Below are 288,358 nucleotides of genomic sequence, written 5' to 3'. Positions count from 1 at the left end.
AACTAATAACAATGATTTAGACAATAGCATAGTTTTAAATATGAGAAGAAAAATCTATTAATAAAACTATCAAATATGAATATTCACTAGGTTTCTAATTTTAAAATAATTAGTCCAGATTTATACCAATTTGAATTTATCTCAAGGTCAGATCTACAAAGTATCACATTGAGTTTGGACGGATTTTGATAGATTTAATCTCGATGGAATAACCACCAAATATAGTAGTAGTGAAGGTAGAGGGTTTAAATATATCTCAAAAATATGATTTTTTTTTTTAGATTTAATTAAACATGTTATGAAATTGAGTTGTAACAAAATATTTGATTGTGAAATGAGTTATGGTGTTTAGGCACGTGGTATTGATAAGCCATGGTATTTTCTCATGCCATTGTAACAAAGTCTATTTAGAAGTGAACAATATCCATGGTAAAGTGGAGATGAATATAGATGGTTACCAATCTTATTATATCGTAAGTTTATTGTAAGTAATAAGTTTTCATGTGTTATTAATTAAATTTAAATATAGTTACAAAATTAGTATTAGTCTTTGCTAAGGAGAAAATCCATTTTCATGTTGACCATTATTATTTTAGCATTGACAAATTGGACTTATCATGTTTAACTTTGGAAAATAAATATTTTTTTCCCAATATTATTAAAAAATCTATTTTTCAAACATTTAATTGGATCATAACTTGAAATATTTATGGTAGTATTTGCATAATATAATGTCATGTGGATAACCACATCACATATTTTATGTCATAATTTATGGATATGGTTACAATATGCATGCAAAATGTTTAGATATTTGTGTAGTAATTTTATAATCCAAAAAAAAAATCCTTGTAAATAGATTATACTCAAGTAAATAATATATTTACCATAAGTTACCTCTACCATAATTTAAGCAAGTCATTTCATAAAAATAAATAGAAATAAGATGTAAATGAATATAACTATCATGAGTCACTTCCCACCATTATAAAATTGTAAATGTGTAGAATTAGGTTCCTCAAGAATCATTTAATTTATTCACCTCACATCTCAATTATTTATTAGATCCTTTCAAAGTAAAAATATAGGATTCCAACATTTTTTTAATTTATATGGTAAAAAAGATCTTAATTTATAACTACTATTTATATGTTCTATATTTTAATGTGATATGTATAGTATATCTGATAGAGGAAATAGACTTTTTGTTTTGAATTTGGTGATATAATTTCAAGCAAAATTGTGATTTTTTGTTGTTTAAAATACTTTAGTGAATGCATAAATAGATTCAATGCCATGAAAAATGCATGACATTCAAATTCTATAGATTAAAACAATTTAATCTCAAGCTTTTAAAAATATTTGGTCGAATTTCCTTAGAATTACTAGAAAACATACCTTGAAAATAGGTAAGTTATACTACGCTTATGTATAAATTAAAACAATTTAATCTTAAGTTTTTAAAATATTTGATAAAATTTCTTTAGAATTACCAGAAAAAATACAGTGAAAAAGGATAAGTTATACGATACCTATGTATATTATGATTTATTTTTACCTGCAAAATGGTTTATAATTTTTTTAATAAAAATAAAATTACAACATAACATGAAATTTGTTTTTGTCCCTCTCATCATGCAGACTTAAGATGGATTTAGGGGGTATTACATAAGTTTCACATCTCTTTATATAAAAGTATTCTCATTGTGTCTTCATCTAAGTATGAAAGAGATGAACATTTTGACTCGATCAAATTACATACCAAAAACAAAAACGTGTGATGTAATGTAATGTAAATATGGGTCAAATTACACAAGGAAAAAAAAGTATAATAATGTTAAAATAAAAATAACTTCATGGTAATCACCCATGGTATGGTAACAAAGCCTATTTACAAGTTAATAATATCAATAGTAAAGTGGAGGTGAATATCCATGGTTAAGAATCTCATAATATTGAAAATTTATTGTAAGTATTAAGTTTTAATGTGTTTATTAATTAAATTGAAATATAGTTACAAAATAATTATGAGATAACTTTAGCAATTTATAGTGACCATTATTAGTTTAACATTGACCAATGCAATTTTTAATGTTTAACTTTGAAAAATAAATATTTATTTTTCAATTTATTAAAATCATTACTTTTGAAACATCTAATTACACAATTACTTGAAGGTCTTATTGTAGCCTTTAAATACTAGAATCCCATGTGGATAACAATATTACCAACATCACATATTTTATGCCACAATTTATGGATATTGTTCCAATGTTCATCATTTTAAAATATTTTTGTTGTGATTTTTTAATGCAACTTTTTATTTTTATTTTTTTTAAATAGATCATAGTTGTGAATAATATAATTACCATAAATTATTTCCCACCATAGTTTAAGTAATAAGATGTAAATAAATATATTTATCAAGAGTCACTTTCCACCATTATAAAACTATAAATTTATACACTTTTTAATGGATACTACCTACATAAATTTATGCAACTCTTTGTACCTCAATAATCAATTAATTAATCTATTTCACATCTTATTTTATCAACTCTTTTAAAAACAAAATTATAAAATTATAACACTTGCTTTACTTTATATATTAAAATAAATCACAATTTATAACTACTATTTATATATTATATTATTTATATATTACATATTTTACTGTTACATATATACATTTTATTAATAAAAATAAAATTACAATTTATGCCACCGCTCACGCACAGAAAGAACATAGAAATAGTGGGACTGAAATACTAGGGAGACCTCCGAAACGCAGCAATCGTCCTTGCACCGTCAGCTGGGACTTTACGCTGGGATGGCGAAGTTTGACACCATTCACCTATATCTGGAGAATTCCTAAGTATCAAAGTTCACCACGGCCGATACACGTGAAAGCGGTTTTATGCAGCTCATGAACAGGCGAGTACATGTGTTGAGACTTGAAGGAGAGTGACAATGTAGCATAGCTGGATGAAAGTTTATATCATAAAGTTTTTGGAGTCAACTACACTCATTCCAACCATGAAAATGTTCCTTGCCAGCTAATTCCTTAGAAAAATAGCATGGTAGGAGATATATGATTTTTGAGACCGACAGTATTATATTATTGGAAAACGGAATAATCATGTGAATTGATGATAAGTATATACGTGGGAGAGAGATTCCTCGGATGTTGAAAACGGAATAATCATGTTAATGGATGAGAAGTATATACCTGGGAGAGAGATTCCTAAGGTGCTGAAGGTATCGCATCTTATCTGCTTTTAATTCAATGATTTGGTTGTTGCACAATTTGTCTAGGTTTATGTGGAGGGATCATGACACTACAACGAGAGGGGAGTAGGTATGTGATGGGTTGTTAACGAGAAAGAAAAACTGCACTGGGGTCTGCACCAACCATACAGTGTGATCTGCATGGATTTAGGTTTATCCATTAAGTGTGGTTACATTTATAGGTAGCAGGAGTTCAAAAGGTATCCATTTTAGGTATGGATTTAGGTTTATCCATTAAGTGTGGTTACTTCTATAGGTAGCAGGAGTTCAATAGGTATGCATTTTAGGTCTAGGTATTAGTGGGTGGGAGTAATATAATATAGGTAGTTATCATTAATTTAATGGAAAATATTAAATATTTTGTATTATTTTTTTTTATTATAAGTTTTAATAAATAAGAGGTAAAAATAATAAAATAATAATTAGTTTAATACATATATTTAATAATTTAATGAAATATTAATAATTAGTTCACTACATATAATTAATAATTAGATAAACTAGTTTATGTATTGGTTATAGTTGGTAGTAATTATAATTATAGTTAGCAAGAATTTAACACATAGATATTAAGTATTATGTATTTAGTTTTTACTTAGGTCTAATGTTAGGTTTAAGTATTATTAAGTATTATTAGAGTAATATAAGTATAGATAGTCATCATTAAATTCATGGATAAATATAAAATTTTTGGTTCCAATATTTTAATGTTATTTTATTTTATTTTTCCAATAAACTAGATGTAAGAACAGTAAATCAATAATTAACTGAGTGCATATATTTAATAATTAAATAAATAAATAATCCACCTATTAGTTCAAAAAGTCATTGAATCTCCCCATCACTGAAGCTAACAGTGGCAAAGATATAAAAGATGAAAGAGGGAATCAACATCGATTTTAGTACATGTTATTAAAAAAATTACAAAAGGTGTTATTTACTTAGGCTACAAATTTGTTTGGAAATATATATATTTTTTTAAATGATCATAATAGTGTTTGAATCTTTTTTTATGGTGGAAATGGATTAAATCTCATAAAAACCTTTTAGGTTTCCAAAATCCTGAAGTTTGACAAATATCACTCAGTTTTTTCAAAATTTTAGCAAAAATCAAACTGGAATTTCCACTGGCCTCCTTAAATTACTGCATTAAAGTACTCTTCTTACTAAACTGTGACATCGGTGGCTGGCTTTTAGATTACAAGTCTCATCAATCCATTCTGTTTCAATGTGCTTTTCAGAATAATAGATAAGAAGTAGTTGTTGGAGGGGTTTCCAGAATGAGAATCAAAATTACTACATTAAAGTACTCTTCTTACGAAACTGTGACATCGGTGGCTGGGTTTTAGATTTCAAGTCTCATCAAATCCATTCTGTTTTGATGTGCTTTTCAGAATAATAGATAAGAAGTAGTTGTTGGAGGGGTTTCCAGAATGAGAATCAAAATTACTACATTAAAGTACTCTTCTTATGAAAGTGTGACATCGGTGGCTGGGTTTTAGATTTCAAGTCTCATCAATCCATTCTGTTTTGACGTGCTTTTCAGAATAATAGATAAGAAGTAGTTGTTGGAGGGGTTTCGAGAATGAGAATCAAAGAGTTTGACATGGTGACATTCCGAGGACCTTTTAGATTTCATATATGTTGTCTTGACGTTCAAGCTTACGAGTCAATAAAACAGTTATGTAACAACATGACAGAGTTTACAAACTTTTCATGTTTCACATGGAAATCCCACCTTCGAAGGCACATACCATCTAGTATCCATTTTCAGAATTTTTGAGAAGTCTATTCAATATTTGTACTGATAAACAATGGATCATTATCAACAAAAGCACTAGTTTAGTAACAAAGTACATTTTCCATGAAAAAGTATATAAAAATTAATGGGCATATAGTGAGTTTATTTATAAGAACATTGTTAATCATTGTTGTGCAGTAAAATGAGAGAATATTGAATAATGAGGAAGAAAACATATTTTAAGCAATCAAACATAAAAAAAAAAATTGTTACCAAAAATAAAAAATAAGGAGAAAATAGCTATATTATTTTGATGCCATGTGGCGGACCTAAGATGAGATGCTTTCATCTTTAGGACAGGTAGCGGACCTAAGATGATATAAAGAGATGATTGCAATTCAATTAAAAGTCGATGTCATTTTCATTACTGTCGTCATAATTTGAATGGGATGTTACGGGATAAAGCCAGATCGTTTTGTTTTGCTTTTAGAAATCTCGTTTTGTTGGGGGGAATCTAGAAGTGCAGGATAGAAATGAATGTACGAACACCTCAAATCTTTTATATTTTTTTCACATCATATTGCACTTTATAAATAGAGTGAGTTTTGGTTGTCAGCAAATGGCAAAAAAAAGAGTGCGAGATGCAAGTCAATTCACGTGCGCATGAGAGATGGGGAATGCGAACGTAGCAATTGCTCGATCACATTTTTGTGATAAAATATTCGGGGAGACCCGATGAAAGAGGCTGCCTAATTAATTATTTAGGAAAAAGTAGACCTAAGGCTGCCCATTTAACTCCTTTGGAAAAATGATTCTTTAGGATAGAATAGACCTGAGGCTGCCCACTTACCTGTTGAGGAGAAAGAAAAATTATATTTTATAATAAAAATTGGTTAACGAGATGATGGTGTGGTAGCAGTATGGATAATCGAAAAGCATGTAAATTAGAATCTCATGAACTTCCTAACAATCTAACAATGTAATTGTTACTCGGGTGTGCGAATGAGTCGTCCATGTCATCAAGTCACTTGAGCGGTGGGTAATGTGGGGTTGATCCATTAAAGTAATTAAGAAAATATTTTAATTATTTATTAATTTTAATGATATTTATATATATATATATATATATATATTTTGTTCGTGTGTATATCATTGTATATTATTTTTTTTAATAGATAGAGATACGTTAATAATAGTTATTTTTAATCATTTATTAAATTATAATATTAGTTTTGGCATTTATAGAATTTAATATTTTATACATGTATGGATGTTAAATACAGATATTTGAGAGTGGTAACATGTAGAATTAGATATATAACCAAAGAAACAAATATTTTTTTTTGTAAGTTCACATGGTACCATTCGTATTAATTCAAGTTAAAAACTGTACATACATACAGTGGCCTCAACCCTCCCCGAAGGGAAACCGGGTATGCTGACCGCCTTAAGCTTTTAACTGCCATCCAGAAACAAAATATACTAAGTCTACTTGTCCATGCTAAATATACTACACATTCAAAGAGGCTATCACTGTTTCCTATCTGCATTATAAAATATAACAAAATGAGAGCAAGCTCTCAACATCCTAAGCAGACGTTTCACATAACTTGAAAAATCAGTCTACCATGGCGCCCGACTGGTAATCTTCCTCCTTTACTCCAGGAATGAGCTTCTTTAGCTGTTGGTGTATCTCGTCAAACTTGCTATCCTGCATAAGAAGGGTTATCTGGAGGTTTTTCATCTCTTTCTTTAGATTTGGGATGCCTTGGGCCAATTCTGCCATCTCCATAGCTACCTGTTCCATAGCTTTTGCTAGCAGCCTCTTCATTACCCAATACAGATGGAGAGCCTGCTTGTACAGGGACTTGCGTCCTCTAGTGTTTCCTGGGTCTGGCAGCAGATACTCCCAGTGTTCCATTTCGGGCTCCGGCTACTCCTGTGTAGCCTTTTCCTCCAACTGCTGGATTATCTTCCTAATATCCGCATTAGTTTCTTCACTATACACCCTCTCCGCATACTGGACCTGTCACTTCAACGTCTTCCTGCCTCGTCCTTTTCCTGCTAGTGGAGGGAAACTCTGCTCCTGGTTCCCAGCCTGACATCCTCTCCCTCTGCCTCTACGGCCTCTTCCATGTCCTGCGCCAGCTTTGTTTCCCTCCTTTACCTTACTTCCTTGACCAGTTATGCCTGAGGGGGCTCCAAGGTAGCCTTCCTCTCCTCGCCCTCTGGCTTTCTTTTCTCGAATTCATGCCTCTTCTGGTTGCCTGTCCTTCGATGGTCTCCCTTTCCCCCTTCCGCTTCTCCTTGTCTGGATTTGATTACACTGTTCTGGGTTATGCACCTCCTCCATGCCCACCTGGTTCTGTTCTAATTCTTCCCAAGAGTCTACTGAATTTCCTTCGGTCCCCGTAGCGCTTCCTTCCCTGCTCATAACCATCACTGCCTTCCTCATTCTTCTCTCTGCTACCTTACACTTAGTTTTTCTAGGGACGGGAGGTCGACCCCGCTGTTGTCTCCTCTCTGCTTTATATCTTGGTCTGGTTTCCAACTCCTTACCTTTGTCCTCACTCTCACCAAGGGCATTAACTGCATACCGATCCTTATGCCTCCTCCCGTATCCAATTCCTCTCTTTTGCCACCCTTTCTTGTGCTGCTGCACCGCCTCCCTCTGTCGCTTGCATTTGCCATAATCACCCACTTCTCCTCAAGTTGTCTCTGTGCAAGTTGACCCTTGTCCCATCACTGGAACACTCTGTCTTGTACCACCTCTGGCCTTCATAGTACCCTCTTCGATGCTCTTTAAAATTATGCCCCATCTGTCATTCGTCCTGTCCACCTGCAATAATCTCCATGTGCAAGGAGGGGCTGGCTTATCATAGCCCCTCCTTGCCATCACACTAATCACCCTCTTCGCCACCTTTTTCACCCCAATCAGGGCTCTTGGTGATCCTTTTTATTGATCTATGGATTCATTACTATCCTGAGTGATTATTAAGTTGAGAGTCTCCCATCCTGGTTTGTTCATGACTATTGGCCAGATGCTATCCACCTTTCCTTCCTGTTCTTTGCATCCCCAATTTGCTAGCAAGTCTGCTGCTTTATTTCCTTCTCGCCTAACATGATTAATAATTTTGTACACAATACTTTTCAATATGTCTGCCAAGTCTTGAATTATCCCTGCCATCCTCCAGCACTTAGCAACATGTTCCCAATTCTTCCCATTATTGAGATTCCTAAGCATTTCAATTACTATCTGCGAGTCACCTTCAATTTCCAGATTTGTGTATCCATTTCTTATTGTTATTCTAATACCTTCGTATACTGCCATCATCTTTGCCTCTTTGTTGGTCATTATGCCTCCTCTGTCTGCGTGCACCCATCTAGTGCGTCCCTCATTGTCTCTGAAGATACAACCGAAACCTGCTGGCACTAGGTTTCCTTTAGATGCCCTATCAAAATTCAGTTTAATGAAGTTTTCCCCAGGATATCTAAAATGTGCATGGCTCTGGGTCTGAGGTATTTCATGTCTTTCCTTCTAGGGATACACCATGTTGTAATCTATATTAAGGTTAACTAAGATTAGACCCTCATCAGGGGTCACCTTCCAATCCTCCTCCTCCCAAGTCTCAGTCAGAACAGTTTCTCTTATTAATCTTTGCATTTTTTCCCAAATCTTTTCTGGTGGATTGTTTTTGTCCTGGAATATCCTTTGATTTCGCTCTTTCCACAGAAGCCAGATGACGAAACCTACAGCTAAAATCCAGGCTCTCCTTACTACAGAGCATGTAAATTGGCCCTTTCCCCATTGAAACATGGTTTGCTAAATATCCAAAGGGTCCCTATTAGATTTTCCAAAGAGGTTCCTAACCTCATCCCACTGATGCTGGGCAAAGGGGCAAGAGTTCAGGAGGTGTTCCTAAGTTTCATTCTCCTTTTCACATAGGCTACATCTAGGGGGTCCCTGGAAGCCTCGTTTCTATAACTTGTCCCACGTCAGGATTCTTCCCTTTCCTACTAGCCAAGCAAACATTGTTACCTTCGGCCACCACTTATTCCTCCATATTTGTTTCCAATCTAAAACTTCCTCTTCTCTCTCCTGTCGAGTGGCTAAATAATAAGCTTCTTTGACTGTGAAGGTCCCTTTTGTAGATTTTCCCCATTTGAGAATATCTGGTCCTGCTCTAATTTTAATCCTTCTTGATTCCATCTCTTTTACCAGTATCTCTTTCTGATCTTGGTCAATATTTTTGTCCCATTCTTCAGGTTTCATCTAGATTCGCCAGGTCTCATCTAACTCCTCTTCTTTCCAGTAATCTTTTACATACTTTAATCCCTCCATTACTGCCTTCTGATAAGTGCTTTGCAGAGCTTGAATACCAACCATTCTATCCCTTTGTTGCCATGCCTCCTCCCAGAATTTGGCTATACTTCCATTCCTGATTTCCCAGAAGGCATATTTGCTTATAATATCTCTATTCTGGCTTGCTAGGTCCCATATTGAAGATCCTTTTGGGACTTCTTTCAATCTGACGATACCTTCTGTTGCTAAGGGAATGTTATATTTTTGAGTCCATATTTGTTTCCATATGTCATTTCCTCCCCTCATCCACCTCCACCACAATTTTTTCCCTAGAACTTGGTTTAGGATGCCTGGATCCCTGAGACCGAGTCCTCCTTCATCTTTTTGTTTGGATAGACCTTTCCATGACACAAGGGCCCATTTCCTTTGCTGTTTGGGTCCTCCCCATATGAATTTTCCAAAAATTTCCTTCATTCTTGCGCAAACTCCTTTGGGGGTTGCCATCACCGATAAAGGATATATTAGAATGACCTGGAGAATTGATTTCAGGAGCACTAGTCTTCCTGCTATATTCAGCGATCAAACGGACCAATTCGTAAGTCTATTCTTGAGTTTTTCTATTGTTTGCTACGAGTTTGCTATTCTTATAGGGTTTAGAGCTAGCTGATTTCCTAGATACTTTTTTGGTAGCTCTCCAGATCGAAAGCCGAACGTTCTGGTCAAGTGGGCTTTGATCGGCTTTGGGGTGTTAAAGATGAATATACAGGATTTTTCTTTATTAATTTCCATACTTGAGGCTTCCATAAACAGATCCAAAATCCTTTTTAGTCTCTTCACTTCATTTAGGGAGATCTCACAGAAGAACATGATGTCATCTACGAACTGTTGGTGGGTGATAGGCAAGTTGTTTCCTCATAACCTTAGCACCTTGATCTTTCTTTCCCTCATCTGTTTCTTGAAGTATCTTCCCAGACCATCTGTCGCCATAATGAACAAGAAGGGAGATAAGGGATTGCCCTGTCTTAATCCTCTTGTGGCATTAAAGGTCATAGTTGGCATCCCATTCAGCAGAATAGAGAAGTTAGGCATTGATATCATGTTGTAAATCCAGTCTATCCATCTGTTGCTAAAACCAAATGCCCTGAGAATTGCCTTGAGGTAGTTCTAGTTTAGGTAGTCATAGGCTTTTGACAGGTCCAGCTTTATCATCATTCCCCTCTCCTTTTTTTGTTTTAGAGAATGGATCACTTCCTGGGCAACTACCAAACCATCGAGGATTTATCTGCTCTCCACAAAACTAGTTTGCTCCGGGGAGATTATGCTAGAGAGAATTGGTTTGAGTCTTTTAGCCATAAAAGTAGCGATAATTTTATAAATTACATTACAAAGGGCTATTGGGTGAAAACCTTGGGCGTTCTCTGATTTAGCTGATTTAGGAATAAGAGTAAAAAGGGTATAGTTAAGACTCGGCCATACCTTTTGTTGTCTGCAGGACTCCTCTACCACCTCCAGGATATCTTGTCCCAGGAAATGCCAGCCTGCTTGATAAAATTTCGCCGTAAATCCATCCGGTACTAGGGCTTTGTTTTTCTTCATTCCCTTTACTATTTCCTCCACTTCTTCTAGTGTAGCTGCCCTCATCAAAGCTTTATTTTGGTCTTCAGTTATTATCTTAGGGATTTCATTGCAAATCCTTCCCATTGCCTCTTCTCTGTCAGCTCGGGGTCAGTCAACAAATCTTTGTGATACTCAACTAGTACCTGTTCAATTCCTTCATGTTCTATTATTCTTTGCCCTTATTCATTTGTAATAGAGAAGATTCTGTTCCTTTGCCTGTGTTGGATCATGGCTTGGTGGAAGAACTTTGTGTTCCTTTCTCCATCGTGAAGCCAATTTATACAAGACTTTTGTCTCCATAAAATTTCTTCCTCTTTTCTCCTTTCCTCTGATTGGCTAATCAATATTCCTTCTTCTCTACTTTTCTCCTCATTTCTTCCTTCTGATATAATTTTCTGTTGTATCCCTTCCATTTTTTGCTCTAATCTCTGCTTCTCCATTAATATGTTCCCAAAATATTCCTTGTTCCATTTTTCATTTTCCCTTTGAGTTATTTGATATTTAACTGAAAGGTATGCATCTTACATCTTCCACTTTGTTGACTCTGAGTCCACCATTTCTCTACCTTCGGCATAAACTGCTTATTCCTGAGCCAAAAGGCCTCAAACCTGAAGGGGCGTTTGTGGGGGTTCTTCTTAATATCTATCTCCAATCTAATAGGCTAATGGTCAGAACCCATGGTGGGGAGAATCATTGACTCTACGAATACATACATGTTTAAGATCTGTTCTGATACTAAGAATCTATCCACTCTGGATGCTATTTGATTTCTAACTCGTCTTTTGTTGTTCCAAGTATGGACCCCATTTATCGTCGGAATATCTACCAATCTTTGCTCTGTTATCATTTTGCAGAAGGCCTTCATGTCTTGGTCCGGTCTACTTACTCCTCCTCTCTTTTCTCCTAAAGTTTTAATCATATTAAAATCCTCTCCTACAATCCATGGAATCCCTGGAAAGATCCTGTAGATAGTTTGCATGTTTTTAAGGAATTTTTTGCATTCCCTTGGGATGTGTGGACCATAGACTCTGGTGATGAGTATCCACTTAGAAGACCCTATCATTATGAATGAGCCTGAAAGGGTTTGGGGGAAGTTGACCCAATTTTTAAATTGCACCTCCTTCGGGTTCCACAGGACTGTCATTCCTCCTGTCGTGCCTGTCGCATATTGACCCATTACCTCATAGTGTATATTGTAATTTCTCATTATTTCTCCTAATTTTTGAGAGCTGATCTTCGTTTCCTGAATTATCATTATACTGGGTTTGTCTTTCTTCACCCTATCCTTCAGATACCTTTGTTTTCCTTTACTATTGAGACCTCTGATGTTCCAGCTTGTGACTATCATTTTATAACTTTTTGGATGGTTTTTGAAATACCTCTGAGAGAGGTATAACTCTACCTGAATTTACCAGAGTTTCCCCTACCATCTGAATGGTTTCACTCATTGACTGTCTTCCACTTTTCCTTCCTCCTCTACGAGAACTGCCTATTCCCATATTTTGTGTTCCTTGCGCTCCTCTTTGTTCCAGTTGACTTGCCAGAAGAGTTCCTCTCTTTTCCTTGTATTTCTAGAACATCTCTTTGTACAACTGTTTTTGCTCCTCCGGGATGAACCTCTCATCTAAGTTCTTCCAGTCCTGTAACAACCTTTTCATTACTTGCTCCTCATCACTTCCACTGTCCTTTTGGTGGTCAATCTCCATCTGCGATTGTTCTATTGACATCTATGTTTTCCCCTCTGTTCCTCCTTTTTCCATGTTTTCCTAGTTTGAGTCTGTCTCCTTTGTATCTCTAGTGGAATCCATAGGTTCTTCTACGTTTTCTCCTTATTCCATCTCTCCTTCTTATTCCTGGAGGACCTTGAACTTGTTTTGACATTCTACTAGCATTGTTTTGACGGATTGCGGCATTCTTGTCATTTCTTTCCCTGGTCTTTGTTTTATTGGTATTTCCTGGAAACCCTCCTCCTCTCCTCCTATGTCTTCTATCCTTCTCTTTTCTACTTCTTCTTTCCTTGATGTTTCCTCTACAGCATTCAGTGGGTGTTTGAAGATATGGCCATATTCATGGCACCTTCTACATCTGAAGGGTATATGTTCATAATCCATCTGTTGCTGCCATACTTCAACATGGTATTCTAACTCTATGTACTCTAGCAAGGGTTCTGATATGTTCATGTATACACATATGCTTGCATAGGATGTGTATCTCCCTCTTTTTGTGGTCTCTGCTACTTTAACAAATGTCCCTGTTGTATTTCCTATTCCTTCCAGAATCTCGGGGTCCCAAAACTCTATTGGTAAACCAAACAATCTAACCCAGATGGGTGCCGCTAACATCTTTTCTTTGTCTAGATTATAACAGTCTTCCTGGTACCTCATGAATAAACCAGCATTATTCATGAAGTACAGTCCCCCTTCAAAGGTTCTTTCCTTGTCCTTTAGATTTTTGAATATCATTGTAAAGAAGCCCTTTGCCCCTAGCTTTAGACCTATATATCCTTTCGGTTTCCATCTTTGTTGTATCCACTTTGCTAGTTCCTTTTCGGCTGGCCAGAACCCCACAAACTTACATATGAGGCCATGGTCCCTCATGTAACATCTGTACTCTTCAAGTTTGTTATTCGAAATCACAAACCTCGGTTTTTACAGAGCTCTCGGAAGGCATCTACCTCCTAGTCTTGTTTGCCATTGATTTCTCATCACCGGTGCATCTGTGTTATCTTCCTTTGGGCCTCTTCGTAGTCTGCTTCCACTTGCTTCTCCTACAGTTATGTTTTTGTAGGAGGGGATCTCTCCCCTCCCTCGATCCCCTGTCATGGTACCCTTTAGTTCCTCCTAATTTATGAACTTTCCCTTCTCTTTTTTGTATCGTTATTGCCTTGGTTGCGTGTAGGATACTCGTCCCCCTGCCCTTATATCTACTGCTGCTTCTCTTTTCGTCTCGCCGTTGTTAACCCTAATGCTTTAGAAACCCTCACCAATGCCCTGACCTCGGCTCCGAACCCTCATCTCCTCCCTCCCTTCCTTGTCATCCCAAAGAAACAAATAATTTATTGAATATGTCAGGGTTCAATTTTTTTTTAAGAAATAGATAAAAAAATTATTAAATTAATTCATGAAGAAATTATAAATTTAATAAATGATACTAACTGTGAATAACTTTGTTATGGTGAAAAATTTCTATTGGAATTTCTAATCATGAATAACCTTATTATGGATGAATAATTTCTATTGGAACTAATCAATAATTTCTATTAGAAATGCCAAACATGAATAACCTTATTATCGATAAATAATTTCTAGTGAAATTAATCAATGATGGAGAAAAAAAAATTATGAGCGAGTCAAAAAATTGCAAACAAATTTTATGAATAATATGCTAGGAAAAATTAATATCAATTTATGACATTTCTTTTACATAGTTCTAACTCTACTTCATAAGTATTTTATTGAGAAAGATGTGAATCACAAGTTGAACCTCTATCTTCTCTTGCAACACAACCCATCACATATTTGAAGTTACAAGCTAAGTGGGAAATGTTCTTGAACTTCATTAATAAAAACACTCATGAAGTGTTGCAACACTTTATGCAAATGTAAGAATGTTTGACTAAAACATCATCATTAAATGCATGTTAGTGGGACTATGTGAGGTATTTGTTTATGAGATGCCTAAAATGGAGTAACCCTTTATTGAGATATACTAAAGAGTTGCTATAACAAGAAAATGTAGGAAGTCAAGCATAAGATAAAGAGTGCACACATTGGATGGAGAAATAAAGAAAATGACTAGTAGACTAATGCAATTCCAAAAGATAACTATTGAGATTAAAAAAAGAGTGACAGAAAAGGAAAAGAAAATGCCCTATCACACATAACCCACATCGATCCAATAACTTGAGTTCTTAAGAGTGGCAAGTCACTAAAGTCTTGGACCAATCTAAGATTTGCACTGACTAGTTAGATGTAGTAAGCAATGAAGCCATAATGGTTCCTAAATTGAATGAAGAATTGCAATTGGTAGTAGATGGAATGAGTGCTCTTTAATTAGTAGAGAATGATGAAAGTAGGGAAGATGATGAGTTGAGACTTATGATATATAGTCATCTAGAATCCTATGAAATAATTTCGAGACTTCAAGAATTCTTTGATAGATGTACAGGTATATTTGGGGGCTCTTTACAGTGGTGCTAACTAAATTATCATATAAATGTCATAGATAAGATTTTTATTGAAATACCCTTTAGACAAAAGGAAAGTAGGTGAATACTAAAGGTGATGACAATATATCACTCTACATCATGGTTCTACCCACTATCCAACTAACAATTTAAAGAATCCCATACAATTTCTATTCAAACTTGTAATGAAGAAATGCACCCCCAATCAAATTTTCCAAACAAATTGATCCAAATTCGATCCATAGAAAGACTGTCAAGAACCATGATTGAGTCAGGTCGAACAAATCTCTAATGAAATACAAAACAGTATCAAAAACACCCTGGAACCAGTGGCCATGGCAGCCGACGTGGAATGACGAGGACCTCAGTCAAAGAGCACTGACCGAGGCCCATGGAGACCGCGCAGGAGGCCAAAGTAGCCCCTGGGAGCCTCAGAATGGAAAAGGGTTGAAGCTTCTGATGCGTGCTTAGCGCTAATCATACATCGCTAAGCAAATAGGGCCAAAATGGGAAAGCCCGAGCACCCAATCGCATGGGGGAACCGGAGGACCGCAGGTGGGAAAACGTAAAAGCGCTAGAGTACAAAGGCAAGACCCATGCTCTAGAAACTGGTGGTTATGATCGGGGCGCCCTTGAAGGGTAAGAGGTTTTGGATGGGAGCGGAGCGATTACATACACCAATCAATGCGTGGCAGGCGGAGGTGAGAGAAAACTGTCGTTGATCACGTGCTATCGGTCGAGCAAATCAACTGTGCGAAATGTGCATATGGCATCAGATATGGAGTGCCCAGATTGGACGGCTGAGATTGTGCCCGATGGAAAGAAGCAGAATCAACAGGGAATTATGTTGCGTTCTAAAGGGTTTTGAAATCTGTTTGACCGCCACCGTGTAGGAAGAACACATCCATGGTGTAATTGAAGGAACAAACCGACGAAGCATGCTGGCACCATTTAGAGGAGGAAAGGTGGTCACTCCTTGAGCGTTTATGATGGCGCTGAACCTAGGGAACTCCAAGTGCAACTGCAGAAGGTGAATCGACATAGGTTAAAGAGGAACCGAATAGGCATAGGGATCAAATGGCTAAAGCCATGGACAGAGACAGTCGAACTAGTGAGAGTGAGATTGGGAATCTGAATTAAGGAGAATCCAAGCAACAAAGAGAGATAGTGAACAGTGAACCCTGAGAGGAGGACTGAACACAAAGAATAGTCAAGCCAAGAAGAAGAGACAAAGGGCCGAGTTGACCATAGGCAATGTCGAGCACCAAAGTTCTTAAAGATTCAAGCCTTCCCATAGAGGAATCTGTCTAGACTGAGCATCACATTTGGCTCTTTCCACTGTATACCAAGGGTCACAGAGCTAGTAGGAAGAAGAAGAGTCTATGTACTCCAAGTGGCTTGGGGAATCCAAGAACCAACCTACCAATCAAAATCTATTTCAAGAGAACTCATATTGAGTCCCTGTATTGTAATTTTCTCTACTGAAAGACACAATAAAACAAGGCCACCACTGAAGCTAGACCGAAGACATAGCCCTGGAGAATAGGGTGAACTCCTTATTAAAACTGTTTGTGTCTTTGTGTTGCTTACTGTATTTCTTTGCCGTCTTTCCATTTCATTTTCTGTGTATTGGCAATATGATCGATCTGTTATTTCAATAACACAGAACACACACACTAGCACATGAGTCTGTAATACCTTTAGTTTAATAAATCTTTAACTCATGGCACCCATAGGGTGAATATCAGATCAAATGGTATCAGAGGATAAGGTTGTAAGGTTATACAAGCTTGTGTTGGTATAGCTATGAATGCTTAGAAGGTCAAAGCTAAAATTAGGAGAAGGAGAGTTGGTGGAAACTAACCCTAAAATTGGGAGAGTCTATCTTCGAAAGGCCATGTCAGAAGAAGGTTCTATGGGGCCAGACCCTCAAATCATAAAGAGTTTCCTAGTTATCAAGTCCATGGTTGAAGAAATGTACTGAGACTTTAGAAAGCAAAAGGCGGAAGATGCATCAGGCTCTAAGCAAGAGAAAGAAGAAAATGAGTCTCACCTCCATGACAACTCCAAAGGAAAAGGGAAAGGGGAAAACTTTCTGACACCTCCTAAGAGCCTTCTACATGATTAGAAAGCTTATTTTATTCAGTTAGATGTTAAATTTGTTTTTCCTATATATGATGGAGAACTAAATGTTGAAAAATTGCACAATTGGATTAGAAAAATTGATGTGTATTGCAGGGTAGAGAACATAAACTCAGACAAGAGTAAGATTCAGCTTGCAAGCCTACGCCTAGGAGGCACTGCCTTGGTTTGGTGGGAAGGTAGAACTGAAGCTGATATGCAAAGCCATGGTAAGACCATCTTTGTCTGGAGTGACTTCGTTTCTGCAATCAGGAAATAGTTCTATCCATTGGCCTACATGCAGCAGGCCATGATGAGTTAGTAAACTCTTTGGCAGTTGAAGGGGCAAAATGTACAAGGGTATACTCATGAGTTCAGAATGAGAGCATTGACGTTGGTTATCTCATTAGACTCACAAGAGACTCTTTTGAAGTACATTGGTGGTCTACACAGCTACATGAGGCATACCATCCTCATGTTTAATCCCACTAGTATAGATGAGGTGTCTGTACAAGCTACTCATCTAGAGGCTAGAGGAAAGAATGACAATCCAAAAGTTGGGTGACCATCCCAACCCATTATAAGCAAGAGCAAGGAGAAAATAAAATAGGAGTGGAAAGCAAGGAAGGCTAACACTGCACAGAAAGCCAAAGCTTCATGCACTCATTGTAGAAAGGAGGGGCATGATGATGAGCATTGTTGGATTCTGGATCCAGAGTTGGGACCTAAGAAGTCTAAGGGCAAGAAGAAGAAGATAGCTGCAGCTATTCAGAGAGGTTTGGGGTCAGACTCGGGAGATGAAACAACCATAGCAGCCACAGGTATAAAAGGTAAGAATTCTGAAGCATCTACTAGTAATTCTGCTTAATCTGTTATTGATGAAGAAAATGAGAGAAAAAGACATGAGCTTTTTCGTATTCGAGTTATTTCCAAAAATCAAAATATTGATACTTTGTTTGATAGTGGCTCTCAAGTAAATTTGATTTCTGAAGCAATTGTAAAGAAATTGGGATTAGCAACTACACCTCATAAGAAACCATACCCATTAGGATGGTTGAATGATAAAGCACAACTACAAGTGACTAGACAGTGCAAACTCAAGTTTTCTTTTGGGTCAGAATTTGTAGAAGAGGTTGAGTTAGACATAATTCCTTTCGATATATGTGGAATTGTTTTAGGAAGTCCTTACTTATACGATAGAAAGGCTATTTTCTATAGAGCTAAGAACAAGTATCTACTGGTTAAAGATGGAATCGAATACTTTGTAAGAGCTCATAAGCTCAAGAATAATTATATTGTCATAAACTCAGGACAGATGAAAAGAATGATTAATTCATGCAAACAATTCTTACTGATGGTTGTAAAGGAAAAGAAACCTAATAAAACCAATGTATTTGAGGGCTATAATGCTAAACAACAAGCTGATATAGAAAAGTTTGTTTGAGTATGATGTCTTGTTTCAAGAACCTAAAGGTCTGCCACCCAAAAAGGGAATAGTACATGATATTATTTTGCAGAAAGATGTTCCATTGCCTAACATTGGGATGTATAGGTTCTCTACTTTAGACAATGCTGAAATCAAGTAGTAGGGGTAGGAGTTACTCGAAAAGGGCTTCATCAGGCCTAGCACATCACCATGTGGGTCACCAATCGTTTTGGTGAGAAAGAAAGATGCCTCGTGGTAAATTTGCATTGATTACTGAGCACTGAATAAGATAACAATCAAGAATCATTATCCCCTTCCTCGCATAGATGATCTCTTAGATCAATTAGAAGAAGCTATTTTTTCACCAAGCTAGATTTGCACAGTGGATACCATCAAGTCAGAGTTGTAGAGCAAGATGCATGGAAGGCTACTTTCAAAACAAAGCAGGGATTTTATGAATGGCTAGTTATGCCTTTTGGCTTAACTTTAATGCTCCTGCAGCTTTCATGAGATTAATGAATAATGTACTCAGACCTTTTCTTGATGATTTTATTATTGTGTATCTGGATGACATTCTGATTTTTAGTAAAACTTGGGAGGAACATTTAAAGCATGTTAAGCAGACATTAGATGTTTTGAAAAGAGAAAAACTTTATGTTAAACTTTCAAAATGTGAATTAGGCAAAACATCTCTATACTACTTAGGTCACATAGTAGGGGGAGGTGAATTTAAAATAGATCCCTCTAAAGTGGCAGTCATTGTTAACTAGCCTAAACTCAGGTCTACTACAGAAGTGAGAAGCTCCTTAGGAGCAACACAATATTGGAGGAAGTTCATCTCTAACTTCTCCACGATTGCATCTCCCTTACATGCTTTAACATGATTGAATAAGGTGTTTCAGTGTGGAGGCAAACATCCGAAAGCCTTCAACACCTTGAAAAAGAAAATTAGTACAACACCTATACTAGCACTGCCAGATTTGCAAAGACCATTTGAGATCCAAACTGATGCCAGTGACTATGCCATGGGAGCAATGTTGACATAGCACGACAAACCCATATGCTATCATTCTGAGACTCTTTATCCTACAATAGTAAACTATCCTACATATGATAAAGAAATGTATGCATTAGTCTAGAGTGTGAAAAAGTGGAAACATTATTTAATGGGCAAAGAGACAATAATACATACTGAGCATCAACCACTCCAATATCTACACTGCCAAAATAAGTTGCAACAATCAGGACATTATATGTGGATGGGTTTTCTACCACAGTTTCACTTAGTCATCAGATATAAAAAGGGCATACATATCAAGGTTGCGGAATGTTATCTAGACCCATTATAAATGCATCTACCATACTTAAGCATAATTTTGTACTACATGAAAGCTACATAGAACAATATGCTCAGGATATGGATTTTAAAGATGTATATGCGACTTTGAGTCAAGGTAAGAAAAGTAGAAGAATTGGACTATCATATAAAGGACCGACTCTTATACCATTGTGGGAAACCCTGCATTCCACAAACTGAGAGGATAAAGATAATTAGGGAAGCACACACTTCTCTGATATCAGGTCACTTTGGGGTAAGCAAAACAGTTTCACAACTGCAAAGATTTTTCTATTAGCTGAAAATGAATGAGACAGTTTCTAGATATGTAAGAGGGTGTGCCATGTGTGCTAAAAGCAATCCTAGTAATAGAAAACTAGGCTTGTACACTTCGTTGCAAGTTCCTTCTCACACTTACGAAAGTGTTTCCATGGATTTTGTAGGAGGACTGCCTAAATCTAGGAAAGGTCATGATTATTTATATGTTGTTGTGGATAGGTTCAACAAAATGTGCATTTTGATACATTGCAGTAAATAGGTCACAACTGAACAGACTGCAAAATTGTTCTTTGAACATGTATGGGTTCATTTCGGATTACCCACTTCCATTGTATATGATTGAGACACCCAATTTGTGGGGAACTTTTCATCTAGTCTGTGGGAACTAAAGGACACCAAGTCAAAGAAAAGCACAGCTTTTCATCCACAAACAGATGGCCAAACTGAAGTAGTAAACAGGACTATGATCCAGTTACTGAGAAGATATTGCAGTAAACATCCTAAGCTTTGGGATGAACACTTGTGTTATGTGCAACATGCTTACAATAGAGCCAAACACTCTTCTACAAAAAGATCTCCTTTTGAGACCTGCATTGGTTTAACACCAAGGTGTCCTTTGGATTTTGTCTTTGGTAAAGATAGCATGGTTGATGGGCATAGTGATGTGGATAAGGCAACCAGGTTCACTGAACAGATCCAGGAGATCCATTAGGCAGTACGGGAATAGCTGGAAAAGAGCGAGTCCAAGTATAAGGCTAGGCATGATAAGCATCAGATGGAGCATAGTTTTTAAGTTGGAGACCAAGTCTAGATGTATATCAGCAAGGACAAGATGCAAGGTGAAGGTAAAAATCTAAAGCCTATCAGGTATGGACCTTTCAGGATACTTGAGAAGATTGGTGAAAATGCGTTTCGCCTTGAACTACCAGCTTACATGCACATCTACTCAGTCGTAAATGTGCATTGTTTGAGATTGTTTGAACCTTCAATGATTGAGGACCTTGAAGAGAAAAGTCAATTTCCTTTTGTTGATGACCTACCACCTAAATACCTCAATGAGTTGCAGGAAGACACAGTGTTGGACAGGAAGGTGAGGACAATGCGTAGGGAAGAAGTTGAGTACCTCAGGATTGGGCTCAAAGGTTCAAAGTCGAGTAGCACAAAGTGGATTGAGATTGGACAAGTGAAGAAACATTATCCTCGCTTAGTCAATGCTTAAAAACCAACTTTTGGTGGTCCAAAAGCTTTTTCAGTAGGGAGGTCGTGATCCAAATTGGATCCACAGAAAAACTGTCGAGAACCATGAATAAATCAGGTCGAAAAAATCTCTAATGAAATCCAAAATATTATCAAAAACACCTTGGAACCAATGGCCATGGTAGCCAACATGGAATGACTAGGACCTCGGTCAAAGCGCACTAACCGAGGCCCATGGAGACTGTGTAGGAGGCCAAGGTAGCCCTTGGGAGCCTCGGAATGGAAAAAGGGAGAAGTTTTTGATGCGCACTAAGCGAACAGGGCCAAAATGGGAAAGCCCAAGTATCCAGTCACGTGGGCGAACCAGAGGACTGCGAGTAGGAAAAGGTAAAAGCACTAAAGTGTAAAGGCAGGACCCACACTCTAGAAACCAACGGTTTTTATCGGGGCGCCCTTGAACGGTAAAAGGTTTTGGACGGGAGCAGAGCGATTCCATACATCGATCGACGCATGGCAGGCGGAGGTGAGAGAAAATCGCCATTGATCCTGCACTATCATTCGAACAAGTTAACCGTGCGAAATGTGCATATGGTGTCAGATCTAGAGGGCCCAGATCAGACGGCTGAGATTGCACCCGATGGAAAGAAGCGGAATCAACAGGGAATTAAGCCGCATTCTAAAGGGATTTGAAATTCATTTGACCACGACGGTGGAGGAAGAATGCATCCATAGCTTAACTAAAGAAACGAATCGAAGAAGCATGCAGGCACCATTTAGAGGAGGACAAGTGGCCACTCCCTGAGAGTTCACGATGATGCCGAACATAGGGAACTTCAAGCGCAACTGCAGAAGGTGAATTAACACAGGCAGAAGAGGAACCAAAGAGGAATATGGATTGAATGGTTAAAGCCATGGATAGAGACAATCGAACCAGTGAGAGTCAGATTGGGAATCCTAATTGAAGAGGATCTAAGCGAAAGAGAGACAGTGAACAGTGAACCATAAGAGGAGGATTGAATAGAGAGAACAGTAAAGACATGTAGAAGAGACAGAGGGCCAAGTTGACCACATGCAGCGTCGAGCACTAGAGAGCTTGAAGATTCAAGCCTTCCCATGGAGGAATTTTTTTGGACTGAGCATCACATTTTTGTCTTTCCACTGTAGACCAAGGGTCACAGAGCTAGTAGGAAGAAGAGTAGTTTGTGTACTATGAGTGGCTTGGGGAATCCAAGAGCTACCGTGCCATGCAAAATCTGCTTCAGGAGAACTCATATTGAGTCCTTGTATTATAATTTTCTCTACTGAAAGACACAATAAAACAAGGCCACCACTGAAGCTGGACCAGAGACGTAGCCTTGGAGAATAGGGTGAACTCCTTATTAAAACTGTTTGTGTCTTTGTGTTGCTTATTGTATTTCTTTTTTGCCTTTCCATTTCATTTTCTATGTATTGGCAATCTCATCGATCCATTGTTTCAATAACACAGAACACGCACACCAGCACATGAGTCTGTAATACCTTTAGTTTAATAAATTTTTAACCAATGGCACCCATATGGTGAATATAAGATCATAAATAGAATATATCTCCTAATCAAAACAACAAAATTCCATCAATAAGTAGTGGATGACCTTAAAAAAAAAAAAAAAAAAATGTAATTGATTAATTAACTCTAATTTAGTTAAACACAAAACACGTTCTTTCCCCAAAAAAAAATAATTTTAACCGTCGATTACCTCTATGACAAAGATGAATATCCTAAATAATATTATATTACTTGAAAAAAATAATAAGATGGGAAAAATACTCTATATCAAGAAAATCAAATGATACAATTTTTTGGAGCCCTTCGAAAAAACGACAATGACCCATTGATGATTACACAGAATCAAATAAATATGAACATAAAAGTCCATATGTAATAAGATGGGAAAAATACTCTATATCAAGAAAATCAAATGATACAATTTTTTGGAGCCCTTCGAAAAAACGATAATGACCCATTGATTATTTACACAGAATCAAATAAATATGAACATAAAAGTCCATATGCAACACAATATTATATGCAAAACTTAAAAAAGATGAAACAAAAGTCCATATGCAACACAGTATTATATGCAACACTTCAAAGAATGGGAGTCAGAATGCGAGTCAAGTTTTTAACTCCTGGGAGTCAACTTCTTAACTGCTGAGCGTAAAGAAAAAAAATATATAGCTATTGGGCATAACTAAAAGCTTAAAAATACCCCCACAAAAAAAACAAAAACGTGAATGCTGTTAAAAAAATCTGACCCGGTGAGGACCATGGTGTGATGGTTGGGATCATATTAGTTCCACTCGCTTGAGTAGTTCCCAGACCTGTGAATGATACGCTAAAGATGTTATTATGGGATTGATTACAAGTGTTCGACGAAAATATTAAGTAAACTTTGAGATATAAATATGGTTTTTAGTTATGGGTTAGTTGTAAGATAATATGTTTTATTTCGTTGAAATAATTATAGAATATGAAATGACTTATTTCGAGTTAGCTTATAATCCAACGATATTATGAAGAAAAACACATATAAAAAAATAAAATAAATAAAACACAATTACTGTGAGAGCTTAAAACTTCTCCAAATCTCATATATTAATTGAATCATTAAATACATTTTTATATAGTAAAATTATTACTAAAATGTTTATCAATCAACTTTGAAATAAATCTACTAGCATTACAGCGAATTTCGAGCACTACTACAGTGAATTTCCATCACTGACCACCTTAACAATTTGTTGCCTTAATTTTGTTGAGAACACAAAATCTGCTTAGTAATTTGTCAGCAACTTGCATAAATAATTAAGCATTATTCCCAACACCCCCCCTTAATGATTAATGATGATTTAATATCTTATTTCGTAGTGCCATAAACTGATCTTTTGCAACTGCATTGACGAAGATATCTGCTAGTTGATGCTGAGTATTTATATGCTTCAATTCAATATCCTTCTTCTGCACCAAATCTCTAATGAAGTGATATTTTAGGTCAAAATGATTTGTCCTGCTGTGATGAACTGGATTCTTTGCTAACTTGATGGCACTTATATTATCACAATAAATCACTGTAGGTTGAATTTGTTTCTCTCCAATTTCTTCCAAAATTATTTTGAGCCAAAGAGCTTGTGTACCTGCTCAGGTAACTGCAACATACTCCGCTTCTATGGATGAGAGGGCAACAATGCTTTGCTTTTTTGAGCTTCATGTAATCACACTAGAACCAAAAGAGAAAGAATTTGCAGATGTGGACTTACGGTCATCAAGACTACCTCCTCAATGCAAATCACTAAATCCAACAAGATTGAACTTTTGAGAAGAGCAGTAATGAATACCAAAATTTAGAGTGCCTTTCACATACCTTAAAATCCTCTTGGCTTTCTTCATATGTATTTCAGATGAATTTGTCATATACCTTAAAACAAGTGAAATTGAATATGTAATATCAGGCCTTGTGTGGGTTAGAAATATCAATCTCCTCACAATACTTCTGTAAGTTTTCTCATCAACTAAATCAACACCATCATCTCTACATAACACCTCTCCATGAGAACATGGAGTAGGGGATGGATTACAATCAAGCATATCAAATTTATTTAGCATATCCTGTGCATACTTTGTCTGACAAATGAAAATCTTGTCCTTACTTTGATAAACCTCCATTCCTAGAAAATATCACATGATGCCTAGATCTTTCATCTCAAATTCATTCATCATAGCAACTTTGAATTTATCATTCATGTTGGAACTACGACCCATATACAATAGATCATCAACATACAAACTTATGATTAGAATATCAATACCTTCTTGTTTGTAGTAAAGGGTGAGATCACTCTTACGTCTCTGGAATCCATTTTCCTGAAAGTATCCATCAATCCTTCGATACGACGCTCTTGTTGCTTGCTTGAGACCATACAAAGCCTTTTTCGGCTTGTAGACATTATTCTCCTTTCCTTCCACTTCAAAGCCTTGTGGCTGCTCCACATATACTTCCTCTTCTAAGTACCCATTCAAGAAGGCACTTTTCACATCCATATGATGTATGCTCCACTTTTTTTGATTTGCTAATGAAATCAAGATTCTAATGGTCTTCTGTCTTGCTACTGGTGCAAATGTATCTTCATAATCAATTGCATACTTCTGTTTGAATCCTTTAGCAATTAATCTTGCTTTGTGTCTTTCAACACTCCCATCACTGTTATATTTAGTCTTATAGACCCATTTGGTGCCAATATTTTTCTTGTCATGTGGAAGCTCTATCAACTTCCGAGTTTCATTCCTTTGTATGGAATCCATCTCTTCTTGCATGGTTTGCATCCAAACCTCATTAGTACATGCATATTCAAAACACGATGGCTCAAATTCAGCCTTGGCTAATAAAGCAAAATTTACTATCTCACCTATCGGGCTTTCTTCATGTGCTTGATTTGCACTCCTCTGATAAATATCACTCAATATTCTTACCTTCCTTGTAGAACTTGGAGAAGAAGTTGGACTTGAACTTGATGTTGAAGAAATTGATGAAGGGTTGCTTGGTGGAGTTAAGCCACTAGTTACAAAAGCATTAGTTAGCTGCTCATGATCATTATCAACAATTATATCATCATTCAAAAAAAAAAATTCTTCTCAACAATGCCTTTTTGATGACCATAAACTCCCCCTTCATAAAAAATTACATCTCTTGAGACAATAAGCTTATTATTTAGAGGATTATACAATTTATAAGCTTTGCTTGCCTCACTATACCTAATAAAAATACATAACTTACTCTTTGCATCTAACTATTTTCTATTTTGATTAGGTACATGCACATAAGGAAAACAACCAAAAACTTTGAAATGATTAACATTAGGCCTTTTTCCATACCAAGCTTCATAAGGAGTTATATTTTCCAGTGCACTGGTGGGGCTATGGTTGAGGATGTATACTTCTGTAGCAACTGCATCTCCCCAATATGAGTTGCTCAATCCCTTATTTTGTAGCATGCATCTTTTCATTTCAACCACAATACAATTTTTTCTTTTAGGTATGCCATTCTGTTGGGGTGTGTATGTTATAGTATGCTGCCTCCTGATGCCATTCGTAGCACAATAAATCTGGAAAGCTTTTGAGTAGAATTCTCCTCCATGGAAAGTCCATAAACATTTGATCTTACACCCTCTCTCATTTTCTACAAGGGCTTTTAACTTCTTGAATGTATCCAGGGCTTCACTTTTGGCCTTCAAAAAATATATCCAACAATTTCGTGAGTAATCATCAATAAAAGTGATGAAATATGATGACTTAGCCAAACTATTAGTCTGCATAGGACCACATATGTCTGAATGAACAAGCTAAAGTGGGTGATAAGCCCTCCATGCACTGCCCTTCGGAAACCTTTCTCTTGCATGTGTTCCTTTAACACATCCTTCACAAACCTCCTTGTGCTCTTCTACCTTGGGCAAACCAGAAAATAATGCATGTGAGGTTAGAAACTTCAAACTTTGAAAATTTAAATGCCCATACTTGAGATGCCATAACCAACTTGAATCCTCATAAGCCATATTTTCAAGATTGTTGTTATGTTCATAAAACCTCAAGGGAAACATCCTATTTCTTTTCATAGGCACAATAGTGATCACTCTATTTCCCTTATTCTTATCATAGATAGTACATGTCTTATTTTCAAAGACTACTTTGTAATTTTTCTCACATTGCTGCCCAACGCTCAAAAAATTATGCTTCAATTGTGGAGTATAATAAATGTCATGAATACTCTTTATACCCTCTTTTGTTTGGACCTCCATAGCGCCTTTAGTAGTAACCTCCAATGATATATCATCACCAAGTCAGATCTTGGATTTGAAACTTCCATCTTTTGCTGAAAACAACTTCTCATTCCCTGTCATATGGTTAGAGCATCCAGAATCTAGGTACCAAACATCTTTACTGGTATTTTTACCTTTGGCATAAGATAAAAATAAGTGATCTAGAGGATACTCACCACTTTCTTGAGCATAATTAGCATTTTTACCTTCTTTCAATCACAATTCTCTTTCAAAGTGGCCATACCTGTTACAATAGTAACATTGAACATTTCTCTTATCAAATCTACCTCTACCTCTTCCTTTATAACTACCTCTTCCACTTGAGCCACCTCTTCCTCTACCTCTTGAATAATTTTGGCTTTGCCATTTACCGTGACCTTGATTGCTTTTTGTACTTCTACTACTTGCATCTTCATTTTTGTAATTTGTAATTTAGAGGAAAAAGCTTTATCTACACCTTCAAAAGTGTCCTTCAATTGTTCTTCATGAGACATCAAAGATCCAACTAATTGATCAAACTGTAGTTTTTTCAAATCCTTACTTTCTTCCACGATTATTGCAACATGATTCTATCTATGTGTTAAATATCTCAATACTTTTTTAATTAAAACTTCATTACTTACAGTTTCTCCAAGTGTAGCCATTTTATTGACCACATCTTTGACTCTCATACAATAGTCACTCACACTTTCAGCTTCTTGCATCTTCAAATTGTCAAACTCTCGCTTCAATGTCCAAAGGTTGACCACCTTAACTTGATCACTACCTTGGTAAGCTTCTTGTAGAGTCTCCCAGGCAGCTTTGGTAGTTATTTATCTTGATATTCTTGGAAATAATCTCTTACCAAGAGCTATATAATGTGAAACAAAGCTTGAGCATCCTTATTCCTTTCTTCCTTTTTTGTTGTTCTTTCATTGGCTGTAAGGGCATTCCAATCAAATGGCTCTTCATATCCTGATTCAACAATCTCCTAGAAATATTTTCCAATCAAAAAGGTTAGCATCTTAATGCACTAATAATCATAATCATTCCCATCAAATTTTTGAACTCGCATCTGGTTAGAAGTCGACATGATTGACTTTGGCGAAATTCCAACAATACAACTTTAACGCAAAACAATTTTACCTGCTCTGATACCACTTGTAGAATATGAAATGACTTATTTCCAGCGAGCTGAGATAATCCAACAACAATATGAATAAAAATACTTACAAAAAAATAAAACAAATAAAACATAGTTACTATGTGAGCTGAAAACTATTGCAAATCTCATATATTAATTGAACTAGTAAATGCATTCTTATACAGTAAAATTATTACTAAATTTTTTATCAATCAACTTTGAAATAAATCTACTAGCATTATAGCTAATTTCCAGCACTGACCATCCTAACAATTTGTTGCCTTAATTTTGCAGAGAACACAAAATCTGCTAACTGTCAACAATTTACATAACTAATTAAGCATTATTCCCAAAAATGATTAATAGATGGATAACGATTTGAAATAAGAAAAACCAGAAATTATTTAAAAAAAAGTAAAATTCTAGTTAAAAAATAATGAGAAAAAAATGATAAAAAAGTTAAAAATATATATATCAAAATTTAAAAAATAATTGAACTAAAATAAAATGAGAAAATAAAAAATTTAAATATGATCTCTAAACAATGTTTAGTAAAAACTAAATTGATATATTGGACAAGAAAAAATTTCTCTGTAAAATTTTAGTTAGTGTATCATTTTATTGTTTATTTTTTTTTAATAGAAACCTATTAAAAATGAAAAATAAATTAAAAATAAAAGTCACTATATAATAAAACTTAAAACTAACCATATCAATCATAAAATAAATAAATAACTATAATGCTAATAAAAATATAAAATAATATAAATTTATTAATACACAACTTTAATATTAAAGTTTTAAAAGATGATAAAACAAAATATTACAAAATTAATAACAATGATTTAGAGAATAGCATAATAACATAATTTTAAATATGAGGAGAAAAATCCATTAAAAAGGCAATCAAATAGGAATACTTACTACCTTTTTAATTTTAAAATAAATTAGTACCAATTTTAGATCAACCTTCAGGTTAGATCTATCAAGTACCATGAGCTATTAAACTTTTTGAGGTGCATATCATTTTTGGAGTGAAAATATTTTTCTCCAGATCTAGATTTGAGATAAATTTTGGTTCATATTATATAAAGTTTGCATCTCTATGTATAAAATTATTCTATTTTTTATTGTATTAAAATTTTAATTTAATTGGTATGAAATATCCACCAAATATAATAGTAGTGATGGTAGAGGGTTTACATATATCTCAAAAGTATAACATTTTTTTCTTTCGGATTTAATTAAAAATGTTATAAAATTAAGTTATAACAAAATATTCATAAAATACTTTGATTGTGAAATGAGTTATGGTATATTTCCATGTGGTATTGATAAATCATGGTATTGGCTCATCCTTTTGTAACAAAGTCTATTTACAAGTTAATAATTTCCATGGTAAAGTGGAGTTGAATATAGATGGTTAAAAATCTTATTATATTGTTATTTTATTGTAAGTATTAAGTTTTCATGTGGTATTAACTAAGTTAAAATATGGTTACAAAATGATTATAAGTCTTTGCTAAGGCAGAAATCTAACAAACATTTTCTTGTTGACCATTATTAGTTTAGCGTTGAAAAATCCAACTTATAATGTTTAAATTTGGAAAATAAATATTTCTTTTCCAATATTATTAAAAAAACTATTTCTCAAACATTTTATTAGACCATAACTTGAAGAATTTATGGTGGTATTTTCATAATATAATATCATGTGAATAACTACATCACATATTTTATGTTATAATTTATGGATATGGTTCCAATATTCATGCATGATTTTTAGATATTTGTGTACTAATTTTATAATCCAAAAATAAAATCTTTGTAAATAGATCATACTCAAGTAAATAACATATTTAACATAATTTACCTCCACCATTATTTAAATAATTCCTTGCATAAAAATAGATAGAAATAAGATGTAAATGAATATGGTTATCGCTAGTCACTTCCCACCATTAGAAACTTTAAATGTGTAGACTTATGTGCCTCAACAATCAACTAATTTATTCACCTCACATCATTTATTAGATCCTTCTAAATTTCAAGTATAGGATTACAACACCTTTTAATTCATATGGTAAGAAGGAAATTAATTTATAGTTACTATTTATATGTTATATATTTTAATGTGATATGTGTACAATATAGCCTATCTTAAATAGTCTTTTTCTTTTGAATTTGGTGATACAATTTCAAGCAAGATTGTCATCTTTTGTTGCTTAAAATACTTCTTTGAATGCATAAATAGATTCAAAACCCTGAAAAATGCACTCGACATTTAAATCCTATAGATTAAAACAACTTAATCTCAAATCTTTAAAAATATTTAGTCAAATTTCCTTAAAATTACCAGAAAAATACCCTCAAGAAGGATAAGTTAGACTACACCTACGCATATTATGATTTACTTCTAGCTAAAAAATGGCTCCTAATTTTATTAATAAATTTCAAATTACAATATAACATTGATTATTCTTACGAAGTTAAGATGGATTTAGACTAGTATTATGTAAATTTCATATTCATTTATATAAAAGTATTCTCATTGTCTGTCTAGCTCAGCGTCAAATGAGTTATGCAAGAGATGAACATTTTAACTCGATCAAATTACAATAGAAAAAGGTGTAACTGTAACCTATCCTTAAATTTTATTTTATTTTCTGATCTACCATGGAAATACCCAAATCTGTATGCTTGGCCATTTAATTTAATAATTCACATTATATTATTTTGAGTGAACATTAATAAACAAAAATATTAAGACACACTAATCGACATTTTAATAGAAATCTTGCTAAGATATCATCGATATGTCCCTTGGTGATGTGACAATGCCTTGGTGATAGTGAATAGGTCAATGGTTGTGATACATTACGGTTCCATTGACGGTGGAGATGGGTATGGTGGTTATGAAGTAACCACCTTGCTTTCTAGCGGTGGCCACGATCATTCCACCTCTCTCTCAAGTATGGTTTGCTCTGCAACTATGGAAGGGTTCGATTTACTACAACCAGATCCATCTTGTTACAAGATCCCCTCTGCTAACTGGTAATTAACATCAACCTTTCTTACTTAATGAAAAATTTCTAGCTTCGCTTCTCTTGTCCATCACAATCTTGATTTGAGTTACTTTACTGTTAAAAAAAACTCCTGACGTGAAACTAGAGTTACGACGCGTCCTACATGAGGCATTCTGTGAAGGGTACAATCTTTGGAGCGGGGGTGAATGGAATCTGATAGATTCATCGTTAGAAGAGATGAGTGGAGGCAAATGTTTGGATTCATTTAGCACTCATGTGAGTAAGAATTTTTAACTGTTTCCTCATTGAGATAATTCAGGGTTCCTTACCCACTTTCTATTCTTATCATTAGCTTGTTTGATTCTTATGTGAATCTGTTACAATCATGGTGTAGGCCACTAAGATTCTTCACTTTGTTTCCAAGATGACGCCTACAATTCGACTGAGAGACTTTAAAGGTAATGCATTTCCTTGAGTGTTCTCCTGTTACTGTTGTGCCAACATAACGATAGGTTTCGAAGCTTCTAGAGGGTTTTTCCATCGTTCAGTGCCATAAACTTCTTCCTGTAGGTATTTATTTCAGCCTACGGGGTTATTACTCCTTTTTCTTCTCTCATAGAATTTAATAGGGCTTTCCGTTGCACATATATGGCTAAATTCCCGTTGCTCATAGGCATTTCAACCTTGAGCTTCGCGAGTCTCCAAGACCACACCGCACGAAAATTCTCTTTTCCCTTTTCATGTGTAGTGCCTGCATATTTTTTTGTTAATCGTGTTGTACCAATTCAAATATTTAGTTATTGGAGTTACAAGACGAATTAGAAATCCATTGCATGGTCCAGTGTTACCAATATTGAACCCTTTGTGTCCATTAGGTACAGATGAATCACTGTTGACTCTATTATTTCCTATATTTTAGGGCTATTTAATTTCTTTCATAGTAAATTTCTATATTGTGGAAGTTCCCTTTAATATTTTTATTTTTTTACTTACTAAAATTAGTGTGAAGTTGGTGCATTATTTAGCACCAAAAACACCATTATGATGTGATTCCATGTTTCATTTGATACCTTGGAGTAGCCAATATACGAAGACCATGTTATTTCCAACTTAAGAAATCTCTTTTATGTTACATCTTTTCTTCACACTTTTCCATGAACTAGTAGTTCTTTTATTATAGATTAATTGTATTTCCACGAGGGAATTAATAATTTCCTTCATTCCTTTCATGAAGATGGCCCTTAATAGGTTACTCTATACTCATACCACCTACTAAATTTCCACTGAAAGATTATATGGATACAATAATGGACATATATAAAACCAACAATGATAATCCTTTAGGAAAACCTTGTGTATTTCATGACAATTGGTGTCTTGATCTTTAGTAAAATGAGTTATTGAAAAGAAAATCTACAATTTTTTCCTTTGCAAGTTGTTAATTTTTTTGGAATGACCTACTATGGCTTGGGTCACCCTGGTCTCATGTGAGAGAAACCTCTTTTTGGAAAGGCTCCACCTATGGATGGAATACCCAATACTCAAATTCTTATTCTAAAGAATTTACTTAGTTAGTGTACTTAGGTTTTATTATCTATTATTCCCATTAGGAAACTACTTAACCATTGATTAACTCATTAAGAATTTATACTAGATGTATAATATAAAACATCACTATGAATATTAACCTTATAAATTTCAATCCTTATGAAATATATATAAGAATAATATTTTGTGCAAATTAAGAAAAGAGTCTCGCAACTCTTATCAAACACTCGTCATACAAATGATTATTTACTTTTCAAGGTGATTTCATACAACACGCCTTGCTTTGTCTTACACATATCTATTTGATGTTTCATTATAGGAATTGATACGTGTATATCCCCTATTTCATATAATTATTCATTGTTCCCACTCGTAAACTTCTCTCTCCATTCTCTATCCAATATTGTTAATACTTACATTCTCTAACAACTATTGGCTCTCCTAGGTGCTAAACATATTGGTTTCGTAAATAAAAGTATTCCAACAATAATACAATTGGTATTTCGATAAGTTTTAACTTGTGTGCTAGAGTTCCTTTCATTGTACCCTTGTTAGGATTATTTATTTTCTTGGTTGTATAACACATCATTTACTTGATTTTGTCATTTATGGTTCATCGCTAACTCTTGATTAATAATTTTCATTCTCAAATGTGGTGCTTAATCACCATTTACTATCAAACTTTGTTTTTTCAAACAATTTTTTATTCTCCTATACATTCAGTAAGTTAATATTTGTAGATAAGGGTGGACTTAGTCATAATTTGATTAACACTTGATAACTTATCTTCTGTAATGAGATTACATTAATGTACTCTTGAGAGGAATTTGTTTTTTCCTTAATTCCCATAATTAGGCAACAATGTTGAACCCTTCGGCTCTGATACCACTTGTAACATACCCCTAATTTTACTTTATTTTAGGAACAAATATTTTAACTTAGCTATCTTGCCATTCTAATCCTACCATGGAAATGCCCAAATCTCTATGCTTGGTTGTATAATTTTATAATTCACATTATATTATTTTGGTGAACATTAATAAACATAAACACTAAGAGCTACTAACATTTCAACGTAACTCTCACACAGATATGATCGAGTTGTCACTTGGTGATGTGACAACACCTTGGTGATTGTGAATAGGTCAATGGTGGTGATCCATTAGGGTTCCATAGATGGTGGAGATGGGTTATGGTGGTTACAGAGTAACCACCTCGCTTTCTAGCACTAAGCATGCTCATTCTATTCTCTCTCTTAGGTATGGTTTTCTCTGCAACCATGGGAGAGTGTCATTTACTACAACCAGAGCCATCCTGTTACAACATGCCCTCTACTAACTGGCAATTAACATCAACCTTTCTTACTGAATGAAAACGTTCTACCTTCCTTTCTCTTGTGAATCACAGTGCTGATTTGAGTTACTTTACTGTTAAAAATTGAAGCCATAGTTACGACTCTTCCTACACCAGGGGTTTTGTGAAGGGTACAATCTTTGGAGCAGCGGTGAATGGAATTTGGCATATTCATCGTTAGAAGAAATAAATGGAGATGAAGGCTTGGATTGTCTTACCAACAATGTGGGTAAGAATTTTTCAACGTTTCCATTTTAAGATCATTCTAGCTTCTCTGCCCTTTTTGTATACTTATCGTTAGCCTCTTTGATTTTTATTGTGAATCTATTATAATCTCAAGGTAGGCCACCAAGATTCTTGACTTTATTTCTGTGACAATGCTTGCAACTTAACTGAGGGCCTTTAAAGGTAATGCATTTCCTTGAGTATTTTCTTGTTACTATTGCGTGAGCACAACACCATTTTTTCAAGCTTTTGGAGAGTTTTTCCATCATGCAGTGCCATAAAATCCTTCCTACAGGTATTTGTTTCACCCTACAAGGTTATTCCTATTTTTTCTTCTCTCACATAATTTACTAAGGTTTTTAGTTGCACATATATGGTTAAATTTCATTTTCTCACAGACATTTCAACCCTGAGGTTCTTGAGTCTCTACGACCAAACCTCAGGTAAATTCTCTCTTCCCTTTTCCATGCTAAGGGTTTTTGTTGCATAAGACTTCACAGGTTCCTTGTCTTATTCTCCTATAGACTCTCAACCTTCTTATTTTTTTTTTGCAAGTGAGAGTCGGATTCCTACTTGCTGAAACCCTACTCTTCTAGTTATGTGGAAAAGTTAACTAATTTGAGATTGTGCTTTTGTTCAAGTTTCTAGATTTTCTTACCCTTTTCGAGAAATATTTTTCATGCTTACGGTTAGGCATCAAGAATGAGAATTTCAGTTTTGATGTATGCTAGGATTATATTCTCCCAAACTTCATAAGTCTTCTATTTTTCCCATGAGAGATATATGTAAATTGTTTTTCTAAGACTATGCTCCCGACTGGTCTTGAGGCTTGTTGAAAAAACCTTTTGAGTTAAATTTATATAGTGTGTAAATATGTCTCCTTTTCTAATCCAACATGTAACTGTTTAATATCTTCAAATGTCAATGAAAATGGTTAACCTTTCGGTTTTCCTTGCAAGAGAATTTTCAAGTTATATTAAATTGATATTTGCAAATGTAATGGAAACATTGTGATTCTTAGCTAATGATCATAAATTGTTAAGGGATCATCTCTCTCCAAAAATGCTCCAACATAAATTGAATTTTTTTATCGATGCATCCTTCCTATAATGCTTGACTTCATCCTTTGGAGATTCATGGTTTTGAGTTCTAATTACACAGGAATCCACTTACTAGATGTCTCCACTCGACATAACATGAGACCATTCCCAAAATGAGCCTTTTCCTCTGGATCCAATATGGGGTAAAATCACTCCCGTGCCCCCTCTCTTTTCCGATTTTTTCATACTATTAATTAAGAATAACCTCCCAATAATGAATTAGGATATTGTTATCTACCAATTTTCTAGCATGTAACATAACATTCAGGAAGGGTTTCTCTTTTGAATAACCTCGCCCTGGACACTCAATTTATTTAGTTGGAAAGTATATAACTGGAAACCTACGACATTCTTTACCTTACATACTAGTCCCAAGTAAATATTATCCTTGAGAACGCTAATAGGCACAATGCAATATTTTCTTTCCATTTTTTTAAAAATTCCTTTAACATAGAGTTGAGACCCCTTTTGGTCTAACTCCACAGATTAATTATTTTTCTTTACACATAAGAGAAATTACAACTCTGGAACAAGGAAATGCACCGAAAATAGTCCGGTGTTGCTTGTAACACATTTTATTGACTCAACAATTATAAAATGTTATTATTGCAACCTTTCCATTCAAAGCAGAAATAACCATTCTGCTAGAAGGAAGACTTATAGTATGAGACCCAATATTCTTATCTGTATATTGAATTAACAGGAACCTATGTGGATCTCAATACTTCTACAATCACCCAATTGTAGTTTTCATGCACAGAGAAACTCCCTATTGAATGTCTCAACCAGTACTACATACCATAGTATCTACATAAATAATTTCTGCTACTGTATTTTCAGGAATGATTTTCCATTCCATTGATTATTCAACTAGGAAATATTACAAAATATACTCGTTCCAAAATAATTATAGTAACAATAAAAGTTTTGTAGAAATATAAAGAGAAAATTAGGTATTTCGGATTAGGCTACTAGGAGAATCCACAAGGACCCAGAGCACTCCTCCAAACCAATGTGAATGGTACCTTTACCACTTCTCCCCCCATTGCCAATTTCCAATTCCAATCAATAGTAAACAAATACCTCACGAGGTCCTCCTAATACTTCTGGAACCAAAGCAAGTTCATCTTAGGAATTTACATAATCCAAGTCTGATTATGGTTTCCACTAGCCAACCAGCTGAAGAATAACCTATCTGATAGTGTCCTACCCTTCCTCAATAGTGTCCTATCGAGGAATCCCACTATTTTTCCATCTCCATTTTTAGATGGCTCAGGTTTTCCTCTTCCCCCTCTTGGCCACTTCCCCAAACTGGGATTATTTAACTATAGGGATTGGAGTAACTATCTCTAACTGTTCACTAAGTGAAACATTCACTTAGTTTCTTTTCCTGTAAATTCCCTAGTTGGCCATAACCAATTTTAAAATAAAATCAAAATAAACTTTAAATATTAAATTGCCATAGATCATTGAATTAGTATAGTAAAAGTAAGTTAACTATTTACTTTTCACTAGTGGGTGTTACATAATCACCGTCTTGAGTAAAACACCTTCATCAATGTTTCCTAGCCTTCAACACAAGATGGAATATCCTTACAAACAAAATATTTATTCCCATCTTCATAGGTAGTCTTTCCAGGCTAAAGTACCTCTGCCGCATTTAACGCGGTAACTACTTCTTTATGTAGTCCCATTTCCTCTAAATGAGAACACATAGAGGTTCGATTATGGTCGTCCTTCCAATTTTACCTATATTTTCCACCCTCGTGGTCATTATTTTCTCATGAATACTTATCTGAGATCATATATACTTATATCATTTCAATATCCATTACTATACTATCAATTGTTACTTATATAATCATGAAAGTTCATCAGCATACATCACAACCCAGCAAGGGTCAATAACCTTCACCCAATATGAGTTAGTAGTGTCATTATAACAGAATCATTGTAAATTATTTTATTTACTAAAGAATTACACTAATCAACAAATACCATTCCAAGTAGTTCTACTATACATTTCAGTCCTCAAAGGTATTAGCTCTATTTGCACTACTTGATAATAAATAATAATGATATTTTCAAAATTCATTCATTCTTGTCTTTGATGAGAGATTGTACTAATTAGCACTACTATGACTTTATCTTCATTTAAATGTTTATGCATACTAGTTTTACACGAGTAAAGTTTAGGATGTCTTCTTTCATTTGCCATTAGTATAATGATGTCTACTTATCCAAGTAGATTAATTATGGCCATCATGGATTCCCCCCCCCACCCCTTTTTTATTATTGTTTTTGGTGATTAAATTATTTGGAATCCAATGCAACACCAAGTCCACTTTGTAGCCTACTTTCAGTTTTGGCTCTTGCCCTATCACATTGTGAGTGATGGATAAACATTGTACACAATTTTCTTCCATGTATATTCATGGATTTTTTTCTTTTTCTTTTACATGTGTATGCCTATTAATTATCCCACACCTCCTCTTATAATATAGTATATAGTTGTTCTTATATGTCGGTTTTTTAGCATGTTACTCACTTCATTTGATAAACAAGTTACTCAATACATGTACCCTTTAGGTTCATGTGGTTTGGTAAAAGGATTAACACTCTTAAATCTGTGCGGGATTAATTATCCATTTCATGGTAGTCATTTTTTTCACATCCCTTTTTACATAGGTGGACATGGTTTCATCCACATTATTTATCCAATCACCGTTTCACATAGAAGTCTAAATCAAATTTTTATAATTCAATTAGCTTTTTTTTTTAACGGTTACCAACTTTACTTTTGTTCTTCTTTAGGCTTAAAAGCACATAATAATACTAATAGTGTCACTATGGTGTCTAGGGAAAATTTTACGGGCTAATATTCGTAGGTGGGCTCATTTTCCATGCCTTTTTCCAAAAAAGATTCACCAATTTCCATCGTTCCTAAAAATTATTCGCCCAAATTTGATAGTATAAATTTATTTTACCTTACATATTGCCAAAATTATATAGAGACTATATATACAATCATTATAAATTTGAATATATTTACAACAAATATTTTATAGTTTACACATTAAGGACTAGTAATATTTGCCAAGGTTTTTAAAGTTTAAGATATATTCCATCCTTAACATTTTACCTGATGGTGTCTTAAGAGCACTATGTGAAATGATATATTATACATAAAATCACCAAGTCTCACAACAATTATTCTCAATATATTACCTTAGTGTGGTTATCACGACATGCCATTTGTAATCGACATTTACAGTCAATCATTTACTCCAACTCCATTTGTATCCATGGGAGTCGTAATTTAGCTATTTATCCTGAAATAAAATTGACTAGTGGCATGTTTCTCTTTCCATCTCAACAAGCATAAGTACTACTTCTGCTAATGTTCCATCAACATTCTCATTTCTTAACTTTAAATTTGTTTAAAACTAGGTGCCATATCCCTTACTTTATCTTACTCAACTATCTGTTCATTTCTAATCATCATTTTCCTTGAACCCACCATCCATTCCTTGAGGAATGTTAAGACAACATGATGTAAAATACCCATTCATTGTTGTGTGTTCCTCACACTGCTATACATGTACATATATATGTATATTTCCCTTCTGAGCTTATGATAATGGCTGATATTTTTTAGAAAAAGCATCAAACCAACAAGGACTTAGTTATGATTTCTCATCATACTTACAATTGTATCATTTGATCTTTTTATATAGTGTCCTCTAGCTTTACTAAATCATCCCTCAAATTTAACTTGCTTTTACTTTTGTTTACTTTATTATGTCAAATTATCTAAAAATTTTAGTTATTCAAACCTTTAATCCACATTAAGGCAACATACTCCTCAAAGTATTGAATATACACATTCATTTTCATGTGTAGTGCATGCATATTTTCTATTAATCTTATTGTATTGATTCAAATTAAATCTTTAGCTATTGGAGTTAAAACTAGCACCCATTTCATCCAATCAAAATTATCTTGTCATTTTATTTTAACCCAACCTAACTTTTTCCACTCGCGAGGTGATTATAAAATAAACCAATTAGAAAATCATTGCATAATTTGACGTTACCAATATTGAACCCTTTGTGTCCATTAGGTATATATGATTCAATTTTCGCTGGATTCTTTCCTATATTTTAGGGCTAATGCATTTCTTTCATAGTAAATCTCCATATTATGGAAGTTCCCTTTAATCTTGTTCGCTCCTTACTAAAATTAGTGTGAAATTGGTGGCATTTTTAACATCAACAACACTGTTGAAATGTGCTTCCATGTTTCAGTTGATGTTTTGGAGCAGCCAAGATATGAAGATCAGGTTATTTCCAACTAACAAATTCTCTTTTATGTTACATCTTCTCTTCACGCTTGTCCACAAACTAGTAGTTCTTTTATTATAGATCACTTGTATTTCCACAAGGGAATTAATAATTTCCTTCATTCCTTTCATGAGGTTGGCGCTCAATAGGGTTAGTCTATACTTCTACCACCTACTAATTGTCTTCTCCAAGATTATATGGATACGATGATGGACATATATAAAAAAAACAACGATAATCCTTCAACAAAACCTTGTTTATTTCATGTTAATTGGTGCCCTGGTCTTTTGTAAAATGAGCCTCTCAAAAGAAAATTTACAGATTTTTCCTTTTGAAGCTATTATTCCTTTTGGATTGGCCTACTATGGCTCTGGTCACCCTGGTGTCATGCGAGAGACACCTACTTTTAGATAGGTTCCACCTATGGATGGAATACCCAATACTCCAATTATTAGTCTAAATAATTCACTTAGTTAAGTTACTTATAGTTTTATTATCTGTTATTCCGGTTGGGAAACTACTTCATCATTGATTACTTCCTTAAGAATTTACACTAGATATTTAATATAAAACATAACTATGAATATCAACCTTATAACTTTCAATCCTTACGAATTACGTATCATAATAATATTTTGTGCAAATTAATAGAAGAGTCTCGCAACTTTCATCAAGCACTTATCATGCATATGATTATTTACTTTTCAGGCTGATTCCATACACAACACCTTGATTTGTATTTTCATTATAGTAATTGATATTTGTATATCTCCTATTTCATATACTTCTTCATCGTTACTACTCATAAACTTCTCTCTCCATTCTCTATCGAATAATGTTAATACTTAAGTTGTCCAACAACTATTGGCTCTCCTAAGTGCTAAACATATTGGTTTCGTAACTAAAAGTATTCCAACAGTAATCCCATTGGTATTTTCATAAGTTTTAACTTGCGTGCTAGAGTTCCTTTCAATGTACCCCTACTAGGATTATTTATTTTCTTGGTTATATAACACATAATTTATTTGATTTTATCATTTATGGTTCATTTCCAACTCTTGATTAATAATTTTCGTACTCAAATATGATGCTTAATTACCATTTACTATCAATTCTTTTTTCAAATGACTTTTTGTTCTCCTAGATGCTCAGTAAGTTAATATTTGTAGATAAGGGTCGACCTAGTAATAAGTCGATTAATGTTTGATAAATTATCTTATGTAATGAAATGACCTTAATGTACTCTTGAAAAGATTTGTTTTTTTCCTTATTTCCCTTAATTAGGCCACGGTGTTGAACCCTTTAGCTCTGATACCACTTGTAACATACCCCTAATTTTATTTTTATTTTAACAACAATGCTTCTAAATTAGCTATCTTGCATTTCTGATCATACCATAGAAATATCCAAATATGTATGATTGGTTGTTTAATTTAATAATTTACATTATACTATTTTGAGTGAACATTAATAAACATAAACAATAAGACCTACTAATTAGCATATCAATGGAACCATTGCGAAGATATCATCGAGTTGTCACTTGGTGATGTGACAACGCATAAGTCATTGTGAATAGATCAATGGTGGTGATCCATTAGGGTTCCACCGATGGTGGAGATGGGGTATGGTGGTTACAGAGTAATCACGTCTCTTTATAGCACCACACACACTCATTCTAGCTCTCCCTCAGATATTGTTTTCTTTGCAACTATGGGAGGGTTCAATTTACTATAGTCGAAGCCATCCTGTTACAACATCCCCTCTGCTAACTAACAATTAACATCAGCCTTTCTTATTGAATGACAACCTTCAACCTTGCTTTGTCTTGTGCATCAAAATGCTAATCTGGGTTACTTTACTGTTAAAAAAAACTCGTGAGCTGAAACCAGAGTTACAACTCATCCTACACCAGGGGTTCTGTGAAGGGTACAATCTTTGGAGCAGTGGTGAATGGAATCTGGGATACTCATTTTTAGAAGAGATAACTGGATATGAAGGTTTGGAGTCATTTAGCACTAATCTGAGTAAGAAGTTTTTAGTGTTTTCTCGTTAAGATAATGTTAGGTCCTTTACCCATTTTCTATTCTTATCGTTAGCCTGTTTGATTTATATTGTGAATCTATTGTAATCTAGGGATAGGCCACTAAGATTCTTGAGATTGTTTCAACGACAACACTTGCAACTCAACTGTGGGCCTTTAAAGGTAATGCATTTCCTTGAGTGTTCTCTTGTTACTATTGCGTCAACACTACAACAAATTTTCAATTTTTTGGAGAGTTTTTCCATCATTCGTTGCCATAAAATCCTTCCTACAGGTATTTATTTCACCCTACAGGGTTATTCCTCCTTTTGCTTCTATCACATAATTTACTAGGGTTTTCCATATGGATAAATTTCCTTTTCTCACAGTCATTTTGACCTTGAGGTTCCCGAATCTCTAATACCAAACCTCAAGTAACTTCTCTTTTCCCTTTTCCATGCTAAAGGTTTTTTTTTGAAAACACTTCACAGGTTCCTCGGCTTATTCACCTACAGACTCTCAACATTCCTAAGTTTTATGTGTATGTGAGAGTCGGAGTCTTGCTGGCAGAAACCCTTCTCTTCTAATTATACAACAAAGTTAACTAATTTTGGAATGTGCTTCTGTTCGAGGTTCTGGATTTTCTTACCCTTTCCAAGAAATATTTTTCATGCTTATAGCTAGGCATCAAGAATTAGAATTTCAGTTTTGATGTTGGCTAGGATTAGATTCTCCTAATCTTCATAAGTCTTCTATTTATCCCATGAGGGTTATACTTAAATTATCTTTCTGAGACGGTTCTCCAAGCTGGCCTTGAGGCCTACTGAAGAAACCTCTTTAGCTAAATGTATATAATGTGTAAATATGTCTCCTTTCATAATTTTATATGTAACTGTTTAATATTTTTGAATGTCAATGACAATGGTTAACGTTTCGTTTTTCCTTGCGGGTGAATTTTCAAGTTATATTAAATTGATATTTGCAAATGTACTGGAAATAATGTGATTCTTAACTAATGATCATAAATTGTTAAGGGATTATCGCTCTCCAAAATTCTCTCGCATATATTGCATTTTTTCTTGGTTCATCCTTCCTATAATGTCTGACTTCATCCTTTGGAAATTCATACTTTTGAGTTCTAATTACACAGACATCAACTTACTAGCTGTCTCCACTCGACATAACATGAGAGCATTCCCAGAATGAGCCTTTTCCTCTTGCTCCAGTATGGGGTAAACTTACTATTGTTTACCTTGTCCTTTCTGATTTTGTCATACTACAAATTAATAGTAACCCCCCAAGAATGAATTAGGAAATTGTTAGCTACCAATTTTCCAGCATGTAACATTGCATTCAGGAAGGGTTTCTCTTCCAACTAACCTCACCCTAGACACTCAATTTATTTAGTTAGAAAGTATATAACTGGGAACCTAAGTGGTTATTTCCCTTAATTACTGGTCCCAAGTAAATCTTATCACTGAGAATGCTAATAAGCACAACGGAATATTTTCTTTCCCTTTTTTCTAAAATTCCTTTGACACAGAGTTGGAACCCTCATGGTCTGACTCCACAAATTACTTATTTTCTTATAAATATAAGAGAAATTACAATTTGGAACAAGATAATGTACCATACATAATCAGGTGTTACTTGTAACACTTTTATTGACTCAACAATTATAAAATGTTATTATTTCAACATTTCCATTCAAAGCATAAAAAAACATTCTTATAAAAAGAAGATATATAGTATGAAACCCGAGATTCTTATCTGTATATTGAATAACAGGAAACTACGTGGAACTCAATACTTCTAAAATACCCCAATTGCAGTTTTTACTCACAGAGAAACTCCCTATTCAATGTCTCAACCAGTATTACATACCATAATATCTATATAAATAATTTTTTCTACTCTATTTTCAGGAATGATTTTCCATTCCATTCATTATTCAACTAGGAATTATTATAAAATATACTCATTCAACAATAATTATAGTAACAAAAAAATTTCTATAGAAATATAAAGAGAAAATTAATTATTTTGGATCAGACTGTCAGGAGAATCCACGAGTACCAATAACACTCCTCCCAACCAATAAGAATAGTATATTTTCCAATTCTCCCCCCTTGCCAGTGTCCACTTCTAGAAAATAGTGAATAGCTACCTCACCAAGTCCTCCTAAGACTTCTGGAACCAATGCAAGTTCATATTAGGAATTTACAGAATCTAAGTCTGACTAGGCTTTCCATTGTCCAACCAACTCAAGAATACCCCATGTAGAAGCATCCTACCATCCCCATGCAGAAGCATCCTACCGTCCCTCAAAAACTTCCAGTTGAGGAATCCAACTAATTTTCCATATCCCTTATGAGATGCCTCATGCTTTCCTCTTCCCCCTCTTGGCTTCTTTCCCCAAATTGAGATTATTTATGGGAGTAACTGTCTCTAAATGTTTGGTATGTGAAACTTTCACTTAGTGTTTTTTCCCATAAATTCCCTTGCTGACGATAACCAATATAAAAAAAAAATCAAAATAAACTTTAAATATTAAATTCCCACATTTTAAAATAAACTCAAAATAAACTTTAAATATTGTATCCCACAGTTCACTTAATTAATACAGTAAAAGTAAATTAACTATTTACTTTTCAATCGGGGTGTTACAGTGATGTAATGTAACATAAACATGAGTCAAATTACACAAGGAATAAAATGTGTAATGTAATGCAAACATTTTAACTCATTGAGAATAAAAAATAAAATAAAAATAACCATACGTGAAAACACTTTTAATCGAGTAAAATAAATTAAAAATAACTTCATGGTATTTACCCATGGTGGTGACACATGGTATTCATGTGGAATATACTCTCCTTAAATGGGGGAATTAAATTAGTCTAGATCTACCTCTTTTATTTTTTAATAGTAGAGAGACTCGAGACTCTGGATATATCTCAAAAGTATAGGCTTTTTAGGCTTTTTCTATTAATTATTAGATTACTCTAGTCATTCCTATTGACCGTTATTAGTTTAGCATTGACCAATGCATTTCAAACATCTAATTAGACAATTACTTGAAGGTCTTATTGTAGATTTTGAATACTAGAATGCCATGTGGATAACCACATTAGCCACATCACATATTTTATACCATAATTTATGGATGTTGTTCCAATGTTCATGATTTTTTAATATTTTTGTACTCTTTTTTTATTCCAATATTTTTTTAAAATAGATCATAGTTATGTGAATAACATAATTACCATAAACTATTTCTCACCATAGTTTAAGAAATAAGATGTAAATAAATATACCTATCAAGAGTCACTTCCCACCATTATAAAATTGTAAATGTATAGGCTTTTTAGTTGATACTACCCACATAAATTTATGCAAGTCTTTGTGCCTCAATAGTCAATTAATTTATCCACTTCACATCTCAATTTATGAGCTCCTTTGAAAACAAAACTTTAAGATTGTAGCACTTGTTTTAATTTATATGTTAAAATAGATCCCAGCTTTTAACTACTATTTATATGTTATATATTTTAATATGATATGTATAAAATTTTAATAGTAAAAACAAAATTACAATATAACAAATCAAATTTTATTGTTCTGATTACTGATTACTTTTAACTTTTGAGTTATCACTTTAGCCAATATTGAATTTTTTACACTAATTTTGAGATACTACAACATATATCTCATAGTGGGTTCTATAATGTAAACATTTAATTTATTATTATTATTATTATTTTCTATGACATAATTACTTACATTAATTTTACTTATCTCCCTTATATCGATAATGAGTTATAAAGCATCTTTTCAGACACACCAAGCTAGACACCAAATTGGTGTACGAGACCCCCTTATTTGTTGGACAAGGGACCCACCTTCACGCAGCAATTTGACTGCTAAGTCTACGAAGGCATACATACTCTACCCCTCTAGTTTTGAACCTGTCACCTCTTAGGAAGAAACACATGCTCTTAACCATTAGGGCCACTCAAGCTGTATATATATATATATATATATATATATATATATATATATATATATATATATATTTATAATTTTTTCCACCTTATTTTTAAATTATGATATATATTATTAAATTAAAATAAATTATCTTAATTTTTTATTTTTATTTTTAATTGCTTTATGTTTTTATTGTTCTAATTGATTTTATACAATAAAAACATATTGAAGTTATAATTTTCAAATATATATAATGCTAAAAATATATTCAAAATATTAAATCTATAATTTAAATAATTAAGAAATATAACCTTATAAAAAATTTACATTAGATCACTCTATGACTTTAGAAATCAAATTCTGTACCCACTTCATTAGTTTCTGGTCAGTTATAGGAAAATCTAGATTTCCACTCAATTAATAACCGAAAAGGTAGACACAAAAGTTTGCAAACATATCTCGTCCAGCTGCTAGAATGGACTCTACTCCAACCGCTGATTGAGGATGCACTTGGATGATAAGAAATATATTGCTTACACTACACTGATTTATGGAATCAATAATACCCCAAAAGAACATAGGAATATCTAGATTGCACTAATAGGGAGACCTTCAAGATGTAGCAACCGGAATTTCACCCTAAGCTAGGACTCTATGCTGGGATAACAAAGTTTGATACCATTCACCTATCTCTAGAGAATTATTATCAAATTTCATTGTTGTAATTAATTCTTGTAGGTAATTCTTGGTTGTAAAACTACGCCAAGAAACAAGCTCGACCAGTCTTTAGGTTCAAGCTAGCCCTTGAACTAGAGGGTCCTCCCTCAAATGTTATGATGTATTTTTTAACGTTGTTCATTGTCATTCGACAGCGGCCTACAGAGCAGAATGGCCAAATTTATAGTTTATTGTTGGTGTTTGCTGATGATTACATAATCTTTATCCATTTATAAATCCCTCTCTTCCAGAGTCGTTGGTCAAAGTGCCAACATCCAGTTTGACAAAATAACATGCTTTTTAATTAACTTGACATAAAAGTATAAGAGAATTCATAATAATTAAGCAGTCATACTGAATAATTAATCAACCAGACATAGTGGATGCATAAAGATTATTCCTACAACCAAACAAAACACATTCAAGAGATGAAGGAAGGAAACAATTGACAGATGTAGAGGAATTAACTAAGATAGAAAGTTCATTTAATTAATCTCTTTAAATTATCATAACTTTGCAAGATGATTTTAGAGAGATTGACACTCTATCTATTATTACCCATATTTCATATGTTACTTTGAACATGTGTAGAAATCAGATATGAAAGTACTGGAAAAATAATAGGAAAAACAATTTTTGTCACTAGTTGGAGCTAGAATACTTTAGTTAGGATTTTTGTAATAAAATATTTACAAAGTGATAGGTTTTTGGCATAAAAATCCAATACTTTGAACATTACAAATAAAACAATATATAGAATAAATCTCTCCTAAACTGTTACAGTATTTCTGCAATAAAATCTTAAACAATACACTAAAAATTAAACAATCTCTAGATAGTTTGCAGGAAATTTGGAATTGTTGGAAAATCTTGAGCCTCCAATTTCATAAATGGATTCTTTCACCGCTCTTTTTTTTGCCTGAGATTTGGAATTATGCCAATTTTTTTCTCTCAAATCTGAAACAAGAAACTATTTCTCGAAAATTCTACCACATATTGATTCTCCTGCCTAGAAATATGGGGTTGTTTCATAGTTGTCTCTTAAAAAATTGGCAATTGGCCTCTATCTTTTAACTGGCAATGATTTTGTGTCTTAAAATCAATGATCTAGAATGGATTTTCCAAGCATTCTTAAGACGTTTTCCTGATAAAAATTTACTGAAGAATCATTTGTCATTGGGACTTACCTTCACACCAAACAGTTAATCCTATGTGAAATGCAAAAGAATTTTTGTGAACAACAAGGCCCCTTTCATTAATTTTGAAAAACTTCATCGTAATTTTTAGAATTTAAAACCACAAGTGGATTTCGAGGTAATCCTTTGGCAGTATATGATTTCAAGTTGGGGGATGAAAAATTCATCATATATTGTCACATATATGAAGATGTTTTCATCAAAACTACATTGCAGACTCCCCACCCTCTTTGTTAAACTTTGGAAAATACGGGGGGTATGAAAATGAATGATGCTCGTTGATCTATGAGCCTTATCCCATGAGGCTTAGGTAGAAACTAATAATCAGGGCTAGGGGGCAAAGGACGAAAACCTTTCCGGGGCTTAAACCTTTGGCTAGAAAAGGGGGTCGATTCTTCAAAGTATAGCATTATTAATTGTCATTTGAAATAATACTTTGGATCTTACTAGGAAATGGGGCCTATTCTTTGGAAATAATAAGCTACATGGGACCACATAATATGAACTTAGGACTTTATAATATCGAGACTTTGCAATAGGATATCTTATAACGCAGCACTTGGCTGCACCCTATATGACTTGCAATCACCGATCACCTTCCGTGTTTAGCTCTGGTCCTTTGGCTCTTGACGTGATTGCAGCTAATCCCTCATATCAGAGCTCCTTTTCCTGACAATTGACAATCAAAACTTTTAAAGTGTCACAACTTATAAAATGTCTATATGCTTCAAACTCTGACTTGTGAACTCTGAGAAAAGATGTCGTCACTACCATGTCACTGCCACATGTCACCTTTTTTTTACCCATTGTGGCCCCTAAAAATGTTGAATCTACCTGTTGTGTATCAACTATACGACCATGTCATAATGACATCAACCGTCACATTGCCTTTATGTGAACCAATCGTTGACTACCATGTGGTACTTATTGGGTCCAATCACTATTTTTCATTTGTCTCTTATCAGATCCAATCTTTTCCCACCATGCACTCCTTTTGGAGGAGAGAGAAAAGGCCCAACCTTTATTTGTTTTGTGATGAATTTACTTTATAATTTTTTTTTGGCATTTTCCAGGACTTTAACATTAGGGGGTTGTTTCCTGATGATTTAACACTTCAAAAAACCATTTCTTGTTAGGTCCCTATAATACTAGTGATTACCCCATTCCTATTGTAGTTGTATCGCTTATTAATATTTTTGTGCCCCTATTGTCCCCATATTGTTATTACTATGCCCCATAGAATCCTTCTATTGTTATTTTTATGCCTTTATATTATTATTGTTAGGTCAGCTAGCTTATATTGTGACTCCTTAGACTCCTATATATAGAAAGGAGGTTATTTCATTTGAATCATCGAATAATTGTTCATTTGTGTAATGTAAAGGAAGTTTCCCCCTCGAAGAGGATGAATTCTAAGGCATTGATCTATCTTTTCTATCTTTTTGTGAGCTAGTTTCATAACATTTGGTATCAGAGGTTTGGATTCTAGGGTTTTGCTGCTCAAAATAGGTCATCGTGGAATTTTCGCTATAACTTTTTTCTATGACATTTCAGAAGTGAAAAAAAACCCCATTTGAGACAAAATTGCACTAAACCTCGGGTCCGAATTTTAGAGCTTTTTGTGGTATATTTTCAGAGATATGATCTGAGGATGTTGGTCTTTTTGCAGACTCTTGGATTACATTCCAAACAGGTGACCTGGGGAAAATTGTCATAACTTTTTCTCTGAGCATCGGAATGAAATTTTGTCAGAAGGTAAAAAGAGAAGACGGGCTATAGTTTCTTGTAGATTTTCTTAGAGCCAAAGGTCAAAACAGGGACACGTAGCATGTCGTACAAGTTCGCTCTACTGAACTAGTCTATAATTAGGTCACTATGAGAGATTTGGCATAACTCTTTCTTGGAAAATCCAATTTGGATTAGACTAGTGACATTGGAAAGAGGACAAAGAGGCCTACTCTAGGTCACAATTTTAGAATTGGATGATTCAAAATTACAAAGATACATCATAGGCAATATCGAGCTCCTACAAAGTGAAAAAAGGTGTGTAGATTATTTTAAATTTTTGCTTAAGCTTAGTTTGAAAAGCTATTTTGAAAGAATTCAAAGGGAATAATAGAGCATTATTAATGGTAACTAATGCCCCGAGGAAAGGAAATGCAAACACCTAGTAAGCAACCTGAAAGCTCTAGCATGACTCATGAAGAAGAGGAAGAAATGCTACATGATATATCAAAATTACAAGACCAAGTGCAACAAATGTCACTCTCACAAAAGCTAACAGAAGCTAAGATAAATGGTGTGGAAGCTAAGATGGATGATTTGATGATAGATTTCAAGACAGGAATTGCAGATTTGAAGACAGATTTGACCAATTTTCTACAAGAAATACTTACTAATGGTGAAAGGGTAGTAAAGGAAACTCATGATGCAAACAAAAGAAATGTTAATTTACTCCAACTGATTACTTTAATACAAATTTCCAAACCCAAAAATCTCAAAATTGCGAAGTGGTAATAGTTCAATTTATAGAATATTTAATTTCATGTGGGCCCCACTTCACATCACACCCTCTCTTCAAAAATCACCTATCTAGAACTTCCAACTAAAAAAAACTATCAATATTCTGATATCGCATATAGCATATCGACATTTTTCTTATTCGTGTATTTTATGTGATATAACAAAAACTCCACAGTTCCCATTGCGATTTTGAATTTTTTTTTTAATTATCTTGAAGTTTTCATTTGACCTCCTTATAACTCCCGCTCCATCCCTGGGCCTACTTCATGCCCACCTCGCTCTCAAAATCACGTCCTTATTCCTCCTCCTTACTTTACGGCATTGCTCATCTCCCCTTATAACTCCATTAACCATCCATTCCTCCTCTCGTAATGTGGTTTGTAATAAATTCAAATAATATGGTATTAAAATATTATATATTATATTTTGATTATAATAAATTTATATTATAATTATAATATTGTACTATGATTTTAATATAATTTAAATTTCAATATTAATATAATATAATAATATTTTAATTAATAATTAAATTTTGTTTTTTAGTAATTTAATTTTGTTAAGATTAACAACATAATTATAATCAAATCAACATTAATTAATAAATAACTATAATTTAATTTAGCATTAGAATTTAATTTAAAAATTTATTTTTACTGTAGGGAATGAAATTTCCAGAATTTTGGTAGTTTTGATTCATTAACTTTGGAGGCTCATAAATTGAGATTTACTCGACCAAATGAGGCTCAGGATGGCTTATTCGATAGAAAAAATCATGGAGATTATTCGTGAAGTAGTTGTAAAACCATATTTGATAATTTAATGGGTGTAAAATTCTGCAGCAAATCGAGCTCCAAAATTTTAAACAAAATCAATTTTCTGAGTTTTATTTTCTGCATTCTCAGTTTCCCACAAATTCTTCTGAGTGCAGATCCGTTCATCTATGTTTTTCTTGACCAATTAGGTCATCACAGAAATCAATAGAAAGCTCAGATTTCATTTTCATTTAATTATTTAATTAAGTTTGATTGAAGATATTTTATTCTAGATTTGGTATTTTGAATTGATTTTGTATTTTAATTTAATTTTGATTTTTTTTGCAGGGAAATAGTTGAAGAGATGAGAAGAATAAAATCGCAATCAATGAGAATGATCTAGCAAAAGAAGAATGAGATTTTGGCCCAACGAAAATTGATGGAGTAGATTTATTCTTCAACAAACTTTCTTATTGAGAATTTCTTTTGTAAATATTATAAATACTAGATTGTAGAATGTATTAGGGGCTTCTCTCCTCTACAATTCTGGAATTCTTAACAACACTATTGTAATGAGGATTTAGAGGTGTAGGTGAGAGGAGAGAAAATCTCAGATCTTGGGATTATTGAGGATTTTTCTTTTGCATTCTAAATTATGTATGGAGAATAGAGCTTGCACTACTACACCTCTAGTTTTAACAACAAAAGTTCATGTATTGTAAAGGGTTATTGGGGATCAGAGCTAGAGAAATGGTTTCTATAAATTGGTATTTATAATACTATTGTTTTAAATGCCGGTTTCATTTTTATGATGGAAACAGTATGTCATTTTATTCATATTTGTGCACTATTGTCAATGTGAGTAATTTGCCTCAATAATATGTTGTTACTTATCTCTTCTCTTATGAGTTGAATTCTAATTTCCGAGTAACTATTTGCTCAACAATATATATTTTAATGTTGATTTAAAAAACAATAATATTCTATGAACTATTTCTTTATATTATTGTTTAATTATTCGAATTATTGATTTAACAATCAATATCATTTTGGGAACTACTTCTTCAATGTTGTTGATTTATTATATCAGTTAAAAGGTCTCAAAATAGAATGTGTTTTTGTATTCATAATGTTAGTTAATTGAATTACTTCATTAGCTTGATATTCATGATAAGCCAAACAAATTTAAATCCCAATAATTTAAATATCTTTCTCTTGGTTGGGTTAGATCTACATCTTCCTAATTGAGATAGGCTTATGATTTGTTTTATTTTGCTTGAATTTTAGGTTAATTTTACATTTATATTTACTTCTATATTTCTATAAGTTCTCTTGCCAAAGAGGAAAACTTTAGTTGTGGCTTGGTTGAGCCCTAGATCAATTTCTTTCCTAATCCCCTAGAGGGCTGATTTAACAAGTTGGACCCCATATTTCAATGGAAAAGGAGCTGATCTGATGAAAATCATACTTTAATCCATATAAAATCTAGGAGATCAGGAAATAGCCGAACCCCCCCATTTTAATATGCAATCTACCGTACAAACTTCCAAATTTGATCATGTTGATCAAAACAAAAATTCAACAATGTTCTTCAAGAAAGCATTAATAGAGAAGTGAATGATCATAAATATGAAATTTGCAATGAAGAAAATATATTTGAATATGAAAATAAAGAATATTTCGGATTCATTTCTCCTAATTTGCATTTCTCCCTATATCTTGATATTTTTTATGATAACAATTTATCCTCTCTTCACTTTAAAGTTCTTTCAGAAAATAGAGAGGCTAATCTAAATTAATTCTCAATTAGGTTTTATTAAGATAGAGAATCAATCATTGATCATTCTTCTGCCATTAATGAACATGTGCTCCATATTTTTTCTTGTTTTGATACAACCAATGAGATTGAAGGGAATTCTGATGAATGTCAAGGAGGTCATTTATGATAGTTGCTTTGATATTGAGGATATTGATTTGTCTTCTTCTCAATCATATTTTCATAATCAAATTTGAATCACATGTCAAAATCAAGAACGCTCTAAGCCAGAAATTGTTTCAAATAGTTCTCATTTTCAAAAAATTAATCGTACTTATGATTTCAGCATTCAAGAAATCATTCCAATATATGATTTATATGATGGTCAAGCTCCCATTCCTATTCATAGTCATAATTTTCTTTCCAATTGACAGGTTGGCATTGATAATAATTCGAGTTTCATTGTTATGCCCAATATTTGTGAAAAGAAAATCATTTCAAATCAGTCCCAATTGTGATGTAATACTAGTTGTATCAACTATGATTTAATTTTTCTATTGTTTCTTCATTTATTTTGTTTAATTTCAGATTTTTTTTTTTTGTTTTCAATTTTCAATTTTTAGATACATTATGCTGACATATTTAGTAACTTAGCCTTGAACACTCTACTAATGCATTTTCTGAAAGGGAAAATTAAGGTTCACATCATAATCATGAACATCAAAAGCTATTAATCTTCCAATTTCAATTGATGTTCATCTGTTGCCAATTGTTCCTTTTTTCTCAAAACTAGTGCCAAGAAGGGAGTGCATTTTCACAATATGACCAACAATCTAATTCAATTAATAATATTTGATTAAATATATCAAACTTCCATCCATGTTTTATTGACACATTTGAAAGACGTTTGGAAAGTTTTCCTTCACTGAATATTGTTAATAATTTAACATATGTACATAAAACTGACATATTCATGCAAATCATTATATCTTAAAGATCATTTCCACAATTTGGAATGTTATCTTCACTTTTGAATACCTTCCAATCATTAATGGAAATCCATCAACATTTCTATGATATAATTGAAATTTAGTTGGAAAGCACATTGCAAGAGAATGTGATTGTAAATAAGTTTCTTCCTGTAAATATATTAGCAATAAATGTACATTTTCATTCAGATTTATTCCTCTTAGTTTAGTTATATATGTTCGCTTGTTACTAATATTTGACATGTATATACATGAATGAATTAAAATGAGAGAGTGGTTACATTGGAAGTATGACTATACCTAGTCATGTTTCCTTCATTAAGTTAGAAATAGAAATAGATTAATTTAGATTAGATTTCTTTTTTGCTTGCATTTATTTCATTATTGCAATTTTTTAATAAGCAAGTAATGTTATGCTCTTAAACTACAAAATGATACCCAAATAGAGAATATGCGAAGAAAAGATACCCAGAACACAGAATAGCAATGATTTTACTATTCAGAGAGTAATGTTCACTTGCCTCTTCGAGGGGGCAACCTCCAATAGAGCAGAGCTCCACTACAAAATAAGACACAATGCTCCTCGCAGGGAGTCTCTATCCTTTATATATGACTCATGCATGCAATACCACGGGCCAATACCGTGGGTTTTATTAATACCACCTATCTAATACTACGGCCCATTTGCAACTAACTGTGGTCCTGTCATTATTTGCGGGTTAACCACTTACAAATATTAATATGGGCTTTATTGACTCTTGACTATGACGTGATCCCATGACATAAATAAGGGGGTTAGGGTGGGACCCTAACATGCCCTCCCTCTTAAGACTAGCCTTGTCCTCAAGGCTGAAGCTGCGGAAACTGTTGAAGAATAGTGGTTGGTTCCCAAGTTGCATCTTCCGGAGAGGTGTCTTCCCATTTGGCGAGGACTTCCTTAATCATGCGGCCGCGCAGGTGCTTGTCTCGTGTGTCTAGAACCTGTTCGGGTTGAAGCCAGATTGACCCTTCTTCGTCCAATTCAGGTAGACTGGTTTGAACTCGGCAATTGTTCCCAATCACTTTCTTGAGGCACGATACATGGAAAACTAGATGGATTTTTGCTGTAGGTGGCAAAGCCAACTTGTAAGCCACTTCTCCAATGCGCTGAAGTACTTGGTATGGTCCGCAGAATTTTGGAGAGAGCTTTTGACAACCCTTGTCTTTGAGTGATGTTTGCTTATATGGTTGCAGCCTCAAAAATACCTGATCCCCTTCTTGAAATTGGCGCTCTGAGCGATGCTGGTCGGCCTGTTGCTTCATGCGGTTCTGAGCTTGATGAAGATTCTCTCTAAGATGGGCGAGCATGGTTGCGCGGTGTTGTAGGAGTTGATCCACTGCTTGTACTTTGGAGCACCCCTTGAGCTAAGAAGTAGGGGAAGGCGGAAGTTGACCATATACTGCTTCATAGGGAGTCATTTTGGTGGTGGCATGATAGTTGGTGTTATACCACCATTCTGCCAGAGGTAACCACTGTACCCAAAGGTGTTGCTTTTCTGAAGTAAAACACCTAAGGTAGGTTTCTAGACATTTGTTGACAGCTTCAATTTGACCATCTGTTTGAGTTGAGTGCCTTGTATTCTGAAAAGTTCTTGCCAAAAATTACTGGTGAAGATCGGGTCGCAGTCGGACACAATAGACGTGGGCATGCCATGCAATTTGAAGATCTGATCCATGAAAGATTGAGCAACCAAAGTTGGTATAAACGGGTGGGGTAGGGCGCAGAAATGAGCATACTTTGATAGTCGGTCCACAACCACCATGATGACTGACTTGTTCCCTGACTTTGGAAGACCTGTAATGAAATCCATAGAAACCTTCGTCCAAATTGATGCCAGAATGGGCAATGGTTGTAATGTATCTGGTTTGTTGACGGTTTCCCCTTTGTGGCGTTGACAGACATCACATTCTGCTACGAAAGTAAGGATGTCCTTCTTCATGCCTATCCAAAAAAGTGATCTTCTGGTGCGAGTATACGTCTTCTGAAAGCCCGAATGTCCTGCAATGGGAGATGAGTGCAATTCTGCCAAAATGCGACTTTTGAGGGTGGATGTTGGTGATATTACGACTCTGTCCTTGTAGCGAAGAATATCATTCTGCCACGAGTAGCCCTTGCTAGAATTAGGATCTACCTGCAATTGAGAAATGAGTTGGGAGAACCCAGGGTGTGAAAACCATTCCCTGCGAGCCTCTTCAATCCAGTCTAGAATGGGGAGGGAAATTGCGAGCAGAGTACTTTCCTCCTCAAATTGGCAAGATAATGCATCTGCTACACTATTGTCTTTCCCTTTCTTGTAAATGATCTCATAATCATATCCCAGCATTTTGGCTAACCATTTATTTTGTTGTGGGGAGGATAGGCGTTGCTCCAAAAAATATTTAAGGCTGTGATGATCTGTGTGGATTTGGAAACGTCGCCCCAATAAGTAAGGTCGCCAGGTCTCGACTGCATGTAAGATGGCCATCATTTCCTTCTCATAGGTAGATTGGCCCAGATTCCTCCCACTGAGTTGTTGGCTTGTGAAGGCCAATGGTCGCCCTTCCTGCATTAAGACCGCCCCAATACCTGTACCCAAAGCATCACATTCAATGACAAAGGATTTGGTGAAGTCAGGTAGTGCTAAGACTGGAGTGGAACACATGGCGGTTTTGAGAGTGGTAAATGCCTGTTGTGCTTCCTCGTTCTAGAAGAAGGAACTTTTCTTGAGGAGTTGAGTGAGGGGCTTCGCTATGCGGCCATAGTTGCAGACAAATTTACGATAATAGCCTGTGAGACCCAAAAATCCTCTCAAGCTCTTCAAGGTCTTAGGTTGAGGCCATTCTTACATTGCCTAGATCTTTTTGGGGTCCACCTTGATACCTTCACGCCCCACAATGTGGCCCAAATACTCAACTTCTTCCATGCCAAACGAACACTTGGACATCTTGACAAATAATTTATGCGTGCGGAGCAGTTGCAAGAGTAGATCTACATGCTGAAGATGTGCAGCCCAAGTGCCACTATAGATGAGGATGTCATCGAAGAAGACAAGGACAAATTTTCTGAGATATGGTTTGAGAATGTGATTCATAAGGATCTGAAAAGTAGAGGGGGCATTACAGAGACCAAATGGCATGACCAGGAACTCATAATGGCCTTCATGAGTTCTGAAAGCCGTCTTGGGAATGTCGACTTCCTTCAAGCGAATTTGGTAGTAGCCTGAGCGAAGATCCAACTTAGTGAAGAATTGAGCCCCATTTAGTTTGTCCAGCAAATCGTCAACCACGGGGATGGGAAATTTATCTTTGACTGTCAACTTATTGAGGGCCCTGAAGTCGGGACACATCCGCCACTCCCCATCTTTCTTGAGCACCATGACCACTGGGGGTGAATAAGGACTAATGTTGGGACGAATGACACCTGCTTCCAACAGTTCCTTGATGATTTTTTCTATTTTATTCTTTTGGGTGAACGGATATCTGTATGGCCGCACATTTGGGGGTTGGGCCCCTGGAACCAAGGTGATGCTATGATCATGTTCCCCTCGCGAGGGTGGAAGCTCATGAGGCTTGTCAAAGACCATCCGATGGTTATTTAAAATCTGTTGCATCTCAGGATGAATTGGCAGAGACATGGTTTCGACTACCTGGATGGCATTAAATTGAGCTACCACCCCATGATGGCCTTTTTTTATCAATTTTTCCATCTTATGCGAGCTGATGATAGAGGGGGCTCCCGCCTGGAGTCCACGGAGGGTATGTGTGGAGTTTTTCTACTTAAAACTCATATATAACTCCTCGAAATCCATTGTGATTGGCCCAAGAGTGCAGAGCCATTCAGCGTCGAGGACAATGTCGCAACCCCCCATGTGTATGGCAAACATGTGGGTTTTCAACTGATAATCTCCCACTTGAAGTTTGACATTTTCACTGCGGCCTTCACATTTCATTGTGCCCCCATCCGCAATTTGGACTTGGAAATTAGAAACTGCTCGTACAAATAATGCGTTGCTTCTGCGATTTTTTGATGGATGAAATTATGGGTACTTCCACTATTAATCAAGACTACTACTGGGCGATGTTTAAGAAAACCCCAGATTTTGAGAGTTTGAGGGGAAGAAATCCCTGCCAACGCATGCAGCGAAATAACTGGTTCGTCAAAGACATTCTCCTTTGGGTTGTCTTCTTCTAGCGCCTCATGTTCCTCAAGTGGTGGATCTTCCTCTGTTGAGTTGTAGTCAATGGCATCTATTTGAAAAAATTTGGGCTCCTTGCATTTATGACCTGGGGAGTATTTTTCATCACAGTAGTAACATAGTCCTTGCTTCCTTCTTTCGGCCATTTCTGCAGGTGACACCTTTTGGACCTTAAGTGTTTGAGTCGTGTTGTGAGCCTATGGGGGACGACCTTTAGCAGAGAAATTTGGGCGACTCTATTGGGCTGCTAATGCACGTTCCACCTTACGAGCTACCTGGCAAGCTTTCGTCCACGTGGGAGGGTGGTGAAGTAGAACTTGAGCTTTGATGGCTTCTTTAAGACCACTGATAAAACATTCCATGTAGAACTCATCTGTGAGACCCCTAGTGCGGAAGGCTAAGGCTTCAAAATAGGTAATATATTCATCCACTGTACCAATCTGTCGAAGCTTAGTGAGACGACCCAAAAAAGAGTCTTCCTGTTCAAAGCCATCTCCAAGAGCTTTGGTAAATTGGGTCCAAGTCCTAAAAGGTCCATTGCAACGCTGATGCCATTCCCACCATTGCCACCGTTCATTGTCCAAGTGCATGCTCCCCAACATAAGCTTAGTCACATCATCTGGGATATGATTCAATTTGAAATACTGCTCCATTTGTGCTAGCCATGCGGACAGGTGAGAACCGTCAAATTTATGCATATCCAACTTGGGAGGTCGCTGACTGGGTGGTGGATGGGTGTGCCAGACGTGAGGAGAGTGGCTAGACTCACCCTCATTGTATTCATTTCTATTATACTCCTCCTCGTGGGCTTGCTCCTTGCCCTTCGGAAGTAATTGCTATATCTGGATACTTAGTCCTTGAAACTCACGTTGGAGGGATTGCACAGAGTCTTCCAGTTTGTCCATCCTTTCATTTGCCATCGATTGAGCTCTAGTTTCTACCATACACCAACCTGATGAAAAATTGGGACCGCCGAAAACATTTGACTAATAAACTGAATGGTACCACCTTGCTCAGCTCGTCGTCCTGATTCTGATGGGCTAGATCACCAATAAGCGCCCCGGAAGATCTCAGACTCTTTTTTTTTGAAAACTCCTAATGGAGTTTTACTCCTTCTTGATCAATACTACAGTCGCCAAATCCTCAAAATGTCAATGCTGGCAAAAGTCCTGCGAAAAGTATACCCCGGTATAGGAGCCCTTCACAACAACTCCGATCTGGTGGGTTTGAGATATCTGAATGGCGGAACAACTGCTGCGGCGAATCTGATGGATTTGATGTCTGTTGCTGCTGCACCTCTTTGCACCCGTGGATTGGGAATAGATGATGTGTGATCCCCCGATAGAAAAGGAAACTATGGTCGTGAGGAGTGTCAGGTGCTACAGATCGCAATATACATAAGGGTCTGGCAGTAGTACTCGGCCCAATGTTTCAGGGCTCTAACTAAGGAGGATCGACCATACCCTTAGCCGTACAACCCGAATTCCCTATCATACGGACGAGTAATCTCTCCGAGTGCTGTTCCCGGTGTATTGTAGGCATAAGACGGCCGACGGTTTATCTATGGCAAGGTTTCAAGGGAGCCTAGGGGGCTTCCGATATACCCAGAGGGTACGTGGAAGACAGTCCGTGCGCGGTTCTGTCTAATGCGCTACTACTCGAAGGGGTACCCACAGGGGTAACAAGGGAGTCCAACAGACGTGACCAGCTCTTGTATTTCCTGCGTGCATGCCTCCACAAATCCGTAGGTTTATGCGCTCAACGACAAATCCCGTGGTTTAAAGACGCCGGAACACGTCTCTAGCCGAATGTTTTTTTTTTTGCTAAGAATTGGAGATCCCACCGGCCCTGGAAAGTGCTCTGATACCACTTGTTATGCTCTTAACCTGCAAAATGATACCCAAATACAGAATATGCGAAGAAAAGATACCCAGAACACAAAATAGCAATGATTTTATTATTCAGAGAGTAATGTTCACTTGCCTCTTCGAGGGGGCAACCTCCAATAGAGCAGACCTCGACTACAAAATAAGACACAATGCTCCTCACAGGGAGTCTCTATCCTTTATATATGATTCATACATGCAATACCACGGGCCAATACCGTGCGTTTTATTAATACTACCTATCTAATACTACAGCCCATTTGCAACTAACTGTGGTCCCATCATTAATTGCGGGTTAACCACTCACAAATATTAATATGGGCTTTATTGACTCTTGACTATGACGTAATCCCATGACATAAATAAGGGGGTTAGGGTGGGACCCTAACAAGTAATGAATCCAAGTTCTTTCAAGCAACCCCTTTTATTTTTGGAAAGACATCTTAGAAAAATTTAGAAGCTCTTAAATAGTTAGATCATACATATTTGTGAAGCACTTAATTGTCTTGTTTTGGTGAAAAATCATCACATTGATCATGTATATGAAGAAATTCCAAGAATTCTCTACAACTTGGCAATCTTTGATTCTCAAGTATTTCTAAAAAGGAGCTCATTTTCACAACTCTTGTATTCCGATATAAATTTGAGGTAGATGAAATTTGAAAATTCATTATTTAACATTTTTAGATTAAATAGGTAGGTGATGTTGAACATATGCAAATTTTGAGAAAAATTGGGAGAACTTGAAGATTCATGGGGTAAAATTACAATCAAAATTCTTCCAAGTATGTGTTTATAGGTTCATCATGATCTATTTCTAGTTTTACCTTTTTCAAAGGTCATTTCCTATTTTTGTTTTGTTTCCTTTTTGTAGGTCTTCATCAACTTGATTGTGGAGATTTGAGATAAGAAAGAAGCCAACCCTTTTTGAATATGCAACACATTCAAGTATTATTTGTTGTCCATCAGAATATGAGTATTACTTAATTTTTCTTTTATTTATTAAAACCATAATAGGCCTTAGAAACAATATCATAAGATTGATATCGAAGCATTCTAATATCATAATTCTCATAATTTGAAAGCTCCAATAAAATGATTCTTCAATCCAATATTTTTGATAATTTATAAAAGTGTGTTTTTGTTAAAAGGTGAAATTGAGCTAAGCACTTCTTTATAAATATGATAATGAAATAAGATGACTTGGCACAATTTCCACTTCGCATATCAGAGTTTTCAATATGAACCTCATTATGATGTGTTGATCTCCAATGTTCCAAATTTCGGAGCATTTTCTATAAGCATCAATAAAAAACATTATGATAACTACATATCTCTAATATCCAAAATCATCAAGTTTCGATAGATGACTTCACCAATATTGCGATGTCCATACAACCCCAGACCCGATATGACATTTAAATTCAATTTTAGAAAATATATCGTTTTCATTCATAAACCACAATTTTTGTTTAAACATATGTTTAAAAGTTTTGATGTCTCAGATCTGATATGAAATTAAATATATATAATAAAACTATCGGGTTCATTCTTCATCGCAGATTAGGATATCAACGATGTTACATCCTGTACTCAAATATTCTGATCATCGATCTCTTATAAAATCCAAAGCCAGTCCCACCAATAAGCCACATCATCTATCGCATTCCTGCTATCGCAACAGTAATATTGATGTTTCATTTTATTAACAACTTTGATATCTGATATGATTATTCTCCGATATCACAATCACTCCATCACAGTTTCTCATCGCATATGTTCATATCGCAACTTTGTTATTGCAACACTTATATCACATCACAAAACTCAAATGTCACCTTGTCGTAAGATCCTTCGATGCGACAAACTCTGATATATGCCTCTCTAACATTGTCTTTCAACTATTGTATAACACTTAATAACAAATTGCCAAAAGTGAATCTTGCAACTTGACAGTCATGCATAGCAAAGAAACTTGTGATGTGGAGCATCTGACGAGGTGATATCATGTACAAAAGACTTTAAGGCACTCTTGGGCAACCACTATGGTAATGAAGCAATTGATAAAAATTTGAACATGGTTAAATCATTTTCTATTTCTCTTATATTTGAGTTTTGATATATCACTCTATATCTAATATATGAAAATTCAAGACTTCTCCATCTACACATCTATTATTACATTGTCTTGGATTTGGTCTTGATTCTGAAACAAATTATGAAAATCATGGAGTCAATATGAAACTTATAATATTATGATAACAATCCTCATTGAAATTCATAAATAAGCATAATTTCCTCTCATTTCTATGGATTTTTTATTTTTTTAAAGATTCTTTGGACATAAATCATTGCATTATTCTAGTTTACTGCTTGCTTTAGATTAAATTTAATAAATAATAATTTTGGGTCATTAAAACTTATTCATGATTTTAATTATAATTAAAGGAAGAAGTTATCTTTTGTTAGAGAAAATGATATATCTTAGGTAAGATTAAATGAAATTCTCCAATGGTAAGTTTCATGTGCCCACTTTGATTTATTTTCATTACTTTACTTTTGATTTTAGTTTAGTTTTTTTTTTAGTTTTTGTTGATCTTGAACGTTATTTTTACAGGTCTTCATGAACCTTTCGCGTCTCTATTAGATCAATTTTCAAGTTTATTCTCTTTTTTTCAATTTCTTTTTATATTCTTAAGAGAATCAATAAGGATGCTCATCGAATAAGCTAAACTTCGGACTTTCTAAACCTCTAGTCTATTTCTTTGAGCATTGATTTTATTAGAAAATGGTTAAGATATTTTTTGCAGGATTTTCTTCCAAACAAGAAAATTTACAAAAGACAGAGAGTTCTCATTTAGCATATTATCTATCACCATTGCTATTCACCCTCTACATTTCGAGACCCTTATTTCTTATAACTTTGCAAGATTAAAAAAAAAAAAACCTAAATATCAACATAGGAAGACACGTACATATGCTTATTTTATTTTTCTTATTTTGTGGAGACATTTGTATAATTATTATTTTTGGGGTTGATTCTTTAAATTTGAACTTTTCTTTCATCTTTTTCTTTCTTCATATTTCAGAGTTTGCTAATTTCTTTTTATTTTTTGGAGTTATTTTCCATTTATTTTCAGTTTTGATTTGATTTTCGTGACTCTGCCACAATTTATATGAAAGGCCTTTTTGTCACCCAACAATGGTTGGCATACATTGGAAATCTCTTAACTCTATCTATTTCAGTGAATTTCATTTATCATTAAAGCCATATCCGTATTGAACCATAAAGTCCATCTTGATTTAAATATTTTTTATGAATAAACACACATCCTTTCTAAGTGATTGAGTTTAATGTCTGAAGAAAAGAACTGATTTGGGTTTAATACAATGAATCCCTCCTAGCTCTCCACTTTATAAAGCCTTTTATTGATAGTCATGGGAAAAATATTTGGAGTCAATACTGTGAAAGTATTAGGTCCATTAAACATAAATATTTATTACCATTCCACCTCTTTCACTCACATACATTATAAACCAAAAGCTTTCAAATGTGTTTATTAAAAGCGTTATTAAAAGAGCAAGCGTGGGAAATAAAATTAAACCTGTCAGAGCTATGGATGCTCACTAACAGTGGGACTAGGCTTGTATAGCATAAAAGACAGCTTCATCGGGGTACTGTTCAGGCTTGCTATCAGCGAAGCGATGTCAGAGACTAATCATAAAATGGATACATGCTTTATCAAAAACTCTAATTTGTACCTTCTTTTATTTTTCATATAAGGTAGTTTTAAAATTAAATTTTCTCAAATTTGGATTCATGACATTTACTCGAATATTCTTTGAGTACTTATCTTTACAAACTAATATTGCTTAATGAATTTATGTGGAACCCATGGAAATTTTTACTGTTAGATGTTTCCTCATTTCCATTATCTTTAACCTTTAGGTAAATTAAAGTTCATTATATTTAACCAGAGATAACTGGTCCTCCCCAGTGTGTCACCATTTTTGTAGAGAAAATCCAACACCCCTCATTTGACTTATTTACTTTAATAATGGGGTCCCTTTCCACTAATTTTTGGCAAAACCTTTTTATGATTTTTAGTTAAGTTAATTGTCTTACAATTTTTCCATTATCTTTATTTTCATTGAGTTTATAATTCGATTGTTTCGTTGAATTCAACTTTTCACTAGCTTTCTATCGATACTTCTTTCACCTCATTTGGTTAATTGTTTTGTAAATGACACTCCTTTGAAGTTTTCTTATTCTGGTGGCAAGGTTTGAAAAATGTATAAAATGTATGATATTTCAATTTTTGCAATTAAAATAGTCATTAATTGTAAATATTAACTCTTAGTTAATTTTTATCAATTTTTTTATTTTTTAGTAATGGCCCCACAAAATTACCTAGCCAAATTATAGAGCAATTGAAAAATGTGTTTCGGAATCTCAGTAATTTACTCCAATTTATTACTTTAAAACAAATTGCCAAACCCGATATTTCAAAATTGCAAATTAGTTGTAATTCAATTTCTATAATAATTACGCCGTAAGGCGTTCCCTCTGAGATCAACTTCCTTAATTGCCACCGTGTACTTCTCTGAACCATTCGATTTTATGTTAGACGATTCAAAAGTTACAGACCGTTCGATCGATAATTGCATACCGTTCGATAAATAATAATTAGGATAAAAAAAACTTTACATATTCTTGTAATGGGTGAACAAAACGTTACAAATTACAGATAATGCAGTTTAAAGTTACCAGCGATGGGGGTTTCAAGACAATAGCAGCCATCTTTCAGTGCACTTCAGTCCGGTGCATACACACAGAGGAAGAATTCACCGAGGAATTGCTGCTGAAACCCCTGCCAGACCGCAAAGTTTTGGCCCACTTCCACTTCACTAACAGCTTGCCTCTCCCGAAGATCCATGGCCGCCACCACAAGCTTTTTCCCAAAGCCATTTACCAGCTGGTAAGTACACGATGCCATTTTTGGGTGCCAAGTTTGAAAGATTTGTAAATGAAACACTTCAGAAAAATTGAAATCATTTGAGAGCATGGTATTGTTCGAGCTAAATTATTGTCCATGCAGTGATGCGATACAACAGAGAAATTTTTTTAGTGATTTTGCTTTAAAGAACTTTTATTTTTTTGAGAGGATCTTGATTCTTGCCCTAAACCAGACATGGCAGTCAGAGCATGTAAGGATTTATTTTTGTTATTTTAATTTTTCCTGTAAGTTTTAGGTCTAAATTTGAAAATGTTATTTTTCCCTGTTTAATTTTGTTATTGTCCTCTGCTTTATGGTGTTTGTGCGGATATTGCAGTGCAAGTTTCAGATGTCCCCAGTTTCGATGGATTAACAGAGCCTGGTGGAATAAATTACACACAGCAGCATATTCACACACTAATCGATCGTTTGTGGGATGCTAAGTCATAATTTTCATGGATTTTTACCGCCAGGTTCCCTCAAGCTCAGGCCGAACCGCTGATTGAAGAGCTGAATTTGACTCCGGGAATCGCAGAACCGGAAGAGGAATACGACGTCGGCCCTCGTTTGGTTGAAAGGAGTCTCAATTTGGATATTAATGGGGACTCGGAAAAGAACGCCAGTCTAGAAGAACTCGGTCATCATGTCGGATATTTTCGCCTCGAACACTCGCACGCTGCGAGTAAGTGTTAGGAAGATTTTTGAGAAACTATATAGAGGCATTTATTTAGATTGGATCTGTGAGGAAAACGATTAAATAATTAATCGATATAATGGTTTCGTAGTTTTTTTTTTAATCGAAGAAATTTGTTTGGAGCAGCTCTGCTCTGAAGTCTATAAAGTCGTCTTCTGGATATAAGACAAAACTCGTAGGGACCAAACCTGGTCACCTAACTATCCATCTTTAGAACTATAATGTTTTGGTAGTTTAAAATACCATTAATGTAAACTTTGTTTATTGGATAAAATTTGGGGAAAATCTTGGGTTTAATCGAATTCGAAAGGCGCAAAGGTCTGGTGTTCTGTAACGGCGTTGATGGACGTTAGATAATGAACAAAATAATTATTAGCTTCATTATGTGTCTGATAGATCCCTTTAGGTCGTTGCTTAGCTGGGATTATGCGAGTGTTCTTTTCTTTTTGTTTCTTTAAATATTCTCTTCAATTTAAATCTGTTCAATTCGACTCTACCTTTTATAATATGTTTATCAAATATTCCCAACTTGATGTGCTGAAATGGGATAAAAAAAGGGGTGCATTGAGTGATGTTCACGGTATTGATTGCTGGTTGAAACCAGAGTATGAGTCGCATAGCATATCATTAGATCCATGGTTTCACTGGGTAATCAGGATTTTCTGTAAGGCCATTCGTTCCAAGAGTGCTCTGGCTCAAACACAATTAACATTTCCAAGATTTCCAATCTGCTTATCCCAAGACTGCTCTGGCTCAAAACAAATTAACATTTCCATTCTACTTATCCTAATTAATGCCAAGTTCATGTCCACGTTGGTGTCAAATATACGCTCCTATCCACTGAACAAGAATGCGTTTATTGGGAATTAACTTTTACCCATTTTATTATAGCTTTTCAGGAGTAGCCTTGGCACTCTTACAGGAAAACATCATACACCATACAGACTTTTGATTATTACTCCTTGGTTCTGCCTTATTTCCGGGCACCAATCTAGCAATCATCGGGATTCTGCATGGTGTTTAAGGATTTCTCTTCTGCAACATATTATTTTTCTGATTGTGCTTTGAGTTTCATTGATATATTTTTCTGATTGTGATTCTGAGTTTTATTGATATTTTGTTTTGATAATTCCTGAATATTAATATAATCATGGGTATCCTATTCATGAGACTGAAACTTAAACCAAAGAAGTGCTGTAGTAAAACTGTCTGCCGACATGCATGCTTTATGAAGTACAAAAATGAAGGTAAACGTCTTCTCAAGCAACCTTTTCTCTCGCAAAGTGATGCTAAATGTCTATGTGCTTTTGCATCAACACGGCCTAAGTATTTATATATATCAGCTGCTTGCAACCTCAACCTCAATGGAGATAGGGATAATGTCTAAAGCTAATTGCTTTTAAGATGATTCTCTCCACGAAAAAGCCATTGTAGAGGTATGTTATCCCTATTTCCAAAATTTCTCATGAGAAGAGAATTTTTATCGTTCTGATTTTTTATCGTGCTTACCCAGTTGTGGTTGTTCATTTGATTCTGTGCAAATCTATTTTAATATTGAATAGCTGACGTGAGCTTGCCCCTTATAGCTTTACGTTATGCAAGTTATGCAACTTATCTAGGCAAGTAGATACATTATACATGTGAGGCTTCATACCGTGAGTAAACTGACCCGCTTAATTCTTACCCAGTTGTGGCTGTTTATTTCATCCTGGATACCATCCTTTTTTATTGAATAGGCTATGTGAGCTTGCCCCTTTATTTATGGTTTTCGATGCATGAACTTTTCAAGATATCAGTGACAACTTTTCAAGATATCAGTGACAAGGGATGCATGTTTTTATTCCTACATCTTTCCTCACTACCTATAGTTTAGAAATAACATTGCTAGAATGGAAACGATCATGTAGAGTGCATCTAAAGAATAATCCTCTATCCTGTAGTCAGCAAAGTAGAAAAATGTGAAAAACGCTCTTTGCAATGAGAAAATGCATTTCAATGTGTGGGTGAGAGAGAGCTTGAGGTAGGGAAGTATTTACTGTTAATTGAATTTAAGTATTTATATCCTTTTCTTTCCTAAAGCAGAAGGCATTAGAAGGTATTAATTGAGTGAACTAGCAACAGGTTTGTGACAAATGGTTACACTGACACATTTGTTATGTCTAGGATGTTCTACTTCTTCTTCGAGTCACGGGGAAGCAAAGCGGATGACCCTGTTGTTCTTTGGATGACTGGAGGCCCTGGTTGTAGCAGTGAATTGGCTGTCTTCTATGAAAATGGGCCTTTCAAGATTACAGACAATTTAACTCTGGTCTGGAATGAGTATGGATGGGACAAGGTATTCTGTCTTTTGTGTTAGTTTCAAGTGTTTTTTGTTATTTTTTTAATGTTTGAGATAGTATTACAAGTTTTAAACGTTTTTGTGCACAAGATCGATTCCATTTTCAGCCCTATTCCTGAATATAAGATTGGATCCACTTGAGTATTTTATCTGCCAATCATGGTTTCTTACAGGTTAATGAGTAGAACGTATTTTGATGTATTTGAAATTTGTCTTAAAATAATGCTTTGATTAGTGGTTAAAAAGAGTATGGCATTTCTGCATTGTTTGATTTTTTTGCTTATGGGGTACTGTGTTATATTTGCACTAGGTAATCATGATAGAGGAAAACTTTAGAAATTTGTCATATATTTGAAATTTGAAGTCTCAACGGATAGTCTTAGCAGAGGAAACCACAATTTAATTCATTGAGAATGCCTAGGGCAAGCATTCAAGAGACTATTTTAGATTTTATTTAATTTACAATCTGTGAAATCTATGGTCAAAGAAATAATCATGTTAATGGGAAAAGAGAAAAATTGAAAAACACTTCTTAGCCAACCCACTGATTTTTGCTACTATTAATGTCATGAATGTGAATGGACTCAAAGGCTGGTTTGATAGAGAAACTGCCATTTAGAACACGATAGAACTTATGACAGTATTTACTTGCAATTTGCCCAAGCAGTTACCAGTGATCGAATTAGTCATGGCTTTCAATCTCTCCATATTGATTCTGTGATTCATCAAGTTTTAGTTTTTGCCTTCTTGAAAATGGACTATTATGAGTATGGTTCACTATTCTATTAAATTTGAAAATTTGCATTTGAAAATGCGGTGTTTGACGTTTTAGAAATCTGGTTACTGTAGATTCTAGATGTGTGTTTCAACGTATTATGCTATTATGTTTGTAACTTTGTAGGATATATTCATATTTTATGATGAAGGCTGACAAATGTTGCTGAATAATATATACCGCGATTATGCATGGGAAATTCTCCTGCATACTGATGCAGATATTGTGCGTCTAATAACCATCTCGGGGTTCCTAATGAATGACCTTAATATAAGACACTGACAAAATGTGTCACGGTACCAAACAGAGACACTTTTGAGTAGGGTATTGGGCCTAAGTCTCTTGATGCTTGCTATTATAAGATTGTTGTAATGCATTTCATTGTTGAGAGTCTCAATGGAAACATGCGGATTATATATGAAGATTGAAGGATAAGACATTGGCAGAATGTGTCATGGTTCCAAAGAGAGACACTTTCGACTTCGGTATTGGGTCTAAGTCTCTTGATTGCTTGATATAAGATTCTTGTAATGCATGTTATTGTGGGGAGTTTCAATGGAAACACGCGGATTATAAATGAAGATTGCAGCCAAAAAGCAATGCTACCTATGATAAATTTATAATATATAACCAGGGGAAAATTAGGTGCAGAAAACTTACTTCAAAATCAATGGCTAAATTTGTTTGAAATTTTGAATGCAGTAGTTTTGTAACTAAGCACGGTTGGCTTTTTAATCATCCCGAAGGAGGGAAGAAGTCACATTTCTCATGCTTTAAAAACCTAATATAGTGAGGTCAAGGTTGATGTATCTGGTCCTGCAGAATGGGATTGTGCTGTGAATGGCTCAAATGATACTGGCCTGGGAATGACATATTGTGCACCATGCTTTTTAGATATTTTGTTAAACCGCATCATAGATATGTACTTTTCTGAATTGTATAATATCTGGATTTCTGTCCTATTATCACTCATCCCTATTCCTGAATATAAGATTGGATCCACTTGAGTATTTTATCTGCCAATCATGGTTTCTTACAGGTTAATGAGTAGAACGTATTTTGATGTATTTGAAATTTGTCTTAAAATAATGCTTTGATTAGTGGTTAAAAAGAGTATGGCATTTCTGCATTGTTTGATTTTTTTGCTTATGGGGTACTGTGTTATATTTGCACTAGGTAATCATGATAGAGGAAAACTTTAGAAATTTGTCATATATTTGAAATTTGAAGTCTCAACGGATAGTCTTAGCAGAGGAAACCACAATTTAATTCATTGAGAATGCCTAGGGCAAGCATTCAAGAGACTATTTTAGATTTTATTTAATTTACAATCTGTGAAATCTATGGTCAAAGAAATAATCATGTTAATGGGAAAAGAGAAAAATTGAAAAACACTTCTTAGCCAACCCACTGATTTTTGCTAGTATTAATGTCATGAATGTGAATGGACTCAAAGGCTGGTTTGATAGAGAAACTGCCATTTAGAACACGATAGAACTTATGACAGTATTTACTTGCAATTTGCCCAAGCAGTTACCAGTGATCGAATTAGTCATGGCTTTCAATCTCTCCATATTGATTCTATGATTCATCAAGTTTTAGTTTTTGCCTTCTTGAAAATGGACTATTATGAGTATGGTTCACTATTCTATTAAATTTGAAAATTTGCATTTGAAAATGCGGTGTTTGACGTTTTAGAAATCTGGTTACTGTAGATTCTAGATGTGTGTTTCAACGTATTATGCTATTATGTTTGTAACTTTGTAGGATATATTCATATTTTATGATGAAGGCTGACAAATGTTGCTGAATAATATATACCGCGATTATGCATGGGAAATTCTCCTGCATACTGATGCAGATATTGTGCGTCTAATAACCATCTCGGGGTTCCTAATGAATGACCTTAATATAAGACACTGACAAAATGTGTCACGGTACCAAACAGAGACACTTTTGAGTAGGGTATTGGGCCTAAGTCTCTTGATGCTTGCTATTATAAGATTCTTGTAATGCATTTCATTGTTGAGAGTTTCAATGGAAACATGCGGATTATATATGAAGATTGAAGGATAAGACATTGGCAGAATGTGTCATGGTTCCAAAGAGAGACACTTTCGACTTCGGTATTGGGTCTAAGTCTCTTGATTGCTTGATATAAGATTCTTGTAATGCATGTTATTGTGGGGAGTTTCAATGGAAACACGCGGATTATAAATGAAGATTGCAGCCAAAAAGCAATGCTACCTATGATAAATTTATAATATATAACCAGGGGAAAATTAGGTGCAGAAAACTTACTTCAAAATCAATGGCTAAATTTGTTTGAAATTTTGAATGCAGAAGTTTTGTAACTAAGCACGGTTGGCTTTTTAATTATCCCGAAGGAGGGAAGAAGTCACATTTCTCATGCTTTAAAAACCTAATATAGTGAGGTCAAGGTTGATGTATCTGGTCCTGCAGAATGGGATTGTGCTGTGAATGGCTCAAATGATACTGGCCTGGGAATGACATATTGTGCACCATGCTTTTTAGATATTTTGTTAAACCGCATCATAGATATGTACTTTTCTGAATTGTATAATATCTGGATTTCTGTCCTATTATCACTCATTGATGATGAATGTAGTGGTTCACCTAAAGTCTGAACTGTTTTGTATGATCACCGTGTTTCTATGTTATTTTGTATAAATTATTTTTTATAACTATTTTCAATTTATGTACCCTTTCCTATAACTTGAAAAGGATCATTTTGTGTTGTGAAGACTCAAGATCTTGAATATAATATGTTGGTGACTTGGCAGGCATCAAATATCATTTTTGTGGATCAACCTACTTGAACCGGATTTAGTTACAGCACTGATGTACGTGACCTCCGTTACGATGAGAAGGGTGTTAGTAATGATATGTATGACTGTTTACAGATATGTTTCATTTCTTCCACAAATGATGTATTTGATAAGTACTTAGTGTAGAGTTGGAAAATGGTTTTTTCCCAATTAGCTGTTTAACCATTTTGTGGATGGCCCATGTACAAGTTCAAAAATTTCAGTTTGTAAGTAAAAAAAACTTGTAGTTGTTTGTCAACGAATGCAGATACTTTAATGAGTTTTGTACAAACTTGTAGTTGCTTGTCAACGAATGCAGACTTCTGACTTTAATAAGTTTTAGTACTGTTTACCAATATCTGCTAGGCATTTTTTGAAAAACACCCAGAGTATGCAAAGAATGACTTCTTTATCACCGGAGAGTCATATGCTGAACACTACATTCCGGCAGTTACAAGCAGGGTCCACCAAGGAAACAAAGACAATGAGGGTCTTCCAATAAATTTGAAGGTATAGCGTGTCACATTATTTTGCTTTGTTGCGGTTTATTTTTTGTGTTATCTCGCTTATCACATTTGTGCTCGTCTATATGGAGGTCAAAGAGACAACTATAATTGATGGGCATGTGTATCCATTCTATTTTTACGCCGTAAGGCGTTCCCTCTGAGATCACCTTCCTTAATTGCCACCTTGTACTTCTCTGAACCATTCGATCCTATGTTAGACGATCCTATGTTAGACGATTGAAAAGTTATAGATCGTTCGATCGATAATTGCATATATGTATGACTGTTTACAGGTATGTTTCATTTCTTCCACAAATGATGTATTTGATGTTGGAATGATAATTCCAACTGCAGGTGGACAGGGTCAGCGATGGCAGCCAACTCAGCAGCCGTATATAACCCCAAAACCACCGAACGAAAGCATAAAACCGCCAAGGGATATCGCACCGCTATCAAACGAAAAGCAGTTTCCGTATATCGACCTCCGATGCGTTTTGGTGTAGGCACGTGGCTCTCGCCTGACGTAAGCAACTCTAACATATCGGGTGGTAAAGCTCAGCAGTTAAGTACCTTCAGATATCAACCTCCGCCGTCCGATCTGGTTGCGTGTTCTCCACCGTCGATCTCCGAAGTTGCAGCCCGTCCACGTCAAGTCAGAATTTTTGCGTGGAGTGAGGACAAAGCTTGGTTGACTGCCGTCCTGTCTGCGATGGAAGAATTAATGGTCTTTAATGGTTGGTCGTAAGTTTTGGTGAGGCCCATCTTAAATGGTTATGGGTACATACACTATATGTGTCATATTTTTTAAATGAACGTTGACCATATGAAATTTAAAAGGCCCACGGTAGTTGAATGCATTGTATTGATTTTTTTTAATATAATGAGCCAAATATATATGTGGGTTGTAATATGTGTTGACATTTTTTTTATTAGAGCGCGCGGGAGCTGAAGTGAGTTGAAGTATGCACAGCAGTGCATGAAGTAGCGCTCGGTGTGTTGTAAATTTTTTAAGTGTTGGCTATTGTAAAAACGATGGAGGTAGCATAGTGCACAACAGTGCGTAGTAAAGCAAAGAGGAAATGAATGCACAGTAGTGCTATCCGCAAAGATCAAAGGTGCAGCAGCGACAGAGCAGGGAGAGCTCAGAATGAAGACTAGCACATGAAGCAGGTGAAGACATTGCACGGTAGTGCAATTTTTATGTATTGGATTTGCATGGAAATGCAAAAGAAAAGAGTGCTCAAGCATTCTTGAAATTATGAATGTAATTTACTGCATATGTGTAAAATATTTTTACAGCAGTATGTGTAAAAATAGTTTTACAGCAGTAATGTAAAAATGGGTTTTACAGCAGTAAACCCAGCACAATGAACTCTTAGGTGGAGAGAAAAGACAGAACTTTTGTTTTTGCTGAATGCAAGTTTTTTGGTAGATCCCTCTGAGTGAAAGAGGATGAATGTTGTTTCAGGCTTTATATTTTAATCAATAGAAATATTTTTATGACTGTGTAATACTCTGTTCTGAGTTATTCTTTTTGAAAGAGGTTCTCTGCAAATGATCCTGGAACAGTGGAAACAGAGCATTGCCTCTGTGGTATTTGCTTGAATGGTTTTTGGTATTTTCCCATTGAAAAATACCCAACAGTGGTATCAGAGCTAGTTCAGGCTCTTTGAAGACTCAAAGAAGCTGAAGGAAGGTGTTGTTGCAGCAGTCAAACCTCTCCAGCAGTGTGAAGACTCAGCCAAAAGAGTTAAGGTATTTTTCAAAGCTTTCCTTTCTGTTATTGTTAAAGGAACAGTGAGTGATTTAAAGAAAACACAGTCAAGTATTTAAAGCCTAGACAAGAATGGCAAGGTCAAAGAAAAAAGCCTCCAGGGCTGTTAAAAATGTGTCTCCCTCCTCTACTAAACTAGAAGGCAATCCATTAGAATACATTCTATTTGAAACCCCAAAGTTTGATGGAAACTTTGATGTATGGGAAATAAAGATGAGGGCTTTCCTAATGTTTGAAGGGATTGAAGTCTGGGAATCAGTGATTGATGATAGCAAGATGGATAAAGAATCCATGGAGTATGATGCACAAGCAACAAAGACTATCTTGGATGGACTCCCTGATTCTGTGAAGAAGAATCTAGGAAAATATACATCAGCATAGGATATATGGGACAGACTGCATGACCTTCATGCAAAGGGAGCACTGACCATGACAATGAGTCAAGAAGAACCCATCATAGAAGCTGAGAATGAAAAGCTTGACCTCATCAAGCTTCAAGTAAAAGAAAGGGATGAAGAGCTTACCAAGCTGAAGAAGGAGCTTGACCAATGCAAGAAGAAACATCATGAAGAAGTCATATCCATGACAAATCAGCTGAATAGTGCAAAGAAGCAGGCAGATATCTTGACAAGTCAACTTGAACAAAGACACAAGAAAGTGAATAAGCTTGTAGAAGAGATTGGACAGTACAAGGAAGAGGTCTCCTCCCTTAGGTCCGAACTACAAGAAGCCAGGAAGCAGGCACAAGGAGTTGAAAAGAAAATGAAGAGCAGTCAAGCAAAAGATGAAGAAATCTCCAAAATGAAGACAGACATCATCTCTCTTAAAGTAGCAGCAGCTGAAGCTACTCGTAGCAAGGAAGAAACTGAGGGACAACTAGCAAAGAAAAATAATGAATGTGAAAAGTTAGAAGACGAGATTGTCCTCCTCAGGAAGAAGGTTGAAGGGATGAACAAAATAATGAAGAGCTTTCAGGCATTGGATGACATGCTTAGCTATCACAGATCCCCATTTGATAAATCAGGACTTGGGTATGTAGGTGAATCCTCAAACAAGGATGAGGATGCTTTAAGCAAAGGAGATGTGAAGAGGCCAGAAAGAGATGGTGATGCTCCTAGTTCCAGCAAAGGCAAGGAGAAAAATGAAGGATGCAATAGAAGAAATCCTGCTCCAAGAAGAAAACCAGCTCCAAGAAGAAATGTAGCTGATGTCAAAGAAGCAAGATGCAATGGTCATCATCAAAGGATCTCAAGGCAGCAAGGCTTCAGAAGTACATCAAGGAAACCTCCATCTCCCAGGTACCAAAGTTCATTTTATGGTTATTGTTATGCTTGCTCAAACTTTGGTCATATGGCAAAAGACTGTAGAGCATTTCATGGAAATAAATGTTGTGGTCCCCGACAATCTCCAAGAAATAATTTCACAAAAAGAAATCATGGATTCTTATTCATGAATGAAGTTGAATGCTTCAAGTGTCATAACATTGGGCATATGGCACGAGATTGTAACTTGACATGGGCTCTTACACAAGCTAGACCCATGCAAAAGAAGAAAGTTACACAAGTATGGAGAAGAAAAGAAATACAGTGTGAAAGCCCCTTAAGCAACGCAACTGATCTAAATTTGTTTTGAGAAGAGTCTGCCAAAAGAAGACAAGCACACATTAAAGGGGAGCTTGAAATTTTTTGTTTGCTGAACTGTATTAACAGTCATTTGTTGATGGAGGATGTATTGCAGCGCAGCAGTTGCAAATGAAATCTTTGTTAATCCCTCTAAAAGGTAATATGCAGCAGTGATGAAATCAGCAATGTTTTTGCTTTGTGTTCATGCAATATGCACAGAAATGCATAAGGAAGAAAAGATGGCAGCGCTGAAATGTAAAGAGCAGCAGCGAGATAAGAGAAAAATGCAAAGCATGGAGACCCTCACAGCAGTGGGAAGATAGAACATAAATCAGCAGTTTGGAATTTTTTTTTGGAGCACATGGATTAGAATGAACAGCAGTTTTGAATTTTTGCATGGCAATGGAAGGTAGTTTCCTTCTATGTAATGTGATAGAACATACTCACAACAGAATGAGTGTAATGCACAGCAGATGAAATGTTTTGTATTGGGAATGAAAATGCAAAGCAGTGAGAAGAAAATGAGAAGGCAAAACGCAGCAGAGCGTAAATGCCCAGTGGCTGAGAATGCAATGAAATTTTTCACACAGCAGTGAAAAATGTAATGTTTTTCTTCATATGCAATGCAGCATGCAAAGAAATGCATAAAGAAAAACAAGGACAGCAGATTTTTAATGCACACTGGATATATAAGAATGTGTGTGGCAGCAGAAAAATGAAAGGAACTGCACAGCAGTGCATTGTGCAAAAATATGAATGAAGACTAAGATTGTGTGAAGCAAGGCAGCAGCCCATGTTAATATTTTTTGTGTGGAGAATGAAGTGCCAAGAGTATGGGCATAACAGTATGATGAAACAAAAGGCAGCGACAGTGCAAATTGCAGAGGCAATGCAGCAGCAAGGAGTTTTGAACAGCAGCACATGCAAAAGAAATTTTCCTTACAGCAGTAAAGGTAAATGTAATGAATTTGTTGTTCATTGAATTGAAATGCAATATATGCAACAGCAGTGAATGCTTACACACAGCAGTGTAAATTTGTAAATTGGGATAGTGTAATTGTTCCAGAAAAGACAGAGTATTTTGTCTTTGAAAAGTGCACAAGCAGTGCAAGTGTAGACACAGCAGTGTGGGATAGACACAGTAAAGAAGATGGCACAACAGTGCAGTAGAGAATATGCAGCAGCATAAAAGAACAGTGTAATGAGTTTGCACACACAGCAGTGCAATGATTGTTTGTTTTTGAAACTGCATGCAAAGCAGTGTCTGTTTGTAATCCCTCTGTTAATGAGGAAGGTGCTTTTCAGCACAGTCATTTGGTGAAACCCTCTATGAAAGAGGAAGATGCTTTTCAGCATAGTGTGGTAAATCCCTTTATCAAGAGGATGATGCTTTTTAGCATAGTCACAGGTGAATCCCTCTGTCATGAGGAAGGTGCTCTTAAGCACAGTTTCAGGTTAATCCCTCTATTAAGAGGAAGACAGCATTGTTTGTTTGTTTGTGAACTGCATCAGAAGCAGTTGGTGAATCCCTCTATGTGAGGAAGATGTCTTTGTAACAGCAGTGTTGGTGAATCCCTCGATGTGAGGAAGTGTTTGGGTATGTTTGAACGCCCAGCAGTTGAAATTAAAGGGGAGTGTTGGAATGATAATTCCAACTGCAGGTGGACAGGGTCAGCGATGGCAGCCAACTCAGCAGCCGTATATAACCCCAAAACCACCGAACGAAAGCATAAAACCGCCAAGGGATATCGCACCGCTATCAAACGAAAAGCAGTTTCCGTATATCGACCTCCGATGCGTTTTGGTGCAGGCACGTGGCTCTCGCCTGACGTAAGCAACTCTGACATATCGGGTGGTAAAGCTCAGCAGTTAAGTGCCTTCCGATATCAACCTCCGCCGTCCGATCTGGTTGCGTGTTCTCCACCGTCGATCTCCGAAGTTGCAGCCCGTCCACGTCAAGTCAGAATTTTTGCGTGGAGTGAGGACAAAGCTTGGTTGACTGCCATCCTGTCTGCGATGGAAGAATTAATGGTCTTTAATGGTTGGTCGTAAGTTTTGGTGAGGCCCGTCTTAAATGGTTATGGGTACATACACTATATGTGTCATATTTTTTAAATGAACGTTGACCATATGAAATTTAAAAGGCCCACGGTAGTTGAATGCATTGTATTGATTTTTTTTAATATAATGAGCCAAATATATATGTGGGTTGTAATATGTGTTGACATTTTTTTTATGAGAGCGCGCGGGAGCTGAAGTGAGTTGAAGTATGCACAGCAGTGCATGAAGTAGCGCTCGGTGTGTTGTAAATTTTTTAAGTGTTGGCTATTGTAAAAACGATGGAGGTAGCATAGTGCACAGCAGTGCGTAGTAAAGCAAAGAGGAAATGAATGCACAGTAGTGCTATTCGCAAAGATCAAAGGTGCAGCAGCGAAAGAGCAGGCAGAGCTCAGAATGAAGACCAGCACATGAAGCAGGTGAAGACATTGCACGGTAGTGCAATTTTTATGTATTGGATTTGCATGGAAATGCAAAAGAAAAGAGTGTTCAAGCATTCTTGAAATTATGAATGTAATTTACTGCATGTGTAAAATATTTTTACAGCAGTATGTGTAAAAATAGTTTTACAGCAGTAATGTAAAAATGGGTTTTACAGCAGTAAACCCAGCACAGTGAACTCTCAGGTGGAGAGAAAAGACAGAGCTTTTGTTTTTGCTGAATGCAAGTTTTTTGGTAGATCCCTCTGAGTGAAAGAGGATGAATGTTGTTTCAGGCTTTATATTTTAATCAATAGAAATATTTTTATGACTGTGTAATACTCTGTTTTGAGTTATTCTTTTTGAAAGAGGTTCTCTGCAAATGATCCTGGAACGGTGGAAACAGAGCATTGCCTCTGTGGTATTTGCTTGAATGGTTTTTGGTATTTTCCCATTGAAAAATACCCAACATTTGATAAGTACTTAGTGTAGAGTTGGAAAATGGTTTTTTCCCAATTAGCTGTTTAACCATTTTGTGGATGGCCCATGTACAAGTTCAAAAATTTCAGTTTGTAAGTAAAAAAAACTTGTAGTTGTTTGTCACAGACAATTTAACTCTGGTCTGGAATGAGTATGGATGGGACAAGGTATTCTGTCTTTTGTGTTAGTTTCAAGTGTTTTTTGTTATTTTTTTAATGTTTGAGATAGTATTACAAGTTTTAAACGTTTTTGTGCACAAGATCGATCCCATTTTCAGCCCTATTCTTGAATATAAGATTGGATCCACTTGAGTATTTTATCTGCCAATCATGGTTTCTTACAGGTTAATGAGTAGAACGTATTTTGATGTATTTGAAATTTGTCTTAAAATAATGCTTTGATTAGTGGTTAAAAAGAGTATGGCATTTCTGCATTGTTTGATTTTTTTGCTTATGGGGTACTGTGTTATATTTGCACTAGGTAATCATGATAGAGGAAAACTTTAGAAATTTGTCATATATTTGAAATTTGAAGTCTCAACGGATAGTCTTAGCAGAGGAAACCACAATTTAATTCATTGAGAATGCCTAGGGCAAGCATTCAAGAGACTATTTTAGATTTTATTTAATTTACAATCTGTGAAATCTATGGTCAAAGAAATAATCATGTTAATGGGAAAAGAGAAAAATTGAAAAACACTTCTTAGCCAACCCACTGATTTTTGCTACTATTAATGTCATGAATGTGAATGGACTCAAAGGCTGGTTTGATAGAGAAACTGCCATTTAGAACACGATAGAACTTATGACAGTATTTACTTGCAATTTGCCCAAGCAGTTACCAGTGATCGAATTAGTCATGGCTTTCAATCTCTCCATATTGATTCTGTGATTCATCAAGTTTTAGTTTTTGCCTTCTTGAAAATGGACTATTATGAGTATGGTTCACTATTCTATTAAATTTGAAAATTTGCATTTGAAAATGCGGTGTTTGACGTTTTAGAAATCTGGTTACTGTAGATTCTAGACGTGTGTTTCAACGTATTATGCTATTATGTTTGTAACTTTGTAGGATATATTCATATTTTATGATGAAGGCTGACAAATGTTGCTGAATAATATATACCGCGATTATGCATGGGAAATTCTCCTGCATACTGATGCAGATATTGTGCGTCTAATAACCATCTCGGGGTTCCTAATGAATGACCTTAATATAAGACACTGACAAAATGTGTCACGGTACCAAACAGAGACACTTTTGAGTAGGGTATTGGGCCTAAGTCTCTTGATGCTTGCTATTATAAGATTGTTGTAATGCATTTCATTGTTGAGAGTTTCAATGGAAACATGCGAATTATATATGAAGATTGAAGGATAAGACATTGGCAGAATGTGTCATGGTTCCAAAGAGAGACACTTTCCACTTCGGTATTGGGTCTAAGTCTCTTGATTGCTTGATATAAGATTCTTGTAATGCATGTTATTGTGGGGAGTTTCAATGGAAACACGCGGATTATAAATGAAGATTGCAGCCAAAAAGCAATGCTACCTATGATAAATTTATAATATATAACCAGGGGAAAATTAGGTGCAGAAAACTTACTTCAAAATCAATGGCTAAATTTGTTTGAAATTTTGAATGCAGAAGTTTTGTAACTAAGCACGGTTGGATTTTTAATTATCCCGAAGGAGGGAAGAAGTCACATTTCTCATGCTTTAAATAATAAAAACCTAATATAGTGAGGTCAAGGTTGATGTATCTGGTCCTGCAGAATGGGATTGTGCTGTGAATGGCTCAAATGATACTGGCCTGGGAATGACATATTGTGCACCATGATTTTTAGATATTTTGTTAAACCGCATCATAGATATGTACTTTTCTGAATTGTATAATATCTGGATTTTTGTCCTATTATCACTCATTGATGATGAATGTAGTGGTTCACCTAAAGTCTGAACTGTTTTGTATGATCACCGTGTTTCTATGTTATTTTGTATAAATTATTTGTTATAACTATTTTCAATTTATGTACCCTTTCCTATAACTTGAAAAGGATCATTTTGTGTTGTGAAGACTCAAGATCTTGAATATAATATGTTGGTGACTTGGCAGGCATCAAATATCATTTTTGTGGATCAACCTACTGGAACCGGATTTAGTTACATCACTGATGTACGTGACCTCCGTAACGATGAGAAGGGTGTTAGTAATGATATGTATGACTTTTTACAGGTATGTTTCATTTCTTCCACCAATGATGTATTTGATAAGTACTTAGTGTAGAGTTGGAAAATGGTTTTTTCCAAATTAGCTGTTTAACCATTTTGTGGATGGCCCATGTACAAGTTCAAAAATTTCAGTTTGTAAGTAAAAAAAACTTGTAGTTGTTTGTCAACGAATGCAGATACTTTAATGAGTTTTGTACAAACTTGTAGTTGCTTGTCAACGAATGCAGACTTCTGACTTTAATAAGTTTTAGTACTGTTTACCAATATCTGCTAGGCATTTTTTGAAAAACACCCCGAGTATGCAAAGAATGACTTCTTTATCACCGGAGAGTCATATGCTGAACACTACATTCCGGCAGTTACAAGCAGGGTCCACCAAGGAAACAAAGACAATGAGGGTCTTCCAATAAATTTGAAGGTATAGCGTGTCACATTATTTTGCTTTGTTGCGATTTATTTTTTGTGTTATCTGGCTTATCACATTTGTGCTCGTCTATATGGAGGTCAAAGAGACAACTATAATTGATGGGCATGTGTATCCATTCTATTTTTACGCCGTAAGGCGTTCCCTCTGAGATCAACTTCCTTAATTGCCACCTTGTACTTTTCTGAACCATTCGATCCTATGTTAGACGATCCTATGTTAGACGATTGAAAAGTTATAGATCGTTCGATCGATAATTGCATACCGTTAGATAAATAATTAGGATAAAAAAAACGTTACAGATTCTTGTAATCGATGAACAAAACGTTACAAATTACAGAGAATGCAATTTAAAGTTAGCAGCAATGGGGGTTTCAAGACAATAGCAGCCATCTTTCAGTGCACTTCAGTCCGGTGCATACACACAGAGGAAGAATTCACCGAGGAATTGCTGCTGAAACCCCTGCCAGACCGCAAAGTTTTGGCCCACTTCCACTTCACTAACAGCTTGCCTCTCACGAAGATCCATGGCCGCCACCACAAGCTTTTTCCCAAAGCCATTTACCAGCTGGTAAGTACATGATGCCATTTCTGGGTGCCAAGTTTGAAAGATTTGTAAATGAAACACTTCAGAAAAATTGAAATCATTTGAGAGCATGGTATTGTTCGAGCTAAATTATTGTCCATGCAGTGATGCGATACAACAGAGAAAAAAATTGATGAAACCCAGGCCGCTCCCAGGATCCAACTACCAGGATCGTTCTATGGCCATGCATATAAAGCTTGATTCATGGCTTGTAATCTCATGATTACACAACAAACCGAGCTTGTTTGTCATACCAGCTATAAAACCCATAATTGTTAACTCGCAGCGCCATGGAACCCATACTTTATAACCTACGGCATTCTTCTCCAATTCTTAACAGAAACATACAATATGTCATGCGCATAACCACTTACTACATCCATAAGAATTCTTTGGTATCGCGCCGGTTAAGATCTGGCTTATAAACAAAAGCTCAAGGTATATTTATATTGCCTTTACGTTAAACAAAATATGGGCATCGGAACACATGTATTGCTTACCATCTATAATGCGTATATACACTTCTGTTCCCGCACACAATTTCGGTCAACGCATATAGGTAATTCGCCCGCAGTTCAGGTAGCTCAACCCACGGCTCTCTGCATACACTTTTCCCACGGGTTATATGTTCGCCAAGTTCTCCACTTATGCCATCCTTCCACCGTTCTCTGCCTTTAATGGATACGACGGGCCTTCAAAGGTCAACGCAGATGCGTTGATTGCAATCTCTACCAGCATTATATAACGGCGCTGCAAGGATTGATTATGATGGACATGCGCCTCTGCAATCATAAAATCTAACTGCAAGTATACGAATATTCAAAAGGAATTTAAACATGAAATACGCAGAGAATATATTTCCCTTACGCCACGCGTTGTATGTTATCACACCAATTACCACACACTGGCTCGACGATGATTCAACTATGGACTCGAATGTCGTTGTTAACGCAAAGGATAACAATTATAACCTCCAGATTCGCATAGATATATTACCAACACAGAACTTATTCCGATTAATAAATATATTCACGCCAAGGCTATGATTCAACGTTGATGGCTGTAGATATATACGCCCTCCATACAGTGCGCCAGTGAATATACCGCTCAGAGCGCAGGCACAACACACGTCCTCAGCAATTAACCGTGCATACACAGCATTAGAATTCGCTTTCCGCGGCTACTTAATGAAACTACAAGCGCCACCGCAAAATAAGAATCAAAGCACCAGTTACGCCATCAACCATTAGTCTCTTTTCCGTTAAGGGCGCAGATCTTCACGGAATAATAACTGTGTACATTCACCTAATTTAACTGTTGAGACCCGTCAGCATCTATTCGTTCAAGCAATCGATCAACATATGAGCATATAAACCACAGTTGCGCATTAAAATTAGGATCCATCAGCACACATTGATTTCAACATTGTATAAACACAAATTTCACAATCATGTCCACGCAAATCATACTTATATTGACATAAAACAAATATTCACAAGCGCTGTACATTCATGGCCAGATATGCAAATCCATGGCCCTTTTACAAACTGCTGAAGGCTTACAGCCTTGCTGATCAAGCCTGTTCTCAATCAACCTCTCTCACAATCTCTAATGTCTTTTTCTCACAAAAAGCCCTCCTATTTATACAATTTAAAAAAAATCATTTAATTAAATGCTCAATCTCTTAAAATCCTCAACAAACCCCTAAATTTCTCAACATCCCTAAAGGATAGGTTTTTATCCCTAAAAACCTTCAATTTATTAAATTTCCTCATATCCTTTTATTAATAAAAAGATATTTACATAAATCCTCACCTTCTCCTATTTAATTCAAATTAATTAATAAAATATTAGAAATCATCACATCCCATATTTACAAATTAATATTATCACACCCCATATTTACAAATGGAGAAAAAGGTCTTGATGCTCCTGCATCAATAATTTAGTGATTTTGCTTTAAAGAACTTTTTTTTTTTTGAGAGGATCTTGATTCTAACTGGTAAATTTATTATAATTTTATTATCTAACTAATTTAAAGAGTTGTTTTTTGAGATTAAAAAAAAAATCTCATAAAAATTTATTGAAATCACAAAAAATCACAAATACTCAAATTTTTTATTAAAATTACACATTTCTAAAATTTTCCAAAATACCAAACCCTTGTAAAATCCAAAAAAAACAATTGAAATAACACAACTCAAAATTTGTATACAGATTTTTTTTCGTCAAATTTGAATTTCTTATATTTACGCCGTAAGGCGTTCCCTCTGAGAAAGACATCCCTAAAAATCCTTGTTCCTGTTCCTCTATGTGGAAGATGATGTAAAGTGATAGCGTTAAACTTGCAAACAATAGTGGGTAGGTAAATACCTTGTATACAGGGCCAAAGCCTCCCTCTCCAAGCTTCATGTTTTCATGAAAATTATCCGTTGCTTCTGTGAGTGCTTCTAAGGTGAAAATAATTTGCTCATGTTCGATTAGTGTCGCTTCTGGATCATTAACATGTTTTTCTAGATAGAGATGCCTGGTTATAGATTCAATTTTATTTCTACATTCTTGCTCATGTTCTGAGCTTGTGATGTTACTTCTAGCAACTATGATGGATCTCACATAAAATTTTCTGTCAAACTGTTTTTCTAGAAACAAGTTATAGCAACACCGTCCATGCTTTTCAACAGATTGTGCGCCAAGAGGGCATCCATGCCCTCTTCAGAGGAGTAACAACTAATATTATGTTAAGAGTAGTAAGGGCTAGAGTTCTTGCACTATATGATCAGCTTCAGTGACTAGTTCTGAGTAAGTCGAACAAGTCAATATTGATATGTAGCGGATGCATGGACAGTGTTTGACAAAATGCCTGAACGGGATGTGGTGTCATGGAATACTATGATTGTTGGATATACTAAAAATGGGTATTGTCAGGAGGCATTAAGGCTTTATGGCTGGATGCAATGGATAGCTATAGAGGCGGATCATGTTACCTTTTCCAGTGTACTTGGTGCGTGTGCTAGCCTAGAAGCTCTGCAGCAAGGAAACGAGGTGCATGGTGATTTAATTAGAAATGGGTTTGACCTAGAGAACCCCATAGGGAATGCTCTTCTTACTATGTTATGAATGTCCTAGCTTCTACGCATGTTTCATTCCCTACATTAGTGTTCCTTGCCCTTGATTTATAGTATATTGGAAAAGGTTATGAGATATTTTACAATCTTAAGCCCAATGCACGCCTTCTCATGTAACAATCACATTGTCCAAGATAATTCAGTTTGTCAGATAAATTTTGTATCTTTTGGGTGAATTATGTTAGGGCAGTTAGAACCTGCCATGCATATCTTCTCTTGAAATCTTCTACACATAACCTTAAATAATTATGCTCGAAATACCATCTATATCAATGAAATATGATCACATGACGTGTCACCATTGGCATACCACCCAACAACACTGCATTATGCAAATTTCTAGCAATACTATACTTAGTGTAACCCCTATTCGACATTTTTTGTAAAATTATGGCCGATATGAAGAAATGAATCAGGTAGAAATTCAATCCGTCTTATGAAAATGTCACTAACTATCCAGGTATGTTTTTGCTATGTATGCACCCTAGATTACACCGATGCTATGTATGCACCCTAGATTAGACATCAAATATTTTACTAATCCCCTCTGCTTTTGCATTTTTCCATTTTTCTCTATCAAACATATGCTTGTCACAAAAGGCAAGCAATTGCTTATGCTTGCAGTCACACTATTTTTTATGAGACGATTTGCAATTAGCATTACAATAATCAGTGCAAGAACAAAGTCCATTCGAGAAACAATGGAAACAATTTGCATCTCCCACAACAATTCGCTTCCCGGTGATCATCAGAATGAGCTTTGTGGCATTGTGGCAACGCCCTGAAACGCGAAGGTTCTTGGTAATATGAATAGATGATCTAGCCATTTGTTGATGATAAAAAATAAACACCGGTAAAGAAACAAAATTGCATAAAAAATTGACTTCTTTCTTCTATGCTGTTGTTTCTTATGTCATTTGCATAGAATTTTGACTTCTTTCTTCTATGTTGTTGTTTTTTATATCATTGCCTTATGGCGTTTCCTTTGCAACATGTGGTGCAAATGCTAGTTAATTCCATATAAACCCACTTCACATCACACCCTCCCTTCCAAAATCGTCAATCTCAAAATTCCGATCAAAAAAAATTGCCAATATTTCGATATTAAATATTGGTGTATTAACATTTTGCTTATGCACATATTTTTTTGTGATAAAACAAAAACTCTGAAGTTCCGATTGCTATTTTAAAAATTATACAACAATTAATTTTTATTTATTCTAAAAATTTTATTTGACCACCATATGACTATCGCTCCATCCCGGCCCTACGTCATGTCACCTTACTCTCCACACACCTCCTTGTTCCTCCTTATCTTACACCATAACTTGCCCTTTAACTCCATTAATCCTCCATTCCTCCTCACGTAATTTGGTTTGTAATAAATTCAAATAATATGGTACTAAAATATTCTATATTTTATTTTTATTATAATAAATATATACTATAATTGTAATATTGTTTTATGATTTTACAATAATTTAAATTATAATATTAATATAATATAATAATATTTTAATTAATAATTAAATTTTGTTTTTTAATTAATTTAATTATGTGAAGATTAATAACATAATTATAATTAAATCATCATTAACTAATAAATAAATATAATATAATTTAACATTAAAATTTTATTAAATTTTTTTTTTTTACCTTATGGAACAAAATTTCTAAAATTTTGGCAGTTTTGACTTAACTTTGGAGGGTCATAAATTTGGTTCTATTTGGTCAAATTAGGCTGAAGATGGTTCATTGGATAGATAAAATCATGGAGATTATTTCTAAGGTTGTTGCAAAACCATATTTGATAATTTAATGGGTATGAAATTCAACAGAAGAAGCTCCCAATTTTTAAACATAATAAATTTTGATTTGAAAACAATTTCGGAAGAAACCACATTGGTAGATATAGGCCGACATGTTTCGAACCAAATAGTGTGGTTCATCATGAGGACAACATGAAAAATCAGATCATAGCGAAAAGTTAAATAGGGATTCAAGACCTTCTAACATCTAAGGGAAAACATGCCTATTTTTTACTGGATGGGAAAAATGGCCGAAATACTAATTTATTTAATATTATTTATTTGTTTATTATTATTATTATTTATTTATTTATATATATATTTATTTATTTTATTTTTATAGTTGAATCAATAATAAATATGTTATATAATAATATATAACTATCCAGACTCTTAAAATAAAAATAATAAGATAAGGGAATAAATAGTCAAATAAAACAACAACTAAGTCAAAGGAAAAATATAAATTATAAATTAGGTATAAAAAGAGAAAAAATAATTAAAAAGGTTAAATATTAAGTTTAAATGAAATATGAAGGAAGTAATTTGTTATAAAAAAGAAGAAAATCAATTTTCTGAGTTTTATTTTTTGCATTTTCATTTACTCAGAACTTCTTTTGAGTGCAGATACATTCATATATGTTTTCCTTTACCAATTAGATCATGACATAAATCAATAGAAACCTTAGATTCCATTTTCATTCAATTATTTAATTAAGTTTGATTGAAGATATTTTATTCCATATTTGGTATTTTGATTTGATTTTGTATTTTAATTTAATTTGAATTGTTTTTTGTAGGGAAACAGTTGAAGAGATGAGAAGAAGAAAATTTCAACCAATGAGAATGCTAGAGCTAGATAAGAATGTGATTTTGGCCAAATGAAAATTGATGGAGCAAATTAATTCTTCAACAAAATTTCCTATTGAGAATTCTTTTTTTAGATATTATAAATAATAGATTGTAGAATGTATTAGCGACTTCTCTCCTCTGCAATTTTGGAATTCCTAACAACACTATTGTAATGCGGATTTAGATTTTTAGGTGAGAGGAGAAAAAATATCAGATCTGGGGATTATTGAGGATCCTTCTTTTGCATTCTGAATTATGTACGGAGAATAGAGCTTGCACTATTGCAAATCTAGTTTTAACAACAAAAGTTCAAGCATTGTAAAGGGTTTTTGGGGATGAGAATTGAACAAATGGTTTCAATAAATTGGTATTTATAATACTATTGTTTTAAATGTTGGTTTCATTTTATGATGGCAGAAATGTGTCATTTTGTTCATATTTGTGCACTATTGTCAATGTGAGTAATTTTCTTTAATAATATGATGTTATTTATCTTTGATCTTGTGAGTCCAATTCTAATTTCTATCTATTTGCTCATAAATCTATATTTTAATATTGATTTAACAAATAGTAATATTCTGTGAACTATTTCCTTATATTATTTTTTAAATATTCAAATTATTGATTTAACGATCATATCATTTTGTGAACTACTTCCTAAATGTTCTTGATTGATTATCTAAGTTAACGAGCCTCTGAACATAATGTTTTTTAGTATTCATAATGTTAGTTAACTGAGTTACTTCGTTAGATTTATATTCATTATAATCCAGAAATATTTAAATCTTAATCATTTAAATATTTTGCTCTCAATTGGGTTAGATCTACATCTTCCTAATTGAGATAGGTTTAGGATATATTTCCTTTTTCTTGAATTTTAGGATATTTTTGAATTTAGATTTAATTCTATATTTCTAGAAGTCCTCTTCCCAAAGAGGAAAACTTTAGTTTTGGCTTGGCTTAATGATCACTTTCTTTTCTAATCAACTAGAGGTTTGATCTGATGTCTCTTCTCTATTGGTAGATGAAAATCATATTTTATGCCATTGGAGGTAGAGGGAATGCAACTGGGCCTAGTTTAACAGGTCAAACACCCCATTTCAATGGAAAAGGAGATTCTTTAAGGTCCGAATAGGGTGGTCTCCCTTATAGTGTTGTAGGAATAGAATTTCGAGCCTTCAATAAGATGGAAAGCTAATCCAGAGTTTTTTCTAATGGAAAAGGTATGTTAAAGCTGGGACTCGTTCCGATGCTTGAAAAATGACCTCAAACTTCATTTTCTATCACTCATTTTTCCCATGAAAATGTTGGATAGGCATGAAGATTTTGCAAAGTTCCCTATTTATTATGCAAAAACTTTGTCACTTCCAGGGTGTCAAAATAAGTTACAACATCGGCTCCAACTGGGGACTACCTCTCCTTGTGGTATGTAGAGAACCTAGTAGGATAAATACCTTGAGAGTTGGGCTTGGATTCATACCATTCATCTGCAATCATGTAGAACTATAAACAATCCCCATGAAGCAAATTTTTCATTTCAAGGTCCTACAACTTCACAATAAAACTTGTTACTATGAATTGAAACCATGTTGAACTCTGAAAACTACAAATTGTTGAAGTGAAACAACTAACACTACAAGTGGAAATAAGCACAACATTCACTAATTCATTAGACTATGGAGTCAATAAGTCAATCAACAATAAATTTACTCATTTCAATTCCCTACAAGTCATTGTAATCAACCAAACCAAACTTCATATTGTAAACTTGAAACAAAAGTTGAAATAATTATTGATATACTACACTAATCCATAAACTTTAAACTCATTGATCTATTGCACATTGAATATAAAAATAAGTAATTCAATCCCACACAACCTCTATCTAACTCAATTGAAAATATGCACTATTAGGTGTAATCAAATTTCCAGTGTAACGAAGTGAGGAGTGGATTTACTGGTATACCACCTTGCCAGCAGCTAAAAACTTCAAACATAGATACAATATAAAACTCAAACTCCATAGGAAATAGTTACTTACATGTGAAATTTGAAGTTGCATCTTCTATAAGCTTTTGAAGTTTTTTATCACAATAAAGAGTAAGAGAAATATTCTATTGAATGGTGTCATTGCTATGAAGAAGAAAAACGTGCAGTTTCATGTTGTTATCATAGCCAAAGATGCACTTATCATTTTGAACCAGCTGAATCCGGAGACCAATGGAATCGCCATATGACAAAGTGGAGTTGCCACCAATATCAATTGTCTAGTCTTTTTTCACTGGTAAAGATTAAACGTAATTGTGGTCATGATCCAAGGAAACATTTCTTCATCACTTCATTCCCCCGCAATGACGTCAAACGTTTTACTTATTTCTCGTAGGAAGTTCTTGGCTACAAAACTACACTAGGAAACCAACTCGACCAGTATTTAAATTTAAGCTCACCCTTTAACCAGAGAGGGCTCCCTCAGATGTCACGAGGCCATTTTTAATGTTATTCACTGTCATTGGATAGCAACCTACGGAGAAGAATGGCTAGATCTATAATTCATTGTTGGTGGTTGCTAATAATTACACAATCTCAATCCATGAATAAATCCCTCTCTTGCAAAGACCTTGGTGAAAGTACCAACATCTAATTTCATAGAATAACATGAGTTTTAAAGAATTTGATAGAATAATATAAGAGAATTCATTATAATTAAGTGTTCATACTAAATAGTTAATCAGCCAGACACAATGTATGCATATAGAATATTTCTACAACCAAATAAAACACTTTCAAGAGATGATAGAAGGCAAAAATTAACAGATGTAGAGGAATTAACCAAGATAGACAATTAGATTAATTAATCTCTTTAAATAATTATAATTTTTCATGTGGATTTCAAAGAGATTGACACTAAATCTACTCTTGCCCATATTTCTTATGCTACCTTGAACATGTGCAGAAATAAGATATGAAAATACTACAAAAACAATAGGAAAAACAATTTCTGTCAAGAACTGGAGCTAGAATACTTTAATTAGGATTTCTATAATAAAATATTTACAAAGTGACAGGGTTTTGGCATCAAAAGGAAACCCTTTGAACATTACAAAAAAATAATATATAGAGTATATCTCTCCTAAATTGTTACAATATTTCTGGAATAAAATCCTAAACAATACACTAAAAATAAAACAATCTCTGGATAGTTTGCAGGAAATTTGAAACTGTTGGAAAATATTCAGCCTCCAATTCAAGATATGGATTCTTTGACTGCACCTTTTTCTGCTTGAGATTTGGAATTACGCTGATGCTTTTCTCTCAAATCTGAAACAAGAAACTATTTCTCAAAAATTCTGCCAGATCATAATTCTCCTCCCTGAAAAACTTGGGTTTTTCATAGTTGCCTCTTCAAAAACTACTAATTATCCTCTATCCTTTAACTAACAATGATTATGTGCCTTAAAACCAACGATATGGAATGAATTTCCCAAGAATTTTTAAGATTTCTTCTTGATAAAAAATTGCTGAATAATCATCTATCACTGGGACTTACCCCGACACCGAATAGGAAACCCTATATAGAATCATGAAAATGCAGAAGAAATTTTGTGAACAAAGGGGCCGCTTTGATTAATTTTGAAACAATCCATTCTAATTTTGAGAAGTCAAAACCAAAAGTGAATTTCGAGAGGACCCCTTGGTAGTATACTGTTTGAAGTCGGGGGTATTAAATTCATCACAAATTACCACATATACGAAGATGATTTCATGAAAACTACTTTTTGGACCCTCCCCTGCCGACTTTTTTAAACTTTGGAAAACACGGGAGATCTAAAAATGAATGATGGTCATTGATCTATGAGCCTTAGCCCTAGGGGCTTAGGTAGAAACTATATAGTCAGGGCCAGTGGACCAATGACCAAAACATTTTTGGGGCTTAAACCCTTTGGTTATAAAATGGGGCCGATTCTTCGATGTATAGCATTATAATAGTCCTTTGAAATAATATTTCAGGACTTAGTGGAAGATGGGGCTGATTCTTTAGAAATATTAAGCTACATGGTACCACATAATATGCGCTTGGGCCTTTATAATATCGAGACTTCACAATCAGTGACTTTATAACGTAGCACTTGGTTGCACCCCCCAGGACTTGTGATTTCCAATTACCTTTCGTGTTTATCCATGGTCCTTTAGCTCTTCACGTGACCATAGTTAAGCCCTCATATCAGAGCTCCTTTTCCCAACAATTCACAATTGATTTTAAAGTGTGACAAGCTAAAAAAATTTGATATGCTTCAACCTCTGACGTGTGAACTCCAATAAGTGACATCATCAATGCCATGTGTCACCGTTTTTTGACCCATTGTGACCCAAAAAATTATTGAATCTTCCTACCACGTGTCCACCATATAGCCACGTCATGATGATGTCAACCACCATGTGGCGTTTATCAAAACCAATCATTTACTACTATCCGTCTCTTATTACATACAATAATTGTTTGCCATGTGTCTCTTATCGGATCCAATATTTTGTTGCCATGCATCCCTTTGGGAGGAGACAGAAAAGGCCCAACCTTTCTTTGTTTTGCGATGAATTTCCTTTATAATTTTCTTTCGGCGTTTCCGAGGACTTTAAAACTAGAGTCCTATTTCCCAGTGATTTAACACTTCAATGCAACATTTCTCAGATACAACGATATGTGATGCCCTTTTGAATCTCTAATCACTGATTTTCGATACTGCGGGACCTTTGATTGTCGATATTCGGGACTCAACACTCAACCTTTTTTGTTTGGTTTTTGGATTTTGAAGAGTGAACTTCGACATGTTCTATCTTTTGATCGAGTAACACATTTGGGGATTTCTATATACCGTTGGTAAGCTAATTTAGAGTAATTTTGAATGGATAAGGTCTAATGAAGCTTTGAGAGTATGCAATATAAAACTCAAACTCCATAGGCAATACATACTTCAATGTGACATTTGAAAGTTGCATCTTTTATAAGCTTTTGAAATTTCTGATCACAATAAAGGGTAAGAGAAATATTCTATTGAATGATATCATTGCTACATGGAATAAAAACATGCAGTTGCATGTTGTTATCATAGCCAAAAATGCACTTATCATTTTGAACCAGCTGAATCTGGAAAGCAGTGGAATGACCATATGGAAAAGTGGAGTCGTCAAGTGAAAGGAATACAACTAATATCAATTGTCTAATCTTTGTTCACCAGTAAAGAGTAAATCTAATCCTGGTTGTGATCCAAGGAAAAATTTCTTCATCACTTCATTCCCTGGCAACGACGTCAAATGTTTTACTTGTTTCCCATAGGAAGTTACTGGCTACAAAACCACGCCAAGAAACCAACTCGACCAATATTTAGGCTTAAGTTGGCCCTTGAACCAGAGGGGGCTCCCTCAAATGTCACAAGGCCTTTTCTAATGTTATTCAATGTCACTGGAGAGTATCCTATTGAGCACAATGGCCAAATATATAATTTATTTATGTTGGTTGCTAATGATTACACAATCTCAATCCGTGAATAAATCCCTCTCTTGCAAAGTCCTTGGTCAAAGTGGAAACATCCAATTTGATAGAATAACATGATTTTTAAAGAATTTGATTCAATAATGTAAGAGAACTCAAGATAATTATGTAGTTATATTGAATACTTAATCATCCAAACATAGTGTATGTGTATAGAATATTACTACAACCAAGCAAAACACATTCAAGAGATGATAGAAGGCAACAATTAACAGATGTAGAGGAATTAACCAAGATAGACAATTAAATTGATTAATATCTTTAAATGATCATAATTTTGTAAGGAGCTTTCAAAGAGATTGACACTCAATCTAATCTTACCCTTATTTCCTATGCTACCTTGAACATGTGCAAAAATAAGATATGAAAGTACTAGAAAAACAACAGGAAAAACAATTTCTATCAAGAACTGGAGCTAGAATACTTTAATTAGGATTTCTATAATAAAAGCTTTACAAAGTGACAAGGTTTTGGCATCAAAAGGAAACCATTTGCACATTACAAAAAAGACAATATATAGAATATATCTCTCCTAAATTGTTACAATATTTTCGGAAGAAAATCCTAAACAATACACAAAAAATAAAACAATCTCTAGATAGTTTATAGGAAATTTGGAACTGTTGGAAAATATTCAGCCTCCAATTCGGGAAATAGATTCTTTGACTGCTTCTTTTTTTGCTTGAGATTTGCAATTATGCTGATGCTTTTCTCCCAAATCTGAAACAAGAAACTATTTCTTGAAAATTCTGCAAGATATTGATTCTCCTGCCTAGAAATCTGGGGTTGTTTCATAGTTGTCTCTTCAAAAACTACCAATCATCCTCTATCCTTTGACTACCAAGGATTCTGTTCCTTAAAATAAGCAATTTGGAATGAATTTAAAAGAATTTTTAATATTTTTTCTTGATAAAAATTTACCAAAGAATCTTTTATCACTGGGACTTACCCTCACACCAAATAGGAAATCCTATATAGAATCATGAAAATGCAGAAGAAATTTTGTGAACAACAGAGTCCCTTTTATTAATTTTGAAACAATCCATCATAATTTTGAGAAGTCAAAACCACAAGTAGATTTGGAGGGGACCCCTTGGGAGTATATGGTTTGAAGTCAGGGGTGCAAAATTCATAATACATTTCCACATATACAAAGATGCTTTCATCAAAACTACTTTTCAGACCCCCATCTCCACTTTTTTGAACTTTGGAAAACATGTGAGGTCTGAAAATGAATGATGGTCGTTGATCTATGAGCCCTAGCCCCTGACGCTTAGGTAGAAACTAGAAAAGGGCGTCGATTCTTCGAAGTACATCATTATAATAGTTCTTTGAAATAATACTTTGGGACTTAGTAGAAAATGGGGTCGATTATTTAGAAATATTAAGCTACATGGGACCACATAATATGCACTTGGGCCTTTATAATATTGAGACTTCACAATTGGCAATTTTGTAACGTAGACTTGGTTGCACGCTCCAAGACTTGTGATTGTCGATCACTTTTCGTGTTTAGACCTGGTCCTTTATCTCTTCAAGTGACATTAGTTAAACCCTCATATGGGAGTTCCTTTTCCCAACAGTTCACAATTGAAACTTTTAAAGTGTCATAAGTTAAAAAACATCAATATGCTTCAACCTCCGACTTGCGAACTCTGATAAGTGACATCATCACTACCATGTGTCACATTTTTTTGACCCATTGTGACCCCAAAGATTATTGAATCTTCCTGCCATATGTCCACCATACAGCCACATCATGATGAATTCCACCACGTGGCCTTTATCATAACCAATGGTTGACTACTATGTGCATCTTATTAGATCCAATCATTGCTTTCCACATGTCTCTTATGGGATCCAATATTTTGTTGCCATGTGTTCCTTTCGGAGGAGAAAGAAAAGGCCCAACTATGCTTTGTTTTTTGATGAATCTCCTTTATAATTTGCTATCGGCGTTTCTTGGGACTTTAACACTAGAGGTCTATTTCTCGGTGATTTAACACTTCAACACAACATTTCTGGGATAATACAATATTTGATGCCCTTTTCAACCTCTGATCATTGATTGTAGATACTGGGGGACCTCCAATCGCTAGGATCCAAGACTCAACACTTACCCTTTTTCATTTGGTTTCTGGATTTTGAAAAGTGAACTTCAACATGTTCTATATTTTGATTTAGGAGTCCATTTGGGGATTTTTATATACCATTGGAAATTTAATTTAGAGTACTTTCCAATGGATAAGGTTTGATGAAGCTCTTAGACCTTCATCAGACCTTATCCATTAGAAAGTACTCTAAATTACCTTTCAGTGTATATATTTAATAACTAAATAAATAAATAATAGACATATTAGTTTAAAAAGTCATTGAATCTACCCATCACTAAAGATAATAGTAGCAAAGATATAAACATGAAAGAGGGAATCGAGATCGATTTTTCATGAGTGGTACATGTGACATGTGACTTAAACAATTACAAAAGGCCTTGTTTATCAAGACCACAAATTAGTCATGAAAGTTATTTTTAGTTGGAATTTGTCTTTTTTCTTTCTTTCAAATCTAATCATAGGTGTTTGAATCATTTATTTTTATAGTGGAAATGGATTCAGCACGATAAAAAACCTTCTAGACACCCAAAATCTTGAAATTTGACAACTATAATCCAAATTTCTGTAAGATTTTGGAAAAAACCAAACAAAAATTTCCACTATTTTCAGAAAGAATTTGTGGCCTCCTTAAATATTCTATTACAAAAATGGAACATCAGTGGCTGGTTTTTAGATTTGAGGTATCAACAATCCATCCATTCTGTTGTGACGTCCTTTTCAAAAGAATAGATAAGAAGTAGTTGTTGTAGGGTTTTTCGAGAATGAGAATCAAAGAGTTTGACATGGTGACTTTCCCAAGACCTTTATTTCATATATGTTGTCTTGACCGATGCATTCAATCTTACATGTCAATAGAGAAATGTAATAACATGACTTTTCGACATGTAATAACATGACTTTTCATGTTTCGGATGGAAATTCTGATAAAAAATGCAGAAGACAGAAGTTTGGACAAACACACGGGAGCTCACAGGTGTAGACCACCAGGAGCTCCCTCCAACAAATGCATTTGCTTCATCTTATCATTAATCTTCAGAAATTAAATAGATACATAAGCAGAAACAGATTCCTAATTGATAGGAACTGAATGTCAAATAAAGAGGAAATCATAACTAAGTAACCTATTCTCCATTAATTTCTAACATCCCCCCTTAATGGAGAAAGGGATTTTTAAACACACCAAATCAAACTTCAATCTTCCTAGTGGCTTAGTGAATTGTGGTTCCTGTGTGGGAAGATCAACAGTAGTTGTAAGCCTATTAACAACCTCCATAGAGTGCAGGCTCATGTCCATATTGACAAATACTTTGAAATAGTCTGCTATATGTACTGAATTCATCAACTTCAGAAGCACTTCAACAGAAATTACAGGATTGTTTTCAACCAATTCCAGGAGACAACGTGGAGACTGTCCACAGTGATAAACAAGCTTCGGATCAGCTTCAAGCTCCATGAGGACTCTCTGTTGTTGTGTAGGTGCAAGTGCTCCTTTCTTTGGCTTCTTCTTCATAAGCTTTTGTGTTAGATTTTTTTTCGGATACCAGTCAATCTCTGTCCCTATTTCCCGCTCCAAAATGGGTTCATTATTCTTGCTCTGAATCTCTTGCAAAGCTGACCCTCTGTTTTTAACAACGGGTGAAAGAGAATCAAGAAAACCAGATTGCTATCCAGCAAGATGTTGCAACTTATCCTTCAAAGCATTGACCAAACCAGTGTGGTCCTCAGCACTTAAAGATTTTACATTTGGTTCTTTCCTATGAGAAGCCCGATCTGTGGAATCCTGAGTTGGAGAGCTGACTGGCATATGAACTCTTAAACGTCCAGGATGACCTTGTGATTGGATCTCCGGAATATGCCATCTTAATTCTTGACTATCCCGGTTCAAAGTAGCCTTTGGAGACACTTTCAATAAAGTAGGATCCTCTGGTAATGTCAAAATAAAAGCCACATCTTTAAGAGGTGAGGGTAAAAATGGATTGGCTACATACTATATCATTATTGAAAGCAAGGTCCCACTTTGACGCGTGACCAAACAAACCCTCAAAGGCAATGGAGTAAAACGGGGTTGAAGATGATATTTCAAAACTGTAATAGGATTCTCTGATGTTGGAGTTCGAACATGAAACAAACCCTTTCCTTGAGTACTAACAATTGCATCATTCATGATAGCACTCCTGATGCCAGCTGTACCATCGAGTCTAAATGAAAATTCAGTATCCTTACCACCAGAATCTTTTGGGGAAGTAGTTTTCAAATACAATGTACCCTGAAGTCCAATCTTTTTAAGTACCGACCCTCTAAACTCAGCATGGATCTCCTCAGACATGTATAATAAGGGACCCTTGTTTTCAGAAGTGTTCCCTATGGCCAGAGTTACACCGGGTGGAGTTGCCCCTCACAGTGATGGTTTCAATGTTGACTGTCAACTCTCCAGCTCCTCAAGGCCTCCAAGCCCTTTGGGTTTAGCTTGCTAAATAGTTGCTCCAAATTCAGATGGATCTAAACCTCCACCGAAGGCATTATCTAACCCTTCAAATGTCTCAGATAATGTTGCCTCCTCGTTCCCAAACTCAATTCCTCCATATTCTCCTTCAAAACCCTCCACTCCAATGAACATGGACTCTGCTGTTGCATTTGTTGTCAGTTTTGTAACCTCCAACTCAGCAAGGACAGCTGTGAGATCAGAGGACGATGCATTGTTCTTCTTAAATCCGCCAGCAAGTTCATCTGGCTTATTCAGAGTATCACTAGTAGCAGACTTATTTGACGCCATCAAGGCTTGCTGAGGCGTACTTTTCACATCCAACTTGTAGAGTCCTCCTATGCGAATACCTGTAGCAATGGGCTTCATCTGATCCAACAAATCTTTAATAATGCAATAAGATTTAAAAAATTATACCTTGAGGTCCTGGTCTGTAATCTTGGACACAGAAATTAGGCTCTTCTTAATGCCAGGAACATACCACACATCAGATATATTCCTGATCTTACCATCAGGCAGAGTAACAAGGACATCTCCATGTCCCTTGATCTCATACCCACTATTATCTCCAAGATAGACTTTTGCTCCAGTGTTGGATTCTTTAAAATTTCTGAACCATTGCTTTTTACCTGACATATGCGAGGAGGCTCCAGAATCCATGATCCAAATATCTGATTCATCCTCCTGAGTAGCAGTGTCACCCTCGGCCATAAATAGTCTAACATCTAGATTCTGATCTGGGTTTGTATCTGCATCTGCATCTGCCAAATGACCTGCATGCCTTTTCTGATTGTACCTCTCTTGATTTGCCTTCTTCTTGCGACAAAATTTAGCAATATGGCCTATCTTTCCACAATAAAAACATTCAGGAGAAGAGTCATTTCTATACGAGGTCATTCCTTGTGGTGTCATTTCTGATGTGTTGCCCCTCCTCTGATCAGCCATCGCTCTCCCTTTTGGCTTAAACTTTGTTATCAATGCAAGATCTGGATCTTGAGGCTTGAGAGACAACCTCCTTTCCTCTTCATGTAGCAAAATTCCAGTAAGCTCTTCAAAACTTGGAGGCTTTTCCCTTGCATTCAATCCAGTTATAAACATCTGATAGTCATTTGTCATACCGTTCATGGTGATTGTCACCAGATCATCATTTGCCACGGTTTGACCGATATCAGATAGTTTATCTTTAACTTCCTTTATACGAGATAAGAATGACGAAACAGACTCATTCTCCTCCATCTTGATTTAGAGGATTTTCTTTCTGAGGAACAAGGTTCGGCTGGTGTTCTTTATTTCATACATGTCTTTGAGAGTTGTCTAGATCTCATTCGCTGTCTTGCAATCCCGAATATGGGGGATGATGCAATCTTTATCCGACAATTTTAGTAGGACCTTTGCCTTCAGCTCCCTTTTCTCCCATTCTTGAGTTGTTGCATTCGTTCCACCATTTGCAACAGTTGGCTTACCTTCATCACCGATGACAATGCTGTAGGTATTCTGACCTTCAAGCAAAGTCTGAAGCTTAAATTTCCAATTTATGTAATTGGAAACATCCAATTTGCTACTTTCATTTAAATAATCTGCCATCTGAGAATTCATCTTTGAAAAAAAAACAGGCTGCCCGGCAACTTAAAAAAAAACGAACAACTCTCGCAACAAATAGAATATGGTTGAATTACAAGCAAAGCAATCACCAGTCCGGCGATGGATTTGTGGATATCGGCCACCAAGCAACAATTATCAATTCAATACACAACTGTGCACATACAAGTGCCCAACCATGAGAAGAGGAGCATAACGTGCACAATACGGCACAGAACTCACACAACTGACCGATCTCGATCTGGAAGCACCGGTCTCAACCTTCCCTGCTCCACTTTCGGCCCACGAAAACAGTCAATGAGACCAAAGAGGTCGACTTGCAGCTGTCTCCTCCTGAAATCCAGCACCAGCTACGGAGCTCCACGCTCACCACCTGAGAATTATCAACAAAATTCACAATCCAGTATGCAATAAGAGATCGAATCCCACCCCCAATTTCTTCACAAGGTTAATTAATTACACCCCAATCTCCCCAACAAGGATTTCAGGTCACACAGCCTGACAATACACAACCTTCAACGCTGTTCGATCCACCCTTCGTGTGTGTAGTAAGAGGATTGGATTCAACGCCTTTGTGCGTGCAGCAAGTCACACTCAATTTTCAACGGGCTTCTTCAGAATGAATTTTCCAACGGTAATTCCCTTCAACCCTTATTTTGCTGAGCTCCTTAAACACCACCTCTAAGCTCTTTCAACACTGCCAAGCTCCTTATGTCGGCCGATCCAGTTCTCCTACTGCTGTTCGATGCCAGCCACCCAAGCAGTAACGCCTCTTCCTCGGCAGTCCACCCTCCTCCACAGATTTCACGCGAGCAACAATCACGGATCGATTGTGAGCTCAAGAACGCAGACCACCGATCTCCTCACGCAGCTTCGAGCTCTTCAAATTGCTCATCGTCCCTTCACCTTTCTCGGTCGGCGCAATTCAACAATGATTCACTCGCTCCTAGCCTCCGCACCTCCTGATGATCCGACCTCCGTATCTTCTCCGATCAACACAATAAAACCGGCCTCAACTATGGCCTCCTTCACACCAGATCTCCACAATCACGGAGACAGTCACTGCCATCACTCAGCTTACAATATCAGCAACCTTGAAGCTCTGATACCATGATAAAAAATGCAGAAGATAGAAGTTTGGACAAACACACGGGAGCTCACAGGTGCAGATCACCAGGAGCTCCCTCCAGCAAAATGCATTCGCTTCATGTTATTCATTAATCTTCAAAAATTAAATAGATACATAAGCAGAAACAGATTCCTAATTGATAGGAACTGAATGTCAAATAAAGAGGAAATCATAACTAAGTAACCTATTCTCCATTAATTTCTAACAAATTCAACTACGAAGGCACATACGATGTAGTATCCATTCTTACAAACTTTTCATATTTCACATGGAAATTCAACTTCGAAGGCATATACCATGTAGTATCCATTTTCATTATTTTTTAACGAGTCTATTCAATATTGTACTTAGGTACAATAGATCATTTTCAACAAAATCAGGAGTTTGGTAACAAAGTACATTTTCCATGAAAAAGTATATAAAGATGAATAAGCATATAGTGAGTTTAGTGAGTTTATTTATAAGAACAATGTTACTCATTGTTGTAGAGTTAAATCAGAGAATATTGAATAATGAGGAAGAAACATATTTTGAGAAATCAAACATCAGAAAACGATTCTTACTAAAAATAAAAAATAATTAGAAAACACCATGTGGCGGACCTAAGATGATATCATCTCTAGGACAGGTAGCGGACCTAACATGATATAAAGAGATGATTGCAATTCAATTAAAAGTCGATGTCATTTTCATTACTGTCGTCATAACTTTAATGGTATGTTATGGATAAAGCCACATCGTTTTGTTTTGCTTTAAAAATTCGTTTTTTGGAAAGGTAGAAGTCCACGAGAGAAATGAATGTACCAACACCTCAAATTATTTTTGTTGTTGTAACATAATATTGCACTTTATAAATAGAGTGAGTTTTGGTTGTCAACCGTGCGTTACTGGGTTCAACCTTGGGCTTCAAAATGGCAAAAAAGACAGTGCTACATGCATGTCAATAAACGTGCACGTGCTAGATGAGGAATGCGAACATAGCAATTGCTCGATCACAGTTTTGTGATAAAATATTGAGGGAGACCCCATGAAAATGAGACTGCCCAATTAATCGTTTACGAAAAAATAGACCAGAGGCTGCCCACGTAACTAGCTAGGAAACATGATTCTTTGGGAAAAAATAGACCTGAGGTTGTCCACTTAACTCTTTAGGTAAAATGATTATTTAGGAAAGAATAGACCTGCGGCTGGTCACTGACCTCTTTAGGAAAAATAAACATGCTTTCACGCAATCATATTTTATAAGAAAATTTGGTTAACGAGATGATGATGTAGTAGCAGTATGGATAATCGAAAATCATTTGAATTCGGGTCACTCTTATGGCCTTACTTTTTAGGATCTCATGAACTTCGTAACATTCTAACAGTGTAATTGTTAGTCGGGTGACCGTTGGGTAATCTGGCGTTAAAGAAATATTGTAATTATGTATTAATTAAAGTGATTTATAAATACATATATATTGTTCGTCTGTATATCAATGTATATTATTTTATATAGATTATATTATATACATGTCATAGGTTAGTAGTCATGTAGTATAATTTATTAAATTATAATATTGGTTTTGGTGTTTATAAAATTTAGTTACGAATTTGTATTATAATTTTATATGGATGTTAAATATAGAGGATATTTGAGAATAGTAACATGTAAAATTAGAGATATAATAAAAGAAATAAATAATTAATTGTATAGGCAAGAGCTCAATTCTTTAATGAAAGAGATGAAAAATTCATCAAGTTAATTCATGAAGAAACTAAAAATTTGATAAATGATATTAACTTTGAATAACTTTTCCATGGATAAACAACTGCCATTGGGATTTCTAACCATGAATAACCTTATTGGGGATGAACAATTTCTATTGAAACTAATGAACAATTTCTATTGGAAATGCCAATAATGAATAACCTTACCATTGGTGAATAATTGCTACTAAAACTAATGACCGATGGGAGAAAACATTTTTGTGAGTGATTCCAAAAGATTGCAAACAAATTCTATGAAGAATGAACCATAAAACAATGAATATTAATTTATGACATTTCTTGTACATAGTTCCAACACTACTTCATAAGTATTTCAATCACATGTTGAACCTTTATATTCTCTTTGAACAACACCCAACACATATTAGAAGAAACTACAAGATAAGTGGGAAATGTTCTTGAACATCAAATATAAAAACTCTCATGAAGTGATGCATTACTTTTTACAAATATGTGAATGCTTGACTACAACATCGTCATTAAATACATGTTAGGGGGCCTCGATTATGGGGCGTATTTGTTTGTGAGATGCCTAAAATGGAGTCACCCTTTATTGAGATACACTAAAGAGTTTCTATAACAAGAAAATGTAGGAAGTCAACAATAAGACAAAGACTACACACAGTAGATGAAAAAATAAAGAGAAGGACTACTAGAAGAATGCAATTACACATGATAGCTATTGAGATTCAAAAAATGAATGACACAAAAGGATGGGGAAAATTCCTAAGATACATAATTCAACAATGTAGCAAACCCTCATTGATCCAATAACCAGAGTCCTTAAGGTTGGAAAGTCACTAAAGTCTTGGACCAATCTAAGATTGGCACTCACCAGTTAGACGTAGCGAGGAATGAAGCTATAATGGTTCCTGAATTGAATGAAGAATTACAATTGGTAGTAGGTGGAATCGTTTCTCTTTAGTTAGTATTGAGTGATGAAAGTAGGCAAGATGATGAGTTGAGACCTATGATACATAGTCATCTAGAATCCTATGAAATACTTTCTAGAGTTCAAGAATTCCTCCATACATGTACAAATATATTTTAGGTGCTCTTTAAAGTGTTTCCAACTAAATTATACCCTATACAAAATGAAACTAGGTGAATACTAAAGGTGATGGCAATATATTACTCCACATCATGGTTGTACCCACTCTAGAACTTACAATCTAGTGAATACCATATAATTTCTATTCAAGGTCATAATGAAGAGAGGCACCCCCAATCAATAGTTTTTATACAATATAGGATTCAAATTTTCCAAATGGATGAAATTTATTTGCTAGTCAAAACAACGAAATTCAGTGAGTGGAGTAGTGGATGACCTTAAAAGACAAACCATAGTTGATTCGACTAACTTAATTTAGTTAAACATAAAAACTTCCTTTGTAAGAAATATTTTCAACCATCAACTACCTCTATATACGGGAACTAAATATTCTAAATAGTATCATTTTATTTGAGAAAAATAGTGGGATGGGAAAGATAATATATATGAAGCAAAGAAAATAGTACAATTTTTTGGAGCCATTAGAGAAAGGGCATTGACCCAATTCATGCTTTACACAAAGAATCAAACAATGAAAAACACAAAATTCCATAAAAGAAATTCTACCATTTATTGAAACCTGAGATATTAAACATCTAGTAACACAAATTTGAAAGGAATTCAACAACTATATGGAAATTTTATGAAGAAGCATGAAAAAATATTTAAATATATATTCAACCAAATTTCCTACAAAGTTGTCAACAAGTTGCTAGAACATCGGCTTGTGATAGGTCAAAATTGAAGGAATGTTGTGAAGTGGAATTTTCGTGTTGCATCAAAAGAAAATATCAAACCAACCCAAGATGGGCATAACTAAGTTACTTGGGTAAAGTAGACAATAATATAGCCATTGTGAATATGGAAAGAAAAGGAAGTTAAGCACAATAGTGCTACCTAGTATGATAATGCACTAGTTGTAATTCATCATTAAAAAAGAGAATTAAATGGTTTTATGCAATATTATTACTATGTAAGTGGTGCACATGGAATTGGCATTTTCATGATCTAAAGTTTACAGTGGAACCACATGATGGGTTCCTTGGAAACTGGTGTTGGGTCACTATTTTGACATGTTTTTCATCATCATCTAACCACCTTTTTCATGTACTTTCCTTGCTTCTATATCCAAAATGTTGTTCCCATCACCAAACATATCTTCATTCATAAACCTAATAATTCAATAAGCATTACAAGGTAGATAGTTGTTAATTATTATATTTTCCTTTTTTTAGTGATATAGCAATTTTTTAGAATGTTCTTACTAATGATTCCTTTGTCAAGTTTATCTCATTCATATAACAACATCCAAAGGAGAAGAATTCAAAATTTGAAATTTTTTGATTACGAGAAGCTACTTCATATTTCTGGTAATCCGTTTCAAACAATTATAGGAATTTCCAGATTAGAATAATCATTTTCAGGCATGACTTCCAAGCATACTAAGGTGAATTTGGAAAATCCAAAAAATGGTTTTTTGTAGAAGAGGGTCATTTAGGTGACTCATTATTATAGACATTTTTGGGCACTACAACCCCAAGCATGAAATGTCCATAAACCAAGGGCTCCTAAGTCCCTAAAAGTGTTGTTCTAACCCCTAAAGGAACAAGGTCAACTGATTACAGCTTCTCCCAGAAGTTCTCCATGAAAAACTGCTCAGAATTGGTCAAAACAAGATCATTTCAGCTGCTCCATAGGCAAAGTGCATTGCATCTCACCTAAACACATTGTGTGGGTGTGTTGCATTTCAAAAATCCCTTCTATGTGGTGCGATGGGAAAGAAGTGACAAATGCCAGCGTCATTCTGCGAGGTGGAGAGGCAATGGAAGCTTCCAGAAACTTTCCCTGTGACACTTGCCTCTCTGAATTCGACCAAGGATGAGTAAGAGATCATCAATCTCCAAGTGGAAGCAAGAACTATCAGAGGGAAGACACTAATCAAATCACAAGCTGACTCATCTCCCTTACAGATATCTATATATGGAACCCTCATCCCAGAGATCCAGAGGCCGGAATTTTGCATATTGTAAGGAATTGTTGTTGGTTTCTTGAGACAAAACATCAGATTGCTGGGTGATCTAAGCTTTGTATGAGGTGAAGAGGGGCTTCCTTGCTGAGAGGATGATGCTGGGTCAGAACAACTGGTTGTAACTCCCCTTGGCTCTTTCTTGTTTATCAATAAAAACTATTCAAGTTTTCCTCCATACTCTTGTGTAATTTATGTTTGCTGCATTTGTATGGTCAATTTACATCTGATCCTAGATTGTTTATGATTATAGATCCATGTTCTTGTATAGTGCTATGCTATTGTGATATTACAGGTACTTTGTGAAGCTTGGCGTGCAATGGAACAAGTAGCGAAAGACTATCAAGAAAGAGAGGAATCGAACCAGGAGATTAGCGGAAGACAGAGGTTGGTCTTCTTTGTTCTTCTCTATCTATACTTCATAAAGGAAAAACGAAAGTAGCTTTACTTTGTGTTCCTAAGGCAGCTATCACACCTTAGTGGGATAAGCAGTTCTGAGTAGACACTTTTCCCTGTAACAAAATGGCGACTCCATTGGGGATGAATTAGTTTGTTTGTTTATCTTCCTTGTTGTCTATTTCATAAACTTATAGACGGAGCCTGAAGTCGTGTCAGGTAGCTTTCGAACTGCATTTGCTATGCAAATGAAAAGTAGATAAATGCTGCTTCAGTCAATCTCTGGGATCTGTTTATGATTTAAATAACTGATTCACAAACTCTCTGATTTCCCCTTGTGGTAGCTCTTAGATCCTCCTTAGATCTACCCCTGATTGTTGCATTACTGATTACCATTTGCTCGGCCAAAACCCATAAACTGAACTGCAAACTGTGACCCGGAACCCAAGCAAAGTCTTGTCTCTGGCCCAGCGCAGGTACTATTCTGAGAATCTGAACTTTAGCGCACTTCCCAAGTGTAGTATGTGTGCTGCATTTCAAATTCCCTGTGTTACAGGTGCACTGATCAGACTAGGCATTATGCAGTTTTGGTTTCTGTGATTCATTCTTTCAAGTTCTATTCATGAATTTTGCTACCTGTGATCAGTATATCTCTATTTGAAACCCCTTTTCCTTGCTGTTATTCCGCCTCCCTTGTACAAAAGAACTGTAAATGTTTTTGTGTGTTTGTTGAGTCATTTTCAGTTCTGCTTTGCAAAAGTAACATAATCACACTGTTGTCCTTTGATTTTAAAGTGTTGCAAGTGTCGTTTTCAATTATAGGAAAGATTTTGGTTGCTGTAGATAGTCGATTATCCTGTTACTATTGTTTTTGGTCTGAATTTGTAATTTTTCTAGTTTCAAAAACAAGTATTCTTTTCCAAATCGTAAGGTGTTGTGATTGTCTCCATTTTTTATTTCGAAACGAAACTTGTTGATAACTGTCGCTTGAAAAGTAATTTAGATTTGTGCATCAACTTCTTTTTTATCATTTACATACTAAGAAAGTCGAAAACAAATACATGCATGTGCATTTGCATTTAGACTGTCTGATTGGTTCGATTTAGGAAAGTGCATTTAGAGTGTGCTCTTTGCTCTTTGTGAAAGGATTTTGTCTTTCTTTCCTTAGTAGCTAGGATTTTCATTGCACAAAGAAGATAAAAAGATTTTTTATCATCTTAGATTGCATTTTAGGAATTATACTACATCTCGTGGTGAACTTGAAAGGAAAACTTCATAAACAAGATCAACTATAAAATAAATTCAATGAATCTAACAACACTTTGGAACTTAACGCACAACATTTAGAAGTCTAAGCTAGAGATGTATTCCGGCGTCGTAAAGCCTGGTAACTGTTGTTCTCACTGCTGGTTGGGTGATTCCTCCACTTTGAGATGATAAGTGCCAGTACGGACTTGTGCTCCCACGTACCCTTGAGTATATTTTGGGAGACCCCAATAGGCTTAATCCTTTATCCATAGGAAGCCGTGTCTGTCGCCCTATCGATCGCAATGCACTGAACACAGCATTCGCGAAGATTGACTACCGTACCGTAAAAAGTATTCTGCAGTTTTGCGATTGGTTTGGTAATCCCTCTACCTAGATTTCTAGAGCAGTCCCTTTCGTTCCTTTTTAGACTCTTTAACAGAAAAGGTCCATCTGAGCACTTGTCACTTCAGGCTCATTAAAAATCGAAGGCGACTAGAGTCATCTTTTGTTTTTTCTCGACTCTTAAAAATTGAAAAAACAAGTTGTGTCAAAGCGTCTAAAATTTATTTTAAACGGAATAATCATCACCTTTTCCTACGTTGATCTAAGGTTGAAGAAAATGGAGTCCACCAACCAAGGAGTTCCCCTTGGAGGAAATCCTGGTCCCTTCTCCTCTTGGGGAGATGTTGGTGCACCCCATATGGCCACATTGTCGCTTCCAGGACTGACAATTGGCTTGCCCGTATGGCTCTTCTCAACCTCTGTCGTTCAGAACACCGCAATTCCTAAACAGTCGAGTCAGCAACTAGACAAATCCAGAGTTACCCACCAACCTTCTACTTCCTTCAATTCTTCCTCTCCTCCTCCTTCTTCACTTTATGGGGTTGGTAAAGCCAAAAATCAAGTACTTGAGAAGAAGAAGGAAAAGAAGAAGAAAGAGAAGAAGAAGAAGGAGCCAAAAGTGAAAGGGGGCAGCTGAGCGTCGTTTAGCGAAAATCCACACAGTGCACCGACTAGGCCTAAATCGCCATGTGTCATTTGCAAAGGAGACCACTATCATAGAGATTGTCCTTGCATCCCTCGGATCTTAAGGGACTAGTCTCCTTGTTTGCACAACCCGGTGTCGTCAACCTCTGATGATCATGTTGAAAGCACACTGTCGACTAGTGAAAGTGAAGCCCCAGGACAAAAAGGAAAATAAAAATTTCCTTGTAAATTGTGCGAAGGTGACCATGCCGTCCACCATTTTACCTTCTTAGATGAGGCAAAAAGAGTTTTGGACGATCGTCCGGTTTCACCGTTACGACTTCCTCCTCGATATAAAAAATTCTTGCCGAGTCCGTCACTAGTTGAAAAATGGCTGTCTCGCCCAGATGGTCGGCTGAAGCATCTATCATTGAAGACAAACCATCTGAACCCATACCAGACGAAAGTCAAAAGGTCGAGGCGGCAGTTGACCCGGTCTTGCCTTCAGAGGTTCCATCCTTAGATGATACAGTCATCGAAGAGAACAAGAATGACACCGTCCAAATTATTTTCGTAAGCATAGACTCCGATGAACATGGGGGCGATTTACCCATTCCTTTACTGCAGGAAGGAAGTTCGTCAGAGTCATACCTGGCCGTCTATTCGGTCCCACCTCCAAGCAACCTAGTTGTCTCTTTTGATTGGAACCAACTAGGCAGACCCCATTTACCGGCTAGTGTACCATTCCGCATCATTGTTCAAATATATAGGATACTTATGGCCGGTACCATCGTAGATGAAGGGGCTTCTGTGAGTATCCTTTCCTCGACTGCTTGGAAAGCGCTTGGTTCACCATCGTTTTTGCCTAAGATGAGAAATCTAACAGGCTTTGACAAAGGAACCAGTCGACTGTTAGGGATCCTTCCCAATGTGCCCATAACATTGAGAGGGAAAACCGTTCAAATGAATGTAATGGTAGTTCAAGGACCCCTGGATTATAATCTACTCCTTAGACGAGACTATATTTATTGCATGGGAGCGATTGTCTCCTCACTCTTTAGAGTAATGTGTTTTTTGCACGAAGAAAGAGTGGTCAAGCTCGTGGACCAGCTTTCATTTCCCGGATCACATAGAGTAAATAGTCATATACCATCCCTGAATGGTCTTTTCACACAAGGGATGTCTCATCAATCTCCAGTCTGTCCGCCTGATGAGCGCGAGTGATTTGGGGGACATGACTGAAACCCAGGGGGCATGCACCCTGGTGTGCTTCGACAGGAAAACTTCGGGTATAGGGTAGGTTTTCATGAGAGAATATGACTAGTCTGTACTCTCGTCCGTGATTGGAAGAGGGGGTTATTCTGGAATAAGATTCTCTTATCAAAGTTATGTGGGTTGGCAGGCATTGCCACTCACCTTTGTTTATTTCGATAAACATCGCCGAAGAAGTGTTTTGTTGACACCGTGAATAGAACAATCTTTGGTAACCTGTAAGAGGTAGACCTCTCTCGGTAAAACAAATGTTTTAACGGAAAGAAGAAGGGGCAACCTTGAAATTCGGTTTTATACCTGGGGGCATGCAAACCTTTTGGCGTGCAAGCGAAGAGCGACTATTTATTTTTAAATTTGTAGGTCCTCAAACCCTTTAAACTCGTAGGATTGGTCATTTCCTAACTTGCATAAAGGAAGGATGTGGGGAAAAGCTCTAAAAATTACCGTTTTTATATATGAGACATTCTTATTATACGACTGGATTAATCGAGCAGTTTTAGCGCATAGTTCAAGCTCGTTAAAAAATAAACATAAGCCATGAGCAAATGTTCCCCCCTGCATTTAAGCTCATTAAAAAATGAACTATTTCCCAGTAAATCATCATCGTGACTGTAATACTTCAGCCTTTAAAAGCCTTGGTCGTGTTCTCACCATCACCTCCACTCTGTATTGGCTGATCATTCACATCCATTTGATTGTTTACCCCTTTTGGAGGAACAACTGCGAAGAGTGATCTCACTAGCCATCCTTGTAACACTGGCATGATTGGAAAATTCCAAACCTTACCTAGAATCAACTGCTACCCATTTTATCACTCGTTCCTCAAAAGACGAGTCTCCTTTAAGCTCTTTTCAATTGACTCGTAAAATATGAAAATATTTGCAAGCCATTGGCCTCTCCAGCTCGTCAAAGGGACCAGAAGTGCTATCCCTCCTCTAAATTTTAATCTTTTTGGACCTGAGGGATTATTACACAAAAAGATCGAGCGCTTGTTTTGTTCGACTCGTTAAAAGTTTCGAAAATTCATCCCTTCTATATTGTTTTATACTTTTTCAGACTTAAGGGATTAGATGACGAAAAATTAATTTTGGAGTTTCCTTTACGTTCCTTTTCAGACTCTCTAAAATTGAAAAGGACCGAGTTATCTTTTTCGTTAAACTCGTTAAAATTTTAATAGCGACAAACTTGTCTATAGACGAGAACGAGTTTCACTATCACTAGGCTCGTTAAAACATAGCGATGGGTTTTCCCGAAGGGCAAATTATAGAACAAGCATATGTTATCCTCCTCAAGCTTGACAAAAATAAAGAGGTACTGGTCAGCAATGACTGGGGAAAAATTGGGAAGAAAACTTGAAGAAACTTTGTTGGTAGCAAGTCGCTCTTGAACATGACACTTTCACTCCGCATCCAAGTCGGGTTGGGTTGTTTCATTCATTGGTCACATCACCATGGTCCCATCACACCATCCACATTTGGGGTTAATGCTACCAATCCATCACGTCAGTGTCGCCGATATGTTCAAGAGAAGTCATTTAGAGAATTCTCTTGTGTCTCACCCGCTACAATACATTCATACTCCATTCTTTCATGATCGCCACCCTGAACCTTATATCACCAGATCATTTTCACCTCCATTAAAATCATTTGCTTCGTTTCGTGTCATTGATGTGGGATTCATTAAGGCCCTCCTATGATGGATCGCTTCTTGTCGACATCAGCTCATTATCCAAGAAGTTGATCTAGGAACACCCCATTTAGTACTTTGAAGCTTGCATGCCTCAATGGCAAGTTTCTCACTTCCGGCGATAGGTTTACATCAATGACCTTTGACCGAAAGATTTTGCGTGGTGTTCGACACCAAGTCCTTTATTCACACCACGTGAATTGTACTGCAGTACCTTGAGGGTCATTATCATTATCGGTGATTCCTCTCGCGCCTGTTAATAGCTTACATCATTGGCTGGTAATCAGGTGATGTCTTTCCATGTTCGACTCCAGAACATCTCTCACATGGATCGACTTGTACTTCGAGTGAAGATCGAACGAGATTGAAGACCCCAGATCTAGTTTCATCCATCCGGGCTGCAATATATATTCAGGGAAATAAAGACATCAAATGTACATCATTGCTGCACAGATAATCATCCAATCAAACGGATGATGGATCTACCAGAATCATTAGTCTACACTCAGACGATTGTCTGTCCTATGTACATGAAAATGAATTTATAAAGCTGAGCATGGGAATGCCCGCCTCAGCTAGATCATGAAAATATTATGAATATAATGTATTGTATTGTATCTTATTACAGGTCTCCTCCCAGCTTGAAAGAACTTTGGATCCTCATAATAAAGCATTTCACCCGACATCAAAAGATTAACGACCTCATGCTTTAGGGGGCAACTGTTATAGAAATTTTTGGGCACTACAACCCCAAGCATGAAATGTCCATAAACCAAGGGCTCCTAAGTGCCTAAAAGTGTTGTTCTAACCCCTAAAGGAACATGGTCAACTGATTACAACTTCTCCCAGAAGTTCTCCATGAAAAACTGCTCAGAATTAGTCAAAACAGGATCATTTCAGCTGCTCCATAGGCAAAGTGCGTTGCATCTCACCTAAACACACTGTGTGGGTGCGCTGCATTTCAAAAAGCCCTTCTATGGGCTGCAATGGGAGAGAAGTGACAAATGGCAGTGTCATTCTGCGAGGTGGAGAGGCAATGGAAGCTTCCAGAAACTTCTCCTGTGACACTTGCCTCTCTGAATTCGACCAAGGATGAGTAAGAGATCATCAATCTCCAAGTGGAAGCAAGAACTATCAGAGGGAAGACACTAATCAAATCACAAGATGACTCATCTCCCTTACAAACATCTATATATGGATCCCTCATCCCAGAGATCCAGAGGCTGGAATTTTGCATATTGTAAGGAATTGTTGTTGGTTTCTTGAGACAAAACATCAGATTGTTGGGTGATCTAAGCTTTGTATGAGGTGAAGAGGGGCTTCCTTGCTGAGAGGATGATGCTGGGTCAGAACAACTGGTTGTAACTCCCCTTGGCTCTTTCTTATTTATCAATAAAAGCTATTCAAGTTTTCCTCCATACTCTTGTGTAATTTATGTTTGTTGCATTTGTATGATTTACATCTGATCCTATATTTTTTATGATTATAGATCCATGTTCTTGTATAGTGCTATGCTACTGTGATCTTACAGGTACTTTGTGAAGATGGGAGTGCAAGGGAACAAGTAGCAAAAGATTATCAAGAAAGAGAGGAATCGAACCAGGAGATTAGCGCAAGACAGAGGTTCGTCTTCTTTGTTCTTCTCTATCTATACTTCATAAAGGAAAAATGAAAGTAGCTTTACTTTCTTTGTTTCTAAGGCAGCTATCACACCTTAGTGGGATAAGCAGTTCTGAGTAGACACTTTTCCCTGTAACACTCATGAGGGAATCATAAAAGTTATGTAATTTGATTGAGCTACTATTGAGATATCCATAATGACTTCTTTAGCAATTTCTTGTAATTACAAAATTCCAAAATTCACCTTCATCCTTGACCAATGAGTTCTCAGAGCTAAATTCGAGGATATGGGATTTGAGGAGGTTGATATTATTGTTCTAATGTGTCCACAAAAAAATCTAGATAATTCTTTGGGATAGGGTCAGTATTGGAATTGGTTTCAAATCCACTTACTAAGGGTCCTTGAATTAATTGTATATCCACATAGTTGGGATCTGAGATTTATGGTTAATGGAGATCGACTTGTTTTGGATATGATATTATTTTCTTTTCCTTTGAGAAATTTGTATAAATATGAGAGGATATATTTCATGTTAGAGGATGGAGAGTAGAGTTAGAAAATTGAAGAAGATAGTGAAAGACTATTGTTTCATTATAGTCCTTTGAAGCTAGAATAAAGAAAAAGGAATTATAGTCTTTTTTGTTGTAGTCTCTCTTGGAAGCGTATGCTAAGAGAGGCAGGGCCCCCTCTCTTTTGTATATTCTCCCAATTAGTTTATTTTCATGTAATTTACTTATTTTTTCCTTTCATTTACTTCTTACCTCTTTATTCTCTTTCCATTTATGCAAGTGTGGCTTCCCTACAGAGTTAGATGGTGAAGGTGGAGTCTTCATCGTAACTACAATACTAGTTGATTTTCTTGATGTCAACAAAAGTAATGTGGTTAATCTTTGAAGTATAGGTCCATTAAAAAAGATAAACTTTGTAGTAATTAATTTCTACAATTTCATTCTCGCAACTTAATTTTTGTAAGTGTGAGTTTAATTTATTGTTTCCTTAGCCCAACTCTAATCGTACACATAATGTTTCTATACTTCATAAGCTTAAGAGACTCTAGCTTGAAAATTAGCGGTTGGAATCAGTATGCACAATATTTTTCCCAACATTTTGGTGTCATTATTGGGGAGGTGTTAAAGGGATCAGATCTTGGGAAGGTAGGTTGCCTTAAATTAACCAACATTTAAGACTCATAGGAGCATGGGAGGTAAGATGAAGGGTAAGAACCTATTCTACCACCTCTTATGTGCCCCACGAATCCTTGTTGTGTTTGTCACTACAAGTCTCATTACATCACATTGTTGAGTATAAGGATTGAGTTCAAAGGTAACTTTGGATACATATTGATAACTTGTGTTAATAATTTCATTTTATCCAAGTGTGGCTTCTTTGATGTGTGATGAATAGGAAAGGAAAACATCCTCATGTCAACGTGCAACTTTGTGACAATAAGACCTTAGTAATGTGAGGTGGTCAATCCATACAACCTTTTGAATTTGGTTTTTAGTATATTTTTTATGTTTGAAGATCCACAAGAACCCAAAAATACTATATACTAATCCATGTGCAAGAAAAGGATTAGAATGAACAACAACAAGCCTTCAATAAGGCTTAAGAATAGTTGGAGAAAAGATGTTACTAAAGGAAATTTCTCATATCTTAGCAGCAGCAGAGGATATTTATGCAATTCAAGAAGAAGAAATATCGATAGCTATTAAACAAAAACCAAATCAGAAATTCCATGTCCATCATGAAGAGGAAGATTTCATGGAGATCAACCATCCAGGGTATATTATTAATGTAGAAATGGAATAATTTCCAGGAAGTCCATCACTAGATCTCATATGCAACCGAGAGGCCAATCATCAACTAAATATGGTAGAAGAGGAGGTACAAATCCAGAGTGATGAAGCATAAAATAAAGAGAGTTCTGATTGCATTAAGAAGTGGTTGCAAACAATCTTCAAACTAGAAAAACACTTCATCTTTTAGCAATTTTGGACATCTTCATCGAAGAAGTTTGTTCTTCATGTTCAGGTACATGTCAGAGGTTATATTCTAAAGCTAAACGTGAATTGTTTTGTGATCATGTTTTGCACATGACTCCATTGGAAATATGCATATACTTGAGAGAATGTTTCATTTTTTGAAGAAGGATAGGGTAGTGAATAAATTTTAATAAAGGTTACATATCAGTATGGAATAAGCAAAGGAACTAGGCATGTTCTTGTAGTAGTTTTAGTTCTTTCTCTTGCAACCATTCAGTTTCCTTTCAAATAATGTATGCAGAGCCCTTTTCAACATAAGTAGTCATATTCATCAATTTAGTTCAATCACATAAATTCTTGTAGATTTTCATGAATCAAAACAATAATATATTAAAAAAAGTACTATTCCTGATATGATCAACATTTTAAGTTACAACATTCAGTTCCAATTCCTACAACACAAGAAGATGATATTTGTAAACCTAAGGTAATGATCTCTCATATTCTTTCTAAAGTAATTAAAAAAAAGGTTAATTTTTTTTAATATGAAAACAACATTTTCACATTGTATGATTAATGATATCCCATACCATCAGATTTTTATTACTCTATTTATCCACCATCTCATACTGCAGCTCTATTCATTTTTTAATCCTTGTCTATCTGATGCAGGGTTGTCCCTACAATACCCAAAATCTTCTCCTACCATGCATATAAAATGCATTCCCAATATTTACACCAAACTAAAAACTTCAAATCCAGCAATTCCCAATTCTCAATCCATAATTAAATTCAATATCTTACAAACATTTTCTACTCACCATAGCTTACCCAATCGATCACCAGTAACACGCTTTTTCTCCCATCTGTGGACTGCGCCTTCGTTCATACAATAATCTCCATCTTTAGTTGATTTCTATAGTTATACCTTCGGTCCTTCAGCATTCTATCTCAATTAACACTGCTCTCTCTAGTCTTGGAATTGATTTTTTTTTCAACCTCGAACTCACTTGTTTTAATGCCAGCGCTCCTAGTTTATACAATCCACCATCATTCTACCTCTACACTTCTCGATGCCTTCATCGTATGCTTTTTGATTTGCATCTAACACTTCTCATCACTTATCAACGTTTTCATTGGATTATATCACACAGTGGAATTCCTTGAATGATTTCTATAATTGCGGCTTTTGCCTTTGACTATATAATGCATTCGATTGGATAATCAAACACTGCTTCGATCAGCCTTTTTTTCTCCATTCCTTTCAACACCATCGATTCCTGTTATTGACACTAAATCACCATAAACTTATATGATACCAAGTTCTTTCAACGAACCGATGAAATTACCATCTCCGATCTAATGCCAATTCCCATGCTCCGATCCGTTTCAATCGGAACCGGAAATCACAGGGATTATATATATCACAACCATTGACCAGTTTCCATAGTGCCGATGCGATTCAATCACCACAGTCCCAATCCAATTTAATCGGAAATCGCAAAGATTCAAATGCAAATCCTGCGTACTGCCACAGTTCCGTTCTGGTCCAATTGGAAATCGGATATTGGCACATTCCAATGTCATACAATGCGATTTGTAAACTTCTTTCCGATCCGATGCGATGGTCTTATCCTTTTGCTATTCTAAGGTGCACCAAACTCCGATATACACCGATATAATATCAATCGGCGATTGCAATCGATGTGATTTGATATCACCACCGATTGTCACAGACTGCACACCTCCAACGCGATGGATATCGGAAGTTGGAGATCGTTGTGTTTGCCATGCTACCACCTGTAGCCTCAGTGATATATCACGGACCCGACGTCCCTTAAACTCAATTAATACAACTTCGCGCCTGGTTCATCATTGTATTGGATGATTCCTATCCAATGCAAAGAATTACACGGACCCGATAAGTCCCACAATCAACAAATACACATTTTAAATCCGCTCTAGATTCCAATACACATCTTACATCGTAGGAAATATTACAGTTTCAACAAAACACAGGATACCACCACCACAGCAATTTCATAAAAAACCCAGTGTTCAAGCTTTACGCTTGTTATACCGATATGCACACAATATTGAATTCATTTATAGCAAAGTAAAAGAACAGAGCCTCGCTCTTCGGTCAAAATATACAAATAATGGTCTCTGTTTTACATAGCACAATCCTCACACACACTTCTAAACTTACACTCCACCCCAAACCTATTCTACTCTCAGTCACTCTAATCTCTCTAAAATAATCCTCTCCTCGCTTATTACAATTTTTCTCTATTTATTATCCACTCGAATAATTCTCCTAAATTATCTAACAGAATTTCCTATTTTTTTCAAGATAGAATAGAATTCTTCTATTCCATTGCTTTTCAAGCACACCTAGAGTAACGGCTCTATCACAAAATCCAAAATAAGCTAATCTCCCATTTATTACAATAAAAAACTATTTGAGGAATCCAACCTCCTCAGTAAATCGATTTTGACTGACAGTCAGTGAATTTCACTCTGTTTTAGCCACAACATGTGACCATTTCATCACATTGCTGGCTAGGTCTAGATGCTCCTGCATCAGACTCCCAAAGTTTAAATTAACCATGATCTCCTGATCATGTACTTCATATCTGTCTCCTCCTGGATCCCATACTTGGTTTGATAATTTGTCCTCGGTTACTGTTGTTGTTGTTTGTCCTTCAAGTCTCTGTCCACTATGCTGTAATGCCTCACTATCTGCTGTTGTCCTTTTCACATATTTCGCTGCTGTTTTTCTCATTCTGATTCGCAGTTTTCCATTCCCTTCACCTGTACCATTTCTTCCAGCCAATCTTCCTTTCTTCTTTTGTCCTGTATTTGTTTTACTGGAATGTTGTAGTATGAGTTTCCAGAACTCATTCAATTCTTTGTCCATTTCACTTTCCATGTGTTGAATACTATTCTATTGCAACTGATTTTGTTCTTGAATTAGAACATCATAATCTCTGTGCCCATAATCTTCCATATACATTTCTAAAATGTACAAATGCCTTTTTCCAGGTCCTTCTTCTGGTTTCTCATTCATTACTTCATCATTCCTTACTTCAAATTGCAGCATACCTATATCTCCACAAATTTCTTGAAAACTCAACTTTAGTTCAGCAGTTTCATAGCATAAATTCACCACCATTTCCTCATTCTGAGGCTTTCTAATCTCACCCTCCATTAATCTGATCTGTTCTTTCGAATTAACTTCTTGTTTCATATTTATTCCACATTGCCTTTTTCCTGCATGTAAATATTCATCAAAATTAATCAACTCAATAAACACAAATTGTTTACCTGGCTTCCTCATCAAAAGATTCGACTTATACCACAAATCTACCATCCCATCTAGAAGTTCTTTCAAAAGTTCTGCACAATCTTCATTAACTATATTGTCCACAATATCTGTCTTTAATCCTTATTTACTTTGGCTTTCTTCAAGGTCAATGATATTCAATGACTCAGTGTATCCTTTGAATTCAAAAATTCTTTTACCATCCTCGTTCTGCATGTGACTATGAGTAGTCATTTCTTCAACAGTCTTCAATAACTGTTTTTCTTTCCTCAAGTTAATGTGGCCTGCAAACACACAACAACCTTCAGTTTTCAAAATACAATACCTTCCATTTCCTTCTGATGCTTCAAGCATCAATCCTCCATCATAGATCTTTTGGATTTCAACGAATCCTTCTTGCTGCGACTCCATCTCTCTGAGTCTTTCCTTTCTTAACAAATCAATATGAATTTGTTCAGGTTCCCTGAACTCGTTCATTAGCTTGCCATTCCACCTCTGTTGCAATAGCTTCCATTTCACCCTTTTCTTCAGTCTCCATCTGTATCTTCGGTCTTCACTTGTCTTTCTTTGTACTGCTGGACCAATGTTTGGTTCTTCATTCTGCTGCCAGCTTCTATACTTTTGCAGTTTAATGCTTTCCTCAAATTCACTCTCATGTAGCTGATCATTCCTTCCAAATTTCTGGTTATTTCCATATTCATCTTGCTAAGTTAATACTTCTGTCTCCTTCATGCCTCTGAGGACATAACTCCCTTGTTGCTCCTGATCTTTCATCTCTCCTTCAAATAATCGCTGCTCGATTTCTCTGATTTCAACATCATATTTATTAATGTTGTCTTCAACACCTTTTCCTCCATCAGGTTTTGTAAGCTTCGTTTCTCCTTTGGGTTCCTTGAGTAATCTTTCCAAGAATTTTATTTCCTTGTGAAATCTCTCCAGTAGTTCATCACAATTTCCATTCTCAGCTTCATTCCTTTCCTGGCAATCCTCCTGAGTTGACCTGTTTTCTACATTATCATATTGCAAGAATCTTTCATCAATTCCATTAAACAAATTCATTGATTTACCTTCTTGTAGTCCCACTATGGAATTGTCATTAGACTTCTGATCTATATCAACCTCATCTGATTGTTTCACACCAAACAGGATTTCATCTATGAACTCCTTCTGTTGCAGTAGATCAATGCCTTCTTCCCCTAAAAGGGATTCTCCATCATACTTCACCTCAAGAGCTTCATTCCTATTTGTGACAATTTCATCAGACTGTCCATCATCCTCGGCATATCCTGCAAACATACACAAACTATAAGAATTAAAATCACAAGGCTTCATTACCTCATCTGCTTCCCTTGTCAACATATCTTCGAATTGTTCTGAACTATGCCAATAGCCCATGAGATTTTCAGCTGACCTCTCATTATCCTCTTCCCCCAACATCTCACCTTGTTCTGATCTACAAATGGAAACTCTCATTTCTACCTCTGCTTCTCTGAGTTTCTCTGATTCCTCTTGGGCACTCAATATCTGCTCAATCTTTCTCAATTCTTCTACTATCTCTAACTTCATTTGTTGATTCCTCCTTTCCCGTAGTCTTTGCCATTTTACTCTTTTCCTCATGGTCCAAACACTTTTCTATAGCATCTTCATCAATATTCCAATCTGGAAATCTGTCTTAGCTTTCTCTCGGTCAAACTCTTCTTGACTCATCCTCATGCCATTTTCTTTGGCATCTTCCCTTCTGTTGTGGCTTCTTTGTGAACTTCTGCTATGACTATCTGTAGCCATTTTTTGCTCCTCTCTTTCCATGAGCTCCTCACTCCTCTGCAATAAGCCTCTGCAACAGTAACCCCTTCTGCTGCCACTTACCTCACTAAGCTCTCCTCACTCAATCTTTTGGTAAGCATGATCCTCTGTCTGGAATCTTCTCTCAAGAAACACCTTTGCTCCTTCTAGGCTTCTGCAATCTCTCACTTTCTCTTCCGAAACACTTCAATTGTCTCCCTGTCCAATTTCTTGTTGGATTTTTTTAGGTTCACTACCACTTCTAAGGACTTTCCTTATTCTGCTTTTAAGAACGCATCTGGTTCTTCTCTCACAGCTTCTCTTGATCTATATTGCTGCATTCTTCACTCTTTCTTATGCTGTCATCTGTGTTTTGAATGGATTTCTTCACTGCTGTAATCTCGTACTAAACTTCATTCAGAAAAACAAACTTATTCAATTTCAATAGAGCTAAGCTCGGATACCAAAATGATGCAGGGTTGTCCCTACAATACCCAGAACCTTCTCCTACCATGCATATAAAATGCATTCCCAATATTTACACCAAACTAAAAACTTCAAGTCCAACAATTCCCAATTCTCAATCCATAACTAAATTCAATATCTTACAAAAAATTTCTACTCACCATACCTTACCCAATCGATCACCAGTAATACGTTTTTTCTCCCATCCGTGGACTGCGCCTTCGTTCATACAGTAATCTCCATCTTTAGTCGATTTCTATAGTTATGCCTCCGGTCCTTCAGCGTTCTATCTCAATTAACACTGCTCTCTCCAGTCTTGGAATTGATTTCTGTTTCAACCTTGAACTCACTTGTTTTAATGTCAACGCTCCTAGTTTATACAATCCACCATCATTCCGCCTCTACACTTCTCGATGCCTTCATCGGATGCTTTCTACTCTGCATCTAACACTTCTCATCACTTATCAACGTGTTCATTGGATTATATCACACAGTGGAATTCCTTGAATGATTTCTATAATTGTGCCTTTTTCCTTTGACTATATAATGCATTCGATTGGATAATCAAACACTGCTTAGATCAGCGTTTTTTCTCTGTTCCTTTCAACACCATCGATTCCTGTTGTTGACACTAAATCACCATAAACTTATATGATACCAAGTTCTTTCAACGCACCAATGCAATTACCATCTCCGATCTAATGCCAATTCCCATGCTCCGATCCGATTCAATCAGAATCGGAAATTGCAAGGATTATATATATCACAACCATTGACCAGTTTCCATAGTGCCGATGCGATTTAATCACCACAGTCCCAATCCGATTTAATCGGAAATCGAAAAGATTCAAATGAAAATCCTGCCGATTGCCACAGTTCTGTTCCAATCTAATTGGAAATTGGAGATCGGCACATTCCAATGTCATACAATGTGATTTGTAAACTTCTTTCTGATCCGATGCGATGGTCTTATCCTTTTGCTGTTCTAAGGCGCACCAAACTTCGATATACACCGATATAATATCAATCGGCGATTGCAATCGATGTGATTTGATATCAACACCGACTGTCATAGACTTCACACCTCCAACACGATGGATATCGAAAGTTGGAGATCGCTGTGTTTTCGATGTTAACACCTGTAGTCTCGGCGATATATCACGGACCCGACGTCCCTTAAACTCAGTTAATACAACTTCGCATCCGGTTCATCGCTGTATTGGATGATTCCTATCCGATGCAAAGAATTACATGGACCCGATAAGTCCCACAATCAACAAATACAAATTTTAAATCCGCTCCAGATTCCAATACACATCTTACATCGTAGGAAATATTACAGTTTCAACAAAACGCAGGATACCACCATCACAGCAATTTCATAAAAAACCCAGTGTTCAAGCTTTACGCTAGTTATACCGATATTCACACAATATTGAATTCATTTATAGCAAAGTAAAAGAATAGAGCCTCGCTCTTCGGTCAAAATATACAAATAATGGTCTCTGTTTTACATAGCACAGTCCTCACACACACTTCTAAACATACAGTCCACCCCAAACCTATTCTACTCTCAGTCACTCTAATCTCTCTAAAAGAATCCTCTCCTCGCTTATTACAATTTTTCTCTATTTATTATCCACTCGAATAATTCTCCTAAATTATCTAACATAATTTCCTATTTTTTTCAAGATAGAACAAAATTCTTCTATTCCATTGCTTTTCAAGCACACCTAGACTAACAGCTCTATCCCAAAATCCAAAATAAGCTAATCTCCCATTTATTACAATAACAAACTATTTGAGGAATCCAACCTCCTCAGTAAATCGATTTTGACTGAAAGTCAGTGAATTTCACTCTGTTTTAGCCACAACATGTGACCATTTCATCACATTGCTGGCTAGGTCTAGATGCTCCTGCATCACTATCTTTTCATATCTTGTTCAAATTTCCTACCTATTGTAATCACTTATCCTGATAAAGTTTATTTTACCTAATGTTGAAAAATATTTGAATAAGTCATCCCTTCTCTTTGTTCACAAATTATTGAAAGTTGTGTGAAAACCTGGGTGAAGAAACTACGCAGAAAATAGAGGATTAATTAGAAGTTCGCTCAAGTGTTTTATTTAAAGAATTAAGAATAATATCCATGCATGTTACTACCACAAAATGATCAATTGTTTCATAAATATTCCATAGTAAGGTATTCTATGGTGATTATAACAATTATGGGAAAGAAAAACAAGGAAATTGCCAAAATCAACAGTAATTACTAGATTCACACCTATATTTCCAGTAATTATTGATAGCATGATTACCAGAACACAGAGTCTTTCATTTCTAAGAAGATTTAGGGGGAGATTCAAAAGTAATAGATCCAGATTTTGTGCCTTTAAATGCCACGTTTTAAAGATCATCCATTAGTTTAGGAACTAAGTGTCTTATCCTAAAAAAACATGGAGAAAGTAATGTTTTTTATTGATATCATAAGATCCACATTCCCATGCAATTATAGTAATTGTTATTAATCTCTTCTAACTATGATCTTATTTAACTAACATATCATATCCCTTCCTTATCGATAACTAAAATAAATTTTAGTGAAGGGGATTCAACGCATGTCGAACTATGCATGGAAGCATTGCCTTGGTGGCATTGCGGGTCTAAATATCTGTTGTAAAATATATTAGATTTGGCTACACATTTTCGTTTTTCTACCACTATCTGGTTTAGGGAAACAAAGAGGAGCTAACAACTACCATTTCATACAATCATGTAGTATATGTCAGAGCTTCATATTTTTTCCATTTTGCAAGAACCAAGTGGAAATATGTTATAATAAAATTTGTGGTGAAAGTAGATCGTTAATCATATGGGCATGAAAAAATTATGATGCCGATGCGAAGAATAATTTCTTAGCACAAATATTTCTATCCCTTGGCTTAATGACATATGTAATGGATGAAAAGAACTCATGGCACTATAACTTGGCACAACACAAGGCTACGAAAATTTCCAGACAAGTTAGAAGTTGTTTGAATGTGAATTACTGAGTTGGAGAAATGACAAATATTTGGCACTAAACATTTATGGACTCAAGAGCATTGTCTAAACATTGAAGAATTTGTTAATGTAGTTGCAGAGGATTTGAAAATGAGACTTTCTGGAGTTCTTAAGGCATTGTTTCAATTTTGGCTGTGTTTCAATTTTTTATATGTTTTAATGGAATATTTGGTTTTGGTTGTGTTTAAATTTTGCAATCATAATTGTCATATTTCAAGGGACTAATGGAAAATATGTAATCCACGACAAAATTCTAGAAATTCGGAAATTGCACAGGATAAATTTCCAAATAATGTGGTAATTCTCCAATCACGGATTATTATGGAGGAAGCAAGATCAATTCTAGAAGTTTTTACTTAAACTTCCTTCAACCTGACATACCTAGAATTCCTGTAACAATACATTTCTCATGGCACTTCATTACTTAGCATATGGGCACAATCTTCAAGAAAATTTAGTGATATGGGTTTTGTTTAGGATGACATTAGATTATTTCTCGTTGTTTAAATGATCTATATCTCACCATAGAATTTGTGGCTTCATGGTAAACCTAAAAGTCTAGATGTCATTTGCAACAATTTTGACTATATATTAATAAAATTGATTTGCTCTTAACTTTTGGAGTGTGCATCCATTTTCCATAATTTGGAGGAGAAATTTATTGAGGTAGGATGAACAAGCTCAAAAATTTTCAAGTCAAACCACTTCATATTGTGAGAGAAATCAATCATCACCACCTACAACCATTTTGTTTATTTCCTGAGATCTGTGCATTCAATGGTAGCTCCTTTTGACATGGATAAGCATAAAGTCATTATTAACATCCTCACAAATTTTCTCTAGAATTCATTTGGTGGAATTTAAGAAATCAATTTCAAAGTCGCTACTCGAAACAAGAACAACAAATTGAAGGTTTGATTTAAATGGGAGGTATGGCACTTAGTCACATCCTGATTTCTGAAAAGTTGTAGACTGTGGACAAAGGAAGATAGTGAATGATGAAGGCAATTTCAAAGTTGCAACAGAAACACGACAAAACATTATTAGAATGTTTAATTTCTGGATTTGAATGTGGTAATTCATTTTCTATTTTAGCTTCCTTATGACAATCAGAAGTACATGATAAAACAACATTTCGTAAAGGAAATCAAGTAACAAAGAACTTGCTTAAGCGCTGATTTTGACACATCATAGTTATACAAGAAAAGGCACAGATATGGCTTAAAGGAAAAGACATTGACAAATGATACTAGTAAGATTCTATGATTTCAAAAAAAGTGGGGACACACTACATCTAGACTTTGATCTTGTTATTTAGCCATCGACTCCTAAAAGTAGAAATGATCATGAATCCTGTGAAACAAAAGATGGTAAAGACAAAGAGAACTCATACTTCAAAAAATTATTTCAATTTTCCCATAGAGCATGGAAATATAAAACACAGTAAAAAGGTCTTGTTTGCATGAAAACATGCAAACTGTTATGAAACCAGCTCACAAAAAGATAGAAAAGATAGATCAACGCCTTAGAATTCAGCCTCTTCGAGGGGGCAACCTCCTTTACATTACACAAATGAACAATTCTTAGATGATAGAAATGACAAGACCTCCTTTCTATATATAGGATTCTAAGGAGTCATAATGTAATCAGAGCTTACATAAAAATAATAATGTAAGGGAACAATAATAAAAAGAGTGGGCTTCTATGAGGCACAATAGTAACAATATGGGGACTACATGGGTACAACAATATAATAAGGGGGTTGTATTAATAACAATAAGGGGTTACACTAGTAGTATAGGGGCCTATCATGCCCCTCTCCTTCGAAAATTGTTGTCCTCAACGCTTGAGTAGTTCTTGATGCTTCCGTTGAATATTGTTGTCCTCCCATGTGGAATCTTGAACGGGTAAGTTCTTCCACTTGATGAGATACTCTAAAATTGATCAATTTCATAGTTGTCAGGTTCTTGTTTCTGTGACTGCTCCAGGTTCCAATATGATTTTTCCTTCCTCTTCAAGTTCTGGCAACATTGTTTGAATAGGGATCTTCTGCAACTTTTAAATGAGTGCCCACAGTTCTTCATCCTTCTTCGACTCATCCCTTGCGTTGTTTATCCAATCTGGTTGGATAATAGAAATAGCACAAAAAAATGCTTCCACATCCTCATCCTTTCTTGAGAGTGCATCTGCAACAAAATTTTTCTTCCCTTTTCGATAGATGATGTCAAACTCATAACCTAATATATTTGTGACCCATTTTTTCTATTCTTCTATAGATAATATTTGTTCTGAAAATTATTTAAGACTATCATGATCCATGTTTACCCTGAAGTGTCTTCCCATTCGGTAAGGTTGCCATTTCTTAAGTGCATGTAGAATTTCCAACATTTCCTTCTCATAAATCGCTTGCTTGAGATGTAGTAGTAAAAATGCCCAATCACCTACATCAAAGCATTTTTCACTACAATGTTGATCTACCTGCTGTTTCCTTCAATCTTGCACCAAAGTGGCGTTATCCTTCAAATTTTGGAGAACTTGTTGTTGATGCTCGATGTGATCTTTCACTGGCTGAACCTTTTTCTTCTTGATATGTCCTTCTATCTTGAGAGTTTTAGGAGTGGTAATTTCTTCCAATGCTTTACAAGATATGGTCGGATTCATTTCTTGATGCTCGATGTGATCTTTCATTTCTTGAACATTTTTCTTCTTGATATGGCCTTCTATCTTGATAATTTGAGGAGTGGTAATTCCGACTACTGCATTACAAGATATGGTTGGATTCATTTATTATTTCTCGATGTGATCTTTCACTTCTTGAACCTTTTTCTTCTTGATATGTCCTTCTATCTTGGAAGTTTGAGGAATGGTAATTCTTGCCAATTCTTTACAAGATATGGTTGGATTCATTTCTTCTTTCTCTGGGGTTGGTTCCTGGTGTATATACTCTTCTTTTGATGTTCCTTGATCATTTTCTTCCTCCTCTTCATAATCTATGTAAAAGAATTTCTTCTCAGCACACTTATGATGTTTAGTGCATTTGCTATCACAATTGTAACAAAGCCCTTTTCCTCTTTTCTCTTCCAATTGCAGTAGTGTAACTCTTGTAGGTTGTGGAAGGCTAGGAGAAACAACACTTCCATTATTATAGTTGTGAGGGGTAGACTTCCTTGTTGCCATAATTTTACTTTCCACTATGTAACAAATCTCTTTTACTCTTTCCAATTGTTGTGGTGTTGCTCTTTGTATCCTCATAATGTGGTACCATTTCCTCCATGAAAATTGACCACATAACAATTTGTTTACGAGAACAAAGCCCTTTCTACCATAAAAATTGATCCAATTCCAAATATCAAGATGCAATACATACCTTTTGTAATAGTGGTACACCATATAGATCAAAATATTGCTCCATCTGAAGTATCAAATTTACCGGATCCTTGCCATCAAACTTCCTCATATCGCCTTTTCTTGATTTTAGGAGCTCGATCTTGAAACAAATATAACTCTGTAATTATGGTTCTTCAAGTTCGGAAATTGCGACCTACAGTAGCCCTTTGTGTCCTCTTTCCAATGCCACTAGTATGATCGAAATTTGATTCTCCAAGGAAGAGTTATGCCAAATCTCCCAAGATGACCTAATTATATACCTTTCTAGAAGAGAAAACTTGTATGAGGTGCCACGTGTCACTATTTTGACCTTCAGGTCTAAAAATATACACATGAAACTACATTCCCTCCTCTTTCCGTAACTTCTTACGAAATTGCAATCTGATGCTCAAAACAAAAGTTATGACGATTTTCCCAACGTCACATGTTTGGAATGTAATTCAGGTGTCTTCAAAAAGACCAGCTTTCAGATCATATCTCCACAAATATAGCGTAGAAATATCTAAAATTGGGACCTGAGGCTCAAAACGATTTCATCTCAAATGGGTTTTTTTTTTCACTTCTGAAACTTCACAGAAAAAGAGTTATAGTGAAAATGCCACGATGACATATTTGGAGTAGCAAAACCCTAGAATCCAAAGCTCTGATACCAAATGTTATGAAACCAGCTCACAAAAATATGGAAAAATAGATCAACGCCTTAGAATTTAGCCTCTTCAAGGGGGCAACCTCCTTTACATTACACAAATGAACAATTCTTAGATGATACAAATGACAAGACCTCCTTTCTATATATAGCAGTCCAAGGAGTCATAATATAATCAGAGCCGACATAACAATAATAATGTAAGGGCACAATAATAACAATAGTGGGCTTCTATGGGGCACAATAGTAACAATATGGGGACTACATGGGTACAAAAATATAATAAATGGGTTGTACTAATAACAATAAGGGGTCACACTAGTAGTATAGGGGCCTACCACAAACCCTCAAATGTGGGGGAGATTTTGGGTCACTATCTTGACATGTTTTTCATCATCATCTAGTCACCTTTTTTATGTAATTTCGTTGCTTCTATATCCAAAATGTTGTTCGTATCAATAGATTTCTCTTCATTCATAAGCCTAATAATCCAGTAAGCATTACAGGGTAGATAGTCATTAATTATTATGTTTTCCATTGTTTTTAGTGATTTAGTAAGGTTTTAGAATGATCTTACTAATTATTGTTGTGTCAATATTATCTCATTTGTACAACAACATCCAAAGGAGAAGCATTCAAAGTTTGAAAACCATTTATTACTAGAAGTTGTTTCAGATTTATGGTAATCCATTTCTAACAATTACATGAATTTCTAGATTCCAGTAATCATTTTCAGGCATGATTTTGAAGAAAAATAAGATGAATTTAGAAAATCCAAAACATGTTTTTTTTTGCATAAGAGGGTCACTTAGGTGATTCGCTTGAAAATCCAAAAAAGTACGCGATTTGATAGGGCTACTATTGTGATATCCATGATGACATTTTCAAGAATTTCTCGTAATTACCAAATTCCATAATTCGCCTTCATCTTTGACCAAGAACTTGTCCAAGCTGAATTCAAGGATATGGGATTTGAGGAGGTTTATATTCTTCTGCTTATGTGTCCATCAAAAGATCTAGATAATTCTCTAGGATAGGGTTAGAGTTGCAATTGGTTTCAGATCCACTTACTAAGGGACCTTGAATTAATTGTAGATCCACATAGTTGGGATATTAAGTTTGTTCGCTAATGGAGATCCAATTGTTTTGGATATGATATTATTTTCTTTTCCTTTGAGAAATTTGTATAAATATGAGAGGATATCATTCATCTTAGAGGTTGGAGGGTAGAGTTAGAGAATTGAAGAAGGTAGTGAAAGACTGTTATTTCATTGTAATCCTTTAAAGCTGGAATAAGGAAATGTTTGTTGTAGTCATTTTCGTTGTAGTCTCTCTTGATAGCATTTACTAAGAGAGGCATGGCTCCCTCTTCCTTGTATCACAAGTGGTTTATTTTCGTGTCATTTCCTTAGTTGTTCCTTCCAATTTACTACTTATTTCTTTATTCTCTTTCCATTTCTGCAAGTGTGGTTTCCCTACAGAGTTAGGAAGTGGAGGAAAATTCTTCATAGTAGCTACAATACCAATCGATTTTCTTGATGTCAATAAAAGGAATGTGGTTAATCATTGAAGTATATGTCCATTGATGAAGATAAACTATGTAGTAATTAATTTTTGCAATTTCATTCCTGCAACTTAATTTTTGTAAGTGTGAGTTTTATTTCTTGTTTCCTTAGCCCAAACTCTAATCTTTCAGATATTGTGCTCATACCTCATAAGTTTACAAGCCTCTTGGTTGACAATTAACTATTGGAATTGCTATGCATAATATTTTTCCAAACAATTGTTATATCCATTAGGTTAGTAAAAATATTAATTTCTAATTGTTTATGAGCTACAATGATGTTGCTAACTCTTATTGAGTGTAGCATGATATCCCTCGGGGTTGTGAAGCAAGTTTATGACCCTTGCTAGGTACATAAATAAAAATTGATGATGCTCGTAATAGAATTTGGAATGATTGATTATATATATATATATATATATATATATATATATATATATATATATATATATATATATATATATATATATATATATATATATATATATATATATATATATATATATATATTGCTTCAGTAATTATTTATGGAAATTAATGGAAGTCTTAATGATTGTGAATGTAGGTTGAACTGGATGGAAATTTCCTGGTCAAGCCTCTATATATTCTTAGTCAAAGAAAAATTATGGTACGAAGGAAGATATCACCCAAATTAAAGTGTAGTGAAGGAACTTTAGCCCAAAAAAGGAAATTCGGGAAGATCAAAATTTCATGTGTAAAGCATATCCCAACATGTTTCGAATGGATAGAAACAAACACCAAGAAAATTGTTTAGCTCAACAGGCAGAAGATGTAATAACTCTCAGTGAAAAGTAAATATTTAATCTACTTTTACCTAGTATAAATTTAAATGTTTAAACTTATTTTAATTTTTTTCTAAATTTGGTTGTGGCAAGGCATGGAATTTAAGGGGAAAAGACACTAAATGAATTATTTTTTCACTTACGAGACAAAACTCTCTTTCCCTAGAGATAAATCATCTGAGTTGTAAAAAGAATCCTTGAGTTTATTAGAGGAACCTGAGACAAATAAGAAGGGAGAGAAATAATATTAATCCCTTGAGGAGGTCGTTGTTATGGGAAGGCATAGCACTACCAATTGAGGTAATATTTAGTTGGTTGGTGCCAATGGAATTGCTAGGTTACACTTGTTAAGTCAGTGAGTTCCTATGTTTGACTTGTGAAGTCTTCATAGCTTTGGATAGTCTTGATCACTTTGGATAGACCATGTTAGGTCTATGACAAACAACTATTCTCAAACTAGAAAACTAGCTCAAGAGGAGAACTGGTTCTCATTGGTTGGGAGGAATGGTCTGTCTTGATCATTTTGGACAGACCCTGTTAGATCTATGATAAACAACTATTCTCCAACTAGAAAACTGACTCGGTAGGAGAACTGGTTCTCATTGGTTTGGAGGAGTATATTGCCTTGTTATTCTAGAACATAATAGAACATACTATAACATACTAGAACATTCTCTCCACCACTTATGAAATCAACAAGAACATATCCTTAAAACCTTAAGGAGCCCACCACCCATTACTAATTATTTTGGAAAGAAAAAAAGGAAACTTCGAATAGACAAGGTAGTAAACCAAAGAACTAGGAAATAGAAAGAAGCTTGTATAAGAACAACATGCAAAATAGTCTAGTGTGAATAGCTATGAAGATGCAAACACATATTTTAATAAATTGTACAAGAGGTGAAACCCTAACCTGTAAAGAAACACACACATAGAAATAAAAATTAATCAGTGCAAGAGTTTGAATAACTTTGAATAGAGGAAAAATTTAACAAACAATGGAATAAAGCTTGGTTTTACCTTGAGATGTCCTGTCGCTGAACAATGAGACCTCACACTACAGGACACAAAAGAGAAATTCAAAATTGTTAATATTAACTGCATCCAACTATGTTGAGATACCTAGGTTGTGTGACCATAGGAGTTAGCAAAACAGGGACAAATTTATGCACTTCTTACTTGGAGGGTTGAAGACCCAAGACTCTATACTTGAGAAACTATTAAACTTCATTTCTTCTATGATGCAGGAGCATCCAGCTACGGCACCATGACCGAGTGTTGGTCTCCACCAAGACGGAAGTTGTGTTAACAAATTGTTTTTTTTTTATGTTAGTTTGTCAAAGTAGGTCGAAAGATTTTGTTTACTTTCAGTTTCAGTACTAGTTAGGGATGTTTCGGTCGGCTAGGGTCATTAGTTTTTTTGTCTTTAATCAATAGAAATTTAATAACTGTTCTGTCATTTTGGAGAAGAAAAAATGTGTTTGATGTAAAATCTTGTCAAAAATCAGAACCAAATACAAGCATCGTTATGTAACTAAACATAATTACAACTGAAAACAATTACTACATAGTTCAAGTAACTGTGAACAAAGACTACAAATGTACATGAAAAATCCATTGAAAGGGTTCAACATTTTTAGCATTCAAGTAATAACAATAAAAGAACAGACAATTCGAGTCCATCTATGTGTCTATAACATTTTCGTTTTTGTTTCCTAATTCACCAAACATCAGAGTAACCGACAAAATGCATACATACAAGTTTATTTAATTCTTCTTTTTCTAAGAAGTAGAGTCTATACAGTGAGACAGATATGTACTTCCAAAACAAGGGTTTGTAACCCGTGAAAGAAATCAACAGTGAATGAACAGGAGTGAACCCAAACAAACAAATTGGACAAGTTAAGCACATACGAGCCATACCTTATTTTCATAATTTCAAAATCGACCACCAGAACAAATACCAGAGCAACTACAGTGCTTTCTGTATGTGGAAGAAATTACAAACACATCTGCACATTAACAATCCTAATTCGAGGGCATTTAAGTCAAAGTGAAAGGAAGGACAACCAACAATTACCATTAAAACAAAGGTAATCAAAACCAACATTTCTCTGGAATTTTTCTTTCGATTATAATATGAAATGTATGAGCATACATAGCAGAGTTCCAACATAACCCACAAACAGTCACATAGCTGACAATCAACAAACCCTAGGTAAGGGTTTTGGGAAGCGGCTCCCACACATTATAAATTACAGTCAACAAGCACAGAATCGAGGAAGCATACTCTAAACAAAATGACCAAGACGCTGGGCTACAACCGAGAGACAACTTTGACCAAGCATTGAGGAAAACCAAACGCTTAATCTAAAACTAAAGACTAGTTGCGTTGACAGAGCCTACTAGGTAGAGGCCGGCGTGATTGTTCCAAGCATACCCAACTACAAACCCTATCACCTGCACAAGAACCAAAATGTAGTTGTTAGCAACCTGTCGACAGAGTGGGGGGAAAGAACAAGTGCATGAATGAAATTGTAAGAGGGATTCATTCCCCTACCTAAAGGGTTCGCAACAACAACACAGTACAAGCCCTTGAACCTCGAATTCCAAACAATGGCTGAGACAAAGGAGCAACTACATTAGTAACAGAAGGATGAAAAAAGAAAATTGAAACATGGATGGAGGAGGCTACTTGCATTGAAGCCGAAGACCGGAGAGCGCCATGGTTACGCAACCTAAGTGCATGCCAACCCATTGAGATTCAGAAGTAAGACAACCTCATACCAGAAACCGAGCCCGTGGAGCAAAGACCAGTTGAAACAATTGCAAAAAGAGCATAGAAAAACACACACACAGGCGATAGAACCATTTTTGGTTGCCTAATGAATTAGGACCAAAAGTTATCCAAGAAAATATAAGAGTCACACTGTCATACAAGAAAACCCTAAAAGTGCGGCCAACAGGTGCAGCGCAACTGCATACATAGGTAGCAAAACCACAACAGAGCAAACCTCGACGACAAAGTGAAAAGAACAGAAGTGGTTGAATGAAAGATGATGGAAGGGTTTGGTGTGAAACGAGGAGCGGGAAACGCGACCCGAGATACAGTAAAGTGTATTAATTTCACACATAATTGCCACCTTATCATTTTCCAGAAAAATCCAAGAACGATTGGTAATCATAAACTAATCCACAGTTAATCACATTTAAATAATTTAATTGTTGAGTAATCCAAAGAGTGTTGGGTTGGTCCCATCATAGTGGTATCAAAGCAGGTTGGAATTGACTGAAGAAATGGAGGTAGGAAGGAGAGGTTGCGGAAGATTTGTTCGGAGGATAGCAGAGGAAGGACTGAGAGAGGAGATTAGGGTTCTTACTGCCTGTTTGGAGGTAGTCGAAGTAGGGAAAATAAGGGATCCAGAGGTAGGTGATGACAACGAAGAGAAAGCTGAAGCGACAATAGATGGATCGGATGGTGAGGGCCCAGAAATCAGACGTTTGAGATCGTTCTTAGTGGAAAGCAGTAAACCCAAACTAGAGCTCCCAAATTATGACGGCAACCTATCCATAAAGGTTATATTAGACTGGATCAATGAGCTGGATAAGTATTTTGAGTGTGAGGAGGTCAGTGAAGATTGCAGAGTTAACTTCACTGCGACGAAGTTGAACGATCATGCAGCCCTGTGGTGGGATAGTGTCCGAACAGAGAGAAGGAGATTGAATAAGTTGTCAATCAAAACCTGGTCAAAGATGGTGGCCAAGTTGAAGGGCAGATTTCTGTCAAAAGACTATCAGATTACACTACACAGGCAAGTGCAGAATTTGAAACAAAAAGGAATGATAGCAAGGGAGTACATTGAGGAGTTTTATCGAGTGAACCTAAGAGCCGGTTATATAGAGGATACCTCGGAGGAGACAGCCAGGTATGTAAATGGTTTAAGGTTAGAAATTTTAGATGAAATTAGTATTTTGTCTCTAAAGAACATTGAAGAAGCATATCAGAGTGCTATGAAAGCTGAAGAGAAAATTACTAGAAAGCAAAATGCCAGGAGAGGATGAGGAACCAATAGAGAAAGAGGCTAGTCATATGGCAGAGCGCAGAATGCTAGTACTAGTGAGGAAGGTAATAGTTCTAAAGCTTTTGGATCAGCAGACAAAGGTGATAATGTGAGAGGTGGTAGGCCATATCAACGAGGCAGGGAAAATGGTCAAGGCAGAGGAGCTGGTTATCAATGTTATAGGTGTCATAAGTGGGGACATAGATCATTTGAGTGTCCTAAGGCAGACCAAGCTGGACATAGGGGTGCATATGTTGCACAACCAGAAGAAGCAGAGGCACCTCCCCAAGAAGCAGAGAATGCTCCAGAAACAGGGGAAGCCCTGGTGTTGAACAAGGCATTGTTAAAACTAGCCAAAGAAACCACCAATCAAACTCAGCGGAAGGCTTTATTTCAAATGGTTTGTAAGTCACGCGGTAAGTGATGTAAGCTAATTATTGACAGCGGTAGTACAGATAACTTAGTGGCCACAGACATGGTGGAAAAGTTGGAATTGAAGCAATTGAAATATCCCACCCCTTACAAAGTTTCATGGCTACAAAAAGGCCATCAGTTGCTAGTAGATGAGCAATGTGCGGTGGAGTTTCAAATGGGCAGATATAAGGACAAGGTCATTTGTGACATCATGCCGATGGATGTATGTCACATACTGCTAGGCAGGACATGGCAGTACGACAGAAAGGTGGTAAATGATGGATTGACAAACTGTTATAAGTTTGTTAAGGATGGAATGAAGCACACGCTTGTGCCCATCAAGGAAGAAGGAACAGCAGGGACAAGTGAGCCAAGAGCATTGTTGGTCAGCGAAAAATAGTTTCTGAAACAAGTTGAGGATAGCGAGGTGAGTTATGTAGTTGTAAGAAGAGAAAAATTGGTACTGTTGCATATAGAGGTATCAGATTTACCCCCAAAAATTCAGCAGATGTTGCAGGAATTCATAGACATAGTGGTGGATGACTTGCCAGATAAAATGCCCCCCAAAAGAAGCATAAGCCACCATATTGATTTCATACTCGGAGCAAGTTTGCCGAATAAGGCAGTGTATCGAATGAGCCCCAAGGACAATGAAGAGATTAGGAAGTAGGTGTAGGAACTCCTAGACAAAGGATTGATAAGGGAGAGTTTGAGCCCTTGCACAGTTCCAACGGTTCTCACTCCTAAGAAAGGAGGAGAATGACAGATGTGCATAGACTCGAGGGCCATCAACAAAATCACCATCTAGTATAGGTTTCTACTGCCGTACATGGACAACATGATGGATTGCCTAAGTGGGGCAGCATATTTTTCTAAGATAGTTTTGAAGAGCGGGTATCATCAAATCCAAATTCGAGAGGGGGACGAGTGGAAGACAACCTTTAAGACGAATGAGCGACAATATGAATTGTTGGTTATGCCATTCGGACTAAGCAATGCACCCAATGCATTTATGTGGTTAATGAATGAAATGCTGAAAGAATACATCCGAAAATTTGTGATAGTGTACCTGGACGACATACTAATTTTCAGCAAGACAAGGGAGGAGAACCTTCGACATATTTGGAAAGTGCTGGAAAAATTGCAGCAGAATACGCTGCTGATAAATCTGAAAAAGTGTACTTTTCTACAAAAAGGGTTGATTTATTTGGGCTTTGTAATAGCAAAAAATGAGCTGAAGATGGATCTGGAGAAGATTGCAGTTATAGTTAATTGGCCATCCCTGAAAATCTTATTTGAGGTACATAGCTTTCATGGGCTGGTGAGTTTTTACCGGAAATTCATAAGAAATTTTAGCGAAATCTGTGCACCTATGTTGGACACTATTAAAAAGGCCAGACAACCTTTTTGATGGACTGATGCAACGGCGAGGAGTTTTCAGCTACTAAAGAAGAAGATCACAGAGAGACTAATCCTTAGATTGCCAAATTTTAAAAATCTTTTTCAGGTTCGTTGTGATGCTAGCGGTATGGCTATTGGAGCTGTACTCAACCAGGAGGATAAGCTTGTTTCATTTTTTAGCATGAAGGTAAATGAAAGTAGGAAGAAATATTCATCCTAGGACAAGGAGTTCTATGTTGTTGTACAAGCATTGAAGCACTGGAGACACTATTTGCTAGGAAATGAAATTGTGTTGTTTTTAGATAATTCTGCACTACAATATGTGATGCAACAGCGCAAGCTGAATCACAAACATGCAAAGTGGGTGGAATATTTGCAGAGTTTCACTTTTGTGTTGAAACACATCAATGGGCAGGCCAACAAGGTGGCAGATGCATTGACTAGGAGGGCCTTACTTTTGCAGTAGAGTACTGTACAAGTGCTGGGTTTTGAGCACTTGAAAATTTTATATTAGACTGACACAGATTTTAAAGAGGCCTATGAGGCATGTCAGAATCCCTTGGTGAGAGATAACAGTCTGTGGTTGGACTCCAACTTGCAAGAGAAACTGCTATTTAGAGGACGATAGCTATGCATTCCTGACTACTCGATGAGAGAGAACATTATTCGAGAGAAGCACAGTGGAGGTCTAGCTGGACATTTCAGCATAGATAAGACACTTGAGGAGCTCAGTCATTTCTACTTTTGGCCAAAAATGCGAAGAGATGTACAACGGTTTGTGACTAGATGTAAAGTGTGGCAGTTGGCGAAGGGTCACAATCAAAACATGGGACTGTATACACCATTGCCAATTGCAAGCAGACCGTGGGACTCAGTCAACTTGGACTTTTTCTTGGGTCTACCTAGGACATAGCGAGGTTATGAATTGGTGATGGTAGTAGTGGATAGATTCTCAAAGATGGCGCATTTTATCCTTTGCAGAAAAACCAATGATGCCACTCACGTGGCCCACTTGTTCTTCATGGAGATTGTCAGGCTATATGGTTTGCCTAAGTTTATTCTTTCAGATAGGGATGTGAAGTTTACAGTGCGCTTTTGGTGTACCCTATGGAAGAATATGGATACATAGTTGAGTTACAGCTCTGCTTATCACCCACAAACTGACGGACAAACAGATGTGGTAAATAGGAGTCTGGGAAACCTGCTATGAAATTTGATTGGTGAGAATTTGCAGATGTGGGATCGAGTGCTTGCCCAGGAAGAGTTTGCTTATAATGACTCGCCTAATCGCAACATAGATTACAGTCCATTTTAGATTCTGTACATCGTGCATCCACGTGGAGTGCATGAGTTGTGAGATCTCGGATTGCAAGAAAGGCGAAGCGAAAATGGAGAAGATTTCGCTAACGTGATGAAAGATTTACATGAGCAGGTGAAAATTAAATTATAGGACAACAGCCAAAGGTATAAACAATAAGTAGATTTGAAAAGAAGGGAAGTACAGTTCAATGTGGGAAATGAAGTCCTCGCACATTTGTACAAGGAACACTTCCCTAGAGTTACATACAATAAGCTGAAGTATAAGAAGATAGGTCCCTGGAAAGTCCTCTGGAAATTTTCAACGAATGCCTATGAGATACAATTGCCACCAAGAATAGGCATTTCACCCATCTTTAATGTAGCAGACCTGTTTCCTTACACTTCTGACCCAGAAGAAGAAGACAGAACCATATGGCCTACACGAAATACCTAGGATGGATGAGAAACTTGGATGAGACAGATGCCTTACGTTTAGCCTCCCGAGATTGAGAGCATCCTCGACACTCAGGTGGCCAGACGAACTCGGCTGAAGGAGTATCTACAATACTTGGTCAAGTGGAAGAACCGTCCTATTGAGGATAGTTCGTGGCTTGATGCCAAGCAGATTGAGCAGGTGGGTTCTTCAGTCGAGAAGCTTATGGACCGGAGTCATGATTTCTTTTAACCCCGGGAACCTAATGTAGGAGCATCCAGTTAGGGCACCATGACCGGGTGTTGGTCTCCACCAAGATGGAGGTTATGTTAACAAATTGTTTGTTTTTTTTTATGTTAGTTTGTCAAAGTAGGGTGGAAGGTTTTGTTTACTTTTAGTTTCAGTACTAGTTAGGGACAGTTTTGTCGGTTAGGGTCATTAGTTTGTCTGTCTTTAATCAATAGAAATTTAATAACTATTCTGTCATTTTGGAGAAAAAACAAAATGTGTTTGATGTAAAATCTTGTCAAAAAGCAGAACCAAATACAAGCATTTTTATGTAACTAAATAGAATTACAACTTAAAATAGTTACTTCATAATTCAAGTAATTGTGAACAAAGACTACAAATGTACATGAAAAATCCATTGAAAGGGTTTAGCATTTTTATCATTCAACCAATAATAATAAAAGAACAGACAATTTGAATCCATCTGTGTGTCCATAACATTTTCGTTTTTGTTTCCTAATTCGCCAAACATCAGAGTAACCAATACAATGCATACATACAAGTTTATTTAATTCTTCTTTTTCTAAGAAACAGAGTCTAGACAATGAGACAGATATGTACTTCCAGAACGATGGTTTGTAACCTGTGAAAGAAATCGACACTGAATGAACAAGAGCGAACATATACAAACAAATTGGATAAGTTAAGCATATACGAGCCATACATTATTTTCCTAATTTTGAAATCAACCACCAGAATGAATACCAGAGCAACTACAGTGCTTTCTATTTGTGGAAGAAATTACAAACACAGTTGCACATTAACAATCCTAATTCGAGGGTGTTTAAGTCAGAGTGAAAGGAACGACAACCAACAATTACCATTAAAACAAAGGTAATCAAAACCAACATTTCTCTGGAATTTTTCTTTCAATTATAATATGAAATGTATGAGCATACATAGCAGAGTTCCAACATAACCCACAAACAGTCACATAGCCGATAGTCGACAAACCCTAGGTGGGGGTTTTGGGAAGCGGCTCCCACACATTATAAATTACAGTCAACAAGCACAGATTCGAGCAATACTACGCTAAACAAAATGACCAAGACAATGGGCTACAGCCGAGAGACAACATTGACCAAGCATTGAGGAAAATCAAACCCTCAATCTAAAACTAAAGATTAGTTGCGTTTACAGAGCCTACCAGGCAGAGGCCGACGCGATTGTTCCAAGAATACCCAACTGTAAACCCTATCACCTGCACAAGAACCAAAACATAGTTGTTAGCAACCTGTCAGTAGAGTGGAGGAAAAAAAACAAGTGCATGAATGAAATTGTAAGAGGGATTCATTCCCCTACCTCAAGGGTTCGCAGTAAGAATAGAGTACAAGCCCTTGAACCTTGAATTCCAAACAACGACTAAGACAACGGAGCGGACACATTAGTAACAGAAGGATAGAAAAAGAAAATTGAAACGTGGACGAAGGAGGCTACCTGCACTGAAGCCAAAGATCGGAGAGCGCCATGGTTAAACAACCTGAGTGCATTCCAACCCACTGAGATTCACAAGCAAGACAACCTCATACCAGAAACCAAGCCTGTGGAGCAAAGACCAATTGAAACAATTGCAAAAAGAGCACATAAAAACACTTACACACGCGGCATAACCTTTTTTGGTTGCCTAATGAACCAGGACCAAACATTATCCAAGAAAATATAAGAGTCACACTGTCGGACAAAAAAACCCTGAAAGTGCGCCCAACAGGTGCAGTGTAGTTGCATACACAGGCAACAAAACCATAACAGAGCAAACCTCGATGACAAAGTGCAAAGAACAAAAGTGGTTGGATGAAAGATGGTGGAAGGGTTTTGATGTGAAACGAGGAGCGGGAAATGCAACCCGAGATACAATACAGTGTATTAATTACACACATAATTGCCACCTTATCGTTTTCCAGAAAAATCCGAGAACGATTGGTAATCATAAACTTATCCACGTTTAATCACATTTAAATCATTTAACTGTTGAGTAATCCAAATAGTGTTGGGCTAGTCCCATCATTCTGCCATAGTTCCAAATCTAGGGGTTGAAGCTCAACAAACTAGACACAATTAACAACTTACACTCGTAAATCAACAATATGAATTAAATGAAAAAACCACTGAAAGCCTTCATCTTACCTGCAATTGACAAAGCCCGACGAAATGGAGAAACTCCAACACAAGTTAGGGTTTGATATATTTTTTTCCCAACAAATGACAGCACACAAATTACCGACAACAAGGATATGAAAAGGGGTAGTTACCCTTAATTAGTTTGAAGAGCTCAAGACTATCAAATTTAAACATTTACAAATTGACAATGAGATTGTTTACATGTATACAAATCACTAGTGCTCGAGGAATAAGGCTATGCATAAAAAATAGCCTTTGAGATTGTTCCACCTTCCCAAGTGTGAATTATACAATCACTTCATCGAGTAATACAATAAATAAAGTTAACATTCAACCTTGTATATAAAATATAATGTATTATATCATTTAATCAAGGCCCAAGTCTTATCCCTAGTCGAAACCTTACACATAGCTTTTAAGGGTGCGATCCAAGAGAACTTATACATATGCAGTGAATGGAGAAACTGAATTTAATGTACCATATAATAAAGTTACTCATGCTTGCGTAAATAATCCAATGTTCTCGTGATTAAGAAAAAGTAAGACTTAGCCCTATCTTGCCATCGATATGGTGGTTTTCTCATATGTGGAACAAAATTCCTCTTTTTTTTTAAGTGTGGATGTAGATGCTACAAATTAAAAATATATATAAAACTAGAAATTGCCTCAAAATGGTGCGAAGTATATCAATAAGATTGTTAAATTGGAAAATGGTGTATTTAAAAATAATTATATGCATGGTGGATGTTTTAGAATAACAAAAGGGTAATTTATATCAACATCTATTAGCTTTCCACAGTTTGCAAAGTTATTCCTGAGGACGTTTCATTCTATTATTGTTTTGGCAATAGAAGAGGGCCAACTAGATGTTGTCAGTCTCTAAAACATAATAGTGCTCTATCTTATGTGAAACAACATCCAAATTATATTTATAAATACAATAAAAACATACTACAATATTTAAGGTAAACAATCCACTGCAACTTAATTTCCTATAATTAAATATATTTAAAATAATACCTTAATACTCAGTGAATCAATAATCACCAAAAACATACATCTCAAATCAATATAATATGCAAAACAAACAATTCACTATACAACTTAATTTCTCATAATTAAATATATTTAAAATAATAATTTAACACTCAATAAATCAATAATCTGGATTTAAGGGATCTGTGGTTTGTATCTTTTGACTCAGTTACCGGAGAATCCACAGTATGAACATTTTTGTGCCAACGTTTCAAATCCCAACTGGAATCCATCATCAGGACTTAATTAATATATTAATTATTATTAATATTAATATAATTTTAAATCAAATAACTTTAAATATTAATACAATATACTTATTTCTCTATTTTTAAATACTAATATATATAAAAATAAATAAACATTTCTCAACAAAAAAATAAATAAATAAATAAATAAAATAAAATAAAAATTATTATATTAACATATATTAAATATTTAATTATTATTACCATTAAGATTATGAATTTTAAATTAATATATTTACTCACCACTAAAAATTAATATATAAAACTTAACAATAAAATAAAAATAACTTATTAAAAATAAAATAAATGAATGAATAATTAATAAATAAATAAAATTAAAAATAAATATTCAACCGACATTCTGCTGATCCTAAAATTTATTATTATCCTGATTATTATTTATTTCTTAACCAACGTATATTCATATTTTATATATGAACGACTTTAAATTTATCTTACTATATATATGTTTTTTAAGATTCATGAACCAGCAGTCATTACATGTCTATTGGGGCATGAAGAGATTACTAGCCAAGGCCATGGAACAAGTGGCCATGGAAATGGTGGAGGTGGCTCAAGGAATGCCGAGATTACTAGCCAAGGCCATGGAACAAGTGGCCATGGAAATGGTGGAGGTGGCTCAAGGAATGCCCACCCTTAAAAGGGAGCTGAAGAATATCCAAGTAACTCTTCTCATGCAGGATAGAAAGATGGACAAGCTGGTGCAGATGTTTAAAGCAATTGGAATAGAGGTCAAGGTAGAAAGTGAGGCCAAGCCAGATGCAATGAAACAGTAGAATATGCAGATGCTGATAGGAGGTTTTTCTATACTTTTTTTTTTCGTCTTTTTGAAATATTAGATGGTCCTGCTTCCAGTTCAGAAAAGTCTGTTAGTAATAAGAATAGAGGGGTTTTTAGCATGGTTAGATAGACTGGACATATACTTTTTTTGGATGGCTGTTAAAAACTTCCGATAGTCACCCGGTTTCCCTTCTGGGCGGGTGGAGACCTGCGTGTGTATGTAATATTTCTTTTTAGTAATAGAATCTTGCCTCAGTTTACAAAAAAAAAAAAGATTCATGAACCAGCTCGTTCAACCCAAAAGGGAGTGAATTTTTAATAATGGGTCATGATGGATGCACGGGGGACCGTTACAGCTAGTCGCCTAGAACACATACACTTTGAAAAATGTAGTTGGGTCAGACAGACGTATTGGCATGTTCTGTCATTATTAAGTATAATTATTAAATATCAATGAAAAAAAAAAATGCATTAAACTCTACAATTGCCCTCGTAAAAACAACAATTGGTTAGTGCCACTGCTCAAGAGATATTCATGATTGTGATCCATTCATCTCTGCTAGTTCAAAATGCCATAGCAGTGGTGTAACAATTCCATAGCATTGGTTTATAATTATTACAGTAACGTTACAAATTTTATAATTACATAATGTACAATGTGTGAAGCAATTAATTATTTCGGAAAGTGGATCACTGTAGCAACATTTAATTCATGGTTTGCTGACTTTTGAGAATTCTCTATTTTGTAAATTATTAAAGCCTGAAATCCTTAGGGTAATAGAAAAAATCCACTGAATTGGTTGTAATTTAGGACAGGTTTTATTTATATTGTCTCAATCACATAACTTCAAAATTTATAGAATCTTAACGCAATCAAGAGTGGCGAAATATTTGATATTTGATGCCCTGTGGACTCTTTAAAGAATAAGTCAATTCTCCTTTATTGAACCTAGAATCTTTTCGGTGGAAAAATCTAATTCTACTTTGTTGAACAAATTCATTTTGGATAGCGTAGAACCTTCTGGGTGTGGAAAATATGATACTTTCAGCGAACAAACTCTTTTTTGGATAGCGTAGAATAATTTTGTGTGTGAAAAATCTACATATGAAATTTTAACTGGGTAACAAAACTAAAAAAATCCCAAAATTTGTATCCTTTGAATCCAACTATCATGGGATATTCACAAGCAAGCATCCAACATTAAAATTTAAAATAACGTGTCACTAAAGAAAAGAATGAATATGACATTTTTACAAATCAGATTCTCTGTCATGCATCATTTAGGTCTTTTGATCATTTTCCTCAATAAGGTTTTCGTTGGTAGCCTCCAACAAGAAACATGCACAACATCTTTCAAGAAAGTTGAAGCATAAGTTCTGATCTGACATCATTTTGAAGAATAAAATATAACCCATATGCTTTTTCTCTGAATTTTTTTATCTTACAAATGAAAGAAAGTTATAATATAATTCAGGAAATTTGACTGGGAGGTTGAACATATCCACGAGGAGAGAAAACAATATGCATCTTAGTAAGCATCCAACAATAAACATAAAATTGAACTATGCACAAGTACCTCCTGGCATTTTCCTTGAACAATGGGAGAGGGACCACGGTATTATCAAGCTTCCAACTCTTTGTAAGATGTTGGCTTCTCTCTCAAATCACGAAAAATCACTAACAGTTTGACCTTAACCACAAATATAGACTAACATACTTATGTTGCATGTTAATAAAAGTAAATTCCAATCCATGGTCTAGTCACTATTAGATAATAAAAAAATCACAGCCCTCACTTGCATCCATTGTGGCTGGAAGGTCATTCTTATTCGCCAAAACCAAAAGCACATTGCTCAATTTTTTTACTATTAAGTTACCAGTGGTTGAAAAAGTAGGGGCTTTTTTTATTATTAAGTTACCACTGGTTGAAAAAGCACATTACTCCATTTTTTTTTACTTTTCTTTTACTATTAAGTTACGAGTGGTTGAAAAAGTAGAGGTTCTTTTACTATTAAGCTACCAGTAGTTGAAAAAATAGGGGCTTAATAAATCTAGGATAAATATGCATTGATGCTCAATATAACTGTCATACACCTAATATCACATTAAAAAAATGTACGTAAATGAAATAAGATAATTAATACCACCATCCGGGACATGGTCTTTCACCTTAGTCTCATTACATTAAATGATACAAGGCTACATAAAATAAGAAATCAGTGATTCCGGTAAAGTTTTCTAATAATAGTGACGTGATTGACTCCACTACAGACACTATCAACTACATTTAAGTTCATAGTACCACCATTATAGTCACATTTAACTTCTCACTAGCTGTAGAGTTCACTCGATATTCACACCTGGCATAACGTTTACTCCTGCTCTGTCATGGTGGCATGGCATGGGATACTATCCATCTGCTACTGTGCACCTTGGGTTCCTCCACCCATCGACAATAGAGGTATTGGTTGTTTGATCCAAGGGCAAGCTTTACCTAGAGGGTTTCACATTTGTGTACACCAGAGGTAGTGTTCATTCTCCCCCTTAGTTCCTTGGCGCTTCCTCCTGCACTGCTTCTCCCTCCGCAGGTCGAACCTGTCTGCAATGCTATGTCTTCGATTCGGGGGTTCGACCATAGGAGTTGGGCTGTCGAAAAATCCTCCGCTGATTGTGTAAACTACCGATTTCTTCATTCATGTAAGTATATACGTGAAAGTATTTTCATCAATGTATAATTGCTTCATTTTCGTTTTCACTATAATCTCTACTCTAACGACCTTCTTGCATTCTTCATGTAGGGGCAATGGTTGTGGGGCCAAGGGATGCCAGCACGCAGCAAGGGAAAGGTGAAGTTCTTCAAGCTTCCTCCCTCCAGCGAAGGCGTCCTCGTAAGCTCCAACAGCTTTGCTGAAAGTTTCAATGTCATGCGTCAATTTGTCAGTTGGAGTTCTCGGTGTAATCGGAGTTGCTAAGATTTTGTTCCATTACAACATAAGGGTTTTTATATTCTTGTTTTCTTATTGTTTCTCAGTCATGGTGCTCATCCTTAACGGTTCTGGCACATAGCGCCGTGTTGTTTTCCTGATTTATGTTAGCTCCTGAGGGCCGTGGATTCTCATGGCATGTGACCTTTCTAGTTAGTTCTCCAGAATTTTAGAGCATAGTGCAGTGGGTCTGATTGTAGTACTGCTTTAAAGTTATCTTGGGTTGAGACCTTGTAAATCACTCCATCTACGCTGTTAAATTTTCATTATACTCAAGTTTTGGATGCAGACCTTGGTTCTGGTCTGATTGTGCTTTATTGTTTTTATTTAACTTGAATTTAAGCCGAGTCCATAAGGACTTCTATGCTTGTATAAGAACTGTATATCTGGGGTTTGTTTAGATTCTCCCCTAATACTCTGGAATATGGTTTAATTTATTTTCATTCCAAACTCTGAAATATTTGCACTCATTTTCTATCGGTCATTATGTGGTATGAATTTATTCTTATATTCGGAAGGATAGACAATGCTTTAGCTTTTCTTGCATAATTCTATGGATATATCTTAAAACTATTAGTTCTGTGTAGTTATGTGCTAATGATTTCTGTTGTGCAAGTGAAATAGTCCATATATTTATCTGGTCATTGTCATTTTGCAATGTGTTTCCACATTTTGTATACATTGGATTTACTATAGCAAGTTTTCTTTTACACTTATTGATATAATGTTTGTCCATGAATGGTCGTTATGACCCTCTAAGGGTTCCTTCTCGCCTTAAGGTCATGGAAGGAACTCTACAGAGACTCGGGTGTTACCTATCAGTGCACATCTATACCTATACAGGTCCATTCGTCCTATTAGGTGTTACGTGGTTTATGCTATTACCTTAATACAACAGTTTTGTTTTTGCTTATATATGTATTTGTTAATTTAATCCTGTTTTGATAATTCCACGTATCTCGAGGCTCGACTTTGCACTTTCCTTCGAATTCTACTACAGTAATGTTCTAGTTTTCTTTCTAGCTTAATAATGAATTTCCAAAGAAGTTAAAAGTGCCATCTTGCACCTAATTTGTGTACATTATAATTGTTGTCTACATTCTATTATTTCTTTATTAACGAGTAATTCCTTCTGGTTATCTAATTTGTTGATATTATAGAAATCAACTTTCATTTTGTTACTATTTCAGTTCCTTATAACCTTGTGATCATAAGTATTTAACTAATATAAAACAGACTTCAAATTACTACTTCTGAGTATGGAATCAAGAATAGTTTTACACAGAATAACCCTATTTATTTTTTTCCTTGGAATAAAAATCTAATTCTTAACCAAGTAATTTCTGCTATCCTCTTATGTAAGCATTTCAGCTATACCTTTCATATACAAATATTAAACACATAAAATATTGTTCAACAAATTCCTCTAGGTAGGTTTTCACTTACCTGGTCTCTTCAAGATTGTAAAGGAATCCACAGAAAATTCACCTTCGTTCTCTGTTGACATTCATCCACCCAACCATGAGATTCACCCTGCAGGACCAAATCTCCCCCCAAGCTTACCTGCAAGACCTCTGTCTTCAGTGAGTTTTTCTGCACACACTGTGCTCATGCTATCTGGTCATCACCAAAATTAGCATTTTCTCCCCTTTTTCTGTCTAACCTATCAACATGGTTTTTTCCTCCCCCCTACTCCCTTTCTTGGGAGCCCTCTCCAGTTAGGGGAGGTAGTTAGGGCTTACCTTCTGGCAGCTGCGTTTTTCCAACTTCTTCCAAAGAAGTTACAACATCTATTAATATCCAGTCATTTCTTATTTACAAAAATAACAATATTATTCATTCAAACAAGTAACAGCAATAGTAATCAGTTTTTCTTACTGTAGTAAAATAAAAATATTTACAACTTTCCGAGAGCATTACATCTCCCCCCCTGAAATCAAACATCTTCCCGATGTTTTCCGGCCATAAACAGCCCCGGATAAGTTTCTTTAGTGAGTTGTTGATCCTCCCACGTGGCCTCCTTTGGTCCAAAGTGCTGCCATTACACTTTAACCTAGGAAATGGCTCATTTCAACAGCATTACTTCTCTCCGATCGAGTATGGTCAGCAGCAGCAGTTCGACCAGGAACTCTCTTTCCACTTCAACCTGAAAAAAAAAAATATTTAAATTGGTTTTACCTTTAACATCCAATTATCTAGCCTAACTAAGGTTACCTTCTTACCTGAATGTCTTGCCAACTGACTATGTGCTTAGGATCATAAATGTATCTTTTTAAAACTGACACATGGAATACATTGTGGACCTAAATATGGCTTGGTAGGGCTAGCTGGTACGCCACTGGTCCCACCCTTGCTAAAATTTGAAATGGTCCATAGAACCAGGGTGCTAGCTTGCGACACCCACTCCATTTTAATGCACTCCTCTTCGTTTGAATCCTTACATACACATGATCACTTACTTGATATTCTTTAAAATCTCTTTTCGATCGGGAAAACTCTTTTGTCTATCTTGGGCTGCTTTTAAGTTGGCTCATACTTTCTTGATAATTCCTTCGATCTCTTTTAACATTTCAGGTCCTAGCATTAGCTTGTCTTCTAGTCCTCCCCAACTGGAGGGTGTGCAGCATTCCCGTCTGTACAATACTTCAAATGAGCTGATCTACAAAGAGGTATGATAGCTGTTATTGTATGCAAATTCGACCAAGTGCAGATAGTCTTCCCATTTTGTTGGTTGTTGCATTACATAAGATCTTAGAATATCTTCTACAACCTGATTCACCCATTTTGTTTTTCCATTTGTTTGAGGGTGATAGGTGGTACTAAAGTTTAATTGAGTTCCTAACCCCTCAAACAAGGTTCTCCAGAAGGTTGATGTGAACTTTACATCCCAGTCAGAGATTATAGTTTTAGGTACCCCATGCAGCCTGAAGATATTTTGCATAAAAATATTGGAAATCTGAACTGCTTTAAAAGTGGACTAAACTAGTATAAAATGGGTTGATTTACTTAATTTGTCTAAAACCACCATGATGGAATTGTTGTTTCTTTTGGTTGTGGGTAAACCTGTTATAAAGTCCATAGAAATAATTTCCCACTTCCATTTTGGAATTGGTAGCAGATGTAATAACTCAGTAGGGTGTTGATGCTCTGTTTTGATTTGTTGGCACTCCAAGCAATGGGCCAAGTATTATGTTACATCTCTTTTCATGCCAGGCCAGTAATACTCCTTCCAGAGTGCAGTACTCAACTTTTGGTACCCTGGATGTCCTACATAGGGACTTTTATGGAATTCATCCAAAATCAAACTTTTAATGTTATTTTGGTTGGGTACATACAACCTCCTTTTATAATTCAGCATGCCAGCAGCATCCATAGCATATCCATGCTAATTTTCTTTGCTGGTAGAAATATGAACTTGTTGTCCTATTTGTTGATATCTTGCATCTTGTTTTGCTACTTTTTAATCATCTCATCGAAGGTACTTCGCCCCTCGCTGCAAGATATTCCGTAGAGACATTGTACTTTTCGACTTAAAGCGTCTATCACCTGGTTCTCTTTCCCTTTCAAATGCTTAATCTCGAAGACAAAACCACTTAAGAAATCTACCCATCATGCCTACCTAGCATTTAAGGTAGGCTGACTAAAATAATTAGTCAAACTGTCATTGTCTGTCAGTAATAGAAACTCTATACCCATCAGATAATGGCGCCACATCTTTAAGGCGTGAATAACAACTGCCAACTTCAGATCGTAGGCGGAATATTTATGCTCATGCTCTTTTAATTTTCTACACTCATAGGCGATTACCTTTCCTTCTTGCATCAGTACTCCTCCTACCCCTTACTTACTTGCATGTGTGCACACCACATAATCCTTACCTGGATCAACTATGCTTAGAATAGGTACGATGGTGAGCAGATGCTTGAGTTATTCAAAACTTTTTTGGCATTCTACAGTCCATTTCAAAGTTTTCCCCTTCTTATGCAAAGAAGTGATAGGGTAAGCCACTCTCGAAAATCCTTTCACAAACTGCCTATAGTAACCTGCTAGTCCCATGAAGGATCTTATGTCCACCACATCCATTTGCACCGGCCATTCCATTATGGTACTTATCTTTTTGGTATCCATAGCGTTCCCATCTTTAGTGATTATATGTCCCAAGTACTGAAATTGTTCCTTGAAGAAGTCACACTTGCTGTATTTGGCATATAATTAGTGTTCTCGGAGAGTTTGCAATACCAATCTGAGGTGCTCCTTGTGTTCCTCCGTATTCTGGGAATATATCAGGATATCGTCAATAAATATTAACACAAACTTGTCTAAATACTGATGAAATATATTGTTCATTAAACACATAAAGGTTGCGACGGCATTGGTTAACCCAAAGGGTAACACCACAAACTCATAGTGTCCATATCATGTTCTAAAAGAAGTCTTGGCTATGTTTTCCCATTTAATTCTGATTTGTTGGTATCCTGATCGCAAGTCAATTTTTGAGAATATCGTTGCCCTTTTCACTTGATAAAAAAGTTCATCAATACGGGGTAAAGGGTATTTATTCTTAATTGTCAATTTATTCAATTGACGATAGTCCATACACATACGAAGGGTTCCATCCTTATTTTTAACGAACAACACAGGGCTCCCCAGGGTGACACATTGGGGCAGATGTAATTTTTGTCCAACAGCTCCTGCAACTGCATTTTTAATTATGTTAATTATGGTGTGCTCATTCAATAAGGAGCTCGGGATACCGGGGCTACCCCTGGCACCAATTCGATAGTGAAATCTATGTATCTCTTGGGTGGTAGTCCCGGTATCTCCTCCGGAAACACATCTGCAAAATCTCGTATCACTGGAATACTTTCCAATGTGGCAGTTTGTCTTTTGAGTTGGCAGAACCCACTTGGATGGCATAAATCTGACATCCCTTCCTCATACATTTTTCCAACTAAGAAGCGGTTATTGGTTGAATCTGCATTGGCCTCTTAATACCTTACATCTCCTAATTTTCTCCGAGCTCATCCCTGTAGCAGATAGTTTTTGTTTTACAGTTTATAATGGACCAACGTTTTTCCAACCAGTCCATACCTATCAACATGTCATACGAACCAAGGGGAAGTACGTTTAAATCTGCCATCATTGGCTGACCTACTATCTTTAAGGGACATTTATTGACCTTTGATATCACATGTCTCTTTGCCCCTGTTGCTAGCTGTACCAGCCAAGGGTCTTTAAACATAACAGTTTGTAACTTACATTGTTCCACAACCTTAGGACTAACATAGCTTAATTTAGCTCCAGGATCAATTAAAACAATTATAGTATAAACAAAGATCTTACCTTAAAACTCCACCATGGTCAACTGGTATTCTACGTGACAGTCTTCTAGAGTGGCATTAACTCTTGGTAAACTCCATCCCACGTCGCCAACTATAGATGCTTCATGGATTTGTGAAACCTGTTTGGTACCCTTTCGATGAGGAGAGTTCTTAACAGAATGAGGCCCTCCACATCCCCAACAATGTACTGGAGGCCTTATTGTCCCTTCATTGTCAACTTTTCCAGATTGCTCGTTGATTCTGGATTCAATGGGTGGCTTTAATCTGAGCGGGTTCTTTTACATATTCCTATTGTTTTGTCCTTTGGAAAATCCTTTGTTAACACTGCCATGATTTCCTTTAGTGTTTCTAGCCATCTTATTACCTCTATTATCAACCCACCTCTTTCCTAAAAAAAAAAAATTCTGCTTACTTCGCTGATAACATATCCTGGCCTTTTGTATCACCTCATCCATCACTTTTGGGTTATCAAACTCAATTCTTTCCCTCATCGCCAAGGGTAAACTACTGATGAACAGTTGTACCTTAGTTTTCTCCTCTCGTATGTAGGGCACATAACGGAGTAACGAGGTAAATCACGTGTTAAACTCATCCATTGTTTGTTGTCCAAGTCACAGGTCATGGAATTCCCTTACTTTCTCATCGTAAAATCATTCAGTCAAGTATCATTCATTCAAATATTTTTGAAAATTTTCCCAAGTTATATTTTTCTCGCTTACCCCTCGTACAATCTAGACCTCTTCCCACCACAGGGTGGCCTTCCCTTGCAATTCGAAAAGGGCCAGCTGCGCCTTGAGGTTGTGGTCATATTCGTATAATTGAAAATATTTTTTCATGTTAATCAACCAACCCTCGACTGCCTCTTCCAACTCTCCGTCAAAGTGTGGTGGTTTTATTTTACGGAACTCGCCTTGCAATTCTATCCGCTGTCTTTTCGATGTCTGGTGCTCGGAGGCATTATTTGAATTTTCTTCTCGATTCTCTTCCCTTCCTCTTGACTCTTCCTGATCTGTGTGCTAGCCTTGTTCTTCTGACACTCATTGCTGCTTAGGGCTAGGGTTCCGAGGGTGCTGATTCTACTTGTCAGACAGGATTTCCATGATCTTTTCATGTTCCATAGTTAATCTTGCATTGTCTTCCCATAGGCAGACCATCTCACTCTTTAATTCCTGAACTATCTCTAATATCACAAGATTAGTATTACAAGCCTCCTCTCCTAGTTGTACCCATATCTCAGGATCAGTTTCAGGGCCTATTGTAGGTCCCTGACCCACCACAAGCCTATGTGGAACACTATCCGTTCTCCTCATACTCGACTATCGTCTGTTTTGTGAGCTTAACATAGGGAGAGAAACAAAAAAGGCTAACACAATAACTATATTTTTTTTTTAAATAAAATAGCACATTATCTGTTGTATTCCCAATTCACAAATTTGCCAGAGGCAACAGTTTTGTAACTTGGCTATGATACCACATGTCATACACCTAATATCACATTAAAAAAAAATATACTTAAATGAAATAAAATAATTAATACCACCATCCAAAACGTGGTCTTTCACCTTAAGTCTCATTACATTAAACAATACAAGGCTACATAAAATAAGAAATTGGTGATTGCCGGTAAAGTTTTCCAATAACAGTGATGTGATTGACTCCACTACAGATGTTGTCAACTACATTTAAGTTCATAGTACCACCATTACAGTCACATTTAACTTCTCACTAGCTGTAGAGTTCACTCGATCTTCACACCTGGCATAACATTTACTCCTGCTCTGTCATGGTGGCGTGGCACGGGCAGGCTGTCCATCTGCTACTGTGCACCTCGAGTTCCTCCACCCATCGATGGCAGAGGTATTGGTTGTTTGATCCGAGGGCTGAGCTTTACCTAGAGGGTTTCACATTCGTGTACACTGGAGGTAGGGTTCATTCTGCCCCTTTGTTCCTTGGCGCTTGCTCCTGCACTGCTTCTCCTTCCGCAGGCTGAACCTGTCTGCAATGCTGGGTCTTTGATTCGAGGGTTCGACCACAGGAGCTGGGCTGTCGAAAAATCCTCCACTGATTGTGTAAAATACCTATTTATTCATTCATGTAAGTATATACCTGAAAGTATTTTCCCCATTGTATAATTGCCTCATTTTTGTTTTCAACATAATCTCTACAGTAACGACTTTCTTGCATTCTTCATGTAGGGATAATGGTTGTGGGGCCAAGGGATGCTAGCACTCAGCGAGGGAAAGGAAAAGTTCTTCAATCTGCCTCCCTCCAGCGAAGGCCTCCGAGTAAGCTCCAACGGCTCTATTGAAAGTTTTGATGTCATGGGTCAATTTGTCAGTTGGAGTTCTCGGTGTAATCAGAGCTGCTAGGACTCTCTTCCATTACAACATAATGGTTTTTATAGTCTTGTTTTCTTATTGTTTCTTAATCATGGCGCTCGTCCTTAATGGTTTTGGAATAGAGTGCCCTATTGTTTTCTCGATTTATGTTAGCTCCTGAGGGTCATGGCTTCTCATGGACTGTGACCCTTCTCGTTAGTTCTCTGGAATTTTAGTAGCATAATGGACTAGGTCTAATTGTAGTATTGCTTTAAACTTATCTTGGGTCGAGACGCTATAAATCACTCCAGCTATGCTGTTAAATTTTCATTATACTCAAGTTTGGACAGAGACCTTGGTTCTGGTCTTATTTTGCTTTACTATTTTTATTTAACTTGAATTTAAGCCGAGTCCATAAGGACTTCTGAGCGTATATAAGAATTGTCTATCTGGGGTTTGTTTAGATTCTCCCCTAATACTCTGGAATATGGTTTAATTTATTTGCATTCCAAACTCTAAAATGTTTGCACTCATTTTCCATTGGATATAGTGTGGTATGAATTTATTCTTATATTCAAAAGGATAGACAATGCTTTAGCTTTTCATGCATAAATCTATGGATATATCTTAAAACTATTAGTTCTGTGTAGTTATGTGCCTATGAATTCTATTGTGCATGTGAAATAGTCCGTATATTTATCTGGTCATTGTCTTTCTGCAATGCGTTTCCACACTTGGTATACATTGGATTTACTATAGCAAGTTTTCTTTTCCACTTATTAGTATAATGTTTGTCCATGACTGGTCGTTATGACCCTTTAAGGGTTCCTTCTCGCCTTAAGGTCATGCAAGGAACTCTACAGAGACTCGGGTCTTATCTATCAGTGCACATCTATACCTGTACAGGTCCATTCATCCTATTGGGTGTTATGTGGTTTATGCTATTACCTTAATACAATAGTTTTGTTTTGGCTTAGACATGTATTTGTTAATTTTAATTCTGTTATGATAATTCCACGTATCTCCATGCTCGACTTTGAATTTTCTTTTGAATTCTACTACAGTAATGCTCCAATTTTCTTTCCAGCATAGTAACAAATTTCTAAAGAAGTTAAAAGTGCCATCTTGCGCCTAATTTGTGTACATTATAATAGCTGTCTACATTCTATTATTTCTTCGTTAACGAGTAATTCCTTCTGATTATCTAATTCGTCGGTATTATAGAAATTGACTTTCATTCTGTTACTATTTCAGTTGCAATTAAAATCTTCTAATCATAAGCATTTAACTAATACAAAAGATACTTCAACTTACTACTTCCGAGTATGAAATCAAGAACAGTTTTACACAGAATAACCCTATGTTATTTTTTTCCTTGGAATAAAAATCTAATTCTTAACCAAGTAATTTATGCTATCTTCTGATGTAAGCATTTCGGCTCTACCTTTCATAAACAAATATTAAACACATAAAATATTGTTCAACAGATTCCTCCAGGTAGGTTTCCACTTACCTGTTCTTTCCAATATTATAAAGGACTCCATAGAAAATTCACCTTCGTTCTTTGTTGACTTTCATCCACTCGACCACGAGATTTGTCCTCCAGGACCAAATATCTCCCCAAGCTTGCTTGAAAGACCTCTATCTTCTACAAGTTTGTCCGAACACACTGTGTTCATGATATCTAGTCATCACCAGACTAAGCATTTTCTCCCCTTTTTCCGTCTGACCTATTAGCATGGTTTTTTCCTCCCTCCTACTCCCTTTCTTGGGAGCCCTCTCTAGTTAGGGGAGGTAGTTAGGGCTTACTTTCTGGCAACTGCCTTTTTCCAACTTCTTCCAAAGAAGTTACAACATCTATTAATATCCAGTCATTTCTTATTTACAAAAATAACAAATTATTCATTCAAAGAAATAACAACAATAGTAATTAGTTTTTCTTACCGTAGTAAAATAAAAATATTTACAACTTTCTGGGAGCATTACAATAACACATTCATGTGGATAAAATAATTCAAGAAAATACAGATAATCTCTGAACCTAAACTCTAGTGCACCTTGTCTGCCTCAATAAAATCTTGTGTGACTCCCTTGGCCTCCAACATACAAATTATATTTATAGCCATTAATCAATCAAGTTCTGCAACTCGTACATACACAACATGTACTTACAGAGATTAATGTCAAAACCCTTGGGATATTTTTGTGTCGCATGCCATGACAATGATAACAAAACACTGAGAATTCTATCAGCGACCACTCTAATAAAATATCAGAACCCTCATTCCCGAATCCTAATTCTCCATAATCTTGAGCTAAGAATGTTGTTAGGCCCTTTTGGGGATGGTGATGGTAAGAACCCCGTTCTCCATCTCCGTGTTGAGCTCCTCAGCATTTGCATCAGAAGGCAGTAAAAGCCTAGGGTATCGTAGGTCTTCCTCAATATAATCTTCTGCTAGTGACTCGACCTCCAACATACAGATTATATTTACAGCCATTAATCAATCAAGTTCTTCGACCTCGTACATAGACAATAGGAACTTCTAGTGATTAATGTCAAAACTCTTGGGATCTTTTTATGCTGCATGTAATGACACCGATAACAAAAGACCTCAGGATTCAATCAATGACCACTCTAATAAAATAACAGAACCCTCATTCCCAAATCCTGATTCTCCACAATCTTGAGTTGAGGCTATTATTGGGCCCTTTTGGGGATTGTGACAGTAAGAACCTCATTCTCCATCTTTGCCTTGAGATCCTCAACATTGGCATTAGAAGGCAGTTGCAACCTTGGGTATCATAGTGAAATTTTAAATAGAGACATTACAACATGTGTCATTTTTGAATTTAGTGAAAGAGGACAAAAATAAAGATATCCAATTAGCTAAATATAGTTAGCCAAAACCCCGTAGAGTAACGCCTATTGACGTAAAAATAATATTAAATTAAATTATTATTTCATTCATTATTATCATTATAATTTAAATTTTATATTGTTTTATAATATAATATATCATAAATTCCCAGACATAGTAAAGTCAAATGTATTATTGTCACATCATAAATAAATAAAACAAATTTCTCAAAATAAAATGAAAAAATTGAATTACAAAAAAAATACGTTAATACACTCTCTCTATAGAGACCTATATTGTTTTAAAGAGTAAAATTTTCCCAAAATTTAATAATAAATATTATAACTAGATGAAATTTCATTTTAACTCTAAATAAAGATCAGAAGGGATCAATTTTTTTTAGGTTACAAATATTTCTTCAGATTTATATTTTAATTTTTTTTTAATATTTAAATATATTTAACAATATTAATTTAATATAAATAAATCAATATCAAATTGTTTTTAAAATATATTTTTATTTTAATGTAATTAAGTTAATAAATATGTTTATTTTGAAATTTAGTTAGTATACTTTCAACTTAATTATTAATAAATATTAAGTAAATTATAAGAATTTAATTTTCACTATATAAAATAAATGGGATGTAAGATCCCAAATGGTTAAATTCTTGATAGATCTTGCACATTATAGTATTCTAAAAATGTTTCAACATAAAACATGGAACATAAAGGGATTTCAGAAAGAAATATGCTGTCATTTATTTATATTAATAGTTGTAAAGGGGTTACATGTTTATACAAGTAAAATTGAAGCCTCTTCCATTGTCATACATGAAGTCATTTATTTATATTAATAGTTGTAAAGATGTTACATGCCTATACAAGTAAAATTGAAGCCTCTTCCAATGGCATACACAGCTACTCATCAAATAGCTAAGCCAAAATACTAAAGCACTCTTGTGAATCATGGATGGATTCACCCAACATAGATCACTGTAGGGTTTTTGTCCCAGACTCAAACTGGAACTAGCCATGCCATGTTCTCAAGAAAAAAAAATAAGATAGACAAACTTGAATGGTTCAAATTCATAGATCTTATCCCCTTTTATAGGCTCGTTGGATTCTCTAGAAACCTTATTTTAATAGTTTCCCTCAAAAATCGAAGGCAAATGCTATATGATGATACACTCAGAATATATCATGCTAAATACCATGGGAATATGCCATTCATTTTAACCAGATAAAGAAAGATAATATTACAAATAATCTTGCCCAAAGATTTCTTACCCTTAAGAAATCCACTTCTATCCACAACATAAGAATCTGTACATTGATTCCAGGATCTTCTACAAACCAGTGTCTTATTCCATGCCTTCATGCTAAATGATCCTGAATGGATCCTTCGACACCTGGATCCCAAAAAGTCCTCTGACCAATCCTACCATCAATAGATCCACCTAGATCCCAATGCCACTTAAGTCCTAGGACCTGTGGGTTATGATACCACCTCATTCCTCCATCATTGCCTGTGCCTAAGGGCCCATGCTATGATATGCCCTTGGCTAAGAGTGTCCTCCATAAAATCATCCCATCAATAGAGTACCAACTCATTATCTTTCTCCAATCCATGTCATGGGAAGGATGAATACCTGCACTTGGAACAAATCTACTATATTGATGTTTCTCGATGCCCCACCCATGCTTCTCCACCTAGTCACTCAACATGATCCATTCCAAGAATTCTTCCCTTCTCTCCACAATGTATAAAGGTGGGTTGGTAGTGTTGCAAGCCTTATCTATGTACTCTTGTAGATGGTCTATCTAGAACTCCCAACTGTACTCCTCTTGCTTCCTTGTGGAGGATTTGAACTATTCCTCAACACTAGACAACTTGACCATTGATTTGCACTTACCCTTATGATCTCTCAATTTTTTCTATTATCCTGTAATACAGTGTCTTAGACTGTCTATACTCTCTGCTTCAACATATAAGATTTTCCTTGAAATGCATGACCTTATTCTGAAAGTCCTCTACTAGAGATTATGGTGCCATGCTGAGTGTCTATGTATTCTTCTGCATCAAATACTCAACTATCACAACTCCAACTTGAACCTTTGTCCGAATCTCCAAAAATGGCACATCCTGCATACTATATTTGTCATGTTGCCCCTCATGATCATGCTCATGATGCTCATTTACTACTATTGGCTCCTCACTTGGGTCTCCTTGAAGTCTTCCCTTTGGCCTTCTCAAGGTGTGTGGATAATCTATTGTTCATCCTCTCTTGTCAAACATGGATGCACTAGTGGACTGCTATCTACACTTGATTTCTCATACTCTTCATGGATGTCTTCTTTGAGATCTATGGACTCAGCTATACCAGAGTCTACCACATGGTTAGTAAATTTTACCTTCTTCCTTTCCCCAGGTACTTTTTCAAAATAGCTAATTATCATTTGATTGCGTACAACTCTCTCTAAAAAACATTGTGTTGTTTCTCACCATCTATACTTGATTGCTCAGATCCTGCGTGGGCACTCTCTAGAAAACCGATGAATCTAACTATAGATGAATCCTCATGATTTGAATGAGTCTCCATCTGTTCTACCCTTATTTCCTCCTTATGACCTGGACATGAAGGATTGATTGCCCAAGCTCCCCTGAATACAAAGCATGGGCCTTTCCTCCTTAGTTCATTATTGTTGTCTCCAGAAATCCTTGTTAATTCCTCCTTGGTTAAATTATTTCTAAGTAGTTTGATGTTATGTTTGACCAACTCCTTAGCTATATCATAGGAAACATGTCATATAATTAGCTCCTTCCTTCAAATGGCTAACAATTTGGGTCTCAATTTTTTGTATATGGCCTTATCTTCTCCTAAGATTGGGGACATGATATTTTTCATGTCTGTTTTGATGAATTTTGGGTGACATGTCGTAATGTCAGCACAAAAGTATTATAGAACCATAAGGATTAATTCATCACACTCTAGATCCAACATAAGTATACCAAATCCGAATTTCACCATGCGTTCTTAAATTCTCCACCTTTGAAAAAAAGTAAGAAGGGTGATTTTGTCCAACACTTGGAGTAATTCTACCATTACCAGAAAAATCCTCCTCATGATTTCATCATTGTAGGGTGGTAGCGACACTGCTAAGGCTATAAGTTTACTGAGACAAGAGGCGACTGTGATTCAAACCGTTTCACAAGAATGCTCCAAGAATCGGGGTTGTATCAAAGCAATAATGAATGGATTCAAGGCCTAACTTGAACCTTTTCATTGTGATTTCTCTAGCAAGCTTAGAGCCATATCTAATGTGTCCAACCATAGGAGGACGTATTCTGACTTTGTACCCTGCAATTTGGATCCAAGTTCAAAGAGACACTTTCTTTTTACATCTTTTGTTTGAATATCCTTCGATTGTTGAAGGATAACATGGACCTTCTCAGAGAAAGGCTTTTTGTTCTTTTCTGGATTCTATTTTGTAGGTTGTTTCCATTTTTATCCCTTGATGTATTACTATATTGATTTGTGAGGCATTTTGAAAAGTAAAGTGATGAAATTATGTCTTGGCATTAGTGGATCGATTTGCACCCTTATGCGAAATCGACTTATACTGGGATTGAAAGGCAATTGTTGAAGTTTTACTAGAAATAAAAGTGTTTCTTCCCTCCTTTCTCTCCCTCTCCCTTTTTTTTTAAAATTATTATTTCTTTTTCACATAATACCTTGATGTCTACATCTTCTTTACGCCCAAATCACAAGGAAAAATATATCCATTCCAATCCCTCAGAGCCATATTTAGCAAATTAATATCCAGGAGAATGTTTAAAGCATGAACAACAAACTAATTGAACCTTTCACTGTTAATTGTAGAATAGTTGCAAAATGATTTCCAACTATTGACTACGATTGATTGTTGCACTATTAGTCGTACTGGACTTAACCACTAGTTGCAACTTGCGAGGGTATTCCCATCTACCTAAGTGAAGATCTGTCACAATGGTATATTCTGCTACACCTCCCTATTCGTTGATCTGGTAACAACGGTCAACATCAATTTCGACTCTATCTACTACAGTGTTAAGGAATTTGTTGTGACCATCATTGTGTGGATTTTCAGCCCATTAACAACTACAGTTTTGATATGTAAAAATATATGAGACCTCTCGACACTGTAACAGTGGCACAACTTCACCCTAAGTGCAAATTTTCTACTAGTGGTTAAATCGGCTGCAATACTAGTTCCTTGAGTGTTAGGGTGCTTATTATGGCCTCCTAAACAAGGCAAATTGACTCCTCTAAAAGGATAGTTTGTTGTAGATGAAGCACCAACTCTAGGAAATAAGTCAATTATACAGTGCAATTGACCTCCCTCAATGTTGCCCTTCAGCTCTTATGATTCAGTCGTTCATAAATTTGGCCTCACGGTCTTCCTTGTGATGTGGTTATTCCCTTCCTATGTATGTATAGTCTCACAGCCTCTTTACTACATGGTGCCTTCGTGTGTACTACTGTAATGACTTCACGGTCTGCTGCGCATAGGAATATGGCCTAACGGTCATACAATTCACGATATATGAGTCCACCTTTGCTGGATTGAAAAGACGCTTACTTGTGATATCAATATGAACAATTTCAAAATGTGGACAACTAGAGTTCTCAATAATTTGTCCTTCAATAACCTGGATGTCCAACACATAAACCTCCTACGGTACCTTGCAAATCAAACTCAATGAATTTTAGTCAAGAAAAATCTGGGGCTTCACACTCGGTATTGCAATTGGATATGGCTCCACTCATAACAGTATGGGCTGTCAACCTAGCATGAAGTGTGGCCTCAGAAATTTTGCCGAGACCACCTGCTTAGATCTGGTGATCATTCAACCCTTCAAGACCCACCTGATTTGCAAAATGAGAGTTAGTGGCCTCGGCACCCTCTGATTTTCCTAGTCTGCTTTTTCAACCATGGCCTCCGACCTACGACTCAACGATATCCCCTCTCAATACATTTGTTGAGCACTATCTACTGCTCTGTTGTACGTTAGAAGGTGTTCCTTGGTCTAGTGAGCCCTTAGACGAAACTATGAATAATTGACATATGCGTTGGGAGATCTCCATGCCCAACTTTTAGGAAAACACACTCATTCCTCTTCACCAATCCATAACTAATGTGACAACCCTTTGCAACGTTGTTGAGTGATGACTCCACTGAGTAAAGATGAGGCGATACAATATAGGAAAATTAATCGATCAACCTACAGATCAACATATAAACTACGACTATTCAGCTTTTGAGGTTTGATGAGCTTTAGCAATCATTGAAATTGTTGGCCCACCTGATTCACTGAGTGAGAGTTGGTGGCCCTCGTCCCTCACGATCCATCTTACTTGGTCACTACACCCATCCTTCGGCCCATGGCTCATGGTACCTACGATTTCCTTTGTCACTTCACCAATCTGTCCAAGTCCATCAGCCACTACTCTGATTTCCTCTTATCCATCCCACAATCGAAACTACCCACTGCCCAGCCTCTTGCGATTAACTCAGCATAGACTGGTGAAATCCCTCTGTCAAGAGGAAGATGCTTTTCAGCATAGACTGATGAATCCCTCTCTCAAGAGGAAGATGCTTTTCAACATAGACAGTTGTGAAATCCCTCTGTCAAGAGGAAGATGCTTTTCAGCATAGACTGGTGAATCCCTCTGTCAAGAGGAAGATGCTTCTCATCATAGATAGTTGTGAAATCCCTCTGTCAAGAGGAAGATGCTTTTTAGCATAGACTGGTGAATCCCTCTATTAAAGAGGAAGATGCTCTTTAGCATAGATTGGTGAATCCCTCTGTTAAGAGGAAGATGTTTTGTAATAGCAATTGTGAAAATCCCTCTATGTGAGGAAGACGAATTTGTATCAGTTGGTTTACTGTTTATAAATAGAAGTTTTATTTGCGCGTTGTTGTTACACCGTAACCAGAAAAATAGTCTTGATGTCAAAACAGAGTGTTGCTGATACACAAGTTTCAGCATTGCTGAAACACCGATGCTGTTACACTGCAAACATCAATTGACGAAACTGCGTTGCTGAAACACCAGTTTCAGGGTTGCTGAAACACCAGTTTCAGCGTTGCTGAAACACCGTATTCCGCAAACGATTTTTATTTCCGCTGTGTTAAAATAGAGTATTTCTTTGTTTTGTTTTTCAGTTTTGTTTGGAATTATCAGAAATTCCCAACATGGTATCGAAGCTAGTCCGGGCTCTTTGAAGACATCAAAGAAGCTGAAGGAAGGTTTCTTGCTGCAGCAGCTTCTCTAGCAGAGTGAAGACTTAGTCAAGAAAGATTCAAGGTATTTTTCAAAGATTTTTTTTTTGTGTTACTATTGAAGACAGTCATTTATTTTAATACACGGTCAAGTATTTTTGAAGAGTGCAAGAATGGCCAGCACCAACACTAGCATGGGTATTTTTAATACTCAGCTCCCACTACTTAATGGGAAAAATTATGACTATTGGGCAATATTTATGAGAGCTTTGCTTTTCTCAGAAGATTTATGGGAATTTGTTGAAGATGGTTTTGAAGAACCAGCAAATGAAAATGAGTTTAATATCTTAACTCAGGTAGAGAAAGAGCGGTTGAAGAATTATAAGAAGGAGGATGCTAAGGTCCTCTACTTCTTGTATCGAGCAGTGGATAAGAGTGTGTTTCCAAGGATAGCAGCAGCCAAGACATCCAGAGAAGCATGGCAAACTCTCAAGACAACCTATCAAGGTATGGAGAAAGTGAAGACAGTAAGACCTCAGTTCATTGAGGAGGAAGCTTGTGATAAAAGCTTAGAGAAGACAGTGAATGTGAAGACAATTGTGTCTCACGAAGAAGAAGAGGAAGGGACAGCAGCAAATAATCCTTCCTTGGTGGCTCCTCCTCCACCATAGCAAGTACAACAAACCACACCACAAGTTGGAATGAAAACAGCCTTGAGAAGTCAAGGAAGTGCTTCTCCAAGCACACCACAGGGAGCTGAAATACCCTCAAGTTCGGATGGAACTCCAAGCACACCAAGAAGACCAAGATTCAGAAATCTGAATGAGATTTATGAACAAGGAGAGGTAAGTAACAATACCGGTCTGAATTCATTATTCGCTTTGTATTGTCATGTTGATGACCCAGTTCATTTTGAAGATGATGTAAATGAAGATAAATGGATTGAAGCAATGAATGAAGAAATTGGTGCAATTGAGAAGAGTAAAACATGGGAGTTAGTGGACCTCCCTAAAGGAAAAGATGTCGTTGGAGTTAAGTGGGTCTATAAGACCAAAAGCAATGCTGAAGGCAAGATTGACAGGCATAAAGCAAGACTTGTTGTGAAAGGCTACAAGCAGCAACAAGGCAAAGACTATGATGAAACCTTTGCACCAGTAGCAAGAATGGAAACATTCAGAACAGTGTTGTCTATTGCAACACAACACAAATGGAAGATTTATCAGATCGATGTTAAATCTGCATTCCTGAATGGAGTGTTAAAAGAAGAGGTTTATGTTGAACAATCGCCAGGCTATGAAGTTGAAGGCCAAGAGCATAAAGTCTGCAAACTGAAGAAGGCTCTTTATGGGCTAAAGCAAGCTCCAAGAGCATGGTACAGCAGAATAGATGCTTATCTGATTGAGAATGGGTTTGATAAGTGTGATGGTGAACCCACACTCTACATAAAGGAGAATGACGGTAAGATTCTTATTGTTGTTTTATACGTAGATGATTTGATTTTTACTAGTAATGATGCTTCTCTCATTGTTGATTTTAAAGCGGTCATGAAAAGTGAATTTGAAATGACTGACTTGGGCTTCTTAAGATATTTTCTTGGAATTGAAGTAGACCAAAGTGAAAATGGTGTTTTCATTTCTCAAGTTAAATATGTAGAATCAGTGTTGAAGAGATTTAACATGCAAAACAGCAAGGCAACTGTGACTCCAACTATAATGGGGTTGAAATTGACCAAAGAAGACAACAGCAAGGATTTTGATCCAAAACTGTACAAGAGCATAGTTGGCAGCCTTATGTACTTGACTGCAACTAGGCCGGACATTATGCACGTTGTGAGTTTAATCTCCAGATTTATGGAAAGACCCAAAGAGACTCATTGGCAGGCAGCCAAGAGGATTCTAAGGTATGTGAATGGAACGAAGGAGTTTGGTATTTTATACTCCTCTTCTGAAAGTTTCATGTTGACAGGTTACACTGACAATGATTGGGCTGGAAGTGTTGATGATAGGAAAATCACATCGAGATATGTGTTTCATACGGGATCGGGAGCGATCTCATGGGCTTCCAAGAAGCAACCAGTTGTGTCTTTGTCAACAGCAGAGGCAGAGTATGTGGCAGCAACAGCAGCAGCATGCCAAGCAGTGTGGCTGAAAAGAGTTCTCATAGATTTGTGTCATGAACAAGAAAAGGGCACAACCATTTACTGTGACAATAGCTCAGCAATAACATTGTCTAAAAACTCTGTTTTTCATAAAAGGACAAAGCACATAGACACCAAATTTCACTTCATACATGAACTGGTTAACAATGGTGAGATTGTTTTGCAGCACTGCGGAATAGAGGATCAGTTCGCTGACATCTTGACAAAACCATTGGGAAAGAAAATTTTTGATCATTTCAGGAAATGCCTGGGTATGCAGAAAAACCCAGCAGTTGAAATTAAGGGGGAGTGTTGGAATTTAATTCCAACTACAACATAAATAGCTAGACAGAAATCTGATTTGCTGTAGATATTCCAGACTGTTGGATGCCTCAAAGTCGTGCTTGATATTTTGCACATTAATGTGCATTAAATTCCCCTGCAACAGCCGACTTCATTTCTTCAAAAGGCATCACCGCTTGCTGCATTCAATACGCTGATAAGCTTTAGAAGATATTTGTATTATTTTATTGTTTAAAGACAAATATTTTTTAACATGTAAATGGAATGAACAACAGTTCTGTTTTAAGAGAGAAGAATGATAGAGTTCTTTTTGTAACGCACAGCAGTGCTGAAACTGTAATCGGTTTGTGGAACTGAAGCGTTCCTGATGTAATCCCTTTATCAAGAGGAAGATGCTTTTCATCATAGACTGGTGAAATCCCTCTGTCAAGAGGAAGATTCTTTTTAGCATAGACTGATGAATCCCTCTCTCAAGAGGAAGATGCTTTTCAGCATAGACAGTTGTGAAATCCCTCTGTCAAGAGGAAGATGCTTTTCAGCATAGACTGGTGAATCCCTTTGTCAAGAGGAAGATGCTTCTCAGCATAGACAGTTGTGAAATCCCTCTGTCAAGAGGAAGATGCTTTTCAGCATAGACTGGTGAATCCCTCTGTCAAGGGGAAGATGCTTTTCAGCATAGACTGGTGAATCCCTCTGTCAAGAGGAAGATGCTTTTCAGCATAGACTGATGAATCCCTCTGTCAAGAAGAAGATTCTTTTCAGCATAGACTGATGAATCCCTCTATCAAGAGGAAGATGCTTTTCAGCAAAGACTGGTGAATCCCTCTGTCAAGAGGAAGATGTTTTTCAGCATAGTCATTGGTGAATACCTCTGTTAAGAGGAAGATGTTTTTGTATCAGTTGGTTTACTGTTTATAAATATAAGTTTTATTTGCACGTTGTTTTTACACCGTAACTAGAATATTTGCGCATTGCTGTTACACCGTAACCAGAAAATAGTATTGACGTCAAAACAGAGTGTTGCTGATACACGAGTTTCAGCATTGCTGAAACACCGATGCTGTTACACTGCAAACAACAACTGACGAAACTCCGTTGCTGAAACACCAGTTTCCGCAAACGATCTTTATTTCCGCTATGTTAAAACAGAGTATTGTTCTGTTTTGTTTTTCAGTTTTGTTTGGAATTATCAGAAATTCCCAACAGGGATTGGTAACAGATCTTTATAGGCTCGAAAATAATCTTGACATTGGTAAATCTATGGTTGACCAAGCTCGTATCATGGGGATCACTCTACGTTGTCAATTTATGCCCACTTCCGACCTTCCAACAAGTTACAACAGTCCAATGTATTGATCCCTTCGCCTGCCCCACCATGGACATAATGGTCTCGATCCAGAAAGATGTTATGAAATCCTATAGAGAAACCCAAAACTAGCGATCTCAAACTAGAAAGGATAGATTCAGAAAGAAACCACTGTCCCAATATAGATCTAGATCTATTCCTCGAACTCGTAGTATCAAAATTTCCAAAATTAACCAACTAGGGCGATATTAAATATCACCTAAGATGGAAATGCAGGCTAAGGTGAGAATAATCTCATAGAAGTTCCCTCCATAAATCCCTGAGTTGGCATGATGCACAGGTGTGATGCCACTGTAAGATTCCAATTAACGGTTAAATTCTTGATAGATATAACACATTATAGTGTCCTAAAAATGTTTCAATGCAAAGAATGGAACATAAAGGGATCTGAGAAAGAAATATGCAACCATTTATTTATATTAATAATTTTTAAGATGTTACATACCCATACAACTAAAACTAAAGCCCCTGCCAATGGCATCCACAACTGCTCATCAAATAACTAAGGCAAAATATTGAAGCATTCTTGTGAATGCTCGATGGATCCACCCAAGATAGATCATTATTGGGTTTTCGTCCCGGGCTCAAACTGGAACTGGCCATGCCAGGTTCTCAAGAAAACACAATAAGATTGACAAATTCGGATAATCCAAATGCGTAGCTCCTCTCCCCTTTTATAGGGTTGAAGGAATATCTTGAAACCTTATTTTATTACTTTCCCTCGAAAACTGAAAGGAACTGCTATGGATTGATACCATGGGCAGATCTTGTCCATTTTGACCAAATCAAGAAAGGGAATATTATAGGGAAAGAATCTCCATACTTAAGAATTTGTTACATGTTTTTATAAATGCACATATTTTTAGTTCACATATTAATTCTTTTAATAACAACAATAATACTTTAAAAGAGCTTATAATTTAATTGATTTTGATGATTCTTTTTTTTTACAATGATGCTTAACCAAAATTCATGTTTATAATTGTTTACTAATCTTTTAATTTATATTGTTGTACAAGTGTTACAAATATAGCAAAATTTCTATCACAATAGAATTTTAAATGACTCTCAACACAACCATGCTTTCAAAATATTTCTCCCATCTAAATTAAATCCATATACATATATATTACATAATTTTGGAGCAACTATTTTTATTTTTTATTTTTCAACCATGGTGAATTTCTACCTTGTTCCACTAATCTAGGCAAGGCCCAACAATCTAGCACATGTCACTATAACATAAAAGATATATCCAACAATTACTAAACAAAATATACCAAAAATTTATCATTTAACAAAATATTATGTTAAAAATAAAATCTAAAACAAAGTTGTATTCCTTTAAGAAAATAAAAGTAACACTAAAATTGTATGTCATCCATAACCAAGTTTTGCAATTTTCTATAGTCTGTTTCATTATTTTCTCAAGTTCCCAGAGGACCTTAATGCCTAATAATAAGATTTGTAGGAATTTATTCAAATTTTTGGAGAATCTAATTCGAACTACCTGTTAGGTGTCAAAATCATCCCTCCATGTGTGCTAGTTCAGTTTCATTGAGTCCAGTTTAATTTGAGTTTAACTCCAGTAATTTATTAATGATGTTTCCAATGTAATTTTATTTAAGTGATTTGTAATACTAAGAAGAGCAAGTCTGCTGCTCCATCGTTTTATTCTCTTCAATTTTTGTCATGGTATGAGAGCTTAGCCTGTGTAAAACTCCTTTAGAGCAACAAAGAGAGACAACTGAAGGAACAAAGAGAGACAAGTTTGCATAAGATTCCCTCATAAAGCAACAATGTGAGCAAAGAGAGCATAATACTCATTGAGAGAAGCATTTCATACGTGTTTGTATTCACGAGAAAAGAGCATAGATTCGCTACAAAGATTGTAGCAAAGTGAAGTAGCTGTGAAACGAAGGTTGCTCCGAAGTCTGCGTTAAAGATATTTTTTTGTTGGAGATTAACGGTATCGAGGAGCTAAACCACAGCGTACTAACACTTTACAGCTAAATATGCAGTGCGTTAGTCACCTTTCCTTGTGCCAATCATGATTTAATGCTCCATGATGGTGATGGACAGTGCGTTAGAGCACTAACACTACCCTTCAAGGTCGAGAAAGGCATTAGCACAAACTGACATCAAAATCAAAGGCACGAGTCATGTTTTTTCTTTCGAAAAGTCAAAAATGATATTCGAAAGGCAAGTTTATTAAAAAAATACACTAAGTCATTTAAAAAAAAAAATTTCTTATTTGTATTTGGATAAAAGGAAAGTTTCTTTCGGTTAAGAAAAGTTTCTTTATAAAGCATTTTTTTATTCAAGATTTTAGAAATGGATTTTGAGTTAGGAAGAGGGTTAAAAAAAAGGGAGCATATTTTATTAAACAATGAGAGTTTTTGTTTTGAAAGGAATTTGAAAAAAGGGTGTTTGAATTTTTTTTTTAAGTTTGAAAGGAGATTAAAAAAAGCATTGTTCTAGGAGCCGCCACAGAAGGGCCTAACAAGAGGACATTGCTGGAGTCAGCGCGAGCAAGGCTGAAGACGACAAGATAAGGTAGAGAATCAGGCAGAAGGGGCAGACCCGTTTGCTACGGTTCTTTCTCACTTATTGGGCCAGGTTAACGACAGAGAGACAGGCACTGAGAGGAAATGGAAGAGCCGAAGGGGGGGGGGAGAGATCCCCTCCTTCAAGAATGTGGTAACCGGGGAGAACAGCGGGAGTGGAATGAGGCACAACCAGAAGGAAAGCCACGTCCCAGTCATGGGTAATTTATGGCAGAAAAGGATGAAAGGGAAATGTCTACCGCGGGCTCAAAAAAAACCACGATATGTCATCCCCTGTAACAAGCTGGAGGAATACAACTGTTATATGAAGGACCATGCCTTGATTTGTAAATTCATTGGTTATTGGCCTTCGGAGAAGGAGCTACTTCGATGGATTGACCAGAAATGGAAACCTCGAGGTCATATTGATCTGAAACTGGGAGCCAAGGGATTTTTCACAGCAATCTTCACGAACGTGGAAGACAAGAACAGGATATTTGAAGAAGGACCGTATTTTTTGAACAATGCAGGTCTGTTCATGAAATATTGGGAGGAACGGTATAACCCAGAAAAGGAAAAGCTGCTGGAGGCACCAATCTGGGTCAGGCTCTTTGGGTTGCCCGATGAATGCTGGGACCTTGAAATATTAGAAGGAATCGGCAACACAATCGGGAGTTTTGTTAAGGCTGCTGAGGCTACAAAACGGGGTAAGTATAACGCCTTCACAAGAATTTGTGTATACATGAATCTAGCGGAACCCCTTCCTGACAGCATTGAGATGGAATATCATGATGAGGTTTGGGAACAGCCAATAGATTACGAACAGATCCCTTTCAGATGCAGAAATTGTCACGAATACGGCCATTTATACAGGCACTGCCCGTTGAACAATGAGGAGGAACAAAAAAAAAGTCAGGAGGAAGCGTCTGGGGGTTTCCAGCAGGTTACAAGAAGACGCAGGCAAAACAAGGAGGGCCCCAGATCGCAACATCAGAGGAAACCAGCTCCAATGTCAAGCCAGAACAAATTTCAGGTTTTACAGGAAGGCAATGAGGATTATGAAGTAAATTTAGAGGATGACGAGGACCCCGGGAACAGCCCAATGGAAATAGTAAAGGAAGGTAAAGGAAAGGAAGTAGACCCAGGGAAAATCGATGGAAAACGAACAGAGGAACAGCTGGAAGATACCGCAATGCAATCACAAATGGAGGTGGAAAACCAGGCAGAAAACGAGGTTGAGGAAGAGAGAATAATGAAACGGCTTCTTCAAGAATGGAAATACCTTGACAGAAGATTCATACCTGAAAAACAGAAACAACTGTATAAGGAAGTATTCCAGAAATATAAGGAGAAAAAAGGGGAGAACATAGTCAAGCAGGTGATGACTGGAAATGATCAGGGGACAGAATCGATGGGAGTGGACAGCTCTGGCAAAAACAGTAGAAAGAGGGGTCGTAAGACAATGAATGAAACCATCCAAACGGTGGGAGAAGAGTTGATCAATTCAGGTAAAGTGATACCTCTGTCAGAGGTTTTTTTCCCCTCCTATCAAAAGTTTTAAATGATTGTTATCAGTTGGAATATTAGGGGTTTAAACAGTAAGGGTAAACAAAGGTACATGAAAGACAAGTTGAAAAAAGAGAAACCTAGCATTATGATTTTGCAGGAGACTAAAATATCGGTTCAACAGCTTGAGGGTATTATAGGAAAAAATAATCTTCATTACGAAGTGATGGGGTTGGATGCTATTGGATCTGCAGGAGGTATAGCAATTTTGTGGAACCCTAATGATATCATCCTGGATAGATGGACTAGTATGAGTAGAATCCTTACTGGTCAGGGTAGGATAGTGGGAACTAAGGAACAGGTTGTCGTTTCAGGGGTTTATGGCCCCCCCTCCTTGGGTGAAAAAGAAAACTTCATAGCAAGCATGAAAAGTATCCGTAGACTGTATCCTGAAGCTGCCTGGATCATTGGGGGTGACTTTAACTTAATCAGGTCCTTGGATGAGAAAAAAGGAGGGGTTAGGAAGGTGGACCAAATCATGGATAGATTCAATGAGACGATAGAGGATTTAAGACTAGTTGACATTCAGACTATCAATGGGATCTTTACCTGGAATAACAGGAGAGGAGGTAAGAACCAAATCGCTTCTAGGCTGGACAGATTCCTAGTTTCAGAAGCTATTATGAATAAAGACATTTTTGTAGAAGCAAAAATTATACCCTCCTTGGGGTCTGATCACTGGCCGATTAGATTAGAGATCGACATCAAAAAGAATCGTGGGAGGAGACCTTTTCGGTTTGAATCTTTCTGGTTGAGAGACCCAGAATTCATTAAGAGAATAGAGGAATGGTGGCGACAATCTTCTATGCAAGGTAAAGGAAAAATGCAAACGTTCCAATTAAAACTGAAAGAGCTGAAGGGTAAAATTAAAAAGTGGAACAAAGAAGAGTTTGGAAACATCTTTGAGGATAAACAAAAACTAGAAGGAGAAATGGAAAGCATTCAGCAAAAGATGATACTGGAAGGCAGGACAGAGGATAGTATCAACAAAGAAGGGGTCATCCTGGGGAAATTAGAAGAAAGACGAAAGCAGGAGGAGGTTCTATGGAGACAGAAATCTCGAATAAAATGGCTAAGAGAGGGAGAACGAAACACTAAATTCTTCCATCAGGCAATGATTAAACATAGACAGAGGAACAGAATCCTATCCATTAAGGATAAGAATGTTAATAGAGCGGTGGAGCAAGAGGAGATAGAACAGGTTCTTGTGGATCACCACAAAGAAATTTTGTCTGAACCACAGGTTGACAGATCTAGAGCCATTCAGGAAATCTGCTCGGCCATTCCCAGCCTTGTCACTGAAGATCAAAATAAGGCGCTGATGAGAGCTACGACCTTTGAGGAGGTAGAAGAGACGGTGAAAGCAATGAAGAAGGGTACTGCCCCGGGACCAGATGGCTTCACTGTAGACTTTTATCAGGCGGGATGGCATTTCTTGGGGGTAGAGATCCTTGATCTGGTTGAAGAATCAAGAAGGAATCAAAAGGTATGGCTGGCTCTCAATGCTACCTTTTTTGCTTTAATTCCTAAAGGTGAGAATTTAGAGGATGCTAATGGCTTTAGGCCAATAGCATTATGCAATGTTATTTACAAGATTGTAACGTCCCTGATTGCTAAGAGATTAAAACCCCTTTTAGACCAGCTAATATCTACAGAACAAACTAGTTTTGTTGAAGGAAGACAGATCCTTGATGGTCTTGTCGTAACTCAGGAAGTTTTGCACTCTCTTAAGGTTAAAAAACAAAAAGGCATGCTGATTAAGCTGGACTTGTCTAAGGCTTACGACCGATTGAATTGGAATTATCTGGGCAAAGTCCTAGAGAGCTTTGGGTTTAATAAGAGGTGGATTGCCTGGATCCATAGTCTGATCTCCTCTCCAAATTTCTCTATCCTGGTCAATGGAACTCCAACGAAAACTTTTAATGCTTCTCGTGGAATCAGACAAGGGGATCCTTTATCTCCTTTTCTGTTCATCCTTGCTGCTGAAGGGTTGGGTCGCTTTATTAAACAAGAAAGAGAGGCAAACAGGTTGAAGGGTCTCAAGCTTTGGGGGAATAACCTGCCCTTAACCCACCAACAATTCGTGGATGACATTCTGCTTTTTGGAGAACCAACAGTCAAAGAAGTCAGACATATCAAAAGAATTCTGGATCTCTTTGCGGAGGCATCTGGCCTGGAAATTAATAGAGACAAATCTTGTATCTTCATATTCAACACAATAGATCAGGTAAGAAACCACCTCATCAGACTTTTGGGTTTTAGAAGAGGGGAATTACCTACGAAGTATTTAGGTAATCTTCTAGACCTTACCTCTAAAAAGATGAAAAATTGGCAGGGGGTCTTGGATAAATTGAACGCAAAGGTTGCAAACTGGGCCTTCAGAGCCTTAAACATTGCAGGTAGAATCGTCTTGGTGAAATCTGTCCTGCAAGCGATCCCAATTTATCCTCTCTCAATAATGGCTGCACCGTTAGGGGTTTGTGCTAAAATCAGAGAAATCATAAGGAACTTTATCTGGAGAGGGTCTGACCAAAAAAAGAAGTGGGCTCTTGTGTCTTGGGAATAGTTAACAAAGAGAAAGGAGAAAGGTGGATTAGGGTTGAGAGACCCTGAAACTCTCAACAGGGTCTTGGGGGCCAAGTTGTGGTGGAGGTGGCTCCGGGGGGGCAATGATCTGTGGAAGAAAATATGGAAGACTAAATATAACATGCCTGATTCAACGTTAGAGATCCTAAGACAACAGGTAACGCCTAAAGGATCTTCCATTTGGGACCTGGCTCGCCAGAACCGGGATCTGGTGGAACAACAAGCTTTCTGGGAGATCCGTGGAGGAGCAGAGGCAAACTTTTGGGAAGATAGGTGGCAGCAGAGGGAAAGATTGAGTAGAATCCCAGATCTTCAGCAAATCCGAGCCAAAATAGAAGGAAACAGGACTTGTGTTAGAGACTATTGGAGAGCTCAGCCGGCGGAAGGAGGGTGGCGAGATTGGATCGATCCAATGGATTGGGACAGAGAGATTGATCAAGATTCGCAAGATAATTACAAAAAAGAAGTCGGGTCCAGGAAAATCAGAGCTCGGGAAGGCCAAGATATCCTGAGGTGGGGAAACACCATGAAAGGCCTGTTTACCACCAAAGAAGCCTATTATTTAAGTGACTCTCAGAATGCGGATGTGGGAAACCTGGATTGGAAAGTTGTCTGGGAAAACAATTGGTGGCCAAAAGTCTCCATGTTCATATGGTTGGCTGCTAAAAATAAGATTCTCACCTGGGATAGAATCCAGAAGAAGGGTTTTAATGGGCCATCGATATGTTGTCTCTGCAAGAAGGAGGGGGAAACCAGAGATCATCTCCTAATTAAATGTCAGTATTCCAAGAAATTGTGGGTGAACATTAAGCGAACCTTCAACAAACCGGGATTCGTCATCAGTGATTTCAATGAATTGGTCTTCAACTGGAACAAGGAGGTCTTCCACTGCAAGGTCGTGAAAAGAGCCTGGAGCCTTATGCCGGGGTTTGTCATGTGGATGCTCTGGAAGGAGAGAAACCGGAGGATCTTCCAGAATCTGTCAAAGGATCCAGAGACTACCTGGATAAAAGCTGTAGAGCTCATGCGGGAAACAGTCCTTGTGGAAAGGTGGTACGAGGACGATTGGAAGACAAATCAAGAGGAACAAGAAATTTTGATTAAGCTAAACTTAAAACTGGAGATGGTCCAGCACAAGCTCACTGTCCCTCAGGACATGAGGAGCCAGAGCCCTGACAAATTCAGTTTTCCCAGGGACTCCTTCGTCAAATTAAATTTCGATGGGGCTTCGAAAGGAAACCCAGGAGAGGCAGGCTTCGGAGGCATCTTCAGAGACAGTAATAAACAGGTCAGATGGATATTTGCAGAAGGAGGAGGGGAGATGACCAACAATGAAGCTGAATTTTGGGCCCTCCATCAAGGACTTACGATTGCAGTCAGAAACGGTTACTCTAACCTGGAAATCACTGGCGATTCTCAGATTGCCGTGGATATGGTAAAGAAACTAAGTAATGGTAAGAGCTGGGAAAAAGCCACCAGCAGTTGGCGTACTGCGGGGATTGTTCAGGACATTGCAGTTCTCCTAAAAAAGCTTGAGTATAAGGTAGTAAATCATGTTCGCAGGAAAGGTAACCAGGCAGCTGATTACCTGGCCAATTGGGGCAGCAGAGGGAGGGGTAACAGGTTGGACCAACAATGGAAGGCTGTGTGTGGCCGTAGCGAGTGGAAAGAGTTAGCCGGGATCATCAAATCGGATTATGACCAAGCCACATAAGCACCTTGTCGGATCAATGAGCTGGCATGAACTAAGGATGTGGAGATCCCGAGGTTTGATCAATGATCAATCGACGAAGTTTAGTGTAATTATGGTTGAGTGCAGAGGTGTACTGTGGCAGTGTGAGAAGGTAATGGCACTCGTTTTTGCCCAAAGTGCGATCATTAACCTTTGTATTTTTAGTGGAGAGAATGGTGGGCTGTCAGAAGCCTCGATAGCAAACATAAATCATGATATAACTACCATTAATGATGTCAACCGTGCTGGTAACTGGCGGCATTCGATCGCCGGTGATAAACGGGATCAGGAGGTAAACATTTCCACTTATATCAAGATCGGGGAAGAGGCTCGGACTCCTGTTTGTTTCCAAATTAGGAGAGGAGTGAGTAGGGCGCTGGTGAGATATCTGGCTGGGACCGAGAGCGCAGAGTACCAGGGACTGCCCAGTAAAGGGAGACAGGGAAATATGGAGACTAGGCAGCGGACTAAGGAGGTCGAAGAACACCAAAGGATGGCGGCAGAAGAGCAGAATAAGAAAGGGAAAGGAATTGCCCAGGACAGCCCTTCGACAGAAATTTGGGAAATCGAAGATGAGTCAGAGGAGGAAATTCCCCGGGGCGGAGAAGGAGGGTGGTCGGTCCCAACGAGAAGGATGGCTGCTGAGGGCCAGCACCAGCAGTGTGAAGGGTTCTACGAGACAGGCGGGAAGAAGGGGCGGTGCCCGGGGATGAGGAACAGTGCTACCACCCCTGTCGAGGAAACAGAGGGAAGCAGAGAAAGAGGTTTGGACCTGCGGAAGAGGGTGCAGGGGGAAAGTGAGAGGATGGGGCGGAAGTCGAATCCGGAGAAAAAGACTCGGCTGACGGTGAATTACAGACTCAAACGGGCGGAAAGGGCGTTCCTGAAGGAGTCTGATCCCGCAGTCCGTAGAGTGATGCAGTTTATGGAGGAGGAGGCCCTCCAGAACCAGTCTGCCGACGAGATGGAAGAATGGGAATCCTTGCTTCACGACCCCGGCCATACTAGGGGGCGAATGTCGCTCTTCAAATAGTCATTGCACATTTATTGGGTGATGAAGGGTCTCCTGGTGAAGGCGCTTGAGCAGGTGGCTCAAGAGATGGTGGAGTTGGCCAAGGGCGACCTGGACCTGCGCAGGGAGCTGAGTTTCATTAGAGTTGCTATGGAGCATCAGGAGGAGAAGATGGAGGTCCTGCATCAACTGCTGAAGAGCATGCAAGGAGCTGATGCTGGAGGAACGCGACAGAGCATGCAAGGAGCTGATGCTGGTATCGAAGCTAGTCCAGGCTCTTTGAAGACATCAAAGAAGCTGAAGGAAGGTTTCTTGCTGCAGCAACTTCTCTAGCAGAGTGAAGACTCAGTCAAGAAAGATTCAAGGTATTTTTCAAAGATTTTTTTTTTGTGTTACTATTGAAGACAATCATTTATTTTAATACACAGTCAAGTATTTTTGAAGAGTGCAAGAATGGCCAGCACCAGCACTAGCATGGGTATTTTTAATACTCAGCTCCCACTACTTAATGGGAAAAATTATGACTATTGGGCAATATTTATGAGAGCTTTGCTTTTCTCAGAAGATTTATGGGAATTTGTTGAAGATGGTTTTGAAGAACCAGCAAATGAAAATGAGTTTAATAGCTTAACTCATGTAGAGAAAGAGCAGTTGAAGAATTATAAGAAGGAGGATGCTAAGGTCCTCTACTTCTTGTATCGAGCAGTGGATGAGAGTGTGTTTCCAAGGATAGCAGCAGCCAAGACATCCAGAGAAGCATGGCAAACTCTCAAGACAACCTATCAAGGTATGGAGAAAGTGAAGACAGTAAAACCTCAGTTCATTGAGGAGGAAGCTTGTGATAAAAGCTTAGAGAAGACAGTGAATGTGAAGACAATTGTGTCTCACGAAGAAGAAGAGGAAGGGACAGCAGAAAATAATCCTTCCTTGGTGGCTCCTCCTCCACCATAGCAAGTACAACAAACCACACCACAAGTTGGAATTCAAACAGCCTTGAGAAGTCAAGGAAGTGCTTCTCCAAGCACACCACAGGGAGCTGAAATACCCTCAAGTTCGGATGGAACTCCAAGCACACCAAGAAGACCAAGATTCAGAAATCTGAATGAGATTTATGAACAAGGAGAGGTAAGTAACAATACCGGTCTGAATTCATTATTCGCTTTGTATTGTCATGTTGATGACCCAGTTCATTTTGAAGATGATGTAAATGAAGATAAATGGATTGAAGCAATGAATGAAGAAATTGGTGCAATTGAGAAGAGTAAAACATGGGAGTTAGTGGACCTCCCTAAAGGAAAAGATGTCGTTGGAGTTAAGTGGGTCTATAAGACCAAAAGCAATGCTGAAGGCAAGATTGACAGGCATAAAGCAAGACTTGTTGTGAAAGGCTACAAGCAGCAACAAGGCAAAGACTATGATGAAACCTTTGCACTAGTAGCAAGAATGGAAACATTCAGAACAGTGTTGTCTATTGCAACACAACACAAATGGAAGATTTATCAGATGGATGTTAAATCTGCATTCCTGAATGGAGTGTTAAAAGAAGAGGTTTATGTTGAACAACCGCCAGGCTATGAAGTTGAAGGCCAAGAGCATAAAGTCTGCAAACTGAAGAAGGCTCTTTATGGGCTAAAGCAAGCTCCAAGAGCATGGTACAGCAGAATAGATGCTTATCTGATTGAGAATGGGTTTGATAAGTGTGATGGTGAACCCACACTCTACATAAAGGAGAATGACGGTAAGATTCTTATTGTTGTTTTATACGTAGATGATTTGATTTTTACTAGCAATGATGCTTCTCTCATTGCTGATTTTAAAGCGGTCATGAAAATTGAATTTGAAATGACTGACTTGGGCTTCTTAAGATATTTTCTTGGAATTGAAGTAGACCAAAGTGAAAATGGTGTTTTCATTTCTCAAGTTAAATATGTAGAATCAGTGTTGAAGAGATTTAACATGCAGAACAGCAAGGCAACTGTGACTCCAACTATAATGGGGTTGAAATTGACCAAAGAAGACAACAGCAAGGATTTTGATCCAAAACTGTACAAGAGCATAGTTGGCAGCCTTATGTACTTGACTGCAACTAGGCCGGACATTATGCACGTTGTGAGTTTAATCTCCAGATTTATGGAAAGACCCAAAGAGACTCATTGGCAGGCAGCCAAGAGGATTCTAAGGTATGTGAATGGAACGAAGGAGTTTGGTATTTTATACTCCTCTTCTGAAAGTTTCATGTTGACAGGTTACACTGACAATGATTGGGCTGGAAGTGTTGATGATAGGAAAATCACATCGAGATATGTGTTTCATACGGGATCGGGAGCGATCTCATGGGCTTCCAAGAGGCAACCAGTTGTGTCTTTGTCAACAGCAGAGGCAGAGTATGTGGCAGCAACAGTAGTAGCATGCCAAGCAGTGTGGCTGAAAAGAGTTCTCAGAGATTTGTGTCATGAACAAGATAAGGGCACAACCATTTACTGTGACAATAGCTCAGCAATAGCATTGTCTAAAAACTCTGTTTTTCATAAAAGGACAAAGCACATAGAGACCAAATTTCACTTCATACGTGAATTGGTTAACAATGGTGAGATTGTTTTGCAGCACTGCGGAATAGAGGATCAGTTCGCAGACATCTTGACAAAACCATTGGGAAAGAAATTTTTTGATCATTTCAGGAAATGCCTGGGTATGCAGAAAAACCCAGCAGTTGAAATTAAGGGGGAGTGTTGGAATTTAATTCCAACTACAACATAAACAGCTAGACAGAAATCTGATTTGCTGTAGATATTCCAGACTGTTGGATGCCTCAAAGTCGTGCTTGATATTTTGCACATTAATGTGCATTAAATTCCCCTGCAACAACCGACTTCATTTCTTCAAAAGGCATCACCGCTTGCTGCATTCAATATGCTGATAAGCTTTAGAAGATATTTGTATTATTTTATTGTTTAAAGACAAATATTTTTTAACATGTAAATGGAATAAACAGCAGTTCTGTTTTAAGAGAGAAGAATGATAGAGTTCTTTCTGTAACGCACAGCAGTGCTGAAACTGTAATCGGTTTGTGGAACTGAAGCGTTCCTGATGTAATCCCTTTGTCAAGAGGAAGATGCTTTTCATCATAGACTGGTGAAATCCCTCTGTCAAGAGGAAGATTCTTTTTAGCATAGACTGATGAATCCCTCTCTCAAGAGGAAGATGCTTTTCAACATAGACAGTTGTGAAATCCCTTTGTCAAGAGGAAGATGCTTTTCAGCATAGACTGGTGAATCCCTTTGTCAAGAGGAAGATGCTTCTCAGCATAGACAGTTGTGAAATCCCTCTGTCAAGAGGAAGATGCTTTTCAGCATAGACTGGTGAATCCCTCTGTCAAGGGGAAGATGCTTTTCAGCATAGACTGGTGAATCCCTCTGTCAAGAGGAAGATGCTTTTCAGCATAGACTGATGAATCCCTCTGTCAAGAAGAAGATTCTTTTCAGGATAGACTGATGAATCCCTCTGTCAAGAGGAAGATGCTTTTCAGCAAAGACTGGTGAATCCCTCTGTCAAGAGGAAGATGTTTTTCAGCATAGTCATTGGTGAATCCCTCTGTTAAGAGGAAGATGTTTTTGTATCAGTTGGTTTACTGTTTATAAATATAAGTTTTATTTGCACGTTGTTGTTACACCGTAACTAGAATATTTGCGCATTGCTGTTACACCGTAACCAGAAAATAGTATTGACGTCAAAACAGAGTGTTGCTGATACACGAGTTTCAGCATTGCTGAAACACCGATGCTGTTACACTGTAAACAACAACTGACGAAACTCCATTGCTGAAACACCAGTTTCCGCAAACGATCTTTATTTCCGCTATGTTAAAACAGAGTATTGTTCTGTTTTGTTTTTCAGTTTTGTTTGGAATTATCAGAAATTCCCAACAGGGATTGGTAACAGATCTTTATAGGCTCGAAAATAACCTTGACATTGGTAAATCTATGGTTGACCAAGCTCGTATCATGGGGATCACTCTACGTTGTCAATTTATGCCCACTTCCGACCTTCCAACAAGTTACAACAGTCCAATGTATTGATCCCTTCGCCTGCCCCACCATGGACATAATGGTCTCGATCCAGAAAGATGTTATGAAATCCTATAGAGAAACCCAAAACTAGCGATCTCAAACTAGAAAGGATAGATTCAGAAAGAAACCACTGTCCCAATATAGATCTAGATCTATTCCTCGAACTCGTAGTATCAAAATTTCCAAAATTAACCAAGTAGGGCGATATTAAATATCACCTAAGATGGAAATGCAGGCTAAGGTGAGAATAATCTCATAGAAGTTCCCTCCATAAATCCCTGAGTTGGCACGATGCACAGGTGTGATGCCACTGTAAGATTCCAATTAACGGTTAAATTCTTGATAGTTCTAACACATTATAGTGTCCTAAAAATGTTTCAATGCAAAGAATGTAACATAAAGGGATCTGAGAAAGAAATATGCAACCATTTATTTATATTAATAATTTTTAAGATGTTACATACCCATACAACTAAAACTAAAGCCCCTACCAATGGCATCCACAACTGCTCATCAAATAACTAAGGAAAAATATTGAAGCATTCTTGTGAATGCTCGACGGATCCACCCAAGATAGATCATTATTGGGTTTTCGTCCCAGGCTCAAACTGGAACTGGCCATGCCAGGTTCTCAAGAAAACACAATAAGATTGACAAATTCGGATAATCCAAATGCGTAGCTCCTCTCCCCTTTTATAGGGTTGAAGGAATATCTTGAAACCTTATTTTATTACTTTCCCTCGAAAACTGAAAGCAACTACTATGGATTGATACCATGGGCAGATCTTGTCCATTTTGACCAAATCAAGAAAGGGAATATTATAGGGAAAGAATCTCCATACTTAAGAATTTGTTACATGTTTTTATAAATGCACATATTTCTAGTTCACATATTAATTCTTTTAATAACAACAATAATACTTTAAAAGAGCTTATAATTTAATTGATTTTGATGATTCTTTTTTTTTACAATGATGCTTAACCAAAATTCATGTTTATAATTGTTTACTAATCTTTTAATTTATATTGTTGTACAAGTGTTACAAATATAGCAAAATTTCTATCACAATAGAATTTTAAATGACTCTCAACACAACCATGCTTTCAAAATATTTCTCCCATCTAAATTAAATCCATATACATATATATTACATAATTTTGGAGCAACTATTTTTATTTTTTATTTTTCAACCATGGTGAATTTCTACCTTGTTCCACTAATCTAGGCGAGGCCCAAAAATCTAGCACATGTCACTATAACATAAAAGATATATCCAACAACTACTAAACAAAATATACCAAAAATTTATCATTTAACAAAATATTATGTTAAAAATAAAATCTAAAACAAAGTTGTATTCCTTTAAGAAAATAAAAGTAACACTAAAATTGTATGTCATCCATAACCAAGTTTTGCAATTTTCTATAGTCTGTTTCATTATTTTCTCGAGTTCCCAGAGGACCTTAATGCCTAATAATAAGATTTGTAGGAATTTATTCAAATTTTTGGAGAATCTAATTCGAACTACCTGTTAGGTGTCAAAATCATCCCTCCATGTGTGCTAGTTTAGTTTCATTGAGTCCAGTTTAATTTGAGTTTAACTCCAGTGATTTATTAATGATGTTTCCAATGTAATTTTATTTAAGTGATTTGTAATACTAAGAAGAGCAAGTCTGCTGCTCCATCGTTTTATTCTCTTCAATTTTTGTCATGGTATGAGAGCTTAGCCTGTGTAAAACTGCTTGAGAGCAACAAAGAGAGACAACTGAAGGAACAAAGAGAGACAAGTTTGCATAAGATTCCCTCATAAAGCAACAATGTGAGCAAAGAGAGCATAATACTCATTGAGAGAAGCATTTCATACGTGTTTGTATTCACGAGAAAAGAGCATAGATTCGCTACAAAGATTGTAGCAAAGTGAAGTAGCTGTGAAACGAAGGTTGCTCCGAAGTCTGCGTTAAAGATATTTTTTTGTTGGAGATTAACGGTATCGAGGAGCTAAACCACAGCGTACTAACACTTTACAGCTAAATATGCAGTGCGCTAGTCACCTTTCCTTGTGCCGATCATGATTTAATGCTCCATGATGGTGATGGACAGTGCGTTAGAGCACTAACACTACCCTTTAAGGTCGAGAAAGGCATTAGCACAAACTGACATCAAAATCAAAGGCACGAGTCATGTTTTTTCTTTCGAAAAGTCAAAAATGATATTCGAAAGGCAAGTTTATTAAAAAAATACACTAAGTCATTTAAAAAAAAAAATTCTTATTTGTATTTGGATAAAAGGAAAGTTTCTTTCGGTTAAGAAAAGTTTCTTTATAAAGCATTTTTTTATTCAAGATTTTAGAAAGGGATTTTGAGTTAGGAAGAGGGTTAAAAAAAAGGGAGCATATTTTATTAAACAATGAGAGTTTTTGTTTTGAAAGGAATTTGAAAAAAGGGTGTTTGAATCATTTTTTTAAATTTTGAAAGGAGATTAAAAAAAGCATTGTTCTAATCGGTTCTAGGCACTGTAATATTTTTTGTGAAAGTGTTGTTCTTGTGAAAATTTCTAGACTCGTTTTTTGGTGGCAGCCTAGCAACAATGACATTTTTATTGCAGTTAAATGCAATGTCTATAGTTTGTTTTACTTGCTCAGTTGTACTGAGCCAGCACTCAACAAATGGGAAAATCCAAGACATCTAAGGAGGCCTTGAATACCCTTGAGATATGTTTTGGTGCAAGGGGGAAAATTGAAGTTGAAGTTGAAGGTGGATCTATAGCATCAGATCTACAACTAGATGAAAAGTATTTTGAATCCCACTGTGTTCAGCCATTAGTGGATGATGTTTGTGAAGAACTTGCAGAAGCAAGAGGGAAGGAGCATGTAGATGCTCATGAACCCCACTATGCACAGTCACAAGTGGATGAATATATGTTGATTCCAACAACAGAGCTTGTTGATGATAATATGATGATTCCAACAATAGAGCTTGATGATGATGACTTGATGATTCCAACATTGGAACTTGATAATGAAGATTTGGTAAATCCAGCAATAGAGCTTGCTGATGAAATTTTGGTGAATCCAGCAACAGAGCTTGCTGAGCATGATGAAGCTGTCATTGGAGAAGTCAATGCTATGGCGAATCCAGCCATTAATATTGTTGATGTAAAATTTGATGAAGAATTTTTGGCTAATGATGAATGGTTGCAGGTGATGCAACAAAAACATCATATTCACATGACACTATTTGGTGAGATAGTGGAAGAAAACATGTTTGCAACAACACAGGTTAGTAAAGAAGTGGAAGAGACAGAGAAAGCAACAAAGATAGAGGCAAAAACAAAGAAATAACCCTGCAAAGAGAAAACAATGACAGAGGGATAAGCAGAGAAGGAAGCACAACAAGAGAAAACTCTCATTGTACAACAGAAGAAATAGATCCAATATGGTTCTTAAATATTTTTAACTCTAATATTGATTTTCAGTGTGTAGGTACATATAATGACTATGAAGAAGAGGTAAATTTCCTTGAAGCATGACTTGCAACACCATGCCTTCATAAAGTCTACATATAATATGTAGAAATGCATGTTGAAGACATGTTGAATGATGAGAAAATCAATGAATTTTTCAAGTATCGGAGTCCTAAAGAGATGAAATTGTATTATGGTCTTATGTTGCGGCAGATTGATGATGAAAAGTGCACTACAGAAGATAATATGTTGCAACAACCCACATACAACTCATTTTGTGAAGAAGTCAAGGATATTCCTAGACAACCTAGAAGAATGGAAGACCTGCACCAGCAAATGAAGACACTGAGGTTTGAAGGATACAACAAGAAGAAAGAGCTAAAAAAATTTACAGGCTATTAGATCTAGAAAAAGAGAAGAATAAAAGATGAAGTCAATTTTTAAATTGTAAACCTAGTCAAGACATAGACCAGTAGGAATCTTAATTGAATTTTATTTGGTTTTAATTGGGGGGGTTGGAGAATCTAATCCCAACCACCTGTTAGGTGTCAAAACCATCAAGCCAAGTGTGCTAATTCAGCTTTGTTGAGTCTAGTTTAAGTCGAGTTTAACTCCAGGCATGTATTAGTGATGTTTCCAATGTAATATTATTTAAGTGATTTGTAATACTGATAAGAGAAAGTCCACTGCTCCATCATTTTGTTCTCTTCAATTTTTGTCAAAAACAAATGTATAATAAAATTACAAAGCAACTTCGATGTGATTGAATCCCTTGTATTAGCTAAGATGGATCCCCATACAGCATGGTGCAAGCTTATAACTTGTCCAAAGAATGTGGATTCAACAATGTGAAGAAAAATTTGAAAATTATTTCCTTGAAGGAAAGAAGGTACAAATATGCACATGTAGAGTTCTATTTTTGTTTTTTTCTTTTCATGTATCAAACATTATGTTTGAGTAACTTAACGATAATTATGAAATTTATGTATGACACCAATCCTTCTCCTCTATTGGACCTTGACATACAATAATGCATAAATCAAAACATTTAGAATCAATTAATGTGCAGGTAGAATGTAAAAGACTCCAAGCTTTGGATCAAGTGAGACAACTCAATATTGAAAAATGATAAAAAATGATTATGATCGAAGAAAGAAATATGCACCAAACTTGTGAGGAAGGAAACAATTTCAACATCAAATGTACACTTCACAACCTTTTTCCATTTTTTTCAGAAGAATGTATACTTTATAGAGGCATAAAATCCTTTTTGGTTTACTTATATGTCCCTACCTGGTACCTCTGAATATGAATTAAATTTGGTATGTCAGCTAAAAAATTATTTAATCAATTCTCAACAAAATATCCACTTCTCTCCTACCAAATAATGTAAAGTTGCTATCTTAGTGACTAGATTTACTTATATATCTATTTCTATATATTTCGTGGCTCTACTTTAAACTACCTCATCTAATGGTAAATTTTGAATTTGTCATTTTGGGAAAAGTCTTTGAATAAACCTCCTATGTCACAAACTAATCCAAATTCCGAAAAGAAGTTAAGCAACACTACTACAACAGGGGCACTTTTAGGACATTTTTTAAAGACAAAAGAAATCTTTGGTCCTAAAAAAGAACTTTATATTTTAGTTATTTTACATTAAAATTTAATATCAATTGAATTGTCTTAAATATAAATTTTAAGACAAAAACAATATGAGACAAAAATATTTTAAGACAAAACTTTATATTTAAGACAAAAATAGTTTAAGACAAAATATTTTAAGACAAAATCAGTTTGAGACACAAATAGTTTAAGACAAAACTTTATATTTAAAACAAACATAGATTAAGGAAAATATTTGAAGAAAAAAGCAGTTTGAGACAAAAATATTTTAAGACAAAAATTTATATTTAAGACAAAAATAATTTAAGACGAAAATATTTTGAGACAAAACTTTATATTCAAGACAAAATTAGTTTGAGACAAACATTTAAAGACAAAACTTTATATTTAGGACAAAATTATTTAAGACAAAATTATGTTAAGGCAAAACTTTATATTTAAGACAAGAATAATTTGAGGCAAAAATATTTTAAGACAAAACTTTATATTTAAGATAATGGCCACTTTAGATGAAACCTATTTAATACAATTAAGAATTAAGACACAAAAATTTCAATTTAAGGCAACATTATCGAACAACTTCAAAATTGACTTTGACAGTGTGCCCTAAGTCTGCCAGCTTGCATGGAACTATGTCTGTCTTGCGCCTATACCGAGATTGTTATTTTACTTACCATTCACCTTATCTTATATAAAGACAACGATTTTTTGGGCTCCTTGTTTTGTGGGGGTAGTCAACTAAGAAGAACGCGACAACTTTTACTGACAAGATTTCTTAGACATCAATTCCTCTTCTATCCCTTTCATATTTGATGATATGATTAGAGATATCTTGTCTATCATTGCATTCGGCACTCCTACACGGAGGGGGATTTTAAGACAAATTTTTAAGTGAAAATAAATATTTTGTCTCCAAATTTTCAATACGAGGCGCTAGTAGAAAAAGGTAAAGGTAAAGGATTAGGGGTCTGTCTAGTAGCATTCACCAAGTGGTTAGTTTAACATGCTTGTGAAGGGATATTAAAGAAAGGAAAAGTGTTCCTGATACACATAGCCACGGGATAGGTGAGGAAGATCGAGGTTCATGTGAAGAACATGTATAAGCTAGATGTGGAAGACTGTGCTGCATTACACACTAAGGTAGAGAAAGTGCAGGTTGCGATGTCGATGAACTTTGGCACAAAATACTTGGTCATTTGCATCATGGTACCTCGAATATTATACAACAACTAACCACTGGCCTCCCTAAAGGAGAACTTAAGCAGTAGGATGTATGCAAAGGATGTACATTGTGGAAGTACATAAAATCCACATTCCATGATCGGGACAACAAAGCACATGTAGTCCTAACATGGATCCACTATGATGTTTATGGATCTTTATCAACAACCTACTCTGTCAGACACACATATTTTCTCATTTTTATTGATGACTTCTCACGGAAGTGTTGGATCTTCTTCATGTGGAAGAAAGATGAGACATTCTCCATGTTCGTAGAATTCAAGGTACTAGTTGAAAAAGAAGCTAGCAAGAAGGTGAATGCTCTGTTGTAGTGTCTGCAACACCCTCAAAAATTTTTGCCTACACTTAAATTTCGAAGCCTAGTATCGATATTGTGATCGATCATTCCTTAGTCACTTATTTGTAAGTTGATCATGATCTCAAGCTCCCCTTTTCGATCTTAAGAGTCATTCATGCTTTTATTTTTACATATAATGTGTCATGTTTGGGCATGTGGGTTATCGCTTGTCATGCAAAGGGAGGTTTGTTTTGATTCACGGGGGAATATTTATGATAATGGGTTGTCCTCACCACATAGACATGTTTCACACTCATTTCACACAGTCTATCATCCTCCCAAAGTCTATCATCGGAACCACACTTACCGTAAGATGCCACAAAGGTTGTTGCATTAAGCGAAGTATGTGTTATATGTTCTGGATGGTCTATGTTATATTCTATGTTTTCAAGTGTGTGATATTAGTGAAGTTTTATCATTGTTCACATTAGTTCCACTACTCCCACACTTAGCCAAATTTCGGAGTATCCTTATCAACCTAGCCTCAACCAACTTTCATGAACTGCGCACTTCACATAGTAACCCTCAAGATTTTCCCTTGCCTATTGGAGCTATGGAATTCACACAAATATCAACCTCCCTTAGCATTCAAAACCATGCAGTGGTTTCCTCCAATGTCCTTCCCTCAGCTAGAACCCAATGTCTCCAGAAACTGTGCGGTTTTTTTCCCTTGACTACCCAGTTTGCTCTGCATCCTGAAATTGTGTAGATGTGTCCTCCCAGGGCCTCATCCCATAGTAGTTCCTTTCATCCAGCTAAAACTGTGTAGATGTGTCCTCCCAGGGCCTCATCCCACAATAATCACTACTCGCTGAAACTACACAATTATTTCTCTCAGGGGCCAAGAAGAAAGATGACATGATAGATGACTCTCAAGGAGCTGAGGATAAAAGGTAAGCAAACCAAGGAACCCAAAGTATGATAGAATATGGGGACTGCATGAAGACTCCATCTGCTGCATAACCCTTTCGAGGCTAGGTATGGAAAACAAAGCACATCTTTTGAAATAGACCTCTTACTATAGCTTAAAAGTTTTCTTATCATTTTCGTATCATTCTGTCTTCAATGACATGAATGGTTGTAAGAAATAAAAGTAATTACATGTGTTTCCTCTATGTTTCTTTCTCCCTTTCACTTGTTTATTACATAGCTTAGAAGATGAATAGCAATACCACTTGTTTATTTAAGCTATAGAGGTTGTGACCAACATGATCTTATGACTAACCAGGCATGATGCAAGGCATCCTAAGTGGGATGAAATATGTTTGATGATATGTACAAAGTTATTACACTCCTTTTCATTAATCCTTGCTTTGTATCTTGCATGTACCCTCACTTCTTACCAAATATGGGTACCTGTTGCTAGTAGTCTCTTAGCTCTTTCCTAACAAAGCAGGGGTAGGAATTTCCTTCAACCTGATTTCTTCAAGGCTCTTCATAGAAAGTATAGAGCTGATGTGGAATATCACTATCAAACTCTTCAAAATACATTGCATGTTTGAACCTATTCAAATGAATAAGTTTCCACTCAACAACATTGTCAATCTTGGAAGACTTAAGAAGGATCACATCTCTAGATATTATAAACTTCATATTCACTTCATCATAGAGATGTTATGCTTTGGAGGTATGAGTACCCAAAGAAGATACATTTGTGACTCCTTGCACTGAGCTTTTTTATTTGTTACTTAGGTATGAAGGCATAACACGAGGAACCAAAAACCTTGAGATACCTCACAGAAGGAATGTTTCCATACCACATTTCATAGGGAGTCTTGTTTCTAATAGCAAGAAATGGACACCTATTCTTTATATAAACAACACATAGAACCACATCAGCCCAAAACCTTATGAACTCAACATGTGAACTATGCCAAGTTCATAGTTAAAGTAATGCATTCCACTGATATATGTGTTCAAAAATGCAGGAAGAAATTATATCAATTTGATTTTTCCTTGATTAAATTGAAAAAATTCGAATGTCCACATCAACAAACAACTTTGAGGATGTTAACTTGTGTGACATGGCTTGTGTCACCTATTTTACTCAATAAATTCAAGATGGAGGAGTTAGAGTTTACTTTTGCATATGCGAATGTTAATTTTTAGCAATAACGGTCAATTATTTTAGGTTGTTGTCAGTTAAACTATTTCTAACTTTTGGAGGAACTAGTGGAAGGTAACTTAAGTAGTGGGACTTCAATCAAACTCAGTGATCATCCAATTAATTGATCAAGCTACCCAAAATATTTGGGGCACACAGCGAAGTCGAGTTCCCTCAGATTGGTGGAGGTTCCAAGGCGGTTTTAATTTCTTATAGCTCACAGAGTTGCAAGAACTTACTGGAACCATAGTGGAGGAGGTAGCTTGAGTAGGAGATGCTTGTGAAATTGGAGAGGGAATGATTGTTGGTAGCATTAATAGCCTACCAGCAATTTGTTTTGCACAACACTTCAATGTTTTGGGTAGGGTTTTTTTGGGTGGATAATTTTTTCTGATGATTTTTGGTCATGCACGTCCTCACTAAGTATCTTGGAAGGTTTGTACTAGTTCCTTGCATGCACGTCCTCACTAAATATGTTTTGGGATGTCTGTAATAGTTCCTTGAAAATTTATGTTTGTCAAGGCTTAACTACTTATGATCTAAGGTGCTCACAACAGTCCCACAGTTTATGTCACTCTCCAAATCGCCATTCCTGAAAGGATCCAACAAAACGACTTGAGAGGAAGATGAGAAGGGCACACTCTTTTTGGTACTAGCCTAGAGCTAGTGCAATCGGTTGGTCCCAATGCTTTAGAGTTGTACTAGTCTAGTTTGGTTGTTTTGATTGGCTAAGGCTGGTCTTCTATTGAATCGACCTTAAAACACCAAAGTGACTGGTTCTCTAATAAACTGACCAATTATGAAGAATGTAGCACAACATAGCTAATGACCACGAAATATTAATTTTTTAATAAAAGATACTTAAAAGGAAAAAAATATCTTAATCCCAGGCCCCTACAAAACCTATCACGAGTAATCAATGGTAATATTTAATTTTTAAAGTTAAAGTAAAAGTTCACATTCTCCTTATCTTTCCTTTTTGAAAAGGAAAGATAACGATAATGTCAAATTTTACTTAAATTTGGAATATTAACATTAATTGTTTAGGGTTGTTTCAGAGTGGTTCCAACTTCATTTAATTTTGAGAAAGTCAAATTTTAGATCCCATTAAAAACTTAGTGGTGATTGTTTGAACCGCTTCTTTGTAATGAGTCCTAGACTTTGAATTACAATTTTTAATGTGCATTTATTGCATAACCATATTCCTCGTGAGACTTTGCAACATAAGTTGATCTTTAATCCATTGCAAGCACTTGACCTAGCATAAGGAACCATCGGCTACCCCTCCCAAGTTTCTCCTCGACATTGAAGCTTTCTTTGGAAGCAAGCATTCATTTTATCCATAAGATCATTTTTTCCACTGTGACAGTCCAACAACACCCCTTCCAGCATATGCTTAACAATCCATCTCATCTTTACTATCTACCATATAAAAACTCTTAAATATTGTGTCTCTAATATAAAAGAGGAAGAACCAGAAAGTACCTTCTTGACCCTCTTCTCAACCCACAATATGTTCAGCTTCTCTCTTTTTCTTACACTCTAGTCTTCTCGCAACATCAAAATGGTGAATCTTAAACATGGTCTCATGATGTGCATTCAGAGAGGGATAGTTAACCCTTGATTTGCATCAAATTAGCTCCATAGCATTCCCTTTACCTCTACATGCAAGCATTTATTTTCCTTGGGGAGGACTGTTAAGCTTCCCATTGCTATTTCACCTCCCTCTCCTACCATCATGACCCTGATAAGATGAATTTAACCAATCTCACTATATCTGAGATAAACAACACATCCAATTGGGTAGATTGAGTTGAGACCTTTTTAAAAACTAAATCTATCCCTCCACAATGATATGTCCCTCTCCAACAATATCATCATGTTTGTCTTCAAGATCTATCATTCCCATCATCACCATAAATTTCCTAGTCCTTCACTTACATCTTTGGTAACATCATCATTCAGATCACTTATACTTTGTTGTATTGTTCCTTGTGTTATGATTTTCTTTAATGGAAATATCTCCCTAGTAAGCATCAGTAACCAAATTCAAGTTCTTATTGAACTCTTGTGTTAACATACTTAATTTTCATTTTTACCTATTTGGTTTCAAATTCTAGTGTGGTTGGTTTACTAGTTGACTACTAGCATTCACCAAACAATTAATTATGATCATAGTTGGTTTAGAGTGAACGTTGGACTTTGCCTTGAAAACCAAGCCCCAAGAATATGCAATTATCATTGAACATTTCAGTTCTCATACTTTTCTACAAAGGATTACACTATTAAGAAAAGTTATTTCAGAAGGAACCAAGCGATTATGCTTTTCAACATTTTCACCTACATTTCCTATCTATCATTTTCTTATTGAATGGGAAAGTTGGGTTTTTTGGATTTTCAAATTAAAGTTCTATGATGGTGGTGTTCATCTCACATTTTGGTCTCCTTCTAAAATTTTGTTTGGTATGTGCAAAACGAACATTGGTGCAGCTTTTAGTGGTGCAATTTTTAAAGATATGAAAATTCTATATTGATTTTAGACATGCAATGTTCAATATCTACATGATACCTTTTCTTGACATTCCATTCATAAATTTGAAATTTGTAAAAAGTATAAATTTTACTAATTAATTATTATATTGATAATTACAAAACCAAATATGAAGGAAGAATAATATATAACGTAGGTTTATGTGAATGGAAAATGTTAAGACAAAGGAATAATTATATAATTATAGGTGGACCATAGGATTTGGGTTCCTTGCCATCAATGTATTCTATATAAGGAGGGAGAAGAAGGATAAGGTGGCATCACTTTTTCTTTTGTAATTGAGGACAAGACTAAGAAGAGACAACATAGTAATGGATTGATGGCTCATGTGTGACTTGTTTTTGAAATATATGGAGAAATAAGGTCTATGGCTAGGTGAAGAGTAGAACTCCGAATATTTTTTGCCATAATCAATCTTGAGTGAATATAATGCCATATCTAAATAGACCTTTGAGAGATTACTCTATTTTAGGTGTCGATAGAGTACACCATTTCCTTATTGGAAGTAATTAAACTTTTATCATGGTATAATTTAATTATAAATATTTAAAATACTAGATGTTTACAATCAATTTTATAAAGGGTTATGGGCTTCTTAATATTTTTGCTGGAATTTCAAATATTGAGATAGAAATTTGTAAAAATAATATAATGACCTCAATTCCTTGTGAATGTTATAAGTATCTACTATGTGTATTTTTTTCAAATCGAATAGAAGTATGATCAACTTTGTTTTCGCTAACGAAAAAACACAAACATATTCTATTATATAAGATTTTTTGTTATTGTTAACAAAATTATTATCAAACATGGTTTATTTAGAAAATAACATATATTAAACTATATAATGAATTATTAAATTGATAACTATTTAATATGGGTTGACTTTTAGTGATGTTTCTATGGATCATCTTATGATGTTGTGGATTATTTAGAAGTCATGTCACTAGTAAGTCAAGTTTTCATGTCTCCTTCTCATGTTTGTACAAAATAAAGTAGAGAATGGATGGGAATATTTAATTCATGATACTAAAAATGGGATCACAAATTATCTTAACTTTACACACAATATATTGACAACTTATCCACGTGAGAAGTACTAGAGTAGAGGGATTGCATCAACCAAGAATTTTCAATATATGAAAATATTAGGCTTCAAGAGTTCATGTGTTGTAGTGATGGATGCATTAAAGAGGGACAATCAAATTAACTCAAACTACTAGAATGGGATATTGATGGGTGGAGGTTAAGTTGTACCTATTATGGGAGCCTCATCTTTAGTATCTCCTTTGTCTATATGTTCTCCTTAGGTGATGGAATTGTTTCACAAAACTATTTTTAGCGTTGACATTTGTTGATTACATAGTCATCTTGTTTCATTGATATAATTATATTTCTTGATAAAATAAGTAGCAAAAATCCTATTTGTGTGTTAGGATTGAAAATAAATTCTCCTTCCCTAATATTAATTTCTAACTTGAGGAGGTGGAGGATTTTGAGGATGGCATATTATGTTCTTCTAAGAAACTTGAGTAGGCCTCGATGAGATTTAAGGCTGCAATTGAGAAACCTGGTGGAAGATATAGTTGTTCGGTAAAATCTGTTGATATTGCTATCAAGGTATCAGATGGCTCCTCCTACCTTACCTAGTCACAGTAACACAAAATTAAACTTTGAAGTTCCAATTTAAATCTTCCTGCTAAGTTTTTACCACAATCTTAAAGGACCTTGGAGAATAAGTCCGTTAATGATTAGTCGTGACATTCTAGTGTAATAATACTTGTACATACCACAGAGTACATAACTCCATATCAATAAATAACCTTGTGTATCTATGTGGATGATATTTTGGTTATCGATGACATGGTATCTTGGTGGAAATATGTTTGGATCCATATGAACATGGTGATAATATTTAACAAAATCCTCATGTCTATTCATTAATTTCATGTGTGATTAGTCGGGACCCATCATGCACACTTGTACCTAGGATATAAGATTATGTAATCCTTTCTTGAATGACTTCATTGTCAACAATGAAGGCAACATTTATACCCCGAGCGATGAACAGGGTGAATGGATGGCTTTTGTAGATCCACTGGAATGAAAAAATACCACCCTCCCAATACTTCTCGAACTTCTTGCACAAAAGGATACACCACCAGCCCCAACTGAACCTCCATTCCCCACGATGCCGAGTACATGCAATATAGAAAAAACAATCACCTACCACGAGCCAGAAATATGCACCTCACCTAAAGTGGCCACCCATGAGCCACATTAATCAGAGCTGAATATTTTCACTCCAACGGCTCCACCCAGCAACAAAAAAGCCTATAAATGGACCAAAGATGAACACTACTACTCATTTGTTCTAAAAAAACTAGTTCCCACCTGACTCGAACTAAAACTACACGAGATGAAATAGGGGATCTTAAAGGGGCCGCAAAAGCCCTTTTTCCTAATTTTATCCCATGTAAGGATCTTTCCATGCCCAATGAGACAAAGAAAAGATGAAATCATGGTCCACAACTTTGAGTACCAGATTTGTTTCCATAATGGGTTAGGAACCTGGTTAGATGAGGTAGAATGGGTCAAATAAGATTCTTTAAGAGAGAACATACCTTTTCAAAGGTGCCCCACCTGAAGCTTATTTGGTTTGCCTTTGTTCATAATAGGACACTTACGCAGAATCAGGGTGAGGTCTTCCTAATCTAGGGGTGAGTCCCACACTGGCGAATGATTCATAGATATGCAAAATCTCCACTTCGTCAATGCATTGGAGTTTTACCAAAACTTTCTAGCTTTCTCTGCACCTAGATGGGTGGTAAATATATCGCATATAATTTCCTCTATATTATGTTTGGGGTGTTGCATCAAGGCCTCCTCCCAAAATCTAGGTTTATTGTCATTTCTGATCCCCCAAAAACCATGGTCCTCCATTAGTGCCTGATTGTAATTAGCCCTACTCCAGGTGGAGGATCCACTCGGCCAGAATAAGGGTTGTAACGGTCACACAAGTTTTGATGTGATGAGACCTATCGACCATCCCATTGACTTGAAGGTGATGGTGGAGAAATCCTTGATTAGTGAACTACTAAGCTACTACCTTCTCGTTAAGCAAACAAACCACTAAAGAATTCATTTCTAATTCCTTTTATGATTTCATGATACATATGATATTCTGGAGAATTTTTCTTGTGCGATGAAATATAATTTCTAACTTTATGATGACTTCAATAAATAAAACAAATTTTATACCTTTTAGGTTAGAACTCCTTATTTTACCGAGAATATCTATGGATGATCACATACATTTCATGGTTCACCAATAGATTCTACGATTTTTTATGTAATTTCATTCCTTCGAGGATTTGAATAGTTGTTTTCACTGAGGTACTTAAATCCTATAATGGCTTCCTCGTTTAATCTCTCTTAATTATTTGTATTTACCCTTTCTTTCCTTCACAATTATTGACTACATAGAGTCGTTGTAACTTTTGATGGAAGCAATTTTTTTTTTTGTACTGTGTTCCTTTTAATACTTTACATGAGATGATGTTAATGGAAATTTCTATCGTTATTCATTATAGATCATGTCATTCCTACAACATGCATGGCTATAATTCCCAGTTATCTATATATATATATATATATATACATATCACTTTTTCTTATATTATAGTAGTTCCTTCTAGTAGTCACATTTTTGGATCCAGGTGGTTCCAGAGACGCACACAGGACAAAGAGGGCTTATGAAAACTCAAAAATCAAAGTGTTTGGATTATGCTCAAACCAGGTTCATGTTAAATATCTCGTCATCATGATTGTGGTGATGTGAACGGTTCATCAATCCGAGTCCGGATGAGCAAGTTAGAAGCAGTCAAAGTTCGGTTGACTTTTGTTGACTCCACAGGTTAAGGGAGACACAATTTGGACTTTTTCCAGCGGACAAAATCTGTCCAACTCCAGTCAGATTCCGCGCAAAATTTTTGCCTCATTTATTTGTCTTCTTTGGCTTAAAATCTGAATAGTTAAAGGTGACTTTATATTAAATTCAAAAAAAAATTAATATAAAAAGGAGGTGGTGGGCCATCATCCCCACGAACCCACACCTCACCTTACATACCATATACGAAATGCATTAAGGGGAGGCCGACGGGTACCGAGCCCGTGCCAGCCACGTGGGGTGACCCACCACCATGCGGCGACCTCATACAATGCACCATGTAATACGGCATAACAACGTACACCAATTCCAACGGCTCTCCATACCATTAAAACATTAAAACACGCGATGGTTACGGAGGTATAGGGGCAGTCTGTCCAATCCAAACCCGACCTCCCCCACTCATGTTCATTCCGTTAAATCCAAACTATAATAATTTTAAAAGAAGGAGGGGTGGGATTTGGTCCCCCGATGCCTTCTCAACCATTTTTCCCTATTTACCACTATACCAACCCGTTTCATTGGGTAATCCACCTAAAAAACTTTGATAAGAACCCAATTTTCTCAGTGCATGGGGGCAGATAGAGGAACCAAGAGTGGGCACAGATTTTGAGACAGAGGAGGTGGAATATTCTTTGATGCCCAAAGATTCTCTAGGGAGGTAAAAATTTATTTTGTTAGAATATAACCAAGTTTATAGTCAATTTTCTTAGATTCTCATAGGGAACGCTATGGCGAGGTTGGATTCACCTTTTGAGCAGTGGATTTTCAAATTCCCAGTGGAGGAAAAACCTTGAGGAATCTTGAGGGAATCTTCTAGATTCCTTGGAGGTTGAAATTCACGAGAGTCAGAATGTAGCTAACTTCATACTCATTTTTCTCAAAATTCCACAAGGAACCTGATGGCGTAGTTGTAATTTTGATTTGAGGAGCAGATTTGTAGAGAACCTAGAGGAGGGAATCTTTGAGGAGTCTAGGGGGAATCTAAAAGATTCCTTGAGCCCCTAATTCTCAATTTCACAGAATTTAGAAATTCTACAGTCGATTTTGCACTATTTGATGCCACAAATCTGATGGTGTGTTCATATTTTTCATTTTCTCATTCTATTCTTCAGCCACCTTCTAAGTGAAGTGCAGGTGTCAGCGTTCATGTGCAAGCAACCATTTCCATGCGATTGATGGCATGAGATTGATGGCACGAACTGCTTCAGCAGTTTGACATCTGCTTCTTTAGATGACCCTAGATGTGAGGTATATGTAGTGTATTCATGCACTTCTTTTGTTATGCATTGTGTTGCATAGATCTTTGTTGATGCTTGATGTGGGGATCTTGTTTCTTACTTGTTTTCATGATTCCTGCTTGATGTGATGCGGAATCATCTATGTGATGTACTTGTTGTCATAATTCATCATGTTGTGTTTTGAGATCCATTTGTTGTATCTTGATGGGATACTTAGGTTGTCGACATGTTTGATTGCATTGAAATCCCTTTCATACCATGTTGGCGGGATGCTCGTCATGCATGTGTTTGTGTCATACTAATAGGAGTCCTTTTGATTGAGAGTTCCTCTAGGGAACATCTCTTAGAGCCACTCCTGCATGAGGGAATTTTCCTTGTATGATAGTGACATCATCTCTTATGTACGTCATCACTATTGACAACACTTAATGCAGTGGGCTACATCATCTTGACACTGGGGCCCGAAGATGTAGTCACTCCTAGACGAACTCCGTTATCAATGGCTTATGTTTTTATGTTTCTGATGATTGTCATGTTCCTCTTCTTTACAACATGCAGATGTATTCATTTATGTTTCTTTCAAAATGAAATTTAACACATCATGAAAGTAAAAGGTCTTGGAAGTTTCCTTCATCACACCCAAACCTGGATCAAGTGGTACCAGAGCGGTCTTTGCGTGGATGTGAATTGCAAGCATGAACAATGGAATGTGTAGTGACAGAGGATGAAAAAGCAATGGACGAGAATATGCTCAAAATTTCCGAAAGGGTGGAAATAATGTATGAAACTTGATAGAAAGAGACAGAAGAAAAGGAGAGATTGCAGCTTCAGTTGCAAGCCATGGAAGAGGTTGTGGAAGAACTGAAGCACAACAAGGAGATTCTTCAAACAGAGAACGTTGAATAGAAGATGCTTCTACATGAAGAGGAGGAAGAAAATCAGAGTTTGCTACGAAAGTTGGAAGCTAAGGATGAGGCCTTGGAAAAGCTGTAGCATGACCCATCTGAGGTAAAATGGAATTCTCTGAATTCATGTATGTGTCCTGATGATGATTTTGTTGTTTTTGAAAACCATACCACGAGAATTGGCTCCAAACTGTTGAAGAGAATGGGGTATCAAGGAAAAGGCTTGGGCGTTAATGGCCAAGGCACTATCAATCGCATCAAAGTAGAATAATTTACCTGTCGAACGAAAGTTAGGTATGTCAAGAAAGAAGTTGTTATATACCTAGGGGGGATAATATGGGGTACCAAGGGAGGTACCCAAGGTAATAATGTAATAATGGGATGGGCCATAGTAATAAATAAGGTGGTTAACCCATGTCATGTAAGGGACCACAAGTAGTTAATAATAATGTAATGGGCCCATGGTATTAGTTGATGGTATGAGGAAACCATGGTAATGATGCATGGTATTGTATGTATGAGGCCTATATAAAGGCTAGAGACTCCACATAGGAAGAGGAAGTGAAGAATTATTGTATGAACAGACATATGGCTTGTGGAGTGTTCTCCTTCCTTAAGGAGTGAATGTATGGTGTTGCCCTACCTTAAGGGTTTGATCTATAAGAATCATTTCATATTATTTCTGGGTTTCTTTGAATTATCGTATATTTTCATATCATAACTATAATATTCTTGGGTTAAATCTACAACAAGTGGTATCAGAGCTCTTTCTTGGGCAAACCGTGGAGAATTTTTTTTTTCATTTTTGCAGGGTTTCTCGGGTGGCGAATTTGCAGATCATATCTGTACTTTTCGGTTCAAGATCTGTAGAATCTAATTGCATATCTGTATTCCTTGTGAAAAAATAGCCGATTTCAAAAAAAAAATCGGTTGAATCGGAGTCCAGATGAAGGAGATATCGCTGATCTAAAAATCAGTGGGGTTGCAGAGAATTTTTAGGGCCAGCGAATTTGCGGCGCAGATCTGGACGTCCTGGTGCCAGATCTGTAAGATCTAATTGTATATCTGGAATCCTTGTGACAAAAAACCTGATTTCAAAAAAAAATCAGGCGAATCGGAGCCCGGATGAGGAAGATATCGCTGATTTAAAATCAGCTCTTTTTTGAGAAATTTTGGGTGACGGCGGGAAAGTTGCAGCACAGATCTGGAATTCTAGTGCCTGGATCAAATTTCTACCACATGGGCAGATGCAGAATGATGGTTCCATTTCTAAAAACAGGTCATAATAAGGATTCTGAGCAATATTGACGAAACTGTGACAATTTGAATTTTTCGCCAATATTTTTGTGATGGCGGGCCTAGATCGCTTTGAACAGGAAGAATCTTTTTTGCATCGTCTCGTTAAGCTCCGACAGACTGGTACAATGGAGGAATATATTACCGCTTTTTAAGCCTTAGCCTTCCGCACTTGGGGTCTCACAGATCCATTCTTCAAGGAATGTTTTATCAACGGTCTTAAAGAAGCCATCAAAGCTCAAGTTCTACTTCACAACCCTTCCACGTAGAAGGAGGCTTGCCAGGTAGCTCATCAGGTCACATTGCCTAGCAAAGATTTTATTTCTACAGCAAGGAAGGAAACCATGGAACCTAAAGGGTTATTTCCTACTGGTATATCTTTATTGCGGGTTCATAGATTGATTCAGAAAGAGAAAATCATTGTTTCTATCAATCCTAGTTGTAAACATAATTTTATCAGTGTTAATTTGGTAAAAAAATTGTAAGTCCCAGCAAAACAAATTGAACATACACAGGTTGATAATGAGGATGTTCAAGTGTACAAGGATTTGAAGATTTCTATGGATAAATATGTGTTGCATGGTGATTTTTATGCTTCAGAGATGGATAATATGGATGTTGTTTTGGGATATCCTTGGATGGAATTTGTGGGTACTATCAATATTAATGTGCAGAAGAAATTCCTAAAGCTATGGTATAAAAAGAAGAAAATTACATTACAGGATATTTCCATCCATAAACAGGTAGAGCACAAGGAGGCTGAAGCAGAAGATGTTCAAGGGACTGACACGTCAGATGATGAGCCTTTGATGATCAACAATCAAACACAAACAGAGGCTACAGGTGATGATACATCAGAGGAGGGCTCAGTAGTTGAAGTCATATTGAAAAAGAAGACACCACAACAGGCACCACAGCAGGGTGAAGTCAAGCCAAAGCCATCGTGGGTTAAAACTTCAACATATCATCACCCACATCACCCCGCAAGACAACCATCATGGAAATCAAGTAGTCACATGATGGATAGAAAGGAGAGACGATCCACCCACTACACCTCAACACAGAAGAGCTGCCACGGTCAACTTCCATCTCAAGCGAGCGAGGCACCAGCGAGATCGAGGGTTCACATTTCTCTTGGATGGCTAGATGCATGTGCATGGTATCAGTGGACTACTCTTTTGAGTAGATCTTATTATTTATGTTCTTCCCATGTTTCGGGGACGAAACATGCTTAGGGGGGTGGAATGTTATATACCTAGGGGGGATAATATGGGGTACCAAGGGAGGTACCCAAGGTAATAATGTGATAATGGGATGGGCTATAGTAATAAATAAGGTGGTTAACCCATGTCATGTAAGGGACCACAAGTAGTTAATAATAATGTAATGGGCCCATGGTATTAGTTGATGGTATGAGGAAACCATGGTAATGATGCATGGTATTGTATGTATGAGGCCTATATAAAGGCTAGAGACTCCACATAGGAAGAGGAAGTGAAGAATTATTGTATGAACAGGCATATGGCTTGTGGAGTGTTCTCCTTCCTTAAGGAGTGAATGTATGGTGTTGCCCTACCGTAAGGGTTTTGATCAATAAAGTATCATTTCATATTATCTTTGGGTTTATTTGCATTATCTTATACTTTTATATCAGATCTATAATATTCTTGGGTTAGATCTACAACAGAAGTTGGGGAATGCATCGAGATAGCAAGTGAACCACCAACAACAGATGATGAGAAGCCCTCATCAGTTCTTTCCAAATCGACAGAGGAGGTAAAATATGTTGATTTCCTTTCGGTTTCATCTTCACATAGTATGATTTATGTGGGATATTTGGAGATCCCAATTACCGCGACAAACATGAGGCTTCTTACTAGGATGAGGCACAAGGAGGAGAAAGAACTTGGTGTTAATAACCAAGGCATAAATCAACAATTGGAGGTTATGCAATGACCTCAATTTGTAGGCATAAGATACACCAAAGGAGAATGCTCGAAGGTCTTAGATTCATCTGAGATATCGTCGAAATCAGCGAGGAAAGAGAATGATGGGAGAACATCCCCATCATCCCATGCCAGTTTCCATTGCAGGGAAAGAGTTGAGGCAAGCTCTCATCACCATACATACACTAGAGACAACAAGGAAAGGTACAACCACACTCGACATTCAAATGTTCATTTCGATTATGATCATGTTGTTAATGATGAAAGAATAACATGCCATCAAAAAACATGCACCTTTTGTGGCTTACATGACCATACATTTTCTAAGTGCTGGAAAAGAATGGAAACACACAAAAGGATGACGTATGAAAGACCCTCTCGGCAGTAGGGAAAGGAACATGTTAAGCAGATCTGGAGGAAGAAAACCTATTGTAGCGATTGCAACAAAAGTGGCCATCAAAGAGCCACTTGTTGGAGGCTCCATCCGGAGTAGCGCCTTAAAGATAAAGTGTCGATACATGAATTGGATGAAACGATCCATTCACCTTGATAAGTGAGAAATGGTTTCTAGATATTTTAGCATTTCATGGTCGTGCTTTTGTAAATCATTTGTTGCATTTTAAAATGTAAAAGTGATGATGTGTTTTCCATCACTTATTAAGCAACAATGATGTCTGGTCTTATTTTGAGTTGCATGATAAACTGTGAAAAGTGATGTCATGATTCCATCACTTGTCGAAAGCAAACAAATAGTGTTTGGACTTATGATTGTAAATCATGTGCTGTAGTGATGATGTGTTTTCCATCACTTGTTGAAGCAACAATGATATGTTTGCCTTGTTTTCATAGCTGGAGTATTATTTCCATTTCAATGTAAACATGACCATCGAGTATGTGTTATAAACTCTTGGCCAGTGTGGGATGCTTGGATCATTAGTTGATGATGAAATTCAAGCATGTAATTTGCAAGACAATGTACTACAGGTTGCAAGTGTTAGCTCATCGGTTAAGGCTCTGAAGAACAAAGGTGAAGGAGATGGAAGTGAGGCCTTTCAGGATCCTTGTGATGCAGGCAAGGTATAGAAAAGTTACAGATTGTTTTTCATGCTTTTGGAGGACCAAAATCTCCTCAGTGGGGAGGATTGGTCCAGGTGGCTCTAGAGACACACACACGACAAAGAAGGCTTATGAAAGCACAAAAATCAAAGTGTTTGTATTATGCTCGAACCAGGTTCATGTTAAATATCCCATCATCATGATTGTGGTGGTGTGAACGGTTCATCAATCTGAGTCCGGATGAGGAAGTTAGAAGCAGTCAAAGTTCGATTGACTTTTGCTCACTCAGCAGGTTAAAGGAGACACAATTTGGACTTTTTCCGGCTAATGGAATTTTGCCAACTCCAGCCAGATTCCAAGAAAAATTTTCCCCTTGTTAATTTGTCTCCTTTGACCTAAAATCCGAATAGTTAAAGGTGGCTTTATATTAAAAAAAAAGAAGAAATTAATATAAAAGGGATGTGGTGGGCCATCACCCCCACCACCCGACACCTCACCTTACATACCAGATACAAAATGTGTTAAGAGGAGTCCGGTAGGTACCGAGTCCATGCTAGCCATGTGGGTTGTCCCGCCACCATGTGGCGACCTCACAAAATGCATCATGTAATACGACATAACAACGTACACCAATTCCAATGGCTCTCCATACCATTAAAACATTAAAACACACCATGGTTACGAAAGTATGGGGGCAGGTTGCCCAATGCAGTGCCAACTCCCCCCCCACTCAGGTTCATTCCATTAAATCCAAACTATAATATGTTTAAAAAAAGGAGAGGCGAGATTTGATCCCCTAACCCCTCCTCAATCATTTTTCCCTATTTACAACTCTACCAAACCGTTTCATTCGGTAATCTACCTGAAAAAGATTGATAAGAACCCAGTTTTCTCACTGCACAGGGGTAGATAGAGGAACCAAAAGTGGGCATGGATTTCAAGACAGAGGAGGCAAAATATTCTTTGATGCCCAAAGATTCTCCACGGAGGTAAAAATTTATTTTGTTAGAATATAACCAAATTTATAGTCAATTTTCTCAGATTTTTGAAGGGAAAGCTATGGCGAGGTTTGATTCACCCTTTGAGCAGAAAATTTTCAAATTCCTAACAGAGGAGAATCTTTGAGGAATCTTGAAAGAATCTTCCATATTCCTTGGAGGATGAAATTCGCCAGAGTCAGAATGCAGCCAACTTCATACTCATTTTTATTATAATTTCACAAGGAACCTGATGGTGTAGTCGGAATTTTGATCTGAGCAGAATATTTGCAAAGGACCTGGAGGAGGGAATATTTGAGGAATCTAGGGGGAATCTAAAAGACTCCTTAAGCCCCAGCTTCTCAATTTCTCAGAATTTAGAATTTTGACAGTCGATTTTGCACTATTCAATGCCACAAATCTGATGGTGTGTTCAAATCTTTCATTTTCTCAATCTATTCTTAATCCACTTTATAAGTGGAGTGCAAGTGTCAGCATTCATGTGCGAGTAAACATTTCCATGTGATTAATGGCATGAACAGCTTCAGCAGTTTGACATCCGCTTCTTCAAATGACCTTGGATGTGAGGTATATGTAGTGTATTCATGTACTTCTTTTGTTATGCATTTTGTTGCATAGATCCCTATTTATGCTTGATGTGGGATCATGTTTCTTACTCATTTTCATGATTCCTGCTTGATGTGATGCGGAATCATCTGTGTGATTTACTTGTTGTCATGATTCGTCATGTTGTGTTTTGAGATCCCTTTTTTGTAGGTTGATGGGATACTTAGGTTGTTGTCATGTATGATTTTTTTGAAATCCCTTTCATGCCATGTTGGCAGGATGCTCATCATGCATGAGTTTATGTCATACTAATAGGAGTCCTTTTCACTGAGAGTTCCTGTAGCAGAACATCTCTTAGAGCCACTCCTACGTGAGGGCATTTTCCTTGAATGATAGCGACATCATCTCTTATGTACATCATCACTATTGACAACACTTAATGCAATGACCTACACCATCTTGACACTGGGGCCTGGGGACATAGTCCCTCCTGGACGAACACCGTTATCAACGACTTATGTTTTTATGTTGTTGATTATTATCATGTTCCTCTTCTTTACAACATGAAGATGTATTCATTTATGTTTCTTTTAAAAATGCAATTCAACACATCGAGAAAGTAAGTGGTCTTGGAAGGGTCCTTCATCACACCTGGACCTCGATCATTTTTATAGTACTTCGAATGTTTCATTTACCCCATCTATGTGATAATTAGACCTTTTCTAATAGGGCTCATAGCCATTGTATGATTGTTTACAATGTTAGACTGGTTAATCCTTATATGTTCTAATGACAAACGAAGTATTTAATCCTTCCTTGAACCATTTGTTCTTCTTTAAAAGAAACAATTAAGGAAATTTTAATAAGGGATATTAAAATTATTATAACTCGACACAACTCAAATTTCAAAACTTCAGTTTCAATGTCTTTATTAAGATAAAATTTAAATATGTATATCTCTTTTTACATGCTCCTCAACCCGAGTGTAAATTCATAATATTTTATTGCAGATTGATTTAAAATCATAAGTATGTGATCCTTTTGTAATTACTCATTTTATGAATTTGTAATCATATGGGGTATATGAATTTGTAATTTGTAATCGAATAGGGCACGATACAAAATTGACAGTCAAAGGTGAGGTTTTCATGTGAGAGTAGCATTTAACCTGTGGTTTTCCTGTGACAACACCCATAGCTGGACTCCTGAACAAATTTTGGTAGAGCGATTTGTAATCATGAGTATCTGTTATGAAACCAGCTCAAAAAAAGATAGAAAAGATAGATCAACGCCTTAGAATTCAGCCTCTTCGAGGGGGAAACCTCCTTTACATTACATAAATGAACAATTATTGGATGATACAAATGACAAAACCTCATTTATATATATAGGAGTCTAAGGAGTCATAATATAATCCATCCGACCTAACAATAATAATATAAAGCCACAAAAATAACAATAGAGGGATGCACAGAAATAACAATATGGGGGTAATAGGGGCACAAAAATATAAATAAGGGGTATAACTACAATAGTAATGGGGTAATAACTAGTATTATAGGGACCAAACATGCCCCTCTCCTTCAAAAAAGTGTTGTCCTCAACGCTTGAGTAGTTCTGAATACTTCTACATAAAATTCTCATCCTCTGATGTGGAATCTTCAGCGGATAAGTTCTTCCACTTGATAAGCTACTCTGAAATTGATTGATTTCGTAGCTGTCGAGTTCTTGTTTCTGTGATTGCTTCCGGTTCCAATATAATTTTTCCTTCCTCGTCAAGTTCTGGCGATATTGTTTGAATTGGGAGCTTCTCGCCTATAACATTCTTTAAACATGAAACATGGAAAACTGGGTGCAATCGAGAAGCTGCAGGAAGCTCCAATTTGTATGCCATAGTACCAATCTTTTGCAACACCTTGTACGGACCATAATACTTTGGTGATAATTATTATCCTTCTTAGCTTGCTTTAAGGACATTTTCTTATATGGTTGTAGCCGTAGGAATACCCAATCACCTACATCAAAACTTCTTTCACTGCGATGTTGATCTGCCTGTTGTTTCATTCTATTTTGTGCCAACACGAGGTTATCCTTTAAGAGTTGGAGGACTTGTTGTTGATGTTCGATGTGATGTTCCACTGCCTGAACCTTAGAATTTTCTCTTAAATATGATGTGATGGATGGTGGTTGAGACCCATAAAGTGCCATAAATGGGGTCATTTTTGTTGCTGTATGGAAGGAAGTGTTATACCACCATTCAGCCAGAGGCAACCATTTGACCCATTGTGTCTGTTTATCAGATACAAAGCAACGAAGATATCCTTCCAAACATTTGTTTACTATCTCAGTTTGCCCATCAGATTGAGGATGATAAGATGAGCTATGAGCTAACTGAGTACCAAGACAAGAAAATAATGTTGTCCAAAAATTTCCAGTGAAAATGGGATCTCTATCACTTACAATAATCTTTGGGTTTCCATGTAGCTTTTGAACTGTTTCCATAAATGTAGTAGAAACTGTACTGGCTTTAAATGGATGTGATGATGCACAAAAGTTTGCATACTTGGTAAGTCTGTCAACTACCACCATGATGACACTCTTTCCCTCAGACTTGGGTAAATCTGTGATAAAATCCATTGAAACCTCCTCCCAACGTTGGCTTGGAATGGATAAAGGTTGTAATAGACCCGGAGTCTTAACTGTTTCAACTTTATTTTGTTGGCAAACCAAACATTCTGCCACAAACTTTTGAATATATGATTTAAGGCCATCCCAAAAAAATTCCTTCTTAACCCTATGGTAAGTTTTTAAAAATCCTGAGTGCCCTCCTAAGGGAGAAGTGTGCAATTCCATAAGAATATTTTGTTTTAGCTGGGAATTCTTACAGAGGTATAAGTGATCTTTGTACCATAACGAATCATTTTTCCAGCTAAATGTATCAGAAGTACCGAAATCTTGTTGTAGCTTTTGAATAAGTGCCCACACTTCTTCGTCATTCTTCCATTCCTCCCTTGCTTCGTTTATCCAATCTGGTTGGATAATAGAAATGGCACACAACAATGCTTCCACATCCTCATCCTTTCTTGAGAGTGCATCTGCCACCACATTTTGCTTCCCTTTTTTGTAGATGATTTCAAAGTCATAACCCAACATCTTTGTGACCCACTTTTGTTGCTCTTCAGAGGATAATCTTTGTTCTAAAAAGTATTTAAGGCTATCATTGTCCGTTTTTACCTTGAAGTGTCTTCCCATTAGGTAGGGTTGCCATTTCTTAAGTGCATGGAGTATTGCCAACATTTCCTTCTCATAAATAGCTTTGCTTAAAAACTTTCCCTTGATTGGACGACTTTCAAAAGCAATGGTTCTTTCATCTTGCATTAGAACAGCACCAATTCCATTTCTTGAAGCATCACATTCCAAAATAAAGGTTTTTGTGAAGTCCGGTGTAGCTAAGACCGGTGCTTGGCACATTGCCTCTTTAAGATTTTCAAAGGCCTTTGTTGCTTCCAGAGTCCATGAAAATGATTCTTTCTTCAATAATGTTGTTAGAGGTGCTACTATTCTCCCATAATTCTTAACAAACTTGCGATAATACCCTGTCAACCCAAGAAATTCTCGCAGATGCTTTATGGATGTGGGGATTTTCCATTCCTTAATGGCTTTAATTTTGCTAGGGTCTACCTTAACTCCTTCATGAGATACAATATGACCGAAATATTCCACCTCCTGGACTCCAAAGAAACATTTGGAACTTTTTGCATTTAATTGTTTCTCCTCCAATAGTTGTAGCACCCTGTCAACATGTTCAACATGATCCTTCCAAGACTTGCTGTAGATTTGTATATCATCAAAAAATACTAACAAAATTTTTCTAAGGAATGGTTTGAAAATTGAATTCATCAAACCTTGAAATGTTGAAGGTGCATTGGTAAGGCCAAAAGGCATGACCAAAAATTCATAATGACCCTCATGAGTTCTAAATGCCATTCTTGGAATGTCTTCAATATTCATTCTGATTTGATGATATCCCGAACGAAGATCCAACTTGGTGAAAAAAATTGATCCATGCAATTCATCCAGTAATTCATCAATGACGGGAATGGGAAACTTATCTTTAATAGTGATCTTGTTGAGCTCCCTATAATCTGGACACATGTGCCATGATCCATCCTTCTTGTGCACCAATACTACTGGAGCTAAGAAAGAACTTTGACTCAGTTGAATTATACCAGCCTCTAGCATTTCTGCAACCATACGTTCAATTTCACTTTTTTGGACATAGGGATATCTGTATGGCCTGATGTTTGGAGGAACACTTCCTGGAATCAGATGAATAGCATGATCATGATCATGCATAAGTGGGAGACCTTTGGGAGTCTCAAATACCTTGGAATGATTGTCCAGGACTTTTTGGAGATCTGGAGAAATAGATGATTCCAATGTGGAAACATCTAGCGAACATAATTGTGCAATTACACCTCTTCGCTCCTTTTTTAGAAGCTTTGTCATGCCACTAGAGCTAATTATCTTTCCTGCTTTCCCTGCAATACCCCTTAATTCAACTTCCTTTCCTTTCATAGAAAATTTGATGAAAAGTTCTTGAAAATTAAAAGCTATTGTACCCAAGGATTGTAGCCATTGGACTCGTAGTACAACATCAGCACCTCCCATTGGAATGGAAAGCATTGGGCTAGTCAATACATATTCTCCCATGGATAGCTTGATATTATGGCACTTTCTAGAGCAATTTATTGTTCCTCCATTTGCAATCATCACTTGACACTCTGGTGCTGGATATAGGAAGAAATTCAATTCTTTTGCTACCCTACAATGAATAAAATTGTGGGTGCTTCCTGAATCAATCAACACTATTACCTTTTTCTTCCTGATTTGTCCTTCTATCTTGATGGTTTGAGGAGTGGTAATTCCCGCCAATGCATTACAAGAAATGGTCGGATTTATTTTTTCTTCATCTAGGCTTTGTTCCTGGAGTATATCCTCTTCTTTTGACCTTTCTTTCTCCTTTTCTTCTTCGTCTTCACAATCTATGTAGAATAATTTTTTCTCAGCACACTTATGACCTTTTATGTATTTGCCATCACAATTGTAACAAAGTCCTTTTGCTCCCTTTTCTTCCAATTGTTGTGGTGTCAACCTTATACGTTGTGGAAGACTAGGGGCAACAACACTTCCGTCTTTATAGTTGTGAGTGGTATTCTTCCTAGTTGCCATAATTTTGCTTTCCATTTTTCTTGCTAACTTGAATGCCTTCTCTAATGAATCAAGTTCCCAAAGGCGAACATCAAGTTGGATATTATCCTTTAAAGACCCTATGAACACATCAATCCTATGCTCCTCTGGAATATCTTTTACCCTTACGTTCAATTTTTGGAACTCCTCAATGTGCTCCATTATTGAACCCTTTTGTTTGAGACTTATCAATTGGCTAAAAAAAGTGTTGCTTTTTGTATCCTCATAATGTGCTATCAATTCTTCCGTAAAAATTGCCCAAGTGATAAATTGTTTACGAGAACAAAGCCATTGATACCATACAAATTGATTTGGTTCCAAATATACAGTTGCCATACATACCTTTTGTGCATTTTGCACATTATTGAGATCGAAGAATTGCTCCATCTGTAATATCCATGTGGCGGGATCCTTGCCATCAAGCATCCCCATATCGATTTTTGGAATATGGTGATTCTTCGATCCAACATTAGCATCTATGGAATCATGATTAACATTTCTTTTGTTCTCATCATGAGTTTCTTTTACTACCTTTTCACTATTAGTAAGTATTTCTTGTAGAAAATTTGTCAAATCTATCTTCAAATCTGCCATGCCTGTCTTCAAATTTGTGTTCAAATCTATCTTCAAATTGTCCATCTTAGCTTCCATGCCATTCATCTTAGTTTCCACGCCATTTATCTTAGCTTCTGTTAACTTTTGTGAGCGTGACATTTGTTGCACTTGTTCTTGTAATTTTGGTATATCATGTAGCATTTCTTCCTCTTCTTCATGAGTCATGCTAGAGCTTTCAGGTTCCTTACTAGGTGTTTGCATTTTCTTTCCTCGGGGCATTAGTTACTGATAATAATGCTCTACTATTCCCTTTGAATTCCTTCAAAATAAATTTTCAAACCAAGCTTAAGCAAAAATTTAAAAAGTCTACACACCTTTTTTCACTTTGTAGGAGCTTGCAATTGCCTCTAATGTATCTATGTACTTTCCAATCATCTAGTTCTAAATTTGTGACCTGTAGTAGCTCTCTATGTCCTCTTTCCAATGCCACCAGTCTGATCCAAATTGGATTCTCCAAGAAAGAGTTATACACAATCTTCCAAGATGACCTGATTATAGACCTTTCCAGAAGAGCGAACTTGTATGAGTGCCACGTGTACAATTTTCAATCTTTGGTTCTGAAAAAGATATACAAGAAACTACAATTTGTCCTCTTTTTGTACCTTCTGACGAAATTTCAATCTGATTCCCAGAGAGAAAATTACGATGATTTTCCTCAGGTCACCTGTTTTGAATGTAATTCAGGAGTCTGCAAAAAGGCCAACTTCCTCAGATCATATCTCCGCAAATATCGCGCGAAAAGCTCTAAAATTCAGACCAAGTTTCAACGCAATGTTTTCTCAAATGGGTTTTTTTTTGCAACTTCTGAAACGTCACAGAAAAAAGTTATAGCGAAAATTCCACGATGACCTGTTTTGAGCAGCGAAACCCTAGAATCCAAAGCTCTGATACCAAATGCTATGAAACCAGCTCAAGAAAAGATAGAAAAGATAGATCAACGCCTTAGAATTCAGCCTCTTCAAGGGGTCAACGTCCTTTACATTACATAAATGAGCAATTATTGGATGATACAAATGACAAAACCTCCTTTCTATATATAGGAGTCTAAGGAGTCACAATATAATCCAGCCGACCTAACAACAATAATATAAAGCCACAAAAATAACAATAGAGGGATGCACAAAAATAACAATATGGGGGTAATAGGGGCACAAAAATATAAATAAGGGGTATAACTACAATAGTAATTTGGGGTAATCACTAGTATTATAGGGACCCAATAGTATCTATAGGAACAGGGTGCATAAGAAAATTGTCTTTTAAAAGCTGGAAATTCATGGTCGAAGGTGTGGTTTTGCTGTGAGAGCAGCATCTAAGTTGTGGCATTCCTATGAGAGAAGTGTTTGTTGGGTACCCACAACTAGATTCCTGAACTAATTTTGGTGGAGTAGCCCATCATTATTGAAATTGGTCATCGATTGCAAGGCATTTTCATGAATTACATAAAATCTCTACTTGCCTTAAGGGGAGGTCACGAAAGAGTGAGAAAATAAGATCGAGGTTGTGGAAAATTTGATCCGAAAGGTAGCTTCGAATCTGAGGAAAAATCAGAGTTCTCTGGTCAATAAGTAAAATGAGTTGGAGAGTTTGAGAGAGGGTTTCAAGGAACAAAGGAATTTGTTCTCGAAAAATCTTGAGAAATGTTTGTAGCTGTATTTGATTCACGAATATGGTGACAGTGCCATTGGGCATGTCGATTGTGTGTAATATTCTCCTGGAGTACAGTTGTCTCGAGTCGGTGATGCTAGTCGGGGATGGTAATCTTGTGTCGGATTGAATTCCCTCTCTACAGTATTGTAGGGTTCTGTAAATATGCGTAGTGGATGGTGATGCCCTGTGTCAGGAGTATCAGAATTTATGCGCAAAAGGAGGGTCTCATTTTCTCCATTGCAATGGAGGGTTTGTCGAGAAAATGGAGAGCCAAACACCAATCTTTGAGAGCCGCTTAGTGTTTGAGAGCCACAAGAGGAGGGTTTTTGTGATGACCATTAAGGGCATGAGGCCCAATGGTTATACCCCTTACTAGGATTCAGGGAAGCAGAGGACATAATCATTTATTCGTGGGTGGCGGGAGATAGATATTAAGACCCTAATACTTAGGAAAAGTGGGAGACATGGGCGTTGGCTGAGTGGGAAATAGCAGGAAACAGTGGGCTAGGCTGGCTTAAAATGGAAACATGCTGGCTTAAAATGGAAACAAGCTACGTGAAACCACTGAATTTGTTTTGTTGTTGAGGCCGAAAATCATTTTGGCGCCAAATTGTTTTAGCATTTATATGTTGGGGTTTTCATTGTTATTTTGCAAAGGAACTGGAAGCTGAGCTAGAAGTCTCAAGGAAGACAACAAAGGGTAAGTGTAGATTAAAATCCAATATGCATTTTATTTTGAGATTTTTGTAAGTGAAGATCCACTTTGCATAGGCTAATTCTATTATAGTTTTATCTTGGCTAAGCAACTCATCTTGGTACCCTTTCCTAAAGTCTTGCATTATTGTGATTTGAATCTATTCTCCTTCAAGGAAGTTTTGTATTTCTTCTTCCATGGCTTCTACAAATATTTTTGACTCCTATATTATTGATAATATTACTTGGAAATTTTTTTCGTATCATCTATAACCTTGAACTCATCAGATTTTATCTGATCTTGTTAGGACTGAGATAGTTCATTGAGAAAATGTTTAATTTTCACTTTCTCATCCCTAATATATGGCACATAGTGATAGCAATTCCAAAACTTGTAGGAAATTTCTTCCAAGTGATATTTCTCTCACAAACTCATTTTATGATGTGTCTTCCCACTGTATGGAAGTCCTTCTAGTTATGTGAAATATTTTCACTATGGAATTCATATTCCTCTAATGTTCATACACAAGAAAGTATTTCATTAATCTGAATAATCAAACATTTGTCTTTTTGCATTTCCTTACTCACCATAGAAGGTGGGTGGTCTGGCCTTTTTGAAATATACATGCAACATAGTTCAAGAATGCTTATTTTTATTTTCCTTATGTAATTCACTCTTGGAACCATTTCCTAGAAGCTCATATGAATTGACTATCCCAACCATAGATGAATCAAATAATTATTTGTTACTAGATGTATCTATCCTTTTAGCATGGTGTATTTTTATGGAGGTGATTTTCCTCATTTTATTTGTAGATAATATGCGTTTTTTAACCTCCCAACAAATCTTTATCTTTGAAAATCACCATTGGTAGCATTAGGTCTTTGTTGCAATTTCTTCTGAATTTCAGATAGATTTTATAGCAACAATGCATTCAATTCTAACTATCTTTCTCTCTCTTGGATTATCCTTTCATTATCTATCATGTAGCTTTAGAGTATTTCTTTAGGATCCTCACTATTTCTGCAAGATTTAGGAGTGTTTCTACTTTAGGATCCTCACCATTTCTACAAGATTTAGGGGTTTTTCTACTTTCATCATCTCTTGATATTCCTCACATTTGACATGGGTGGTTTCTTCAAGAGGACATTATACCATATTGGGATTTTCTTGTGATGTTGCTTACACTTTTTTCAATCAATTATATTTTCATTTTAGTGTTGTAATGCAAAAAATTCAATCATTAGTTGTAAATTAGCATCACAATTAAAATCAATAATGGAGTATAACCTTTTGTATGGAATTGTGTCTTATAACATGCTAGTGTTGCACCCTAACCCAACATACAACCTTGTAACAATCCTAGTTCCTTTGGCTGTTTTTTAAGAAATGAGGCCATCCTTTTATGAAAATGCATGCCCCATTGGCTCATTGCTATATAATTCAACTTCTGTGCAATAAATGGCCGCATTGTATCACTTGATATCTACCATTCTAGGAGATGTACTGGGATGATCTTTTGCTTGGAAATGTGATCATGTGTTTGGCACTAGACTCTAATTCTTTAGCATGAAATAGCTCCATATCACACACATCTTGCTTTTACCAACAAGAGAAAATCACATATAATATGGAAATTACCTTTCTAAACAATATAGGGAATGGTCCTAGCTCTAGCATTGCTTATATAAGTTTCCTTAATCTAGTGCCCTTTATTATCCCCAGGTTCATGGGTACACTTCCCAATATAAATTGTGGCATTCTAATCCTTGGTTCTAGAGGGGGGTTATGGAAATATTATTGATTCTCCTTTGAACATCTCGAATCTCCACAAATTTGTGCATAGCTATAATACCAAGCCATGATATTTGTAGCTTGGGTCTTTGATAAATATGACGCATGAAATTGGCATTATGGGTTAGGTCATCAGATAAATTTGTAACCTATGCATCCATGTATGACCATAACCTACCATAGAGGTTGTGAAACCTTCATATGTTATGTAAAACATCTTGGCATGGTCCATAAGGGCTTGACGAGTGGATTGGTTTAATCCCACACCAACATTTACTCGTGAATTGATGAAACCAAAGATCATCGGCATTCACTACGTTGGAAGTCATTGGAATTCACTTATTCCATGGGCGGTTAACTGTATTGGAGGGTTAAACATAATTCTGGGTTTCTCTACCCTCTCTGCCATTAGTACTCTCCATTATTTTATGTCACTTCGTTTTCCCAGCATATTTGAGGTTTATTTATTGCATATTGGTGCTCTTCTAAGACAACACACCATATCGTTTCATCTACCATAATAATTCCTTGGACTCTGATTCATAGTTTCAATGCATGCTTAATATGCTTACTATGCATTTCTTTTCAAATGTTGATTTCACAATTTAATGTAAACTGACGATACTTTATTTAAGTAATTTATATACTCCCTAGCATACTTGTTGGGTAGCCAAAGCCTCACACAATGATTAAAGGGCGTGAAGTTGGAGCTTTTGGGTAAAGTTAGGATAAAGATTCTGCTGGAAGTGTGGAGTGCAAATCATAATAGGTCGAGTAAAAGGGTAGTCTACCCAAAAATAATGTAAATAGAGTCTGCCCATGTAGGGATCGCGGGCCAAAGAAGGGTATAAATAGAGTGAGGCTCTTTGGGTAGAGAGAGTAGAGTTTCGATGATAGGAAATGTAATGGGTTCTTGAAAAAGATATTTGGAAAGCGTCTTTAAGTCTAAGTCGAGGGATTGAGGTAGTAGGTAAAGCCTTTGCAGCTATGTGAACAGAGGCCTGGATGTATTAAGGACAAAGTGGAAATAAATATAAGTTTCTTCTGGAATTCTGTGTTTCTTCTAAACTGTCATAATATCTGTTTAATCTTATCTGCTTATGATTGAAATCAGTATAAATCTGGGTTTATTTTAATACGCAAATCAATTGTGTTGGTTAAATGTTTGCTTAAAGACCTTGGTAATTGATAACCACATCATCTAATAGAATAGTGCACTAACAAGAAAGATATACTCAAGCTAGATCTGTGCGAATACCTAGTAGCGCAGAGCTATAAACCAGTGCGCAAAACCTCTAGACCACACAAAGACATTCCTAGGGTGCGGAAACCTGGTTCCAGTACCCTCCCCTACTATATCGGGTGAGACCTCAGTTCACGTTCTACGGGTTGTTGCCGAAAGGGCCAGTAGTTGCGGGATTTGTTTCGCTAAATAACTCTTCCAAACCTAGGTCAGCCCATATAAGCCAACAAATGGTTCCATTGTCGAGACTGGGATCTGCCTAAGGGGTGTCTAATGTGGGAACACTGGAATCCTACAAAGAAATAACTCGAAGATTGGTGGAATTTGAAGCTTCACGAGTTCACTGTTCAGGAAAATAGAAACTCGCGAATATTAGAGGAACAATGGTTGGATCGCTATATCTTCACAGATATACACAAGATATTCTTTGTAACATTCCCAATAGAATTATACGAGTGGATCACGAAGTTAGCTGATAGCATGGGAAGGTGAAGATTAGACCAGCCGATAGTGTGGAATTCGAAACTAGTGCACAGGCTGGAAGCTACCGAAGATAAACTTGTGCATGTAGTAGACCACTGGTTAGATCAGATCATAGTGGGATTTATCACTGAATTCGTGATAGATACAACTGTAAGTTATAGTGAAGCAGAAAGGTAATTTCTCCAATGATAGCAAGGCAGATACATCAAATCATTGAATACTTGGATTAAGATGGTGTTGTGAAAAAAATATATCCTACACGTATATTGATGTCTGGAGTAATGCGGAGTGGAAGGGTTTATCGAAGAACAAGAGAAGTAGAAAAAAACCCTTTTATTTCTATCTCATGAGAAAGCGAGGATGACCTTGCTAGGTTCTCGCCAGGAAGTGCACTCCGATTGATTAAAGAATGCGTCCCACTGATACCACCTTCGTTTACACCACCACCCGATTCACCCGCGTCGAGTCCATCCACACCAACACCCCCTCCACCCCCTTCACCACCAAAAGTTGGGATGGTGACCATAGTAAAGTTACTAGCATTTCAGGGTGTAGGGAATGAAGAGCCAAGTTGATTATGGTTTGTGATAAAATCTGTATGGGATGCGCAAGGCATAATGGATGAAAAATTAAAAAGGCCACACTGGTCAGTGCACTACAGGACCGCGCACTGACATGGTACATAAAATACTCAACCAACCATTCGAATGAGGGGATAGCAGTGATACAAGATGCACTTAATAAAGAGTTTGGCTAACCAAATTCTGAAACTCAGTTGGTCATTGGGTTCAAGGAGATAGTAATGTTGCCTGGTGAAAATACGTGGGATTTGGACCAGAGATTAAAGAGTACTATCCGTGAAGCTAACATGAATTTGATATATGGGCAACATTGCACATGGTTTGTGGCATCCTTGATGCCCCATCTAAGGATAACTTTGTCACAACATAAGATCTCAACCCAAGCCGAGACACTGGAAACAACAATGAGGTTACACACGACCCCAACATCGGAACCAAGATTAGGAGTTCATTATACCCATGCACAACTTCAAAACTTGAGCTTAGAAGTGTAGAGTCTGAAGCAAGGAAGAATGTCCTGACTAGAGGTACAACTGGAGGTAGGTTGTATTAAATGTAAGAGCCAAGTGCACGACAAGGATCATTGTCCAGTTTTCTCGAACCATCTGGCAGAAGGAGGCTCGATGCCATTAAAAGTGGAGGTATAAGTAGGGTCGGGTGCTATGCCTGTGCTCTAGTACGCAATTTGCTAGGTAGGAGGAAAACATGCCACGGATAGCTGCCACCTATTGCCAAACCTACGAAAACCTCCCCAACACTTATTTTGTAACTTCTGCGGAATGATGGGTCATGAGGAAAGGGATTGCCGCAAATTGATGGATCGACCACCTATGTATAGGATGCAAATAGAGACGCGCGAGTAGGACCCGACTGCACCATTTATGTGTGGGGGATTCCTGATATGCATACGAAGGCGCAGAGGATGGGGGCCTAGACGGGGTCGTGAACAATTGATTTATTATAATTGTCGTGGACAGGGACATTACGCTCGATATTGTAGGAATCTGACTAAAGCCTATTGTCCATCATGCTACCAGTTTGATCACGATGCAGTCGATTTCCCTACATTGATCGCTCAATTACGGGAAAAAGGAGTTCTCCCAGCAAGCCCCACCTAGAATGTCGAGATGATGAAGGCTGAACCACACACTGAAGACCCCAACATAAACATGATGCTCAGAAGTGGCACAGCTATAGGGGAAGATAAGGGGAAGAATCCGAAAGAGGATACGTGGGTTCGTAAGGCTCCATCAAGACAACTAGAATTTGATTTGGTGCAAGCAAAGGAAACCTTTTTGGAGGCTAAGAAAATTTTTGTAGAAGCATCGAGTTCAGATAGTAAAGGGCAATCGGAACTGGAATAGGAAAGGTCTTTGATAACTACCTTCTTAGGAACCTGTATGAAGCTTCTAAGGGATGCTAATGCGATGAGAGGGTTACAAGAATTAATAAATAGATGTGTTGGGGCACATGAACCGCACTTGATTCGAAAAATTGGGCAAACATGTTTTGCATATTGGTCGGGAGATGCAACTGACTATCTAGATTGGTGACTATGAGATGGACCAAGTCATGTTAGATCTGGGGTACGATGCAAATGTCCTACCAAAATAGACTTGGGAGCACATGGGTAGGCCTATGCTGTAGTGGTCCTCGATCTAATTACGAATGGCCAACCAGCAAAAGATTCTGCCTATGGGAAGGCTGCAAGGGGTTACCGTGCACATTAACGATGCCAACACGCAAACAAATTTCAACTTCATTGAAATCGTTGATGACAGTAACCCATATCCAGCATTACTAGGGATAGATTGGGCAATAGACCTGAATGGAATCATCAACCTTAAGAAACGAAAAATGATCTTTGAAAATAATTCTCTTCGAGTAGTAATTCCATTAGATTCAGCTGAAGGAACACGTTATACTGAACTTGTGTACGACAATGACAATGATGGGGAACTAGACTGTATCTATCAGCTCACAGTGCGATATTGGGATAGGGTGAATCCAATAGTGGCCAGTCAACTCTCGTGGGATTGCGATAACTCTTGCACGTTAGATTCAGATGAAGAGGTTGAAAGATGGCAGAACTGATTGCATCAAGTAACCACATTAAATTGCAATAGGATGGTTGTGACGAGAGTTGTAGAACCATCGACAGAGGAAGCCGAAAAACCGATTGCCTCGATGAGGCCGAAACTAGGTGTGTTGATACTCTCTACGGTAGCACCCTGAACGACCTTGGCTTCGGCAAAACGGGCAGTCATAATAGAGGAAAGAAGAAAGCATGAAGGTCACAGACAGGCACAGGCACAAGTGGCCAAAAAAACTAAGGGAAGCAGCCTAAAGCGATTATGGTCACCAGTAGCCAATGACAACGTCCCCAGGGACTCAAGGGGCAGCCCACATTGTGGCCGTCTAATAACAAAAACCTTTTGGAAGTTGCAAATACTGCGGCCTAGATGGGTCTAGAGTAAGCGATGGAAGAAAGCTTAGAGGAAGCCGGATAGTGGCAGGCCCCGTGTTAACAACATACCCTAGGTACGGTCATGAGACCAAAGAGCGATATGTGGGAACAGATTCAGCAGAATGTCACACCGCGATACTCACAATAGCATAGACCCTCTGCACATAAGGCGCTTTGGACCACTTAGGAATACTGCTAAGAATGACAGAGTTGTGACCCTATTGGGAGGCACACATCCTCGGAATGGAAAAATAGCTACCTGAGTGACCGAGCGGTGTTGGCAGCCTGGGATGGTAGGGACATTACGACGATGCACCAGTGGTGCGAACACCTGACTAGTGGTCAACGGTATAGTCTCAGCACCCCGAGCAGTTGAAAGAAGGCGTCGGACTATAAACAAGTCTGCAGGAAGCCGGTTTGGTGATGTACTTCCCTCCCAATCATAGCAGTGCCCAAGGAGCTGTGGTAGCACACGGACGAGTCAAGAGATGACCATTAGGACCACTATTCATGACAATGACGTTACGGTATGGTAGAAAGGAGCGGGCAGCGGACCTTTAAGGCAAACGTTTCGAATCAAATCTATTAAGATCTACCGAGGGGACGGTAGCCCTACGCTAGAAAAGGAGGGAAGAAAGTCGTTCAAAACCTCGACTTTGTTTTCCAATCGGGGGATGGCATAGGCGTATTGGCACTATACATCAGAGCAGAGGAGCAAGTAGTTAGCTCCCAAACAACCCATGAATACCATGGCCAGAACCCGAGCACGATTCGTGGAAGAAATGTAGCTGAATTCGAAAGAGCTAAAGGGCAGGAGTTAGGCGCCATGTGTTCCAAAATCCCCACGTACACCGTGAAAGAAGAAGACTAAGCAAAATACAGGAACAGTTCGAGCCTCACCACGGTTCACCAAGAAATCCGCAACCAATAAGGGCAAAGCTATTTCCACCGAAGCCGACGATGATGACGATGCTCTCTAAGAATTGCTTGACCAGTAGATACACAGGTCGAGGAAGAGGTAGATGCATTCCAACTCCCGTCATTACCTCCATATCTTTCTCCATGGCAAGGGTCAACCAAGGTATCTAAGTACTTGGATGTTACAAAGGCTGAGCTTCAGGCCCTACTTCTTAAAGAACGCATTCAGCCATGGCTCGATGAAGAAATTTTCATCTTTACAATCATTGAGAGCTTAAAGAATGCATTCAACCTTGGCTCGATCAAGTGTTTGCCGTCTCTACAATGATTGAGAGAAAGTTAGCATGTATGTAGGCAGTATGTGATTCTGAGTAGGCGAATCCAATTAACGCAGATGCATCAGTGGCTTAGGTGGAACAGGTACAACGGATCACCGTAGAGTTTGTTGAAGAAACACACGTTGTGCAGAAGCTAGTAACCAACCTCCGTGAGAAGATTTCCCCACCATTCAATTGACCTGGGACGGGTCATGATGATTGTGTTGGGGGATTGTTGGGTAGCGAAAGCCTTGCGCAACGATTAAAGGGCGCGATGCCAGAGATTTTGGGTAAAGTTAGGATAAAGATTCCACTGGAAGCACAGAGCACGAATCATAATACGTCAAGTCAAATGGTAGTTTTCCCAAAAATAATGTAAATAGAGTCGGCCCACATAGGGATCACGGGCCAAAGAAGGTTATGAATAGAGCGAGGCTCTATGAGTAGAGAGAGTAGAGTTTTGATGATACGAAATGTAATGGGTTCTTGATAAAGATATTTGGAAAGCGTATGTAAGTCCGAGTCGAGCAATTGGGGTAGTAGGTAGAGGCTCTTCAGCTATGTGCGTAAAGGCTTGGATGTATTATGGACAAAGTGGAAATAAAGATAAGTTTCTTCTGGAATTCTGTGTTTCTTCTGAATTGTCATAATATCTGTTGAATCTTATTTGCTTATGATTGGAATAGGTACAAATTTGGGTTTATTTTAATACACGACTCAATTTTGTTGGTTAAATGTTTGCTTAAAGACATTGGTAATTGATAACCACATCATCTAATAGAATAGTGCACTAATAGGAAATATATACTCAAGCTGGATCTATGCGAATATCGAGCAGCGCGGAGCTGTAAACCAATGCGGGAGACCTCCATAGCACACCAAGACATCCCTAGGATGCGAAAACCTAGTTCTAGCACCCTTCCTTGCTACCTCGGGTGAGACCTCAGTCCACGCTCCATGGGCTGTTGCTGAAAGGGCTGGTAGCTATGGGATTTGTTTGGCTAAATAACTCTCCCAAAGGGTCAGGCCCATATAAGCCAACAATACTCCCTACTACTCATCCACTAGCATACTCCCTACTTGGAATTCAAGGGTATGTTGGGGTACATTGCACTCACTTATTCATTAGGACCTATGATTTGGTCATAAATATACCTTATTGCATATATTATTATGGAAACATATTGTCACTTTTAATTCACTACTACACATTCCATATCATTTCGAAAAATTTCTATTTTTTAGGGTTTTATATTTTTAATGAGTGTTGATTAGATGTGGCCATGACTTGAAATTAGTTGTAGGATGAAATGGATAATTCCAATCCATAAATTCATGCCACCTCATGCATAGGTATCCGTAGGGTGAGTATGCACTTAGTGGCTACTTTGTATTAGTTAGTGGTCATTTTTTCTCTCTCCTCCCCTTGTTAGTTGAATTTTAGTCCTATTTTGGAGTATAACAAAATTTAACTAATTATTATTATGCATGTTAGAGTTATTATTCAGTTATAGATGATATGTAACTCCACTAATTTTCATCACTCCATTTTAGGATATTTTTCTAATTTTGGGTTTGTGAGTAGAATTTAACGTGTTTTCGACCTAGGGAAACTACTTTTGAATTATACTAAGTGCATGCACATGGAACTCCAACCTAATTTGAATTAATTGGTATCCAGCTAAGTCTATATATTGCATTGATGTTCATCAATAACATATTATTAAATTTTATTAGAAACTTGAATTGTCTCTCTCATTCATTAGTCAATTTCTTAGTGGTTTTATTCTCTCTTGTTTCTTGTTTTGCAAGTAACTATCTAGCATTTTTTCACACTTATATCTTTCTATTGTGATGAAAACCCAATATGCATTTTATTTTGAGCTTTTAATAAGTGTAGATCCACTTTGCATAGGCTAATTCTATTATAGTTTTATCTTAGCTAAGCAGCTCATCTTGGTACCCTTTCCTAAAATCTTGCAGTATTGTTATTTGAATCTATTCTCCTTCAAGGAAGTTTTGTATTTCTTCTTCCATGGCTTCTACAAATATTTTTCACTCCTATATTATTGATAATAGTACTTTGATTTTTTTTCGTATCATATATAACCTTGAACTCATCAAATTTTATCCGATCTTGGTATGACTGAGATAGTTCACTGAGAAAATGTTTAATTTTCACTTTCTCATCCGTAATATATGGAACATAGTGATAGTAATTCCAAAACTTATAGGAAATTTCTTCCAATTGATATTCCTCTCACAAATTCATTTTATGATGTGTATTCCCACTGTATGGAAGCCCTTATAGTTATGTGGAGTATTTTCACTATGGCATTCATATTCCTCTAATGTTCATACACAAGAAAGTATTTCTTTAATCTCAATAATCAAACATTTTTCTTTTTGCATTTCTTTGTTCACCATAGAAGGTGGGTGGCCTGGCCTTTTTGAAATATACATGCAGCATAGGTCAAGAATGCTTATTTTTATTTTTATTATGTAATTCACTCTTAGAACCATTTCCTAGAAGCTCCTATGAATTGACTATCCCAACCTTAGACGAATCAAATAATTATTTGTTACTAGATGTATCTATCCTTTTAGCGTGGTGTCTTTTTATGGAGGTGATTTTCCACACTTTATTTGTAGATAATATGTGTTTTTTAACCTCTCAATGAATCTTTATAATTGAAAATCATCATTGGTAGCATTAGGTCTTTGTTGCAATTTCTTCTGAATTTCAAATAGATTTTCTCGCAACAATGGATTTAATTCTATCTTTCTCTCTCTTGAATTATCCTTTCATTATCTATCATGTATCTTTAGAGTATTTCTTTTAGGATCCTCACTATTTCTGCAAGATTTAGGAGCGTTTCTAATTTAGGATCCTCACCATTTATGAAAGATTTAGGGGTTTTTCTACATTCATCCTCTCTTGATATTCCTCACATTTGACATGGGTGGATTCTTCAAGAGGACATTATACCATATTGGGTTTTTATTGTGATGTTTCTTACACTTTTTTCACTCAATTATATTTTCTTTTTAGTGTTTTAATACAAAAAATTCAATCATTAATTGTAAATAAGCATCACAATTAAAATTAATAATCGAGTATAACCTTTTATATGCAATTGTGTCTTAGAACATGCTATTTTTGCACCCTAAGCCAACATACAACCTTGTAACAATCCTAGTTCCTTTGGGTGTGTTTTGAGAAATGAGGACATCCTTTTATGAAAATGCATGCCCCATTGGCTCATTTCTATATAATTTAACTTCTATGCAATAAATGGCCACATTGTATCACCTGATATCTACCATTCTAGGAGATGCACTGGGATGATATTTTGTTTGGAAATGTGATCATGTGTTTGGAATTAGACTCTAATTATTTAGCATGAAATGGGTCCATATCACACACAGCTTGCTTTTACCAGCAACAAAAAATCACATATAATATGCAAATTATCTTTCTCAACAATATAGGGAATGGTCCTAAATCTAGCGTTGCCTATAGAAGTTTCCTTAATCTAGTCCCCTTTATTATCCCTAGGTTCATGGGTACACTTCCCAATATAAATTGTGGCATTTTAATCCTTGGTTCTAGAGGGGTGTTATGGAAATATGATTGATTCTCCTCTGAACATCTCAAATCTCCACAAATCTGCACATAGGTATAATACCAAGCCAATGTATTTGTAGCTTGGGTCTTTGAGAAGTATGAGGCATCAAATTGGCATTATGGGTTAGGTCATGAGATAAATTTTGTAACCTATGCATCCATGTATGACCGTAAACTACCATAGGCGTTGTGAAACCTTCATATGTTATGTAAAACACCTTGACATGCTTCACAAGGGCTTGACGAGTGGATCGGTTTAATCCCATAACAACATTTACCCATGAATTGATGAAACCAGGGGTCATGAGCATTCACTACATTAGCATTCATTGGAATTCACTTATTCCATGGGTTGTTAACTCGATTGGAGGGTTAAACATAATTCTCCATTTTTGTACCCTCCTTGCCACCAGTACTCTCCATTATTTTATGTCTTTTCATTTTCCTAGCAAATTTGAGGATTCTTTATTGCATATTGGTGCTCCTCTAAGGAAGCACACCATATCGCTTCATCTAGTATAATAATTCCATGGACTATGATTTGCAGCTTCAATGCATGCTTAATATGCTTATTTGTTAAGCTAACAACATGCACATTAATTTGTACAACCCTTACCTAGAAGGATGTGAATAAATTCATGCACGCTCATTTGTACAACATATTCATTGATTATTTTGATCCAGTTTTGTTAAATGTCATAGTAAATCTGAAGGGTTCCTACATGATTGTATTAGAGTTTGATGAGGATATCACTATAGATCATTTATCTATGTTCTCAACATGATATTAGTTTGACTCTTCCTGCTCTGGCTAGGACTATCTATGGGGTTGTCTTAGGTCTGAAAAATAGGGTTTTCAACCATTTTCTGTGGAGCACAAACAAAATTCTAGGTTTTTCTACCCTCTCTGCCACCAGTACTCTCCATTATTTTATGTCTTTTCATTTTCCCAACAAATTTGAGGGTTCTTTATTACATATTGGGGCTCTTGTAAGGGAGAACACCATATAGCTTCATCTACCATAATAATTCCTTGGAATTTGATTAGTAGTTTCCATGCATGCTTAATATGCTTATTTGTTAAGCTAACAACATAGTCTGGAAATATAGTACCATACGGACAACTAGTAGCTAATTTTTCCATTATTGTACCTATTCCTGAATGTTCATACTCCTTATGACAGATATCAAATAGTTCGACCATGCAAGGAGTATTAATTCCTCTTCGGAAAATGGGTTCCAACCCTATTCTTATACCTCCAAAATGGAGATACGATTATATCTTCATCAGTGAAAAATATTAAGTGCAACTATTTGAGTAGCAGGTCCAAACACATTGATTTTGGTAGTTCAGGAGGATTCCTTAAAATCTAAACATTGCTTTGCTTTTCAAATGTTGATTTCACAGTTTAATATAAAATGATGATAATTTATTTAAATAATTTATATACAAAATTATTCTTGTTTGTTAGGAACACTGCTTCTTTGTTGAGCACCATACTCTGTCTTGATAGCTAGTGTTGATGTGTATAACACTATTTTTGTAACATAAAAGCCTTCATGATTCATGAATTCCACTGATACAAAATTTGTGCTTGATCATTGATTGATTGTTAGAGTATGGGTAATCTCCACTTAAGACCACATGGCGACCCACTACCTAATGTATTGAGTGCTTTAATTTGCTTACATATGGGAAAGTTACCCACTTTATTATTTATGACTAGGTTGGCCTAGTCACCATTTTGGCACTAGTGCCCAACCCTAGAAGGATGTGAATAAATTCATGTACACTCATTTTTACAAAATTTTCATTGATTATTTTGATCCAGTGCCATATTTCCCAAGTACAATTCTCTATTTTTGTCTCTCATGCTATTTTTCTACGATTAATATTGCTATTTTGTTAAATGTAGTAGTAAATCTGAAGGGTTTCTACATGATTGTATTAGAGTTTGATGAAGAGATCACTATAGATATTCTATATGTGTTATCAACATTATATCAATGTGACTCTTCCTTCCCTGGCCAGTAGTATTTACAGGGCTATCTTAGGTCTGAAAAATAGGGTTTTCAACCATTTTCTGGGGCACACAAACAAAATTTTGAGATTTTATAACCTCTCTGCCATGAGTACACTTCATTATTTTATGTCTTTTCTCTTTCCTAACATATTTTAGGGTTCTTTATGGCATATTAGTGCTCTTCTAAGGTAGCACACCATATCGTTTCATCTCCCATATTAATTCTTTGGACTCCGATTAGTAGTTTCCATCCATGCTTAGTATGCTTAATATGTATTTATTTTCAAATATTCCTTTCACAATTTAATATAAACTGATGAAAATTTATTTAAATAATTTATATACAAAATGATGCTTGTTTGTTAGGAACACTACTCGTTTTTTAAGCACCATATATGAAACCTCGTTGGTTTCACTAGTGTGAATATATAGTGGGTTGAGTTGGGTTGGGTTGGGTTGGGTTGCATGGGGTAGGTTGATTCTGACAATAAACGTAAACACTTCTTCTAAAGCATCTAAAAATTTACAATAGTAAGAAGATGTAGTGATCTATATGTTGTTAGAGTGACAACTACCCTTCTCGGTGGATGTTACATCCATGGCTGCTGAGTTACAGCTATCATAAATGATGAGGGATAGGTGTTACTCTGTCTTCCAGGCCTTTAGTATGCCCTCTTCTTTTGTAAAGCTAGGGAGCATCTAGCCCTTGCCATCAAAGGCATATTCAAGAGCATGATTAAAAGGCATAGTCAATCATGTACTTGGGCTACTCAAGAAGACAACTAGCCACACCAAAGAGCCAACAAGGATGACTCCAGCTAAAGTAGCTCTAGTCCTCCCAATCTTAATTTCACTCAGTGAGCTGGGCATGATTAATTCTCTTTCAAATATGTATCTTAGTTGTGTAATGCTTTCAATCCATAATTGCAGAGAGTCAACCAATTAGACATTCACTTAATTTTCTACAATCTCTCACTTTAAACGAAATTCTAAATGTTGTTATATAAATCCTAAACAAAAGCAGAGGGAGAGTTTTCCCTAACACTATTGCTCATGAAGAATTCTCCATCATATGATTTAGAGTCCTTGGAAGAGAATGATGTCAATCACTGTCACACCACGTCTCAAACCTCAATTGGAAACAATTTCGATCACACCACGTCAAAAAGGATATATCATAAATGTTGAGGGATAGGTGTTATTCTCTCTTCAGGGCCCTTAGTATGCCATCTTATTTTGTAAATCTAGGGAGCATCTAGCCCTTTTCATAAAAGGCATATTCAAGAGTATGATTAAAAGGCAGAGTCAATCATGTACCTAGACTAATCAAGAAGACATCTAGCACCACCAAAAAGCCCACAAGGATGAGTCTAGCTAAAGCAACTCTAGTACTCCCACTCTTCATTTCACTCAGTGCGATGGGCATGATTAATTCTCTTTTAACTATGGATTTCAGTTGTGTAATATTTTCAATCCATAATTGCAGAGAGTCAACCAACTAGATATATTAGTTTGTATTATTCTGGGAGACATCTTAATACAGGTGCATGTTTTGTTTAGAGTGAAATGGTGGATTTGCTATGCCTCCACCACTAAGCTCTAGATGGTGCTCTTTGTTTGAGACATTTCATTGTTCGCTGAGACCAAAACCTCCTTTAGAACTTTAACGATGGTTGTTTCCACTTTCGCTTCAAAATTTTCTACCTTGTATTCCAACTTCTCCATTTCTATGATTATCAAATCCATTGTTGCATGCAGGCATTCGACATATTTTTTTAGATCACCAAGTTGATTTGAAATCAAAAGAAAGTGGGAACGACTCTCACTGATTAGCTTCTCTACTATATTAGATATCAAATCTTTGCCTGCCTTAAGGGGAGGTCACGAAAAAGTGCAAAAATAAGATCGAGGTTGTGGCAAATTTGATCTAGAAGGCAGCTTCGACTCTGAGGAAAAATTGGAGTTCTCTCATCAATAAGTATAATGAGTTGGATACTTTGAGAGAGGGTTTCAAGGAACAGAGGAATTTTCTCCCAGAAAATCTTGAGAAATGTTTGTATTTGTATTTGATTCATGAAGATGGTGATAGTGCCATTGGGCATGTTGATTGTGTGTAATATTCTCCTAGAGTGCAATGGTCTGAAGTCGGTGATGCTAGTCAGGTATGCTAAGCCTGTGTCAGATTGAATTCTGTCTTTATAGTATTCTAGGGATCTGTAAATATACGTAGTTGATGGTGGTTGCCTATGTCAGGAGTATTAGAATTTATGTACAGAAGGAGGGCCTCGTTTTCCCCATTGCAATGGAGGCTTTGTTAAGAAAATGGAGAGACAAACACCAATTTTTGAGAGCCATGAGACGAGGGTTTGAGAGCCACTTAGGATTTGAGAGCCACAAGACGAGGGCTTTTGTGATGAGCATTAAGGGCATGAGGCCCAACGGTTATACCCCTTACTAGCATTCAGGGCAGCAGAGCACATCATCGTTTATTCGTGGGTGGTGGGAGATAGATATTAAGACCCTAATTCTTAGGAAAAGTGGGAGACATGGGCATCGGATGAGTGGGAAACAACAAGAAATAGCAGGCTAGGCTGGCTTAAAATGGAAACAAGCCGGCTGAAACCACTGAATTTTTGTCATTGTAGAGGCCAAAAACCATTTTGGCACCAAATTGTTTTAGTTTTTATATGCTGGGGCTTTCATTGATATTTTGCAAAGGAACTGGAAGTTGAGCTAGAAGTTTCAAGGAAGGCAATGAAAGGTAAGTGTAGATTAAAATCCAATATGCATTTTATTTTGAACTTTTTATAAGCGTAGATCCACTTTGCATAGGGTAATTCTATTACAGTTTTATCTTGGCTAAGTAACTCATCTTGGTACATTTTTCCTAAAGTCTTGCATTATTGTGATTTGAATCTATTCTCCTTCAAGGAAGTTTTGTATTTCTTCTTCCATGGCTTCTACAAATATTTTTCACTCACTATATTATTTATAATAGTACTTGGAATTTTTTTTCATATCATCTATAACCTTCAACTCATCAGATTTTATCTGATCTTGGTAGGACTGAGATAGTTCATTGGGAAAATGTTTAATTTTCACTTTCTCATCCCTAATATATGGCACATAGTGAGTAGTTCCAAAACTTATAGAAAATTTCTTCCAAGCGATATTCCTCTCACGAATTCATTTTATGACGTGTCTTCCCACTGTATGGAAGCCCTTCTAGTTATGTGGAATGTTTTCACTATGGCATTCATATTCCTATAATGTTCATACACAGGAAAGTATTTCTTTAATCTCAATAATCAAACATTTGTCTTTTTGAAATATACATGCAACATAGTTCAAGAATGCTTATTTTTATTTTTCTTATGTAATTCACTCTTGGAACCATTTCCTAGAAGCTCATATGAATTGATTATTCCAACCTTAGACGAATCAAATAATGATTTGTTACTAGATGTATCTATCATTTTAGCATGGTGTCCTTTTATGGAGGTGATTTTCTTCATTTTATGTGTAGATAATATGTGTTTTCTAACCTCCAACCAAATCTTTATCTTTGAAAATAATCATTGATAGCATTAGGTCTCTGTTGCAATTTCTTCTGAATTTCGGATAGATTTTATGGAAACAATGCATTCAATTGTAACTGCGTTTCTCTCTCTTGGATTATCCTTTCATTATCTATCATATAGCTTTAGAGTATTTCTTTTAGGATCCTCACTATTTCTGCAAGATTTAGGAGTGTTTCTACTTTAGGATCCTCAACATTTCTGCAAGATTTAGGTTTTTTTCTACGTTCATCATCTCTTGATATTCCTCACATTTAACATGGGTGGTTTCTTCAAGAGGACATGATACCATATCGGGTTTTTCTTGTGATGTTGCTTACACTTATTTCACTCAATTATATTTTCATTTTAGTGTTGTAATGCAAAAAATTCAACCATTAGTTGTAAATTAGCATCACAATTAAAATTAATAATGGATTATAACATTTTATATGCAATTGTGTATTATAGCATGCTAGTGTTGCACCCTCACCCAACATACAACCTTGTAACAATCCTAGTTCCTTTGGGTGTGTTATAAGAAATGAGGTCATCCTTTTATGAAAATGTATGCCCCATTGGCTCATTCCTATATAATTGAACTTTTGTGCAATAAATGACCACATTGTATCACTTGATATCTACCATTCTAGGAGATGCACCGGGATGATCTTTTGCTTGGAAATGTGATAATGTGTTTGGCACTAGACTGTAATTCTTTAGCATGAAATAGGTCCATATCACATAGCTTTCTTTTATCAGCAAGATAAAATCACATATAATATGGAAATTATATTTCTCAACAATATAGGGAATGGTCCTACCTCTAGCATTGCCTATATAAGTTTCGTTAATCTAGTGCGCTTTATTATCCCCAAGTTCATGGGAACACTTCCCAGTATAACTGTGGCATTTTAATCCTTGGTTCTAGGGGGGTGTTATGGAAATATGATTGATTCTCCACTAAACATCTCAAACATCCACAAATCTGTGCATAGGTATAATACCAAGCCATGATATTTGTAGCTTGGGTCTTTGAGATGTATGAGACGTCAAATTGACATTATGGGTTAGGTCATGAGATAAATTTGTAACCTATGAATGCATGTATGACCATAACCTACCATAAAGGTTGTGAAACCTTCATATGTTACATAAAACACCTTGGCATGGTTCACAAGGGCTTGACGAGTGGATTTTATTAATCCCACACCAACATTTACTCATGAATTGATGAAACCAGAGGTCATGGGCATTCACTACATTGGCATTCATTTGAATTCACTTATTCCATGGGTGGTTAATTATATTGGAGGGTTAAACATAATTTTAGGTTTTTCTTCCCTCGCTACCACTAGTACTCTCTATTATTTTATGTCTTTTCTTTATCCCAGCAAATTTGAGGGTTCTTTATTGCATATTGTTGCTCTTCTAAGGCAGCACACCATATCACTCCATCTACCATAATAATTCCTTGGACTCTGATTCGTAGTTTCAATGCATGCTTAATATGCTTAATATGCATTTCTTTTCAAATGTTGATTTCAGAGTTTAATATAAACTGATGCTAATTTATTTAAATAATTTATATACTCCCTAGCATACTCCCTACTACTCATCCACTAACATACTCCCTACTTGGGATTCAAGGAGATGTTAGGGTACATTGCACTCACTAGTTCGTTAGGACCTATAATTTCATCATAATTATACCCTATTCCATATATTATTGTGGAAACATATTGTCACTTTTAATTCACTACTACACATTCCATACCATTTCAAAAATTTTCTATTTTTTAGGGTTTTATATTTTTACAGAGTGTTGATTACATGTGGCCATGACTTGAAATTAATTGTAGGATGAAATGGATAATTCCAATCCATAAATTCATGCTACCTCATGCATAGGTATTCCTAGAGTGAGTATGCACTTAGTGACAACTTTGTATTAGTTAGTGGTCTTTTTTTCTCTCTCCTCCCCTTGTGAGTTGAATTTTAGTCCTATTTTGGAGTTTAACAAAATTTAACTAATTAGTATTATGCATGTGAGAGTTATTATTCAGTTACAGATGATATGTAACTCCACTAATTTTATTTTTTTTGCTGAAGCAAGAGTCGTACCTTCCATTTCATAAAAACATAAAATAATTTACATAAAATACAACAGTCCACAAGGAACTATGGACCGAGGAAAAACTAATCTGTAAAAACTCCCAACCTTACAAACATGACCTTAAAACCCTCAAAATAAAGACACTTCTTATGCCGAGCGATTAAAAGAACGTGCGAAAATCCTCAATTCCCACCACGAAACTGAACAATCGGACTTGCAGCTTAATCACAACCATCCATCCCCCTTGCCCGATCCAACAACATAGGAAGATATCATAGTACAAAGAAGCTCGACACTTAACACCTAGGACCCACCAACATGCATGATCATTCCTAACCGTAGATCCGCCTTGCAAAATCTAACGACGAAGGGTCATATCGCACGGGTCTAAAGCCACGAATATTAGCACATGATGAAGGCGGTAATCAGTCCCTCCTCTATGCCACGTGTAGGTTGATGAGTGGAATCACTACCAATTCGGGAAAATTGCTTCCTACTTGAGAGGCATGTGATAAACCGTATACCACCAAGGGAGTGGTTTTGATTCCAGAGAGAGAAAATAGGGGGTATTACAGCCGTTGAGAAAGCTAGGATTGCAGCCCCTCTTACCATATCCTCTATGCCTATACATGAACCCATGAGAGATGCTACTCCCACCCTCCGGTCGACCATCTGCTAAACTGACACAACTAGGCATCATCCACCGATAGCCACTGCTTTTGTATTTACCAGGGTTGCTAAGGCCGATAGTGGCCTACATCCCACCCAAAACCAGATTGTGAAAAGAATAGCAAATCATAAAGAAACCAAGTCATCTAGAACTCACCTCCATGGCTCTATATCGAAACACCTCCCTATCTTCATCCACCTGGTCGTGACAATGTGCCTTTAATCTATTCTGAGGCATATCTTGCCAACCCATTGAAACCCTACTTTCGGTACAGATCACTCCTTCATTGGCTAGAATATCCGCCAGTTTATTGGTCGTTCTTCGCACATAGGTAAAACTTACTATGCGAAGGCATTGGAGGTGACTTATAATTCTTTGGAAAACTTGGATCAGCCTCCAGTGTTTTGAGACTTTTTCTGGTGCCATGCCTCAGCTAATTCTCTTGACCGAGTTAATGGTTAACTCTGAATTAGCTTTGATAATAACATTTTGGCAGTTATCCTGCTTTAGAGAATATAAACATTGCTCCAGAGCCATTAATTCTACCATGTTGTTAGTGGCTCTTCCTAAATGGCAGTGGAAGATGAAAAGAATACTTCCATATTCATCCCTTAATGCCCCTCCAAAGCCAGTAGTTCTCGGGTTGCCTTTTAAGCCTCATCAATGTTGTATTTTAGAAAACCTTTAGGGGGAGGATGCCAGAAATCCTTCTCAGTGTCCATTCTCATTCCCTTCCTCTCTGGGCCTTGAGGAATGAGCCCCTGCATACCCAACAGACTAAGAATCTGCATTTCAGCTTATGAGGGTGGATTCTTAGGGGGATTTCACATAGTAGTGCCAACCGTCTCCTTAAGCTATTTTAATATCTGCTCAAACAGGTGTTGGGAGGGATTATTTTCATTTTTGAAGATTCCCTTGTTCCTTTATTTTTAGACATTCCCTATAATGAAGCTTGGCGTAAGAGCCCAAGCTGAGCCAAGAAATTCATAATCAGAAAAGCTTCTTCTCCAATTGTTTAGGGTATTGATAATACTCCCTTTGTCCCTGTCGGTCTGATGGAAAATAGTGGCAAATGTATCCCACAACCTAGAGGTGAAAATGCAACTATTGAGAAGATGTTCCATTGTCTCCTCTTGGGCTTCACAGAGTTGGCATCTGGAAGGCCCCATAAGTCCCCTCTTCCTAATGTTATCCCAAGTCAAAATTTTCTTATGATGAACCAGCCACATGAAGAGTTTAATCTTCATCCAACCTTGATGCCTCCATAGGTTCTACCAAATCCTATCTGGAACATACGAATCCAGCTCAAGGAGAATGTGTTTTGCCTCGTTAAGATTAAAGGTGCCCTCATTATTGTTTCCCCATCTAAGTTAGTCCTGCCCCCCTGTCACTAAGATCTTCCTTTGTTCGAACATTTCCCTAAGTGCCTCTGCTTTTTCTTTCAAGGGGTTGTCATCCCTGTAATCAATGTTCCTCCAAGTTCTCCATTTTCCTACACTATTAGTATGGTCCCAAAAATCTTTTACCTTAGATAACCCTTGGATGTCTGTCTCATTCTTGAGGTCCAAAAGGTCCTCTTTTAATAGTATAGGTTCCTGTTGCCATTTATCCTCCCAAAATAAAGCTAGATCTCCCTTTGATTTCCCAGAAGCTATTTTTTTGTACTAAGCCCCTATTCTCCCAGGCCTTATTCCAGATGAATGAGCCCTTTATACTTCCAGAAATCCTTATGTGATCATTATTATGCCAAGAGCTGGAATATTTTTGTTTCCAGATACTAGCCCACTAAGCGCTTGTATCTTTTACCCAACGCCGCTATACTTTAGCCTCTAAAACATTGCTAAGAATCTCTGGATCATCCAATCCAAGACCCACATGGTTTTTGGGTTTACAGATTTTTCCCAGGATGCTAAGGCCCATTTCTTTCTTTCCTCCCCCTTACCCAAAATAAAGTCTCTTTAGATGGTTTTGAATTGATACAAGACTCCTTTTGGTGCTGGGAGTGCTAATAGAATAAAAACTGGGATTGATTGAAGAACAACCTTTGTTAGCACCAACCTACCAGCCAAGTTTAAAGATCTGATAGTCCATTTCCTAATTTTATCCTGCATCTTATTAATCATTGGCTCTCATATGCTCTTGTGTAGAGGTTTAGTAGTTAGAGGAACTCCCAAATATTTTGAAGGGAGGACATCCCTTTGAAAGCCCAGGATTCTAGAGATATTCCTCTGAATAGCAATATTGGTATTAAAAAAAAAGATTTTATATTTGGAGAGATTAACTTCCATACTTGTAGCCATGGCGAAGTCATTCAGGATTTGTTTATACGCTAGAGCTTCTCTAACCATGGGAATTCCCTACAACATGGTATCATCGACAAATTGTTGATGAGTCAAGGCCTATCCATTCACAGATAGTTGTAGGCCCTTAATCTTACCAGCTTGTTTAGCATGCTTGATAAACCAACCAAGTCCTTCCATCATGAGGATGAAGAGAAAGGGAGAGAGCGGGTCTCCCTGCCTGAGGCCTCTTGAAGGAATAAAAGTTTCAGAAGGAGAACCATTAACCAATATTGAAAAGCTAGAGGAAGTTACCAAGGCCATGACCCATCTAACCCAGTTATGGTCAAACCCAAAAGAAATAAGAACTTTCCTAATGTAGGTCCAATTCAACTTATCATAAGCTTTGGCGATATCCAATTGCATGAACATTCCAGCCTTCCTATTGCTAGTCAATGAGTGCACCACCTCATGTGCTTGAATGATGTTATTGAGAATTTGTCTGCCTTCCACATAACCAGATTGCTCCATAGAAACTAGGGTAGGAAGAAAAGGTTTGAGTCTATTGGCCACAACCTTGGAAATAATCTTGTAAACCACATTGTATAAAGCTATGGGTCTAAACCTATCAGGAGTTTGGGCATTGTCCTGTTTAGGGATCAGGCAGATGAAGGAGGTGTTGAGCACCTTCAAAATAGTTATGTTCATCCTGGAATCTTCCACTACATTCAGAATGTCTTGTTTAACAATATTCCAATAAGCTTTAAAGAAATCCACATTAAAACCATTAGGGCCTAGTGCTTTGCCATTCTGCATTTCTTTGAGGACCTCACTAACCTGCTCTTCAGTGACTAGCCTATTAAGGTTGAAATTATCCTCTCTAGACACCAGCCTAGGTATATGTCTTGTTAAGTCCCTGACAAAATGCTTTCTATCTGAAATGGTTTCCTTTCCTATACCTCGAAAATGCTGAACTAACCCAACTTCTATATCCTCATGGGGGTTCATAAGATTCCCTTCCTTGTTCTTGATCGACGAGATCCTATTGTGAGCTCTATTCGCCATGGTGGATCTATGCAAAAATCTTGTGTTTCACTCTCCTTCTTTTAGCCAATGAACTCTAGATTTTTGTCTCCAAAATATTTCCTCTTGTTTACACAAATTCTCCCACTCTTGATGATGTTTGTCTACTTGATCACTTCTGACTTTGTCAAAGCCATCCGTGATAAGGGCTTGATTGAGTTCCTGCATTTTATCTTCAACCAATTTTTTTCTACAAAGATATTGCCAATTTCATTTTTGTTCCATTCTTTGAGGCTGAGCTTGATGTGTTTTAGTATTTGGTGTAGAAGGAACATTCTTGTACCCTGAATTTGCAAATCTTATGACCACCAATTTTCAATTTTGCTAATGAAATCTGGGTGGGTAAGCCAGATATTCTCAAGTCTAAAAGGTCTATTCTTGGGGGTGCCAATGCCCTGAACCTCCAGTTGAACCAGCCAGTGATCTGAGCCTCCAAAGGGGAGAACTCTAGATATCATTTCCTTGTCAATGAGCATAAGGTCCTCTGAGATAACGAATCTATCTAACTTTGAGGCTACATGAGACTCTTTGCCTCTTTTATTGTTCCAGGTAAAGAGACCATTGCTTGTATCAGTGTCAACTAGCTTCATATTATCTACAAAAGTCTGAAATCCTAAAGAGTCTTTGCTTAGAGTTCTGGTTCCCCCTTTTTTCCAAAAGCGATCTGATCATGTTGAAGTCCCCCCCTTAATCCAAGGTATTCCTGCATGACTATCTCTGAGATCCATAAGAGAATCTAGAAGCCTCAGTTTATCATCCATTTTTTGAGGGCCATAAACATTCGTAACCAGATAGGTATCCTTATCTCCCACAGGTTGAATAACCACTGATAAATAATTCCTAGATGCCTCAACATCTATTATGCTAATCTTTTGTGGGTTCCAAAGAGTGAGTATGCCTCCTGCTGTATTCTCTGCTTTAACTTATAGAAACTCAAATCAATTGAGCCATTTGCTATGTATTTGTTTTATCTTTTGAATGGAACATTTAGTTTCCTGGATAAAGATCATATCCAGAGCTGCCTGTTTCATTCTATTGGTAAGTATTCTTTGTTTTGTTTTACTACCTAGACCCCTGATATTCCGAGATGTAAACTTCATTATTAAAGATTTGTAAAAGAGTAGCTGGTTAGATCTTTCATCTTACTTGAGTCTATCATTATCTTTCTACATTCCATCAATAGCTCGTTCTGCTTTTTCTTGCCTCTTTTTTTCTTGGGTTTCTAGGTGCTAATCCTACTGTGGTTTTTATAGTTTTCACACCTTCATTACCCTACCTTTCAATGTTTTTCTTCCTCTCCAGCTCATTAGCCTGAGTTTTCCATATGAAAAATTGTTGTACTCTATTGAACTCTTCTTGAGGTAACGAGTCTACCCCTCCCATGGTTCCCTATTTCAAGAACCTTTCCAGATCTAGGTGTTCTCTATTAAGAATCTCCTGTACCTCATGGTCCTCCATTTCCATCTCACTCTAGGTCATATCCTGGTCCATCTCAAATTCTGCATCGCTCATCATAGTCTCTTTCTATTTATTAATATCCTGTGTTTGTCCGCAGTCTTCTTCTCTCTCTTTCTCCCCTAGACTTCCTCCCATTGCCTGATCTTCTTTTGTTATCACTTCATCTTCTTCAAGTACTTGGAACCTGTTCTGACTGGCCTATTGGCCTTCATTTTGATGTTGCTTTGGCTCCCTTTTGCCCCCTTTTCCTCTATGTGCCAATTTGTGAAAGCTTTCAGTCGCTTTCATTGTATTAGCTTTACTTTTATTCTCTATTTTACTGCGAGGGAAATCTCTGAATATGTGCCCATGCTCATGGCTTTTGTGGCATCTGAATGGAATATTCTTATAATCCACTATTTGTACACATTCTTCATCAAAAACTTCCAAGATTACCTGATCTGAAAGAGCTCTAGAGAGATCCATCTCCACACATATTCTTACAAATGGAGTATATTTTCCCCTTCCGGTGGCCTCAAAAGCTTTGACAAAAAGCACTAATTTATTGCCAATGGCAGCTAACGATTTAGTTTTCCAGTAATCAAGAGGTAGAGAGTAGAGTCTTATCCAGACCATGAACAAAGTAAAAGTCTCACACTCCGGGACAAAATTCATGATCCATGGCCGAATATAGAGGCCCACTGCTACATAGAAGTAGGGCCCTCCTTCAAACACTCTGTCTTTATCTTCAATATTTGTGAAGACCACAGTAACGAATACCTTTGACCCAAGATGTAGGTCTATGCTTCCTTTTGGTTTCTAGTGGTATTTAATCCATGTCTATAAAGCTTTCTTAGTGGGCCATAATCCCATGAAATTACAAATGATTGCATATGTCCGCATCTAAGTCACATGACACAAGGACACAAGACACGGAGGACATGTAAATACAAGTATTCAATACGAAACGCAGCGACCTGGAAACAGGACACGGGGGACACGTTTTATATATATTTAATAAAATATATATATATATATATATATACCGAAATATAGTTTTTAAATTTTTATACATATTAAATTCCAGGTTGCAGCTTATCCAATCAAATTAAAATATAATTACTTCTCAAAGTTCATAGTTCACTTCAGCCTGACAGTGTTATTGCCAGCCATTTTAAGTCTCCAGGCCTGTTGACTTGAATTTAGTCAGAGTTTCACCCTGGAAACAACACTTTATGGAGTTTTTTTTTACACTCCATACACACGCACCAAATGTCCCTTCAATAGATGGGTGAAATAAAAGCTTGGTTCTACACAGTTAAATAAAAACAGAGCATAATTTATAAGTATACATGTACTGATGTACACAATCAATTAGCATTTTGTCTAGCATGCACCCAAATATGTATTGGAGTATAATGGCTTGAAAGTTGAATGTATGATGGATGGCAGATATAGGCTTGACCCAGAATCAAGCATTATGAATGATGATGCAGATGAGGGCATTTCAGAAGTGAAACAACAGCTCCCTATCCTTGCTAAAAATTGCCTACAACTTACAAGGAGCAGACTTCAGTCAATATTTTAAGAGACCATTTGGAAAGTTGAAAGTTTGAAACCCTTGGTGATGAAAGCACATAAGGAAGTGCAGGCTGATTTAAATTACAGTTAAACATTTGATTGCTCTTCCAACATAATATGGGGTAGACCAGCCATCCTTGAAGTTGAAAGGTTTCAACATTCCAAATGAATCTGAATGAAAACTCTAGTATTGTCTAAAACACCAAAAGGTCAAGACTCAACTACATCCCTAGTGTTTTTCTAAAACAATATATTTGTGTGCTTGTCTTAAAGACTTAAACTCATAGTCATAAATTTATTATCTTACACAAAGAAAGTTTTTGTTTTTACATTGAGGCTTTGAGCTGATTTCTCCAAGATCACATTAAACCTCAAAAAGTTTTCTGAAAGATCCTTTTTATGCCCAAAAAATTAAATGGACTTCAACAACCTTCAAATAGCCATGACAAATTTTCTTCCTGGAATACAATCTGGTTTGAAACAAAATGGCCAAGAAATTATCCTTATTGTATCTTTGGAAATCTGGCTGGAAATTAACATTCAATAATCGTGTCAAGTTGTCAACACTTCACCAAAATACTTGTGGTGGCCCGTGGGCCTCCACCACGTTGTAATAAGTGTTTCAGTGAATCAACCCTCACTGGAATGATGGAATCTTTTCTCGTGCTGCTTAGGTTGGCCCAAACCAAGTACTCTTAGGGCAACGTATTCAAATCGTCGAAATACGTTAGGGCATCGTATTCTACCTACGAAATATGCGTATTCGAAATGTAGGACACGAAGGAAAAAGTCGAATACGTATTCAAGTTTTTATGACACGTTGAAAATCGTATTGGACACGTATTAGGGCCGTTTTCGTGTCCAATACGAAAAATACGGGACACGGGGCCCTAGGGGACGTGTCCTGTGACTTAGGTCCGCATGTGGTCCTTGTGCACCTGCAGAGCAAGATCATTTAATACTACTCTGGTGTGATCTTAGCTTTGGGTTTACATGGTCCCTTTTGTGCTTTGTCTTTTGTTCCCTATTCCTTGTCTTCTTCCTCCTTGTCTTTTGTGCTACTATTCTCCCTAGTGTTGGTGTAGTCTGTCTCCTCTTCAATGTTCCTTTTCCCTTCCTCTGAAGGACCTCGATCATTCTCTATTGGTTTCTTCCCTCTGCTAGCCATAGCCTGCTTGTAGGAGGGTGTGGAGCTCCCTCCTTTGCGCCCTTCCATGGAGATAAACCTTTGCAAAAGTCTGGAAACCCTAGCTGTTCGCCCGCTATTCCGCTTCCGTAACTCAACTAATTTTCATTCACTCCATTTTAGGTTATTTTTCTAATTTTGGGTTTGTGAGTATAATTTAACGTGTTTTTGACCTAGGGAAAGTACTTTTGAATTATACTAAGTGCATGCACATGGAACCCCAACCTAATTTGAATTAATTGGTCTCTAGCAAAGTCTATATATTGCATTCATGTTCATCAATAACTTGTTATTAGATTTTATTAGAAATCTGAATTGTCCCTCTCTTTCATTAGTCAATTTCTTAGTGGTTTTATTCTCTCTTGTTTCTTGTTTTGCAAGTAACTATCTAGTATTTTTTCACACTTATATCTTTCTATTGTGATTAAAATCCAATATGCATTTTATTTTGAGTTTTTTATAAGTGTAGATCCACTTTGCATTGGGTAATTCTATTATATTTTTATCTTGGCTAAGCAACTTATCTTGGTACCCTTTCCTAAAGTCTTGAATTATTGTGATTTGAATCTATTCTCCTTCAAGGAAGTTTTGTATTTCTTCTTCCATGGCTTCTACAAATATTTTTGACTCCTATATTATTGATAATAGTACTTAGAATTTTGTTCCTTATCATCTATAACCTTGAACTCATCAAATTTTATCTGATCTTGGTAGGATTGAGATAGTTCATTGAGAAAATGTTTAATTTTCACTTTCTCATCCCTAATATATGGAACATAGTGATAGTAATTCCAAAACTTATAGGAAATTTCTTCCAAGTGATATTCCTCTCACAAATTCATTTTATGATGTGTCTTCCCACTGTATGGAAGCGCTTCTAGTTATGTGGAATATTTTCACTATGGCATTCATATTCCTCTAATCTTGATACACAAGAAAGTATTTCTTTAATATCAATAATCAAACATTTGTTTTTTTGCATTTCTCTATTCACCATAGAAGGTGGGTGGCCTGGCCTTTTTGAAATATACATGCAACATAGGTCAAAAATGCTTATTTTTATCTTTCTTATGTAATTCGCTCTTGGAACCATTTCATAGAAGCTCATATGAATTGAATATCCCAACCTTAGGCGAATCAAATAATGATTTGTTAATAGATGTATCTATCCTTTTAGCATGGTGTCCTTTTATGGATGTGATTTTCCTCATTTTATTTGTAGATAATATGTGTTTTTTAACCTTCAACGAATCTTTATCTTGGAAAATCATCATTGGTAGCATTAGGTATTTGTTACAATTGCTTATGAATTTCAGATAGATTTTCTTGCAACAATGCATTAAATTCTAACTGATTTTCTCTCTCTTGGATTATCCTTTCATTATCTATCATGTATCTTTAGAGTATTTCTTTTAGGATCTTCACTATTTCTGCAAGATTTAGGAGTGTTTCTACTTTAGGATTCTCACCATTTATGCAATATTTAGGGGTTTTTATACATTCATCTTCTCTTGATATTCCTCACATTTGACATGGGTGGATTCTTCAAGAGGAAATTATACCATATTGGGTTTTTCTTGTGATGTTGCTTACATTCTTTTCACTCAATTATATTTTCTTTTTAGTGTTGTAATACAAAAAAATCAATCATTAGTTGCAAATTAGCATCACAATTAAAATTAATAATTGAGTATAACTTTTTATATGAAATTGTGTCTTATAACATGATAGTGTTGCACCCTAACCCAATATACAACCTTGTAAAAACCCTAGTTCCTTTTGGTGTGTTTTGAGAAATGAGGTCATCCTTTTATGAAAATGCATGCCCCATTGGCTCATTGCTATATAATTCAACTTCTGTGTAATAAATGGCCACATTATATCACTTGATATCTACCATTGTAGGAGATGCACTGGGATGATCTTTTGCTGGAAATGTGGTCATGTGTTTGGCACTAGACTCTAATTCTTTAGCATGAAAGAGGCCCATATCACACACAACTTACTTTTACCATTAAGAGAAAATCACATATAATATGGAAATTATCTTTCTCAACAATATAGGGAATGTTCCTAGCTCTAGCATTGCCTATATAAGTTTCCTTAATCTAGTGCCCTTTATTATCCCCAGGCTTACGAGTACACTTCCCAATATAAACTGTGGAATTTTAATCCTTGGTGCTAGAGGGGTGTTATGGAAATATGATTGGTTCTCCTCTGAACATCTCAAATATCCACAAATCTATGCATAGGTATAATACCAAGCCATGATATTTGTAGCTTGGGTCTTTGAGAAGTATGAGGAATGAAATTGGCATTATGGGTTAGGCCATGACATAAATTTGTAACCTGTGCATCCATGTATGACCATAACCTACCATAGAGGTTGTGAAACCTTCATATTTTATGTAAAACACCTCGGCATGGTCCACAAGGGCTTGATGAGTGGATCGGCTTAATCCCAGACCAAAATTTACTCATGAATTGATGAAACCAGAGGTCATGGGAATTCACTACATTGGCATTCATTGGAATTCACTTATTCCATGGGTGGTTAACTCTGTTGGAGTGTTAAACATAATTCTGAGTTTTTCTACCCTCTCTGCCACCGGTACTCTCCATTATTTTATGTATTCTGATTTTCCCAACAAATTTGACGGTTCTTTATTGCATATTGGTACTCCTCTAAGGCAACACACCATATTGCTTCATCTACCATAATAATTCCTTGGACTCTAGTTCGTAGTTTCAATGCATGCTTAATATGCTTATTTGTTAAGCTAACAACATGCACACTGATTTGTACAACCCTTTCCTAGAAGGATGTGAATAAATTCATGCACACTCATTTGTACAACATATTAATTGATTATTTCGATCCAGTTTTGTTAAATGTCATAGTAAATCTGAAGGGTTTCTACATGATGGTATTAGATTTTGATGAAGAGATCACTATAGATCTTCTAGCTGTGTTATTAACATAATATTAGTGTGATTCTTCCTGCCCTGGCTACTAGTATTTACAAGGTTCTCTTAAGTCTGAAAAATAGGGTTTTCAACCATTTTCTCAGGAGCACAAACAAAATTTAGGTTTTTTCTACCCTCTCTATCACCAGTACTCTCCATTATTTTATGTCTTTTCATTTTCCCAACAAATTTGAGGGTTCTTTATTACATATTTGTGCTCTTCTAAGGTAGCACACCATATCGCTTCATCTACCATAATAATTCCTTGGACTCTGATTAGTATTTTCCATGCATTCTTAATATGCTTATTTGTTAAGCTAACAACATAATTTCGATATATAGTACCATACAAACAACTAGTAGCTAAATTTCCCATTATTGTACCTATCCTTGCATGTTCATATTCCTTATGATGGATATTAAACAGTTCAACCATGCGAGTATTAATTCCTCTTCAGAAAATGGGTTCCAACCCTATTCTTATACCTCCAAAATGGAGATAGGATTATATCTTCATCAGTGAAAAATATTAAGTGCAACTATTTGAGTAGTAGGTCCAAATACATTGATTTTTACTTAGAATTGTTTTAACAGAAGTTTATTCCTTAAGAGCTGAATAATATTATTCTTATGTACATCATTACTGGATAGTTCAGGAGGATTCCTTAAAATGTACACATTGCATTTCTTTTCAAATGTTGATTTCACAGTTTAATATAAACTGATGATAATTTATTTAAATAATTTATATACAAAATGATGCTTGTTTGTTAGGAACATTGCTTGTTTGTCAAGCACCATACTCTATCTTCATAGCCAGTGTTGATGTGTATAACACTATTTTTGTAACATAAAATCCTTCATGATTCAAGAATTCCGCTGATACAAAATTTGTGCTTGAGCATTGATTAATTGTTAGAGTATGGGTAATCTCCACTTAAGACTAGATGGCGACCCACTACCTAATGTATTGAGTGCTTTAATTTGCTTACATATGGGAAAGTTACCCACTTTATTATTTATGACTAGGTTGGCCTAGTCACCCTCTTGGCACTACTCCCAACCCTAGAAGGATGTGAATAAATTCATGCACACTCATTTGTACAACATATTCATTAAGTATTTCGATCAAGTGCCATATTTACCCAAGTACAATTCTCTATTTCTCTTTCTCATGCTATTTTGCTACAATTAATATATATATTTTGTTAAGTGTCGTAGTAAGTCTGAAGGGTTTCTACATGATTGTATTAGAGTTTGATGAAGAGATCACTATAGATCTTATATCTATGTTCTCAACATTATATCAGTGTGACTCTTCCTTCCTTGGCCAGTAGTATTTACAATGTTGTCTTAGGTCTTAAAAATAGGGTTTTCAACCATTTTCTGTGGAGCAGAATAGAATTCTAGGTTTTTATACCCTCTCTGCCACTGGTACTCTTCATTATTTTATGTTTTTTTGTTTTCGCAGCATATTTGAGGGTTCTTTATTGCATATTGGTGCTCTTCTAAGGCATCATAGTATATCGCTTCATCTCCCATAATAATTATTTGGTCTTCAATTAGTAGTTTCCAATCATGCTTAATATGCTTAATATGCATTGCTTTCCAAATATTGATTTCATAGTTTAATATAAACTGATGAAATTTTATTTAAATAATTTATATAGAAAATGATGCTTGTTTGTTAGGAACACAACTTGTTTTTTAGCACCATATATGGAACTTGGTTGCTTTCACTAGTGTGAATATATAGTGGGTAGGGTTGGGTTGCATGGGGTGGGTTGATTCTAACAATAAACGTAAACCCTTCTTCTAAAGCATCTCAAAATTTACAATAGCAAGAAGATGTAGTGATCCTTATGTTGTGAGAGTGATAGCTACCCTTCTTGATGGATGTTACATCCATGGCTACCGAGTTACAACTATCATAAATGCTGAGGGATAGGTGTTACTTTGTCTTCTGGGCCTTTAGTACACCCTCTTCTTTTGTAAAGCTAGGGAGCAACTTGCCCTTGCCATCAAAGGCATATTCAAGAGCATGATTAAAAGGCATAGTCGATCATGTACCAGGGCTACTCAAGAAGACAGCTAGCCATGCCAAAAAGCCAACAAGGATGACTCCAGCTAAAGAAACTCTAGTCCTCCCAATCTTAATTTCACTCAGAGAGCTGGTCATGATTAATTCTCTTTTAAATATGGATCTCAGTTGTGTAATATTTTCAATCCATAATTGCAGAGAGTCAGCCAGCCAAACTTTCATTTAATTTTCTGCAATCTCTCACTTTAATCGAACTTTTGAATGTTGTTGTATAAATCCTAAACAAAACCACAGGGAGAGTTTTCCTTAACACTGCTGCTCATGCATAATTATCCACCATATGATCTAGAGTCCTTGGAAGAGAATGATGTCAATCACTCTCACACCATGTATCAAACCTCAATTGGTAATAGTGCCGATCACACCACGTCAAAAGGGATATATCATAAATGCTGAGGGATAGGTGTTACTATCTCTTCAGGGCCCTTAGTATGCCCTCTTATTTTGTAAAGCTATGGAGCATATAGCCCTTGCCATCAAAGGCATATTCAAGAGTATGATTAATAGGCAGAGTCAATCATGTACCTGGACTAATAAAAAAGACATCTATCACCACCAAAAATCCCATAAGGATGACTCCAGCTAGAGCAACTCTATTCCTCCCAATCTTCATTTCACTCAGTTAGCTGGGCATGATTAATTCTCTTTTAAATATGGATCTCAGATGTGTAATATTTTCAATCCATAATTGCAGGGAGTCAACCAACTAGATACATTAGTTTGTATTATTCTGGGACATATTAATAGAGGTGCATGTTTTGTTTGTAGTGAAGTGGTGGATTTACTATGTCTCCACTACTAAGCTTAGATGATGCTCTTTGTTTGAGACATTTTGTTGTTTTTTGAGACCAAAAACCTCCTTTAGAACTTTCACGATGGTTTTTTCCACTTTCACTTCAAAATTTTCTACCTTGTATTCCAGCTTCTCCATTTTGGTGATTATCAAATCCATTGTTGCATGCAGGCATTCCACATATTTTTTTAGATCACCAAGTTGATTTGAAATCAAAAGAAACTAGGAAAGACTCTCACTGATTAGCTTCTGTACTATATTAGATATCAAATATGAGATTTCCTTTTTCATCACGTCGAGTTTCTCGTTTAGGGATTTATCAATACAATTCCCAGAAGCTAAGACCATACTGTCTGCCCTTCACTTTCTAATAATAATCAACTGTACTTTTAAATTTTGTATCCAACCCTTTATATCTTTTTCTAGGCCCGAGATAACTACAGAGGAGCTCTGCTCACATTCAATGCTTACATCATGTCCTCGATCAGAATGAATTTGAAGATCCATTGCTAAAACAAACAATTTGAGAGCACACATGAACAAAGGTGACCAATACAACTCTGAGACAGTACTATCAGGTCCCACCATGATATAGGAAGTTATTATTTTATCAGTGTTTCTCCAATTTTCATGATACCTCTCCATACTCATCATGTGTTTCCATCTAGTTTCTTGATTAGTGGGCTTCCTCATCCAAAATTGACGATCCTCAAGACTCTGCTTCTTGGAATTAAAAACAGTTTTAAGTGGATCATCATAAATTAATTTCTTCTTAATGAGGTTCATTGGGACTATCCTCCCTTGAAGGGGTGCATTCATGGGATATGGCATACATATATATCATTTTGGTCTTCCACAATCATTCCTTGTGCTAGGTTGACTCCAATATTGGCCTGTTCATCTTCTAAATTTAAAGTGATTGGTATCAAGAAACTAAATCACAGTAAGTGTATGGTAGAATTTTATCACATTAGATAAATATTGTGACTAGATAGTAAACAAATCTAACAAGTACCTGTTAAAACATACCAATCGAAATTACCTTTCACAATAATATAAATCAGTTTAAATGTTAGAACCCTATGGTTGACAACACATCAACCCAATATTCTACAGAGAGATTACTTTGCATGATGCCACAACAGTTTAAGATAATGCATTTACCTTTTGAATATAATCCAGAGAAAATTCATCTCTTACCCAAAAGAGGATCTGAGTTAGATTGTTTTTTCTAACACAGAGGTCAGAGAGAAAAAACCTTCTAGCTAGATCTATTCATTATTCATCTGTACGGATTGTCACTATAGCTAGTTTCGATGTGTATAACACTATTTCTGTAACATAAAAGCCTTCATGATTTAAGATTTCCACTAATACAAAATCTGTGCTTAAGCATTGATTAATTGTTAGAGTATGGGTAATATCCACTTAAGACCACATGGCAACCCACCACCTGATGTATTGAGTGCTTTAATTTGCTTACATATGGGAAAGTTACCCACTTTATTATTTATGACTAGGCTGGCCTAGTCACCATCTTAGCACTAGCGCCCAACCCAAGAAGGATGTCAATAAATTCATGCACACTCATTTGTACAACATATTCATTTATTATTTCAATCCAGTGACATATTTACCCAAGTACAATTCTCTATTTTGCTCTTTCATGCTATTCTGCTACAATTAATATTGTTGTTCTGTTAAATGCTACAGTAAATTTGAAGGGTTTCTACATGATTGTATTATAGTTTGATGAAGATATCACTATATATCTTCTATTTGTGTTCACAACATTATATTGTTCTAGACATACTAAAATTGTATGCTTCAAGTAAAGTCTGGTCAAGGTTTCCTAGCCTTTTGTATGCGCTAGGGATGACTTTAGACAACTTGTCTTCATCTGAATATTTTGGGGAATTGGTTTAAGTATGTAAGAGAACATAGATATTCAGTACTTTCTAGCAATTTTATTACATTCTGGTTGGAAAGCATACTACATATCAACTGGTGCTTTAAAAATGTATTTCAAGCATATTCATTAAGCAAATTTTCCACTTCAAGTATGAGCACACGGGTATTATCTTGGTATAAGAATAATTTCTTACATTCAAAATATTATAAATAAAGAAGATACTGTAAGCCTCTCTTGTTTAACATAATTGTTTTTCCTTCTTTATACCATTTCTATAACCATTCATGAATTCATTTTTAGTGTATCAAGAGGTTTCTGATTTGTACATGGAGATGCCGTTTTGGACATGTACAAGTTTGACATGGAAATGGTAATCTTCTCAGGTAAGAGTAGCGAATATACTCTGTACCATAGTGATTCTTTTGTAGGAATAAATTGTTACATTCATTGCAATTCAAATAGGAAGAGGTATTTATTCTATTGATCTATCGCGAAATGGGTTTGCGTTGATAGTCTTAGCCTTTTTACTGATAGTCTTTCCTTTGTTTTGTATTTTCAGAGTCCAGATGGGTACACTATTGCATTGGCTGCAAGAGATGATACCCTTAGGTTCTGGCAAGTCTTTGGAGCTCCTGACACCTTAAAGAGGACAAAGAGTAAAGATGCCGCTGGTGCTTTCAACATGTATCTCACAAGCAGATTGTCCTCCTTTAGGAATGAGCACAGGGGTATTATCTACTCACATTGATTTAGCCAGAACCAATTGACCTTATGGAAATATCCATATATTGTTAAGATACGAGAGCTTTACATGTCACACATCTAGAGTGCTGCATCTCACAGAGGTATTCATTGTATTGATCTAACGCGAAATGGAGTTTGTGTTGAAAGTCTTTGTTTTGGTGTTGACACAATCACAACCTTACCTTTGTATTTGGAGATTTTGATACCTTAAAGAGGACCAAGAGTAAATATGCGACTGGTTCTTTAAACATGTATTTCAAGCAGATCCATTAAGCAAATTTCCATTTTAGGTATGAGCACATGGGTATTATCTGCAGTATAAGAATAATTTCTTGCATTCAAAATACTATAAATAGAGAAGATACTGTAAGCCTCTCTTGTTTAACACAATTTTTTTCCTTCTTTCTACCATTTCTCTAACCATTCATGAATTCATTTTTAGTTTATTAATAGGTTTGTGATTTGTACATGGAGATGCTATTTTGGACATGTACAAGTCTAACATGGAAAGGGTAATCTTCTTAGGTAAGAGTAGTGAATATACTCTGTACCATAGTGATTTTGTTGTAGGAATAAATTGTTACATTCCTTGCAATTCAAGTAGGAAGAGGTATTCATTCTATTGATCTATCTCTAAATGGGTTTGTGCTGACAGTCTTAGCCTTTTTGCTGATAGTCTTTCATTTGTTTTGTATTTTCGGAGTCCAGATGGGTACACTGTTGCATTGGCTGTAGGAAATGAGACTCTTAGCTTTTGGCAAGTCTTTGGAGCTCCTAATACCTTAAAGATCACAAAGAGTAAAGATGCACCTAGTGCTTTCAACATGTGTCTCACACATATTCGTTAAGAAGATTGTCCTCCTTCAGGAATGAGCACAGGGGTATTATCTACTCACATTGATTTAGCCAGAACCAGTTGACCTTATGGAAATATCCATATATGATTAAGATAAGAGAGCCTTACAAGTTATGCTTCTAGAGTGTTGCATTTGGCAGGGGTATTCATTGTATTGATCTAACGCTAAATGGATTTTGTGTTGAAAGTCTTTGTTTTTGTGCTGATAGTCTTTCCTTTATTTTTGTGTTGACATGATGACAACCTTTCCTTTGTATTTGGAGCTCTTGATACCTTAAAGAATACCAAGAGTAAAGATGTTGTTGGTGCTTTAAACATGTATTTCAAGCAGATTCATTAAGAAAATTTTCTGCTTCAGGTATGAACACATGGGTATTATCTGCAGTATAAGAAGAATTTCTTGCATTCAAAATATTATAAATAAAGAAGATATTGTAAGCCTTTCTTGTTTAACATAATTGTTTTTCTTTCTTTATACCATTTCTCTAACCGTTCGTGAATTCATTTTTAGTGTATCAAGAGGATTGTGATTTGTACATGGAGATGTCGTTATAGACATGTAGAAGTCTCACATGGAAAGGGTAATATTCTCAGGTAACAGTAGCGAATATACTTTGTACCATAGTGCTTTTGTTGTAGGAATAAATTGCTACTTTCCTTGAAATTCAAATAAGCATAGGTATTCATTCTATTGATCTATCGCTAAATGGGTTTGTGCTGATAGTATTAGCCTTTTTTCTAACAGTCTTTCCTTTATTTTGTATTTCCAGAGTCCAGATGGGTACACTATTACATTGGCTATAGGAGATGACACTCTTAGGTTTTGGAAAGTCTTTGTAGCTCCTGATACCTTAAAGAGGACAAAGATTAAAGATGCGGTTGGTGCTTTTTTCATGTATCCGATGCATATTCGTTAAGCAGATTTTCGTCCTTCAGGAATGAGCATATGGGTATTATTTACTCACATGGATTTAGCCAGAACCAACTGACCTTATATAAATATCCATATATGGTTAAGATAAGAGAGCTTTACAGGTCACATGTCTAGAGTGTTGCATCTCGAAGAGGTATTCATTTTATTGATCTAACGATAAATGGATTTTGTGTTGAAAGTATTTGTTTTTTTGCTGACGCAATGACAAACTTTTCTTTCTATTTGGTATGTATTTGGAGCTCTTGATACCTTAAAGAGTACCAAGAGTAAAGATGGTGATGGTGCTTTAAACATGTATTTCAAGCATATTTGTTAAGCAGGTTTTTCGCTTCAAGTATGAGCACATGGGTATTATATGCAGTATAATAATAATTTATTGCGTTCGAAATATTATAAATAAAGAAGATACTCTAAGCCTCTCTTATTTAACATACCTATTTTTCCTTCTTTATGCCATTTCTCTAACCAAACATGAATTCATTTCTATTGTATCAAGAGGTTTCTGATTTGTACAGGGAGATGCCGTTTTGGACATGTACAAGTCTGACTTGGAAAGGGTAATCTTCTCAGGTAATAGTAGAGAATATACTTTGTACCATAGTGATTTTGTTGTAGGAATAAATTGTTACATTCCTTGCAATTCAAATAGGCAGATGTATTCATTCTATTAATCTATCACTAAATGGTTTTATGCTGATAGTCTTAGCCTTTTTGCTGACAGTCTTTCCTTTGATTTTTATTTTCATAGTCCAGATGGGTACACTATTGCATTGGTTGCAGGAGATGAGGCTCTTAGGTTTTGGCAAGTCTTTGGAGCTCCTGATACCTTAAATAGGACAAAGAGTAACTATGTGGCCAGTGCTTTTAACATGTATCTCAAGTATATCTGTTAAGAAGATTGACCTCCTTCAAGAATGAGCACAGGGGTATTACATGCTCACATTGATTTAGCCAGAACCAGCTGACCTTATGGAAATATCCATATATGGTTAAGATAAGAGAGCTTTACAGGTCACACATCTAGAGTGCTACATTTGACAGAGGTATTGATTGTATTGATATTTGGAGGGTAAAACCTTTGTTGTTTTCTTGATTTTTTTCCAGAATATTTCTGCTCCAAAATTACCGAGTTAAAAGTACTAGAGTATTTTTGTTTTGAATTTTTTAGAATTTATTTACTCCAGAAGGACATTTATTATGTTTTGAACAAACTTGCCTCTTATCTATTTGATGTTTTCCAGTTCCATCACCACTTTATTTCACGTCTTCTGGCTAGGTGGAAGAATTCACTTCTCTCTCCCCTATCTCCTCATTTAGGCAAAATCCCATATGCTTGTTGAGTATTAATGTTGATTGAGATTCTACAAGTTTCACTCAGAGATTTTGTTCACTCTTCTAAGAAGATTTTTCAATGACTTTCCATCCCACTGTAGAGAAAAATAGGTGCTTTACTTTCATTTTAAAAGGGTTTGAAACTTACCTTTTATTTTCACTAGTATTCATGAAATTTTTGGGATTTGAATGGGAACAAATAGTGCTACCAACCAAAAAAAGAGATGGTATCATAGCATCCTTGGTATGATTAATGCTTGTAATAATAGCATCCTTGTCTTTTTCCTATGAGGAGAGGGTCCTCCTCCTTTCTACTTTTGTTCCCTACACTTGGGTAGTCTGTCTCGCATCCTCCTGGTTTTCCTCATCTTTGGGGCTTTGTGAACCAGGCTGCCAGCTTTGGTAATGCTGTAATCCATGGTGTTTAACATAATAGACCAAATTGCTGATACTCGACACTACCAACACTCCAGGGGAACGCAAACCACAAATCCTTTTGAATGAAGATTCATTTTGCTTAGCCTCTCTTCATTGAACTCATTTTCTCATGCTTCCCAACTCATTATTGTAATAAGTAATGGAATTTGTGGGAGAGTTCTCTCTGTGATTTACTGCAATAGCCATAGTACCATCCAAATGAGTAGTTCACTAGGAAGGAGGACATTTATTATGTTTTGAACAAACTTGCCTCTTCTCTGTTGGATGTTTTCCAGTTAATTTGGAAATGATACAATTAATGCTTGTAATAATAGCATTTTTGTCTTTTTCCTATGACAAGAGGGTCCTCCTCCTTTATGCTTTTGTTCCATACACTTAGTTGGTCTGCCTCGCATCCTCTTGGTTTTCCTCATGTTTGGGGCTTTGTGAAATAGGCTACCAGCTTTGGTAATGCTGTAATCCATGGTGTTTAACATAATAAACCATATTGGTGATACTTGGCACTACCAACATTCCAGGGGAATGCAAACCACCAACCCTTTTGAATGAATATTATGCTCAGCCTCTCTTCATTTAACTCATTTTCTCATGCTTCCCAACTCATTATTGTAATAAGTAATGGCATTTGTGGGAGAGTTATCTCTGTGATTTACTGCAATACCTAGAGTACCATCCAGTTGAGTAGTTCACTGGGAAGGAGGAAATTTATTATGTTTTGAACAAACTTGCCTCTTCTTTGTTTGATGTTTTCTAGTTCCATCACCACTCGATCCCACATCTTCTGGCTAGGTGGAAGAATTCACTTCTCTCTCCCATATCTCCTCATTTAGGGAAAATCCCATATGCTTGTTAAGTATTAATGTTGATTAGGATTCTGCAAGTTTTAGTCAGAGATTCTGTTCAGTCTTCTAAGAAGAGTGTTCAAAGACTTTCCATCCCGCTGCAGAGAAAAATAGGTGCTTTACCTTCATTTTAAAAGGGTTTGAAACTTACCTTGTATTTCACTAGCATTCATGACATTTTTGGGCTTTGAATGGGAACAAACAGTGCTACCAAGTAAAAATAGAGATGGTATCGTAGCATCCTTGGTACGATTAATGCTTGTAACAATACCATCCTTGTCTTTTTCCTATGAGGAGAGGGTCCTCCTCCTTTCTGTTTTTGTTCCCTACACTTGGATGGTCTGCCTTGCATCCTCCTGGTTTTCGTCATGTTTGGGGTTTTGTGAACCAGGCTACCAGCTTCGGTAATGTCGTATTCCATGGTGTTTAACATAATAGACCAGATTGGTGATAATCAGCACTACCAACACACCAAGGGAATGCAAACCACCAACCCTTTTGAATGAAGATTCATTATTCTCAACTTCTCTTCATTGAACTCGTTTTCTCATGCTTCCCAACTCATTATTGTAATAAGTAATGGAATTTGTGAGAGAGTTCTCTTTGCAATTTACTGTAATAGCCAGAGTACCATCTAGTTGAGTAGTTCGCTGGGAAGGAGGACATTTATTATGTTTTGAACAAACTAGCCTTTTCTTTGTTTGATGTTTTCTAGTTAATTTGGCAATGATACGATTAATGCTTGTAATAATAGCATCGTTGTCTTTTTCCTATGAGGAGAGGTCCTCCTCCTTTCTACTTTTTTTCCCTACACTTGGGTGGTCTACCTCACATCCTCCTGGTTTTCCTCATGTTTGGGGCTTTGTGAACTAGGCTACCACCTTTAGTAATGTTGTAATCCATGGTGTTTAACATAATAGACTAGATTGGTGATAGTCAGGACTACCAACACTCCAGGGGAATACAAACCACCAACCTTTTTGAATGAAGATTCACTCTGCTCAGCCTCTCTTCATTGAACTCATTTTCTCATTCTTCCCAACTCATTATTGTAATAAGTAATGGCATTTTTAGGAGAGTTCTCTCCGTGATTTACTGCAATACCCAGAGTACCATCCAATTCAGTAGTTCGCTGGGAAGGACGACATTTATTATGTTTTGACCAAACTTTCCTCTTGTTTGTTTGATGCTTTCCAGTTCCATCGACACTTAATCTCACGTCTTCTAGTTAGGTGGAAGACTTCACTTCTCTCTCCCTTATCTCCTCATTTAGGGAAAATCCCATATGCTTGTTGAGTATTAACGTTGATTCAGATTTTGCAAGTTTTAGTCAGAGATTCTGTTCCCTCTTCTAAGAAGAGTTTTCAAAGGCTTTCCATCCCACTATAGAGAAAAATAGGTGCTTTACTTTCATTTTAAAAGGGTTTGAAACTCACCTTGTATTTTCACTAGTATGCATGACACTTTTGGGCTTTGAATGGGAACAAACAGTGCTACCAAGCAAAAATAGAGATGGTGGCATAGCATCCTTGGTATGATTAATGCTTGTAATAATAACATCCGTGTCTTTTTCCTATTAGGAGAGGGTCCTCCTCCTTTCTGCTTTTGTTCCCTACACTTGGGTGGTTTGCCTCACATCCTCCTGGTTTTCCTCATGTTTGGGGCTTTGTGGACCAGGCTACTAACTCTGGTAATGCTGTAATCTGTGGTGTTTAACATAATAGACCAGATTGGTGATACTCGGCACTACCAACACTCTAGGGGAATGCAAACCGCCAACCCTTTTGAATGAAGATTCATTCTACTCAGCCTCTCTTCATTGAACTCATTTTCTCATGCTTCCCAACTCATTATTGTAGTAAGTAATGGCATTTGTGGGAGATTTATCTATGCGATTTACTACAATAGCCAGAGTACCATCTAGTTGAGTAGTTCGTTGGGAAGGAGGACATTTATTATGTTCTGAACCAACTTGCCTCTTCTTTGTTTGATGTTTTCCAGTTCCATCACCACTTGATCTCACATCTTGTGGCTAGGTGGAAGACTTCACTTCTCTCTCCCTTATCTCCTCATTTAGGGAAAATCCCATACGCTTGTTGAGTATTAATGTTTATTGAGATTCTACAAGTTTTAGACAGAGATTCTATTCACTCTTCTATTCAGAGTTTTCAAATACTTTACATCCCACTCCAGAGAATAATAGCTGTTGTAATTTCATTTTAAAAGGGTTTGAAACTTGCCTTGTATTTTCACTAGTATTGATGACATTTTTGGGCTTTGAATGGGAACAAATAGTGCTACCAACCAAAAATAGAGATGGTATCATCATTAAAACTTATGTTTATATTAAAGAGTATATTTATTTTGTTTTTGAGCCATTTTTATATTGAGAGTTTAATAAGTTTGCAGAATTTTAATTTTATTTCAATTAATAATTATTATAAATATGCTAGGGGCTTTTATTATAAAAAAAAAGTAAAATGACTCTACTATTGCATTTGCAAGTGCTTCGGGGAATCAGGCAAGGCAAGGCAAGTGATAATGAAGAAATACTAAGAGTGCACACATTTCTATTTTAGGTACACACTACATTTATTTTATTTTATTTTAGTAAGTAGGTCTCTTTGAAATGGTATAAAACTTGCCTTATAGGAATTTATTATTTTATTCTTAACAGGAAGAAGGATGGGTGGTTTGGTGTGCCTCCAAGAAATGATTAACTGCCCAAAAAAAGCTAGTGATAGAGACTTCTCTACAACTTCAGCTTGCTATGAAGTTGATCATAATAGTTCATTACTTGAATTAGATTCATTGGATATGAAGCTTCCTCGGGAACTAGATCACCAAAAATATGGATACCAATTGTAGCAATTCTTGGGCTGCAAACATGGGATGGGGCCAACTCGAATTGTGAAAGCCAGTAGTGGAGAAGATAATTATGTAGGTCACCAATAGATTGAGAATTGGCGTATATCATGTTGCCAGGACCTTTGTCAATTTCCCATCTTTTGTAAAACCTTTATGAAGATAGAATTTCCAATCAATTGTAAATTCAAATGCATATACATTATTATAATTATTTTTTATCAAGGAAGCTAATTCCAATTATACAAGGGTCTTGAAATTGTGGTTTAACAACTAGATATGAATTTAATTTCCATCATTTAAAGTGATTGAAGCTCTGAATTTCTATGTTAGAGAGTAAACCATCTTGTAGGATGGAGAAATCTAGAGCAATTATTTTTGCCTCATAATATGTCTTAAAATGAAGTTCCAAATGAGGATCCTGCATGTTCAAATGAAATGAATGCATTTTCAAAAAATATAAGTGTGTTACCTTATTATTTTCAATGTTTCTTTCGAGAATTGTCTTTTCATTTAGATTTAAATTACTTTGATGTTAGCTTTAAAAATAATGGATTTATTTATCTTTTATTCTATTGGTATCCATAAAAAATAGAGATCTAAGGTAATTAAAATCACTATTTGGGAACTTTGAATGTTGAAACTACCTTGAAAGAACATTTAAAATGATTTTTTTTAAATATCTTTTTATATTGTCTCTAGAGAGACAATAGTTTGAACTATGGACATATAGTCTCTATAGAGACAATATGATTTTAATCTCAGCTATTGTCTCTAAAAAGACAAAAATGTAATTGTCTCTAAAGAGACAAAAATGGAAGTGTCTCTGCAAAGACAAATGAAATTGTCTCTAAAGAGACAAAAATGGAAGTGTCTCTGCAAAGACAAATGAAATTGTCTCTAAAGAGACAAACAAAATTGTCTCTTAATAGACAATAGTTCTTGTCTTTATAGAGAATAATAATATGTGTTCTTTATTCTCTTTATAGACACAAATTTTTGAGACATTAAATTTTGAGACACCCGCTTAAAGACAATATTTAAGACAATACACAAGTTTCTTTTTGTCTTAAGTTAAGACAACTCACACAAATGTTGTCTTAAATATTGTCTTAAAACCCGCCTACATGTAGTAGTGCAAGGATAAGAAAAGGAAAATCCAATCACCTTAAGAGCAAGTGGTAAAAGACTGTAAGATTTTCATAATGTGAGATAATTCAATACTAAAAAAGACCATATTTTTTATCAAACGTTTGATATTTGAACTTGAAAGAGAATCTTTGAAGATTGAGAGACAAACTGTGTTGAAAAGGTTATAGAATCTTAATATTTGTCATAATGTAAGTGATTGTTCTTTATCTTCTAGCTTTGAATGTCATTTTGTTTACTGGTTTTTATATTTGGCGATCTTCTATATGTCACAACTCTTCTCAAATTTATGCCTTATGGCGTTTCCTTTGCAACATTTGGTGCAATTGCTAGCTTAACTACAACAAGTTTCTCCAAAAAATAATAATAGATATCCAAAAAGTAATAATAGATACTATAAGAAAATGAACTTTCATTTTAGCTCCAAATTTAATAAAATGATCATTTTTAAAGGTTATAAATATTTTTTAAGATTTATATTTTAATAATTATATTTAAAAATATTTAATAAGATCAATCTTCTTTTATTTCAATCAAGTCAAAGTCACCTGGGTCGGGCCAGGTGGCAACCCTTAGTTGAGGAATGTTTAGCATGTCTCCTCCTCCTAGTTGAGGAACTTTTAGCATGTCTCCTCCTCCTAGCACAGGGCACAACCAACCCCCATGAGATTTGATCATGGGTCATCTTGTTGACGAGGCCAATCCTCAACCAGTTGTGCTAGTGAGACCTGACAAGATTAATCTATATATTAATTTAATATAAATAAGTTAATATTTTTTTCAAATATGTAATATGCACACACACACACACACACATATAGATAAGTATGCTTGTTTTGAAATCGATTTAGTATAGTTTTAATTTAATTATCAATAACTATTAAATCGATTGTAAGAATCTAATTTATATCTAAAATAAGTGGGAATCAACCTCTATACTTAAGAATTTGTTACATATTTTTATAAATATACATATTTGGTGTTCACGTATTAATTCTTTTAATAAGGATAATAATATTTTTAAAAAAGCTTATAATTTAATTGATTTAAAAAAAAATTATTGACAATAATGTTTAACCAAAATTAATGTGTATGTGTGTTTACTAATCTTTTAATTTATATGAGTACAATAATATAATATTATGAATAAGACAATATTTCTAACACAATAGAAGTTAAAATGACTCTCAACACAAATGACTCTCAACACAACGATAATTAAAAGATATTTGTTCCATCTAAATTAGATCTATATATAAATATAGATACTCACTCCATTGAATTTGTATTTTATTGGAGTAATGGAGGGGAAGCCCAAAATCTAACCTCTGCTACCATAATACTTAAGATATATTATGCCGGATATATTCAACAACTCTTAAACCTAATATACCCAAAATTTATCATTTCGGTTAAAAATAAAATCTAAAACAAAGTTGTATTCCTTTAATTAAAATAAAGGAAACACTAAAATTGTATGTCATTCATAACCAAGTTTCGCAATTTTCTATAGGCTGTTTGATTCTTTCCTCGAGTTCCCGGAGTACCTTAACGCCTAATAATAAGTGTCTTTCTCTTATGGGGTAGGGATTTATCGAAACGGGTGTAGCTGGTCCCATTTTCTTTTTCTTAGCCAATAAGGATGTAAATTCGATCTAGCCAATGGTTGCGTGCGCCTAGGTTTCGTTATCAATGCACCCACCCAACCCACTAACTCTCGTCATTCCATCAATGCACTAAGTATCCCCGTCGCTCGTCTTAATTTATCTAACCTACGACACTGACTCGTCTTGATTCATTTAACATGGGGGCCACTCATTTCCTCGGAAGAACATGCTATGGCATGTGACTTATTCAGTTCCGACCTCTGTGAAGACGTCCGTAATCTCCTTGTCATTGGTTGTCGCTTACCTCATTCTCTATTAATAAAGATGTTTCTTAATCTCCTCACCGTTATGGGTGGTCTCTATCATCGTTCTCTATCTCACTCTTGTAGAGGTATTAGCGTTCAAATAATTATTCTTTGTTGGATTAGGTATTAGGCCTTCCTTAATTATGGATGGTTGTAATCAACTACCACCGCATCACCTTTCACCTTCTCCAGGGTGACTTTTTCATCTATTATAGATCCAGAGATTTTTTAATGCTGCGCGCAAAAGGAGTTCATTAACCATCGTACAACTCGCGAAAATGAGCAAAAAGCTGAAGCAGCCTTCTGCTCAGAGCGGATTGGGGGAGGACCATGGTGTGTTGGTTGGCTTCCGTTAATTTCATAGCAGAAATATTAGTCCCCGCTGGCTTGCCAAGTCCCCAGACTTGTGAATGGAACAGTTAAAAGGGTTAAATTGTTATTCTGGCATTTGATCCCAAGTGTTCGATGTAAATATTAATGTAAAGTTTGAGATAAAAATATGGTTTTAGTTATGGGATATTTTTAAGATTAGTCAAGATCTATTTTAATTAGAGATTTAATATGAGCAAAGAAAGATCAAATTTTTTGTGTAAATTTATTTTAGAGTAAAAAAACAATGTGCAATTTTTTATTGTTTAAATTGTATTTTTGAATGTTGTAGAGATTACATAAATGTACATTGAGCCATTTTATCATAGCATATTAAACTGGTAAGCTTATTTTAAAATGAAAAAAAAGTCTAATTTTTTGTTGTTTAATTTGTATTTTTGAATGTTATAGAAATTACATAACTTGTACATTGAGTCATTTTATCATCACACATACTAAAGTGGTAAACTTACTTTAGAGTGCAAAAAGTAATGTGTAATTTTTTATTGTATAAATTGTAATTTTGAACATTATAGAGATTACATAACATGTACATTGAGTCATTTTACTCACATAATTATTTTTACTTCTAATTAATTTACATGAAATTATATTAGGTAATATGCAGAACTAATTAAATATGAATAATATATTTTTGTCTTTTATATTATCACCCATAATCCTTTTCTATTTAGAGAATTTTTTATTTTATTTTAAGAGGCACTAACATACATGGCCTTCACATTGAGTTGTAGAATGAAACTAGGCTCCATAATATTTTATACCTTAAAAGAGAAATAATAAATTGGCCTTCACACTGAGTTGTAGAATGAAATTCTTGGCTCCATGATAGGTTGTACACCTTAAAAGAGAATTAATAGATTTATAACTTTACTAAATTTGAAATCCGGAAAACCATAATTATTAAAAGGGAAAAAATGAGATATAATATGGTTTTTAATTATTGTTACTTTTAACATAATAGGGAAAGCTAGAAATATTATAAGGGAAAATTATAGAGATCAAAATTAAAGGATGACTGAGAAAAAATTTATAAAAGATGTCAAAAAATATCTATCAAAAATAAAAAGAAATAAAATTAAAATAAAAATATAAAATTTTACTCATGTAAAATGAAATTAATACATTAAATTAACTAAAATTTCTTTTTTATAAAATATTAGATAAAAATGTTCATGGGTTTTGGATAGAAAGTGCCGAGTGCAAAGTCATAGAAGGTGTCTGGTGTAAAGTCACTAGTTTAATTCCCCCCTCTTATTAAGGTCATATATTGGACATGATGAAAATGTATCCTACAAAGCTTAAAAAAAATATTAGATGAAAATATATTTTTTTAAATGAAAAGTAAATTGAAAAAGATACAAGATAATATAACTTCAACTTAACCAAATCAATGATAAAAACAATAAATAAATTAATAATGTTCAAATTAATAAAAGAACAAAAACAAAATTAATTTATTAATATGAAACTTCAAACAAAAAAAAATCATAATACAAACTAATGCAAAATTCATAACAACAATTTAGAAAGAAGTATAATAATATAAATGTTATTGTGAGAAACAAATTCTATTAAAATAAATATCAAACCTAAAGTACGCACTTACGAGTTTTTTTGGATGTGATGTACTCAATAACTTTTTCAATTTAAAACAAGTATTACATAATAGTTAGTAGTTCCACTTCGTTTAAATATAGTTAATTGGAGTATGAACTGCTAACTCAGTGTGAGATGATCAATTAAAGCCTTCATAAAAAATATAAATAAAAGCAAAAATGTTGTGCTGAAATTTTGTTTTTTGGTGAGCTTCCAACCTCATATGTTTTAATGAAGCTTTATAACTTTATTCTTTTGGAAGTGTTTGGTTCAAATTGATATGGAGAAATTAGTTTCATCTCAACCTCATGTCAATTCCAAGAAATTTGTTTGCACAACCAATTGTCTCCTACAAATTTCATGGTAATTAAACATGATTGATATTAAGTTGAATGCAATTGTGTTTGTGGGAATGAAGGAATGAGAATATGAAACAAAAATTTTATTTTTATCTCTCAAATGGAGTCTCTTTCTTTCGCAAAAAAATTGAGTGATTTAGTATTAAATTAATTTTTTAATTAAATTGTAAAAACGAGTTAATTAATATTTATGAATAATTAGTAATAGCAATTGTTTCACTATTAATTTAACAAATAAATTATAACTATCACAATTATATAACTTAAATCGCTGGTAACTATATCAAAACACTTAGTTTCTAATCAAAATTCTTAGTTCCTAAAACATTTAGTATTGTGAAAAAAAATGATTACAAAAATTTTAATGTTAAAATAAAAAAAAATATGTCATTAGCCATTTTCAAAAAAATTCTAAATATTATAAGTTTGGAATAAATTTGCAGTAGCTTAAACAACTTTAACAAAATTCACCCATTAACTTTTTGCATGGTAAGTGAGACCAATCTTCTGTGTTTGGTTCCAGGGAAAAAGACAAAACAAGTTTAACAAACTAAGTGAAACAACTGAGAAATTGAAGGCTAGCCTCCAAATAAATGTCCAACAATCTCCAACTACTTGAAAGAAAATATGGAACTTCAAAGTGGGATCCTGAAAACACCTTAGCTAGAGTTTGAAATGCTTTGACCTACGAGATCAACATAAATTAATCACAAACACAAAAAAGTAATTAATAACAATAATTAAAAAACCTCTTGAATTTTAATTTTTTGAATTATTGAATTCAATTTCTTGTTATAAGGTCAATTTATAAATTCTTTCATATACTTGGAAGCAGAAATTATAAAAGCTATGCTTAAATAAAAAAAATTCAATAAAGTTAAGAAAAAAAGAGATCTTAAAAATTATTACTATACATCAATAATTCTTTCTTAACAAAGTTAGAAAAGAAATGCTCACAAGATTCTAAAAACTAATAACTAATTATTATAATAGTTATTAATTATAAAAGCTATGTACAAATAAGAAAAAAAATTATGACTAATGTAATTTTGGAATTGAAAATAGGAGTATATATCTATATATATATATATATATATATATATATATATATATATAAGTTAAATTAAAAAAAATATTGGGAAAAGGTTTTTTTTTTTTTTTTTTTTCCTGTTTAAAATTTGTCATCTTAAAAAAGCTTGTAGAGAAAAAATAAAAAATAGAAAATTAAATCAAATTAAAATGTAATAGAACTAAAAAAAATTATTGGAATATTTTTTTCTAATTATTTTTTCCTCTCTAAATTTTGACATCTTAAATTTAAATTATGGAGAAAAGACTATAATTGATGAAAATGTAAATAATAGGAAAAATTTAAATATTAAAAAGTTAAATAAAAAATAATTAAAACTAAAAACAAAAAATTATTAACTAATAGAAATGGAAGTTTCTAAACAATCCATAATAAGACCTCAACCAATCACCTTACAAATAAATAAATTTAAATAATAAAAAAAATAAAGTATGAATGTTAAATTATAGATAAGCCCCAAATTTTTTTGGTCAAACACAAATTAATAGAAAATCAAAAGTAAAACTGGAAGTATAATCAACCAAAAAAAATAAAACAAAAATAATAATAATTTAAAAATAATAATAAATTAATATATTTTTATTAATTAGTATTTAATGTTGAAAAAATATGGGATAACATATTTTTTAGAAAACTGTTATATATTGCATTCCCATTTTTAAATTATATTATATATTATCAAATTTGTAAATTGTTTTACATTATTATTGTTTTAATTAATTTTATATAATTAAAAATTTGTTAAAGTTATGTGTGTGTGAGTTTTTGAGATGATTGGACTTTTAATTTTTGGCTTGAGAAATCATAACCTAGAGGCATTTAAGTATTCAAAATCACTTCCACATTGCGCTCATCATGTGACACACCAACCCTTAACATAACTAGATTTGGACCCACTATAATATCCTTATCAAAGTATTGAGAAATCATAACCTAGAGGCATTTAAGTATTCAAAATCACTTCCACATTATGCTCATCATGTGACACACCAACCCTTAACATAACTAGATTTGGACCCACTATAAGATCCCTATCAAAGTATAGTGTATATCTGTATTCAACTTTCATAAATATTTATAATTAATGAAAATTAGTTACCCAGAAGTAATTAGGTTTTTGGGTGGTCACAAACCACCATAGTAAATATCCTTATCTTTTCTTCTTGGTGAATACGATGACCACACGAAAATGCATTTCTGGAATAATTGTTATCCTTGTATTTTTTTCTTATTCACCCTCAAATGCGTATATGTTACAATGCGGTGCTATAGCTTACTGCAATAGTCACCTACAAGATCGATCAACAGACATATCATACCATCAGAATTAATTGACAGACATATAGCACGACAAGCAACAAAGATTCGGGAAGAAAAGGGCGTACAACCGGCATCGCTTCATGGAGAAGTTAATATTCGAAAATCTTGATTCCTTTTTGAAAATATGTCAACAATGATTGAGGATATGTTAGGTGCGCATAGGAAAACAAAGGGAATATTCTTCAAAGAAAAGATAAGTGGTATTTGTTTCGAATTTATGTTAGGTGCCCATAGGAAAACAAAGGGAATATTCTTCATAGAAAAGATAAGTGATATGTGTTTCAAATTTAAAATATTGCATTGCTGAATTAATCATGTGAATTGTATAATTTATTTGGATAGAAGTTAAGTCAACATATCATACCATCAGAATTAATTGACAGACATATAGCACGACAAGCAACAAAGATTCGGGAAGAAAAGGGCGTACAACCGGCATCGCTTCATGGAGAAGTTAATATTCGAAAATCTTGATTCCTTCTTTGAAAATATGTCAACAATGATTGAGGACATGTTAGGTGCGCATAGGAAAACAAAGGGAATATTCTTCAAAGAAAAGATAAGTGGTATTTGTTTCGAATTTATGTTAGGTGCCCATAGGAAAACAAAGGGAATATTCTTCATAGAAAAGATAAGTGATATGTGTTTCAAATTTAAAATATTGCATTGCTGAATGTGAATTGTATAATTTATTTGGATAGAAGTTAAGTCAACCATGTTGTCTTAATTTTTTTATGCATAAAAGGTGTGTTAGAAAGCACGAAGATCTTACATCTATAAAGATAGAGAAACATTTTATGCATAAAATATGGGTTAGAAAGCACAAGAACCTTGCATATAGAAAGATAAAGCATTTATGTTCTAGTTCATGAAAAATATTATAGGAGAATCGTGTGCATAAAAAGGACAAGTAGCCATTTTTGTTTGAAAGGAATATGCGATCATTTTAATAATTTCTGGAAAAAAAGAATATGTGCTTAATTGCATAAAGATAATAGTTTTATTGCCAATTTTCTTGAGAAAGAAACATGTGTTTGTATGAACCAAAAGTTATTATTTCAATTTTTTTTTGAAAAGAAATATGCACTTGCATGTACAAAAGAACAGCTTTGGCATTAGATTTATTCTGAAGGAAATAGTTGCTATGCATTTAATTTCTTGAGAAAAAAAATTTGCATGGAAGAAAATAACTACCTTGAATTTGAGTTTTTGGAAAGAAGTATATGCTTGCATGCATGAATATATTCATTATGCATTTAAGTTTTTGGAGAAATCAAATATGAATTTGCATGCAAGGAATACTAACTATTATTAAGAAGTATATGCTTGCATGCATGAATATATTCATTATGCATTTAAGTTTTTGGAAAAATCAAATATGAATTTGCATACAAGGAATACTAACTATTATTCTTTTGGAAAATAATATTTGTTGAGGTTTACAAAAACATAGCTACGATGTTAGCTTTTTGAAAAGAGTATGTGTTACATAAATACACGGAATGGTAGCTATTATGTGAATATTGTGCTGGGAAAATAATGTGTGAATATGTGTGTGCATGTAGGGAAAGAATAGCCATTGTATTAGTGTTCTTGAAAACAGAACATGTACTTACATACTAGTAACATCTATTGTGTTAGCTTTCTCATGGAAGATAACTTTTCATATATAAGAATAATCCCTGTTGTATTAACTCTTTTTGAAAAGATTACATAATTTCATATAAGAAGAAATAGTTGAGGGGCTAGTTTATTTTGAGTGAAGTCATATAATTTCATGTACTAACTATGGCACCAGTTTTGTTTTTGAAAGGAGTATATGTTCACGCCCCTAATATTATGCCTGTTGGGCTAGTTCCCTTAAAATATTGTTATATATTTTTATACATTTGCATGCACAATAACAATATCTAGTATATTAGCTTTCCTTTGGAAATTATATGAATTTACATGAAAGATTATGTTAGTGTTTTGTTCGAAAGATGGTGCATTTGCATGCAAGATTATGTTATCTCCATTTTAAAAAATCATTATGTGTTTGCATGTCGAATAACAACTATTATGAAAAGTCTATGTACTCACTTGAAAAGCGCTAGCTAATATGTTAGATTTTATTTTTAAAAATATGGACAGTTGTAGTGGATTTTCCTTTGGAAAAGAGTGTGCTTATGCGTGGGGAGTAATACTTAATGTAGTATTTATTTATATACATGTTTGATAGTGATATGCTTATGATGTTAAAGAAGACATGACATGAAATTTTGTTTATGTTTCATGTATGCACATGAATAGATATTGAAGCACCACTATTAAATATTGATTATTGGTTGTTTAATACTTTATCTAATTATGATGTTAAAGATGTGTGTACAATGATGTCACATAAAACATGGTATGAAATTTTGTTTATGTTTCATGTATGCACATGAATAGATATTGAAGCATCACTATTAAATATTGATTATTGGTTGTTTAATACTTTATCTAATCACGATATCAAAGTTTGTTGATGATGACAATGGTAGGGATGGATGGTGAATCATGCAAATGATAGATTACGGTTAATATTGTGGCAAGTGAATAATTAATGATCCATGCAGATTGAGGAATGTTAGTTGTGGACTCACCCACTCATGAGAACAACCAGGTCATAAAGACATAAAGATTGAGGATTTGTGGGTAAATGATATCATGATTATTGTAATAGCTTCTAGTTGGTTATGTTGTATTTAATATGATATTTATTTATTGTATTTTATGAAAATGTTTAAGGGATGGACTCCCTTACAAGCCATAGAGTGAGGGGTGAACACCCTCATTAGTGTTTAATAATAAGTAAGTGTTTGATTGTTTCCACCCTATAGGGTTTCCAGGGTACAAAGTTGTTCAATGATATGATTTTCTATTGTACTATTCTTATGATATTGATTCCTTGCCTGATGTATTGTTGATATTATCAAGTATGTGATTAACTAGCCTAATCAAAAAATCATGTACATGATTCAAGGTTACATCAAGTAGTTTATGTCAATATATTACAACAGTTGTTAATGGTTATGTTAGTTATGTTATGTGACTTAATATTCCATTCCTATAGTTTACTTTATGTAATGATGATGATTTAACCCAACGATTAGTGAAGTAATATGGAATAAGTAATTCAAAAAGTTACATGCTCATAAATTCTGCAAAAAAATTCTAATCCTGTGTGTTTTCATGCAAGGTCTACGAGGGGATGTTACACACACAGAGTTTTGAATCACCCTTCACATCATGGAGTGTCTTAACAGTACACCCCATCGCGATGTATTTTGTACCAGTGGGTGTTAAAATTATAATTTTGAGTCATACCTAATCTTAAAAGAAATATTTCAAAATATTAAACTTATAATTTAAATAATAATAAGAAAACATTATTATAAATTATACATTATATCACGAATGGTTAGATTTAATGGATATTTACTCGTACTTCATTTTTTTAACCATAATTTTCTCGAATTTTTAAAATCTACATGTCATTAATTACACTCAATTAATTTTTTTAAACTTCAATTTGATGGGTATATTTAAAGTTTATTGTACACACTTGCACACACACAAAAATATATCTATCTATCTATCTATCTATATATATACATATATATATATATATATATATATATATATATATATATATATATATATATATATATAGATAAGTTTTAACTCTTAAAATTGAAAGGTTAAGCTATAGTATAGTCTAGTAAATCATTAAGGTAATAAATAATTTTAAGATAAAACAGGTGTTCTGATTTTTCCATAGCTAACAATGTATTCAGACTTTATGGAAAACAATAAGTCTTATATGACTATTGAATTGAAGTGTAATCCATTTCTTTATATCAATATTATCAAGTACAACATAGCGTTTAGTATCTAAGTTTTAATCTTTTCAACTAATTTAGTTTTTTTTAATACATTCCAGGTATCAAATTGTTATTAATGAATTATTTTTATTGTTTCCAAATTGTTTGTGACTATGGAGTTACCAAATTTCTCAATGGGGGAATAACATAAGAGGAGAGTACATGAGAGGTGGAATAAGAAATTTGAGGAGCTGACATGGAAAACGGGTTAAACATAAAACAATTCATATATTTCATTTCAAAACCAAAATGCAACCCACATATATAGTGCTTATGAGAACGAATAAATTGCAAACCATGATATTATTGTTGAGAAAATATTGCAACAAACTCCAATGAAAAAAATCCTATATGCGAATATATTATTGTATGTGTTATTTCAAAGTCCCTCCATTAATTCGTGCATTAAAAAATTAACATTGAAAATATTATATTAAGTCAAATATGTTTGATATGGTTTTCACTAGCACTTCTACCCACTCTAAAATCTCATGGACCACACTCTTTCTCCACCACAATATTTGAGTTTCCCACTTGACTCATTTAAGGCACAACTATCTTTGACCATCATTGACATATTTTTAAGATCAACAATATTGGCATACTTGGCTTGTGAAGACTTACGTGTTAAAATTTGTCAAGTTATGAACCACTATATAGATCTACTACCATCTGTCAGATATTTAGCTTTTGACTATGCGTTAGTTGCTAAGAAGACAAACTAGATACTAAATGTGTTCAGAATTTGATTATACAACTTGATCTATCTAGCAGAGAATTATCTCATATTATAACCAATAACCATTGTTCAAAGGTTTCCAAGTGCCATGAAAAACAAACCATAATAATATGTAAAAATAACCAAACTAGTGATGTGTTTAATGGTTTTTGATTGCCAAAACCCACTAATTTTAATTATGCAACATTGTTCAATAATTGGTTCTGCACATTTTACAAGAAAATGGAAAGCTACTTAAAAACTAAACTAAGAAATCTCACAACAACGAAACCAATAATCATGAGACTATTCACTATGGTCCGAGCATAAACAAGTCTCGTCGTCCCTCCTTGAAATGTGCCAACGGTTATTCATATATAAGTGTCTCAATATTTTAGCTTGGTTCAACTTTTATCTTAGATTTTCTCTTCTTTAGAATGTCGTTGTTAGAATGGTTAATTCTAACAGACTCAAACTCACATGCATGTTGAGTTGACGAGACTCAATATGTCTAAAGTACATACTCCAAATAAATCTCAAAAATCGAGTGAGTGATAGCAAACAAATTAATCATTTACAATATTATAAACTTTCATCTCTTTTTTGTAGAAGAATGTAGTTCATTCCTTCAGTAAATAGTGCTCAATCATTTTCCACAATATGTGTGACAATTTTATATAGCACCTTATGTTCTACAGAATGACAACGTTATGCCATCTGGGCCAATGTCGCATCTATAAAAATTGTTTGCATGAACCCCCAACCACTCCTCAAACGTGCAACACCTTTGTGATAATATTTCCTATTATTTTCTTCCATCAATTGAGCCAAATAAAAATATATATTGCATTACTTCTTTTCTCATTGAACCACAGACGGGCTAAAGTAGAAGCAAAAGGCTTCAACTTCACCCTTTTAGAGTGTGGGTCTCCATCACCGCTAAGCAACTGTAATGGACAACACAAATCCATCTCTAAATGTGAAGCCTGAAAGCTGCAAGTAGTCCAACAAGTGTTAGTCCTATTCCTTTGCTTTTCATCCACTCTCATCTCATCAAATCCAAATTTGTGACATACCCTCTTAATGAAGTTATCTCAGTCGGTTTTACGAAAATTGTCAACCACATATATAACCACCTGGTGTAGCACGATTTTGTAGTGCAACTGAGGTGTAAATATATATTATTTAAACAGTGAGTGTGAGCCTAGTTGAAAGGAATATGGTTTATTCTAACAAAAACATTCCTGCACAGATGTGAATTGATGATGCCTCTATTTTTTTTCATCTCTAGCTCCAAACTTGTGATGGAAAGTTAGAATTGAAACCTCTCGAACTTCTACAACCTTTAAATATCACACTAAGAGGCAATGGTTGGACGTATTCGAATTCCTCCAGAGTGACATTTGTATTGGCTTCCAAAATTTAACCTTCTCTTGTGCACTCGACGAGGAGCTTGACAACAAATTGGAAAAATTGGACAAACTATACTTTGGCTCCTCTTAAAATCACAATGAGAAAGCCACCAAAAACCTAAAAAATTTCACACTATAGTAATCACTCTTCTATGCTATTCTACTTATTTACATAGGAGGATTAACTATCGCATTTCTACGTATTCTTGGCCATCCCATGAGGGAGTTAAGTCAGAAATTTCTTTGCTACCAAATAAGAAATTTGAGCAACAAACATGAAGCATAGTTTACGGACAATTTTTTTTTTGTATATTTTCATTCAAAACCAAAATACATCCCATATATATATTGCTTATAAGATCCAACAAATTCCAAACTAGGAGATTGTTATTAAGAAAACCTCTCAACCAACAAACCTAATCTGCCAATAAACTATTGTAAGCATTATTTCCTAGTGGTGGATTTGTGATTTAAAAGAACTTCACATACACATTTAAGGACTTCCCAGTTTGTAAGTACATTGAGTAAATATATTCCTTCTCGTTAATTTACAAAAATCTTGACATCATAAATCTGCAAGAGTACATGGCCACCTAAACAAACTTTTCCTCACTAAACTCTTGTCTTACGTAGTTCTAATTATTTGTGCCATAACCCATGTGTGTGTGCATCAATGTTATGAGAGAATTAGATTTTAGATTGGTAAAGTTGAATCTTCCTTTCTACTTACATGTTTGTTGATTATTAGCCTACATGTAATATAACATTAACTGGATTAAATTAATATAATAAATATTATATATTTTCAAAATACAATTCATAATAAAATTCTCATCCCTTTAACTAATTATATCTATCTTGAATTTTACAAAGTGAAATTTCATTTATAAAATTCATAAATGCACAAACTGTACTTATTCAAATTGTTGAATTTAAAATACCAATTTTAAACCAAAAATGGAGTAAGAAAGATCCATTTTCAATTTGATTATATTATTGTAAATATTTAGTAGTTAAAATTGTTCATGAACCAAAATAAATAACCTATATATCCTATTGAAATGATGGGAAAAACCAACTATACAATCTCTTAGGGGAATTTTAAAAAGAGCCCGTAATTTAAAAAAAAATAATTAAAAATTTATACGCTAATCATTATATCATCCTAAAACAGTGAAATGCATATTATCACTCAATAAATGAAAATAGAAAAAGAAGAAATGATGAGGCGTAATTGCCTAATCGTCAATTTTACTCGACAATTGTAAGAAAATCTAGATTTCCCCCCAATGAGTAAGCCAAAAAGTAGACACGAAAGTGCGCAAGCATTGGAGGGGTAATTGCCTAATCGTTAATTTTACTGGACAATTCTAAGAAAATCTAGATTTGCCCCCGATTGAGTAAGCCAAAAAGTAAACACCGAAGTGCTCAAGCATATCTGGTCCAGTTGCTGTAAGCAACTCTTGTCCACCCGCCGATTCAAGCCATGCACCTGTTCAATAATAAATGTATTGTACAACACTGATATATATAACCGGTAACGCCCCGAAAGAACATAGGGATAGCGGGACTGAACTACTAGGGAGACCTCTAAGATGTAGCAATCGACATTGCACCGTTAGTTGGGACTCTAGGTTGGGATAGCAAAGTTTGATACCATTCACTTATATCTGGAGAATTCCTAATTATCAAAGTTCACCACGGCCGACACACGTTAAAACGATTTTACACAGCTCATAAACAGGCGAGTACATGTGTTTAGACCTGAAGGAAAGTGACAATCTAGCATACTTCGATCAAAGTTTATATCAAAAAGTTTTTAGAGTAAACTACACTCATTCCCACCATGAAAATATTCCTTGCCAGCTAATTCCTTAGAAAAGTAGCATGGTATAAGATAGATGATTTTTGAGATTGACAATATTATATTATTGGAAAACGGATAGTGGAATAATAATATGAATTGATGAGAAGTATATACCATGGAGAAATATTCCTAAGGTGTTGAAGGTATCCCATCTTAGCTACTTTTAATTCAATGATTTGATTGTTGGCATAATTTGTTTAGGTTTATGTGGAGGGATCATGATACTACAATGAGAGGCAGAGTAGGTATGTCATGGGTTGTTAAGAAAACTACATTGGGCTCTATACAGCCCATACAGTGTGATCTGGATGGATTTAGGTTTATGCATTAGGTATGGTTACTTTGTATTATGTTTTTTATTTGATTATATTTTTCCAATAAACAAGGTACTAAAACAGTAAATCAATAATTAGCTCAATGCAAATATTTAATAACTAGATAGACAAATAAGTCTATCCATTCTTTATTGTTGGTAATAATTATAATTAGGTACTAAAACAGTAAATCAATAATTAGCTCAATGCAAATATTTAATAACTAGATAGACAAATAAGTCTATCCATTCTTTATTGTTGGTAATAATTATAATTATATCCATTCTTTATTGTTGGTAATAATTATAATTATAAGTAGCAAAAATTAATAGATAAATATTAATTACTATGTATTTCGTTTGTATTATTGGAATAACTGAAGTATAGAGTTTGATCTAGATGGATTTAGGTTGATATGATTAGTTTGTATTATGTTTTTTATTTCATTATATTTTTCTATTAAACAAGGTGTTAAAACAGTAAATCAATAATTATAGCAGTGCAAATATTTAATAGCTGGATAAATAAACAGGTCTATGCATTCACTATTGTTGGTAGGAATTATAATTATAAGTAGCAAAAGTTTAATAGATAACTATTAATTACTATGTATTTAGTTTGTATTATTGGAATAACTGAAGTATAGGTAGCCATTATTAATTTAATGGATAGATATTAAATACCTTGTATGAAATTTTTGGTTACAATATTTAAATGTTACTTTATTTTATTTTTCCAATAAACAAAATGTTCCATGTTAGGTTTAGGTTTTATTGGAGAAATATAGGTATAAATAGACATCATTAATTTAATGGATAAATATTAAGTTCCTTGTATTAAGATTTTCATTCCCACATTTAATGTTATTTTATTTTATTTTTCCTGTAATGTTATTTTATTTTATTTTTCCAATAAGTAGGATGTAAGAACCGTAAATCAATAATTAACTCAACTCAATGCATATATTTAACAAGAGCCACGTGGTGGCATGTCACTACTTATTTGCATACATGAATTGTGTGCATATAGTTTATTTGGTTGAAATGATATGTGTGAACATGAAATTATTTGAAATAAAAAGACTTCATTGAAAATTTATATATTTAAAATTTCTATTATATTTTTTATTTTTAAAATGGTCATATATTTAAAATAATTGATTTTAGATAATAACAAAAGTATATCAAAGCTTATACAAAAAGTACATTAAAATGTATATAAGGAAAAATTCTTCTAGAGAGTTTTTTTAGAAATAATTTGAGGGTAGAGTACCAAATACCAATGCACTTACTCTTGAAATAAAATTGAAATAAAGAACAATGGTTCATGTGGAAATTATATGGAAACAAGTTTCCAAGTAAAGAGAGGAATGTTAGGCATATTTTACTTAAAAATGAATTAAATTTTCTAAAATTTTAAACGGTTCCTCACTTTCTTAAATAATGGGCCCCATCGCTCCTTTAGAACTAACTAGTCGACTAGTTGCCCAAAACATGAGGTCGGGGTTAGGCTTCCTTGTTGTGCCCCGTTTTGTCAATTTGGAGGTGAGACTCATCTATGACATCGGAGATCAGCCTTCTCTCTTTCTTATGGACTCAACTACGCACCCGACTCCTCCAACACATGGCCTTAATGCACACAATGCATTATATGAATTCAATCCACTGCCACACACACCCAAATATTAAATGTTGATGGATCTTCACATCTCGTTCAAGATGTTCAACACCTTATTTACCTTAGTTGAACAAGGGTTTATATGTGATAAGTTGAAAAACAATGAGCAGGGTTCAATCAGTCTTGCATATTTTGTTGTAGCTGCATGGAAAATTTGATTCATCGTCTTAGCACAAATATCCTATTGTCTCATACTAGTTGTTCATGTTTTTGATTCATTTTAAATTCTTTAACATGATTCTTCTACTTTCATGATAAGTGATGAGGAGGTATACAGGAGCAGGTAAGTTGGCAGACATCATTAATAATTGGTTGGAGAAATTTAGTATGAAGATGGATACAATAGCCATGAACTCCTTGTTGGATACACTCTACAAGGAAAGAAAAATTGAGCATGTCAGAGACATTTTTTTGGGTTTGAATTCATTCAAGTCAAATTTGAAAGGAACTAAATTCTTCCTTGGAGCCCAAAAACCTGAAAAATGTGGCTCTTTGACTCGTAGGTCAGATAATTGGACCAACAAGAGGTGAGGGTTAGATTTCTCTTATGCTCGCCGACAAGAACGTCGACCTTTGAATTCTGATGGTACCGACACAAGAGATCAGGGATCAAGCTATCGTGAGACTTTTCAGTTGCATAGAGTTAGGAGGGTCACCCTTAGACCACCAACCCACAACCGATGAATAAGTCATTACTGAGCTTGAGCACGATGGTTTCATTCACCCTTCCACCATCCACCGACTATGACTCATATAGATGTTCAAGACTTGTGAACTCTCTTACAAGATTCTTAACATCAAGCAATAATTAAAGAGGCATTTGGTATTCAATGAAGTCACAGATCTCCTTCTCCAATTGGTGAATTTTAGAAGCATATCTGAGATTCTAGTAAATATTATAAGGATTGTGTTTCTCACAGTTCTTCACCAATTCAACACCATCCAAGAGAATTCCGTGAGACTGCTCATATTTAGGATTTTTCTCATTTGTGGGTGCTTTTAAATTTTCTATACAGAGTGCTTGAACTATTTGAATAAGTCATGCAAAAAGCGCATGTAATCTATTGCTTGAATTCTTGCAGAAAAACCCATCCAACACATGAATGGTGTGATTTCCTTCACTGGCTTGTGGGAAGGACAACAATTTAGCCAATGTTGCCAAAACAAAATATGCTATTTTTTTCTCCTTCGAATAGCTCTAGTTGTTGAGACTACAATACCTATGTGTTTTTCATAGAAAATTTGTTCAGCTTGGCAACAATGGCTTCATTCACCTTGGCAGGATGCTCAGAAATTGCTCATACCTACGATTTTTCTCGTTCTTCGGTGCTTTTAGATTCATTACATAGGGTGTCTCATCTTTTTTGAATAATACTTGAAAAGAACACCACTATTTTAATGTCAAAATGCCAAAACCAGCTTACAACAAATTTTGGGAAAGTAAAGAATGGCAGAGTGGTTGAACGACTCATTCAGTATGAGCTGGAATTCAACATAATTGTATCATACCTAGATTGATCTGTCTGCTATCGGGATGACACCCACCCTCGAAACAGATAGCCATAAATGTGGCAGTGGGCTATCGTGACTCGAAAATTTACAACAAAACATAATGTTAACTACAAAAATATTTACAATATAGACAAACTAATACAACTCCATTGATCATAGATGTCACTTCGCAAGTAGTGACATAACAATTAAGTAAATAAATAGTCAACCTATTAGTTTTAAAAGTCATTGTCATTGAATCCACCCATCATTGAATCTTCCGATCACTGAAGCTAGCAGTGGAAAAAATATAAATGATGAAAGAGGGAATCAAGATCGATTTTCATGAGTAGTACATGTGACTGAAATAGTTACAAAAGGTGTTGTTTATCTAGGCCACAAATTCATTTATAAAGTTATTTTTCATTAGAATTAGACTATCTTTTTTCATAAATCTCATCATAGGACTAGGCACCCAAAATCTTGAAATTTGACAGCTATAACGTAAATTTCTCAAACTTTCTACATGATTTTTGCAAAAATAGAATCAGAATTTCCAATATATTCCCCGCTAATTTTTGGTATCGCTAAAGTACTTTATTACAAAACTGTGACATTGACAACAGTGGCTAATTTTTAGATTTCAAGTCTCAGCAATCCATTTTGTTGTGATGTGACTTTTGTTGGGTGCTATAAGGCATATTTTAAAACTCCTAATTGCCTCACATTAATTATCAACCTCGGTAAGTCTTTTTATTCCAAGTGTGTACAAAATATGTGCAAGCTATAAATCCAGAGAGTAATGGATTAAACTAAGCTATGATATTCAATACAGGAGTAAATTGATGCAATCATAAATCTCAAGCTTGTAACTCTAAAGGAAATAACTCATATAAGCATCACGACTCTATCTCAACAATACCACAATTTAATCTTTATCAACCAAATTCAAATGACAATCAACCGAGAGCATCGTAGTATTAACTGAGCTCTTTCAAATGTACTTTAAACTATTGGGTAAAAGGAAACCATTTAATTAATCATGCTATATTATGCAATTAACCAGAAATGATCATTTAACCGATAACTAATTCAATCCATGACATGAATTAAATAAAACCAACTATGACTACACGTTAATGAAATGAATACCAGAAATCTGATTCAACAAGAATACATCAACTGAAAAGATATAAAGCAGAATAACTTGCAGGAAAGAGAAAATGCATAAAACAGGGAACAACAATAAGTTCCACCAGAGACCGGGCCCTAGCCAACAGCGAACACTACTTAACGATTTTAGAAGATACGAACAAACAACAACGCAAGTTGTATATTAATCATCAAAGTCACTTATCATTACAACACAATCTTGTTTCTTAGGGTCACCCTTCTGTAAATTAAAATTACAATCCAAGTAAAAGATGAGATATCGCTCTTCAGTCTTCTCTTTTATAGCCAAAAGGAAAAGATAAATGTGATCGCTCAGGATTAGAAGATCCTTAGGGATTCACAACTACATGTTATCTTCAGACAATTCTTCTATCTAGCATTGATCTCCTTGACTTGATCCTTGGTTCAAATGGACCCGACGTGTCTCATTTTCCTCGATTAGCTTTTGTTGTTCCGGCTTGGGAACAAAAATTGTTCCTTCTGCTATTTTTCTACATAAAAAGTAACGAGAGTTAGTTTGGTTGGTCAAATCGTATCAAGAGCTGTTTTAGTCATTCCTTATCAAAATCCTATCAATTTGTTATTATATCATGGCATAAGATCGATAATAAAGGAGGAAAAGGATAATAATCAAGAGTAAATACACACCTATTGCAGGACTCAACATAATCCCCTACTTACCTTTTTTCATGTCCTCATGACAAATAAATATTTCCTATGTAATGTAGTTAAGGAGTAGGGTGGAACAAAGGTTTCTTTATTAGGTCTGAAACCATGATTTTGTGCCAAATTTGGAAAGGTTGTCTATTCATGTCCTTCAGGTAACTCATAGTCAAACCAATACCCTTCAGGAGGATACCAAATATTGGGACATCTAAATTGGCATCCCAACGAATAAGGCCCTTCCCTCAAAATACGATTGCTATATGTGATGAACTGGCTTGCAGCAGCTTTGAAGTTCCCTTAATTAAATGGTTCTCTTTCCTTAACACTGTTAGTTGAGACTTTCCATGTCATTATGGATGTAGTCAGGGACCTTTCTTCGATAAAGAGGAAATATGTTGTTCCTTTCTGTACAATTTCCTTATGTATAGGCCCTAAAATTTGAATCACGCCTTCTTGTGTCATCAACCTTTTATGTCTAGAAAATAGATGCAAAGGCTGAGTAGCCTCACTTCTTACCCAGAGATCCAACCCGTGTTCCTATCTTTGGAATGAATTATACAACTTAAACCACTTAAGTTGATTAACTACAAAAGAGATAAAAGCCCGGAATTTAATATATCCAACAAAAGGGCTAGGGTTCTTATCAATTTATCCTTCTAATATGAAATTATGCAGATGGAATTCGCATAGAAGCCTTTGGAATTTTCCCCATGTTCCTTGCAACAACTTATAAAATCTTCAGCTGTGTTTAACTTGATTGGCTTGCCAGCTCTTATGGCTTTAACCTTTAACAATAAGTACAGTTATAATAAGAACATGGCATAATTTATGTCCGAAGACCTACATTTCAAGACATATGAATATAGTGAGCAAATGGTGTCTATGTGATTCGTAGCTCTATCCATCTTGGTCTTTACCTTCTTCAGTTTTTCTTCTTCCTGTCTAGATCCGTCTGAAGTCCCATTTTCAGTTATGGTTAATTCCCTAAACTGTTTCTACAATTCTTGATATTTTTGTAGAGTGACTATCTCTTGTTCACATCATTCTAGTCTTGCATCAATTCTTCCTGTAGCTTTAGGAGAATAAGGTCTTTGCTTGACAAGATACCCTTGGCTTGTTCTTTTGTCTGAGTGCTTCTACTACGAGAGGATATTTGCTTATTCTGTACTTCCTTGTTATGGCAGGACCAACCCTCCATCTGAATGGTTGCATCCACTAAGTCTACATGCAAATTTTCCTAGGTGGCCATTGTTTGAGTAAGAATGAGTTTGGTTTGGGTCTCTGTTGACCTAGCCTTACATATTTTTATTTGCGTAGCCACAAACACTACCTCAGGAGTAGTGTTCTGGGCTTTGTCGTTTGCAATTCTTTTAAGCTTCCTGCATAGCCTTTTAATAGTCTTTTGAAACTTTTGATATTTTTCTCTCAACTTATTTATTTTTTCTCCAGCTACTCACCTCTTCTGAGGACCATATTTTACACTAACAGGCTCGTCAATAGCTTCTGCATCTAAATATTCTTGTTGCTTATCATGGCTGTGTTCCAATAGAACCATGTCACTAGACTGGTTGTCTGATTCATGATTAACTTCTATGTCTGCTTCCTTTTCCTGGTCAGAGGGTAGAATTTCTATATGCCCAGAATCTTCTGGGGATTGAGCTTCCATTAAGTTATGACCAAGTGATCCTCTAGGCTGCATGTAGGCATTTATATTTCCTAGGACCTGAGCCATCCCTATCTCAAAATCTCGTAGAATATCATTTTGGGGACTCATGGTTGATGGTTGAGGCAATTCTTCTTCATTTTCCAGTTCATCATCAAGGTCTTGTGCCCTTTCTTGTTCCCAGTCCGGTCTATCCTCTTCCTCAGGTTCTTGTCCTAAATTGGCCTCTTCCCTGGGTTTTGATTGTGGATGACATCCTTCCCCTTGTTCATGTTCTTCCTCTGGTTCCGACTCAGAGTCTTGTATACTAATTGGTCTCAATGGTTCTACAGGTTGTTTGAAACTATCTACAGACATTCTATGGACTAGATATAGCCTTGTAGACTGCTTGCGCTTGTGGCATTCAATTTTTGAGAGGGTAAACCTTTTCCATTTTGGAACAGGGTCCTACTGGCTTATTGCCAAAATTTCATGACTTTGAATTACAAGGTTTTGGATAATCTCCAGGGGCGTTATGAGACCATCTCAAGTTAAGTTTTATTGAACGAGGTTGTGGGTAACAATTAGTCTTATCAATCTATGGTGGCTAACTACGGTTTCCGGGTGCCTAGCCCGTTTTATTCTATCGGTGGTATCATGTAGCAATAAATTCAAGAAAGATAGCAGATTAACAGTGATATTTTGTTTCAAAACATAAAAAATTTTGAGTTGTCGTGGTCTTACCATGTCTCATCGTCCATCAAAGGTAATGTACCTCTGGACACTATTTGCCAACTCATGCCATTGTTCTGCCAAAGAAGATGGTTGTATGCCCTTGCCTTTCTTGATTAATCCCTCGCTTGTATCTCTGAAAATATCCACCACGTCTTGTAACATTATGTGTTTCTTTGGCCATGTAGTTCCTTCTGTCGGTAGCCCAGATACTTCAGTTATTATAGTGTTTGATACTGTAATTCTTCTATCTCTCACCAGGGATTGCCCATTCTGCAGATGTTGTAGAAATTCAATAGAGATTTTCTCACTAGGGGGCTGAAACCTTATGATGTATGTTATCCACCTTGCGTGGACCAGAATTTCTCTGGCTCTGTCGAAGATTTCTAGAAATAGAGGTTCTCAGCACACTGAATTACCACCCATAATGCTTGAGTTCTTCCTTCTATTGCAAAGGATTAGTGCAGTAGAGAAAACACAGCAATAAACATCAACAAAGAGATAGAACAACAAGTAAGTTGTAACAGCTAAGTTTTCCAATTTTAACCGATATTTCTATGAAAATTCATTAATTCGAGGACTATTGTTTTGCGACATGCTGCGTGATTATGGAGTACCATATCAACCTATGAAATCCAATAAAACAGTTATATCGCATGCACGAGTGTGATGAAGGTCCCCTCCCTCCTTCCATATGATAGGTCGCCTACGACCGAATGGACAGGTTAATGTTTTTCTGATGGCAACCTACAAGGGTGAAAGATATGACATTAATATGGGACAGAGTACATATGTTAATGACAGCACTATAAAAGGTATGGATATTATGAAAGTGAGGTGTGTAATGATGGTTATGGATAAGAGACAAGATTCTTTGGTTGATGATAGGTTATGCGGTAAGGAAAGAGGATGAGAATATGAAAAAAAATGCTTTGCTAATGATACTGAATCTGCAAATGATATGGTTGATTAAAAACATTAACTCATGCATAAAGGTTCAAGGTAGGGAGAAATTAAGGAAATAATTCTTCTGATAAAAAGAAAAGTGAGAAGAGGGTATTATAATAAATTGATGTTCAAAATGGAACTTCAATACCATAAGCAGAGCTTCTGTTTCCAGCAGGCGTCCATAGCCTCAACAGTGTTGTTTTTTAACCCATATGAGCCAGGATCCTAAATCTATAGTTGGAGAATTCCATTTTTTTTTCGATAGAAGAGATCAGTCTACTGGAATGGTAACCAAATGACTAGACTGCCATTCTCTTGGAAGTAGCAAAAAATGATCAGGTCGGCTTGTGATGAGACCTCCTGTTCCAAGGATATTGTAGCCATCCTTTAGATCATAACCCTGGTGTGGTGGCTAGACTGGGAATTACACATTACTACATCCTTATGAACATGGTTGGATGGCTCTTAATGAGACTCCCTATCCTCCATCTGTAGGCAAAATTTGTTGTTTTTACACATTTTTATAATAACTAGAGGGAGGCTCAATACTCCTTAAGAGCGTGGATGGTGGAAGAAGTTGAACATATCAATAGCAAAAATACTGATAATCTCACTTATAATAGACATAGAGGATTATAACCAGGAGGGGTGGAACCAACATGGTCAAGATGATCAATTGATATTATATACAATAGAAACCAATACAGTAAAGTAACATATAAATAATTGTGTCCTTCCCCATTATTTTTAAGAAATATATCATTTAGAAGTTGTCTTGAAAAAGATCATAATGTTAAGGATATTCACCTGCTTTAATAGAATCCATAATTCTCGTCCTTATAAAAGTATTGTACTTCATGGCATGAAAGGGAATAAGAAAAATGGGGCTGAGATTAGCTAGGAATAGTCATGGAGTGTTGTACAACATTAAAAAAATTGCAAGGAAAGACAACATGACTTTAAGAAGAAAAAATGTTGGTCCAAAGAAGGAACAACGACAAATTCTAAAAAAATGTAGTATTTAAACAATAAACAACAAAAGGTGTTGTTCCGAAGTGGGACTAACAAAAGAAAAGGAGTTGTTCCGAAGTGGAAACAACAAATATAAAAGTGTTGTTTTGAAGTGGGAACAACAAAAACAAATGTGTTGTTCCTAAGTGGGAACAACAAAAATAAAATGTGTTGTTTTGAAGTGGGAACAACGTAAATCAAATGTGTTGTTCCAAAGTGGGAACAACAAAAATCAAACATGTTGTTCTGAAGTGGGAACAACAGAAATCAAATGTGTTGTTTCGAAGTGGGAACAAAAGAAATCAAACGTGTTGTTCCAAAATGGGAACAACAAAAACAAACATGTTGTTCCAAAGTGGGAACAACAGAAATCAAACGTGTTGTTCTGCAGAGGGAACAACAAAAATCAAATGTGCTATTTCGAAGTGGAAATAAAAAAAAATCAAACATGCTATTTTGAAGTGGGAACAACAAAATCAAATTTTTTGCTTTGAAGTGGGAACAACAAAAAATCAAATGTGTTGTTCCGAAGTGGGAACAACAAAAATTGAATGTGTTGTTCCAAAGTAGGAACAACAGAAATCAAACATGTTATTCCGAAGAGGGAACAACACAAATCAAATGTGTTGTTCTGAAGAGGGAGAAACAGAAATCAAATGTGTTGTTTCGAAGTGGGAACAAAACAAATCAAATGTGTTGTTCCAATGTGGGAACAATAGAAATAAAATGTGTTGTTCCGAAGCGAGAACAACAAAAATCAAATGTGTTGTTCCGAAGTGGGAACAAAAAAAATCAAATGTGTTGTTCTGAAGTGGGAACAATGGAAATCAAATGTGATGTTCCGAAGTGGGAACAACAAAAGTTAAATGTGTTGTTCCGAAGTGGGAATAAAAAAAATAAAAAACTGCAAAGGAATAACTTTTTACAATAATGAAGCTGCCGAAGGATTTCCTTTTGTAGCTAAGATTTTCATTGTGGAGTCTTCACGTATCCATTGGTAAAAGGATTCTCTTGTGAGTGGTTTTTGGTAGAGGCATACCCAATGCCCATTTGCTTTGAAGGAAAAACTAGACCCATCAATGGTGGCCAATTGTCATGTACTTCCTTTATTTCATAGGGGCCTAACCATCTAGTCTGCAGTTTTCCAAGGAAGTCTTGAAACCTAGAATCATAAAGAAGAGTCAAGTCGCCATTATGAAATGTCTTCTTCTTAATCAGAGAATCGTGCCACTTGGCTCTCTGTTTTTGAATGAGTGTAGTATGATGTAGAGCTAATAGCTAAATTTCATCTAATTCGTTTATTTATTGTAGTTTGTTAATCTAGGCTTCAGTTAAATCTAGTCCCACTTCCTAGGCTATCCTTAGTGTTTGTATCTCATATTCTATGGGGAAGATGAGTTCCTTACCAAATACCAGCTGATATGGAGAGTATCCAGTTGTGTTCCTCCAAGTCATGCGATATGTCCACAAGGCCTCTGGGAGTCGAGTCACCCAGTCCCGTTTGTGTGATGAGACTATATTCATTAGAATAGCTTCAATTACTTTGTTGGTACTCTCCACCTGCCCCTTCACCTGCAGGTGATACGAAGAGGTAATTATGTGAATAATGTGATGATTCTTCAGTGTAGCAGCAATCTTGTGGCCTACAAATTGTGGCTCACCATCAAAAATTATTTCTCTAGGTAAGCCATGTCACACAAAAGTTTCGAAAAGAAAATTAATCACAATTTCCTCTATCACTCTTGGTAATGCCACTACCTCCACCCATTTAGTCACATATTCTATTGTAACTAATATATATGATTTCTGATTAGATGGTGGGTTGACCCGCCTAACGAAATCTAATGCCCATTGCTCAAAGGGTTCTATCACCAGCTTTCGATGCAGGGGCATCTCATAAGATTGGCTAGGGTGGCCCTTCCTTTGGCAACTATCGCATGCCTAGACAAATTTCTTAGCATCCTTAAAAATTGTGGGCCAGTAGTAGCCCACTTGCAAAACTTTATGTCAAGTTATGCAGTTTGCAAAATGTCCACTGTAAGGTCCATCGTGGAAGGCTTTTAAGATATCATAAATTTTGTCTTCCCTGATACACTTGTGGATGTGCATATCGACCCCTATGTGAAAAGGGCATCCTCCGATCTAGGAGAACTAGGTGCTATGCTGCACTATTAATTTCCTTTCTCTAGGTGTCAGATGTTTGGGCAGTTTCCTACTGCTAAATAATTCTCCACATCTATGTACCATGGTGTTTTTACGGCCATAGCAAACAGGTGTTCATCCGGGAACTAGTCTTCTACCGCCATAGCATCATCTGTTCTTGCTACTCGAGAGAGGAAATCTGCCACAAGGTTTTCCCTCCCTGATCGATCCTTTTGAGTTATGTCAAATTCCTGCAAAAGTAGTAACCAACGTGTGACTCTTTCATTCGTGATGGGTTGATTAGCTAAATATTTGATAACAGAAAGATCAGTATGCAAAATTACAGGGTATCGAGCTATATAGTGTCTGAATTTGTTAATAGCACAAATACATTTAAAAACTATTTCTCTGTTACTATATACTTCAACTAAGCAGGAGCTAAATTTTTGCTAATGTAATATATAGCGTAGGGTTTCTTGTCATCTTCTTGGCCAAGAACTACTCCAATAATTCAATCTGACACGTCTGATGAAATATGGAATGGTATCTCCCAATTCGGCCCTCGTAATAATGTTGTTGTTGATAGTAGCCATTTCAACTCTGTTAAGGTAATGTCACATTTTTCAGCCCATATAAAATAAACATTTCATGTTAAGGCATATAATGGTGCAACAATATGTGAGAAGTTTTTTATAAATCTACGATAATATCTTGCAAATCTCAGAAAACTATGTACCTCTGTTCGAGTGCAGAGAGTAGCTAATAAGAGGATTACCTATATTTTTGCTAGATCTACCTGAATTCCAGTTGCTAAAATGAAATGACTCAGGATCAGGCCCTTGGTCATCATCATATGGCACTTATGATGGCTTAAGCATAGCCTAGTTGTGATGCACCATTCCAAGACTTTCTCTAATGTCTGTAATGCCTGTTCAAAGTCATCCCCATAGGGAATGAAATCATCCATGTATACCTCCAATGCTTCATTTATCAAGTCTGCAAAAATACTGAGTATGGCTCTTTGGAATGTGGCAGGTGCATTGCATAATCCAAAAGGTAATACGCTGTAAGAAAATGTTCCCCACAAGTAGGTAAATTTAGTTTTATCCTATTCTTTAGGGGCAATCTAAATTTGGTTGTAGCCACTGAAGCCATCCAAGAAAGAGAAGAATTTCTTCCCTGCCAGTGTGTCTAGGACGTGGTCGATGAATGGAAGGGGAAAATGGTCATTTTGCATTGCTTTGTTGAGTTCTCTGTAGTCAACACATATCCGCCACTTCCCATTCTTTTTGGGGACCACTACTAATGGAGAAACCCATTTACTATAAAATATAGGATAGATAAAATTCACATCTAATAGATTTTGAAGTTCTTCTTTAACAATATCTTTTAGGTGAGGATTTAATCTATGCTGAGGTTGTTGAATGGGCCTTGCATATTTTTCAGTGTAAATGTGGTACATACATAGCTTAGGGTCAATCCCTTTCATGTCTAGTTAATCCCAAGCAAAATCTCCTTTATATTTCCTAAGGACTTGAATAATTTTATGTTGTTGGGCATCACTTAGATTAGTGTTAATATTCAAGATCTTCCCTGGCTCAATTTCAATAGGTTTTCTATTACAGATAGTGGTTGTTTGTATTGGTTGGTTATTGAGATCTCTCAGGGAATCTTCTTCAATTGGATTTTCAAGGACTGCTTTAATCATGTGACATTTCAAACTAGATATTGTAGAAGGATGATTGATAAAGGTATTAATGATGTCATCTTCTCTTTGGATTTTAAATTCAAGGGCATCTCCCACAGACAATGGTGACTGAATATTTTCTGTTAAATATGTTACAGGTTGTTTCCTCATTTTTACAATGGTTAGGCTTGGTTGAGCAGGAGGGTATAAGGCTAGATTCTTCACATCATTCCCTCTAGTTGTGGTCATACTTCCTATTCGACAGCTGATATAAGCATCAGCGGTTGCTAACAAAGGCCTTCCTAAAATTAAAGGATGTCCATCTAGCCGGTTCCTAGGGTTAATAATAAAAAAATATGCCAGATATTCCCAAGTGTCTACAGAAACCATCACATCTGGTAATGTTCCTTCTGGCCTAATGACTAAGCGGTCAGCAAGTTCCAGCAAGGTAGTTGTTGGTTTCAAGGATGTGATGCCAATTATTCCACAAGTTGTTGTTGTGAGAATGTTAATGGCTTCCCATAAATCAACTAAAGCATTAGGAAAAGAGCGTCTATTTATCTATATTGTGACAATGGGGTTTCTCAGGTCTTTATATTTTACATGTGTCTCTTTGCCTAGTAACAAATCAGATAAAGTCCTGACAACATGGACAGTTGGGGTTATTTTTGTTTACCTCACAGACTTCTTTATAAACAATTCTTTAATAGTTTTGGCATATATTGAAATGTCTTAAATAGCCTGGAGGAGGGGTATTTTTATACAGATATTCTTGAGTTCACCGAGAATATCAAAGTCAGGATGTTCAATTGGGCATGGTATCATGAGTCTATCTAGGAATGGTGGGGAAGTAGTTATGATTTTTTCAGGAGTTTTCTGCCTGACTTTATCTTCCCCTTGTCGATCGTTTACAATCAAAGGCTTATTTGGGTGTGGTTCTTCAGGTTGTAGGTTTTTATCCTTGTCTGGAGTGATTATGCATCCAAATATTAACTTGAGTTCATTACACTCTCTCAACTCTGCTTCAAGGTCTAGACCTTCAATGATTTGCACTGACTGGATCGGTTTGTTGTTGGGATTTGGGTTAGGTTGAGCTGGGAGTTGTGGTCGTATATTAGATTGAGGATTCTGCTGCAACGTATAAGGTGTTGGTAAAGTAGGTTGAGATAGAGGAATTTTCCCCATAGGCTGATTCAAGGATCTTTGTCAGTTTTGATTTTATGAGGTGGAAGGGGACCATTGGGATGGATAGGGATTGTTATGCCAGAATGGTGGAGGGTGAGATGGATTTGACCAATTATTGCTTGGATTTCACTCGTTGGGCCATGGTGGCATAGAAAATGTTTGAGGTGGCCAATTAGAGAAAGGTAGCTAGTTCTGCCATGCTGCCCTTGAATATTGTTGAGAATTATGTTGCGAGGGAGGAAAGAATGAAGATGGATCAGTAGGCATACCTGTTTGACTTGTTTTCCATTGACTACGCTAGTTCAGTAGATATATTGGTTCCACTTCTTCTTCCGCTTCCTTAAAGACTGCATTTAATTCTGGGAGCAATGGGCAACTTTCCGTGGCATACTCCTTGGTACATATGGAAAATGTTTGTATCGTATCTAGCAGACATTCTTTATGACTATGTTTTTTTTCGCAACAGGGACAGAAAATAGCCCAGATTTGTTCTGCTTCGGCCTACTTTCATTTAGCTTGCATGATATCCAATTGTGTTATCAAGGTTCCCAGAATATCAGTCTTGAAATCCTCCAATAGATTGTCTATTCCGACTCTTGTAATGCTTCCTCCTGAGGCTTTGTTGTCTTTGGTGATCACATCACATCCAGCCAGTTTCAACCTTGTACTACCCCTGGAGCACCTGATGCACAAGTTTATAATATTGTCATAATCCTCTTGATAAATATCAGCCTTACCTGTTATATTTAGCGTTTCTACCCATTGGTCTTTCATACCTTTAATCATTGTGGCTTTTAGAACATTATCACAAATATTTTCATAAGCAGATCTTTGCAGATTATATTGGAAACACTCCACATATTCCTCCAGAGTCTCATTAGGCTTAGCTACCATTTGAAAGATTTCATCTTTTAGTTCTCTAGTTTGACAATAATATTGGTATTTTTTAAGGAAGGATGTTTTCATCTATTCCGAATCATTGATGGTACCTCCCCCAAGTCCCATAAACCAACACAGGGCTACTACCTTCAGAGTAAAGGGGAATAGTTTCAGCTTCTAGGGGTCAATGGTGTAATCATAAACCCTACGTAGGACATTGAATTCGAAAAGGAATGCATCAGGGTCTTCTGAAGTTAGCCCATGAAAGGTAGGAATATTCTGTAATGGAATAGCTTGACAACTATGTGTACAATAGGGTATTGTAACATAGATGTCTGGGGCTATCGCTGATTATTGTCCATTTGGTCAAAAATATGCCAATATTCTCCAAGGATCTCTGGAGCTGGCGAGTTGTTCCTAAGATGTCCAGAGGAGGCTGGAATGATTTTAACAGTGCTACATTGACCCAGAACACTGGGTTTCCTTTGTTCAATCACTACTTCAAGAGATTGAGGTTCTGATGATTTAATTTCAAGATTACTTGATTCTCCTTCTCCTTCACGAAGATTGCAAGAATTCCCTTCTTGTGAAGGGCGTGGTTGTGAATTTTCAATATCTCGAAAACTTTTTTCAGACCCTTAAATCTTATTGTGAATCTCAGCATTAGCTACAGATGGTGATCCTGTCGCCTGAAGGGAAACAATAGCGTGTCTGGTAGGAATAGTTTGGGGTCCTACTGATGACTCAGACTCAACTTTTCTTATGATTTGGTCAATGACAGTTGATCGTCCAAGGGTGACCAGTCCCTTGGATATTTCAAGTTTTGGAGGTGGAATTATATCTTTTTCTAGTCTTTTCTTCTTAGTCATTCATACAAAAATACAAACATTCATTTCTATCTTAAATTCCTATGCAATTATGCTAGAAAGTGGGCGGATGAGCGAGCATTTTACTCGCTTGGTACAGAGGTTCTTACCTCCCATTTTTAATACCCAATTCTCTCTCAGCATATATACATCACTCTTTGTAAAATGGCAACACTCTCCCTGGTAATGACACGAAAATGTTCTGTGCTAAAAGGTGTCATTTAAAACTCCTAATTGCCTCAAATTAATTATCAACCTGGGTAAGTCTTTTTATTCCAAGAGTGTACATAATATGTGTAAGCTATAAATCCAGAGAGTAATGCTTTAAACTAAGCTATGAAATTCAATACAAGAGTAAACAGATGCAATCATAAATCTCAAGATTGTAACTCTAAAGGAAATAACTCATCTAAGCATCATCACTCTATCTCAACAATACCACAATTCAATCTTAATCAACCAAATTCAAATGACAATCAACCGAAAGCACCATAGTATTAACTGAGCTCTTTCAGTTGTACTTTAAACTATTGGGTAAAAGGAAAGCATTTAATCAATCACGCTCTATTCTATAATTAACTGGAAATGATTATTTAACTGATAACTAATTCAATCCACGACATGAATCAAATAAAACCAACTATGACTGCGCATTAATTAAATGAATACCAGCAATCTGATTCAACGAAAATACATCAACTGAAAATCTATAAAGCAGAATAACTTGCAGGAAATAGAAAATGCATAAAATAGGGAACAACAGTAAGTTCCACAAAAGACCGGGCCCTAGCCACCTGCAAACATTGCTTAATGATTTCAGAAGATACGAACGAACAACAATGCAAGTTGTATATTAATCATCAAAGTCGCTTATCATTATAACACAATCTTGTTTCTCAGAATCAACCTTCTGTAAATTTAAATTACAATCCAAGTAAAAGATGAGAGGTCCCTCTTTAGTCTTCTCTTTTATAGCCAAAAGGAAAAGATAAATGTGATCCCTTAGGATCAAGAGATTGTCAGGGATTCACAACTACATGTTATCTTCAGACAATTCTTCTATCTCATCCTAATCTCCTTGACTTGTTCCTTGGTTCGACCACACCCGACGCGTCCCATTTTCCTCGATTAGCTATTCCTGTTCTCACTTGGGAGCAACAACTGTTCCTTTTATTGTTTTTCTAAATAAAATGTAACAAGAGTTAGTTTGGTTGGTCAAATCATATCAAGAGTTGTTTTATTCATTCCTTATCAAAATCCTATCAATTTGTTATTATATCATGGCACAAGATGGATAAGAAAGGAGGAAAAGGATAATAATCAAGAGTAAATACATAACTATTACACAGCTCAACAACTTTCAAAATAATAGATAGGAAGTAGTTGTTGGAGGTAGTTTCGAGAGTGAGAATCCGAGAGATTGACATGGTGAATTTCCCAGGAACTTTCAGATTTCATATATGCCATCTTGATGAATACATTCAAGCTTACCAGTCAATAGAAAAATTATGTAAAAGTTTACAAAATTTTCATATTTCACATGGGAATTTCACCTTCGAAGGCACATATGAGGTAGTATCCATTTTCAGAATTTTTTGAGTCTATTCAAAAAATGCACAAGTTTGGTAACAAAGTACATTTTCCATGAAAAAATATATGAAAATGAAGCATATAGTGAGTTTATTTATAAGAACATTGTTAATCATTGTTGTGTTGTTATATGAAAAAAGATTGAATAATGAAAAGAAAACATATTTTAAGCAATCAAACATACAAAAAATATTTGTTAGAAAACACCTATATTATCTTTATGCCATGTGGCAGACCTAAGATAAGATGCTATCATCATTAGAATAGGTAGCGGACATAAGATGATATAAAGAGATGATTGCAATTCAATTAAAAGTCGATGTCATTTTCATCACTATCGTCATAATATGAATGGGATGTTATGGGATAAAGCTGCATCGTTTTGTTTTTTTTTAGAAATCTCATTTTGTTTTCACAAAGCTAGAAGTGCAAGAAAGAAATGAATGTATCAACATCTCATTTTTTTTTGTTTTTTTTTTTTTAATTTTTACATAATATTGCACTTTATAAATAGAGTGAGTTTTGGTTGTCAGCCCTGTGTTACCAGGTTATACTTTGTATTGGCCTTGAAAATGGAAAAAAAAGAGTGCTAGATGCAAGTCAAAGCATGTGCGCATGATAGATGGGGAATACAAACATAGAAATTTCTCAATCACATTTTTGTGATAAAATATTCGAGGAGACCAGATGAAAATGAGGCTCCCTAATTAATTCTTTAGGAAAAAGTAGACTTGCTTAACTTTCTAGGAAAAATGATTATTTCAGAAAAAATAGACCTGAGACTTCCCATTTAAATCTTTAGGAAAAATGATTCTTCAGTAAAGAATAGACTTGAGGTTGCCCACTTACCTCTTTAGGAGAAATAAAAATGATGTCATGCAATCATATTTTATAATAAAAATTGGTTAATGAGATTATAATGTCATAACAATTAACAATTGAGTCGACCATGTCATGAAGTTGGGTAATTTGGGGTTGATTTATTAAAGTAGTTAAAGAAATATTGTAATTATGTATTAATTAAAGTGATTTATAAATACATATATATGGTTTGTGCGTATATGAGAGTCTATTATTGTTTATAGATTATATTATCTATCTATCTCTCTCTCTCTCTCTCTATATATATATATATATATATATATATATATATATATCTGTGTGAGAGAGAGATATGTTAGTAGTTATTTAGTATAATTTATAAAATTATAATATTGGTTTTGGTGTTTGTAGAATTTAGTTATTGATGTGTATTATAATTTTATATATGTATAGA

General features: G+C 35.9%; 1 protein-coding gene across 3 annotated transcripts; it reads left to right on the top strand.

Annotated features, from left to right (window-relative positions):
• Positions 1–64,842: 64,842 nt before the first annotated feature.
• LOC149224320 (serine carboxypeptidase 3-like) lies at positions 64,843–81,515 on the top strand. Of its 3 annotated transcripts, XM_089386095.1 has the most exons (5): positions 64,954–65,087; positions 65,443–65,787; positions 67,963–68,134; positions 80,715–80,834; positions 81,105–81,505. In XM_089386095.1, the coding sequence occupies exons 3-5, from the start codon at positions 67,964–67,966 to the stop codon at positions 81,252–81,254; spliced, it is 441 nt and encodes a 146-aa protein (XP_089242221.1). In that variant the 5' UTR covers positions 64,954–65,087; positions 65,443–65,787; position 67,963; the 3' UTR covers positions 81,255–81,505. The 3 variants fall into 3 exon arrangements, with proteins under 3 accessions (XP_089242219.1, XP_089242220.1, XP_089242221.1); XM_089386094.1 differs by lacking the exon at positions 65,443–65,787 and having other exon boundaries at positions 64,902–65,087; positions 81,105–81,509; XM_089386093.1 differs by lacking the exons at positions 65,443–65,787; positions 67,963–68,134 and having other exon boundaries at positions 64,843–65,087; positions 81,105–81,515.
• The last annotated feature ends 206,843 nt before the right edge of the window (positions 81,516–288,358 follow it).

Source organism: Pinus tabuliformis, chromosome Q (assembly GCF_031772625.1).
Source record: "Pinus tabuliformis cultivar Carrire ecotype Pingquan chromosome Q, CPIR1, whole genome shotgun sequence".
Classification (NCBI taxonomy): Eukaryota; Viridiplantae; Streptophyta; class Pinopsida; order Pinales; family Pinaceae; genus Pinus; species Pinus tabuliformis.
The sequence above is the reverse complement of the archived record's forward strand: the minus strand, read 5'-3'. Positions and strand labels throughout refer to the sequence as shown.

Excerpts from the sequence above, each read along its gene's own strand:
- LOC149224320 (XM_089386093.1), top strand. The coding sequence starts at position 64,860 with ATGCAGTTTAAAGTTACCAGCGATGGGGGTTTCAAGACAATAGCAGCC. Across the intron at positions 65,088-80,714 it reads CCAAAGCCATTTACCAGCTG|GCATCAAATATCATTTTTGT; the intron begins GTAAGTACACGA and ends GTGACTTGGCAG. Across the intron at positions 80,835-81,104 it reads ATATGTATGACTTTTTACAG|GCATTTTTTGAAAAACACCC; the intron begins GTATGTTTCATT and ends AATATCTGCTAG.